Source organism: Sturnira hondurensis, unplaced genomic scaffold (genome assembly GCF_014824575.4).
Source record: "Sturnira hondurensis isolate 20B ecotype Veracruz unplaced genomic scaffold, ASM1482457v3 Scaffold0004152, whole genome shotgun sequence".
Classification (NCBI taxonomy): domain Eukaryota; kingdom Metazoa; phylum Chordata; class Mammalia; order Chiroptera; family Phyllostomidae; genus Sturnira; species Sturnira hondurensis.
The window spans coordinates 4,278,429-4,566,786 of NW_028076783.1; positions in this window are offsets into that span (position 1 = coordinate 4,278,429).

A 288,358-nucleotide genomic window follows, 5' to 3' on the forward strand; every position below is an offset into this window, starting at 1 on the left:
AGCTGCTGTGTGTCATCTGAGTTATTTTTCTCACCAGTCGAACGAAGCTGAGCAGGCAGGGCACCCCATATTTTGGCTAGGCAGACCACATTCTCTCTTCCAGGGTGCTAGCATTGTGGTTTAAAGGAGACAGCTCATCTGTGCTGGTGGGCTGCAGCCACCTGGGAGCTATGGGGTATCTTTCTGCTTTGTGAGTTCACTGTGAAGTCCCAAAACCTAATTTGCAGAGAGAGAGGATGAAGCAGATGTACCAGGACTAGAGACTGAGTCATGCCTGGGTTCTTGCAAGCGTGTCAAATCTTTATTCCAGGCTTTTCCTAGCATCTGGGTATGATGTTCCTGGCTATGGGTTTTCAATGGCATTCCTTTATCTCTGTAATAGTTTCCTTCTTTTTGCCCAAGCTAGCACAGGGTGATTTCTATTCCTCACAAGAAAAATGTCCTTATCAGATTAATGCTCTGGCTTGTGGAGCTACCAGGGCTTGAGGCAGGATTCCTGGTGGGAGGGGCTCAGGTAGTGACCAGCTGACAGCCCACTGGGGAGCCTGTTCACCAGGGCTGGGATTCCATCCTCTGATCTCGCTGAGGCCCCCAGTACCTCAGAATGTTCCAGTCTAATAAATACTTTTCACTTTGGAGTGAAACATTCAGCTCTCTGAAACATTCAGAGTCCTAACCATGCCATCTTTTTTTAACCTACAGTACCACTTTTATTTATTTTATGCTGTGACGTTTTTACAGTGTTACTGAGTTCTAATTGGTAGACAGTAAATGGCACATCCTTGAGGTGTACCGTTTGATGGTATTGGTACCTGATGCATCTGATACTGCAAAACCATCACACAGGGAGGACGGTGAATGTATCCACTACCCTCACGAGTTTCCTGGTGTCCCTTCGCCCACTCTCTCTTCTCTCAATCCCAGGTTTCCTGACACAGATCTGCTTTCTGTAACTGCAGATTAATTTTCATTTTTTTTAGCTTTTCACATAAACAGAATCATATAGCATATGCTCTTTTTAGAAACCAGCCCTTTATTAACTATCTGAGCACTTAGTCCCTGAGGGTGTAGCCAGGGACATTCTAGCTATCATGGAGGTTCAGTCTATCAAGAAAGGCAGATACTGAATAATAATTACAATGAAGTCTGTTGTGTGTTTTCATAAGAGGAGAAGCAGTGAAGGAGATCTATCCAGGAGGATTTAACTTGGGTTTTGTGAGGGACCTGAAGGTCTAAAAGGGGTGAGACCAGTAAAAGGTACAGGGAGGGAGCAGGGCATGAGGAGGTTCCAAGGAAGGAGAAAACATGTCGTGTTTAAGGACTGGAAGAGAGGGCAGGACAGCTGGAGACCTTCAGGGCTGGAGCAGAAGAAGAAGAACTTGGAGAAGTGAGTCACTGTTGTCCTTACGGCTCAGTCTCTCTGTCCGCCTCACTCCTGACTCTGACCCAGCCCTCCCAACGGTGACTCAGGTTCTTTCCTTTCTTTGTCAAGACATTTCCTCCATCTTGTTTGAGGCAGAGAAAACATAAAACTAGAGAAGGAATTGAATTACTCAGAGTCACACAGTTAGCTGGAACGGAAGTGTGGTTATATCCTCAGTAACTCAGCTCTCCCAACTCCAAGTCCAACACTTCTGCACACGCGGGTGGCAGGGTAGAGCATCAGTTCCCAGGCCTTGGAGCACCTGGCACTGTAGGAGACTCCAGCGTTACAGTGGTAATCAATGTGAGTGGGTGTGTCAACTGTCAAAGACACAGGGATAGAAGCTGTTTCACTGACACGGAGACAGCCCCACGCCACTTAGCAGTTGATTACTTACTGGCAGTAAAGCCTGTTTATGCCATCTCTCACATTTTCTTCCAATTTAATGAGGTAATTAATGCTATAAAAAGCTATGAAAATATAAATGTAAGAAAGTATGTTGCATAATTAATAATACATGCATATGCATGGCAGGGTGTTTCTTTCTGGCATACATATGTACAATATATGTCATTAATTGAAACATAATCACTTCGCTTAACCACAGGATATCGGTATAAGTCACACAGGCTACATGTCAGCTCCTGGTCTGACTCCGGGGTTTACCATGCTAATCACACGGAGAACCAGCCGGGCACAGGGGCCAAGGTGCTTGGGGCAGAGAACTGAGGGACTGACTGGCTGCTAGAGTCAGTTCTGTACTAACTCACTTTGTGACGTGAGTTATTTTTCTCTGGGCCCCAGTTTCCTTACCTGTCAACCTGGGGGTAAACTGCATTGGCAGTTTATGTAAATAAAGGCAGCACATGTCTTTATTTAAGCAAAAGCCGCCCTGGCTGGTGTAGCTCAGTGGATTGAGCGCGGGCCTGCGAACCAGAGGATCGTGGTTTGAGTCCCAGTCAGGGCACATGCCTGGGTTGCAGGCCAATTCCCAGCAGGAGACGCAGTTCCCGGCAGGGGGCGCACGAGAGGCAACCATACATTGATATTTCTCTCCCTCTCTCCTTCCCTTCCCCTCTAAAGATAAATAAATAAAATCTCTAAAAAATAAAAATGATTAGACAAATAATTTTTTAAAAAAGCAAAAGCCTACGTGGAAACACATAGAAAACACAGAAGTAGAATCTTTACCTCTTAGGGCAGGGGCTTTCCTCTGGTTCCATGCTTTCTTATTCTGTGCCTTTCCTGTGTCCCTCAGGGACACACACATTACTCTGTAAAGTTCCAGGCTAGATAATTGGAAGAGTCCCTTGTAGCACTTGGTCTTCCTTTCAGGACTATGAGCTATAGAGGGTCACATCAGGCCATGTAGTGTGCTAGGGAACCTGGGTGCAGAGTTGAGAGAGCTGAGTTCCCACGAGGTCTCTGTTCCCTGTTAGCACTGTGGCCTCACATGCGTCTCTTGCTTAACTTGTATGTTTTTCCCTTTCAATTTGTCAAGAAAGAAAGTAATTTCTGCCCCTTCTTATTCTGTAGAGCTAGTGAATTAGATAGTGTATGTCAAAGTGCTCTAAATGTCAAGTATACAATGAAAAGACAAAAGTCCTCCTACCCTGGGGTTGAAGGATGTGGGTGCTGAACCCAGTCACTGTGTCACTTACTTACTCTGTGACCTTGAATCAGTTACGTAACCTTTCTGTGTGGCAGCTTCTTCATCTGCAAAGTGGGCATCATAATACTCCCTTGTATACATCGTTGGGTTAACATATCTATTACATTTAAAAGCAGCATCTACATGCAGTAAACATTCAACATTATTGTCAGTTTTTAAATCATCATCAACCTTGGTGGAAAGCGTGAGGAGGCCTAGATTCTAACCTTGAGCCTGCTGCTCCCTGGATGTGAGTCCCAATTGGGTGGAGAGGTCGTCTCGCAGAACCCTAGAGATCACATCAGAGAAGTGAGCAAATGCAACCCTGATATTAACGTGACTTGGGAAATCAGCACATATTTACTAATATTGAACTAGACATTAATATTTGCCTTCCAAAGTCAAAGCTAAATTAAGTAGCAGTATTAAAAAATGATCCTGAGGGTTAAAAGGAAAAGGTAACAGGTTTAATAGGACATTCAGTTTCTTGTTACCTCTTTGGTTAAATCATGAATAAAATATGCTACATTTTAAAGTAAGACTTGTACAGGATTAGGAAAGAGGAGACAGCAGATAAATCATTTACCACCTTGAATCAACCACCCACCTCAGCCTATAAAGTTGGGGAGCCTGAGAAACAGAGAACAGACTGGGAGAGGGATTTTGGATAGAAAAGTTAGTGTTCTGTGAGCTTTCCTATACTTCACCTGAAGCCTGGGTAGAGGGTCTTTAAGAAGACTACTTAGATGATGATCAGACAGTGGTCCCCAAGGGAGGCTCTTGGGGCAAAAGATCCTTGAACAATTCCAGTGGACTTAATGGAGACCATGTGTGATTGACCCTGAATGGGGTCACCTTAGGGCTGTCCAAGGTGGCCTCCTGAGGAACTGAAAAGGTCTGACCCAAAAGAGGTGAGAGGTGTACTGCCCATTTCTCATGGATTGATCAAGGGGCTGCAAGTAATGAGGCACCATAAAGGTGCTTGACAGGGTATCCACTGGTAAAGACCCTCTGGTATCCACTGGTAGAGACCCTCTGCCTCACCCTCTCCAAAGAAGACAGTCACCTGTGAACATCCCTGAGCCCCGGGAGTGCACTGTCTGCTCACCGCAGCATCAGCCAAGCCGGAACTTCCTGCCCTATGCCCCCACACTCCCTAACCTGGGAGAATCAGAGTTCTTGGTTGGCAACATGGAGGAAGGTGGAGAGGATTAGAAGCTGTCCACAATCTTTGCTCTTGTCCACCATTCGCAACTTTCTGCCTAAAAGGGTATATGTTGGGCATGGGGGAAAGTTTTTTACTTAAATTTGAAAATACAACTATTACATGAGACTAGATATTTCATTCTCTGTGCACGTGACCTTGGGAAAGCCACGAGACCACTATGGGCAGGAAGGAACTAGTCCCCGCCCCCCCTCCCCTTGTTTAAAGGGACAGAATGAGAGGACAATGAAATTGCTTGATGGTAACATTTCCCATATCATGCTTTTCAAAATTTCGGTCATCAGGTGTTAAACTGAATGTTATGAAAGTCAGATCTCCTTCCATCCAAATAGATTTTAAAAATGTTGTTGTTGTTTTAATCTGAGAAAGAAAGAACAAAAAAGCAGTTTCAGTCCTGAAGCTGTGTAAATCATAAGCCTGAAACCAAAATGCCAAGGACTCGGAATTCAGTGGTGAACTTGGGGTTCTTCGGGGACAAGGCTGGTCTCTTGTACAGGGCAGGCAGTTAACTACCAGAAGTANTATCATGCTTTTCAAAATTTTGGTCATCAGGTGTTAAACTGAATGTTATGAAAGTCAGATCTCCTTCCATCCAAATAGATTTAAAAAATGTTGTTGTTGTTTTAATCTGAGAAAGAAAGAACAAAAAAGCAGTTTCAGTCCTGAAGCTGTGTAAATCATAAGCCTGAAACCAAAATGCCAAGGACTCGGAATTCAGTGGTGAACTTGGGGTTCTTCGGGGACAAGGCTGGTCTCTTGTACAGGGCAGGCAGTTAACTACCAGAAGTACATACTTCTAGAGGGGTTAGATGTTTCCATCAGATCCCCCACGTCCTGCTGAAAACACATGTTCTTAATATTTCAGTTGATTCCCACAATTATTGTTTTTGTTTCAAACCTTTGCTCTCTGAGACAATTAACATCTTTATGGCTAAGCCACACATTGTCATTCTATGGAACAGTGTGCTGAGACTCAGAGGAGGAAGAAGACCATCGTTAGGAATTTCTCAGTCCCCCTCCCCGACCTCCTGCTGTAGCTAATTGGGCCTTGTGTGGCTCGGAGTTGATATACACAACACAATATATTATTGTCCGTTTTATTTTATTTTTTGATTTAATCTTTATTGTATTTTTTCTGTTACCATTTAGTCCCCTTATAACCCCCTCATGAGGTGAGTTTTTCAAGGTCACTAGGAAGGTAGTGGCTGAAAGGAAACCTGTCCACTCAGTGCCTAGCTAAGACTCTTACTGTCTCTTCAAGGTGACATACTGATCAAAAAGAAATTCTGGAACTTGACAAAACAGCCTAAGGTGCAACTAGCTAAACTCCAAATACGCAACACAGCTTTAGGAATTTCTGTTTTTGTTATTCCTTTCTCTCGGTTACATAATCAAAGGCTCTCGCAGCCTCAACTATGATCAACAACTCCTGGTATCGGTGGTTTCACCAGTTGCCTGCGTCCAGAAGGCCCCCTCACCAAAATTTTCTTTTCTTTTTTTTTTAAAGATTTTATTTATTTATCTTCAGAGAGAAAGGGAAGGAGAGAAGGAGAGAAATATCAATGTATGGTTGCCCCTCGTGAGTACCCTGCTGGGAACTGGCCTGCAACCCAGGCATGTGCCCCGACTGGGAATCGAACCATGATTGTGTGGTTCACAGGCCTGCGCTCAATCCACTGAGCTACACCAGCCAGGGCCTAAATTTTCTCCATAGGAATTCCGTAGGACAAGTCAATGACAAGTTCAGAAGGTTGGACTGTGCAGATTTAAAGCTCAGTTCGATGCTTGTTTTTAATTCCCAGCATCAAAACCAAGCAGAGCAGAAAACAAATGTGAAATGAGAAAGATGAAAGGATGGAGATTAAAGTGCGGGGCCGGGACAGGAGGAGCTGGGTGCAGAAGCGACAGCCACGATTCAAAACGGCTGGTGGACACACCATCTGCAGGGTGGTAGCAGCATTTCCTAGATGCCTTTGCAAACCTGCCCGATAAAGATGCAGATGGGCCTCACCTGAAGTGGCTGATTGTGGACTAATAGTCAAAGAATCAAAGTTCTGAATGAGACTTGCTTATTTGAAGAGAAGAAATATCAATGTTTATTCCTTGCAGCAGCTTGAGATCTAATTCTCCTTTTTTGTTGCTCTACTTAAAGGGGGTGAACATGCCAGCTAATTAAATATGAACTGCCACATTGCACAATGTGAAAGCCCCTGTCTACTCCTGGTGCCTACCAGCTGTTGAAATTCACAGTCTCCTGTGCCCATGTTCTGCTCTGGCTCTATAGATTCCCCAGTAGTTCTGTACCCTTAGACAAAGTACACTTGGCTTTGTCAATAGATTCTTTACTGTTCGTTCGTTCATTCATTCATTCATTCAGCTGCTGAGCATTTACCTTCACTGGCTAAACTCTAAGCACAGAGTTGCCTAGAAGACCATGAGAGACAAAGCTGCTGCCCTGCCGCCCTTGTGGAACTTACGTTTTAGTGGATGTGGACTATTCACTTGTCTCACATTCATTGAGCACACTTTATCTGCTACAGTTTGTGCCAGGTGCTGGGAAAACGAAAAGGAATGAGAACACAGACCCCTCATTTAGTGATAGCAAGAACTGAAGCAGATAACTGTGTTGTCAAATGGCAGGGCCAGTACAGGGGTCTAAGGATGCCTAACTTAGTGTTATGTGGGGGAAAACCATGTGAAAATACAGCTTCTTAAAAGGACTTTAAGTTTCATAGTTATTTATAAATATTTATAGTTATTTATTTGTAAATAAATAACTACAAATAGTTAAAAATTTAGAAATATTTATTTATGAAATGCTTAGTAGAGTATCTAGCACAAATAAGTCCTAAATAGTTGTTGTCCATATGATTTAGTTAGGCATAATATTAGGCACATGTTAAAACAAGGAATACTGAACTTAGAAGCAGCTAAATCTACAAGGAAAATGAGATCAGAGAAATTAAGTAACTTTTCCAAGCTGGAAGTAGAATGTAAATCTCTAGACACCTAGTCTGGTTTCTCTCCAATACGATACTGTTGTGCACACCACAAGCATAGCAGTGGAATTCACTGCATAGGTCTCTATTTTTAAAAATGAATAATGAGATTTTAACACGCTCTTTATAGACAGGCCCAGAGAGCAAATGTGGCTGAATTCCTCCTCCTTTCTCAGCTGCATCAGACCTAGAACATTCTTTTGGAGTAATGTGCAGTGAGAGAAAGCTTGGGGTTCTGTCACCATCTGCTCTGAGTAAATATCACCACTGGTCTTTATTTAGCAATCTCTCTTCCTAAGGTTTCCGTGCTCAAGTTCAGAGAAGGATAGGACACAGGGCGGTCAGCCTAAGTCAAGTGGGGGACAGCTAGAGAGTAAAACCAGGGCTATCCGTGGTCTCTGACAAACACTGGAGAGTCTGCCAAGGGCACGTGGCTTGGGTTTGGAAAAACCCTGGAGAACACAAAATCCCCCAGCCCCCACAGCAGAGAAATACAGTTTGGATATTTAGATCCAGGCATATCTTTCCTAACCCTGTGTGCTATGTTTCCAAAGGCAAATATTGTTGAGCGAGTCATTCTGTCATGTTGGGCCATGGGTGGTGGCAGGTTGAGGGAACTGGGGACTGAGCCAGGACTGGGGACTACCACACAGAAGGGAAGTGGGGTGTGGGAGAGTGATGGGGTCAAGTCAGGCAATCAAATCACCAGTGTTACAGGATAGGGTAGTGTGGGAGGGCCAGAGCTTGTGCAAATAAGAATCCATGGGAAATTTGCCTATTGAGCCAAACCCACACGTCGCCAGCAACAGGTAAAGGGCCATAGTGGGGAGATTCTTTCTGAGCCGTACTAATTGTCTTGCATGTCTTTTCATCTCAATGAGGGCCACTAGTAAGCAAGCCTGACCCAAAGCTCCTGGATGTCACCTTTCAGCTGTCACAGGTGCCTGTGCAGGGGCGGGAAACATGGAGACCTGTGGCTATGGCATATTTATGATAGTTAGCCTCAGGGAAAGATCTGCAAGGCGTGAGCTTAATCTATTATAAATATGATAGAAATATCATAATTAAGTGAAACTTAATTAGTTTAAGGGCTTGTCAAATTGTGTTCTACAAGAAACTTTATTCAGCAAGAGGCTAAAAGTGTGAACCCAGGTGCAGGGGTTTCTCAAACAAATTTGAGAAACTCTAGTTTTTTTTTTTAAGACATTGTGGATCTTCTCAGAACTACAATGTAATAAGAAGAATGTGACTCTATAGTGGGGAAAGAATACACGGGTTTTCCCAAAAATATTTAGCTATGAAATGAAACGTTAGGTTCTTTCCTGCAACACAATTTCTGCAACCAAGGTCATTCCATGCTGTGTGTTGCATGCACGGGCATACAGGCAAAAAGACTGGCTCATCTTTCACCCAAGATTGTTGCCAATTTTTGGCACAGCTAGGACCAGAGTTCAAAAACTCAGGAGGGGTTTAAAGCATCGCTCTGACCGTTTCCTGTGTTCTTACCTAAACAGATAAGCCATATTTTTGTGTATATTTGGGAAATGAAAACATGCCATGTTTAAATTCAGGTTTTCTTTTTATCCTCACTTCCTTTTTCTGTCTGTACAAGGTTTCGAAATGAAAATAAACTCCACAAATAATAATTCTCTCAGGTATAAAAGAAATAAAGGGAAGAGAGAAGTACGATTTAAAAATTTTCAAAGACGTAAATAATTTGCTATTATTGCCTGGGTTTCCAGGACAGAAAATCTCCCTGGGGCTTTCGCCTCCTGTCCTTCAGGTCTCGGCTGCTGTCCGTAGGCCCCAGAGTGGGTGGTGTGGGGCAGAGCATGGCACCGTCGAAATCCTCCGTGATTCGTGGAGAAACCTGTTGTTCTTCAGCTTCATCACTACGGAGTCTTTTGCTCCAGACACTGTGATTATGAAATGTCACCGTGGAAACAGTTCAATAGTCTCTTACAAGTATAAAAGCAAATGAAATGAAACAACTGCCCAGAATCTCAAGCTCTCTTAGAATCCAAGGTTTCTATAGAAGCAAGCAGAATGATTTTGTGTCAGGTGATGAGCATGATTGCATATGATTGTCCCCTAAAAAAAAACACCTCTCTTCCACTGCCTAATAATGTGTCCGAAATCCCACCATTAGGGAGGCATCAGGCCCCTATTAGAAGAACAAATACCAGCCATCAAATTAATGGAGGCTGTTTGACAGCCAACGGATAATAAAAATGTACAGAAACAGAGCAAGTCTCGTGTGTCTAGAAATTTCCTCAACATTACCTGTGTATTTACCACATGCTGGTCAGCATTCTATACATATTAGAGTATTTGATCAGATTTAGGGAGTCAGAATGTTAAACTTGGTGAGATTACATACAGAGATTTAACTCACTGAATTAAACTGCGTTTACGTGGTGAACTAAAAGGAATGAGAGGTGGGCAGGGCAGGGGAGAGTAAGGGGGGAAATGGGGACAATTGTAATTGAACAACAATAAAAAAAAGAAAAGAAATGAGAGCAACGAGGGGATCCAAGTGGTTGCCTTTTTCATGTTGCTGTCCGGTGCACCGTCTGCCTGGTGAGGGGTCCGCACCAGCTGGAGGAAGTCGTGTGGTGCTTCCAGAGTGGCTCTCAGCCCTTCAGTACTTTCATGGTGGGGATGTCTTGATATGGTGGGACCTCAGCCCAGGAGAAGCAGGGGAGAAGAGGCCCATTCTTGTTCACTAAATTAGAACATGTTAAGGGTAATTTAATTTAACAGTTCAAGATATACTTTTAACACATTGGTTAGATGCTTAGCCCCATATAAGATCAGACTGTATTGAATTAGCAGTCATTTGTGTGTGTATGCTGATGTCCTGAGTGGTTACCTGTATGGTGTCACAGAGCAGATGACGTGAAGAACCACATTTCAAGGAGGGCCTGCCGCTTGAAGCCATGTTTGATCTTCTGTAACACACTTGGACATCAAGGAGGCACTCCCCAAGGGTGCTAGAGATGTCCTCCTTTGCGCACAAAACCCATTTTCCTTTCATCCTTAGCAAGATGTCTATATATTCTTGGATGTGGCAGTTTGCCCGGCTACAAGTTTGTATTTCCCAGCCTCCTCCACAGATCTGAGTTATATGTATAAGTCATTGGTTGGGACTTGAAAGGAAGCCGACTTCTCTGTGAGCTATGCCCTCTTGCTGGATTTTGCTCCCTCCCTTCGGCTGCCTTGGAACATTCACTTAATGACTGGAGCTTCAGCAGACATTGGGAGCCATGAGGCAACCTAGAGGAGAGCAGCCATTCAATGAGGGGGGAGAACAGGTAGAAGAGAGATCCTGAGTCCCTGGTGTCCTTTACATTAAAAAAATCAATTTGTCTTATTTTACTATTTTTTTAGAATGAATTTATTTATTTTTAGAGAGGGGGGAAGGGAGAGAGAAAGAGAGGCAGAGAAATGTCAATATGTGGTTGCTTTTCACATGGCTCCCACTGGGGACCTGGCCTGTAGCCCAGGCATGTGCCCTGACTGGGAATTGAACCGGCAACCCTTCGGTTTGCAGCCTGCACTCATCCACGGAGCCACACTGGCCAGGGCTCATGTCTTATTTTAAATACTGTTACTTTGAGTTTCTGTAGCTATCAGTTGAAAAGAATTCCTAAATGATATACTAGTTTTTGTAAACCTATTATAGATCAATGACCAATCAGAGAAGAAGAATTCAGTTTTAGAGTTGGAAGAGACTCTAGTTTGGTTCAACCACCTTATTTTTTCAGACTGGAATAATGAAAGCCAGTTATCCATTCATTTTTAAAAATGTATCAAGTGGGTAGGATATATTAAGCTCATGGAAACTGAACTAGAGAGTTATTTCCTACAAAGGACTCACCATCTAGCTGAGGGGTTCAGTGAAATAACTTTTAAAATTCAGCCAGATAAGAGCTATAATGGAGAAGTATACTAGGACAGTTTAGGAATATAGAAGTAAACTATCTAATTCAACTTTGGAATGGTTAGGTGACCTCAGGGGATGCTTTTAAGAGAAATGAGACCAGGAACTGAGGCTCCAAAGAAGAACAAAAAGTTAAACAGAAGGAAACCAACTGGCCCATGACACAGAAGAAGCTCATGACAAGGTCTGGGTTTAACCCCAGGGTGTCAAATCCTATGGCCTTTTCTCGCTACTGTATAAATTATTGAAAATGTTTTGATAGAGCAATGTTTTGACTTTATTCATTTTACTGAGATGATTTCTCCGTCGACAGTGAACCGCTGCACTAGTGAGCAACTGAGGCTTCAGGACAACTGAGGAAAATATTAATGAGATAGCTTTTTAGAAATATTACAGCAGCTAAACTTCTATTTTAAAAAATACCTGTGTTCATTCTAAAAGCACCAGGAAAAAGAAATACCTGAAATCCTATCATCATAGCAGGCCTGGTTTAAGATGACAAAATCTCTTACCTTAGTACTATCATGTGTGCCTGTGGAAGGAAGGAAGGAAGGAAAGAAAGAAAGAAGGACAGAGGGAAAGAGAGAAAAATATAATGTTGCATCTTCTACTACCTGCTTTATTAAACCTGCTTCCTGGGGCACCCTGTGACCTGGAGAAAGGTCCAGCAGACAGGTCAGGCCCCACCCACCACCCCCACAACATAACACTGTCCAAACAAAACAGTTCTGCTTTTATCTATTCTGTTTGTTTGTAAATGAGAATGGGGGCTATATCTTCATACTGGGCAGGCTAGTGAAAAGCCAGGAACCAGTAGGCAAGTTGGTGAGCCAAGGAGTGGTACCCCCTGGAAAGGACACCCTCCAGACATTGAAGGGCTGCTTGCCAAGGCAGAGCACTGCATGGCGTTGAGAAGGGCAAGAAGAGGCCCGGTACTGGCCATGCTTGGCCTCCCCTCCGCTGTCTGGGGGAAGTCAGCTCCGGCCCAAACCAGCTTACAGGACGCAACCACCCTCTTGAGTACAGTGAGTGTCTGATAGAAGAAGATGTGTCTGATAGGGTGATTTTCGCTACAAGTAACAGAAACTCTACCCCAGGTGGCTTACCAATGAGGGCATTTATTACTTCGTGTGACAGGAAATCAGAGGTAGGCAGCGTTCCGGATTGGTTGAATAGATGTAATATGGCCCCCAAATCCTTTCTGTGTATCTGCTGTGCCATCCTATTGCTGTCCTCAGGATGTTTGCTCTAAGTCTAGAGCTGGCTTCCAGGAGCGACTGACTCACCCCCAGCAAAAGCCAGAAAGAGAAGCCTATTTCAGGCAAAGATGAAACAAGCTTTTTCCTTTTGTCTGATTGGGTTGGCATAGGTCATATGCTCACCCACCCCTGTTCCAATAACAGACTCCAAAGAAATGCCAAACTCTGATTAAACCAGGGATTTGCAAACTAGTTCTATAAAAAACCAGACAGTGAAGGATTTAGGCTTTGTGGAATATATGGTCTCTGTCACAACAATTGAACTCACAAAGGCAGCCATAGGCAGTATGTAAATGAGCATGGATGTGTTCCAACAAAACTTTGTGTATGAGAAGCATTTCTTTGGGGGGTAAAGAACATGTTCAAAATTGATTGTGGTTATGGTTGCACAGCCCGGTGGTTGTACTAAAAGGCATTAGATCATACTGAAGATGGGTGCATTGTACAGTATATGAATTATATATAAGAGAGTTGTTAAGAAAACTTTAGGGACACTGAAATTTGAATTTTATATAATTTTCACAAGTTGAGAAACACTATAGTTCTTCTGAATTTCCCCCCAATCATTTACAAATGTAGAGACCATTCTTGGTTTGCGGGCAGCAGAGAGCAGCCATATTTGGTCTGTGGGCCTTTGTTTGCAGACCCAGGGCTCAGGCTAATCAGGATGCCCTTCCGGAGCAAGGGAGGAAGGCTCCTCTCCTGAGTCCAAGGGGGAACAGTTTACTCTTGAACAAGTTAGGAGGGTCTCTAAGGGAGGAGAAAAGGGAGTGGATGGTGGGAAGGCAAGCAGCTGTGCCCCTTGACTCCATTAGGGAAATATCATCCGAAAGCATGACCTTTGGGGACAAAACCCTTAACCCCAAGCACTTCATCAAAATAGTCTTTGTAATCTCTCCGACAGTCCCTCGGAGGAATTCTCATAAACAAACATCTTCTTCATCTCCTCCTGTTTCCAATGGTATGTGAGCCTTGTCATAGATGCTTCCTAGGGCTCAGGGGTCAAGGGTACCTTTCCTGTCAGAGGTGCACGTGTGGAGAAATGAGCCATTCGGAGTTGCTCCCCATGTGCCAAACATTGAAGAGCCGCCTTCCCAGGAGGCAGAGCGCTGCACGGGGTGTCAGTCGCTGCCTTTTGGCTGCCTCTGCAGCAATTAATGTGAGAAAGGGAAGTAACAAAGACTGCTGCTGCTCTATTCCTTTTGCTTCTGTTCTGGCTTCAGAATTTGCCTTCCAGTTTGAGGGGAAGCCTGATGCATTACAGAACTCATGTGCAGCAAGTCCGGAGACCGGACCTCAAATTGCTTCATGGCTTGGGGTAGATCCCTTACCTCTGAGAGAGACAGTAACAGCGCACAAAGACAGTAGAGGTAAATTGCTTTTCTGAGTTTGGAGGATGAGATGATCCCTTCTAGTGTGGAGGAGAGAGGAGAGTCCTTAGAGCAAGAGCATGTGAAGTAAGACTTCGGGGACCCGTGGTAATTGAGAGGTTGGTGAAGGGGCCTGAAGTGGCAAGAGTGTGACAGTAATTTGGGGTTCAGAGAGTGTGCTGGAATGTTGAAGGGGAGGGGTGCAGACATACAGCTGGGAGGCTGAGTTACAGGTGGATCAGAGGAAGCAAGAGGGTGACTCAGCCCGAGAGGCTTGGACCCAGGCAAGGAGCAGCTATGAGGAGTGAGGACGCTAACCTGGCACTTTGCCTGCCTCCCCTCTCCCAGCTGAGGCCCCAGATCTCTGCTTTCTTGAGTGAAAACAGGGAAGAAATTCCCTGCCACAGATCCACCCTCCCCATCTCCTGGTTGCGATTTCACTAGTGTTCCCTTTGCCACTAAGAAGGATGGCATTGTCTGCGGCAGCATGTGAAGGTAGTTTATTTCACTTTAAAATGAACAGAATTGAGTTGATTGGCTTTCTAAGGCTCCTGCTGCACACTTATGCTTTCTCATCACTTTCCCCAGGAAAGCCCTTCCTTAGCCATCCCAGCTGCGCAGGCAGGCAAGGGGAAGGCTGCTGGGGTTTCCAGCGCGAGTGACCCATCTCTCTCCAGGAAAGAGGATTTTCTGTTTGGGAGTGAAGAGCAGAGGGTGGTGAGGGTAGGGAGCTCCCTCAGGGGTAATTGAATCTGAGGGGCTATTTTTCAGACTAACAGAGAGGTGGGTACTGGGGAGAACACGCTAACAACCTCAGGAAATTGCCTGCATCTTAGAGATTTTTGCATTGAAGCTTCCATTGTCAGCATTGGAGCAAGCCCTTTGGTTGTCTAATTGGAAACGGCTGTGGGTGGAGTAGACCCAAGGCCTGGGGAAAGCAGGTGTTACCAATTGCCTGTGTGCCCCAGGTGAGCCTGGAGGGGTGTCCATAGGCTGCCCTGCGCCTCTGTGGACTGAAAGGACTCTCTCCTTGCTCCTGAACATTTCTATTCTACCCGAGTTACACTGACTTTAGAATTCACCTGGAGCATTTACCTAGTTTTTTTTGGGGGGGGGCATGCTCTACTCTGGCATCATCTTCAAGATGGCATTCATTGCCTTTTGAGAAATAGCATATGTGGGTGAGTCAGTGTAGCAAGCCCTGTTGAGATAGCTGCTTGATGTTTCTGAACCTCAGTTTTCTCACCTGTAAAGTGGGATAATGATGGTGTACCTTCTAGGGTTGTTGTATGGATGCAGTGAGAGGTGTGGGCCTGGGCCAAACACGATGTACATGCCTTCGTGGGCATTGCCTTATCTCATCCTCANCTTCAAGATGGCATTCATTGCCTTTTGAGAAATAGCATATGTGGGTGAGTCAGTGTAGTAAGCCCTGTTGAGATAGCTGCTTGATGGTTCTGAACCTCAGTTTTCTCACCTGTAAAGTGGGATAATGATGGTGTACCTTCTAGGGTTGTTGTATGGATGCAGTGAGAGGTGTGGGCCTGGGCCAAACACGATGTACATGCCTTCGTGGGCATTGCCTTATCTCATCCTCACCACTACTCTGTAAGTCTGGGACTACCAGCATTCCCCCTTTATGAGTGAGGAGACTGCGGTGCTCAGATACAGAGCCCAAGGCCCACGCCGCACACCTTGGTGCCCTCTAAGAGCTGAGCAAATAGGGCTTTGGTATTGTTAGTGTGTCAAATGTTATAAAACTCCTTTTCTTAGTGCCAAAAGGCTCATAGACTGAAAACCCTGGGGACATAAGGAAGAGACGGGGAGAAAAAAGAGAGGCAAGTGGACAAGAGCAGGAAGGGCCTGTTGCTCCTCTGGAACTGGGCCGAGTCAGCCCCACGGGGCAGCGGCTGCTCCCAGGGTAGTGCTCACAGCACTCCTGCCTACTGGTCCAGCGGGAGCTGTGCCCGGGCACGGAGCTGGGCAGAAGGTACAGGTGGGGCTGGTCTGGGCTGGGCAGCCAGCTGACCTGAATGCCAGGCCTACTCTGATGAGCTTTGGCTTGGGACGTTCAGGAAAGTCAGGAAAACTGTGTCTCCATTCCTGTTTGTGAAAGGGGATAATCTGTGCATTCCCTCATAATAAGGCTTTGTTTTTATTCATTCCAGTTTTGTTAAGGTACAATTGACATATAACATTGAATAAGTTTAAACTGTACAGTATATTATGAAATGATTGTCACAATAAGTTCAGTTGATATCCATCATATTTAAATACAAGAAAAATTCTTTTTCCTTATGATGAGAACTCTTGGGTTTTACTCTCTTAACTTCCAAATTTCCCATGCATCTGTGTTAACTGCAGTCATTATGTTGTACCTTACAACCCTAGTACTAATTTATCTTGTAACTGGAAGTTTGTACCTTTTGACTCCCTTCCTCCTCGGTCCCTCCCCCAGGTGACCACAAGCCCGGTCTCTTTTTCAGCCAGGTGCTCTCAGTCAGCCGCACTCAGCAGGAAGCTGGGCTATGACTCAGCTCCCTGGCCTGGGCGTGGGCAGCAGACCAGGGCCAGCCACTCTGCTTGTCTGAGACTGGAGCTCTGCAGACCTGCACCTCACAGAGGTCCCTGGGCAGACTGTGCCATCGTCTCGCCTTGCAGATCAGCAAAGCCACTGGCTGGAACAACTACTTGGTCACTGAAGGTAGGAACTTGGTCTGCTAAGACCTGAGTGCTGGTTGTCACAAGTCCCTCCCCCTTCTCAATCACAATCAGATTCCCAGTAGTCAAAGCCCACAGATGTCCCTTCAGTCCCCATGGGGCAACACCAGAGTAGGGGCTCCCAAGAAGCAAGCCGTATTGCTGGGGAAGCTGATGTCACTCTGGGCTCCCCTCTCCCACTGCCAGAACTGGAGGCTCAGGGGAGACCTCTCAGGGAGGTGCGGTGTGGGCCTGCCGGGACAGTCAGGGGGTGCCGCTCCTCTTACCCGGCTAATGTGGCCTGACTAGGTCTCTGTGGTACAGGGGGGGGCTTCAGTGTCACCCCCCTGTTCCAGGAGTTTCTCAGGGGTGTCTTCATGAAGAGTTGTTGGTCCTTGTGAGGAGGAGCGAAGTCAGGAACTATGTAGGTGTCCGGCCGTCTTGGTGAGGTGCAATAAGGTTTCCAGTGTGCAGTGTCAGTGTGGAGGTAGGGGAGCATTATGTTAGGAAAACACAACATTCATCTGCATAGAAACAGGGCAATTGAGTTTGGTTACTCAACTCTTTTAGCCATTTATTTATCCATCAAACAGATATTGACCCAGGACCTACTGTATGCCAGGCCCAGTGTTAAAAATGGTGGTGATGTGGCCGACATACAGTTCCTGTCCTCGGGAGTTTTGTTCCAGTGATAGATGTGTACGCAGAGTAGGATACACTCTCTCTATGCTCATGTTGTTAAAATGCTCTGAGGAGAGCTAAAATGCTCTAATTCTGACAGCTGATGGGTGCTGATAAACCCAGTTCTCATGAGCTCATGTATTTATTGTTGGTGCTGTACAGGGAAGGAGCTAGAATTCTTAATTAGAACCTCTTCCCAAGTTTTTGGAGCAAGAGGGAAAAAAAAGCCCTAAAGGAACCAAGATGACACTATGAATTTAGTTTAGTCTAGTTTTAACACCTTTTACAGAAGCACTGGGGAGCTACCCACCCTCTCTCATTTCCTCCAGTTCTGTGTGTGTTTCTGAGCAATGGTGTGGACTGATTAATCATTCACAAGGGACCAGCTATGGAGGATCCCAAAGACGGACCTGGAGCGCATGAAGCCATGCCTGGGGTTGGGTGAGAAAGATGCATTACATTCATTTCACAGGATGTTGCCTCTGGTTTTTAAAACAGAATTTTTAACCAGGAAAGGATATGAAGGATGATGTTTTATTAACTAAAATAGCCGGTTCAATCAAGTTCTCATTACTTCAGTCGTGTGGTCGTTGAGTACTAATGATGTCCACAAACGATGGAATAACCTGGGATACAAGCAGGTCTGGAGAAACAGAGCCATCACTCGGCAGGGGCACGGGGGTCAGCCTGAGGGCATCGAAGTGTTAGAGCCAAATGCTTTCCCTTCTGCCGGTGACACAGACCCAGGACCTGGAACACTGTCACCTTTTCCCAGAGCATGACACCTGAATGTGCCTTCCTGCCCAGGACAGCTGCCTGAGTTCAGCCCCCTGTCACCACTGTCTTTATTGTCAAGTAAATCAAACTAGAGGAGGGAGGGTCCAGTATGGTTACTGTATTTCACAAGGAGAAGGTACAGTGATTAATATTCATTAATTCAATACATTTGTTGAATTCCTCTTGGGTGAAGGACACTGTTGGAGGGACTGAAGGTGCAGTAACGAGCAAAAAAGCCCTTGACCTAGTGCAGCGAGACAAACAGATAAACAAATATATACTTTGGTCTCCGCCAGGGACAAATATTAATAGTGAAAACTCGATAAGAAGAAGGAAGAAAGATGTCACTTTAGACAGGTGACCAGCAACATCTTTGAGGAAAGATGACCTGAACAGGATCTGAATAAAACCGGGGCCCTGGGTGAATGTCTGGGAGGAAAGCTTTCGGGCAGTGGACACAGCAAGCACAACAGCTCTGAGGCTGGTGCAAGCTGCACTTAGCGTTCTGGCCAGACAAACAGGGCAGGGGGCTGGGATAGCATGAGCCAAGGGAAGAGAAGTAGAATATGAAGTTGGGAGGGTGACCAGAAGCCAGACTTGGAAGGGCTTTGAAGACCAGAGTAAGAACTCATACTTCTACACGAGTGATTCAGGATGCCATTAGGGGGCTTGATGTGGGGGGTGGCATGATCTGATTTGCTCAGAGAGGATTACTTTAGTGTCTCTGTTGGGAATCGACTGTTAGGATTAAAGCAAGAGGCTGGGAAAGCCGTTCTAAAGTCAGTGTAGGAGGACTAAGACACAGAGGTGATGTCTGCCATGGGCGGGTGAAGGGGGGTAGTGCAGACAGGTGGGTCGCCACCAATGTCAAGGTCTCCATCAGGGGAGAGAGTTCAGGCTCTGCAGTCAGACTGCCACTTCCTAGATGTTTGGAGACATGCAAATCACCTGCTTTGGGTGTCAACTTCCATATCTGTCACTTGGATAAATGTATCTCTTAGGGAGGTCTAAGTGTCACAAGAGACAACATGGTGTCTGGCACCTAAATGTTGTATAGCTGTGAGCCATTGTTTATGGCTCTCGGTTTACAGAGAAGCAAACTAAGGCCCAGAGAGAGAGAGACAGAGAGAGAGCAGGCTTTTCTCCACCACCCTGCTGTTCTTGGCAGGACCTGGATCGGAGTCCGATCTTCTCAGGATGGAAAGGGTGGTGAGGACTGTGGGAGCAAGGAGGGTACAGAAGGCTCAGAGAGGCCTTCGAAGTTGAGTTGGGCTCTCTCCTCTTTGAAGGTGGAGCATGGGAAATCAGGCAGGCATGTGTGCAACCTGAAGCAGCTGCTCCTTCTCCGTGCCCTTTCACTTCGGGTACTGCCCGAAGCTGACACGCCAGCATGGACTCTGATTGTTCATGACCTTCTCACCTGGGCCTTCTCCTGCATCTGCTTTCTGTATGCTCTGTTTGTAACAGGCTACCACCTCTGTCCTGAGTTAGAAAGGGAGGTTTGACAGCTCCTCCCATGACACATGGTTGTCACCTCCCAGGCTCTGTGTGCGAGGGGGTGGGTGGGGTTCCTTATTACTAAGTCTCCTCTCCTGTCACACTTTTTTCTATCACTTAGTGCCCACTACACGTCCTCAAAGCACAGCATGCTTGTCCTACCAGCTCAATGCACAAATGGGGAAACAGAAGCATAGAAGTTAGGGTCTCAGCAAAGATCACACTGAAAACTGGAGGTGGAACCAGGCCTGAAGTCTTTCGATTACTCACCCAATGCTCATTGCATCTCTCCATTCTGTTGCACTATTTGCAACTCAGCTCTTGTTGCATGAAAAGATGTAACAGTAGAGATCCAAGGAGGGCTTCAAGGAGTGACAGGGTGAGAGCCGCAAGTGGATAGAGCAGGGGAGGACTTATCTTCATACAACCTGAAGAAGGAGCCAGAACCCACAGCTCAACACCCAGGTCTGCGGTCCAGTCCAGGGTCCTTGGTCAAGCCACTCAAGGTTCTGTGGTTCTGTTTCCTCAGCTGAAAATGGTGATGCCATAGTAGGGTTTTGTGAGCCTTGGTTGGGTGGGAATTATACAACTATTAGCCACAGTTACCACCACTCTCGATATTGTTACTTTTCTTAATACCTAAGAACTCTTGGGGACCCTCTACCCTCTTATGATGCTAATCATGAGAAAATCTGCTCAGGGGTCAATACTGCCTGGAATGCTTCTCTTGTGAGGCCTCCCTCTGCCTCCCTCACCCTGCAGATGAGAAATGGGAGTATCCCTACTGAGAACTTGCACGAGACTTTACTTACCCTTCCTTTCTAGTATGATTGCATGGCCCTGGTCTCTTTGAGTGCTCCCTGTGGGCAGGGCCCAGCCTTCAAGTCTGAGTCCCGGCTCCCCTGACCAGAAGGAGTGAAGTCTGTGGACGCTGGGGTCAGACCAGCTGGGGCACACCCTTTCCTAGCTCCAGGAGTCTTGTGTAACCAAGTCCAATTTTCAGAAAGCAAAAAACATGACCTTTGTACAAATATGTCCTGGGCATACATCAGAGATTTGTATCATAGTTGAGAAGCTATCAGGAGGGTGATAAAGCTCAGTCAGAGAGGGATTTGAGAACTGGTGAAGAGTCCCTGAAAAATCAGAACCCTGAAGTAGGATGGCCCCGTTACCTGCGAAGGTGGTTCGTGCTCTCTGGGGCAATGCAAGCCGTCGCTTCGGGGGGTGCTTTTTCCACTGGACAAGCATCATTCCTTCTTTACCAGCTAGGAGTCATTTTTCACTTCGACATCTACTACAAATTAACATCTAATATGAGAGAGTCTGGGGGTAACTAATGGGTACCTTCCCTTCAAGAGACAGATAAAATTTGGGTGGGCCTGTGAGACAGTGATCCAGCGTTGAAAGGCCACCAGCTGTCCCTTTTTCCTCATTTCCAAGTGTTGGGTAGTTTGCAATTATGAGTAACCTTTCTAAGCCCCACCTCCCTGTTCATAAGATGGGGTACCAATGACTATGTCCCAGAGCTGGCTGGGTGAATAAATGAGACAGGTACCTTCGGCACACAGCATACTGTCTTAGGTGTTGGCACAGGTCTAGCCAGATGTGAAGGTTCAGGCTTTGGAAGGAAAAGGACAATTGAGTGCCTGCTCTGTGTCAGGCACTATGCTTTATGTTTTTATATATATTCCATTTACCCTCAGAACAGACCTGTCAGGTGGGGAATATTTTGTTCTAGGTTATATGTTAGACACTCAGATTACTAGGAGTTGAGTGACTTGCCTGGACATCTCAGGACTAGAAAGTGCAGAGTAGGTCTGTGACTTCACAGCTCTTCCCATTATGTTGCTGCCTCTCTAAAAGAAAAAAAAAAGAAATAAAAATCACAAGGCAAAATTTTTCAATGTTATTTGCATTGAACTCAAATTAATTTAGAAGGATTTTACTCATTTTTCTGTTATTCATCCAGATTTTGTTCCTTCCTCCCCGTTTCCCCACCCTACCCCACCCCTAAGTCAAAACCCCANCCCCCCCCCCCCCCCCCCCCCCCCCCCCGCTATTCACTCAGCCCTTCAAAGCAGGAAGCAAGTGCCTCGGAGTGAAACATTGTGCTGGCAAAATGACACTCCATTTTCCAGGGGACTTGACAAAGCCTTTTGACTTGAATGTCGGTGCTGTGAACGTGATTAAATGAGAGATTCGCTTTTACATTCCCCAGCTGCAGAATAAGTCATACAGTTCAATTAGTCTGCCATGTGTCTGAGGACATGGCCCCTAAAAGTTGCCATGGTGACCCCACTGGTGAGAGCAGTGTCAGGACTGGCCTGGGGGCTCACAAATTTCCAAGGACTGTGGCTGGAAGGGTTACAGGTTGGGGGGATGTTGCAACTCCCTTTTCTTTAGAGCCCCCTCAAAATGCTGTGGCTCCATGATTTCTGTGGTGCGCGGGCTCTCTGTACCAAAACATGAAAATAATATCTCTTCTTCTTAGAGGAAGAATTAGCCACAGGCAGGGCTTTTGCTCTTTCTCTCTCTCTGTCTCAAATCATTTGCTGTCCCATGACATTAATTTGGGTCTGGACAGAATAATCTAGGAAAGAAAAAATATCAAAGCCTTATAATTTATCTACAGTGGCCTCAGGCCCACCTCCTCCCACCCTCTCATTTTGGATTATCTCTTGCTTTTACCAAGGAAATGTCCTTTCATCTTGGCGGTGCTCTCAGATGGCACAGTCCTCCAGCCTCAGTAGGGATTTGAGTGAAACATCAGTGAGTGAGTCAGGGAACAGGACACGTGAATGTCTGAGGGAAAAATGTTTCCCATTTGTCTCCTTCAAGGTAGGTTTTAGAAAGTGTCATAATTTGTCTTATTTCATTTTTTTTCTCGTCCTCTTCACTGAGCTCTTAAGTCTGTGGAAGCAGAGACCACATTTATTCATTTACTACCGTACTTCCCACACCCAGCCTAGAGCTACGTAGTAGGAGGCACTCATTAAGCCCTTGCTAATGAAGTGGATGCCTGCCTCCAAACACGAACATGCATCCTGGCTCTGCTGGCGTCTTTGAGAAGGCTGCTTTATTTCTGCTAGATGCCAATTCCCTCCTTTGTGAACTGAGGGTGGCCAGCCTCCAATGCCTACCTCTAGGGTTCTGGCAGGGAAGAGTTAGTAATGGATATGGAGGAGCTTTGTAGATGCAAAAATTAAAGGCCTACCACTAAATTAAAGGGCTTTTCTGTTGGGGTGGAGGTCATTTGGACGGATGGGTATATAGAGTAATTGCTCAGCCAGTCAAAATCCTTTCTCACACTAGAACTGATCGAAGGCCTGTGCAGCATGAGTTTATCAATAGCCTCATAGAAACAGCCCCAGAGAGTCTTACAAGCAAGATGTTCCTTTAAGGCCTTCTGCAGAAGCATCATGAGAATTTTCATTAAAGTTGATAGAATGATTTAATAACCTCGGGTAACAGGTGTGACAGGAGTGTAAACTTATATTATTAAAACATGAATTGAATTGTTTTCTGGATGACTTAAGCAGGCAACAGGGTGAAGACAATTTCAGAAGGTGCTTTGCAGTGCCTGGTGAAGAGTGAATGTTGAATTTGGCTGTTGTGTACTGCTTCTTTTGTGGGTGGGTACGGTGCAGGCTGTGGGCGGGGTGTGCAGGGAGGAAACAGTGCTGAGAGAGGGGAACAGGGCCAGGTCCCATGGGGCAGGCTACTGACTGAGAACCTTTGGGCAAAGCACTGAGCTTCCTGGAGTCTCTGTTTCCTCCTTGGACAAGGGAAGCACTTTTAAATCTGTTCCACAATCCCATATTTACAAGCTGGTGCTTAGACTGGCACAGGGAAAATGAATGGAAGTCTTTGGGTCTTAAGATAAATAAGATTTGAGTTTAAAATTAAACAAGTTTGCCTTAGGACCACACTTCTGAAAGCTTTTAATGAGTTCTGGCCAATCTTATGGGGAAGTGGAGACAAAAGTCAGATGTGTTGTATTTCTTTAAATTATTTTAATTTTTTTCTGTTAACAAGTAGTATTCTTTGACAACTTTAGAAAATATTGGACCTAAAAATGATGCCTTGGGTAGTCTCCATCTACAAGAGTCACTCAGGGTAACCTCCCAGGACATTACTATAATTTCAACGAGACCACAGTCTCACACTTATTAGATCAAATGTTAAAAACAAACGAGAGAGCAAAGGAACAGGCAAATCCAGCGTGCGCATGCAGAATCGTACCCTTTCAACATGCTAGTTCCAGACCCTTTCTGGTGTTCACTGTCCCCATGAGTGACACCATCACAGCCATCTGTGACAGCTTCTTCTCCTTGTCCTCATCTCATCTCCAGATCCTCACTATACATCCTTTTTATCTCCTAGACGCGTCTCTCAAACCAATCACTTTTCTTCATTCTCATATAAGATAAGTGCTTGCCAGCAAGTCTGGTTTTCATATCCAGCACACAAGATCTCCTTTAATCCTCAGGGTGGGTATTTATCCTCAGTGAATAGATAAGGATGTGGAGGCACAGGGAGCTTAAGGAACTTGCCCAAAGTCACACGGCCCACCTAGCACAGCTAAGCCGAGGGACAGACCCAGCTCTAAAGGACCCTTTTGCAGTCTCCCTGAGAGCAACTCAAGTCTAAATTTCCCCACTGTTCAAATGTGACTTAAAAAAAAAAATCCTACCTTGCCTATGTTATAGTATTGACATAAGTACAAAATTCAGGGGGAGAGGCCTAGCACTTTAGAAATGTAAAAAATTGCTCTGCAAATGTAAGTTCTTATTACTTGACTGGGCTGCAGAATTCAAACAGGCCAGGAGAGTGCATCTCAATTGAAATAATCTCTGTGATGACAGCCCCAGACGATCTTGGGAAGAAAGGTGCTTGCCTGAGAGCTCTGCCCATCTCCTCAAATTGGAACTCTTAGAAAATCATGAAAGCAGGCAACATTAAGCTATTTGAACTGTATTTCTCGTTTCTCAGATGGGTTGATCCAAAGCCAAGCCCAATTTTAGAGCTCTAAAACTGCAAAATAGCACCTGGTTCATCTCCCTCACGTTACAGAAATGGAAACTGAGGCCCATAACAACCTCAGTCAAGGTCGAATACGTAAGACATGCCGCGATTCTATCTTTCTCTTTCTCCTCTCCCCAACTCCTCAACTAGGCTGCTTTTCTCCACTCTGTATAATCTCTAAATTCCTAAAGCCCAGACTCAAGGCCTCCTTTGAGGTAAGCACCCCCTGGCAGTTTAAGAGGAGCATGGGTGGCCTGGGGCACTTGCCTGGGGGAGAAGGAAGGCTCCGGTGGGGTGGGCAGGCACAGCCAGGCTCTCTGCACATTCTCTGGGCAAAGCATTTCACGCTCCCTGGAGGCGTGAGCCTGATAGCTGGGGTATAAAGTGACATCTCAGTACTAGAAGGAAATAACAGGAGTCAGAGCCTTTACTAACATCCCCTACACACGAGAGGCTGCACCTTCATGAAGGCTCGCGCCACAGCCATCCTTTCAGGTTTGGACCAGATGTTGTTTGAAGATTCTCATTTGCCTCCCCAATATTTACAATTTTGTCTTTTTCATCCTGATCAAGAGCATGTGCCCTGGTTTTCCCTGTGCCCCTTGTTTGCCAAGAAAGAAAGGTGGGCAACCAGACTTCTGAAGGGCCGGCAGAACCATGAACACGAGAAGCAGGCTGGATTTTTCTGTAGGGGCTGCCATGACCCCTTCCCAGCTGTCAATGTTGTGTGGTTTTGTAGACCTTGAGTATTGTCGGATGCTTCAGTTTAAGACTAGCCCCAAATCCAGATTTGGGGGGTAAAAACTCCTGAGTTGAAGATGATGGCAATTCTAATTTTTTAGAAATGCTACTCAGGCCAGATAACATAGATGTGGCCTGTAGGTGGACAGCCTCTAGTTCATTAACAGATGTCCACAAACAGGGGTCTACTTTATGCACTGTTCTGTGATCTCCTTGTCTTCCCCGACTCCACATTTTTGGTAATGACTGTCTGTCAGCTCCTATAGGTCACATCAAAAATTTTAATTGTTATATGGTATTCTCCAACATGAATGTATTAGAGTGTGCTTTCTGTTTGTCCTATTGAAAGGAATGTAGATGTTGGTGCTTTTTCAGTATCATGGGGATTTCAACAAATCTCTTACACATGAAGTAAGAACTGTGTGAGGATTCTTTAGGATGATCACTGGTTACTTTTCATCCTAACACTTGCCATCTTGTCTCAATCCCCTCAATGGATGTAGAGATCAGGAGCCACATCTTCCTCCTTGATATTCCCCTCTAGTTCAGCAAGTATACGACCCTTGAGTGAATGACTAAATTAATGGACTGAAAAAAGTTGTAGAAATAAAACTCATCAATCTGATTTTTACCTCTGATTTTCTGAGTGACTTTTAAGCAAGTTATTCTCCTTGTCCAACCCTGTATTTCTCCACCTGCAAAATGAGCCTCATTCATTTATTCATCAACTTTCAAATGTTTCCTGAGTACCCTCTACGTATTGGCCACTGAGCTAAGCATGAGAGATGCAGTATTATGTTCTGTGGATCATTTCCAAGTTCCCTTTCAACCTAAGCTCCTTTGATGCAATGATATCCTGCCAGACTCTCAACCCCAAGCTCTGGGTGGATTTAAAAATGGAAATAGTGACACACTGTCCCAGAAGCAAGTGCTAAGGGTCCCTCACTGATCGTACATATGCTGTGGGGATTATTAAATGCTATGTACTGTTAATTGCTAAGGGCAAAACATTCAAAAGAAGGTTTCACTGTTGAAACATGTTATGCTTTGGCTAATTTCTGCTGTCCTGTGAAAAGTCCTTATGCACCCTTTTCAAAGAGCTTGACTTCCACCAGTTAAGGTGATAGTAACTGAAAAATCTCTTGCCTATTTCCTGTCAGCTGGGGAAGGTAGGATGTCTCAGCTTTGCTAAACAGTTATTCCCTGAGGTTGAAAATAAGTAAAAATAGAAAAAGTAAAATCAAGTAGCACTTTATACAATGGGGAATACAGCAATAAACTCATTAGCCATCAAGGAATGTCGCCGGGGAATCAGCATCCTGTTGTAGAAAGGCAATCACACTGAAAGGCAAGGCAGTGCAGGCCGGTGGCGCAAAACCCAGGCTTTTGAACCAATGGTCCTATTTTCTTTGTGTATAAAGTGGTGATAATATCACTTAGCTCACTGGGCTATTGAAATCATCAAATAAATTTATTATTATAGGAGATACAAAATCCCCATGGTCTAGTTTTATTTGTAAGATAAATAAACTAGGCTTGTGACCCTGGGAAAGACATTTATTTTGGTGGGGCTTCTGTTGGATCATCTGTAAAACAGAACCTGCCATAGCTCCTCCAAGAGCTATGGTGAGACTCCAAGAAAGAGGCAAATGACTACAAAAGCTTTCAGTGACCTCAACTACGCGTTGACAATTAACCCAATGGCTCAGGTTACACATTAAAGAAAGTTATGAACTGGAATATGTGTCTATCACTTGAGGCTGATTGTCATTCCACAATTTCATCAAGGTTGGAAATGTTGCAGCTGAGATTAGGGCACGTGACCACTTAGATTTACTTCCTGGTCCCTTCATCCACATATTTGAGCATCGCTCAGGTACCATTAGGTTCTAGACAATACAATAGTCAGTAGAAGGGAAGGAGATTTTGCTATCACGGGACTTACTGTTGAATGGAGGGCACAGCTACTGAGTAAGTTGTCACAGATATTAATTAGAAACGGAAATAAGGATGGTGGAAAAAAAGACAACAAAAGGGAGGCTAAATTTTAATTGAGAGTGCTTGGTGTGTGGAGGACCACCATGTTAAAATACGGATTGCATGTATGTGGTTATTAACCTCTTACCCATAGGGCTATAACTACCTCCTTCCTGATCCCAAGTTTATTATTTAAGCAGTTTTTGGTTACAAGATGATATACAGAAAGAAGCTCTAATTTTGCATCTGGATAATATGTTAGTCATTGAGCCTTTCACACATGCCGAGAAATATTTTAAGTACAAGCATCAATATTTACTTCTCAAAAAAATCCTATCTTTTAAATCTTCTCAGATAAAGAAACAGAGGCACAGGACTCACAAGTTCAAGTCATAATTTACCTCTTGGGGAGAGTGAAGCGTGAGCAGTGGCGACTCCGAGCCCCGTTTCTCTGCTCTGGATGGTGAAGGGAAGGGCCCCAGCCAGCATTTAGGGTTGGTGCAAAGATCACATAGGATAAATGCCCTTCCATATACTGTGCAAAATTACCGTGTGCATAGAAGAGGTTGTTATGCGGGGTATTCAGGGGTCGTGTTGGATGCAGCAAAAACACTATAGTTCAGTGTCAGTCTGTGAATATTTGCTGTAATGTATTTTACTCATGCCTTGTAATCTGCCAGGTCCTTTTTCTTTTCTCTCTGTTACTATATATTTAGGCCATGGAGTTCCTAGGTCTTCTTCACACATTTCTGGGGCACGCTTGGAACCATATTTGCTATTGAAGAGGGCACTCAGCATCACTAACTTTGGGTGTGGAAGGAAATTTTGGGGGGCTGTCTTGTGTCACCGTACAGTTACTATCTGATGATTCAACTCCTCTACAATGTCCCTTTTATAACTTTGCCCCATGTGACACAGTGGAGCAGCAATCAAGGTAATGTACCTCCATGAGTACCGACTGTGTGGACAAATCCTCGGCTAGAGGCTAAAGCCATGGTCTCATCCCTGAGGAGTGGAAGACAGCAGAACTAAATCCGCGCTTCCTTGGATTGGCATCCAAGGAAATGGTGTGGCATCAGAATGGATAACATCGCTGCAAATAAAATTCATGCCATCACCTATGATTTTTCTGACACTCTCTACCACATTTCTGAAGTTCTCTACCAAGAACTTCAAGTGTGACCCCCCCCCAATTATCCTGGCCTCTACCATGGGGTAGTTAGGGAGAGCAGCATTAGTTACAGGCTCCCAATTTCAAGTTTGTTGAGAGAGAAAACCAAGGTGGCTTTTCTCGGGTCACACTGCGAGTCCCTGGGGCTCTCCCAGCAGATTAGGAGGTGTGGAAAACAGAATAATGACCATGGCCTACTCCCTGGAACTTGAGATTGTGTGACCTTAGATGGCAAAAGGGACTTGGCAGATGTGCTTAGGTTAAGACTCTTGAGATGGAGACATTATCCTGGGTTATTTGAACGAGCCCAAAGTGACTTTAAGAGGGCAGCAGGAGGGGTCTGAGTGATGGAAGGAGATGTGACACCACACGTGGTTTGGAGTGTCCAGGTAATGCAGGCAGCCTGCAGCAGCTGGAAGAGGCCAGGGGCACATTCTTCCCTGGAACCTCCCGACGGGAGGTAGCTGAGCCAACACCTCGCTTCTAGCCTTGTACGACCCATTCCAGACTTCGGACCTCCAGAACTGTAACATAAGAAAGTTGTGTTGCATTTTTAAGCCACTAAGTTTGAAGTAACTCATTATGGCAGCAAGAGAAAACTAGCCCAGGTGGTCTGCAGCTACACAGTCTGGGTCTGAGCATACAGGTGAGTGAGTTCAGGGGAAGCAGAGCCATCGTTCAGAGGAGCGGAACAGCCTGGCTTACCTTGAACAATATTCATGGGTTGCCCTGCTGCCATCCGTAGGTATGGGAGATCCAGCAGGATGTCTGCGGGCCTCATGGGCCTGCACCGCTGCCAGGGAGCACGGTGTGAGCAAGCTCTGATCTGCAATCAGTCATTCTCCTGGCGTCTTAACTGCTGAAATCAGCAGGTTTCCTCCTATACGTGGTAGCATTTTATAAGCACTAGATTTTTCATCAAAACTTTTCTCTTGGGTTTCCAATAGTTTCAACTATCTACGTAGGCAGGAATCTGACTAAATCAAAACTAGGAGGACAATTGAGATCCTCTTTATTTTCCCTCCTGAAAGCTTCAACTTTTTTCTTCACACAAGGCATTTTTATTCTTACAAAAGTTTTAAACAACAGAAATACATACAATAACACCTGAAACACTTACTTTTGCATTCCCTCACCTATTCTGTGTCTCATATTTGTCATCTGACTCCTTTTGGTACATATCCTACTAATTAAAAAAAACTTCTTGATACATACAGATCTTGTAAAAACTGATTACATTCTATCCATGAGATGAATATATTCTAATTTAATTAGTTCTCTATTGGTGGACACGCAAGTTGCTTCTGATTTTTTCACGATGCCATGCAGTGCAGCCATAGCTTCATCTCGGCACTGCCCATAACGCACCAGCAGAGCCCAGTGCCACGGGTGGGATTGCTCTGCCAAAGGTTTGCACACTCAGATGACAGAACTTGCCAGATCACGGTCCAGCAGGTTTTCCTGATGTATATTCCCATCAACAGTATATGAAAGCACTGCTCTGTAAACCCTTAAGGTTATACCCTGGGCATACTCATCTTTTTAATATTTGCCAATCTGGTATGTGAAAAATTCATTCTCTATTGCTTTTATTTGCATTTCCCTTGATTATAACGAACTTGAGCATCTCCACATACATTCATTGGTCGTTTATTTTTTTTCTTCCTGTGCAGGTGGAATCCATTTTCAGTAGGTTTGATGGTGAAAAGGTAGAGACAAGGAATTGTTAGGCAGTGTCTGAGCTGCAAATCAAGGCCCAGCAGCCCAAAGATCAGAGTCCAACACCTTCCCACGATACTGAGACCGCAGCCAAGAGTAGCATGCACACCCGGCCAAGTGCTGTGCCTTCTTTAAACCCACCAGGGAGAGGAGGAGATTCAAGTCTACTGGCACTCTTATTCCTCTACTGCCCCATCACTTTGTAACCTTTTGAATGTGCCTTCTAATTTTTCATTCTGTTTCCTCATTATACAGTGAAAAGCCTGGGGAAGGTGACAGGTCTGGTCTCTTTGGGTCTTAATTCTTCTTTAGGTTTTAAAACATGTTGGTCAAATGTGCACCAATCTTCTCCAACAATGAGCCTTCAGAATTATCACATCAGACCTGGGTGTTCACAGTTGCTGACGAATACTCAGGGTCAACCGTTATTCCAGGAGGAGCCATCCCATAGAGGGAGGGCATGTGGACCATGGGCACAACACAGCTAGGGCAAGGGAAGGTAATATGGCACGGGGCTGGAAGGGACAGGAAGGGCCAAACCACAGAGGCCTTTTAGACCATGTTCCAGATTTTGTTCTTCTTCTAAGAGGCAAAGGAGAGCCACTGGGTAGGTGCGAGGGTGGGGTGATCCTATCTAATTCACCTTACGAAACACTCTGAATGCGGCACCCATAGTGAGTGGAGGCTGACTCAGTCGGGTGTGGTGAGACGAGTTAAAAGGCTCTCAGTGACAAGAGAGGGTAGTTGTGTGGACCAGGGAGGTGGTAGTGAAGGTTGACAGAAGTTGAAAGACTTAAGAGATACATGTCCTTATTCAGTTTATTAAAGTAACTGGGAAGGTAGACACATGACAAGAGGGCATACACTGTCTAGTACTCTTTCTTAAGCAAACATATAGCTCTTTTCCTCTGAACTCTAATTACCCTTAGGACTAGGACTGCTACATTTCTAGTAACTAGCCCAGAGAAGGTACACGATAAATACATATTCAGTAAAGGAGTGGCATGGCTAGAACAAGGATTCAAAACAGCAGGATATCATGCTCATTGGGGAAGTTTTGTTGGAGAGATGAGCCCCACACTGATCTCCAAGGGCCATGAGAGCACTTTTGTTGTTGCCTCCAATCCAGCTCTGAAAGGCATTTGCTTTATGTGTCTGAAACCTGAGGCTCAGTGAACAACTTCCCCGAAGTTACTTATTTAGTAACTGGTAGATTGAGAACTGTAATCCTCGTTTGTGCACTGGTGAGACCTTCCTTCTCCTGATGTATTTTTGAACTCACACATTAGAATATCTATTGGTCTACCCAAGGAAAATGAATTTAAAACAACCCCTGGAGACAGGACAGGCTCCAGAGGAAGAAGAGTTGGCTCCTTGGCTTCTCATTCTGTTCATTTTCATGTTTCCAATTTTTTAAGAGATTACAAGGCTGGTAGGTGATGGAGCCAGAAATCACCACTCTATACCTGCAACTTAGCATGCTATTTAACATTGAGCCTGGCACTATTTTCTGGGTGTGCGTAGGGTCTCCAGGGCTTCTTCGCCAGGGGAGCTGGTCACTGGGGTCAGGAAGCCTGAGTTCTGGACTTCCCTTAGGTGCTTCCCAGCCCTGCAAGCCTGGGCAAACCACTCCCCTTCTCAGGCCTCCTTGTCTTCATCTCTAAAATAAGGGCTCCTTCTTTCCTTCTAGGTCTTTTCAATTCAGATTTCAAGGAGGAGAGTGACAAAAACAACACAAAAAAGTAGAATGCGTTACGTTGAAAGAGAGAATTGCCATGATTACAATTACATGGGTGCAGAATGTGCTGAGTGTGTCTTTGATGAAGGCAGATCCAGCTTCCATTGGGATGAACATCCTGCAACTGGCCAGGGCTAAGGATGGCATCCACAGGTCTGGATCAGAACAAAACCCTGTGCTCAAACCAAATGGGGCTGCCCTGATGGCCTTAGCCTGATGCCATGGAGTGATCAGCCAACCCATTACCCACTGAGCATCTCTGCATATGACTTGGTATCACAAATGATAAACTTTTAAAATCATTGGCTAAACCACTGGAGTAGCATTTAAAATTAACCAGAGTAGTCCAAGTCTTAAGGTTAGATAATGAATGATGAACTCCATCTGAATCAATGATGAATAAGGGGCTATTTTTGTTTATTCACGTCATTACTCCAAGCACCTAGCACAGGACCTGGCACATAGTTAGTGTTCAAACACTTGTCATGGAATAGCATGAATAATTAATGTTTAATGGAAACATAATTGAGTCCTAGCCATTATCCATGTAATGAGACTCTTTAAATCCATACTTAACAGTGGCAAATGTCATTTATAAAAAGCCCACTTCAAATAATTTTATCTGCCTAGTTGGTTATATTTAATTGATCCTTAATTGAAAGAGATATCACATAAGAAAGAAATTTGTATTCTAGACAACCGAGGCCATGAGCCAGGAAGGGCCAGCAAGGGTTTGTTGCCCATGAGAGTTAACCCACAGTGATGCTGTATGACAGTGGGTGAACTTTATCTTTTGAGTCTTCTTACAACATCTACAGAATTAGAATAAATTTAAAGTTCACTCTAGCCCTAAAAGTCTATGATCTTAAAATAATTTGTATTTTGCCTACATATAGCATAATATGACACAGATTAAGTGAGATTTCTTCTGTTCAAGCTAGAGTCTGACATAATAATAATGAAAAAAAGTTTCAGCCTTGGGTTTTTAAGCTCAAGTTTCAATTTGGTTCTTGCACTTGACCACAAAATTCTAGTCAAGTCACCTTACCTTTCTAGCCTTTCTTATTTTCATCTGCCAGATTACCCACCCATCTTTTGGGTAGATAAAAGGAAATAGCAGGATTGTCAATGTCTTCTGCATGAAACAGTTTCATTTCAGTCTCTGTATGGCCCTCTGGAGGTAATTTTGTTGAGTCTTCTAAGATTCCTGATGAAGAAAACTCAAACTTAGGGAAAGAAATGAACTTATCGAATGGTAAATAGCAACTTCACAAACACTTGGGGCAGATATCGTAGCTTTCGATTCATTCAATATATATGTTCATTAAGGCTCTTAATAATAACGGCTAGCATTTGAGGACTTAGGCAGTATACTAGGAACCTCACCTGAATTGACGTGTAATTCTCAATATAACCCAATGAGGCAGGTCCTATTATTGTTGTTTCACAGAAGGGGAAAGGAAGATTTGGAGCAGCTAAGTGGTGCTCTAAAATTTTACATAGCTGCTAAGAGATGGGGCTGGGGATTGAACTCAGAGGGTTCACTGTCTTATCCATTCACCCGTACTGGTCTGTACCACCATGCTGGGTGGTGCAGAGGCATGTTAACACATAATGTGGGGCAGTCCACAAACTGCTATCTTATGTCAGCCTCAGTTCCAGTGCAACAGAAGGAGTGCTCTGATGAAGGGGTCCAGGGTGCTATGGAGTTATAGGGTAGAACCCAGGGGAAGGGAGTGAATGCTTGGGTTACATCCCCTTCCAAGAAGTTCTGTCTCGGTTGTGGCTAAGAAATGGGGGTGGGAGTGGGAATGGGAGAAAAGGATGTTCCAGGCAGGAGAAACAGCCTGTGTGAGGATCTGGGGAGGAGAAAGAGCCCAGCTCGTCGGACAACTGTAAGAAGTATGGTCAGGATGAAAAGAGACAAGAGGCTGGAGGAGAGCGGTGGCTGTAAGGGCAATGGCTCTATAAACCTTGGTCAGAGTTTGCACATCCTCCTGAGGGCAGTAAGGAGGTATGGGAAGTTTCGGATACAGCAGTGATGTACCAGCACCCATCACTGTGGTTACCATGACGAGGTGTGCAAGACTGGAGGCTGGGAGAGAGGTTAAGGAGCATCACAGTGGGTAAATGCCCTTCTTCGAATTCCCTAGACAAAAAGGCGGCTTTTTAATCTCCTATTTTCTGCCTGAAAAGCCCTTGCTCTGGCTCCAGGAGGGCCCCATTGATGATAAATCCATACCCAAGTAGTTTTTACCAGGGTTTTTTCTTTTTCTTTTTTGTTTTGAGGTGGAGCTGGAGCTTTCCTCTTTCCTCTTGCTCCCGGTCTGCCCACACATGTGCGAGATGCAGTGATGCAGGACTATGCAGTGAATCATTGTGAAGCCATTGACAAGCTAGTGGTGTCTGGACCCCAGACCATGTCCTCTACACTGTAGACAAAAGAAAAACTTGCAGATGAGTAGCTTTGGAGGCCAACTGATTGAGAACCAGAGCTTTTTGGAGGCATTTAAACTTATTTCATGGTTAATACAGCATCTGGGGCACATTTTCCTACTTTTATGCCAATTTTTATGTGTTTCTGCCACACAGTCGGAAGCCAGGATCATAAAAAAGGAGGAAAATGGTACAAAAAATAAAAGTAAATAAGCGCATTCTGCTTTAATGCTCCCACGAGCACTGAGTCGGGCAAGTTTATGAGTTAGAGGGAAAAGAAAAACAAAACAAACCCTGTATGGCAGTATGTAAAGGAAAGGAAATACCACCTCTCCATATTAGACAGCAACAAGCGAAGACTGGAAAGGAAGCTCTGAGCAGACGGTAAGCAGAAAAAACAGTGCTCGGTCCAGCACTTATCATCAGGTATCCAAGTGTGTTGGAATCAGTAAGATCTGTCCTCACCTGTAAAACAGGAAGTCTGCACTGAAGGGTCTCTAAGAGTCTCTAGTTCTGGGGTTGTGTTACTCGTCCTCCACACTCCCCTGGGCACGGAGGACCAGGCAGACCCAGCAGACCCAGTTTTTGATCTCAGTGAATTAAAGCAGGTTGCAAACACCAGACTCACCTTATCTCGCCTCCTCTGGAGCTGGGAATTCTCTAACTACACTGCTATGGAACAGACCATTGCCTTTCTTAAGTACTGAATAGTGTGATTTTTACTTCTAATTTGTAGAGAGATAGTAAAGTAACAGCGTTTTCAGCGTTGAGGACTCCTGGGGTCAATTACTTCTATACTACTGTTTACACTATGTACACTAATTTTGAATGTTCTTTGCTATAGCAGAAAGTGATATTTGGCTACTTAGATTTATTATAACATTTTTTATGGTTTTCCACAAATAACTTAGACATTTAAGTGGCAAAAGCTCAGGGATGAAACCATAAAGTGTCATGTTGAGCTTGAATTTGAGTTTAGACTCTGACATTCTCGCTATGAGTCCTTGAGAAAAGTTGTTTCAGAACCTGTTTCCTCAACTACAAGATGGAGCAGTAATAGAACCTACCTCACATATTTATTATGGGGATTCAGTCAAGAAAGGGTGTGAAGCATTTAGCATAGTGTAGAATAAATGGTGAGTAAGTATTGTGTAGTGGGGTGTGCAACATGAAAAAATAACGAGTTAGAACTGAGCCCTGAAGGAGGAGAATTTAAACGAATAAAAATATGTAAACAAAAATTCCATTTTGCAGTTCTGGTACATTGCAAATAAAGCCCCAATTCTCCCTTATTTCTTATATTCATACTCTTTGTTATATGACTTTATAAACCATCCCACAAAGAGAGGGAATCTATGTCCTCACCTCTTGCATATCTAGCTGGCTTCGCGATTTACTTGAATCACTTCATAATTTACTTTGTGACTTACGCAGTGTGTGGCAGAAGTAACGACATTCCAGTTTCAGGACAAGGCCTTCCTAGTTCTGGTCATTCCTTCGGAACTCTGACTCCTCTGCTGGAGGAAGTCCAGGCCGACCCGCTTCAGGAGAGTGGTCATGTGCAGCAGAGCTGCGTCAGCCAAATTGTCCAAGCTGAGGTCCCAGGCGCCTGAAAGGCCCACTGAGAACCACTTGGCCGGCTCTAGTTCATTCACCTCAGATGCCTGAGTCCTGCCAGCTCATCTCAGGTCAGCAGAAACACCCAGGAAACCCGCAGACTTCTGAGCAATAATGATTGTTGTTTTAGGCCGCAGGGGTTGTAGATCAGTTTGTTACACAGAAATAGCTAAAAGATACTCTGTTGATGGTGGTGGTAGTAGAGAAAAAGGAATGCGAAGATGGTTTCGATGATAGGAGGGGAGAAAGCTGAATAAAACGGACGCTGCTGCTGTGTGGGCTGGAGAATATTAGGTTTTGTGGCAGAAGTAAAGGTAAGTTATAAAGTATATTAAAGTGTACCCCCCCAAAAAGAGCCATTTATTAAAATTTGTATGAAAGCAAAGGAGTTCCTGCATGAAAATACCGTGAATTAGAGTGTAAGGAAACAGAGGAATAATGTTTATAACAAATGACATTAAAGATTAATGCCCTTCATATGTAGAGTTCTAAGATATCAAGAAAGTTAAATCTAATAACGTCCCTGAAAACCAGTAGAAAATATTTCCCTTATGTTAGGGGTGTTGTATATGTTGTGTCCAGCCTTCTCCCTTTAGGTAGCTACTTTTTATTCACATTTTAAAAAATCTCATCTCTTCTTTGGAGATGTCTTTCCTGAACATAGAGTTTACAGTAGGTCCTCCTGATATATGCTGTCCAAGCAACCTGCTCCTCTGACTTCACTCATCATTATTTATTTAATGTCTACTATTTCCACTGGATTATAAACTTCATAAGGCATGAATTGAAACTGTTTTGTCCACCAGTATAATCCTGGCATCTGGCAAAACACCTGACACAGGGTAGACTTGCAACAACTATTTGAAAATAAATGAGCACTTGAGTGATCCATGAAAACAATTGTGTGCCAAAAACCAAATAAAAATAAAACAAAAGCATCATGACAAAAACCCAATATTCATGGGTAAAGAGGCCAGTGCATTTAATCAACAAGTGCAAATAAAGACATTCTGTGTGGCTAAAAAGTAAGCGTTAAAACAAACAAAAAGGCGCCAGGCTCCAGAGGCTGTGATAAGGGTGTAGCACTGAACTGGTTATCAACCGATGCAGTTGGTACAGAAGCAATTTAGCAAAGTATTAGTTTGAATATGTACATCCTTTAACCCAGCAGCTGCACTTCCAAAGGAAAAAAGAAAATCAGATATTTCAGCCCAAGTTTTGTGACTGACGACGGCTATTAAGACTAATTTTAATAAAGCCACATGTATGCTCAGTGATATTGTTGTAGGAAGAGGCAGAGTAGTTTCAAAGTTGAGAATGTGGGTCCTGAAATAAAAGAGATTAATTCTAATCCGGCGTCTATCACTTATCAGCTGTGTGGTCAGAGCCTCATAAATCAACCTCGCTGACCTTTGTGGCCCCATTAATAATGGTGACAGTACATTAATCCGTAAATCTCTGGGTTTTAGGAATTAGCCATTTATCTTATTTTCTGCATAGGCCCTCATTGCCCTTTGAGGAATATTTCAAATTCTTGGTGCACTTTTCTCTGTTCTCTATGACCCAACGAGCTGGAAAACGTTACTCTATTCTGTGTATTAATTTGCTTAAATATAGCTTAGAACTACTGGAGGCAGCAATGAGTAAGAGATGGGAAAAGGGCCTCCCTCCCTCCCTCCCTTTCTCCCTCCCAACTCACTGCCATGGTTTCCTCTCTTTAGGTTACTTTTGTTCAGTATACACTTGAACATAAAATATCCCTAAAAAAGGCAATGACTGGGACTATATAATGATAACTAATACATTTACTGGGCTGTGTGACATGTCTAGTGAGTTCCTGACAAAAGACAAGGTAAAGCCACTAAAAATAGACCAATAAAAGAGACATTTTTGGATAATAGGGTTATAAAACTAATGTAGTAGCTTCATATCTAAAAAATGTTTCTGGAGCCCAGTTTTGTGTAGAAATGAACTTGAGGTTAGAAATTAAGGTATTTAGTGGTTGTGGTTTCACTGTTTCCAGATTGTTGTGATACAGTTTATTTTATTCAAGAATATACTGCAAGAAGTGTTATGTAGTTCATGGCCAATAATTCTAAATGGTTTAATTTTAGACTTTTAAAAAATAATTTGCAATTTATTTATCAGAGTTTAAACTCTATGTAACTCAATGTTTTATAAGGATAAGTATTAAATAAGGATAAGTATTAAATAAGTATTAAATTTGTATACAAATTGGGAAATAACCGTTATCGTTAGTCTGTTTTAACTAAACATTTTATTTTGGAATGCTTTTTAATTTACAGAATAATTGGAAAGATAAGACAAGGAATTCCCACATTAATATCTTTCCTACATTAGTGAAAACTAAGAAACTGGCATTCACCATTACACAAACTTCAGACTTTATTTGGATTTTATTGTTTTTGCATTGGTGTCTTTTTCTTCGAGGATCCAATCTAGGGCAAGTACACATCACCTTCAGTTTTCGTCTCCTCAGGCCCCCTGATTTATGGCAGTTTTTAAGTCTTTCCCTTTTTTTTTAAGTGACTTTGGTATTCTTGAGAACTACTGGCCAGGTATCCTGTAAAATCTTTTTCAATCTGAGTTTGCCTTATTTTTTTCATGATTAGACTGGGGATATGGATCTATGGGAAGAATAAGAGAAAAACCTGGTTACAGCACATCATTAGGGTACATAGGCTATGTCTATACAGCACACTTGTACATAAGGACATACTGTCATTGACACTTAATCCTCATCACTTGGCTAAGGTAGTTTTTTGTCAAAGTTCTGGGCTCTATTCTTTGGAAGTGAGTCACTAAGTACAGTCATATTCTGGAGGGTGGGGGCAGTTGGAGAAGAAGAGAAACCGCGATTACCTGTAGAACAAGACATCTACATATATTTGTAATTCTTAGGTAGGAAAAACACACCTCCTTTTTGTCATTTATTCATTTATTCATTAACTTATTAATATCAGTATGGACTTATGTACATTGATTTTATACTTTGGTATCATGTGATATCATAATATCCAACATTATTTTATTTTCTTGCTCAAACTCTTGAAGATTTGGCTATTCAAAACTTTAGGAAGTCTTTCATGCTGGCTCCTGTGTACATTTTATTTGATATTGTGGTAAAATATAGAAACATAAAATTTACCAACTTAACCATTTTTAAGTGAAAATTCAATGGTATTAAGTACATTAATAATGTGTTAACTTCACCACTCTCCATCTCCAGAACTCTTTTCATCTTGTAAAACCGAAACTCTATTCCATTACACAACGGTCCCCATTTCCACCTTGTCCTCACCCCAGCCTCTAGCCACCACCATCCTATTGCCTGTCTGTGATCCTGACTCTCGTTCCTTATCCATGTAGACTCACACAGTATTTGTCTTTTTGTAATTGGCTTATTCCACTTAGCATGATGTCCCCAAAGTTCATAGATGTAGCATAGGTAAAAAAGCTTCTTCCTTTTTAAGGCTGAGTAATAATCCATTTCTGTAGATTTCACATTTTACCTTCCCATTCATCTATTGATGAACACTAGGATTTTCAAATTTTAGCTCTTGTGAATAATAACTATCTCTTTGAGATCCTGTTTTCAGTTCTTTTGTGTGTGTCTCCATGAGTGGCATTGTTGGGTCACATGGAACTTCTGTTTTTAATTCTCTGAGGAACGTCCAGAGTGGGTTTCCACAGTGGCTGCACCATTCCGCATTCCTACCAATGGAACCCTACAAGGGTTCCGGTTTCTCCACATCCTCACCACACTTGTTTTCTGTTTTTCAATAATGGCCATCCTGTTGGGTATAAGATGGTGTCTCACTGAGATTTTTATTTATATTTCCCTAATAAATAGTGATGTTGAGCATCTTCTCATATGTTTATTGATCATTTGCTTATCTTCTTTGGAGAAAGGTCTATTCCAGGCCTTTGCCCATTTTAGAATTGGGTTGTTTGCTTTTATGTTGTTAAGTTTTAGGAGTTCACTATATATTCTAGATATTAATTCATTATCACATATATGATTTACAAATATTTTCTTCCATTCTATTAGTTGACCTATTACTCTGTTGATAGCATCTTTTGATGCACATTTAAAATGAATTTTTATGATGTCCAACTTGTTTCTTTTCCTTGTTTCTTTTCTTGTTTTATTGCCTGTATCTTTGATGTCATACCCAACAAATTATTGTCAAATCTAATGTCATGAAGCATTCTGTGGAATTTCTGCAGAATAATGTCCTACTTTCACTTTTGTTTTTACTTGTTTGAGTTTTCCCTTTTTCCCTTCATCCATCCAGGTAAATTTTTGTCAATTTTGTTGATCTTTTCAGAGAACCAACTTTTTTAAAAAAATATTTTATTTATTTATCTTTAGAGGGGAAGGGAAGGAGAGGAAGGAAACATCAATGTATGGTTGCTTCTCATGCATCCCCTGCAGAGAACTGGCCCCTGCCGAAACTGGCCTGCAACCCAAGCATGTGCCCTGACTGGGAATCGAACCGCGATAGACCGGTTCACAGGCCCACGCTCAATCCACTGAGCTACACCAGCCAGGGCTCAGAGAACCAACTTTTGATTTCATTGATTTCACTATTATTTTTCTATTGTCTGTTTCTTTTTTCTTTTTTTTGTTTTTGCTCTAGGCTTTGTTATTTCCTCTGTTCTAGCTTTGGGTCTAGGCTGAGCATACAGAGATGGTTGTCTTCTAGTAATCTCTCACTGTCCATCTATCTGTACTATCAATGAAATGATTAAAGCAAAAACACTGTACTTAAAAATAATTCTAATAGCCCTGACCAGTGTAGCTCAGTTTGTTGGGCATCATCTCACAAAGCACAAAGTTACCAGTTCGATTCCTGGTCTGGGCACATGCTTAGGTTGCAGGTTCAGTCCCAGGTCAGGATGTGTATGAGAGACAACCGATTGATGTTTCTCTCACACATCAATGTTTCCCTCCCTCTCTTTCTCCCCTCCTTCCCCTTTCTCTAGGAATAGATAAATGTAAATCTTAAGAAAAAGAAGAACGATTCCGATAAAAAGAAAAGAAAACTTGGCAGACTAAGCCAGAGCCCTGTTTCTAATCACTCTAGTCCTTGAAGTTTTCCATTCTATGCTTGTCACTAGCCAGTTTTAAGAATGAGTATGAGACAATAAATCTAAGAGAAATATGATTTTAGATGAATTCAAATGCAATATGTAACAGGAAAGGAAGTAGGTAGTGAATGATTTGCTGTTTGATTAACCATAGATCTTCTCTGGAATTAGACAAAGTGGTCTGGTGAAAGGAAAGGGGAAACCGGAAGGACACACTGTGTTTCAACCCTTTGTTCCCTTCCATCTCTCATTCCCATCTCCAAGCCCTGCGATCCCCTAAGGATTCAGGCTGTACCAAACCCATGGAAACACTAATGATGCTGAGTCACACACACTTTCCATCAGGAGTCTATTCTCTTTCCCCACTGAGTGGCCTTTGCAGAAATATTCAGAGCTGGCTTTATCCACCTGTATTTTATGATGCCAGCAAAGCCAGGGGTTCCTTTAGCCTGTTCCAAGCTTCTACAATATAATTCAGAGAATGTACATTTCAAGCCCCTCCTCCTCGTTTCTGTGCATTCAGTCAAACACAGGGCCTAACTTGGCAATTTGATTATAATCATAGGCTTCATTCACTGTAGCTGCAGTGCGCTCTGAGAGACCTGGGCCAGCCTGCCCTTCCTTCCTTCCTTCCTTCTTTCCTTTCTTCCTCTTTCTCTCTCTCTCTCAACTAAAAAACCCACAAATTTATTCCCTTACAATTCTGGAGGCTTGAAGTCAGAAATCATTTTGCTGGCCAATTGCTCTTTATTTTTCATCAAAAGGACATAGCCTTAATTCTCTGGTTGCCACTTTTTCCAAAAGAAGTCCTGGCCTGTCATCATGAGACCTCCATTCTAGTGAAAAGTCACCTCTTAGATTCTATAACTTTTGTTATAGTGTCTTGACAACCTTACAGCTTGTGGGAAAAATAACTGAAAAATGAGAAAGTGCTTTCATTGGAGATAACAGGATTCTAGCAATTGAGGTCTGGCTGAAGTCAGTTATCAAGGGCAATCTGGAATCAATCATGCTCTTTGAGGACAATTGCTGGAGTCCTCAATTGGTCCCCTGTATTCTCCAGTCCCTTGTCCACATTGTCATCAGGATAACCTGCCTCAGTTCCATTCCACCAATGCCACTCCAGCTTAAAGAGTCCTTTACATAGACTACAGAAAACTTCTGGGTGCTTATTAAAATGTGAATTCCTAGAACTCATTGGGATTGAAATGGAGACACTCTTACAAAACACTCCACATGAGGCAGGTGGATTGAGAGCAACTGAGAACAAAGCGGGAACAAGGGTAAGTCCAGGTTTCTTATCCTGGCATTCAGAGCTTTTCTAAATCTGTTCCCAACTACCTTTTCCTCATGTTATTAATTGCACATCCCAAATAGCTTGGCAATGAACAGGAATAAGAATTATAGAACTCTCTTCTTTGGGAATTACGCCAATGTCCAAACGTATCCTTCCAGCCTGACCCCAGTTCCTACCAATCAGGAACTTTCCCCAGTCCTTACCAACCCATAGCAATGTCTCCCTCTGCTGAACTTTCATTGCATGAGAATTACTAAATCAGATTTTTGGGAAAGTGAAGAGAATGGCAATGAAAGAAGTTTTCCTAGAAGTACAAGTAGGAAAAAGATTTCCACTCGGAGAGTTCATGGATAAATAAAAAGGGGCATTTTAGATGAAAAATTGAGCACAAGCAAAGGTGGATTCTGTGTGTAATTTACGTATAAGTGGTCTGTGTCCAAATCATGCATAATAAACATGGGAGTTACATTTTAGGCCAAGGTCAGGTTGCAGAGAAGACCTTAAATGCCTTTCAAAATGTCAGGGACTTTGTTCCTAGCAAAGAGAATGTGTGGATTTTGGGGTTATTATGATGCTGGTGTAGGAGAACTCATCTCCTGCAAACACAGGATAGGCAACAGAGGCTGCCCTGAAGACTGCTTGGGTTTTAGTGTCAGCTTGTCTGCTTCGTAACTCTGTGATCCTGGATCAGGTGTGTCTTTGAACCTGTTTTCTCACTTGGATTAGACCAAAAATAATAGATATCATTTTATAGCTTTCTTGCATATAATTTTACATGTGGCAAGCAAAGCAGTCCCCAGTAATTATATAATAATAAATGTTTAATATTGATAAAGCTTACAGGAAATGGGTATTATCCCTCTTTCCAAAAATGAAAATAGTCTCAGAGAACTTGTCTTTAGTAACGCAGCTAATAAGAGCAGAATTGGGCAGTGTTTTGCCCTACATAAAAGCTGGATGGGACTTACAAGACCGCTATTTCAACTCTCACATTTTATGGTAAAGAAAACTGAGGGTTAGAGTGGTGGAGCCCTTTGGCCAATGCCACACAGCAGGCACTGTGAGCACACCCCTTGCTAGGTAAGAAAAGAGATATAAAGGGGAGCAAGACACTTCCTGGCCATAAGGAGCTTTCAGGGCAGCAGGGAAAATGCAGGTGTGATGAGCAAGCCTAAATCTGGAGAAGTCTTAGGGTCTGGGGTGGCTGGGTGGAGGCAATTACACGCTCCCTGAAATTTGGACTCACTAATCAATATGATAATGAAGGAGGCTTAGAGGTCAAGTCAAATGATAGTGGAAGTCACTTCTAGTGACTTCTCAGGAATATACAATCCAGTTTGGGGAAGAGAGCAACATTGGAGCAGCCACAGCCTCTTAAAACTGCTATCTCTAATTATGTTTGCTCTAACAAAAAGGAAAAACCTGGAGCAACAGGAAATAGACCCCATAGTTAGACCCAAATTCTCTCTATCCTAACATACAACAATTTCCCAGGGGCACAGGCAGTGACAGCTGTCACTCCCCAAGCAGCTTAAACACCCCCTCCTGAAGTGGCCTTGAAGCGGAGGGTAGGGCTGAGGAAGCTGCCTCTGCCCCCACCAGGTAGCTTCACACTGTGTGCTGGCAGCTGCCACTGAAATGCAGCCCAGAATGCAGGGGCACTGCAAGCCTCAGCAGCTCTCTGGTTCCCCTGACAGGCAGCTGCTGGGCTTTAGTTTGAGCCTTTCTCCCAGCTGATAAGCTCTAAGACAGATCTGAAGGCTGGAATCCTTCTCCAGAGCCTTGTGGGGCCACCAGCATTGCTAATCACTGCCATGCCCCCCTGGGAGAGCAGGGTAGGCGAGGAGGGCTGGTCATTAAAAAGAGAGTTTGCTGAGATGAGATTTCTGGAGGTGAACACGTTTGCCCTGCTTCTGGAAGCAGGCAAGTGGTCTGTGCATTTCAAGAGATCTTTGATTTCAAACGGACTGGCATAAGGTAAGTGCGTAAGTCCAGGAGGAAAGGCCAAGCCACCCCCTGGGAATTAGAATTTTGGTTGATGAGAGGGAAATCTCTTTTCCCCCGTGGTTTGCTACAGTGTCTGTAATCCTTGCTCCTTTGTGTCCTGAAGTTTTGGGGAAGGATAGCCCTTGAGACAATTTATAATTAGCCGCTGATACCATAGAAGAATTTTTCTTAGGCTTCCTTCCAAAATCTGACCAGAGGCTGAGAAGGAGCTAACCACACTGAGCACACCACTAGGCCTTGACGCACCTTAGGGACACGAGTGAACAGGTGGCAGTTACCTTGGTTACATTTTGCCACGACCATCCGTGTGTGTCTGTTACCAGAACTGCTGCCAACTTCTTCAACTCAATAAAAAACAGGAAGATTTTAAGCAGACCCAGCCTCGAGTCATCTCTTCTGCTGGCTGCACCCTCTCATCTCAGCGAGGTAGTTTATTATGGTTTGCTTGTAACTGCTGAGAATGACCGTCAAATTGTCCTTTTCAGAGTGTGTTCTATCCCTGAGTCCTGTGCGTCTTTGAGGTTCTGCAGTCATGCCACCTTCCGGCAGGTGGCACCTGCCTGGCCGGAAGGAGCTCTCTCTCCTCCAAATGCAGTGAAAAACTATTCCAACACTCTGTATCACTCCTACTAATGTAATAAATGTTGGGTTTGTTTTATGAGTGAGGGATCCTCCTTAGCTGGATGTTTACTGAATTTTTTTCACTTTTAGGTGTTGGTATCAAATCAAAAATCATTAAGCCCAAACCTTTATTAATTAGTTGAACCCTAATCAAATCAGGGTCCATGTAGCCATCTCTATTGCTCAGTATTAGCATACATCCACACCAAAGAGTGGCAAATTTATTTCATGACAGTGTTGGGTAGTAAATATTTTGGGCTTTGTCAGTCACATGGTCTCTGTCACAACCACTCGATTCTGCTATTGTAGCATGAAAGCAGCCCTAGACAATATGTACATGAAGAGGCATGAATTTGTGTCAATAAAAGCATTATTTACAGAAACAGACCATGGGCCAGATTTGATTTCTGGGCTGTAGTTTGTTAACCCTAATATAGACCATCATGTCACCTTTATTTGATAATTTTATGTTGATTACTAGACTTTATTATATTATAACACAATGCAAAGCAGCTCCAAAGTCATTTTGCAAAATGCAAGTCTTCACGATATCTATAAAAGTGATGTGGGATGATTGCTTGAGTTACACCTAAGCCATGGACAAATGATAACCTGATAGAATTAGAGCAGTGAGAGAAAAAATCAGTAAGTATCACAACTGCATAGAAGTTTCAAGCAAAAAAGATTTGAGCATCAAAAGATGTAGAAAATTAATAAATAATTGAACATTTGTATAAAAATCACTCATTTTCTCCCATCCAAGTACTAACCAGGCCCGACCCTGCTTAGCTTCCGAGATCAGACAAGATCGGGTGCATTCAGGGTGGTATGGCCGTAGACTCATTTTCTGATCATTGTTCAAGAATCCAACACAAAGCAAATGGTGGTATATCTTACTATCACAAAACTAAAGAAAAAATGTCCCAACAGACAATGTGATTTGTATTTCATGCATCCTATGAATTAGGGAATTGTTGCATTTAAAAAATGAAATGCTGCTAAATAAAAATGATAAACCTGTTTTATATTGAATTTTATTTTTCAAGATAAGTTTCTGGCCATAATTTTTCTCTCATATATTTACTATAAAAATTAAGTCCCCCCTTTTAAGAGTGTTTGCTTTAAAGGGGCATTTTATGTGAACAATCCTTATTCAATAAATACTTCTTTTATGTGAAATCCTCATCATCTTAAGTGAGACCTTGAAGTCCTTGAGGGTAATAACCACATCTAACTCATTCTTCACTTCCCTGGCTCCCAGAATCATATTTCATATTTCATAGCCAGTAGACATTAAATGAATAAGTGCTTCTTTTGTGACTCATGTCACCTAATTTCTTCCTTTCCAAAAATATGGCGTATTCATTTCTCACTTTAGATGATAGTATGGGACCATAAAAAAGACTGTGAAAACTTCAGCCATGCAGAACAATGTTAATTATCAATGTAATAATTATTATTGTTCTATGCCCTTTAATTATTTTTGTTAAAATGTTAAAACTCTCTTCCTGTTTGTTATAAAAATATGAAAAAAATGTAAAACTAATATTAATTTGTACACTCTCATTAAGTCATTGAAACAGAATATTAGTGTTATATTTCTTTACACAGAAAACTTTCCAAGAGTAGTTTGAGCAGGGCTCTTGTGCTTTTGTGGAGTGACTTACCGCTTTCTGTGCCCTGGGGGGCTGTCATCCTCCTTTCTAAGTTTGGAGTCACTTTCAACATTTTATTTTTTTCTCTTTCAATGTCATGAAATATCCCTAAGAGTTCCTTTAAGATGGTTTTGCTGGCGCCACTTTCTTGGGACTGTCTTCATCCTTTTTCTCAGGAACACCTTCCTCATTAATGTCAATAAATCTCATCTTCGCTAAGTTCCTTTGGCTGATTATTTAGAGTCCCCTGAATGGCTGCAATGTCAACATTTCTGCAGTCAGCTCGGCTGTTCCTTCTATTAACTCCATTGCAAGTGATTCAAATTTCACTTCCAGCATTATCACTTTTTTTGTGTAATAGTGGTTGTATTTCCTTCTTTGTGAGCCAGTTCCCTTTTCTGATTATCCATTGTTATAAAATGTCACATGGGCTCATCGCTGGGAAGACAGAAAGGCAGCACAGCTACACACTTCGCTTTCTGTGTATGAACCACACAGATCCGCAGTGGCCAGTTGCTGAGACTGGGAACGCAGTGACATGACCGCGCACTGATCATGATGTGCTATTTACAGAGTGGGTTGTGCACTGAAGAGCCAGCACTCACTGAAGGCAAAGCTGGCGCTCTATTCAATTACTCACCGATAATACACCATCGTGACCAAACTATGGATCCCATTGTTGGGGGACTGGTGTTATGTAACCAAACTGTGGCCACTAAAATTCATTCATATTGAACCTATGCAAGATGAAGGCTGCCTGTACATAATATCACATGTGTTTTTCCACCATGTAAATATATCAACAATTTAAAACCTCAATAAAAGTTTTTAAACTTCATTATTGTCTATCCTTATGCCCCAGATAACTTTATGGTACCATGACATTTCTGTGCATTTTTCATTTGGTGAAATGAAATTTGCATTTTGGATAGTGACTCATCCTGTCCTTCACAATGGGGACACCGCTGTCCTTTAGCACAAGCAGATGGCTCTGCCCCACCTTCTGCCACCCAGACACAAGGAACTTGTCTACACTTCCCTCCTGGGCCCACACCCTGGGGTGACACATTTGATTAAAGGGTACAGGAAAGTGACATGGTCCCTGTGATGGGACATGGAGGGACCAACACTGGGCTTGGGGACAGGAAACAGGCTGAGAAGAAGGTCAATCTGACTTGGTGGTAGCTCACACATTATGATTTGAAACATGCTCTAGGGTACCATTTAACTGACTCTACAGGATAACATTATCAGGACTTGTTCTGTGTCTAGAAATCTACAGATGATGCCCACACATCTCCTGATGCTGAAGGCTTTACCAATGTAACACTATATATATATGTGTGTGTATATATATAGATATATATATATAACACAGATATATGTGTGTGCATCACATATATAACTCCTTCAGTTTTTTTAACACACCAAGAAGGAAAAGTCTGTTTATGTTTCATACGACTTTCCTTTTAGGAGAGGGAGCTGGGGTCTGAGTGATAGGCAGCATGCCCACGGCCCACTGCAGTCTCTCTGCGGAATCATGGCAGGATGACCTAGAGATAAGCTAAAAGGCAAGACTCCCCCTGGATTAGAGATGATGCTCCCCAAAGGCTTATGACAGACATTCAGTGATGGAACCACATGGCAAAGTAGGATGTACCTAGAAGAGGGTGAAACCTGGTATTAAGTAGCCCCCAAAGAACATTCCTTTGGTCTTCACTTTCCAGGGAGGAGTGTTTTGATGACTCTGTAATTTCTACCAAAGGGTAATTTGCAGTGAAGATAGGTAAAAATGAGGCTGTAGAAAACAAGGCTTTAAGCCCCTAACCCTTGGGAACTAATAATTTACTTACTCATGGATGAATTTTCATTCACGGATGAATTCTTATTTCCTAAGAACTACCACTCTGGAGAAAAGCCTGCAGTAATAGGTCTAAAGTTCTGAGGCTGAGGTATCTGTTGCAGGATCAAAATTAGGCACAGCAGGGGAAGGTGGTGCCCCAGGTGACACCTGCAGAGGTGCCAATGAGATTAAAATACTGGTTTAATAAAGGGACATTTATACCAAAGGGAGATCCACCCTTCTATCTGAAGTAAATGTCTCTCCCTGTGTCCATCATGGCGTACGTTTCCCTTCTTTGATAGCACCTTAATTTCCCTTTTGGAGAATCTTCCCACCCCTGACTTCCATTTGACCTAGTCTTAATGATCTCTAGGGACCCAAGGATGATAGTAATGCAGCCATAGCTAGAACAACCCCTCTTCTTGGTCACAGTGACTGTTCAGGGAGAGGAGCATGACTTGTGCTGGAAACAGTGACCATCAGACCTGGGAGATGTAAGTGTGTTGCTGGTAGGCTCTATCATGCAGAGAGAGACTACCAGAGGAAAGCAGAGCCAAGTGTTGGGATGAGCCGAGTTCTGACAATATAGCTGGAGCCCCTGGATCCAGTTATGCCTAATTCCATTACCTGAACTTTTCAGTTATATGATCCAATAATAGTCCAGTAGCGAGCGGGGAGAAGAGATTCAAGTATAGCAAAGGGAGGGGCCTTACTCAAAGTCGCATGGTTAGTGAGTGGCAGAGTCAGAATACCAACCCAGGTATTTGGACTCTAACTTCAGGTTCATTTAATTCTTATGACATAGGAATGAGGGAAGCAAAGAAAAAATGTGAGGGATTAAATTAGCAGAGCCATAATTCAGGGTAGGAGACAAAAGCACTAACAGGAATACGCAGAGGCCAGTACCTCAAACCATATAACCTTATCACCACAGCACGAGTCAGGAGTCTTACACCATAATTTTGGTCACTCAAATATGATCAAACGATGTGATTGATAAAGCACATATTTATGGCTTCAGGAGCCCAGAGCAAACATTTTATGATCTGTTCCCAAAATCACAAAGTGATATAACAGAGATTTTTAAATGTAGGCATTTTGAGTTCTCCATTGTTGAACTCTGATGGTAACATGAGAAAAAAAGTTCTAATTCACTAAATTTTCAGCAACAATATCATGATATTAAAGATAGGCTTTGCTTGATGGACTGAAAAACTGGCTGGGAGGACCAAGACTCCAATTCAAACAGCCTGCAGCATTACCTTTTGGACTTCACCATGACTTTCGAGTGGTCCCCTGATCATTTATGTTTGTCCTTGTTCTCAAGCCTTCAGTAAATTCTAGAAGGTCGTTTTATTTTTCCCTTTGGGTTATTACCTTGTAAAAGCCAAGTTTAAGTAAATTACACAGAAATGTGATTGAATTAGGAATGTACTAAAAACGGTGCCTTTGTATAAACACATGATTCTATAGGAAAAGCCAGGGTTAAGCATGTCTTTTACTTTTGGGCTGGTCTTTCCTCAGTGTTTTCTCTAGAAATCCAGAAAAAACAAATTGTAATGCCTTTATAGTGTCCTTATCATGTTTAGGAACACATCAGTGTCTTGTCTGTCATTTTGATCCCAGGCTAATCCTGCAGGATATTCTGGGATTGAGTGGCAATAAATCATTTATATTTTTCTTCGGAACATAAAGGGTGGAAAGTGACTGCATGTGTTTGGTGACAGAGAAAGCCCATTTTATCCATTTGTTTTTCTTTGTTTTCCTGTCAACGAGAATAATCATTACAAATCAAATGATAGAATGGTTATTGTCACTGGAGAGTAAAACTCGGTACATGAGAATGTATGGTAAGAATTACTCTCAAAAAGTTCAGCTTTCCTGTCTTGGAAGCAAACCTACTAAAAGGGTTGTTAAATAAGGTTACTAGACCACTGACCAGTTTTTGAGGAATCCTGTTAAAGTAGAAATTGTCATCAATTATTAGAGATAGGAAAGGAGAGTCAAGCAACTCCTGAGCAATGAGGATGATGTCCATTTTGAAGGAAAATTTAGAATAAAGTAAACATTTGAAGTTGTGTTTTGTAACCCCTTTTCAGGGAAGTGATAATTTGTGAGAGCCAGCACTTACTCCCATTTTACTCAGGATTACTGATTTAGCCTGAAGATGTAAATGGAGAGCCGTAATTTTTCTGGATCATTTGGATACATTGATGAATAACTCAAGTTCCTTTTTTTAAAAAAGATTTTATTGATTTATTTACTTTCAGAGGAGAAGGAGAGAGGGAGAGAAACATCAATGTATGGTTGCCTTTTGTGCGTCCACTGCTGGGAGTTGGCCTGCAGGAAACCGGCCTGCAACCCAGGCATGTGCCCTGACTGGGAATCGAACCGCGATCCTCTGGTTCACAGGCCTGTACTCAATCCACTGAGCTACACCAGCCAGGGCTCAAGTTCCTTTTTTCATGGTGCCTATATCTGGTGGGCATAGTGAGACAGACAAATAAATAAAGAGATAAGATAATTTCTGTTAATGGTAAAAATTGCAAGAAAATACATGAAGTTTAGCACATAGCAGCAAGTGATTCTCAACTGGGAGCAACTTTGTACCCCCCACCCCATGAGACATTGAAAATGTGTGGAGACATGTTGGTCGCCACAGATGTGTAGAAGAGCTATTGGTATCTTGTGGGTGCAGGCCAGGGATGCTGCTAACATCTTACAAAATGCAGGACAGCTTCCCACAACAAGAATTATTTGGCCCAAAATATCAGTTGTCTGAGCTTGAGAAGCTCTTCTCCAGAGAACACACTCTCAACAGGGCAAAACTGCCCCCAAAGGAGAGAAAATTGTTTTTAGTGAGTAAAAAACCCCTTATTCTTATGTGTAAAGAACAGATACATGTACAGTACATGAACAAATATACAGTACTTTTATTGTATTAAAATTTCATGAGACTGGGTGATTACAGAATAAAAAGTCTCATGGGTCCTTGGGGAAATAATAATGAAAAAAGATTAGGAAATACTGGGCTAGAACAGGGATCCGCTAACTTCTCCTGCATAGGGCTGGATAGTAAAGATTTTTGTTTTTGTGGCTATACAATCTTTGTGGCAACTACTCAATTCTGCTATTGTCGTGCAAAAGCAGCCATTGACAATCTAAATACACAGGGGGATGGCTATGTTTAATAAAACTTTATTTAAAAAACAATAGAAGGGCCACATTTGGCCCATGATTTGCTGAATCTTGGTTTAGAGCATCAGGGAAAAAACAATAAAATTAAAAGATACATGCCTTATTAATGTACACATACATTAATGATAATTACCAATGTGTGTATGTGTGAACACTAAAGAAGATTCTGCTATATGAATGAGAAATTAAGATTTTCCCTTTTAGATACAATTAAATGATTGTCCTCCAAAATTTGATGAGTGAATGGATATCAAACTTGAGGGAAATTCCACATAAAGTCCATATGACTGGGCTGTAAGTTAAAAAAAAAATTCATGAGGCATGATTTTCATGCAGCAAAAAGCAAACAAACTAGGGACCATGGCAGAGAGGAATGGGGGACTGATTTCAAGAAATCTCATGAAGTTTCAATATCAAACTGCAGTCTCAAAGCACCTGGTTTGCTTTCCAAGAGCCACCAACTTTACCTTGTAATAAGTGTATCTTCTCCAGCGAATATACAAATACTACCCCAGTCATATATTCTGGATATATTTCATCTGCTGAACTTTACCTCCATTACCAGAATATAGGCCGCTGACACTAGAAGGAGACTATAGATTTAAGTGCAGTAAGAGTCCCCACTCAGTGGTGTCTTCAATAAGACAGTGTGTTTCTCTATCATGCAATTGTCTGAAGGTGGGCAGACGAGGGCATGGCTGACCATCTTGGCTCATTAAGGTCATCCAGGGACCTCAGCCTCTTATCTGTGAGCCTTATTTCACCTTATCTATGAAATTTTAATCCTACATTTATCCTATATATCTGTTCATGTTTGTAATTTGTTTGCCTGCCATCCCTAAGATGTGGTCCCTCTTCTGTGCAATCCAAGATGACTTGTCACCAGGTAGCAGAATGAGAAGTGGGAGGAGGAAGAGCTTTCTTTAAGATCATGACTCAGAAGTGACACATAGCCCTTCCATTCACATGTTATTGCCCTCAGGAGCCACACAAACATGTCGGGCACAAAAGAGGCTGGGAAATGTAGTTTTTAGCTGGAAGTTATGTGCTCACATCATATAAGACCTGGAATATGGATACTGAGTGTCAACCAGAAGTCAGTACCATAGAATTTAAACAAAATCACACAAGTTTCTGAATAGCTCAAGGAGAGAGATCAATGTGTTATAGAGACTTTCTTTCAGAGAAGGAAAAGAAGGATATCTGTGTTACAAAAGAATTGGGGAATCATGAAACCAGCCTTCAGGTGGTTGGAAAAGAGATGAAAGCTCTTTACATAAGCTACAAACTCAGTCCGAGGACCAATGGCTAGAAGTTATGAGGGGAAATTAAGAAAACAGAGAGAGAAGGTACCTTTATGTGTTCAAACAAAATAGGAGGAGCTGTTTGTAAAAGAGTGTATGTTCCTCATTATTCAAGTTTTCAAACATTCTGTAAATTAAAAAATATTTATTGAGTATCTAATTTATACCAGGCACTTTTTTTTGCTAAGGATATAAAGATAAATAAAAGAGTTATGACATGCAACCTACTAGATAATAATAAGCAGTCAGCAGAGGGGTGTGTGCATGAGGGATGAACTGGTAGAAATATTCGGAAATTTAGGCATAGTATTAAAGATTTTTTGGTATTCTTAAAATGTCTTTATATATCAAAGGGATATGAGCCTACCAAATACAAGCTTTTTCATTCTCAAGTCATACCAACCAGTTACCTAAGGATCAAAAGCAAGCAACAGTTTAAAGGATGGTAGCCTTTAAAGAAATCAGATATTTAAAATGCAACAGTCCTTGCTTGCTTTAAGGACTCTAAATTAAATATAATGTTGAGAGAGTCTAATTGGTGGTTGCATTTATTTGCAAATCTTGGCCCTTTTCACCCCTGCAAAACAAAACAAAACAAAACAAAACAGAAACCAAACCCCTATAATCCCCGTGATGGAGCACTCTGCATTCTGCCACAGGCGGGTTCTGACCCCCAGTGGGGAGCAATTTAAATGCTCAGGTGCCCTGGTAGGAGTAATCCCATGCCCACAAACACAGCTCTGAGCTCCTATAGGAATATACATATACTTAATTTTAGCTCATGAGGAAATTAGAACTCATTTATAGAAATAAAAACAAGAGATGTTTTTCAGAGAGTGAGGTACATCCAGCACAGTAAATGAGTCCTGGCCAAGGATACAATGGGTCCTAGATTCCATGTTAACTCCCTTCACTGCATAATAGTGAAACCCAGCAGCCCCTCTGCTTCTCTGGGGTTCAGTGACCTCACCAATAAATGGGGGCTTATGATCCCAAGCCATCCTGCCAATATCAGTTATTTAGCTTATACTAATTTCTTAAAAAATGGCTGAAAAATCTGTAGTCAGGATGTGATATATGCAGTACTCCACAGTCCTCACCACTCCCCGATACTGTGCTTGGACACACTATACTCCTTTATGTTACCTTCCAGTCCTGCCAGGCATATGAGTCTGAAACCTAAACTCATAGCCCTTGAGTATTTTTTATTTGTCAGGTTTTTGCACATGTTCTCTCACTCAATCTTCCCAGCAGTCCCCTGAGTGGGGTGCACATTGCGGATTAAAAACTGAGCTCAGAGAGTTTAAGTAATTTGCTCAAACACAGGCAGTTAGGAGTCAGTTGAAACAAGATTCAGTTCTAGGCATTTTGTTCCCAGAACCTATATTCTTAACCACTGTGATCTGTTGTCTAAATAATTTATGAAGTCATGAGATCTGCCACCAGAGAGGAAGGGACTGAAGATCTTGGAGAGTAAAAGAAAATCTGAATGCAAATCCAGATCGCCCTACTACTTACCTGTGTATCTTGCAGGGTTCTGTGAATTTTTAAGTAAGCCAAATTATATAAAAACACTCAGTACAGAGAACTTGCTAAAAAAGTAGCCATTATTATGCTAGAAATGTTCTTGTACTGTATATATAATTGCTGAATAGATAAAATGCCATATTATTGCTCCAAAGAAAGAATGGCTCAAAGCTGATGTTTCCTATATAAGCTGGTTATTGTCATATTCTACACAGTGCTGGTCTTTGTTCTATTTCTCTTCTGTTAAAGAAACATACTCCTAGACCAGTAGCTCTCCCAGAGGTGATTTTGCCCTTCATCAGACAATTGGCAATATCTAGAGACCTTTTTGGTTGTCAAAACTTGTGTGGGAAGGGAGTTGCTACTGGAAACTAATAGAGGTGAGAGAGGCTGCTAAACATTTTTCAGTGTACCAGACATTCCCCCTGCAGCAAAGAATTATCTGGTCCCAAAAGTTGGTAGCATAAGGGTAGGAAATCTTATCTGGACTAGTGCAAAAATCCTCCTGGCTTGGCAGGATATTACCAAAAAAAAAAAAAAGAACCTTCTTGTGTACAACATTTCTGTGTTCTCTTTGCCTTCCTCACCGTGAACCTGGCCGGGGCCTACCACTTACTACTTCCAATGCAGAGGTTCATCCCAAACATCTGGCACTCACCACTCCAGGAAGAGGAGTAACCATGCTGAGGCAGCACTCGCCAGTTCCCACACAGAAATCCAAGGGAGGTGGGCTCTTCTTGTTTTGATTTAGACTAGATAATGATCAAGACCTCAGTTAACTTATATCCATGTTACCTCTTTTATAAAATGTGCTGCGCTACATATACAAATTGTAACTTCTGAAAATATATATACATTATTCACTTGATTCACTTATCTGGCCTCTATCTTTTTTTTTTTTAGAAAGAGAGGAAGGGAGGGAGAAAGAGAGGGAGAGAAACATCAATGTGTGGTTGCCTCTCAGGTGGCCCCCACTGGGGACCTGGCCTGCAACCCAGGCCTGTGCCCTGACTGGGAATGGAACTGGCGGCCCTTTGGTTCGCAGCCTGTGCTCAGTCCACTGAGTTACACCAGCCAGGGCTTTGGCCTCTATCTTAAATACCCAAATTCTGTTCCCAAGATCTAGGAGAAATCAGCATTTTATAAGTATTCTTTCTTACACTTCAGAAATGGAAGTTTTCTCTCTATTTATTGATTTTTCCTGTTACTGTGTATTCCTGACTTAAGAGCCCTGTAAAGATTATAACTCCAAAATGGTCTGCAGAGATGAGAGCCAGAGCTGTTAAAAGCCGGAGAAATATTCCAGTTTACTGTGCAACATATATGAAGACCAACCTCAAATTTATTTTATTACTTGGTGGATTCGATTCACAACTTATTCCATTTAAAATAGAAAAAAATCAACAAATGTAATCCCTGTGGCATCTTAGACGACTTTGGGATACAGATGTCATAAGTTGGTTAACCAGATAAAATAATGTATGTTTTACTGAAATGCTATAAACCTCAAAATGTTTATAATAAAAGAATAGTAAAAAGAATTATGTACAATTTTGAACATAAAAATTTTGTGCTAAAGTGGTATCCTGGTTTTTCATACTTATCCTTTTACTGTGCAGCATTTAAAATAAACTTTCTTTTCTGATGTTTAAGCACCTTCCTTTTCACCTGGTAGTGGGGTACATCGTGAGACTCCAGGAGCAAGAGTGTGGAGGTTGGAAGACACTAGATGAACTGACTCAAACTTGTGGTCTTAGACGCGAGGAAAATGGGGACTAAGGTGAAAATGGAGTTACGTTTCGGCCTCAGCAAAGATGAGAAATGTATTCCTATCCATGGGTTACAGCCCTTTTTTCCCTGTCAAGCATTCTCCAATAGAAGAAATTCAAGGGTTTTCTAGGTGTCATATCACATTTTCATTGGCTTGCTCTTAGAATTTAACTAAATGATAGAAAGTGGTTGCAGGATCTTAACTGCAGCAATGTTATTGATGGTAAGTAGGAAGCTGAGTAGCTCATTATTCAACTATCATTCATCTAACTCTCCACCATTATGTACTTACTATCTGCACTAATTGTGCAGGCCAAAGGGATATAGGAATGCATGGGACCAGCAAGGTCCCTATCCTCCTGGAGCTTACATTCTACGGGAAGAAACAACTACAATAAGTGAGATAAACCATCCCTGTGGTGCTTACTAAAGGCTGTGAAATACATAGACTGTGAGGAGCATGAGACTATCTGGAGGGGAGAGGGCCGTGGAGATGGAGGGAGGCAGAGCTTCTGCACAACAGGCAGTCAGGGATGGCCTTTTTTGAGAGGTGATATTTGAGATGAGACTAAAAGGATGAAAAGTTTCTTTCAGGGGAAGAAAACTCCAGGCAGAGAAAATACCACCTGCAAAGGCAGTGATGAGGTAATGACTTAACACAAAGAGAGTTATCCGAAGAATCAGTTTATGGTGAGGGAAAGCTGTATAAGGCATCACTTTTAAGAGAAAAGCAGGTGATTTGACCTTATAGGGCCTTATAAGACGTGATAAGTACTTGTGATTCTACAAGTCTATGTAATCTATACATTCTATAATTTGTAAGGACTTCTGAAAATTTGTTCATAGAAGCAAGAATATGAGGGAAATTACCAGCATCAACTTTTCCTGGAGTCTGGAAGTTATAAAGATCTACAAAAATCTGAGAAGCACTTATTTTAAAAAATGGCTGAATATTGATAAGAAGAGTATAAGCTTTGTGACATTCTAATTCGCCAAATCCCACCTATTCCTCAGCTCTGTATTAGCCTTAAAAATGAGCAGACTGCAATGACAATGAAAACTAGTAATCTGGTAGTAACAAGAGAGGACAGACAGAACAGGGTGAGCTCTTTTAAAGCTCCACTCTAAGAGATTAATTATCATTTTGCCTCTCTAGTGGTTTCTTAGAAGAACTGGCTCACTTGACCGACTTCATTAGACCTGCTCGGAGCTCACCCAGTGTGAACAGCCTTTACCCTGAGAGTATATGCTGAAAACAGAGGCCTTTTAAATATCATTGCAACAACCTGAGATAGCGAGTAACAGTCAGGGTAAAAAATAAGCCACCTAAAAATCTTTTTTTGTTAAACTGAAAGAGGAGATGCTCGTGGAGGGCTGTCAAAGTCTCTGTCACATTAGTGGAACCCTAGAAACACATGCACAAAGCTGTGTACATGCTGGGGGCTGTGTACCTGTCCAGGGAAGATCGGAGGAGAGCCTAAGCTCCATCCCTGGTTGACCTTGAGGCTGCGTGTAAGCAGGAAGTGAAAGCTTAGGCAGGGGTGTAAGTTGACTAGCTGAGTGTTGAAGGCATTCCTGCCCCCCTCCCTACACACACACACACACACAGAACTCCTAGACAAATGCTGGGAAACTTCTCCTTTTGATACATTTAAAAGAATCTCTGTCTAATCATCACCTTATCACTAAGGTAACTGTACAAAAATGTTAGTGGCCAAACAAAGAATATAGGGTTTAGAGAATTGGATCGTAAAAATCTCTAAACAAACAAACACACACACATCATAAACAACAACAAAATAGCAATATAAACAAATCTTTAAGAGGGGAAGTAATTAATTTCAAAATATGGCACTTTATATTATTTTAAGTGTCTTTTTAAAAATTCAATCTTTATTATATTTTTTTCATTATCATTTAGTTACCACAGACCCCCTATACAATCACCACACTGCTGTCCATGTCCATGAGTCCTTTGTCGTTTTTGCTCAGTCCCTCCACCCCCAACCTCCCCTCTACTAGCTTTTATCCACTCTCTATCTATGAGTCTGTCTGTGTTTTGCTTGTTAGTTCACTTTGTTCATAGATTCTACATTTGAGTGAAGTCATATGGTATTAAAAAGCATTCAAAAACAAATTACAAGACATACCTAGAAACAAGAAAATATGGCACAAACTTAGAAAAATCAACTGTCTCTGAGGGAACCCTGTCATTGAACTAATTAGACAAGACTTAATATTTGATATTTTAACTATATTCAAATAGCTAAGGAAAAACATGTCTAAACAATTAAAACAAAATAAGAGAACCATGTTTTAGTAAATAGGAAATATCAGTATAGTGATAAAAATTATTTTTAAAAAACAAATGGAAATTTTGGAGTTGAAAATTATAATAGCTGAAATAAAAATTTTACCAGAGAGGCTCAACAGCAGATTAGAGCAAGCAGAATAAAAAGTCAGCAAATATAAATCAATCAAGATCATATGGTCTGCAGAACAAAAAGAAAAAAATGAAAAAAAAACAGAACTCAGAGACCTGTGGGGAACTACCACATATACCAACATATGCATAATGAAGTCCAAGAAGGAGAGAAGAGAGAAAGGGATCAGAAAGATTATTTGAAGAAATTATGGTGAAAATTCTCCAGATTTGACTTAAAAATGTTAATCCACATACCCAAGAAACTCTGCAAACTGCAGAGGATAAAATCAAAGACACCCATACCTACACACATCATAATCAACCTGTCAAAAGACAAAGAAGAGAGAAATTCTTGAATCAAGAGAGTGGTGACTTATCATATACAAAGACTCCTCAATAAGATTAACAGCTGATTTCTCATGAGAAACTATGGAGGCCAGAAGCAGCAAGATAACACATGCAAGGTTCTAGAAGAATGAGTGTGTCAACCAAGGATTCCTATAACCTGCAAAACTGTCCTTCAAAAACAAGAAGAATTTAAGATATTCCCAGATAAGCACATACAGAGAATTTGTTATCAGTAAACCTGGCCTGAAAGAAACACTAAAGAAAGTCCTTCAGACAGAAATGAAAGGATGTTAGTTAATAAGTCAAACCCTCGTGTAAATACATAGATAAATATAAGACAGCAAAAATGCCTTATTTATACCTTTTCCTCCTATATAATCTAAAATAAAACACAACTGCATAAACAAAAGCTATAAATCTGTGTTGATGGGCACCCAATGCATAAAGATGTGACTTGCGTGACAAGTACAGCAGCAAAGAGAAGAACAGAAACAGAGGTATACAGGAAAAAAGATCTTATATACTACTGAAAGTCAGTTGGCATTAATATGTTAATGACACAAATATAGAAACTAAAATTGTAGAACTCTTAGAAGAAAATGTGGGGGTAACTGTTGGTGACCTTGAGTTAGACAATGGTTTTCTAGATATGATATCAGTATTAGAAGCAACCAAACAAAAAATATATTAGATATCATCAAAATCAAAACTGTTATACATCAAGGTCACTATCAAGAAAGTGAAAATGCAATCCACTCAATGGGAAAAATGTGCAAATTTGGTATGTGATAATAACTGATTTATCACAAATATAATAACTTACAAATCAACAATAAAAAGACAACTGCCAAATTTTTTAAGTGGGTAAAGGATTTGAATATATAGTTTACCAAAGATACACAAATGGCCAATACACATGTAAAAAGATGCTCAATGCTGACTAAACCACAGTGAGATATCATTTATACCTGCTAGGATCAGTGTAACAAAAAAGGATAGAAAATGCTGATGAGGATTTGGAAAAATTAAAACCTGTATACATTACTGATATGAATGTAAAATTGTGCAGCTACTCTGGAAACAGTTTGGCAGTTCCTCAAAAGTTAAACATATAATTATCATATGACCAATAATTATATTCTTAGGTATCTACCTAAAAGAATTGAAACCATAAGCCATGTAAAATTTGTACATGAATATTGATAGCAGCATTATTTATAATAGGCAAAAATGGGAATGACTCAACTATTCACCAATTGTTGAATAAGTAATGTATGGCATATCATACAATGGAATATTATTTATCTATAAAAAATAATGAAATACTGATAGGTGCAACAATGTGGATGAATCTTGAAAACATACGAAGCAAAAGGCCACATATTGTATAATTCCATTTATATAAAATGTCCAGAATAAGCAAACTGACAGTCAGAAAATAGGCTACTGATTCTCAGGACCTGGGTGCGGAGAAAGGGAGATGAATGGGAAGTGACTGCTAATGGGCATGGTGTTTCTGTTCTGGGAGACTGGAATACGGTGTAATTGGATAGTGGTGATGTTATGCAACTTTGTAAATACACTAAAACCCAGTGCATTTTGCACTTTAAAAGGGTGAATTGTATAGCATGTGAATTACACCTCATTAAAAATGTAATTTGCACTATGGGAACATATTACTAACCAGGTCCAAGAAAGGGTTTTCACTAACACACTAACATACAAACTGGTTCTTCAAGGAATAATCAACAAAACAGTGTGGAGATGGACAAGTCTGGTTCAAATACTTTAGAACTGAGAAATGTGAAAGGTATAATCAGCTGGATATGAAAATTGAGTATCCTGTGGTCTATTTAGCTCAGTCGTCGTTAGGGCATTTTGCACAGTTAACATTTTTAGTGCTAATTCTAATTGATTTAAAGTAGCTACCTATGTCATTGTGTTGAAAGGGTTGTGAGGCTCAGTTCACACTTTCTGGGAAATTGGTGATAATTGTCATGGGAGAGTTGTGGCACACATATCATAGCGTTACTGTTTCTGTAAGCCTTTCTTTTTTATTTTTTATTGAACCCATTGAGGTGACAATGGCTAATAAAATTATATAGGTTTCAGGTGTACAGGTCTATAATATATGATCTGTATATTTTATTGTGTGTTCACCATTCTAAGTCAAATCTCTTTCCATCACCATGTATAGAAATGGTGATGGAAAGTCACCATCTTCTACCTTCTTCTACCTTCCCCACCCCCTTCCCTTCTGGTAATCACAATACAGTTTTCTGTGTCTGTGAGGCTTTTCTAAAAACAGGTCTTTCTGTGACTTGAAACAGATATCTTCAAAATAAGTGGTAGAGAGATTCTCAGGTAGGTGTGCTGAGTGATCTTTAAGCATCACTTACTTTTTAGAGCTTTGCGATAATATGATGCAATGATCCAATTGTCACATCTTTCAAAAATATGATTTATCCTGTTTGAAAGTAAAGGGTTTAAAAATAAGCAATGTCAGCGGCGAGCATGAGCACTCTGAAACGTTGGAGCTGGAGGAGTGTATAAATAGCCGTGGTCGATGATCTTGCCTTGTTCTTTTCTAAATACAGTGATTTTCAGCGCTAGCATTTAATTATGCACTGTACTTGGATAAAAATGGGCATTAGGAAAGATTAGCTTTTATGATGGATCTGTTAGGTCCTAAATATGGCTTAAATCTTTGCTACTGCAATTGGAAAACCAACAACCTGCAGATGAATGCTCATTTCTTATGGAAGTGCATTGATATATTTTTGCTCTTGTATTATCTGAAGACAGATCCATATGCAATCAGTACAAACTTTAACACATGACAAGATAGATATGCAGTCTTCTAAAGGTCTCTATTTTCAGCCCAAATGCCCCACAAATCATTTCAACTCACTTGCCTTGTCACTTTCTTACTAGACATTATACTTCAGCCCACGGATTACTTGGAATGACAACTTTTAAGATTTCTTCTTTCTCTGGATATGGAGCAGGTGATGCACCCCTATCAGGTTATGCACAGATTTCCATGAGGATATGCTTAAGTACAAAACTCTCCACCTAATTTAAGAATGACAATTGCCAATCTCTATGTAGCATGTGTCAGATGGTGTTATAAGAACTTCGTATATATTAACTCATTTAATGTATAACATCCCTATGATATTATTCCAGATTTTATGATGAAGCACAATTGGCTCACAGGGAGATTAAAGGACTTGCCCAAGATTATGCATCCAATAAGCACCTGATCTGAGATTCAAGCTCAGGCTGATCATAAATCTAACAAGCAGATGTGAGATTTAAGTCTAGGCTGTGTGCTCAGATGACCATCTCTCTAACCATTGGACATACTGCCTCTTAGATGCATGCTAACAAAGTGGCCATTATCATATAGTGACTATAAGTCCACTTTGATGTATATGAAGGGAAATAACTTATAAACTGATAATTTATCTACTGACAGCAATGGCGGACCTCACAAACTATCTTAGAGAGGACTGTGACCTCAATGTGTCACAGTGCTGCAGTTCAGAAGCCATGGCCTTGAGTGTCCGAAGCGCATCTCTGTTCTGGAACTCCAGTGCTCATCTAGCTAACCAGTCTTCCTTCGTTTGGTGTTGTGGCAGTGAACCCTCCAATCTAAGTAAGAATGGCTTTTCTTACTGTCACCCTCCACGCTCTTGACTATTCGCTTTTGTTCCAGAAATTTTATTCCTCATCAGTTTATCATACTTATTATATAAGATGTACTTATCTGATCACCAGAAAATGGTCTCTGTTCACTCTGTACTAGTTCAAACACACAGGAATGTCACATCCAGCTAAGAGGCAGAAGGTATTTATTCTTTCCTCTGTCCCTAAATCACCTTCATTTTAAACTTACCTGCCCCTCCCTCTCTCCCATAAGCCTCTTCCCAGTGTGCCCCTCACCACAGGGGTGCTCACGTGACTCACCTGGGCATGATAAACTCATCTTGATTCCAGTGTTCTAGGGGCGGGAACACGATCTGAGTCAGACCAATTGCAATTCTTCCCTGAGATTTTTTTCAACTAAAATAGTTAGGCAGGAAAAACTTTCTTTGGTCTGTGGCCACACAGCTCTGAGTATGAATGCAACATAAAAATGATTCTAAGTTTCTGGGGATGTCAGATTTTAGAATGAAGCCAAAACCTAGGATAGAAAGCAGATAGAGAGAAAGAACCTGTGTGTCATTCAAGTCTCTGGTGCCAGCTGTCTCTAAGGCCAGATCCCCTTGGTCCCTTCAGGAAATTTGATTCCATGTGACAACTACTCTGCTTCTCATGTATAAACTGGTTGAATTTTGGTTTCTGTCACTTTCAACAAAGAGATTTAACTAAAACACTAAAAAGAATATTGACATACAAAGATAGTTCCCTAATGGAGCAAAAAGCAGAAAACCAGGCCACACAAAGGAAGATGAAAAGAAAAGAGAGATATTTCATCAGAATAGAAGATTGGAAGTAACTATCTGTAAATACCTAAAGGTTAAGTCTAGATATCAGTGCTATGTAACAAATTACCCCTCAAACACAATTGCTTAAAACAATTGCTGTGTATTATCTCACACACTTTCTGAGGGCCAGGAACCTGGAAGCACGCAGCTGGATGTTTTTGGCTCAGGGTCTTTTGTGGAGTTGCAGTTAAATGTTGGCTGTGGCTCTAGGCCCCCGAAGGCATGGCTGGCAGTGGCAAACCCACTCCCAAACTGTCTCACTCCGTGGCTTTTGGCAGGAGGACTCAGTTTTTCACCACAGAGACCTCTCCATAGGGCTTCTCGGGTGTCCTCACAATGTGGCAGCTGGTTGTCCCCAGAGGTAGTAATCCAAGAGAAGAAGATGGAGATGGCAATGACTTTGATGACTTAGTCTTGGAAGTCACATTCTATCTGTCATTTTTGTAATATTCTGTTAGATGTGTCAGGCAGCACTATTCAGTGGGGAGGAAGAATACACAGGCATCAAAGCCAGGAGGCAGGGATCACTGGGGGTCATCTTGGAGGATGGCTCCCATGGGCTGTCACTGGGAAGGGGCCTTGAATATATGTCATTCAGGTTCAGAATAGAAGTTGGCCACCCGTGGAAGAGAAGAGTCCAGCAGATTCTGACTTCATCTAAATAAAGTCAGTAATGCACAGGGATGGCCCTGAAGCAAAACAGAATCACAACTGCATGTGATGTGTTCCCTGGCAGTGAAGGGAGTAACAGATCACTATTTTAAGTGATATTAAAGAAAGCATCTCAACTTTCTGCAGGTTCTAAAAGAAAGGGTTGTAGCAGTAGGCAACTCCTGGAACTTTTTTTATTCCTAAAATGTCATGGTCTGAAAATAGTCCACAGATATATCTTTCTTCATTTAATTTTTAAAAACACCTTTTAACAGATCTCATGAAACACTTCCCATATCCCCTTGGCCTACCTGGGGCGGCGGGGGGGGGTTATTGGCTGATAATTTCCATATATGGTTCCTGTATCTCTCTACCTGAAGTTGTTTGTTGTTGTTTGCTTGGTTGGTTTTCCCCCCCAAAAAAACAAATTTCAATGAATGAAAGACAGGAGTTATAAGATAAGCACCCCAGCTTTCCTGCTCCTCTGGTTGGACTACTCTAAGCCAGCAGGTCCCCAAGTTTCCAGAGTGATGAGGCTCAAGTTAAACACAGACATCTCTCACAGACATTCCCTTTCCATTCTCATGCCCCTACTCTTCGAAATGCTTCCTGAAATCACTGACTGGCAAATCAAGCTACTCATGTCCAGATGCTACTCTCAGGTCCCTTTTGGAAGCAACTTAATCTAAGAGACCCCTCTACTCCAAATCTGACAATTGAGCACTCTGTTGTATAGTTCTGGTTATTTTAATATAAATGCACTCAGAATATAAACCTCCTACTCTTGTGCACCCTATTTTGTGGGTTCTGTTTTCTCACACCGGAGTAATAGGCTCCATCTCAGAGACCAGAGGAGAAACCCCGTTGCTGTTGTAGCTCAGAGGCAGCTGGCACAGGCTAGACATCAAACAACCTGCTGCCTAGCAGTTCTCTTTCTCTTCGGCCACATGATGTCCTGCTGGTCATTTGACCTCCCAGGGCATCAGTTTCCTCCTGCTTAACTAAATGTTAACTACATCAGTTGTCCTTAAACATTTTGAGCCTTTTAAAAACATCAGCGCAAGTTTTATACACTCTCTTCCCAGAAGCAAAATGAAAGCAACCAATGTTTACACGTGAACATAATGAATCTGTGCACAAAGTGGTTATTCACGAAGCCACTGAGGCCTATCCGTGGCCCCAAGGCAGAGCTCTGTGGACCCCTGGTTATAATCTTGGGGTTTAGATGCTCTTTAATTTCCCTATAACTTTCACCACTTCATGATTCAATGAGCAATTGATTAAAGACATAATGATTTCTTCCAGACTGAGATTTCTCCATAAAGCAAACTTCCAGTTAAAATTCAGCTGCTTTATTAAACCTGACATTAGATTCTATATCCAATCTACTTGAAATTCAGTCTTGCTCTCCCAGATGGTGTAGCTTCTCTGGAGAAAGCAGGGAGTCACTCACTGCAGAGAGACATAAGCAAGAGTATTTTTCTTAAGATGATGGATTCCTTTCAGAAAACACACAATTCTCTAAAATAAACTTTCTCACTTAGCCAAACGGCTCCAAGGGAAGAGAAGAACAGGAAATGCAGCGCTACTTCTCAGAAGTGAAAATATTCCTACCACATTGATAGAGACTTGCTGAAGTCTCCTCTCTGCCATCACTAAAGAAAATGATCTTAAATCAGGGCCTGGAATAGTACAGACAGAAACAAGGTTTCGGGCCTTCTACCGCCCACTTCAAGCACCACGCGGCTCTCTCCACAGTCAGTTTTTCTACATCTCGTTGACTCAGAGGTGAACACATCTGAGGTGCAGGATTCTTTGTAACTGGGTCTCTGGAAGAGGTTGTAACCAAATCCTCTGGACCGCTCAAAATCTCAGCTAAGAACATGCTGAACATTTTCTTTTCCTTCGTACGATATCACTTAGACTGCCCCTTCCCTGGGGTGCCCGTCAGAAATAGTAATCCCAATTCTCACAGAACTGACCTGCAGGGCTTCAGAGGACGAAAACCTAGCTCCAGGTCTTTAGAAAGACTGTTAGCAGCAGGAACCCACGGGCCCTCGTGTTTCATCAGCCAGAAGGTGTGCACAGTTGCTGCTCTCAAGCAGTGTCTAAATGTTTCATCTGAGTTCAGTGAAGGCCAAACAAGCTTGCGTTTGTGGAAGCAAAGGTGTGGTAGTAATTATTACCAATCAGTGATTTTTAGAGAACTGGCTAATTTCTGTTAAGGCTGGGATCTCAATGTGCAGCATTGGCTTAAACTTTCAAAATAATCAGTTGCCAACCTATTTCAACTGAGGACACTAAACATGAAATCAGAGTAGCATCAGGGTTCTGAACATGGATTTAGGAACAAATAAACCTGAAATCAAATGGTTGATTTACGTAAATACCAGCTCTGTGACCTTGGGTGGGCTGCCAGACATTTGTGAGTCCTGGTTTTCTCACCCAGGAACACAGGTCTGAGGGAAGATTAAACAAGACCATGTACGTAACAAGCTCACCTAGAGCTCAAGCATTCACATACTGTCCCTATAACATTGTTGTCCCTATTTAAAATAGGCAATTATTTTAATATTACTATATGTACTTTTAATGTAGTAAATAAAGTTTCCAGGAAGGAGATGCAGCAAAGTGTTATTTCTAGTGTGGCAGAGTTCTGGGTGACGTCACGGCTCAGCTCCTCTGGCAGAGGCTGAACAATCATCTGTAGAGCAGAACACAGACCGCCTGGTGGCAACTACTCCGCTACAGCAAAGACATACTTAGCCCCCCGGTGCACAGCTAGAGTAGCTTAGAAGGATCTTGTACAAAGTAAAGGCTGGACTGGAACAACACTGGGCAAGTCTGTTCCACAGAGACCACTCCCCTCTACTCCGCCCCTCCCCCCCCAAAGCCCAGAGGACGTTGGCTTTAAATATGGGGCCAAAGATGCCCTCTCACCGGTGAGGTCCTGGGGAAGAGGTGGGGTGGGCCCCTTGGTCATCTGTTGATGAGGTTTTGGGTGAGGCTTCTGCACTGAACCAAATGCTCCGTTATCTGTGAAGTGCACTGTCCTGCACCCCTCCACCAGAGTCTCTTGCTTCCCTCTTTCTGCTCACATGTCATTTTATACCTCTCCATTGACCGCTCACCCTGGTGGTCCTAGAGGTCTGTTTACCCAAACATCTTCTCCCTTAGACTGTGAATGGTGGGATTGGTGATCTGGCTTGTTTGCTCCATTTCCTCTTCACCCTGTAGGTGAGGAAAGGATCCCCACCCCAGGGTGGGGGCGGTGACTGAGCACATGGCACCTGACACTGGCCAGATGAGGTCCACAGCAGTGTATGGGTCACAGGGAAGGGCACGACAGACCCCGTGGGGCCACACAGGGGCTGTGCTCAGGGGAAGAGTGAGTCATGAGGGTCCGTGGAGGTAGGCGTTGCAGTATGGTCATAAGTCACAGGATGACGCTTGTCAGTGTGGACTGCATATTTGATGGTGCTCCCTTAAGATTATAATGAAGCTGAAAAATCTTTATGAAGTTGTAGCCACTTAATATTGCAGGGCAACACATGACTCATGTGTCTGTGGTGATGCTGGTGTAAACAAACCTACAGAGCTGCCAGTTTTGTAAAAATGTAGCACATACATTTGTGTGCAGTACATAATACTTGGTAATGCTAATAAGCAACTATCATTGATGATGTTTTATTTTTATTGTTATTTTAGAGCATACTCTTTCTTCTCACATAAAAAATGTTTGTTGTGTGTCATGCCAGCAGCAGCCTCATATCTCCTGTTTACCACGTCTCTTGATTGCATCATTTCCTCTTGGTCTTGATTTGAGTTTGTGTCATCTTATAAATTTAATGTAGCCTCAGGGCACAGTGTTATAGAGTCTGCTGTAGTGTACAGTAGTGTCCTAAGCCTTCACATCCACTCACCACTCACTCACTGACTCACCCAGGGCAACATCCAGTCCTGTAAGCTCTGTTCATGGTAAGTGCCCTAGGCAGGTTATCATTCTCATCTTTTCATTGTATTTTCACTGTACCTGTTCTGTGTTGACATCAGTTTAGATACACCAATACTGACCACTGTGCTGCAGTCACCTGTGGTATTCATCTCAGTGGCATGCTGCACAGGGTTGTGGCCTGGGAGCAGCAGGCTGCACCTGATAGCCTGGGTGTGTTGCAGGCTGGGTCACCTAGGTCAGTGCAGTTCGCACAGTGATGCAACTGCCTGTCAGTGTCTTTCTCGGAATGTCCCCTGTTGTTAAACAGCATGTGGCTGTTTTATGAGGATGGGGTGCCCCCCGATTTCTGTGAGAGGATGTGATCGGCTTGTCTGAACAATTCTGTGGGTTAGTAGGGACCTGAAATCTGATACTCAGGGATAATTGAGTGACTGGTCTCTTTGATAAGGAGGGCTATTTGACTAGGGGTCCACAGGTGGGGGGCCGAGTAGTCAGGGGATCTTTTGGTTCAGCCATTTGAAGGCCTCTTGGTTTTACCAAAGGTCAAGACAGTGAACGACCCTGAACCTTAATTTCAGGCCTTAAACATAAACACTACACTTGTCTCCCTTTGGTTTCCCAGAAACTGACATTCTGGTTAGGGCCCAGTAAACAGCTGAACATGGTATGTCCCTCAGCGTTTGCTGCACAAATGGAATAAATGAAAGCAATGATGACAATGATCACGATAGCAGCAACATCATCAGACCATGGCCTTCATGTGGGTATTGGTATTATTAGCCTCATTTTATTTGGCAACAAAACTGAGACTTGGGAGATAAATAACTGGTTTACCTTGTATGGCTAGTGTATGCCAGAACCAAGTTTAGATTCAGGTGTATGTACTCCAAAGTCCAATATTGCTGCAATTTTTGTATAAAATGATTGTTATTCTTGTGTAATGAATGAAAGCACTGAGAGAAAGCTTTTATTATCACCTTCTGGACAATGCACAGGATCATGAGTTGAACCCAGACTCTAGATAAGGAGCCCAGTGGCCTGTTGTACCTTAACTAATCAATCTGTATACCACCCGGGACCATCTAACAGTAAGAGTGCTATGGTTTCCCCTCACCTGGGACATAGCTATAGATGATACTGGATTTGGACATGGCTTAAACATGAAGGTGGGTATAGAAGATGTGTCCGGATGCCTGAAGTGTAACTGATGGCATAGGATGGAGCAGGGGGCAGGCACATTTAAGCTGATCTAAGGAGGCCAGGAATCAGCATAACATCACTGTTATCCTACAGGAGTCAAAGGCAAATAACAGAACACTGGAATAGTCATAATATTTTAAAAATGATGTTATTGCACACAAAAACCAGGAAACTTGAAGCTAGAGACATTTTGGGGGGTTTAAGGATCAGAAACAAATCCCAGCAGAGCTCAGCTATGTCTTGTAGATGGAACAGGTAGTATATCTTCTGGTTGAGGTGGTGAACAGCGGTAGCCAGTAAGGAGAGACAGCTCCAGGAGAACAGAAACTAGCCATACCCCTAGGCCATCATTCCACAAATCAGAATCTCCAACACTCACGTCAGAATCATCTGGGGTCTTATTAGAAGTGCAAAGCCCCGGCACCCATATCAGTCCTTTTAAATCAGACCCTCTTGGTAGTTATGGAGTGTCAGAAATCCAGTTGTACAGAATCAATATTTTTGTTTTGCACACTGAATTTTGAGAACCATTGCCCTAGGCACATCCTGGGGGTGGAGAATATGCCCTAGGCACATCTCAGAGGTGAATAGGTTCTCCTAGAGCCCCAGTCACTCCCCTGCAAAAGGAGAATTGACTCAGATGTCTCAGCACAATGAACTACATGGTCAGTAACCAGGGAAGCTTTGGGGTTGTTGTTTATCACGATGCCCTCCCTGACCCATGTTCAGCCCTCTCCTTGCCTCCTTTTCTTTCTTATTCTCTCCCTCCCTTCCTCCCTCCCTCCTTTTCGCCTTCTTTTTCACTTTTCTTCACCACTGCTGTACTTTTTTTTCTTTCCTTCTCATCATTTCTCTAGACATTTATTAGCATTCATTACATGCAGGCATTGTGCTAACTAAAAGAAGAAATACAAATATTGGTTTGTACCTTCTAGGAATTTATAATCTACATGAGGAAATAATTCTATGACATCAGCAAAGAGGATTCAAGGTGAACTGTCCCCAGAGCCTCAAGGGAAATACATATAGAGCACCTTGAGCACTTAGAGAATAAAAGAGTCTCACCTACCTGGGACAAGATAAATGTAGGATCAGGGAAGGCTTCCTGGGAAGGGGAGGTATGTGATAGAATCCTTAAATACAAGCAGAGTTTGAATGTGGGGAAAGAGACATTCCCAGTGGAAGAAACAAAGGCAGAGAACCTGGTAAGTGGGGGCCCTGCAGAACCAGTTGTGCTTGGCTCTAGTCAGAATAGTGACGGGAGCAGAGCCTTGGGTGGAGAAGGTTGGCTCTTCCAAGCACTCCCTAGGATTCAAGGAGAATCAGGTTTATTCGTTGCTCCAAAATGTCCCAAAGCTTTGGTCAATAACACTCCACTGAGAAGGAAAAGGAAATACAGAAAAGCTGTCCAATACTCATTAATCTGAGGTGGAGAGATTGTGCTGAACTGAGTTTTAGCAAATTTTTAAAAAATGGTTTAAGAAGAGAGTAGCAATGACATTTACATTAGTCGTAGCTAATGTGCATTGATTGGATCGAAATATGACATTATCGATATAGAAAAAAAGAGAGCTCTGTGGGAAAGTGAGATGCCATTGCTTTCAGGGAGGGGCGAGAAAGAGAGTGAGCCGCCTGGACCCTGCTTTGCCTGAATGCTTTGGGCTTAGTGGGAGTGGGGTGATTGATTTAAGCTCTTTTCCTGAAAATGCATTAATAAAACAGCTTTAAAATTAAGTAGAAGCCATCTGGGACATTTCCCCCCCAAGGGTGTATTATTTGTACATGCATAATGCATGCCTCTACCATGCCCACCTCCATTAGTTTTAAAAGTACAGTTTCTACACAAAACAATTTATCCGTTGCGTGGCACAGTTGAGAAATGTCTGCTTATTTGTACAAGGAGCCATGCTCTTTGAATCAATGAAGATAATAAATTATGATCACTGTCACTTTTAGAGCCACAAGACTCAGCCCCAGCCTATGCCGGGGACACAGCTGGACTGAGTGCCACTTTCTCAGGGCTGGCCTCTGATGGGTTAAAGGACCCCAGGCCTCACTGGGGGCTGAGAGTGCCTTCTCTTGGTGGGTGCAGATTTTTGTTGGGTGGTCGCGAGATCCTGGGCTTCCAGCACCAAATGAGAGAACATCTTGATCATAAAAATCCTGCTATAAGGTGAAAAATACACATGCTCTCTACATCGCCCAAACATTTTTCTGGGCTGGAGACTCAGATAAGCATAAACGTTAAAAAAGAAACCTTCTTGAATGTTTCTTTTCCTTCCTAATTATGTAAATACGTATTACTCATTCCCTCTTTTCTTCCTAGCTGCTGGCAGCTCATACAGTTGAGAAGGTATGTTTTATTCAGGAGAACAAAACAGGCAAGGACCTGAGACTTTGGTGAATAGTAAATTGATTTTGACTTGGCCTTTTATCTCATTATGAATCTTTAAAAGGGTGAAATGTGCTGTTTTCCTTCTATGCTGATCTCCTCAGTCATATGCTGGGATGATGGGGTTGAAGCTAGGAGGTTTAATACCCTGAAGGGAAAGCTAGATTTGAAAGGAAATCTTGAGATTGGATTCAAAGGATACAGATGTTGTGCTTCTGTTTACCGTTTATTTCATCCATCCACCCATCCATCATTTATTTGTTCTTCCTTTGTCATGGTTAAGATCATAGGCTTCAGAGACAGAATTCAAAAACCCAACTCTGTCACTTAAAGCCCGTGTGATACTGAGAAACCAGCTACCTTGAAGACTCAGTGCCCTCGCATGTAAAATGGGTAAAATAAACATCGACCTTTCAGGTTGTCAGGAACGAATTAGGTATGTATATAAAGACCTTAAACTTTATGTGATGGTTAGCATCAATCAACTTTTAATAAATGGTAGCTTTGACTTAACTCATGTTTATCGACAGGCTACTCTGTGTCACACACCAGAGTGAATATAATACAAATCTTATATAGAGCTATACTCAAGAAGTTTATAATTTAATATGGGAGATACAATGTGTGTGCATGTCACTTCACTGTGAGGTTGGTAATGAGATGGATGAGCAGTGATCAGATGTAGAGAGAGCTGTGTTAACTCTAAAGGGGTCGGCCTACTTCCAGCTGTGGGCAAAGGATGCAGCTCTGTGGACAGGGTGCCGTATTTAGGAGCCATGTAGGGTTTATCATGGGAGAGGTTAGCAGGAAAGGATTCTGGCATGGATTGTCCGCCAATTAGGTAATGGCTACTCCAGTGGAACTTCACACGCATTATTTCACTTAATCCTCACTACAGTTTTTAGCACGATTGGGCATGCTGTAGTGGCTGATGATTTTACTCCATCTTGGTGTGTCTTAGAGAGGTAGAACGACATGCCCAATTTTACACAGACAGGTTTGAAATCTAGTTACCTCCCTACATTACACAAAGGTAGTATTATAATAGTGTCCACCTCAAAAGTTGTCTGTGATGGTTAAATGAAGCGATACATCAGAACGTTTTGCACAAAACTGGTGCACACAGAGTAGCTAGAGTATTGTTTTAAGGGTAAAGATGATAATGATCATTATGAAGCTAATGATGATATGATGAGGTTACAAAGCCAATTCCATTTTGTTTGACTTTGAATGTGTTATTCTTTCAAAGGGCTTTGAAAATGGAGAAAATGCTGAAGCAATTGGTTGAGGGGGTGCTTGAGCAAATTAGTGGAGGGGATGCTTCTTATCACAGGTTGCGCCTAGACCAAAATGTCAGCAATAGGGAATATCTCAGAGATAATCCAACCTTATTATTTTCAGATAGGAATTTGTGGTTCAGAGTGGCTAAGTCACTTGCCTAAGGTGACACAACTAGTTAGGACAGGATCTTGGTTAAGACCATGGCCTTGAGTTCTAAACCTACAGAGAGGCTTCTCCTAAATTAGAGATTATCAGGATCCTTTAAAGTCTAGCTCAACCTTCCTTTCCTCTTCCCACTGTTTCTCTAACACAGTGTTTCTCGACAGAAAGAATGCAGTCCACAGTTGTGAGCCAGCCACATAGGTAACTTAAAATGTTTCAGTAACCGCATTTTTAAAACTAAAAAGTAACAGGTAAAATTTATTTTAACAATATATTCTATTTAACCCAATATAGCTGAAGTGTTCTCAGTATATCAACATAAATTAATGAGATGAATCAGGTATTTTGTATTTCTTTTTCATGCCGAGTCTTCGAAGTCTGGTGTATATTTTATATATATCTCGGTTTGGGATAGCCGCATTTCCAGTGCTCTGCACCCTCGTGTGGCTATTCAGCGGCACCACGCAGCTCTGCCTTAACCTTAGATACTCGGTGGCTCACATCACCAGCCTTTCAATCCACCGAAACGTCTGATCTTTAGAAAGAGTTTCTTCTTACTGACCTGTAATCTCAGGTCCCTTATAACATTCTCATTTTGCCCAATTCCACCACTTGGAGCCTTACTGAGCAGTGCTCGTTCCTCTTCCACAGTCCAGCACTTCAGAGGGTGCTCATGTTGTGAGCAAATTGTTTTATCTCAACACCCTTAGTTCCTTCAGCCACTTCTCAAGAACAGGGCCTTGGACCCCTTTCTCATTCTGTACTCTGCTATGAATGTGCTTTGTTTTTTGTCTGCTGGGCACAAATGAACCTGGCATTCTAATGGAGGCCTGGCCAATACAGATAGTCCTATCATCTTTTTCAATTCAAACATTCCATTACTTCTAATGCACATTTCAAAGAACTAACTTTTCTATTTGTCATCCTCATCTTGTTGTTTAGATGGCACTTATTGCCTATTAAGTGCCCCTAAGCATTTTCACACAGGCAATTTCTAAGCTCTGTATCTCCTACCTTGTATTTATGCCATCAGCGTTTAGACTCCAGGGTAGGACTTTACATTTATTTGATTCATTTCCTACAGCTATATTCAGCTGAAATTTTGACCTGTTAAGATATGAGGATATTGCTTCTATTATTCTGTAAATTCTCTAGCCTTTGCTGTTTGGCATTCTTAAGTGTGATAAGCACACCTTCTATAGCACCATCAAAGAATTAATTAATATGCAATTTGGGGTGGGAGCTAGTCCAAGAAATTTGTTTTGAGGTTTAGATCTTTAAATATCTATTCAAATCACCCTTTTATATTCTGGATTCTATGTCTATTCTTTAATAAGCAACAGAGTTAAAGACCAGTATACTTGAGTTAGAACTATGCATCAAAAGCCACACAAATAATCCTATTGGTTAGCCCTTCACCATTGAAAAACCTGGCCTCATAGCTTCTGCATCTTCTCCATCCCTTACATTTAACATTCCCTCCAGCTCAGCATCACAGTGCTTTGGTGTCTGTTCTTCTTTCATTTCTGATACCTTAAGTGCCAAAGACCTACTATCCAACCCAAACCTCCCATTCTTCGAGATCACTGACTGCCACTTTAAATTCACTGATATCATTGGGCTTGAGCCTCTCTCTTTATAAAAAAAAGTATGGAAATTTTAAGACATTTTATAAAAATAGAAAATAGCCTAGTAACTCTTGTATACCTGTCACATGTGCTCAGATGCAATCTTGCTTCATCTACTCATTCTCTCCCCCATTATTTTGAAGCAAATTATAGGTCTCATATCACTTTATGCTTAAGTATTTCTGAGCATATTTATAAATAATAAGGGCTTTTTATTTTTTTATTTTCTTAAAGATTTATTTATTTATTTTTAGAGAGGGGGAAGGGAGGGAGAAAGAGAGGTAGAGAAACATCAGTGTGTGGTTGTCTCTCACGTGACCCCCACTGGGGACCTGGCCTGCCACCCAGGCATGTGCCCTGACTGGGAGTTGGTTCACAGGCCCATGCTCAATCCATTAAGCTACACCAGTCAGGGCAGGCTTTTAAAAAATACAACCACAGCACCACACCTAAAAGTTCACAATAATTTCATACATCATCAAATACCCTGGACTACTTTCCTCATGCCCAGCCAGACTTCTGAGAGTAAAATATGTGTGCTATGGAAGATATTCCATACCTTTGTCTAGAAAGGGCACCTTTAGCTGTTTTAAAGTACGTTGTCTTGGCCATTTATCCATGCCGCTGGAGAGTAGTAGATGAAGGCAAGGGGGAGTGGCCAGTGAAGGATATTTAAAAGTTTCATTTGTTCCTTCGAGAACACCCAGTATGTTCTATTAGTGAAGTGTGTTATAGCCCTAGAAATACCCAAGCTCTCCTTGGATCAACTCCTAGAAAATGTACGTGTGAACTGATAGCTTTTTGTGAAATCTTTATTTTCCCAGCAGGAACAGAAGTGTGTAGTTGCTTAACAAGAAGAGCAGTTTTCCCTGGGCTGTCCAAGAGCCATGTGAGAGGATTCAGAAAGAAAAAAAAATGACAAAGAGGGTCAAAGATGCATTTGAGAATCAGTACTTCTGCCCTTTGTGACCCATGAGTTGAGTGCCATCACAGATCTTGTCTCCCTTCCTTCCTGCCCTCTTTTTTAATTTTTCTTTTATTTCTTAGGACTCTACTGTCTCCCTGGCAGGCAGCCATGTGACTGAACTGAGCTCCTTAACACAGCATCTGTGTTGTGGCCCTCAGGACCCAGCCTGGCTCGTGTGAGGCCACTTTTGCCAGGAGCAGGGTGAGCCAGGGTGTCTACAGACCTGTGGGAATTTCACAAGTCACGGGGTTCATCGATTGCCAGTGCCATCTGGGAGGGATGGATGACTGTTTCCAGTGGCATCGCCCGCAGGGAGGTAGGAAGCATACTTTCTGACCTGCTCCTCTCCCCCATGAAGCCGTCCCACATGCCCACCCTGGGAATGAATCTCCTTTTAAATTGTGTTCTGCCATTATATGTGGCCCTTTGATTATAATAATTTTAATAGTCTGCCTTGAATTACAGTTACTTTTATGGATATCTATCTCTTTTACTTATGTCTCTATAAAACAGAGACTCTGTCTCATGCATCTACACATCTGTGCTGGCACGTAATAAACATTAACAGACATTTGTTGAAATAAAAGTTAAAAATTCATATTCGATGATCTATATGAGGCAAAATTAGCACACAAATACAGAGGCTTTAAGAACTCAGTCCAGTTATCATGTCTTAACATCTGCCACATAAAACGAAAGATTGTGAAATCCGTTGGGAGTTTACTCCATGTCCAATACTGTGTTAAGAATTGGACGTGTCATTCCATTCAATCTTCACAATAAATCAGTGAGCTAGGAACCCCAGTTATCTTCACTTTACAGATGAGGAAATTGAGGTGAAGTATGTTAAGCACCTGCCAGCTCAAGCTGCAAGTGTGGTACTTGGCAACTAACCTGTCTAAATATAGAGACAGAACCTGAGTCTTGTACCATTGGCCTGTGACAGCTTTCTTAGTTTTGGGTAAGAGGTAAATTGCATACATAAATCCCATCTGTGCCAGTCTGATAGAAATACAGTTTATATACACTTGCCCAGTTTCCCTTGGTTTGCCTATGCCAGTTATCGTAGCTCTCAGAACCAAAATGGTAAGAAAATCTTTGAATTGAAGAGCTGGAAGGAAATCTCAGGAAGAAGCTAGACTGAATTTCTTTCATGTGCAGAGGAGGGGCAGCGAAGCTGTTTCTCTCAGGTTAAAGCCCAGATGCTGAAGTGTCTGCAGTATCTGCTTTCCCTTTCCTTCCTCCCCTCTCTTCTCTGGTCACTCGGCACTAGCTACACTGGCCTGCTTACCTTTCTCAGACACAGCCATGCTCAGGGTCTCAGGCTGGGTGTTCTCTTGGCCTTCCTGCTCTTCACCCAAATACCCACTGGAATGGCCTCCCACATCGTTCAAGTCTTTGCTCAAATCTCCCTTCCTCAATGAGCCTGTTTAACGATGTAACCTGCCCTGTGCTGGCCTCAGCACTTCCCCACTTATCCTGTTGAAGTTTTTATTTGTCCCATTGAACTCATTATGCCCTCACACGCTACATAATTTATGTTCATTTTTTAGTCAGTGTTTCCTCTTGACAATTCATATTCTTAAGCTCCATTAAGGCTGGGTTTTTTTGTCTGTTTTCCTTCCAATGTATTTTCAAGTGCTGAGCATAGTGTCAGGGTATCCAGCAACAGTGGGTGAATGAATGCAGGGACTACCTACAGATGCTCATCTAGTCAGTGCCAGGATCTGAGCCAGCACCTAGGTAGAGCCCTAGTCCAGGGTTCTTTCTACTCTGCTATGCTAGTATTGAGGTCAGAGAGGTGACCTAGTAGATAGAGTTCCATGGGAGATAAAGCCAGAGGCTGAACCAGAAAGAAGAATGGCCACTTAGTTCTTCTTTTAGCCTTTGGAGAGAAGAGGTTTGGAAATTGACATATCACTGAAGAGAGAATAGAGATCCCAGTAGAAAAGGAAGCTAACATTTGCTAAGAGCCTACCATCAGCAAAAGCTATACAATTCCTTTTATACACTTCACCTCTTTAATCTCTACAAAATATGATTTTATTCTACAGATGAGAAAACTGAGGCTCAGAGAGTTGAGTAGTTTTCTCTGGCCACAGTGCTAATATCTAGATTCAAATAAGAGGAAGTCTATAAAGACCCTCAAGCCAAAGACATTTTTACTAACCAGTGCTGCCACTTTAATGTAGTAGAGGTAGAATAGTTTTAAAAGTGTTTTCTAGTTAAGACAGAGCGATAAATATTTATGGCAGGTATAGAAGCCAAGACAGGTATTTTCATATTCATTTAATGTATAATGAATTATTGAGTCCCTGCCATGTTCAAAAGGCTGCACCAGGAAGTTATGTGTAAGCTATCTATCAATTAAATATTTATTAGTACTTAGTGTATACCGAGCACTGGGATGGAGATGGAGAATGCTGGCATTAGTAACACAGTGTGCCTACTTTCAAACAGTTCACAGTCAGGGTCAGCTTCTCAAAGACAAAAAGGTAAAATGAAACTTAATCAAGGCGTACAATAGTAATTAACTAATGCAACAAATACTTAGGGAGCATTTAACATGCTCCAGATACTTCGTCAGGCACTGGGGACAACATGAATGTGCTACTTGTGATACCTCCCCATTGGACCTAGAGGGAGAGCTCATCATTAATGAAATCATCGCACAACTGTTTAATTTCCAACAGTAGTAGGTGCTGTGATGGAAAACAATAGGGAGCTGGGACTGTGTAACAGAGGCACCCGCTCTAGACCTGGGAGGGGAGGATGAGGGGTGATTCACCCCGGCTTCCCCAGGGAGGTGTCTGAGCCAGCAGCACAGAGTGCTTTCATCGTTCTCAGCACACTTTCCAATCTCTTACTCATTAGATCTTACAAAAGCTTTGTTGAGTAAAAGGAGTCCTGGATGATCAGCTCAATTTCAAAGGTGGGGAAACAGATGCAGGCCAAGGACAAAACGCAACTCCTCCAACACCTGGCGCAGAGAACTTTTCACTCAGCAAAGTCAGCAAATGGGTCAAATGAGACCCTATAACCAGCCATATGGTCACTCTTCATAAGGAGCAGCTTAAGTGCCCTTTGCCCGGCTCCTGGTGGGCCTAGCCTCACCCCAGCCCCCCCCCCCCCGCCCCCCACCCAGAGTTGTTCCACAAACATATTCCTGATCCTAAGGGAGGGTTAGGAAATATGTAGATGTTTCACTGAAATGAGTATATGTCCTCGGAGATAATTAAAATAATGGTGAGTGAGTCAGTAATCCTGCCTTAGAGTCTGCTCCAATCTACTACCCAGTTAGTACGCAAGATCCAGCGAACGGTGCACCTCCCCTGGAAGCCTTGCCTGGCTGTCCATTTAATGGCTCGCCTTTTCTGTTTTGAAAGAAACTGATTCATACCTCTAGTGGAACACCTACACGTTGCATTATAATTATCTTCACTTTCCCAGGCTGGCTATTTCATTTGGGAATGGATTAATAGAGTCACATTAATAGCAAAAAGTATTAATTTATTTCTTAGCCTTGTTTCCTCAGGTTTCTCAAAGCCCTGAAAAATGTCCTTATTTTTAGAGACAGACCCCTATTGCGGGGGACATTTTCCTTGTGTTCATGAATGAGTCCAGTCAGGTTTCACTTGATGGCTCTTGTCTCTTCCTCTGTGACTCTGTCCTATTTGGTCATTTCCACCTGTAGGGGCCCCCACTCTCTGTGACACTACACGACACTACCTTCCTTCTGACTCCAGTGCCTTATAGACAGTGAGGTGGATGGAACTGGCCGTATGAGGTTCACTGGGAGCAACACCTGTGAAAGGAAAGGGTAGACACAGGGAGGGCCAAAGGGGAGAACTCTGCCCATCTAAAGCAGAACTCGGGAGCAAAGGCTGAGTATCAGCAGAGCCCCGTGTTGTGCGGAAGTGGGTAGGCTTCTACAGTCACCTCTCAGTCATTGGCTGAGGGCTATACCCAGAGGAGCATGCCCTTGGCTTGAAAACTGAGGCAGATCTTTAAGACTTACACTGTACTCCTCAGAGCCTGGAGTGAGTCTTTTCATAGAGTGGAGCATCTTTATGCCATATAGTCATTATTGCATAGTTATTTTACTATACTTCACTATTATCTATGTTTCACTGTAGCTGTATAGTTACATTATATTATATAATGGTGTGCATTGCACATCTTTTCCCAACTTGGTGACGTCATGCCATTAGCTTGAAATTGGCCATATTGGGAGTGTTTACCATGGAAACCAGCAACTCTACAAATTAGGGCTTGAATTATTGTTTTATTGGTTGTCTAGACTTAGAAAAGTGATAGAGAAAATGTCAACAATACACATTGCATTTAAAAGTGTATTATGCCTGTAGATATTACATCATGTATAGAATGACAAGTTTGAGGAAATGTTCTTCCAATATTAAAAAACTATTATCCAATTCAGCAAACAAGTCATTATTGACAAATGAGTGAAGTTTTGATATGTGTCCTGTTCATTTCACTTTCATCTTACTCATTAGCGTAAGGAAAATAGCAGCTAACATTCAGGTCAGAACTATACTTATTTGTCAGTTACAACCACAGTTTGATTGCAGGCACAAGAGTTCCACAAAAATCAAATGAAAGCATTCTGTGAGAATTAGTTGGTCATCTGGAATTTACAATAAAGACTATGGTATATTTTATTATTAATTGCAAATTATATGTTGCACATTCTTAATATTGGTAAAATTTGTATGAAACTTCTGTATGTGTGTAGACACATGCACATTTTCTCCCGGAGAGCCAGTTGTTAAGCGTTTACCAGCACCCCACTGCTCAGCAGCCCTTCACTTGGTACCACTAGCCCATGTCAGCGCTGCAGTCTCCACTGAGTACCTTGCCTTAGGTGCCCTGGCTCCACAGAGGGGCCCATGTGCTAACCCAAGCCAGGGCTCGTGCCGGGGAGGTCTCTATTCCCTTCTAGTGATATGGGTGCAAAGGCAATATCGCCTTGTGCTTCAACTGATTACAGAGTTTTAGTGAACACTCTTCTTTCAGTTTTGACTCACAGAATTCCCCTTTCTCTCACTAAGGACTCAGGCACTAGTCGTGGTGGTCTGGAGGAGAAAAGGAAGTTGGAGGAGAATGCACGTTGCAGTAAGGATTGCTCATCTCTACTCGCTGAGGCCTTGCTCTATGTTGTCTACCTGGATCTCTTCCAGGAGACTTCTCAGTGCTTTATATTAAGCTTTCCTGGTGATTTTAAGTTACTAATTGTCCAAACCTTCTTCAAACCTGGTTGTATCTCAATGATATGATCTTTCCAAGAGAAGTGATCTCAGCTCTCCAGCTCCAGCACCTCCATGTGGCATAGTGGGTGCAGAACATGTTGTCCAATGAATGAATACCATGCAGCAGACGAGGGAAAACACCCAACCATGGAATCTTCATGAGTCTATACTGAGAGACATCCTCTCCTCTCACCGGGAGGATCTGTGGTCTGGGCCACATCTTAGGCATGAAGACTGAGCTGGAGATTGAAGGGGTTCCATCCTGATTGCAGGGCACAGGAGCAGGAGCCCTGTGTGCCTTCCTGGGTGCTGTCTCCTAGGTGATCTATGCGCCCCAAGTCCCAGTTTAAAGCCTTCTTGTTTCATTTGTTAAGCTGCTGAGCCCTTGGCCAGGAAACTAGGATGTTCCTTTGTTCTGACATTTACAAATCTGCCTGGTCCGTCCGCTCTGCATAGGCCTTCCTGCTTTGGTCCGGTTTTCATGATCTCTCTTGTAATATCTTTTAAGGTCTTGGTGTCACTGGAGGCACTGCCGTATCCCTTTCATTATCATGAGTCACAGGTTGACCCGGGATGTCCCAGATGGGGGAGGCAGACATCTCAGAAGCTGTTCAGGTCATGGCTGTTTCAAGTGATAACAAGGGCTGGCAAAGTCACTTAAGATGTAAGTGCCATGGATATAAATGCTCCCTAGAGTAAAATAGTCTCTATGGCTTTTCCAACCTCAGAAAGGCACAGATGACTGCCCCATTGCATAAGGATAAAATCTTGGTTCATTTTTCCTGGCTTTCAAAGCAATCATCATTTCGACCTTGATTTTCTTATAAATAAATAATATACTTAACTCCTCTATGAACCAACCATTGCACTAGACCCTTTCAATAAAATGGCAAACAAAATAGACACAACCATTGTTTTCCTAGGATTTATAATCCAACAAGGAAAATGGGTTAAAGTAAGATGAGTACAATAAAATGAAAAACAGCAAAGCAACTTCCGAGAGCAGAAGCCCAGCTTAGTCCTGGGCCTTAGAGAAGCCTTCTCTGTGGACATAATATTTACTCTTGACATTCTGTGAGCAGAATTCAACTGTGGTAATCATTATTGCAAACACTCATATACCTCTTTGATGTTAGACATTGATACAGGCCTTGCTATATGTTAATTTAATCCTCAACCACAGGAAGTAAGTACAATTATGATAAAATGGATACAGAGTAACTCACTAAAGGTCACACAGGTGGTAAGAATCAGAATCAGGTTTCAACACAGCAGTCTGGTTTCTAAACCTTATTCTTAATGACCGTCTTAAACCTGAATTTTTGGTGTATAATATGTATCCAATTATTATTCTATGAATAAATGAAGGAAAGAAGAAGATGGGGATGGAGACAGAGAGAGAGATTGATTCTAGGTAGAGAAATCAGCAAGTGCAAATGTCCTGTGGCCGGAGAGAACAGGATGCCTTATGCCAATGGAGCAATTTCAGTTTTAGGTAGAAAAGGAATGTGGCCAGATATATATTGACTTTCAAAGATCACTTGGGCTACAATTTGAAGAATAGATTGCAAAGCAAAAAAGGATGCAGGGAGAACAGTTAGGAAGCTCCTTCAATAATCCAGGTGACAGATGAAAAGATCACCGTGGTGGCAGTGGAGGAGGAAAGAGATGGAAAAGTTCAAGCTGTATTTAGAAGGTAGAGTCAACACACAGCCTCCCCTCCAGCCAGATGTTTCTGTAGAACACCATGTCTACTCCAGCTTCTGCACCTTTGTTCCCCTTGTTTCTGGCCTCTGGAATTTCCTCTCCTTCTGCCTCTTCTGATCTGAACTCTCCTTTTCTGAAGACCCCAGCCCAAGACTTCTCTAGTACTTACTTCAGTCCTGTCCACCTGAGGAGGATCTTTGTGTTTTCAGTTACCATTGCACCTGAATTATGTTATCTCCCCATTTAGATAAGTTTCTTGAGTCCAAACCAGCTACCACACCCTATGTTATAGTGCAGCTCTTGCTCTGCTTTATGGCTACCAGATGTGGCATGGTTTGGGGAGGAAATTGCTATATCGTACAGGTCATGGGACTGACAGAAATCCTATCCACACTAGCTCAATAACTAAATAACAAGTCAATTTTTCACTCCTGTGTCCTCATCTGAAAAATGGGTTATAATACCCTCTGCATTAACTACTTCTGACAATTCAAGAGTTGTTGTTAGGATATAATCAGATGATCAATGTGAAAATACTTTTTCATCTGAAAAGTGCTTTTCAACTTTGCGGGGTTATGAATCTCATAGCTGTATAAATCAATGACATGGATTGCAATGGAAAGAAACCCAACTTGAATGTTCTTAAGGACCATCTGAATTTTACAGTGAGGGTACTGATATTGGGATAGCTCATGCCATCAAAGCAATCAGGGTAGCTCCACCGCCTCAGGAGCTGGAATCAGAGACTCAAATGCCATCAACATCCTCCCTGACATTTATATTTTCTCTCTTTCTCTCTCTTGCCCAGCTCTGTGTAATCGTTAGCCTTCCCTCTTTGCTGTTCTGTCTCCTCTGGACTGCAGGTGGGGCTCCTCCACATGGCAAGATACAGGCCAGGGAATGCTGGGCTAATATTTTATTTCAGAGAGGTAAGAAGAGGAAGGACCCTCTCTGTCAGCCTTTATTATTTACTTATTTAATTATTTTTCAAGTACAGTTTTCTGTCTATTACTCCCATCCCATCCCATCCCCATGCTCCCCCTCCCTCCCATTTCCACCCTTCTCAGTTGTTGTCCATGTATCCTTTATATTTGTTCCTCTAAATCCCTCCTCTATTTCCCCTGAAATTCACTCCCCTCTCCCCTCTGGTCGCTGTCCCCCTGTTCTCTATTTCAGTGTCTTTGGTTATATTTTGCTTGCTTGTTTGTTTTGTTGTTTAGCTTCCTGTTAAAGATGAGATCATATGGTATTTGTCCTTCAACATCTGGCTTATTTCACTCAGCATAATGTTTTCCAGTTCCACCCATGATGTTGCAAAGGGTAGGCACTCCTTCTTTCTTTCTGCTGCATAGAATTCCATTGTGTATATATACCATAGTTTTTTGATCCAATTATTTACTGACAGGCACCTAGGTTGCTTCCAACTCTTGGCTATTGTAAATTGTGCTGCTATGAACATTGGGCTGCATATGTTCTTTGGGATTGGTGTTTTAGGGTTCTCAGGATACAATCCCAGCAGTGGAATTGCTGGGTCAAAAGACAGGTCCAATATTAGTTTTCTGAGAAAATTTCATACTGTTTTCCATAATGGTTGTACCAGTCTGCAATCCCACCAACAGTGGACCAGAGTCCCCTTTTCCCCACACCCTCTCCAACATTTGTTGTTTATTGCTTTGTTTATGCTAGCCATTCTCACCGGTGTAAAGTGGTATCTCATTGTGGTTTTAATTTGCATCTCTCTGATAGCAAGCAATATTGAGCATCTTTTCATGTGTCTCTGGATCCTCTGTATGTCTTCCTTGGAGAAGTGTCTGTTCAAGTCCTTTCCCCACTTTTTAATTGGGTTAGTTGTCTGTCAGCTTTATTTGGACAGTTCCCAGAAGATTGGTCTGGCTGTGTCATGAGCCCATCTTAGACCAAGCACTGTGAACACAGAATGAGGGTCCTTCTGCAGCCCAAACCCATAACTTTATGGTTGGAATCCCCCCAAATTGGTTACTGTCAACAGAGAAAGATTAAGAGTAATGCCAGACATACAAAACAACTCATGCTCCCTACAATTCAGAATGAGAAATGCCTATGGCATTGACTTGAGCAGGCAAAGCTAGTTGGTATGATAGAAAGGAAATAAGAAACTGTGTTAAACATAAGCAGTATATTGCAAAATTAAGTCACCTTGTGCATGTGTTATGTTCAGAACAAATGAGCAGAGATAACCTAAAATTCATCCAAAGACACCCAGATTGATAGCAACTCACAACAAAAGATGAAATTTTGCTGAAGGGAATCAAGACAGATTGAATCATGTAAGACGGTGAGGAGTAGCATGTTAGAAAATGACAAAAAGCACAAATAAATCAACACATGCAAGGTGCAGGACTATTAATGTCCTTTCCCTGATGGAGATGGATTCTAATTACAAACAGAAGTCAGTTGATTGTGTGCAGATTTTATTTATGATCAAATCTGATTAGACAAATGATGACAAATGAGAAATGGTTGTAAATTGCCCGGTGATAAGCTCTGTGTTGCTAGGTAACAAACCAACATGATTCCCAGTAGAATGAAAGAAAGGGGAGGAATTGGGGGAACAGAATATTTCCTAGCTCTTCCTTTTCTTTCTTTTGTAAAAGACTGTCTGATGCGCTAGGCATTTTGGATTTCTACTTGGGTTCTCACATCTCACTTAAAGTGAAATATCAGCTGAGTTTCAGTTTTATGATGCAAACTTTCTCCAAAAATCCTAGGTTGAGTAAACCGGAAATGAGCAGACTTAGAAACAACATAATAGCTTTCTTCAAATATGCTTATTTAATTCATCAAATGTTCGCCCACATTCTCCTAAGTGGAGGGAATGCTTCCAGCTACTGTAGAATATAGAAGAAAATTTACCTAACACGGTAGCTGTTCTTGTGACACATGGGGTCTGGGGGTGCAAACCTCCAAAGATAAGACAAGGCACAGACACAGGCCATCTGACCTAGACTTGTCAAGGGGTGGATGTGTGAGAAGTGATTAAAAGTGATTACAGATGTTCAAGTCTCAGAAGAGAAGGCTTTAGAAGGAGGGAAGACACCACACTGCTTTCAAATATAGAGCAATATCCCGTGGATGATGAAGGAGCTTTGTTCTGTGTGGCTTTATGGGAAGCAACACTATCAGTGAGTGAAAGCTCAGGGGGATGTCTCAGCTCCCAGGGGAAGGACGTGCAGCTGGAGATGTCTGAAAGCAGAGTGAGCCCCTGTGTGAAGTTAGGTCTTCAAGCCATCAGTGCCTACCTGTCAACAAGGACCAACTTGACTGAGTGACTCAATTTCATTGCGTGTGGTGAGTAATAAGGAAACATCTTGGGGTTTACGTTTCCCAAAGTGTATCATGCAGAATGGTAGAATTGTGAGGTGCTCTGTGACAAAAATGAAGAGGGACTTGTTATTTCCAAAAAAAGTTCTTCATGTCTTTCAGACGTAGGGCTCTGTGGATGGTTAGGAGAAACTGCTTTTGTATATGGGAGGTTAGAGTAGTACCTGTAAGAGTTCTAAGGAAAGTATGTATGCCTTCTCTCTTCTCTGACCCCAGTAATGACATTCTCTTTCCTTGGCTCCACTTCTTTTTAACAAGGTTGTTGAGAGTCTGTGTTCAGAAGTATAGGAGACCATTCTGTGTGGTGTGGGCCCAGCTCCCACTCGGAGATGCACAGGACCCACGTCCACAGATAGGTTCTCCTGTGGCGAATCAGGTCTACAATGTACCTAGGCTGCTTTGAGGCTTGCTTTTTGCTAAAACTCCCTCACCCTGAATTGAGGCAGAAAGTGCTTACTGTAACTTCCTAAAGTCTGTGCTAAACCTCCCCAGCGTGGAGTGTAACTGGTTCAACCACTTGTCCTTTTGCATTTGCAAATATCCTTCTTCTGTGATGTGATTAGTGGCATCATCTCCTTTTTTTCTGTAAAAGGTAACTGCCTAAAATGAACCTGTGGATAGTAAATGAGGACCATCAAGTAATGTGCCCAGAAAAGCAATAAAAGGCTGTTAAGGCAAGGGCCAAGGCTTTTTTTCCTCCACAGGACTCAGTAGTCCATGTGAATTTCTCATATCTCATCCACAATGTCTTGGACCCCAAGAGCCAGGGTCCACATCACAGAAGGTGGATGTGGGATTAAGGAGCTGTGGCAGAAATAATCTGAACTCTCTGGGGCATCACCCTGACTTCCTTCCTAGTTACTCAGCAGACTACTGGATCTCTACCTAGTTGCTGTTTAGGCACTGGAAAGTTAACATGTCTTGATTTATATTTGCGAATATCCTAAACTTTCTCCTCCCCCATCATTGCTTTTGTGATAAGTGGTACCATCATCATCCCTCCCCAGGAGAGATGCATTAGGCTCCCAGTTGGCCTCCTTGTTTCTGCCTGTAATTTGGCAAACTATTCTCCACACAGCAGCCAAAATAATTTTTTACAATATGTTAATCTTGCCTATCCTGTGGTTAATAAATTTCAGTGCCTTCCCATTGCTCCTTGTATTTATCGGTATTGCCATAGTAATGTTTCATAAGAAACCAGCCCACAGTTTAGTGGCTTAGAACAATAGTCATTTCTTCTCACTCACATGTCTGTGAGTTGGATGGTTAACTCGGCAGGCCTCAGTTGCACCAAATTGGGCCTGGTGTCAGGCTGCAGTTTGGGTTCAGGTATGCTCTACGTGCCTCTTCCTCTTTTGGGGGCCACTGGGCTATACTAAGTATATTCATCTCGCAGCAATGGCAGAAGCCCAAGAAGAAACATAAATGTATAAGAACATCTCAAGATTCTGCTTATGTCATGTCTACCAACAAGCCATTGGCCAAAGTCACATGGCTAAGTTCAAGTTCAAGGGGTGGGCAAGTATATTACTTGCATCATAAGGCTGTCACAGGGATGCCAATTTGTGACATTTCTTTGTGGAGCAAAAATTATGAATAAGTCCATCTACCCTGCACTTAGAATAATAACATATCAACTTCTACCATAGTATTAAGGCCCTAAGAGATTTGGTTTTTGACTATTTATCCAAAGTCATCCACTGTTGCTTTCTGCCTCTCTCACTACATTCCAGACATACTGATCTTTCTTTTCATCAGGTATGCCAAGCACAGTCCTACCCTAGGACCTTGAATCAACTTTTCCTGGTGCATAGAATGCTCTTCCTTTTTCTAGATCAATGGAAGGTGGTTTCCTGCTGCCTTTCTAATGAAACATTACTTCCCATGGAAAGGCCTGACCCTCAACTTAGGAAGTCTCCCTTGCCCTATCTATTCCTTAGGGCTTCCACTCCTTTCACTTTCCTCAAAGTGCTTAAGTCTGCCCAATACATTGTTGTTGTATGCATTTATCAGCTGAATACTTACCCACTTTTTGCACTGGAAAATATTTCATAAGGTAAGGTGCTTTGTTTTCCATGTTCGGTTTTGCATCCTCTGTGTCCAGAGCAGTGATTGGCACATGGTTTTTGAATGGGTGAGAATATGTAAACACAAAAAGTCATCCCAGGGATATCTCCCCAACAAAGTAATTAAGCACTCAATGTGGCAACATTCTGTCCCCCTCCTTTTAGCTGTTTATTTACACAAATAGTACACTTCCACTGTTATACAGCAAATGAGTACATATGAGTATGCACATCAACATTAAATCATCAGCAACCACCACAAAGACAGAGTTAGTGTATATCATTCCAAGCTTTTTTCCTGTACAAATTATACACAATTGCAATTATTTTTGTAGGTCCCCATACTGCTTTTACTTAGTATTTGTCATCTTTTCATGTCAAGAATCATGGATGTACATCATCTTTTATTGGCTACATATTTTTCTTGCACAGCTGGGCATAAATATCCTTGTGTTTAAATTTTTGCCTACATGTCTCATTAGTTTCTTAGGACACATTCTGGAGGCAGGATTGCTGGGTCAAAGGGCATTTAGACTTTTTCAAGGTTTTTGAAGCACATAGCCAGATGTCCAAGTTGTATCATTGAGATTCCTACCAGCAGCAGGTCAGACTGCTATGGCTGGGCTGTTTATTATTCTATGGTCATTCAGTGGAAGATGAGGTTGGCATTTCCATGTTCTGACATTCAGTGTACGTGAATGATCTGCAGAGCCTCACACTGCACAGCGGGAAGCATTGATCCAGGTCAAAGCTTCTTGTCCATGGTCCCCCTGGAGGGTCCTCAGACAGAATTCTGGGGATTCATGAACGTGGATGGCCAAACTCTTACAGCTTTATCTGTCATGGATCTGTAACTGTAATTGAGATCCCCTTCAGTTGTGAATATGAATAACAGGACACAGTAGCATTGGCAGCACCTGTGGCTTTGTCACCAGTAGAAATTATAGATATTTTTATAATTTTCATTGTTGCAAATATAGTAATGTCTTCTTGCTCCCTGCTGCTTGGACATTATGGCAGTGATATACCTGCTGCTAGATCATGTCATTTAAGGCACTGATATAAGAGCACATGTATACTGTTGTCAGGTGTGTTATTTTAATATTTTAAATCTGTATTTCAGTATATTTGGTTTCTATTGTAGTCATATGTATCTTAATTTAGGTGTTAAAATCACTCTTCTGAGAATGGGTCCATAGACTTCATTATCTTGCCAGAGGGATCTATAACCCAAAAGAGTTTATGCGTAGCAGCAGGTGCATAGGGCTGATGTGGTTAGCCTGGACACTGGGTCCACAGCTAGCTCTAGGGCTGCTTGAGTAGGATTAAGATCAGTGAACTGCTTCATGAAAGGCCAGCATCTGGCTTTGGAGAGCACGTGCCAGGGGAGACTTAGCAGAACCAGCACACCAGGGTCAGGGAAACCCAGCCAAGCTACAGGAACTGTTTTGGGTCAGCCTTAGGCAGGAATTGCACACTGGTGATCTGGAAGTATTTCTTCATAGTGCCTAATACCTTCTTTCATTTATACTGAGTGTCCTTCGTTTATGCTATGCCAGGCTCCTGTAAGCAGTTGACTTTACAACTTTGGAGAAATTGGTAACAGGGTTTGCTGGAAAATAGAGTGAGTGTCACTAAGCCCAGGGGCCTGGATACTTGTCTAGTCTATGAGGCCTGCAGTTCTGACCATGTTGTGAATTGCTGTGGTGCAAACAAGTGTCTGTCATTCACACCCAGTGGCGGGAGGACTAAACTCTCAGGCATAGGAGGAAGGGCAGGGACCCAAATGCCAAGATCTTCTCTGCTAGAAACTGAAGACGCTGAGTGGGAAAGTTCTAGAAGAAAAGGTCAGTGAAGTAGAAAAGCTGGGCAGCACTGACCACATGTTTGCCTTGCCTATATGTCTCTAATTCCCCCCTTAGAAATATTGGTCTCAGAGTCTGGGGCAAGATTAAGCTTGCAAGTTCTCTGTCGAGAACAGAGAGATAAAGGAACCAGGCAGTAGTCACGGCCCGTATCAGAGAGCACTTGCCTGGTGTATGCCTGCCATCCTGAAGGCCTGGCATAACTATCTGTATGTGCTCAATAAATGACTGCACTGGGTTATATCATATCTTGTCACTGCTTCTTTGTGTGGCCTCCATGAAATTGGGGATTATGGCGAAAATTAAAGGTCTGCAGAGATCAGTCAGGACATGTAAAACAGTGAGGTGGTATCTAGCAAGTGGTGTTGATTGTGGCAAGTGACTCTTGCTGTCTTTGAAAGGGGGTAGCTGCCACACAGCTTTAGTTAATTGGTATCGTATGGCTCTATGGATATATTGAAAAAAAAACCCCTGATTTTGTATAATCAAATCTAATTTTTTAAAATATTAAATCTCTGGAAATAGCCTAAGTGCTCATCGGTAAATGGGTGGATCAAAAGACTGGTACATTTACAAAATGGAATACTATGCAGCAGAAAGAAAGAAGGAGCTCCTACCCTTCACAATAGCATGGATGGAACTGGAGAATATTATGCTAAGTGAACTAAGCCAGACTGTGAAAGACAAATACCATATGATCCCACCTATAAGTGGAACCCAATCAACAAAACAAGCAAATGAGCAAAATAGAACCAGAGACTTGGAACAAAGAACAAACTTACAGTGGCCAGAGGTAAGGGAGGAAGGGGATAATGGGGAAAAGAAAGGGAAGTGGCAAGCCAAGAAACATGAAGAAAGGACTCATGGGCACAGACAACATGGGGGGTTGACAGTGGGAGTGGAGGGGGAATGGGGTAGGTAGGGGAGAGCAATGGGAAGAAGGTGGAAAAACTGTAACTGAGCAACAATAAAAAATAAAAACGTTAAATCTCCCTACTTTAAAATGTTGGTATGTAATTTGATTTAAAAAATAAAACAAACTAGACCTGACTGATGTAGCTCAGTGGATTGAGCATGGGCCTGTGAACCACACAATCACGGTTCGGTTCCCAGTCAGGGCACATGCCTGGGTTGCAGGCCAGTTCCCAGCAGGGGACTCACGAGAGGCAACCATACATTGACATTTCTCTCCTTCTCTCCTTCCCTTTCCCTCTAAAGATAAATAAATAAAAAATAAAATAAATAAAATAAAACAAACTATATACACAGAAAGCATCACTGGCTGAAAAATTGGCTTCCATACATTGTGTATGTATTCACAGCCATCAAGTTTTAATATTTGCCCAAATATGGGTGAGGTGAGAGAGGCATTTTCCTTGGGTATAAAATTTAGGGTGGTACCAAAACAGCTCTGAAGTCGAGATCAGTTATGTTGTAAAGTAATATTTTCAAATGTGGTCAGAAACCAGTGCTGCGCTGAGCCCTATGGGACCTGAGGACAAAGGATAGGTTGGTAATACTGATTCTGTCTTGAGTTAAAAATGGATATTTTGTTTACCGTGGACTTTTGCCAATGATTTTTTCAAATTGTTGAATTTATTGGGGGTGACCTTGGTTATTAAAATCAGATAGGTTTCAAGAGTACAATTCTGTAATACATCATCTGTATATTGTATTCTATGTTCACCACCCAAAGTTGTTTCTTTATTAAAACGATTTATTTTGATTACTGAAGACTTTAAATTTCTAGCCTAGTGCCTAATGCCGATCATTCAACTCTCCTTAGTCTCTCCTCCTATTTTAATTTTATACACCTATAAATTAAGAAGTTTGGGTCAGATCAGTGGTCCCTAAACCAGTCTAAACCAAAGTGACTTAGGGGACTTCATGACATTCCTGCATCTGAGCCCTGGCACTTCTGATTCGTTAGGCCTGAGGGGACTCTGGGGAAAGAAATGTGTCTAAAGACACCCCTGATAATTGATTCTGTTCAGAAGCCACTAGGTTAGATGATTTTTAGAACCCTTCCAGCTTTAATACCATAGGATTTTACCTTTTAGTCTTTTTTTGTGTTGAATGCAAATACCCCTGGGATTATGGTCCATGTAGTCAGTAACACCTCTATGTAAATTAATTTGATAGCTTGTTTTTCTCTTGACTTAAGGACCCTAGAGCACAGGATTTGGGAGAGGAGGCTGGTGGGAGGAGAGTGGAGCCCAAAAGGGGCTGTCCCCACAGAGGTGTCACCGAGTCCAGGAGACCAGGAATGCCCCTTGTCAACTGTGAACAGGGAATTGTTTTTAATCAATCCGAGAATAAATGGAAGCAAATGCCAGAGCATCCTCCCTTGGAAGAGATGTCAGAAACACTTTCAATCTTTTATTCCCCCAAACAGCGGGAGGAATGCCAGTGGAATCAGCCCTGTAATTTCTACTCAGTAATTATACCTCAGCAATTATACCTCACCACTTCCGACAGAGCAGATAAAAAATAGCCAGTTATCTTACTTTTTCTGCGTTTCTTTGTGTTTTTTTTTCTCTCTTCAACCACAGACTTTAGTGGCTGATGCTAATATTCGAACCCAACACAAAACATTCACAGAAAGTGTGCTGCTGGACATTAGACCCAAAGAGCCATGAACAGCAGTTAGGGAGAATTTCATTTGCCCAAAGAACTGTGGTCTCTGAGATTTATGACAGGTGACAGGGGGAGACAGGCACTGAAGGAAGGGGTTTTGCTTTCCATTTCTATTTTCATTTAGCTCCCAGGAGACATGCTCGTGTGTGTGTGTGTGTGTGCTGCACCATGTGTGTTATTACACCCACGGACCTGGTCTCTGCTCTGCCTCAGTGACTCACTGCAGGAAGTCAGGACTTCTGGGAGGTGGGTTAACCCTCTAGGTCTCTAAAAAACATGTCAGGATATCACTGTCCTCAGGACTGGGCACGGCAGAAATATGCCCCAAAGTATTCCTTGGGATGATGGTCACTACTCTTGCTAATAATACTGGCTTCACAGTCACATAGAGCTTTTACTTGTCCTTCAAACAGACTTGACACTAATTATTTTGGAAACTCCCACCATAAAAAATGTGCAATAGTGGGGGAAAGTGAGATTTGGAAGTCAGAAATTCTAGCATTTAAGTTCCAGCCTTTCTACCTGCTTACTGTGTTAACCTTGGGTGAAAGAATGTTTCTGAGCCTCAGTCTCCAGCTCTGTAAAATGGGGATTCTAACAAAGTCCAAGCTCAGAGAGTTTCCCTTGGAGGTCATTAGATGATGTGACAGAGAGCCCTGCCTGATCGGTCATAAACATTCTTGAAAGTTAGTGGCATCAGATTCACCCAGAGGGCTTTGCGAAAATGTAAAATGCTCAGCCCAGAGGTTTTGATTTGGTAGGTCTGAAGTGGGGTCCGAGAATTTGCTTTTCTAACTCAGTCCCAGATGCTGCTGCTGGTCCACGAACCACACTTTGAAAACCACTCACTGGCAATCTCTCAATACATCTAATATTTCTCTGTTTTACATAGTCAATAAAAATGATTAAGCACTAGCCATGTTCCAGGCAATGTGCTTGATGCAAAGAAGAGCAAGACAGATATAGCTCTTTCCCTACAAAGCATACTCTAATAAGGAAAATGAATCTTTCCTTGCACTAGCACTTTTTAAAAATTAGTATATTCAGGCACTTAAGAGCAAGGCAGTAAGGGTTGAGGGATACGACCTAGGCTGAAGACAAAGGCGAGTGCAATGCTGAGACCTGCCACACTTGGGGTCCATGTTGTGAACTGAGTGAATTATGTTCAGATAAGTACTAAGAGATGGAGTCACATTTTGTGGGGCCTATAGCTTATGTATTTGGAAGACTCACTTTAAGAAAATGGGTACAAAGACTATGAGTACAAAATAGGGATAGAGCTGTGGAAGGAGCCATGCAAGAGAATAGCCCTGAAACCTTAATTAGCTTCACTACCTTCTTGCTCATCCTCCTCCATGTGTATCCTAAAATGCATGTCCAGTGGAGGTTCCCGGTATCAGGAAGTCTAGACATAGCTGGCAAGATGGATTTGACATCCTGACCTAGAGCTAAGAGTATCTGCAAAGAATTAGAGCAATAAAACAAGGAAAAGAAACCCTAGTTGTCACAATGGAGTAGGTGCTACTGAAATCTGATGGGTAGTGATCAGAGATGCAGCTAATCTTACAATGCACAGGACAACCACCAAACCAAAGTCTTACCCTACCCCAAATGTCAACAATATTGTGGTTTAGAAACCCTGATGTAGGGCAGTAATGCTCTCCAGGTAGGAAACCAAGGTAAGAAATGATGGGGCCTCGACTGTTTTGAGAATCACATACCTCCTTTCTCCTGGTATGATGCCCCTGGCTCCTCCCAGCTCCGTCTGAAACACTATCCTGCAGACACTTTCATGACTGGCTCCCTCTTTGTGGTCAGATCTCTGCTCAGGGGTTCCCTCCTCAGATGCCTTCCCTGTCCACCCACCCAATCCACATTAGCCCCTCCTCTTTCTATGTCTCCCCATCATGTCCCCTGCTTTCTTTTTCTTCAAAGTCCTGGCTACATGATGTCATAGTACATCACTCAGTTGTTCATTGGTGTCCTTTCAAATGGCAGTCTCACCAAGGCAAGTACTTTGTTTTGTTTTGTTCTGAGATTTCTCTAATCTCAGAACTGTGTAGTGCAGTGTTCTTGGCACATAGTGGGTGCTTAATAAGTATCTGTTGCATGGATGAAGAAGAAAAGGTTTTACTGTCATGCTAGGACTGTGGAATAAGTGCTCAGTGGACACAGCCTACTGTTATTAACACTGTGATCAGAGTTATTGCTTCCTACTTAGACTGCAATGTGATACTGACCAGAGGATTCTCATTATCTCAGCCTGTGGAAGGAAGTGGCTGATTCTTCCTCCCTGAGCCCTGTGGCTTGGCACCAGCTTCACATTTTTCAGTGTCTGCTTTGAGAATGAAGCTGACGGTCTCTAAAGGGACTGCCATCCATCACTCAGTCCTTCCATCACTGGCTCTGCAAGTGACAACCCCTGACAGGAAAGTGGGGGGAGCTGATTCAGAATTAATGCCTTGCATCTGCAAAGAGGCATGTTAAGACAGCAAATATTCAGGGTGCAAATCCAGACTGTCAGATCAAGGATAGAAAGGCAGACCCAGGTGCCCCAGATGAGCTTGACTTTGCACCTGGGCAACTTCTTTGGGTAAGGCCCTTGAGTAAATGTAACTCCATTTTTTTTTCATTGTGTAGAAGGGAGAGAGAACCCTGGGAATGAAAATTGTCCAAATGGGCCATGCCATTTCGACATGATCCTGAGCAATGGGTGGAATGAACAAAGAATAGAATTCAATGTCGTTCATTCAATAAGCACTAAGTGCTTGTCTTCTGCCAGGTCCCATGCAGAGTGTTATTGTTATTTCCAGGAATGAGGGAAATGAAGCCCAGAGAAATACAATAACTTGCCCAAGAAAATCAATCATTGCAAGTCATTCTTTCTTCCAAGACTTTGCACACACTGTTCCCTGTTTGATCTTCCCTTTCTTTAGGTCTTCTTGTGGCTGGCTGTTTCCATCTTGTAGGATTCAGCTCAGTTGTCGCCTCCTCATGGAGACCCTCCTTGATTACATTATTCAAAGTCTCCTCTTCCTTCACCCTGTCATGTGACATTGCTTTATTTTTTATTTAGTTTGTCTCACTATTTGAAATGATTTAATCTTATTCATTTATTCATCTGTCATTTATAGTCTTCAAAATAGTATATGACCTCCATTCAAGCAGTCTTTCAGTTTTGTTCAGTCTCCAACACTTGATCCAGGACCAGCACGTAGGACTTGTTCAATAAATACCTATTGATGAATAAACTGGGGGTGATGATCCTCAAATCAAATATGTCTGAAATGAAATTCTGCACTCCTAAGTGCTCATTGTCCTGCTCTTGAAGAGCTCTGTTAATGCCCTGATCCAGCAGAGTGAACTTGTGTGAGTTGCCTTCTCTCTTCTGGCTTCACAGAGTTGTTCCAAGATACCAAAAAGTTAATGCTCTGGAATCTTTTGGTAAATATCAAACATTGTGTATTGTAGGACAATATATTATCTGGCATTAAAGTATGATCTGAAAAAAAGTGTGTGGGAGCTTAGAGAGTTCTGAGTTCAAATTCTGATTTCACTACTCATCTGTGGGATCTTTGGAAACTTTCTGAACTGCTTTGACATTAGGTTTCTCATCTGTGAGACAGAAGTAGTGCTGCATTAGAAGATGGCTGTGGAGATTAAATGAGGTGGTACATATAAAACACAAAAAGAAATTCTGTGCATATGGGAAACACTTGATAAATGCAAAGTGCACTGGTAGAATCAAGTAGGAATGGCATGACCAGTATCAAAGCCTCAAGGACTCACATATGGGTACGTGAACCCCACAGCTAGTCCTTGTTCCAGGGGCAAACATGGGAGGAAAGACCCAGGGGAAAGCAAGGCTAATGGAGTATATTAATCATCATCATTGAACACCCACTGCGGGCCCAGCTTTATGATGAATGAAACACAATCTCTAAATCTAATAAGGAGACAGGTATGTAGACAGGGTCTTTTTTTATTCTTCCATTTTCATTGCTATTTTTTATTTCTTTTGTCCTCTTTTCATTTCTTTCTTCTTTCTTCTTTGCCCCCTTCTTCATTCTTTCTTCCTTCCCTTCCTTCCCTTCCTTCCTTCCATCCTTTCTTCCTCCCTTCCTTCCTCCCTCCCATGTTGCTTCATTTCAGGCAAGTGGGATGCAGAGGGAGAGCAAAATCATTAAGCAACTGGAGAAAGGCAAAAATGAACTGAAGAAAATAAAGCCCCAAATAAATGTATTTGCTGATCTACACTGTAGACTTGCCTCTGAGCTTCCCAGTAGCCAAAGAGGGATAAATGATCATTTAAGGTATTGTATCCATAAAAACAAAACAGCCCATGATTCTCTTGTCACTGAAGCCAGAAGACTATTCCAGCTTTGGGGCTGCATAGAAGCTACTTCTCCAAGAAGCATCATCTTCAACAACATTGCTGGTAAAATACAGTAGCAGATGTGTTGTAAAGTCTTGTCGGAGTCACGTAATGCCACAGCTCATATGGGTGAAGTCAATGCTGTAAGAATAACACCAATGAATAATCAGTGGGGCTCAGACATGCAGTTCCCTGGGGGCTGTCTGGGTCTCAGGGTGAGATTGGGACATAAGGGGGAATGTCACTTCCACCTAACCTCAGACAATCCACCGTGTACATTCCACTCAGCACAGAACTTTTGAACTCCGGAAGCAGTAGATTCTTGAGCAACAGAAACAATGCCACTGATACCATTAGGAACAGATACACTGGCAGTGATGGTCAGTAAGCAGAAGACAGCTTTGATATTTTTTAGACACTTGAAGCATTTGATAAAGATACAAGCCTCACATTGCACAGTCCTCGGACTACATGGACTTGTGGGTGAGTCTAAGATTTCTTCATCCAGGGTAGCCTGTGAAAACCCTGGACTAATGGACATCTGAGACCCATGATTCGGCACCATGGAGCACAGTTTTAGAAATCATGTACTGGCGACCCTCAGAGGGTCTATAGAGGTGAACTGGGGCCGTTCCCATGAGCCCTAAAAGCAAGACTTTTATCTGGTGTATTACTTATCTAGTACTCAGTAACAAATTACTCTAAAACCTAAGGGTAGAAAACAGCAGACACTGATGATGTCACACAGTTGGTGCTGTTCAGGGGTTGGGTAGAAGCTTAGATGGGTAGTTCTAGCTCAGGTTGGTTCAAGAGGCTGCAGTTGATGTGTTGGTTGGGGCTGTGATCATTTTAAAGCTTGAATTAGGGAGGATCTGCTTCCCAGAAACAGCTTGCTCACATGGCTGTTGATAGGTCTCAGGGCATCCACTTCCAAGCTCACTCATGGGGGCCTTTCTACCCAGTTGCTTCATAACACAGGGCAAGTGATCCGAGAGAGAGCAGAAGAGAGAGCCCAAGATGCAAGTCATAGTCTTTTTGAACAATCTCACAAGTGCTGTTCTGTTACTTATGTGTATCCTGTCCATTAGATGCAAATCAAAAGGTTCAGTAGCTCACATTCAAGAGGAGAAGATTACATGAGAGCTTATCACATCAGTTTGCAACCTTATTTGATAAAAATGCCCCTCCTAAACACACAAATAAAAATAAAATGTTTGAGAATAACTGCCATAGACTATGGAAATGATAATCTTAGCTTAGAGCAATGGTCCTCAACCTTTAGGAGTTGCTTGGGGGGGCTTTAAAAAATACCGATGTCTCAGTCTTTCACCTAGAGATTGTTATTTAACTGATGTGTGATGCAGCCTGGGAATTGAGGCTTTTAAATAGTTCCCCAAGTAATATTAACATATGGCCAAAATTGAGGACTGTTGGCCTAAAATATTTTGCCATGAGGTGTTTCCCATCACCTGCCACGACCACCTAAAAATACCTCAAAAGACCTCTTAATAACACCACACTTCGAATCTTGTGATACCATGGTAAACTCTCAGAGATAAATGAGGTGTGAAATGTAATAAAATAATCAAATGGATTGATTTACTTATGGAGTTGTTAGTGCTGAATCAGCTCAATGTTATAAGGTTTTGGAGGGTATCTTCCAATAATGACTTTGGTTTCAAAGCAGCGGTGATTTGGAGCCGTTTATTTTTGGCAATTCAATAGCTGGGCTACTGTGGCGCTGTGGCGCTCCTGGCTCATGAAAGTAAACCTCATCGGGAATGGTACAGCAAGTTGCTCTCTGTCTATTCACTGTATCGCGAGAACCTGTGATGAGCTTTTCCAGGAGCAACGTGAAGGCAAGAACATACTGACTTAAAAGAAAAGATCTTTATTTTATCCCCCACTTGATCCATTATTTGATTCTGAAAGAGATTTTTTTCTGTGTCCTGCTTCCCTCAGTGGGGGTAAGATGACCATGCTGTAGACATATAACTGGTAGAGTGAAGACAGAGGCAATATCATGAGGTCAGAGAGCTCAGCTCAGTTTTTGAGAGTTGGTTTTAAAGAAATTAATAAAAGAAAAAAGACAATAACCATGCAGGCAGTGCAAAGTTGTCTAATACAGAGCTAAAGGCAACCAAAATGATAAAACAGAAATTAAAGTAAAAACTAGTGATAAAAACTGCAGATGCCACCTGTGCATTAGCCCCAGAGATTGTGTAATTATGCTCAAGAATCATGGGAGCAAAAGTAACACCTGCTGGCCTGATGAATGCCCCTCAATGCCAGGAAAGGTAGGGTACAAATAGGAATGAACAAAAGTGAATGATACTTCTCTCACTGGAATTGTTAATTATTGGCTGTGGTTATAAAAACCATTATTGTAATTACTAACAACACCACTACTAAACTGACTCAGGGCCTGATTATTGTATTACACACTCTATAAACAATATCTTATTTAGAACCTACAGAAGTTCTGTGCATTAGGGATTCTTCTGTTTTGCTCTTGAGGAAATTTAAGTGCAGAAAGAGTAAGTAACTTGTCCAAAGTCACGCAGCTACAAGGTGGTAGAGCCAAGACCTCAATTCAAATCTGTTGATCTTCACACATACATTCTTCAGAGTATATAGAATGTTATATGAAGGAAGTGAGCTGTGCTATACAGTTTCAGGGAAAAAATTACTTCAATGAGCTGAGTTTGAGATTATTTTCCCGTTCCTGTGATTCTGAGTTACTGGGTCAATAAGATTCTGAGATCCAGAAAGCCAACTTCTTTTGGCCTCATGGAATCTCATGGCCCCTTGACCATTGTGCACAGAAGGAAAGAAACAATGCTCTTTACATTGTGTCTGAAGGATTTCTTCACAAAGTAACACACCATATTTTGCATGTATAATGCACACTTTTTTGTTCAAATTTTTGAGGGAAAGATAAGAATGTGCATTATACACAGGCAGTACTAATTCTGTATCTACAAAAATGTTTTTAATTCTTTTATTTATGCTTACACATTAGAAATGTAACTCTAGAAAACAATTAACAATATCCATATGCAAAATAATACCCTGGAGTGCAATAATCAGTTTTGTTTCTAAAGATAAATACACTAAAAATAGAATTAAAAAATTAAGACAACAGATTTTTTTCCTGAAAGTTTGGGCCAGAAACATGGGTGAGCATTATACATGGGAACACATTGCACACAGCAAAATATGGTAAGTACAACCATAGTGAACAGCTAAATAGTCTTCAATCTAAAGCAGAACTGCTGCTCATAAAGAATATTGATCTCCAAAATACAAAATGCAATGTATCAAGGAGGGAATTGTGTTTTTGGATGAGATTTATTGCTAGCTAACTTCCTTTTTAGGATTTTAGGTAGAATGAAAATGTGCTACAAATTGCTCCAAGTCATGTCAAGTGGGCCAAGGCAATTCCAAATGGTTGGGATAGAAGGTAGAATCAGGAATTTTCTAGAAGATGTAGTTGCTTGGCTTGTCCCTTGAAGAATGTGTATGATTTCTAGAAGCAGACAGTTTTGTCTGCTTGTGTTGGACCTGGCTCATGAGAGCTGAGCATGTACATCTCTTCCCAACTCTGCATTTAGTGACACCCAATGAATTGGCTGCTTGAATTGGCCCCAGGGGAAGTATTTACACCATAGAAACTGGTAAACACTACAGATCAGTACGAGCACACCACTAAAAAGAAAGTCCGGAATCCTCTGCAGTGGCAGATGCTCAGAAGTGTGAATGCATGTTAGGTGAAGTCTGGCAGCATAGACTGCCTGGAAGAGAGTAGTGGTAGATGAAGCTGGTGAGGTAGGAGTGAGCCAGATTACAGGAGCCCTTGAGCATCAATCCAAGGAGGCTTGATTTTATTTTATAGGCACTCCATCCACCAAAAAATCTTCATCATATAATCTTATTTGTGCTATGGGCTGACAATTATAGCACCAGAGTCACAATTAGACTGAAAAAGTGAGATATTGGCAGTGGGAGCCCAGCTGAGAGGATGTGGTAGTAGGTAGCACAACAGAAATCCAATAGAGACATGGACAGTGTAGAAATAGTGATGTGGAAGGAATGGAATAGACACCAATAACACAGAGGAGAAAAAAATTAGAAAACTTGAAAAGTGATTGAAAGAGAGTTATTGTGATGGTGTAGGGGTTTCAATACTAATAAAGCTAGTCACTTTGGGAACTGAGAGTCGATGGTGTTATTTACAAAGATAGGAAAGACAGGGATATAGTATAACTGAGTGGAAAGTAATCCCCTCAGTTGAAGACATGTTGAATTTGAAAATATTTTGGACCTTAATAAATTCCAGTCTAGATCTCTAGAGAGAAGTCAGAGTTAGAGATAATAGATGAGAATAAAGGTCAAGAGTGCAGAGGACAGAACGCAGGGAGAGAACACAGAGCAGCAAGATAGAGAATGCTAATTTCAAGAAAAACCTCCTATCACCTTTTCATTCATTTACTTATCTCCATGTTTAACTTGCACATCCATTATGTGTACCTGTATGGAACGCTCCCAGCTAATATTTGTTTTGACCCATATGGTTGTAAATAGCATCCCTTTCTCGCTCAAGAGTGTCCCAATTCAAATGACAAATTATGTCTGTAATTATGTACCACAAACAGTGTGACAATCAAGCATTGAATAATGAGTCCATGTAGACTCTGCTCTTAAGGAACTCAACTAAATATTGTTTTTGTGTGTGTGTGTGTTGTGGGTTGTGGAAATAAAGTAGAAGTTATGCTTTCTCCCATGTAATTTATAATCTGGAGGTGAGAATGTCAATATCCACCTGTACAATAACTCAAGTACAGTCATACCTGGTACATGTCAGCTTCAGAACTCACCAACACCTATACTTAACACATTTTGATGAAAAAAAAAGAAGAAAAAACATGTTCCAGCGCTGGGCACTTGCTTTGGACTCACCCACTTGCTAGAATTTGTATGAATCTTGGCATCACCCCACAAGTGAAAGTGCTCCCTCACTCTTTGCTTGCTTGGTAGTCATTGGTTTCAGCATTCACCGTGAGTTTGAGAATGAATTAATGATGAGTACCGAGGTACCATCGTACTATAAGGAAGGGTAAAAATGAGTGCCAACACCACAGTGCCAGTCAATGAGCACTATAGTAGAGAGAGATCTATCAATGGATCGATGTCATTATTTTGCCCTGTAGATCTGTTTTCTGACTTGTCCAACCTCCTCTGTGCCCAGGGATCCCGTTATGCATGAAGCACATTAATGGGCTTTTTTGTTTTCTGATTTCCAGTGAGTCTGGCAAATGGAAGGGACCAACTGTAGATCCTAGGAGAGTGAGATTGGGGCATTTATTCTGTAGGCTCCCTTCATTTCAAGTCACTGTAGGTTGGCTATGTCCATCTCTCTGAATTCCAGTAGCCACTCCCTCTCCTTATCCCTGAATGGGTAGAGGTATCAAAGTTCAGAGGTGGACTTATCATTGAGCTTCGGTGACCTTCACTTGCACAGGTCCCCTTCCACACCCAGGGATAGGCCCCACAAGCATGTGGATATGGTCGTGTACTTTTGGGTACCTAGCTAAAATGAGATCTTATCATAGACAGAATTCTAAATGTGATCATCAAGATTGCATGCCCTAATCCCTGGAACCTGTGAGTACATGCAGTATCTCTCTCATGGTTATGTTATGTGGCACAGCTGACGATAAGATAGCATGGGCCTGACCTAATCACATACAGCCTCAGAAGTAGAGCACTTTCTCCAGCTGGTGCTAGAAAATGGAAGGCAGAGAGATTGAAAGCAGGAGCAGGATTTGATGTACTGCTGCAGGTTTCAAGATGGAGGGGGTCATAGGAGAAGGAATGCGGGCAACTTGGAGGAAGTGATGAAGGCCCCCAGTTGACCACATCAAGGAAGCAAGGACCTCAGTCCCATAGCTGCAGGGCACTAAATTCTGCCAACAACCCGAGTAAAGCTGGAAGCAGATTTCCCACCAAAGCCTCCAGGTGAGGACTCAGCCTGATGCCTTGATTTTAGCCTTGTGACAGTCTGAGCAGAGAAGCCAGAAACTTCTGATTTACAGAGCTGTGGGCTACTAATTGAATGTTGTTCTAAGGTGCTAAGTTTGTAATAACATACTGGACAGCAATAGAAAAGTAATACATCTTCCAACTCATATGTATAAGACTTTCATCTCTTTCTGCTGTAAGTTTCCTTAGTCACACTTCCCATTGTGTTGGGTAATGTGGAGTAGCCCTGGGGATTTGGGAGGTCTGACTAGGGGGAGCTTGAGGTGGGTATCCATTTAGTTTGGATTTAGCTGGATGTCATTTTTCCATGGTTCATAGTCAATTCCATGAATAGTTATGGGTAGTTTTCCTGGTAAAGGAATGGCTTCCGGAAATACTCCTGTAATTCACGATACTGGTTCAGCTGGCACCGCCATGAGGAAGCGCATGGGCAGAGGTCCTGTGAAGAGTCTGGCAGTGCCTGTCACAGAAGTAAACTGGGCCCTGGAGGAAAGTAGGGTTTGAAGTAAATTCCAAAGGTAGCCTGGAAAATTCTTCCAAATTTTAAAGGGCACGTGTAAAAGAAATTTAATAAACATTTTTCCTTAACAACCTTGAAATGACTCTAAAAATTTACATGATAATACCGAAATGAGTTATTAAACTGAAGTGAAGAAGGAAAAAACACAGGTTTTCTCAACTCTGACTTCCCAGAATCACAATTTACATGTCATTATACTAACAATGTATGAAGGAGGTTGTTGTCATTTGAGAAGGTAATCAAAGAATATGCAGCCAAAAATGTAGGGACAGCATTTTATAGCATTTCGTCAGGGAATTCATTAATATAACTTCTGGCTTTTGTCATCTTTGTGGCAGTTGTCAGCTTTGTTTAAACTTTAAAGATTTGTAATTTATTTTCTCAGTTGAAAACATTCACTCATATCATTAATTTTGTATTTGCCATTTTGAAGCTAAAATTGATAAGGTAAGTGAATAAGTTGCAGGCCCCACAACACCCAGATCTCCCTCCAAGCCTCCCTGGTGCAGGTCGTCCTGAAGAACTGCATTCCGTCCTGTCGGGTTCCCTGAACCTGGCCCACCGCATGGTAAAACGTGCTGTGTGAAGTCCGGTCAAACTGCCCCGTGGCGTGTGCTGTCTTTTTCCACATGAACCCCCCTCCCCGCCCCTGATACCCTCCCTGTTGTCTTGAGTGATTTTTAAAAATGTTTAGGCTCGTACAGTGGAAAGGAGAGAGCAGGGCTTTTTTGGCCAATAGAGCGGGCAAGAGCTTTGGAAAGGAGGGAATATAAGGAACCTGGAGCTGGGCTGAGCTCGCGGGGCTCACAGTGGGGGTTAGCTGTACACATATTAACACTGATCATTTTAAAATCCCACTCCCATAAGCCAATGCTTGCCAAATTTGGCCAGCTGTTATTTTTGCCTACAGTGCATCTAGCCTTATCTCTTGTACGCATCTTGTGTTGTTCTTGGAGACAGTAACCTTTAACAGATTGAAAGCTTTTTCTGCTAAATTGCTGAAAACCTAGAAGCTAACTAGGAGAATCAAAGTAACATTTGTCATTGTGTGTGCTATGTGTACACATGTATGTTAGACTGATGGATCTTCAGTGCTTTAGTGCTTATTGACTGAAGCTGCAGTGTTGGCACTCATTCGCACCCTGATGTATGGTACTTGGGTTACTATGTATATGTGTGCACCTCCCCCGCCCCCCGCCCCGCATTACAGGTGGAGAGATCAGCACAGAAGCCATTTGACAGAACCGGAAGTAGGCCTCTCTCGGTGGGCCCCAGGGTGTTGACCCTTTCTGAAAAGTTGCCAAGGGTACTTGAGACAGTTACTGTAGGCACCCAATCCTTAGACAAGGGTGCTTCTTAACTTGTAGATGATAGAATTTACCGTGCCTTCTGTTTTTTAGAATAACTTTAAAAATATTAAACTCATTTTTACTGGAGAACATTTAAAAAGCCACAACAAAAGATGGATAAAGATGTAATAAGTATAGTTACCTATCAAAATCTTACTACATGCTTTTAAAATACTTTTCTATACATATCTACATTTTTGATGGCATTGCCCTGAAAAGTTTTTATAGCTTCCTTTTTATCCTATTGTTTAATCACAAATATCCTTTTCTACCTCGATTTTAACAAGCTTTATTGTTTTGCTTCCTAAAGAAATGAAGAATGACTATTGTAGAAAATGCAGAAATAGATAAGCAAAAAATGCACATACAAAATACACACACCATCTAGAACTCTCATCATCACTATTACTAGTGGTGGTCCCTAACAATATTTGGAGGAAGTACAATTTGAAGTGGCTGAGTTACAGTCCATCACATGAATCCAGTGTGAATCAGTGAAAGAATCCCACACATTAGCCATTATGTTGTTTTCAGTTTCTCATTGTTACAAATAAACGTGAGATGAATGTCCTTGTTCCTGTACTTCTGTAAATATCTCTCTGGCTATCTTGCTAGGATGAATTCCACTTTTAATGCTTGGCATGTTTTAATGCTGTAGAAGTCTGGAATGATAAATGGCTCTGAATTAGCCAGGTGCCCAGGGCTTCCAACCTTCCTCAGAGAATAGGCTCCCTTGGGCGGCTGCATCATCTGTTGACTTGCTGGGAGAGCATTAGAAATAAAACCAGTGATATTCAAGGACTATAATACAATATGTCTCAAAGTCTAATTACATCTAATCTATTACCAAGTGTGTAGCTGGCATTCCAAAATGTTTTTCTTAGTATATTGAAACTGTGCATTTAGAGAATATCTTATTTTCCCGTAAAATCTTTTCTCCTACTTTTTTTCTCATCTGCCCAATTCTTGCCATCCTTCACCATCTAGTTTGATGACTCTTACTATTTTAGGGGTCATGAAGCAGTTAGAGGGGGGACCTACAGACACTGGCTGCAAAAGACCACAAAAATATTTGCTGTCTCCAAGCCCAGGAACCCTCAAAAAGGTATGTTTCACTTCAGTACTTCACCAATACTGGTCAAACCCTGTCCTTCTTTAGTACCAGAAGCCCAGCTCTTTCCCCATGTATTCTGGTTCTCTTTTGGGAATTCACACACTTGTTCTGATTGCTGCTGTTCAACTATTGCTCTGGACTGAAAGAGACATCAGTCTCCTCTTGCAGCTAAAGAACATTCTTCATTCCATGCTTCACTCTGTGATCTACTCTCACCCAGATAAGGCATAGGTCCCTCTCTTAGCAAAGGCTAATGTTAGATTGCAGAATTGACAGAATCTTATGGAAAGCTAGGTGTTATGGCAAGTTACAGAGATGAAGATGTGCTGGGTAATCGGATTCTGTGGCTCACACAGAAGGTCCCCCAACAGCCATCACTGCCCTATAAGCCTGTGCTGCAGCTGTGCTGCGGAGGTCAGCTGGTCCCCATGGATTAGGGACACCAACCCAGTCTTGTCAACTCTGATTTTAGACTCAAAATCCTTATTTGTAATGGGAAGCTAAGAATATGACACTCAATAAAATATAATAAACTTTATAGAGAAGCAGTGGCTTCCCCATGAATGGTAACATTTTTATATTCAGAAACAAAATGTGTGGCCCGAAGCACTTGAAATATGTTGCTGTTTGAGGGTTTTCTGCAAACAATGGTAGATACTTGCCTGAAATATCTGTGACTGAATAGTTTATCAAAGTGGTCTCTGAAACAAAGGACAGACCTATATGAAGAACAAATTCTAGCTTCACTTTAGAATGCAGAACAGATTTTGATATCCCACCCCAAGCCATCATTTTTATAAGTTCAATGATAATTTTCATAACTCATCTCCAACAGCTAACATAAATTGCTGGCAGATTGGAATACCAATTAATCTCAATGCACAATCACACCATTGGGCTAAAATTTTAAATTTGTAGATCCACCTACCCACCTACCAAGACTTTCTACAGATTCAGTTCCTAACCACTTGCTCCCTTTCAAGCCATTTAAATTTTTCGTCTGACCTGTACTGATGTCCAACCCTGTTGAAAAATACTCACCTCACAAATGATACTTGCTCGGGTGTTGGTCCCTTTCACAAGCGTTGTTCTACATTTTTGATTGCAAACTCTTTGAAGGTGGAGACCTTGTTTTTGCTTTACCTTTAGCAAAGACAAACACAGCATCCAATAAATACTGTGCTGTCTTTTCTTACTTCAAAGAGGCTATTGATTGTGAGATTGCACCATTGATTTAATAAGAGCTCTTAAGAAAACAAACAAAATCCCACTGCATTAAATATACGTATTGATTGATAAACTCATCCCAATTTTAGAGACATTAGTGTGGGGGTGGAGGGAATAAAGAAGCTCTGCTGAGACAGAGAAAATATGACATAGAGGAATATAGAATGTCACAGCTCTGAGGACCTCAGAGGTCAACTAGTCCAGCCTCTCAGCAAATGCTGGAGTTTTTAATGAGTAGGAGTGCTGACTTTAGAGAGAATGAGTGAAATTCAGGGAAATTCAGAGTATATACATACTCTCTGAAATTATAGGCAAAACTGTGTGTGTTGATCCATTTCTTAGGAATGGATCAATTTATTTTATTGGCCTCAAAGTCATTACTGGTTTCAATATTCTTAACAATCAATCTAGATACTCTTTATGGGTGACCATCCAGTCCAAATTTAAGTATCTCCAAAGAGAGTTTACCAAAGTCTTCAACTCTTCTGTTAAACTTGACATAAAACTTTGTGTCATATTCTTCATCCTGGTTCAGAATAGCTGCATTTGTAGGCTGTTTTATGTATAAATAATAATGTTTTACTACAAATAAAATGACATGCATTGGTTAATAACTTGATTGCTATATGTTGTCTTACTAATATAAGAAAGTCTAATATGAATGTTGTATTGATTGCTCTGCCTGGATCTAGGAATTGTATCTCGACCCCTTGTGGCTAAGGGCAAGAGACAACCTTTGGAATTCGAGCCACAGGAGACAAAGCTTGTCTCTGGTAGCAAACACTGCTTCAGTTTCCTCTCCCTACCCCCAAAGCTTGGTTGGAAGTCAATGATGGGTAAGACCCCTCACAGCGGGGGCAACCTAAGCAAGACTCGATCACTTGAAAGGCCTTCATGGAAGAACTCAGGGGGGAGGGCTGCAACAAAGAGCAATGGACTCTCGCCCTCCCCCCCCCCCCCCAGCTTTGACATAGCCTGAGTCCCCATGTTCTCTGGGAGATGTGCTTCCTGGCTCTAATCCCCTTAAGCCTGAATACCTGTTGGGAGAGGTGCAGCTCCTTGCCTTGATAGAGCGTGTCCTGGGGAAAAATCTGGCATCACAAAGGTTTCCTGATAAACCTGTGGAATCTGCTCTGCTAAGAGTGCTTTCATTCATATGTTAAGGGTTCAAGCAGCAAACCCTAAAACTCTGTTCCTGACAGACACTGACTCAGACTAAGCCCTAAGATTTCTTTTAAGTGTTATCTACTATTTGATCCTTGCTGCCCTGTATTCCTGTGTATTACAACCCAATAAAAGCCCCTAGAGGAGTGGGCTTAATGCCTTTTTCCCCTGAGAAACTGGCCACTGCTTACTGCATTTTTCCTCTGGGAAAATGGCCACTTCTTCTCCCCAAGCAGATCACATCATGTCTCTGTCATGATTACTCTCATCCGTGGCACACGGGGGGGACTTGTGAGGAAAGTTGCCCCCACATATGAAGACCATGAAATCTGATTGATTATATTTCTTTCCAGATGAATTCAGGTTGCTACTCTTTTTGTTCTCATTCAGAATGTGAACAATTGAAGAAGTAAGCTAATCTGGTGAAGGAACATCATATAGTTACTGCTCAATAAATGCGAATGGAGCAGGTTGATTAGATGATGCTGACCATGTAGAAAGTCCTCAGTGCTACATCTCAAGTACCCAATTGCACCTATTATTAGACTTTTGCTCTCAGTTCAATGTCACTGAATATTAAATTCCACAAGGACAGTATCTGTGTCTATGTCACCTTTGCATTCCTTAAGTCTAGAAGAGCAAAGGCGTATATGAAGTTCATAATATGGTAGAACACATCATGTATGAAGTACAGGTAAGACTGAACATTAGAAGTGCCCTCTAAGGTAGAGTTTGGCAAAGCATGGTGCACCGGCTAAACCCAGCCTGCTCCTGCTTTCGTAAATATTTATTGTAACAGTTATTCCCACTCATTTACATTTGGTAAGTCCTCATTGAATATCATTAACAGGTTCTGTGACTAAGTGAAACGTATAACAAAAGCAATTTACCATGGGCTAATTGATAGAAGTACGAGTTAAGATCTTATGGCATCTCATCATCATTATAATGAAAGGACTTTTTTCCAGGACCTGTATATTATCTATGGCTGCTTTTAAATTTGATTTTTACCTTTTATTGATGAGAGAGAAACATCAATTTGTTGTTCCATTTATTTATGAGTTCATTGGTTGACTCTTGTGACCAGGTATCAAACCCAGTACCTTGGCGTATGGGGAATGTGCTCTGGCCAACTGAGCCACCTAGCCAGGACCTGTGAGCATATAGCTGCCATGGCATTTCTGTTAAAGGAGCAGCCATGAGCACTAGAATAGAGGCCATACAGCCCACAAAGCCAAGATAGTTGCGATCCTGCCCTTTATGGAAAATGTTTGCCCATCCATGCTCTAAGGTGTGCTACAATAAGAAGTTCAGTTGAAGATAAAGGACTCGGGTTATAAAAGTGCCTTCTCCCCACCCCTCCCTTTTCTCTAATGAAAAATAAAATATTCTCATCATAATATCATACTGATGGGTAAAGACAGAACCAAGTTAAATGTCTGCCGATTGAGATGTGATTCAACGTATCACAGAATGCTGCATCACCACTAAACATGCTGCCGTAGCAGCACGGCTTGTGGATGACAGAAAATGGGCTACAGTGTAATAAAGGCGAAAGTCAAGATACAAATTCAAGTTAATCCCACAGTTGTGACAAAAATGTGTGTACATTTACAAAATGAGCAAGTGTAGAAGAAAACACAAGAATATTACTAATGTTCGGGTGATAGAATTATGGTTCATTTTGACTTCTGTTTTTATGTCTACCTGCATGTTCCATTTTTCTAAGATGCATAGATAGTTTTCTCAATAAAATGTCTACTTCTCAAAACACTAAATATATATGGAATCTCTCACAATGTTAGGATATAAAATGTCCAAAAAATTGTCTGTGTGATGAGGAGTGCCTCATTAAGGGCCCATCCAGCTTTGTTCTCGTAAATCTTCTTTTTCCCTGAGGTTCCTTCTCCATTAAATTACTATGGCCTCCACTATGCAGGCCCCGGTGAGCCCTGTTTCCCCTTAAAAACTGCAAATGCATGAATTGAAACCAATGTTCTTGTTTCCTTTTGCTCAGCTGAGACAGGCTGACATTTGTGAAAAGAACCTTAATACTCAGAGAATAAAAAGGCAATAATTACAAAAAATACAAAAGGCATAGCAGTTGTCATGTTTAAAATATAAGCTTCTAGTTCTCTTTAGAGCTGGTTCCCTCTAAAGAGAACTGGTTCTCTCTAGTTCTCTAAAGGGCTGGTTCCTGGTGGAAGCCAAAGCAAACTCAGCCCCCGCTGAAGCCTTGTCTGGTCCCTCTGAAGGGGGCACCACTGCCTTCTGCCACCTGGCTGCAGTCTCAGGGCAGATAGCCACCTCTGAGTCCAGGATAAGAGATCACTTGCTAAAGCTCCACCCATCTGGGACGTTCCCAGCTGGTTCTCCTCCAGAAGACGTTACTTTCATCCAGAGATGACTGGCAGGGGACAAGACCTCAGCTTCTGTCACTTTAGCAGCACCTCAGCACACACACATATGTATGTGCACACGCATCACACTTATACATTCATGTGTATACATACTGGGTACATACACTCATGTGTATACATACCGTGTACACACAGTATGCATATACACACACATATGCACACACACACTACACCTATAGGGAACACAACAACTCATTTTTCAGGTGAGCGTCTCTTGTCCATTACTTGAGGAAAAGTGACCAAATTAAAGTACACCCATTACAGGTTCATAATATGACAGTTCATGACATGCTCCTGTGTCAAAAATTAAACATAAGCAGTGACAGAACGTTTTCAGCGTTCTCCATTTCAATGCACAAGCTAGAAATCTACTCTCGCCTTTGTCCTTCTGCTGGCCATTGAACCCCCTCATGGCATCTCTCCCCTATTCTCTTGCCTCCAAGAGAATGAAACGTGCCTGCGTCTCCTGGGTAGCTCACACTGTAAAACTGACCTGTCCTGAAACCAACTTCATCCCTCTCTTTTGCCTCTGTAAGCAGCTTGAGGGAAAAAACTAATTTTTATTGTAAAAGAGTGTCTCACATGTGACAGAGTCCCAGTACACAGTATTTAAACAATTGAATACATGATTTCTATAACTAAAGAGAAAATCTAAAGAGATCCATCTAGGATCAAGGTGTAGAAGTTCCCAGTTTAAAAAAAGAACTTTCTCAGAGTCCACACTATGTAATGCTGCAAAGGATTATTTTGGAAAATAACACAAGGTATATTCTAGTCAAGATGAAAGTCTACTTTTGAGAAGTGCCATAATTCATGCTGCAGATGAAGGATTTAACTAGACATCCTCTAAATTTTTTTCCAGCTTTATCTTTTTGTGAATTCTAAATCCAAACGCAAGCAAGAAATCTTGCTGGAATAAGTTTTGATCATTTGCTCAGGCTGTTAGTGAGCTAGACAGACTCTTCATTGTACATATGTATCATTAGCTATTTTTTCTGTTTCCAACCCAGCCCTCTTTTCTTGACTATATATCTGTTGAACTTTATTAAGTTACAGCATCAGCAGCCACTGAAGAATTACTGTCACTTCTTGGCAATTTGTGAAATGCATGTGCTGTATTTGAAGATAAGTTGGCTTTGAGTTAACATATTTGCTGGTTTATCTCCCCATTCTTTCCATAAAAGTCTAGTTTCCTGAAGCTGGGCCTTGGTTTCTGAGAATTTGCCTCGCTCTACTGCCTAGGCTACCTGTGGCACAGTAATCCTGTTTACAGCAATCAAATTACTTTCTCTGAATCTAATTTAGACAGTGATAGATGAGGGATTTCAAAAGGAAAAGTTTCCATTGACATCCAGCAAACCATCTTTATGGGAAGAAAGTTAGAAGGGAACTTGGTGACATACACAGAAATGTAGCTTCTGGAATCTGTCATCTTCCAGTTTTTCAGTTATTTCTCAGTTAAGTTGGGGGGCCCAGAGTAAGTTTGCACCCTACTGTTTTCAGACATTCAAAGTAACCATTAATGAGTGATGATGCATTTACCGTATGAAGCAATATTACAAAACTGGTTTCCACTTTCTGTCTCCCTCTTTGGACGTTTGTACCATTCCTGTCACAAGCAATACTTGACAAAGACATAATTCATTTCAAGAGATTCAATGCCTAATTTCTGATATTTCCCCCTTTTTCTTTTGAAGAGCTTGCAGATGCAGAACTACTTGGATTCCAAACTATTGCCCACCCAGAATTTCTAACAAGCAATTTATTATTAGATCAATATCCTTGTCTGTTAGTATTTTATTTTATTTTGGTTCCTTGGTTCTGACAACCTAAAATGTTGCTTTGGCTATTGTTGGACATAAACATGAGGAAAATCCCCGTGATTACACATGCCCTGTGCAGAGTATAGCAGAGCGCACTACAACTCTGTGGGATGGCACTCCTAAGCACCCCCACCAGGCTGCTGGGCAGTGGGGACTGAGGCCCTCAGGGGGTCAGCTATTTCCAAACAACCACACGTGAAGTTGGTGGTGTGAGTAGTAATGACGATCACAACTGTATTTTGCACACAGGGTGTCGCAGGCCTCCTCTAAATGCTTATTTACTCCATCCAGTCATTTTATGGAGACGTTGCTGTTATCACTAATAGATGAGAAAAAGAAGATGCAGAAAGGTCAAATGTTTTGCCTAATGTTATAAAACTAGTAAGTAGTGGAGTCAGGATCCAAACTTGGGTAGAAGGCTCGCCAAACCCTGCTATCTTACACATAATGCTTCTCTGCCTATTTATCAGAACTGTCTGGACTCATTTTGGGTATAGACTATAAATGTCTGTATGAATGTGTACAGCAGAGGAGACATACACAGGCACACACGCATATATCCTGCATGTATACCGTTCCCTTCCTTTGCAAAGCTCTGCCTCTAAACAGGGAAAGGATGACTAACAGTTCCTTATGGTTGGTTGATTATCATAATACAAATTCCTACAAATGGAAACCATTGCCCTAGCTAATCTTAACTTCCTTACATCAGTAGCTATTTCAAGAAGAAGCAATTCCCATCTGTTATAGAAACATAGTCGATGAGAGCATACCTCTCCTTACCCTAGTGCCATCCCATTGCAGTGCAATGGTGGAAGCAGCGTGATTCTCTTTGTGAATTCTGGGAAGCTCTATGACAAAATATGTGAAGGGACCTGCTGCCTTCCTGGTTGTAACATACAAAAAATGACTATTACCTGTCTTTTTTTAACTCACTGGATTATTAGATGCTTGTAACAATCAGACCTTTTGCTTTTCTGTGCTTTTCTCAGGATATAATGAACATCTGTTAGTTTTCGACCTATCATGTTTTTTTTTTTTCCTTTGGGGGAAGCATGGCTCCCCTGGGTGGGGGAACTGTCGCTCACATGGTCCTGCCTGCCCTGTGATAGGGATGGGCTCATGACCCAGGCTGAGTTGTATTCCATCTGCCTGGATGCTGAGGTTGTTTCAGTGTTGGGCACATGACTCAAAGTGGGACGTCAGGGTTTTCCCTAGACTTCTGAATGAGCCATTGATTTCTAGGTATGAGGATAGTGAAGCTGGGGATTGCTGAGAGGCGTTGCTGGCATGTGAATGAGTCTGCCTGAGAATTAAGCCAAGAAAAAATAGATGCAAGAAAGGGAAAGAAGAGATACAAAACCATAAGCTCTTGAAGTGAGCCACATCTGAAGTTAGGGTTGTATTTGAAGCTTTTGAATTGTGCAGTTTAAGCAAAAAGAGAGCTTATGTCCCTTGCAACCAAGAGTCGTAATATGTGGACTCCTGAGTTTAGAAAGAAACTTGGTCTAATTTCTTACCCAGTAGTGATGCCATGTATCACACTCTGTCCTTGGTTACCAGGTTTTGTCATGGCTTGAATTCTTGTAGTGACAGGAGGTTTGTTATTATACTTGGCAGTTCATTCTACCACTGGCCAATTACAGCTTCGAGACACTTTATTTTTCCTAATATCAAACAAGTTGCCTTCTTAAACCTTCCCTTCACTAATCTCACTGATGTTCTCTGGAGCTTTACAGAAAAGTTAATTTGCTTCCTACAATAATTGAAGACAGTTATCTTGTCTCATTTCTTTCAAACATTCATTCAATGTTATTCAAAAGTTAGCAGACTGTTTTGCTCCTCACCTGGCCCATATCATGGTTTATAAATACTCCACTTCTGTTCAGCTGTCTCAAAAGCTACCTGGGGAAAGTTAGAGAGGTTTTTGTTCGGCCCCATACTTCCTTTAGCTGGTGTTCATGTTTCTGCACACTGCTTCCTTTGGGGAAAAAAAAAAGATTAGGTAGTCTCTAATTTGCTGCTAGGTGTTCAGCCTTCTTAAACTATTCCCTAGTGCCAGAGTTAATCTGAGTGTAAAACACATCTCTAGGTGAGCGTTGATTTGCCCAAAGCTCATTTAGATCACTCTCGAGGTCTGTGTTTTTACTGGGAAGGCCTGGGATGTCTTCTAGCTCCGGGAAGCTCAGAATTCACTGAAGTTCCCCAATCTTTTATTGTGTGAACAGCTACAAAGCTGAATACGTATGTGTTTCCAATTAAAATACTGATACTAATCATGAAAGGGGGAAATGGATTAATCTTTGGATTTGAAAGTTCCAAGTGTTTTCTTGCTAACATCAATATGCTTTATTTAATATGAAATTATAATGCTTATTTTTAAAAAGCCACAAATGTAACCCCTATAATAAGAAGTCAGTTAATTCAGAGATGCTTCAGGAAAGACCTCAGTAAGCTCCCTCACTGACTAGGGAACTTACCTGCTCCCTGTAGGAAGTTCGTGTGAACAGTGTAATTTGTACTCTCCCACACCGATCCATGTGCTCATACACAGGTACGTGTATTCCTTTCATCAGTGCATTTTAGAAATTATGTTCATGGAGTTAACAAATGCTTATGAAGTGTTTGTCATGCATCAGACACTGTCCTGAGCACTGGGGATGCAGAGTAAATAAAACAAACAGCCTTGGCCTTCGTGGAGCTTATATTCTAATAATGGGGAGGGAGAAAATGCACAATATAATTGGGTAAAATCCATTAGACAATGACACCCATTAAGGAGGACAGTAAAGTAGGAAAAGGAGATTGGAAGTACTGGGGGTTGCATTTTAGTTGGTGCAACCAGTCAGGACTTTAGAGTAAAGAGTTAGCTGTGTTTAGGGAAAGGGGAGTGTTAAGTGCCACATTCCTGGGGCAGGAGTGTCCTCATGTGTTCAAGGAACAACAAGGGGCCTAGCTCTGTTGGAGTAAAGTGACTAAGGTAGCAGTCCCCAACCTTTTTGGCATCAAGGACCAGTCTCATGGAAGGTAATTTCTCCATGGACCAGGTATTATGGGGGATGGTTTCAGGATGATTCAGGTGCATTACATTCAAGCCCACCTCCTGCTGTGCGCCTGGGTTCCTAGCAGGCCTGGACTGGTACAGATCTGTGGCTTGGAGGTTGGGAACCCCTGGACTAAGGGATAGAGTAGGAGCGGCAAGGTTAGGGCCATATGGGTCAGTTCCTGTAGGGCCTTAAATGTCTTGGCAAAAACGTTGGATTCTACTTTGAAAGAGACTAATGATTTTGATCTAATGAATAACATGCCCTGATTTATATTTAACAGGATCACTCTGGCTGCTGTGCTGAGAACAGACTGAAGTGTCTGTCATGCATCAGACGCGGTTCTGAGCACTGGGGTTTATAAAAGCAGGGAGCATGGTTAGAAGGCCACTGTAATAATCCAGGAGACAAAGGATGGAGCGGGATGGTGGAAGTGGATGGGGTATGAAGCAACAGAAATCTAGATATATTCTCAAGGTGGAGTAGCCAGATTTGCTAAGGGACCCGACATGGAGTGTAAGACAAAATGTACAGCCAAAGAGGATGCTCAGGCCTTCACCCTGAAACTGGAGCAAGAGTTGCCACCAACTCAGATGAGACAGACTACATTTTCAAGAGAGAGACCAAAAGTTCAACTGTTAAGGCATGTTAAGATTCAGGTGCAACATTTCATAACGTCCTTAATTTAACCCTTTGTTGTTGAGATTCAGCTTAACAAACTTCTGTTAAATATAAAGTTCACTGCAGTTTTTCCAACCCTAGATTTTTGTTGGTAACTTATCCACTTGAGTGTCACCTGCTCAGAGGGCCCTTTCTTTCTTTTTTTTTTTTAAATTTAATTCTTATTCAAGTACAGTTTTCTGTTTTATATTCTCTGCCCTGCCCTTCCCCCCAGTGCTCCCCTCCTCCCTCCCATTTCCTCCCCCCACCTTAATTATTGCCCATGTGTCCTTTATACTTATTCATGTGAGTCCCTCCCCTTTTCCCCTGTGATTCTCAGAGGGCCCTTTCTTTATCACCAACTTTTGAGTTACAAGTTCTCACATTGCTCCACTTAGAGTCTCTGAATAACGTTTATCTAGGCCTCATACTTTCCCTTAGATATTTGTAACCCATGTCTGTCCCTTCGAATGGAAGCTTTGTAAGAACAGAGCCTGTGTCTTTCATGGCTGGCACAGAGTAGGTGCTCAATAAATACTTCTGGAAAGGATAAACACTATATACATATGCAGATCATTGTGTGCTGGCACCTCGTTATTATGGGGTAAATTTTCCAAAAGTGGCATTGCTGTGTCCAATTGTATTTTTAATTGTTCTGATATTGCCAGATTAATTTCCTAAAACGTTGTTACAATCCATTCTCCTACCAACAATGTATGAAAGCAGTCATTTGCCTGCATCAATTAAAGCACTGACTGATTTTATCCTTTGATGTTTTATTTCAGCATTGCTTTCTTATTTGTCAATCCCTCTGCTTCTAATGGCTTCAAGTAGTTTAAGTAATTCACATGACATTAATGAACTCCTACATAAGGCAGCAAACAATTTGTTGAGGTCTTTTCAAGATTGTCTTAAAGACGGCATTCACTTTTGACTTTGAGGATTGTTTGATGTGAGTCTAGGTGATTTATCAAGACTAGACTTAACTCTTCAGCCTCTTTCTCTTTAGTGCTTAGAAACCTGAAACCACTAAGAGAATAAGGTTTTCCCCCCACCATTACAACACCTGATGGGTTTTTTTCCCAGAGAGATTTATGAGAAGAAGTTCTTTAAATTCATATTTTAAAATGCATGGATGTTGAATCACTGTAGGAGAAGGATGTGAATAATGGTATAATTAGTGTAATAAATGTTGGGTCCAAGTTGAAAATAATTTATTTCTGCATAAAGTCTCTGAGGCTTTGAAGCCTTCCAGCTAAAATAGATTATTTACATCTTCATTTGGGGAAAGTAGACAATAATTTTCTCCCCCTCAGATGATCTTTTCAAGATCTCCACCCACATCATTCATCTCTGAGGAAGCTTTCTTTGTTCTGTGATGTCATTTGCCCTTCGTTGTTTGGTAGGAATCTCTTGTTTCCATCTAGCTGTGATATTATCTTTCATTCTGGGAGGCAAGACATGTTTAAAGGAGCGGTCCATGACGTTGGAGGCTCTGAGTTCAGATGCCTCTCTTGCTCAGAACCTGCCGTGTATGATGCTAAACTCCACAATCTCATTGTTGCCTTTGTTCTTGCATAAACATATGGGGTACAGGGAGGTCCGTCAGCTAGACAGGTGGGCTTGCACTGTTAAAATCACAGTGGCCCCCAGGCCCCATCATCTGGCCAGAAAGAAGTGTCACATACAATTCTTCTTGCTGACAGACCAGGTTAGCAACAGCATTTGTTGAGCCCCTGAACACAGACACTGTATAAGGTCTGTTCCCAGTCTTTCTTCCAAAATTCAAACGGGAAAAACCTTTAAAAATTGCAAGAACTGATCTGAACTTATCTGGTGGTAAACTGACCTGAAATGACATGAGACTATTTATAGTTTTTATGCCAATTAAACAAATAGTTGCACATTTCTCTGTAGAGATATAAATGTGTATAGCTATGGAGTACTGTTCATTTGGATTCTGAAATTCAGGTGTTTGGGGTAAAAAACTTTTGGATGTGTAGGTTAATCAATATGAATAGTGACTTCATAAACAATTAAATATCTCATAGATATAAAACACAGAGAAAAATATTCCACAACACTATCATACCAATAGTAAAGGAGGCAAATAAAGTTAAGGTGTGCTAAAGTTTGTTCATTGATCAAAAGAATAAAAAGCAAGGGTAATTTCTAAAGTAACCAAATAAACAATAGAAAATATATATAAATTTCAAACAGACAGGAAAATATTGAATAGAAAATTATTTTTAACAAATCCAAAGCAAAGCAAATAGGAGAGTAAAATAAACAGAACAGAAAAAAAGCATAAAACACAAAGAAATATACATTAAATTTAATGAACCTAAAATTTTCATGTAGAAGTAAAAAATATTACAATGAATAAAAAAGAACAATTAGCCTTCTTTTGCCTCTTTACTAGCCTTCTGGTAAAGATGGAGACATAGATAGGCATGCTTAATGTCCTTGTACAACCTTAGGAAGTATTACAACCAGATCTCAAAAGCAAATAACCACTAGAACCATCAGAAAATTGAGCTGTGTAGTAGTCCCACAACCAAGGATTTAAAGAAGCCAAATTCATCCAGATGGGTACCTTTTCTACATAGGCCATACTACTAAGACGGGGAGTAAAAACAGCTCTACCTAATACACAGAAACAAACACAGGGAGGCAGCCAAATTGAGGAGGCAAAGAAATAACAGAACAAAACCCCTGAAAGAGAACTAAATGAAACAGAGATAGCCATGGTATCAGATGCACAATTCAAAACACTGATGATCAGGATGCTCAGAGAACTCTTGAGTATGGCCACAAAATAAAGGGAGAAATGGAGGATACAATTAAGTGAAGTAAAGAAAAATACACAGGGAACTAACAGTAAAGGGAAGGAAGCTAGGATTTAAATCAACGATTTGGAACAAAAAAAAGAAATAAACATTCAACCACAACAGAAAGAAGAAACAAGAATTCAAGAAAATGAGGAGAGGCTTAGGAACCTCTAGGGCAACTTCAAATATACAACATCTGAATCATAGGGGTGCCAGAAAGAGAAGAGGAAGAGCAAGAAATTGATAACTCTTTTGAAAAAATAATGAAAGAAAACTTCCTTAATTTGCTGAAAGAAATAAACATACAAGTCCAGGAAGTACAGATAGTTCCAAACAAGTTTGGCCCAAAGAGTACCACACCAAGACACATCATGATCAAAATGCTAAAGCTTATAGATAAAGAGAAAATCTTAAAAGCAGGAGGAGAAAAGCAGAGAGTTACCTACAAAGGAGTTCCTATAAAATCATCAGATGATTTCTCAAAAGAAATTTTGCAGGCAAGAATGAACTGGCAAGAAGTATTCAAAGTGATGAAAAGCAAGGACCTCCAACCAAGATTAATCTGTCCAGCAAAGCTATCAGTTAGAATGGAAGGATAGACAAAGTGCTTCCCAGACAGGGTAAAGCTAAAGGAGTTCTTCATCACCAAACCATCATTACATTAAATGTTAAAGGTACTTATTTAAGAAAAAGAAGATCAAAATTATGAACATTAAAATGACAACAAACTCACAACTACCAACAACTGAAAAACAAAACCAAAAACAAACTAAGCAGACAACTGGGGCAGGAACAGAATAATAGATATGGAGATCATCTGGAGGGTTATCAGCTGGGAGGGGGAAGGGAAAGAACAAGGTGGTGTGGAGGTGAAGGGATTAAGGAGCAAAATTGGTAGGTACAATACAGACAGGGGGATGTTAAGAATAGTATAGGAAATGGAGAAGCCAAAGAACTTAAATGCATGATCAATGAACATGAACTAAATGGGGAGAGGGGGATTGCTAGAAAGAAGGGTAGTACTGGGTTGAGGGGAGCAAAGGAGGAAAATTAGGAAAACTATAATAGCATAATCAGTAAAATATACTAAAAAAAATAGAACAAATAAAAACTCATTTGAGATTTGCCCCCAAACCCAAGAGACACAAACTACACAGAAAATGATAAAATGGTTGAAAATAAGAGGATTATAAAATATATTGCATGCACACACCAAAGGAATGCTAGTATGGTTAACGACATAAAAAATAGACTTCAGTCCAAAGAGATTTACTAGAGATAAAAAGGTAATTTCATAATGCTAAAAGCTTTATTTCACCAGGAAAATAAAACAATTCTAAATTTCTATGCATATAATAAATTCTAAAAAATACATTATCTGAAAATAGGCAGAGAATATAAGGAGATGTAGACACATTCATAAAACCAATAGAAAAAAATTGATACATATCTCTTAGTAACTGGTAGAATAATCAAATAAAAATATAATAGGAATCTAGAATATTTGAATATTATTAAGTTTACTTTGTGTACATAAATAAAATGTTAAGTGCTATAACTGTAGAACCTGTGTTCTTTTTAAGCACAAGTAGACCATTTATAAAATTTAATCATATGTTGGGTCATAAAGCAAGTTTGAATAAATTCCAAATGTTTGAAATTATATAGAGTACTTTCTGTCACCCAATGCAATTATTCTAGTAATCAATAACATATATTTGGATATTCAGAAATATATTTCTAAGTAGCCTGTTGGTTAAATAAAGGACCATAAAGAGTATTGAATATATTTGAACTGAATAACAAGGAAAATTCTACACATCAAAAATCACAGGTGCAGCTAAAATAGTGATTGGAGGGAAATTCATAGTTACAAGTATACATAGCAGAAGTTAAGAAAGCCTGAAAACAAATAAGCTAAGCATTTATGTGATGAAGTTAGAAAAAATAACAAAGTAGATTCAAAGAAAGCAGAGAGGATAAAAGCAGAAATTAATTTTTAAAAATACAAATATGCAATAGAGATTCAACAGAGCCAAACATTATTTCTTTGAAATACTTCTGAAGTTGATAAGCTACCTGTGAGACAGATAAAAAGGAAAAAAAGATGCGACAGAAATAACTAATAATTGGAAAAATATAATATCACTTTTAATCCTATAAATATTAAAAGAATAAATGAGTCATTAGGAGCCACTTGACACCACTAAGTTTTTTAAAAGACAAAATCTTCAAAAATTGACCCAGGGGAAAAAAAGACAGCTGAATAATTCCATACTTACTAAAGTAATTAAATTTGTAATTAAAAACCTTTCTACAAAGTGAACTCCAAACTCAAATGGCTTAACTGGAGAATTCTAACAAGCATTTCAGGAAAAACATATATATTCTATATAAATCCTTTCGATAAAAGATAAAAATCTTGAAACAGTGTACAGCCAAGAGGGGGCGCCCAATTAAGGATTTGGAATGCAGTCCAGAACTCAAGGTGTCCAGGACATATTAGAAAGACATATAGGATGTCCTCACTCCTTCCCCTCCCTGTAACCAGGTGTGAGCTGGGGAAGGGACACATGGAGCAGGAACATGCAGAGCTGTTTTGTACAGCAATAGCTTTGCAGCTAACCTCTGGCATGGTCATTTAACATATCTATAACCTTTCATTGTTTGCATCGATATGGTAAATAGCTGTGACCATGCTTTGAGCCAGGGGGATGGAAGGGACTTCCATTCAAGATGTAACTGGGGGACAGGTCCCCCTGGTTACAGAGCCTATGTGAGAGCTTGGAGAAGATTGGCTCCATGACATGGGACCACACCTGCCCAGACTCAGGATGGCAGCCCAGTAAACTTGGAATAATACAGGAATGTTGGCAGGTGTAACTGATTGTAGGAGTCAGAAATGGGGGTACAGAGGAAGGTTGGCATGGGGATTTAAACCCAGACTGGGCAGCCATGCAAAGAGAGAACCACGTGATTTAGGCAGAGTGGGGACCCCCCAGGCTTGGTGAGAGAGAACCATGCAGTCTTGCCAGGGTGGGGACCCCAGCAGCCATGTAAATAGAGAACCATGTGGTAGAGAAAATCACGGCTTTGGCAAGAGTGGGGACCTTGCAGCTTTGGGGTGCTCCTTTTGACCACATGGCTTAAGAAATAAGAGAGACTTTGCCTGGAAGAAAAGGGGTACAAAGACTTTTGCTAGTGGGCCATAAAAAGGTACCACATGGCTTTGGATTAACTGAAGATCCTGGTGGTGACACAGCTGATGGTGCTGGGAGCCTGACTCATGGATCTCTACTTTTCCTGAGTTATGGTACCCCAGATTAGGGCAGAGAGAGAAGGAAAAACTGTGTGCATCTGTGGGTATCCTGAAGGACTTTGCTATCTTAACGAAGACACTAGGTCACTACTTTAAGTCTGTATAGCTTTAAATAAACATTTTCTTTCCTTTTCACAAATCTCTGGCATTGAGAGATGTCTTTCCTCTGGTGATGGAAAATGTGAACCTAGTGGGTGGTACTTTTGGTAATAGTATATCGTACCCCACTTGGCCCTGTTCTGTAACAGTCTGATTACATGGAAGTGGGGAACATTATTAAATGATTCCATTAAATTGTACATTCTAAATGAGCAAACAGCACAAGGCATGAATTGTATCTCCACAATACTGTTATATTTTTTAAAAACTATAGTGTTTAGGAATGCATGCCTAGCCAGTAAAATTACAAAGAAAATCAAGGAAGTGAATACTGTGAAAATCAGGACAGTGGTTTCTTATGAGTGACAGAAATGATTAAGTTAGGAAGGTAACAGGGTGAGGAGGTGGGTGATTCTGAAGTGCTACTTGTGTCTGTTTCTTTACCTAGGTGATGGATACACATGTCTTTATTTTATAAGACACATTAAAGGGTCCATAAGTGCTTTAAATATCTTCTCTATTTGTATTATACTTCACAGTAAAGATGTAATAAAATATTAAAAGTTCCCATGAAGAAGTGAACTGGAAAAATGACATGGTTAGGAATATGGTAAACCTATCAAACAGTTGGAAATGGGGGCACACCTGCACCGCTAGAAATAAAGGGTTTAGTTCTCTCTGTCACCATCAGTTCTTCTGTGGAAGTTCCCTTTGGCTCTGGATTGGATGCTGCTCAAATCTTCTATACCCTGAAGATGAAGAGAAAATCATTGCCTGAGACAAAGTGTTCAGCATACATTTGTTTTCTTCCATGTCCTTTGAACATAGTTGTGAGCCAGCAAATTGTAAGTATATTCTAATAATAAGAATAGTGGTGATATGATGATGACAACAGCAATGGCTAGCATTCATTCTTACATTCTCTAAGGCATACACAGCACTTGATCTTATTTAGCCTTCAAACAATCACACAAAGCAGTTAGTGATTTTCTTCCTGATTTTTCAGCCTAAGAAACAGAGGATTAGACATTCCAAATGAATTACACAAGCTCACCCATTTGGAACATGAAAGTGCAGTGACTGAAATCTAATCTGTCTCCACAATCTGTCTCTTAGTCTGTACTTTGCATGTGAATAATAAAGTTTAATATGACTATATCATACCACCTCATATTGACTTTTGTTTCTTTTCCACCACTTGCGAGAGATAGGGAAGGCATTGTTAATCCCAGTCCATGAGGAAAAAAGGGGAGTCTTAGAAGTACTAAGCAATTTCTATAATGACGTGACAGGTGAAATTTAAATCAGCTTTCTTGTCTGCAAATGTACAGATTTCCATCACATCTCAGGAGGTCACATTGGTAATTAGGTGCCCAGGGCAAATTTCTATTAGTTTTTCATTTTAGCTGTGGAATTATTGAAGAGAAACCAAACCCACACATGCATTTCTTCCTGAGTCACTTGAGAGTGCTTTAATTAGCGTGAATCAGTTAGCCACAGCTTGTTCTATGTTGAACTTCCTCCAATGCAAATCAGATTTCTGCTCTGCTTCTTTGAGGAGACTGTTTCTCTCTAGCCTCATCCTCTTTTACAGAAAGAGCATAGGTGGAATAGATCCTAGGGAGACCTTTTCTCCTCTTCTCCCAATACTGTAGTCTTTTCAGCCCTCCTCCTCACCCTCCTCCTCCCGCACACAAATGTTGGGACCTCATTTACACCTCCTGCAGGAGCTCATTGACTTCTTCCCCCTACCCTAACCACAGGGGACTCAACAATTCTGGCACTCCTCACTAGCTAAGTAATAGAATACATTGACAGTTGTTTCTCTGGCAGCCTGATATAATTAGAGCTATTTGTATCTCTTGATTATTCACACTTCTCAAGAACAATCTGAGTTAATGACAGCGCAGGGTCCGGGTTTTCCTTCTTTCCTTCACAGAGTAAAATACCGGAAAAGGTACCTGTATTTAAGGACAGTTCCCTCTGTCTGCAAATGAGGAGCAGGGACTCAGGAGGGAAACGTCCTGCCTAAAGTGAGTTAGTGACTTAGAAGTGATTAGAAACCAAACCTTCCGATTCTTAAGTCTGTGCTCTTTCTGCAGTTTTATATCCCATGAAATTTAAGATTGGCAATATCTGGGTGCTTGTGTTATTTAGACAATAGGGGTTACAATGATAAAAAGAGCATGATTGTAGGAATGTCCAGAGCCTCTTGATATGGAAATATCTCAGATTACAAAAATTCAAAAAAGCAGCAAATGTTAACAACAGAATATGATTACAAGAAGACAGCAAAGAAATATGTCGGATGGAGTGGTGCTCAGGATGATGATAGAAGAGGTGGCTAATACTTTTCAAACCTCGAATACAGGAACGTTTTTAGCCAGTGTGACAAACCTTTGGGGCAGGGCGCTTCTCAAACCATATCCATTAACCTAGCAGTGGGAACACTCTGCTGTGTGGGTTCACCTTGGCAGTCTGGTTGGTTGGTGGAGGAGGATCTGAGCAGGAAATCAGAAGGCATTTCTGCTGCCCCCAAAAAGTGGTTGAGAGAGATGCTTCATCTCTCTGAGTCTTAGTTTCTCATCGATAAAGTGAGGAAAGTGGACCAGATTTATATAGCTTCTTGAATTTCAGTGTGCGTAAAAATCTCCCAGGGGACTCAAGAAGATGCAGACTCCAGAGGCCCATTCTCAGAGATTCTCCTTCATCAATCTGGGGGAGGGCCGAAGAGTCTGCATTGCATCCCGGCTGCTAAGAGGATTCTAATGAAGCTGCTTCTAGGATCATGCCTAGGGGAAAAAAGATATGCTGGGAAAACGACCCATCAAAGACTTAATATTTTGTAACATTTTCATAACATCAGTTAAAACCTAACAAATGCTGGAATTCTCTGCCATTTAATAGCTCTTTCAGAATATTACCTGTTTGCTGCCTTGGGTCGTAATGCCATAAATTCAACTTATGTATCACATCCTTAGGCTTTTGTGGAGGCCAGTGCAGCCCAGCAGGAGGGAGCATGGCTCTGAATTCCAAGGCAGGTACTTGCTTGTTTGGCCCTGACTTTATTTCCTGTGACTCCCCAGGTAGGTGTTAAAGGTCTCAGGTGCTTTCAAAACAGTTGAACAAAAAGAGGCCCTTCCAATTTTTTAATTAAGTGAGGTTTGACCTTCAAGGCTTTAATTGCTCTTGACATATAACTTATTACTTAATTAAAACATGCTGAGATATAAGACCTCATTTCTGGAAAAACAGAGAGTCATGGATATTTCTAAGTTATTAAAATCCCTCATATCAGAAAGGTATGGGCTGAGGTGAATACAGAACAATGTCCCATCTTGGAGGAAGGATCCGGCAGGAATCAGACCTGCTGATTGTGTCTTTATCTTTCTGAAACAACGACCACTTATGAAAGGATCAAGCAGAGAAAGAGGAAAAAGAAAAACTAACTCAGTTTGCTGAGTTATGTCAGAAGAAGTACCGATGGAAGAGAGGGGCTGTTAGTGAGGCTCGTTCATGCAGTTTTGTCTTGGTGCAGGCTTTTCATCTCAGGTAGCTAAGAGTTTCTCCTTCTTGGAATGGGAGGGAGGATTCCTTCACAAGGGTCATTTATGCCACCTTTGCACAAACAGATCTGTGCACTGCTTTCAGGCAGAAAATGGGAGGGCACTGAACTCCTCCTGAAGCTATTAATTCTCGTTGCATTCAGCTCAAAGTTAATGTATGCCAAAGTGGCCTATTTTGAGATAGTATAGCTTAATCTTATTCATATCTATATTCTCTCCTAATAAATCAAATAAAGTGGGATTGATGATTTATGATTGACAACCATGGAAGGGGGTTATCGGCCCACTTTTTCGAAAGCAGAGGGTATGTGTCCTTTGACTAGAATTCCCTGAAAGAGATAAATGGCCAAGATAAGTGCGTTAATCCAGGGCCTCTGTCACAGAGGCACCAAGATGGGATTAAATGTGCCAGGATCCTGCTAGAGAAAAATGCCTGTGTGAAAGGAAATGGGAAAGATTTAAAAAGATGGGGAGAGTCAAGGTGCAATGAGCCCTAAGTAAAGAAGAGATAGAGGGTAGGAAGAGTCATCCTAAACTGCCATGCGGTCTACAGAAAGTTCAGGAAAACCTCTGGGTTGTCTCAAGATGGTGCCAGCCACTGGGAGAGTCCGTGTGGGTCTGGCCCTTTGCTGGTGGCCAGAGTGAGGCATGGTGTTGGTTTAAATGTTCCAACATCTGAATAATAAAGGTACCAGAAGGAGAAGGAAGAGCAAGAAATTGAAAACTTATTTGAAAAAATAATGAAGGAGAATTTCCCCAATCTGGCAAAGGAAATAGACTTCCAGGAAGTCCAGGAAGCTCAGAGAGTCCCAAAGAAGGTGGGCCCAAGGAGGAACACACCAAGGCACATTATAATTACATTACCCAAGATGAAAGATATGGAGAGAATCTTAAAAGCAGCAAGAGAAAAGGAGGCAGTTACCTACAAAGGAGTTCCCATAAGACTGTCAGCTGATTTCTCAAAAGAGACCTTATAGGTAAGAAGGGGCTGGAAAGAAGTGTTCCAAGTCATGAAAGGCAAGGACCTATATCCAAGATTACTCTATCCAGCAAAGCTTTCATTTAGAATGGAAGGGCAGATAAGTGCTTCCCAGATAAGGTCAAGTTAAAGGAGTTCATCATCACTAAGCCCTTATTATACAAAGAAAAAGAAGCCCTTATTATACAAGCCCTTATTTATCTAAGAAAAAGAAGATTAAAATATGAACAGTAAAAAGCAAACTCACAGTTGTTAACAACTGAACCTAAAACAAAAACAAAAACAGAAGCAAACCAAACAAACAAGTAGAACAGGAACAGAATCACAGAAATAGAGATCACATGGAGTGGGTGGGGAGAGAGGAAGAAAAGGTACAGAGAATAAGTAGCATAAATGGTAGGTAGAAAATAGACAGGGGGAGGTTAAGAATAGTACAGGAAATATAGAAGCCAAAGAATTTATATGTATGACACATGGACATGAATTAAAGGGGGGGGGAATGTGGGTGGGAAGGGGTGTGCAGGGCAAAGGAGAGTAAAGGGGGGGAATGGGACAACTGTAATTGTATAATCAATAAAACGTATTAAAAAATCCAAAAAATGTAAAGATATTTTGTTCTCATTTTATAGTTAAGAAACTGAGGCACAAGAATATTGACAGATCTCCTCAAGGTCAGACAATGATTCTCTGATAGAAAGTGAGGTTCTCTGGGTGTCAATTTCCTCTCTCTCAAGAGACACTCAGTGTAGAGTTCTGCTAGAGAAGTTTTCCCAAACTCGAGTGTGCATCACAGTCCCCTGGAGGGCTTGTTAAAGGTGACGGTTGGGGAGCACCCACAAGTGGGGCCTGAGAGTCTGCATTTCCAACAGAGGCCTCGGTGATGCTCTACTGCTGGTGGGGGGAACAAAGTTTGAGGACCACTGTGTTGGGTATAAATGCTTGTTCACTCTCTAAGCATATGTGTTTGTGATTAGAAGATGGTGAGAGAAAGGAAAGCAGGGAAGGTGTCTTAGTCATCTTGTAAACCCCTCCTTGCATGGTCCATACACTGCCTGAATTATGACAGGTGTGTAATATATTTTTGTTAAATTGAATTTCTTTTACTTTGGGAAAATTTTATGAAATACTCAATATAGTGAAGATAGACCTGTCTTTCCAGGAAAAGAAACCCCAAAAATGTTAGACAGACTCATATTTCTGCCAGAAAGGATTTATCCTTAAGAGAAACAAGTTGCCTCTGTCTGTTTTCCCAAGTCCCCCAGCATTTGACATCTCTTCTGGCTCAGGCATGTCACTGGAACCAAGGAGCACAAGGGGACAGGAATAAGGGGGAAGACTCTGTGGAGTTTCTAGTCTGTGGAAGCTTCTACCACACACACACACACACACACACACACATAATTTTGATGTGTGCAACAACAGGCACATGGATAATGTGCTGGCTGCTAGTTTTCACATCTCATGCTAACCCTGAAAGCTCATTTCCTTCAGTCAGGCTGCTGGGGCTTTTGTTCTGTGCCATCAGATGACAAGCCAGAGGGCCTGGAGAGACTTTGTGATTGCTGCAGCTGCTGCTTGGTGGGGATGTGACTGACCTGCAAAGTCCAGTCTGCAGGGGCCACAAGTAATAACAGCACCGGGTGCCTGGCACTGAGCTAAGAGCTTTACATGCTTGTTTTATTAAATCATCACACAAACCATGCAATGTTGGTATTGTTCTTATTCCTACATCACCAATTAAGAGAAGTAGGCAGAGATAAAGAACCTGGCTTAGCTACATGGCTGGTGAGTGGTAGATCCATGATTGAACCCTGGTCTGTTTGACTACAGTGTCTTTACTCTGTCACCAATTGTACAGATTCCTGCATATGTATGTAACTCCATCCATTTATCCATCCATCCAATGGGACATGATCAGGATCATTTAACTCATCCAGGACACACAGGAAAGGGATAACTGAAGCAGAAAGAAGAAAAGTGGTTTTCCCAATGTGATGCAGTGACTTAGCAACAGAATCAGAACTAGAACAAAGGTCTCCATGTTCCCTGAGTCAATGTCAGTACCTTTCCTAGTTACCGTGTCCTTGTACTTAAGCATTATTATTAGCTTCTTTCACTTTGTGCTTCTCTATAACAACTGGGCATCCTTTCATCATCCTTCCTATGACTCAGTGCTGACGTGATTTGTGCCCCGTCTATTCTTACTTATGCCATAAGTCTACTTCATCTCCTTCTCCCCCGATTCTTGCCAGTCTAGAAGGCTTGAGTGTATTCTACAGTTATATTCGTTTCAATTTCTCCTCGAGTCATTCATCCTGTATGTTAGATCTGATTTCACAGAAACTTCAGGGTGAGAGACAACAACTTCACCTTGCCTATCTCATCACTAAGGGAATGATACTGTGAGGCCCATGGAAGATCATTTGCTCACTCTCTTTCATTGCAAATAATCATCAGGGAACCCAAAAGTAAACTTATCGGGGCCTTCGTCTCATGGACAAACAGATGACAACATGAGAGAGGCAGTGACTGCATCCGTGCCCTCACTCATCTTCTCACTTAGACCTGGAGAAAACCGGGACAAGTTAGTCCCAGTGGCTTTGTAATCCCATCTTCCAAGGCATAGAAACTGCCCAGATGAAAAGGAATTGCTCTCTATTCTCTCCTGGAAACATTACGTCATCTCTTTCCTTCAGCATTCTGTAAAAGTTAAAGCACCACCCCCCATTTTACATTGCCAGAGAGGGTAATATAGTGAAGATGATGTTGATAACTAATAGTACCTTGAGTGTATTCCTGTTTGTACCAGTGAATAAAGAAAAATGAATTCCAAGTAAGGTTGAGGACTTTTTATATACCTTCTTCCCACCAAACTCAAGTCAAAATAAAATGCCTTTCATGTCTTCTTAGATTCTTTTATTAGGTCTAAATTATTTCAGCCAACATTGATCCCTCACCATTCTCACATGTTATTTATGACAGAGACTCTGGCCTTATAAACCATAGGATCTGAGAACTATTGATCCTTGGGAGCAGTAGTTTCTAAATTCTGGTATAAGAATGGATGTTTGCCTGTTTTCACTAGTCCATGGCCAAGTGAATAAATAAACCTGTACAATGTATACTTTGCAAAACTTGTCAGTCCCTAATCTCCTTCATGAGATCTCCATTGGGACCACTCTGCTTTCTCACCACAGAATTCCCACCTCTGGGAAGAGCATAGTGCCCAACAGGCATTCAGTACCTATCGGCTGAGTAAGTGAACAAATGCAAAGTCCTAATTTGGGAAGAGCTTTCTTTATTCCATAATTGTGTCTCTCTCTGCTATATGAATTTTTTGAAGGAAATTGTGGTGATAGTATAAAATAGTATTCATTATTTTGAATGCCCTTAATTGGTAAAACTAAAGGCTGAAGATTCTGTCTTGGAAATCTAAATTTGATTTTTGAAATTTCATTGGGTTAAGAGTATAACCACCTGGAAACCAACAGTGTGATCTAATTGCCTTATGTTAAAATGAGAGAATTGCTGCCCAGTGAGAGGAAATAACTTGCTTATGTCCTCAGTAACTGGAATATTATCTGTTCTCCTACACCACCTTTTACTCTATGGAAAAATAATTATTGGTTGACTCTCTCTCTCTTTCTGTCAGTCTTTATTTTGTTTTTACGGATCCTAAAACAATACTGTAAGATCCTTGAGTGTGGATCATGCTCCATTCTGTTTTATAATGTTGGCAGCCCTCCTTGTCTGGGGCACTACCCATTGTACTGAACTCCTCCTGCCTTGAAGGTTAAGCTAAGTGGGTACAGATAAAAGCAATGAACTCCCCACATCTCCTTTTTTGTATATTAAGTCCTTCTCTGATATATGGTTAGCAATTTTTTTCTTTTATTCATTAGGTTGTCTTTTTGCTTTGTTAATTATTTCTCTTGTTGTGCAGAACTCTCTGAGTTTGAAGTAGCACCATTTTTGTTTTTGCTTTTGTTGTTTGTGCATCACATCCCAAAAATCATTGCCAAGACCAATATCAAAGAGTTTCTTTTCCATGTTTTCTTGTAGGAGTTTTATGGTATCAGCTCTCATGTTTAAGTCTTTGATGCATTTCAAGTTAATTTTTGTAAATAATGTGAGAGAGGGATCCCCTGCAGGACATTAGTTGACCGTATATTCTGGGATCTATTTCTGGGCTGTCTATTCTGTTTCATCAGTCTGTATGTCTATTTTTGTGTTTGTATTATATTGCTTTTTTTCCTTTTATTATGTCTTTATAGTGTAGTTTGAAATCAGGAAGCAATAAGCACATATAAGATCATAAACACATGCTCAGCATCATTAATTATCAGGGAAATGCAAATCGAAACCATAATGAGCTATCTCCTTATACCATCAAAATGGTTATCATCCAGACCAGTGACAACAGGTACTGGCGAGGACATGATGAAAAGGGAACCCTTATACCCTGAGGATGGTAATTGCTCCAACCACTGTGCAAGCAATATTAAACATAGGTGATGTACCATGCTATCCAGCGATTCCACCTCTGGGTACATACCCAAAGGAAATGAAAAGAGAATTGTAGAGAGATATGTGTGCTCCCATGTTTACTGCAGCATCGTTCACAATAGCCAGGTTACGGAAACAGCCTAAATGCTGATCAGTGGATGGATGGATAAAAATGATATGGTACATTTACACAATGAAATATTATTCAACCATGAAAAAGCAGAATACCCTGCCATTTGTGACAACATGGGTGGACCTTGAGCACATTTTCTTAAGTGAGATAACTCAGGCAGAGAAAGACAAATCCTATGTGATATCACTTACGTGTAAAATCTAAAAAAGTCACTCAGAAAAAACAGAGTAAAATTGTGGTTACCACGGGATGAGGGAATGGGAGGATAAGATTGATGTTTTTCAAGGGTACAAACCTGCAACAAGTGATAAGTAAACCATAGAGCTCTAATGTATAATATAATGACTACAGACATTATTGTACTATAATTATGTAATTGATAAATATTGCTACAATGACAGTCACATTATAATATATAAATGTATCACAGTACATGTTGTACACCTTAAATATTACATGTCAATTTTTTTAATTAAAAAAAGCATGGCGCTCCTATTAACTATCATCTTTATTTCAGACTATGAGTGAAGACAAAGAAAAATAAGCCTGAACCTGACATGTAGACCAAGTTAAAATCTGTTATCCGATCAGTCCCATGAAGGGAAATACATTGACTTAGATCAGTCAACTCATAAAGATGGATAAACACAAAGAGCATTCATCTTGAACGTGAATTCTGGGACGAGGTTCACAAAGACGATTGACATCCCCTTCTCACCCAACCCTCGAAAACGTAAGAAAAAAGAACACTCTTTCTGCATCTCATTTAACACTGTGATATTGCAAAAAAAAGTACTGTATTTATAATATTTAAACCAAATATAAACTTTGTAGCTACAAAGACCTAAATGAAATGAACTTTATTAATGATGCAATGAACATTAAATAGATCTGGTAAGAAGTATCATAATTAACTTTCATATAGGCATTTGCTATATGTGCTTGAAAATAAATAATATGCCACTCTTTAACTCTATTCTGTTATAATTTTTAACCTTTCCAGTTTACCTCCTATTGATTATTTATAAAAATCCAATGAGCAATTTGTCTGAAATTTTCTTTTATACTAATTGGTTAGAGTGCACACTCTTACTAAAATTGACCTGATCTATTAAGGACTTTTTTCTCTCTCTGGTTTTAATTTCAATTATATTCTATTTTTACCTCTCACTTTAATTGCACTTTCTTATATGTTTGCCCTTGTTTCTTATTTAAAAAATCTTTTCATATCTTAAGCAGTAGTATAGTAAAGAAAGCTTCCTGTTTTTTCTCTGCTTCTTTATATTATCTGAGTTTATGACCTCACACCCATTAATTGTACAGCTTTAAAATCACACAGTGAAAATAAAAGTAAAATTAAGCCCCAATCTGGTAAAGAATCAAGTCCCTTTCTGCCTGGTTCTAAATCTGTTCATGATAATAATTAGCCAATTAAAATAAAATAAATAAAGTTCATTAAACTTGGGCAACATTTTCCTGCAATTTTTTGTTATTACTCTATCTGTGACACTTAATTTAAATATAGCCCTAAATATTGCCATGAGATAGATCATTGAGGATGAGCCAAGCAGGCCAGTTGGTTTTCCCTGCAAATGTCCTTATGCTGAAAGGGTGGGGGTGTGGGCCATTGAAACAATGCGGCTCTGAGAAGACACTTTCAGCATCACCGTTCCAATAAAATACTTAGCTGTGAGTCTCTGAATGTCACTTTTTTCCCCCTACTGAAGAATGTCAGCCGAGGAGAACCTGTTCTTGATAATAAGAAAAAATAGATAATAGAGAGGAAGCAATTTTTCTGAAAGTGTCCTGATGCCATTCTAGGTATTCTCATTGTAGTCATAGCCTCGGGGTGAAGTTGGCTAGGTGGTGATGCCATCTGGGGGACAGATACCTCATCCCAAGTCTGCCCGTAGGAGCTCATCACTTTCTAGGTGAATGACAGAGCCCTGTGTGTGTACTCCAGAGCAACAGACCAAGTGCATTAGGTCCAGCCCACCTCAGGGCTTCATCCCCTTGTTGTCTGGGGCAAATTAATTAGAAGGGTGCAGTGTGTGATGCCAGGGCAAAGCTGGCTAGTGAGTTTGAGGCTGGTAAAGTTACAAAAGGTTAATTTTAGGCTTTAAATTTTACCTATTTTTACATCGATACAGCACATTTCCATTTGCAAAGTGTTTTCACATTGCCATCTCTAATTTAATCCTAACAAGAATCTGCTCATATTACTAAACCAGGCATAATTACCCCTGTTTTTCTCCAGATGACACAACAAAGATCGAACTACTTGCCTGAGGTCACATAATTGCTAAGTGGCATAGCCAGGTGTCCCACGCAGGGCTCTGATCTAGAAACATAATGTTCTCTCTCTGTTCTCCAATCTGATGACCAGAAGTGATGGAATAAGTAATCAGTTTGTCTTTATGTTAACTCTTAATTCCAAATGTACCAAATAGCTGTGAAATCTGGTTTATCCTTTAATGATGAGGGCATATTTTTTCACTCTGGTGTAAAAAAAAGATTTTCTCATAAATTTGCAATAATAATACCCCTGACATTCAGATTGTCATCACACATATTCTCATTTGAATTGCAGATCAATTCTTTGAGATTAACAGACAAGTTAGAGTTTTTGTAATAGTTTAGTGTCTATAGTAGTTAATTTCTTCCATATAGGAAGTGCTTCCCTTAGTCCCTCAAATGTACTTTCAGCCCAGAATAATTCCTCTAGAACTGCTTTGCAAGCATTATTTTCCTTGATCCTGACTTTACCTCTGGATATTTTTCTGTATTTCCTTTTCTCCATATCCTGCAGCCTGAAAACCCTACCCTCTATTCAGCCCTGGCATCCAGTCCTCTAAAGTTGACAGAGTGTTACACACCCTAACTTGTTTGGAGTTGAACCAGTTAAACCCACTTGACAGGCAGAGAAAATGAGGCCCACAAATTTATATGACGTATCCAGAGCCTGCCTGCAACTCACAACCCGATGGTGGAACTTTGTCATTGTGAAGACCTATCCTGGAGTCTCCCACAGTGGAGCTGATGTCTGGAGCAAACATACTTACTGCGTGTCTTTGGGGGTACATCTTACACATCAAATAGAAGCATTCTTTTTGCTATAGTGATTTCAGGGGCTCCCACATTTCCCTAAATAGCTTCTCCAGTGGTTTACTCATAGCTGGAATTCCACCATTGGATAAGCACATTATTTATGTCTTTCACTGTCTCTCAGTGATCGTAAATGTCATGAGGAGGGGTTGACATTGATCCCCTTTTCATCACTATCCCTTTGGCATAAACTAAGTCTTTGGTCTCTGGGAATAGGTTGAGGAGAGAGAACGTGAGGATAGATTGTGGCAGGCGACTCAATAATAGTCATAATATTAGCTCTGTGCCATGTTCCAGGCACAGTTACACAGCTCTGCAGACATCTATCATCTGTTCCTCAAAACAGTTCAGTGATGTCTAATGTGATCATTATAGGAAAAGGAGATTAGCAACTTATGTAGAAGAGACAATTTTTCTAAGGCCATGAAGTTTGGAACAGTTTTTTGTTAGTTTGTTGTTTGAAATGCCCACATTTATACCATTTCTATTACACTTTCTTCCTCAGGCAAGATATTTTCAAAGAATCAGACAAGACATACTTTTTTTTAATGCAAAAGCAACCATAGAGCTCCCTCTTCTTCCAATAGAAAAGACTTCTTTGTCTGACTTCTTTGTCCCATAACAGTGACCTTGGACCTCAACCTTTACTCATGTACCTTTTTTCCACTTAAGCTGTATTGGTCTCAGACCTGAAGAATTTCACAGCCCACTCAGCAATGTTTACCTAGAAAGACCAATAGGAATGTTTTTCTACCTGGTTAATGTCATTGAAGCACTGAAGACTGTCGCTGAAGCCCAGAGCGACTCATCCTGGCAATAGTTCAGCTCACATCCGCCTCAGGACAGGCCTCAGTCAACAACTCAGAAAGTCAGAAAGAATCTGTGGCCTCCCCGGGATCACTCATTGTCCCCTTGTCCTCAGGCATAAGCCTCCCATTTTTCCATGGAGGATGTAACTCATTGTGGTCTGTTATGCATTTCTGCCTCTTTTGTATATCAACCCCATTTTCTACAAAAAAAGTTTAGATTTCCAGGAAAGAAACACTAGTCATCATTTATCAGGTTGGGCAGAAATTTGATTTTGGACTTGGCAAAAGGCATTTCATGCACCTTCAAAAGTTTATCCCAAAGAAGGTAGTATGATGGTAGAAAAAGTCTTAAGCTGGGAGTCAGGGTCTTCTGGGTTCTGGGCTGAGCTCAGACACTTAGTTACTCTCTGGCCTTGGACAGGCACGGGGAATGACCACCCTGCACTCAGCACTTCGGTGTGCCTACGGTTTGAGCTCCAGTGTTCAGTCCAGCCCTGCAGTAGACACACGTTGCCATCAACGAGGTGTGTGCAGGAGGTCCTGTCCTTTAGAATTAGTGGACAAGTATGATACATACAGGGATCACCTCTAGAACTTCCCATAGGAACTCATTTCCATGGATTGTGAATTGAGGAGTGATGGCAAATGGGTACAAGGTTTTTTTATGGGATGATGAAAATATTCTAATAAATGTTGTATGGTGATTGCAAAACCCTTTGAATACACTTAAAGTCATCACATTGTACATTTTAATGGATCGTATGGTACGTGAATTATATCTCAATAAAACTGTTATTTTCTTTAAAAGTCCCCAGTATAACCTAGCTGTTTTCAGTGTCTTAGCCCATCTTCTCATTGGTTTTTACCCTGAGAGATGTGTACCCTTTGGGACAAGTCATGCTTCTCCTAAAAGAAAGGCAATATATAGAGTCTGGCAGAAGTAAGGCCTGCTTCAGTGTGGTTGGTAGGGTGATAATATGGGTGTAATAATTTACAGTTTTAATTTGAACATTTCACCTAACATGTCATATGGTGTGTTGGAGTGTGACATTGTTATGTTACAGAAGTACAAGCTTATGATTCTGTAATAAAGGTTTTGTAATAGAAAAGGGGCATTATTTGTGCTAGGCCCTGTATTCTTTCTACAGTATATTTAGGGCAAAGGTGATAGTAAGCTTATTATTTGTGAAGCTGACTATAAAATTAAAATTTCCTCTTTGATATGAAATGAGTCACACTTTCCTGGAGGCAAATTAGATATTATTGTGGGGAAAAGAAGGACGATCCTTCCCAAATACCTACCTCTACCCAGAAAGTCAGTTATTCAAGCTAAAGAGATAAGATTAGCAGTTGCTGGCTCTTTTTGTAAATCCAAATCTTATGTTGAATTTTAAATATTCAACTTACACTAAATTGCTTGGCCCTTCGTTTCCTGTGTGACAATGGATGCAATGATTACAAAAATATTAAAATTCTTGAAGGAGTGTTTGAAAAGTGAAGTAGGGACTCGAGGTGGAAGAGAGCAGAGAGAAGGTATGAAGTCACCAAAACCAGTGTTCACTAAATTCCACGTCTATGAATTAAAGCTGCAGCAGATGCTGAAGGGAGGAGGGGTGAGAAGTCAGAGGTCAGGATGGCCTGATTATATTCACAAACTAGATGCAAGTTGCAAGTGGAAAAAGAATGGTTCGCAGAAGAAAAGGGGCTATTTTACAAATTCTTTAAAAACGACTCACTCTACAGGTGTGTGCACTTAGAAAAATGTTCTCCGTTAAGAGAGGAAAAGGAGAAAGAAAAGGAAATAGCTTAAAAAACATGGCAACAGATATAAGACAAAACCCATCAGAACAAAGACCCAAAATGTTCCTTTCATCTAGGATTCCATTAACCTCAAGCTACTTAGTCTTCCCCCACCAGCCGCTTGGTGACTCAGCACAGAATGAGCTGCACAAAGTACTCAGTCGTGTGGGAGATCTATTGCTTTTGTGCCAAACTCTCCTGCCCCTCCCAACATGAAAGATTCTTCTGGGAAATGGACTCCACCTACTTCGCTCTTCAGACTCCTGAAGGGGGAGGGGCTTTCACATGCCTCCCCCCTCCCCAGAGCCCCACTGCTGTCTTGGAGTCAACATGTGTCTGCTCCATAGGAAATGTCTTCCTTAGGATTCCTGGCATTCAGTCATTATTTTTGCAGCAAACAATTGAGCACAGTTTAATATAGGCCACAATATTATTTTACCATCTAAACTACCCAGATAGTTTAGATATTTTAACATCTAAACTACCGTAAATAAACTACCCATTATTTTAGATGTTTTTTATTGTAACATCTAAACTACTCTGGACAAAATGGTTTCAGTTGGTATTTCTAATAAAGGTGGATGTTATTAGTTCCATGGAGAGTTACTCCATGGAATTGAAAAGCCAAAAACAAGAACAAAACACATAAAACTCTAAGGCTATATGAGAAATTAATAAAGCAGGGAACCCCTGCTTTCTGAAAGTTCATGTTGTACCACTTGGCTTTTACAAAAGACCTGCATTAGTAGGGTAATGACTATTTTTGTGAAAGTAAAACTCCTTTCTGGATTTCTTCTGGCTAGGAAAAGCAGTTACTAATGTAGGTCTTTCACAAAACCCAAGTGGCCTAATGCAGACTTTCAGAAAAGGAGGGGGGCTACCTTTTGCTTTATGCCATTTTAGTTTAAGACAGGTTTCATAGGAAGGTTCTGCTTCCAGATGGTGAGGCAAACCTGTACTTGAACTGATATATAATAGGCAAAGCCACACACAATAAACCAGTGATTGAATTGAGCACATCATAAACATCCATCTTGACTTTGCCACCTGGCTGAGCAGATACTTCTGTCTTAAATTTTTAAATTTCACAATAAAATGCTTAAGCTGCTGTAATATAATAATAGGGCATTAGCATGCAGGATACGATCACCTCTCTGTTGATTTGCCACTTTAAGAAGGGGGAGAACGAATTGCTACTACTAATGACATTTCAGGGTCAAAAGTCACAGCTATGGCTAGACAAATATTTCTGACATAGAAGGAGCTTTCTGAAGTAGAGAGAAGCCTGAGGGCCTTGTTATGTTTCCATTAACTTTGCCCATTTCTTGCTGTGTGAATTAGACAAAAACCTTTCCCCCTCAAAGCTTCAATTCCCCTATTTACAGAATTATGTTCTAAGATTAGATAATCTTTGTCTTGAATCTAAATATGGCACATTTCTAGGACACACGGACATTGAGCCAGACAGAACCTAAATATCATGACTCCTCAATGATCAACAACTTTTATAAAAACAACGCACAATTTGTGATCAAAGGAGCTAGTACGTAAATGTCAGAGCTGCCACGTGGTAGTTGTGTAATCTCTTTACTAAGTCACCTAGATGATCCACAACTCAGTTTGTCTGAAACTGAAAGTGGGTATAAGTTGGTATAGTAATATCTATCTTAAGAGAGTTCTTATAGAGTACCAAATATTGCATTGAGAAGATACTTAAACTTCTATGTTTGTTATGGTAGTAAAAGTGGTAGGAATGGTAGCAGTAAGTATTAGAGTTCAAGTGATCATAATACCAAGCAATGCTTATTGAATACTAACTATATACCACACACCAATCAATTTCTCTATTTTATAGTTAGAGAAAAAGGCTCAAAAAAGTTCAGGTTACCTACAAAATGACACAGTTAGTAAATGGTGGCACTCAGAGGCTAACTTGGGGCCATCTGACTCTGTAGGATGAGCTTGTACCCACTGTGTATACTGATTTATTCCTCCAGGATAAAATAGATGCAGATTTACATGTGGAGGTTTCATCTTCCAGCAACATTCTTGTGTGAAACAAAGACTTCCTCTGAGAATACCAGAAAAGCTATAGCCAAAAAATCTGTTTAATGATATCGAGAGGTGCTAAGGCAGGCAGCAATGAAGGGATAAGCCAGTAGGGAGAAGAGTTGCTCAGAGCGGTGAAACTAACATTCAGTACCATTGTTTGAGGCACTGACCAATGAAAAACTGCACCTCAAAGGCTGAAAAGCTGAGTAGAACTTTTATAGAACTGGGGGAAATAAATTGTGGTTCAAAGTCCACCAAGAGAAGGATCCCTGATAAATACTCCAGGTTTTTAACTGTGACCTTATTCTAATAGTAAAGATGACCTGGAAATAAATTGACCCTCATGAAAGATGGAAGTCTCCCTTTAAAAAAAACAACCCATAAATGTATTTAAATGATCTGTTCCTACTCAAACTGTCTGCTAGAGGCAAAAGCAGATCTCTGGAGGCAGACTACATCATCCAGAGCCTGAGAAGCCCTCTGGGATTAAAAAGTTAAAAACAAAATCACTGGGTGTCAAAAAGACAAGAATTGACCAATAACTAAAAGAGCATAAAGAACCACAAGAGATTCAGATATTAAGAATTATGATTTTAAAATAACTAACTAATATACTCAATATTTTAAATATGCTGGAGAATTTCCATAGAAAACTCTTATCTAATATATATATATATATATATATACATATACATATACATATACATAAAGAATAAACAGAAATTATGTCTCAAATTAATAACACAATAGTAGAGTTTAAGAGTATATTTGAGAAGTGGAAGAAAGGTAAGAAGAAAATATCTGGCCTGAAATACAAACAAGAGGATGAAAATAAAGGAAAGAGCAAAAGGGACATGAAGACACAGTGAAAAAATTTAACATGAGAATAATTGGAGTCCCAGAAGGACAGAAGAAATGATTTAAAAAAAAGACTTCAGATTTTCCAAAGGAAAGAATTTCATATCTATTTTTTTCCGTTTTGACACTAACTCGCTAATAAAAGTTTATAGGCCAGGGTTTATTGTTTTTTACTTTCTGGCTGAAAGAGACCTTTGAGGTAATATAAATTTCAAGTGACTGTGAAATAATAGTTGGAGAAAGTGGACATTTAGGGGCATTGTACTTTGAAGACAGAAGGGATCTTTGATGATGTGGAATGTGAGTAGATGAATGAAAAATGTTAGAAAAAGATGAGTTCTGGAGAAGTGAAGAAATTTGAGTTCAGAGTCCTGCCTTCCTCACATACATAGAGCAGCAAGAAAGTCATGGTTTTGGTATCAGAAGGGCAAAATAATTGTGTGTTTTGATAAAGAATTAGGAAGTGCCTAGTCCCTATCTACCCCCTTCTTAATTGTATTATTCATCTTCTTTGAGGTTTAGCTCCTTCAGTGGAAAACAATAATGACAATGCATTCTTCACAGATTTTCCATGACAATTAACTGACCATGTAAGCAAAGAACTGACCTATTACCTGGTACATTCAAGGTGCTCTGTTAATGTTAGTCTCTGCCCTTCATCTTTTTCCTTTTTCATATTAATTATGAAAATTATTTCTGACTTCTGTGCAGGGCCTCTTCTGACTCTGTCAAGGTAGCCATGGTTTTCTTCCAAGCAGAGCCAGAAAGCAGGAATAATAAAGGGTTTGGGTGTAGATCAGGTTTCTTTTTAATTGTTGACATTATTACAGACGTCCCCCTTTTCTGCCCTTTGCCTGCCTTCACCTATTGCCCACCCTCTTCCCTCTGGTCATCACCACACTGTTGTCTGTGTCTATGAGTAATGTACATATGTCTTCACCTTCTTCCATCCAGTACCCCCTCTCCACTCCCTTCTGATAGTTGTCAGTCTGTTCCATGTGTCCATGCTTCTGTTTCTAGTTTGTTTGTCAGCCTACTTTATTATCAATAATATCAACACCTCTGTGAAAATTCAGTTTGGCAAATGTTTGGAAAAAGACATAAGCAGATTTTTAGAAGTAACAGGTACTTCTTGAAAAGTTAGCACCCCAATTAGCAGGAAAGAAATCAGGTAATATAGTCATTTCTCAGTCTTCCAAAACCACTAACCAGTATTCACAGGCCTATTTGGGGAGCCCTCCTGTGTACTTATTTCTGGTGGAATGTTCTTCTTCCATCAGTAAGTACGGTTTCCTTTTCTATTTCCTGCCTTGAGATCTTTCTCATGTCCTAATAGCAGGTGACTTGATGTTGCTTGTATTGCAGTTCTTTCTGTTGGCACGATCTCAGAATTCATGTCAAGCATATGTGTCCCATTGATGTTCATATTTTCTATATTATCAACCTACCTATAACACAATGTTAAATGCCATGCACTATGCAGTTTTCACCCAAGTATAGCAAAAGCAAAATGATTGGGAGGAAATAGCTATTACTGTCCATCCTGGGGGGAATCAAGGTCTTCCAGTTGCCAGTACCACACTGCAAAATGTCCAAACCCATTCTAATATATGATGTCTTCCTACCATATTTATTCACTGGTAGTATTGTTATGAGAACTGGATGAGGCAGCTCATGTGAAGTTCTAGAATATAGAAAACTTTTAATAACAGTTATAAAGGTGAGGCTGACAATAATAATGATGGCTGCCAGTGTTTTATAGAAGAAGTGGCAGCCAAGTGTAAGTCAATAGGAGAAAGTTATTCCTCTCCATGGGGAACTGTGTAAAGCACGATAGATAAAGAAGAATTACAGGTTGGAATCATAATTAGATTTTGGGAAGATGAATTTAATTGAGACTACTAAATCTACCACAGCCAGGTTAAAGGGGGTGATCACTGAATCTTGTGTTCATCGATTTAGGTCACCTGGAATACCTTCAGAGTTAAAGGTCCCTACTCATTGAGACAATGACTCACTCTCTAACAAAACACAAACAAGCCAAGCAGCTTGTACCATGGAGATGACTGAGAAAGGGTCATTCTGTGCCCCTAAATGGGTCATTTCTCTACCTGTGACAACTTTTGGCTTGAAAAGGAAGAGCCAAAATGATAAACTTTTAGGTTCTTATTTCCCTAGATTTCCACATTAATTTGTGGTCCAGAGACATGTTTCTAAAGATAAGTTTCATTGTATTTAGGAAGCAACAGGTTATCCCTGTTAGAAAGTTAGGAAGACCAGAAAAACATTGTTCAGCTTGGACAATAATTGGTATGATTAGGAGGAAAAAGAAATAAGCTGTTCAGTTTCATCTCAAGGAGGACTTGTGGCCTGGGCTACTGGAATGCTATTGGCAGCCTTCAGCTGGTGGCACCTTCAGGTTACTCAACTGTAGAGAGTCACCTCATCCAGGGTCACATCCTTCCTGGGTGGCCCACATCTGATGCCTGTTCAAGGTTCACATATGGAACCTGGCCATTCTGGGATGATGCAGGCCACTCTAGGTCCTGAGGTTCCTGTGGACTGGCCAGGCATGTCACTGGGTTTGTTAAAGCTCTACATCTCTCTGCTGAATTTTGTTTGTATCCCCACCCTCCTCTTTTACAGGTGTTAATTCCAAGGATATGTTCCAGGAAACTTAACCTGTGGCACATTGCTACTACATTGGGTAAGTAGAAGAAATATGGACTCGAGGACAGAAAATTGGATTCTATGTAACTTATTGGTGTAAACTTGGGCCAGGCATCTCATACTGGTAGGCCTGTGTGTGTGTGTGTGTGTGTGTGTGTGTGTAAAATAAGGATAAGAATACCTTCCTCGTAGCATCATGTGAGAAATGAAAGAATGGTGGTGAAAGTGCTATACAGATGGTGGGATAATCTGTAAACCCCAAAGTGCAATGACGATGATAATTATTGAACCTTCCTTGTGTATTTCTTTAAGCTGAGTAAGACTCCCACAGATCACTATGCCTGTATAAACACAAGTGTTTATGTTAGAGTATAAACACTAACCCATTACTCTCTTGAATACTCTGAGAAAAACATTTCAAAGGAGTTTTAAATAGTCATGAACTTGGAAAATACTGGAATATGTGTTTCTCTCAAAATAAATAGGCAAAAATCTAATTGGCAAAAGATGGGTAGCTAAGATTTCATTGTAACTTTACATATTTGTATTCACATAGCACAAGTTTACACACTTTCATCTCCTAATTGGTATTTCAGTGGGAAGAGAGAAAAACAGAGAGCTACTGCATGAGGTTATGGTTTGCATTGTTTTTTTCCATTTTCTTCTGCTTAGATGTTTTAATGTTTCAGATTTTCAAGATGCCATAAAGCATAAAACTAGTCAGAGTTTGAAGAAAATAGCAATGTGTCATAACCCTCTGAGGGGATCAGGAATTACAAAACCCAACTCCAGTACAGAAATCTAGCCATTTTGACCTGGTTTCAGGGAGCCTATGGTTGTATCCATAGACCACAAATAAAAATGAAATGTCTACCAATCAAGCTGACATCCAATCCTCAAATATTTCTTTGTGTTCATTCATTAATTTGTCCACCTGCAACAATGTACTGGGTGATGTACAAAGCACATGGCTCCTTGAAAGCAACACTCACCTTTTTTGTTATATCCCCAGAGTTTGGCACAGTGGTTGGCACAGGGTCAGTGCTCCAAAGTATTTGTTGAATTGGTTCATGAATAAATGAATGAAAGCAATGCCCTGGGTTCCCTTACTGAAAACCAAAATGAGTCAGAGATAAATCATAGATCTTTGTCTCTTCCCTATACCTCCACTGAATGTCTCTTCTTCTGGCCACACTGTAAATATTGATGGTTGTCAAGGTTTTCACTCTCCTTTCCCTAGGCAAGTTCATCAAACTCAATATTGTTTTCTTTTAACTAATTGGACATATACACAGGATGGGGCAGAAATAGCTTATAGTTGTGAGGGCACCACACACAGAGTTTATTCTTGTATTATTATTTATTACTTATTTTCCCTCCAAATAACTATAAATCTACTTTGGCCCACCCTGTATACTCAGAAAGGGTACAGATCACAGTGGACAGTGTCACAAATGCACTTATGAAACCAGTGTCTGTATCAGGACATTGAACGTTACCAGCAGCCTAGCTCCCCCTCCAAGGCTTATCTCAGCCAGCCTTCCCTGTAGTTTCCAATTTTAGTTTTCATAAGATTTTAGTTTTATCTTTTTTTGAACTTCATAAAAACGAAAACACATAGAATGTACTCTTTTGTACATGGCTTCTTTTGCTTAATATTATATTTGAGATTGATCTCTGTTGGATGTAGTAATACTTTATTTTCATTTCTGGATCCTACCAATGTGTGAATATACCACATTTTTAAAATCTATTTTACTGTTGATGGACATTTGGCATTTGAGTTGTTTTTAGTTTTGTCTACTAGGATTAATGCTTCCATGAGTAATTTTGTGTGTCCTGTGGTGTACACATTAAACATTTTGTTGAGTATACAGTCATGAGGATAATAGCATTTGCTCTTTCACTTAAAAATATATATGTATTCATATATATAAAATATATACAACTGAAGCTTCATCCTCCAGAATGACTGTATTGGAAAAGCAGGGTATGAGTGTTCCAACTTCGCACACCCCTGCCGACACTTTTTTCCCCACTTGAGCCTTTCTGATTGATGTGTGATGGTATCTCATTGTGGTTTGAGTTTGTATTTCCTTAGTAAACAATGAAATTGAGCTTATTTCATATGTCTACTGGTAATTTGGATATCCCCTTTGGTGAAGTGTCTGGCTATTTTTCTATTTTTTAAAATGGACTTTTAGAAGCGTTAATGTGAGTTAACAAGGTTGTGAGTCCTTGTTGATAAGTGTGTTTTAAACATAGTTTCCCACTGTTTTACTTGACTTTGCATTCTATGGTATTTGGTTTTGTTTTCTGATGAGAGAAGTTCTTTAATTTGAAATATTCCTGTATAAGAAATCTTTCTTTTTCCTTCATAATCATAAAAGTAATCCTCTATGATATCTTTGAAAGCTTATTGTTTTACTTTTTCTGTTTAGATTAACATTCTACCAAGAATTAATTTTTGTATGCAGTAATAAAATAGAACTTGAGATTATTTTCAAGTGCATATGCAGTTTATCTAGCATAATTTATTGAAATGACCTTGGTGTTACTACTTTACTGTAGTACCTGTCGCCTTTGTCATTAGCCATGTGACCATTTGTACAAGAGTCTGTTTCTAGACTCTTTTTATTCCATTTTATTTATTTCATTGGTCTCTTTATTTCTATATTTATACTAATATAGTTTTGACATTATTACTGTTACTTTATAATAAATTATAATACTTAGAAAGTGTCTTCCAACTTTGTTCTTTTTAAACAGAGTTTTGGCTGTTCTTGTCCCTTTAATTATCTATAACATTGTAGAATCAGCCTATAAATTTTCTCTCTCCCTGTCTATCTCTTTCTACCTCCCTCCATGCCCCCCTCACTCCCTCACACATGAACTAAAAAAAAAAGCATGTCTTCAGCAAAGTTAGTTAAAAATTTGAAAATAAGTAAATTCAAATTACCCACTACCACAAAAAGAGAAAAATTTAAATATTTTAACTCTATGTGTACTTTTAACTCCATAATACATCATCCTCAATGTTTCTCTACTTATTATATTACTAATTTCATTATTATTTTCACTGTGCATGTCATTCCCGTGCTTGCCTCTGGTGTCACGAGGAACCGTATGTGCATACAGCTCTGAATCCACATATACATACTCTCACCTGTCCTGGCCATTTCACAGTGGTCCATTGACTACATTCTTCCTCTATTGCTCTTTACCTTTGTTTCCATGACAACTGTCTTCTGGTTTTCTTCATTCCACAATAGCCCCCCCTTCTTGGTCCTTTGTGGGCCCTCTTGCCTCTGCCTGACGCTGTCCATGTTCCACAGTGTTCGCTGTGCCGTCCTTCCCTGACTTCACCATGTAGTGCTAATGCCTGAGTCAGGCAGAGGCACAGACAGGCTTTTGGAGGAGTCAGTGAAGATTCTCCTGGTGGAAGGAGGCAGATCACGGAGCTTATAGCTTTATCAAAAGGAGAAACGTACTAAACCAAAGTTGATGACACTGCCTTTACCCCTTGCTGGTGACTGGCTAAAGCTATCTACTTTCTTCCTTCGAGTATTAATTCCCTAGCCTCTAGAACCCTCTCAGACTTCTCACCTGAGCATGTCAAAATCAAAGGGATGATTATATTTAAACTTCTCACAGATACCAAACACTCAACTTGTTCTGTAGGAAACTTATAAGCCAGCACTACCCTACCCTACCCTATTGGATCTCTGAAAATACTGTCTTTGACCTATTTGCTTTAGCCAGGGTGCTAGGAGCCATATATTTCTTTCTTGTCATACTCTGCTCAGATGTCACCTCTTCCCGACTGCCTCTCCCAGGGATTTTAGGTGCATTTTGTATGTATGTGTGCATGTGTATGACTTATTGCCTATATTACACCATATTCTTACATCTTTTGGCATGTCTTTCCCCTTTCCCTGCCTGTAAGTTGTGCAATGGCTAATCCTAGGCCTTAGTCACCTCTGATACTGAGTAGCTAGCATGGCTCACTACCTATAAATATTTTTTGATCAATCTGCATATTTCAAGGTTTAATGGGATAACTTGTATGAATATAGAGCAGGTGGATTGCTGTAGTGGTCACTGAAAGGAAAGGAATATTGAGACTGGGAAGATCAAGAAAGGCTTCATGGAGGAAGTGCCCGTGAGGATTAGACAATCAGACATGGCAAGGGAGGATTCTAGACTGGCACCTACTATGGATGGTCCTCGGACAAGCTATGTAACGTGTAAGTCTCAGGTTTCTCATTTGTAAAATGCAGGTGATTATAGTTTGTTTGTTTGTTTTTACTGTTCCTTAATAAGTAAACGAGATACGGTTCATATAAAGCACTTAGGAAAATGCCTGGCACACCATAACCCCTCAACAAATATCAGTTAGTGTTCATGGCAGCAGAGCTCAAGCACTGGCAGTCAGGAGAATGCAGGGTTCGGGGAGAGGACAGGAGGTCGGTGTGGTGGGTAGAACATAAAGGAGGGTGTTGAAAATTTCAGGTAGAAAGGGAAGAGATTTAATTCACAGAAGACAGTGAATGCCCTCCTAAGAGGTCTTAATTCTGAAACATGTAATTATATGAATAATAAGGGTTAATTAATGAAAGCAGGGCATCAGAGGCTCAGAGCTGGCATGCAGGTCTTCGCTACCTCAATTCTGTGACCAGGGTAGACAGCACTAACTGATGCCACACTCAGATGTAGGTTCCAAATTCTCAGTAGATGGGTTTAGGTAGGCCTTGTCAATCATCAGGAAATTACCTACAATGTCTGAGCAACAAGTATCTTTGTGCAGAGAGTCAAAGTAAGGGGACAAACTAGACAATCATTAACCAAATGATGTGAGAATAATTGAAAGAATAATTATTAGTTACAAAGCCTATTTCTAGTCTCTAACCTGACATTTCTAGGCTGTTCTTTTATTCCTAGCATCAGTATGACACATCAGAGTTTTCCAAATGCATATACCTGATCTCATTTCATCCTCAGATTACTCCATGAGGGTTTAAAACCAAACTCACAGAATCCACTTCACAAATAAGCATGCCGATGCTGTGTGATACTTACAAAATTCTCAGTGAATTAATGTTAGCATCAAGGTTAAATCCTGGCCTTGGACATCTAATTTAGAACTGGGGCAACTGGGCACTGATTTTTCTGGGTAGTTTTGCTCTCTACCTTAGAGTCCTAATGAGGATTCAGTTTCTCATTAACTAACAATCATGATCATGTGCTTTATCAGAAGCACATTTTCCTTTCTTTTATTACAATTCCCTTTTAGTGTATTTAGTTCAGCCATGGAGCTTTGGAAATGATCTTTGAAAAGAATAGATGCTTAATTAATTGCAGGTTCCCTTCTATCTCTTGTCTAGGGGGGCAGTGAAATATTGAATTAATTGATCCCAGAAGCCCAGTAATAGGAGAATAATGGCTTTTTGTCAACCTCAGCCATACACTGACAACATCAGTTTAGGAATTAGCAATTTATGTCTTTGACTCTCTTAGATCTCATCGGCTTGTTTTCTGGACTCTTGTCAGGAGGCAGGCACAGAATTATTCTGTATGCTTGTTAATCAAGACGTGTGCAATGTGGCATCATTAGAAAGGCATAACAAGTTGGAACAAACCAAGTTCCAAGGGAAGTAATAGGAACGGGAAGCTGTGCTTTCCCCTAACTGGAATGCTCTCCATCACCCCTTTGTGCACTACAAGTCCCAAACTCACACTCTTCATTGTCAAGATCAATTTCCTTCTCCCTTCAGTAAAGTTGCTTTCTGTTTGAACCCTAACAACTGTAAGCTTTATCAGAAGCATGTTTTCTTTTTTCTTTTATTACGATTTCCTTTTAGTTTATTTTGTTCAGTTATGATCTTTTAAAAAATAGGTGCTTAATAAATTGCAGGTTTCCCATCTCTTGTCTAGGTAGCCAGTACCCTAGCATGGGATTAGGACAGTACATTCTGAGCTCCTCACCTTGACTCTGTCCACCAGTTGTTTGGGGAAACTAGCTGAGTAAAGATCTATAGTTTCCTTTCCTTCAGGACTCAGAGCCTTTATATCTTCAGGAGAGTAAAATAGTATTCGGCGATTCTTGTCTTTTCTACGAATTTTGACTTCTCATCACATTTTATTTTACTTTCCATTTTGCAGTAAAATTTATCTTTTTTAACAGGTGAAAAGTTTCTCTCTAAAATCAACTCTAAGCTCTTAAAACTCAAGATACAATAGATGAATTTTGTAGATCCCATAATACCTAACATAGTGCTGAGATAATATTATTAATTCTGTGTTTAAGATGCAGCAATTGAGAGTCAGATGATTAAGTGAATTTCTTTGGGTTTCTATTCTTTACTCAAGGGCTCTACAACCTTGTCTCAGTTTTCTTGTCCACAAAATGGAGATATTAATAGTATCTATTTCATATTTTTTAATAATGGTTATCTGAGTAAATTTATGGAAATTCTTTGGTACCGTGATTAGCACAAAACACTCAGTGAAAATTATCTGTATTATTAAGTGCAGATTAACACATGAAAGAGAATATAGTGTGTATACTCAGCAAATAACTATTGCAACTTAAGTCTTCAACCAAGTTGTCTTTGGTTCAGCAACTGTTCTTTTGCCTCTACTTGATCTGAAATAGGAATGACTTTTTTCCTTGGTGACTTCCAGTAGTTCAGGCAGCTGTGCAAAGGCAGAACAGTTTGACTGTGGAAGACATTCTATTCCAAGGTGTTGGACTCTCATAGAATTCAACCCTGGATTCACTGTGTTCTAGTCTGGAAAGCTATGTTGATGCTTTTTATGACCTCCCCCCAGAAAGAAAATACTCTAATTTAGTAATGGGGATTTAGGGTGGAAGAACCTGATAGATTTTAGTATCTCTTAGCTTCACTACTTTCATAGACCAGTTGAAGTCAAATGGAAGCCTGAAAGAAGGACATGGGAAAACTATCACATGCATGCAAAAGTCATAACAAGGTCGGAAGCGTTGAGCATTTTGAATTTGGAGTTATGAATAGTTGAATGGATCAAGAATAAGATCTAGAATCAGAGAACCAAGACTCCAGTCCTCACTAGATCATTAGTTTATTGTGTGTAGAACATGAATTCATTTCCTAATCTGGAATTGAGTACGATAATAGCAGCTACCCTACAGGCTTGCAGTGGAGGTCAAAAGAGGTCATGTAGGAACGCATCCAGTAAATATTAACTATTGTCACTAGAAGTGAAGGACCAGTGTTATAATCATTCAACTACCCAGAAAAATGTGACACTCTCAGCTTCCTTCCAGCCTGTTTTTCAGATGGAACATAAAGCAAGGTGCTCAGTCCACAAAAACATTACATAATGACACAAAAAGATTGAATTATTCACACTAAAATATGCTTTCAACTTTTTAACTCTTCTGAATATTTACCTCAAAAATAGCTAAATCTTCCTTAGTATACATATTGTAAAATTATATAAAAGAGGAGGGCATTGAAGAAACTTAATATGAATTTGATTGCTGCTTATTGAGAATCACTCACATGCAATAATTAAAATAACAAGATAGTCTTTTCAAGCTATGAAAAACAACATTTGATTTGCCCATTTTAACCCCATTTTCTTAACTTTGGGGGTGTTGAATGGAGGCTGTGTATAAAGTGGTCAAAAATAGAGATTTTGGTTTCAGATGAGGGTACGGTGTATAAGCCTGGCACTTGCAAGCTGAAAAAATTTGGACAAGTTTATAACCCTCTTAGCCTTAGTATCCTCATCATAAAAGAATAATATTAGTTTGTGTCAGCAGTAATGAGGACTGAATGAGGTGACGTACCTATAAATAGTGCCTAGCACTTATTAAGCATCTGATATATTTAGTTCCTTTTTAAATTTTTACTGTTAGACTTAGGGTATTCTCATGCCTTCCTATACCATTATCTAGGGAGGTAGCTTGTACAGAATTCTTCTATATTCATTATAGCTGCTTGAGCTCTAGAGGTGTACAGAATATAAGAGCTAGCCAGGGCATTAGAGATCACTGAGTTTCAAACCATCTTTTCCCAGAAGAATTTCTGATGCTCCTTGACAACAACCACATTCTCTTTAGAGTTCAGATCTCTATACCCTGCTCCCCACAGTTCTCCTCCTTCTACATCCCCTGGGGGCATCCATGAACACAATGGAAGGGAATGGACCAAAGAGATGGAGAGTCCAAAGGCAGATAAAAGAAAATGTAACCTCTAGGAAACTTGGAATAAATTTAAACTTAAATCAAGGGGAAAAACATGTCCCTGAGCCCTTTTTAAGTAAGCCCACTGCCAAAGACAGTCACTTGCTGCCAAAGAAAATGCTGAGTTAAATTGAGGCAGCATAGTAAGAAGCCAGGAACATTTGTTTGGCAAGTGGAGTGGGGAAACCGAGACAGAGGGCTGATTCAAACTGGCCTCACCCAGCACTCTCACTCACCTGCCTCCTCCTCCCTTGCACTAAGACCTCAGGACAGTGAGGTTGTGATCAACATCAAATAATCTCAGGAACAAAACCTGGAGTCTGTTGACCACAGAGACAGAGGTTTGGTCAAACTTGGAATAAATAACACCTAGAGATAACATCTAGGCCTCAGTTGTGTTTCAGCTCCAGGCCCAGAATAGCTGCAAAACCAGTCCAAGCAATGCCCCAGCTGCCTCAGGACCAGATGTAATGACCAATATACCCCTCTCCTGGTGCCACAGTCATTAGAGACCGCAATTCTTCCCCATACACTCATTTTAATGAATCAGCGTATAAAGGTCACACCTGGAAAACTGATGAATATTCTATTGAGATCCTCCCCTGAGAACTCCCCTAAAATTCCAGTCATTAGAAAATGAATATAAACTCTTAAGGCAAATGATACAGTGTGTTCTCTGTCTCTCTCTCTCTGTCTCTCTCTCTGTGTGTCTTTCTGTCTCTCTGTCTGTCTGTCACTCTCTCTCTCTCTCCCTCATTGGAACATGCCAGTGTCTCCCCTACTTCCTTTCCTAAGGCACATATCTTTGCTTTCTTTTTCCAAGGGCCCTTCTTTGGCCTCGGTAACTCGTCTCCTGAGTCCATGCAGCCCAGCTGGCTCACTTCCCCTGTCTCTTTGACTTTCTTTCTAAAGAGCCAAGGCTTTACTCTTCCTGACATCTTCAAGGGGCCAAGGCAGCTCCATCTAGGCTCACTCCTGTTGCTTTGATCTTGCCTCTTCCATCTTAAGCACGTCTTTGTGGTCCCCAGATTTAATAAACGTACTCTCAAAATCACCTGCACTCCTGTTGTGAAATCTTTCATGCACAAATCAAGAACTTAGAGCCCATGATGCTGCCAACAAAAAGAATTAAAAGTTGTGTGCCAAGGTGGAACATAATTGCTAACAGTGAGAGACCCATTTAATGAATATCAGCTAAAGTATAGATTTATGCACAATAAAATTCTGCATTTGACAGATTTTTACTACTCTGCATTTCAAGTTTGAAAAAAAAATACTTTTAATTTCTCTCAATGAGCCATTCTTCCCAAATGCATTTAACCAGCAATAAGAACAACAAAAAGCCCCATTCTATGCCTCTGCCTTTACAGTTCTCTGTACACTTTTTCTGTGTTTAAAATAAAATTATTATCTAGGGAAAAGGGTGAAACAGGACTGAGCATAGTCTTGAATATGGGTCCGCATTCATGAATGTCAGGGCTGAAAGGGTTGTCAGGGATCATATAAGAGTTCATTTTCACTATGAGAAACAAAGACACCTAGGTGATTTATAGCAGAAAACCAGATTGTCTTCTAGAAATGCTTATTAGCTTCTAGATTATAAAGTCTTACACTTGGGAAAAGTAAAGTAGGTGTTCATCTATTAGTTATGATTGAGATGCTTTATCTCTACCAAATTCAAGTATAGTAGACTGATGTTTGAAACTACAGTGTTTTCTGTATCAATGGTACATGCCACTAGCACCAAACAGTGCAAATATACCAGGATTTGGGTGGGGGTGGAGATAGGGTCTTACAAAACTAGTGGTAGAGTGTATAAGATCTCTTGAACTCTCATTTCCTGAGGCTTAGGCTGAGCATAACTATTCTGTAGGTGTCATGGCCAATGTACTGGAAGATAGGGGCCATGGCATAATGCTTTATGTATTATAAGGTCAAAGGGGGAGGGAACATCTAGGTTATTATTTTAATGATAGCCCTTCTGGGACTCATGTAAATGAATATCATTTTGCTTGATGTTGTCCCCAAAATCCCTTAATGTAGCTTCACTTTTTAAAATTATTTTTCTTTTTGCTCCTTTGTCTGGGTGAATTCATTGGTTTGTCTTCCAGCTCACAGATCCATTCTTTGGTTTCATCCAGGCTGATGCTGAACCTCTCTCCTGTATTTTTAAGGACAGTTCTTATATACTTCAGCTTTGGAACTTTTGTTTGGAACTTTCTTACATTTTCTATCTCTTTGTTGAAGATCTCACAGTGTTCACCCATCTTCTCCTGAGTTTGGTGAGCAGCTTTAGGACCATGCTATGAACTCTTTATCAGGGAAATGACTTCTCTCCATTTTACTAATGTCTTTTTCTGGGGTTTGGTCTTGTTCTCTTGTTTGGAACATTTTCCTTTGTCCCTTTGTTTTGCCAGCCTCTCTGTGTTTGTTTCTGTGTATTAGGTATGTCAGCTACTTCTCTCAGTCTTGTAGTAACAGCCTTGTGTAGGCAGTGTCACATGAAGCCCAGAAGCACATTCCTCTCTACAACCAAACAGGTGCTCAGGTGCCTCCCTGGTGTGCACTTGTGAGCCTGCGTGTTCTGGCAGGGCAGCAGCCACAGTGCAGTGGTGGATACCGCTGTCGCCCTTTCCAGTGGCGAGCATGCAGCTGTGTCTGTGGCAGGGCTGTAGGTGGCACTCTCTGTGGGGCATCTCACTGGTTCTAGCAGGTTAGAAGGAGAGTTCCAAAATGGCATTGGTCGGTGCCTTTCAGCACCAGCATTAGCAAAATAGGATGAGACCACAAATATGGTGCCTGCCAAGGCCTTCCTCCCTGGAGAGAGAGTCCCAGCAGTTTCCTGCTTCTCCAGTGGATGCTGGAAGATTAGCAAGTGGATCTTTCTCACATACAATCAAGGCATTTTTTCAGCTGGTGCTTTTGTGCTGGGACCCAGGGCGAGTGAGTCTGTGTGCAAGCCCTTTAAGAGTTGGTGCTCCATTCTCTACAGTTCTATGGTTTTCCTGGATATAACCTTGCTTGGTTCTCAAAGCCAGATGTTCTAGGGTTTCATCTCTCCTATGCAGAATCTGAGGGTTGGGGTGCCTAGTGAGGAGCACACCCTCTTGCTCCTCAGAGGTAAGTTTCATACCTTTGACATCTTTCACAAGTGTATTTCTCCATGCTTGGGATGGGGCCCACCTCTGGGGATACCATTTCTCTGCCTGTCCTACCCATCTAGATCCTGCCCTTTCAATTTTTCTTGTAGAGGTTGTGTTTATCCAGTTTTCAGGACTTTTTAAGAGGAAATTATTTCATATATAGTTGTATATTTGTTGTGTGCATGGGAGGAAGTGTGTCCAGGGTCTTCCTACACCATCACCCTGAACCTGCCTTCCTGCATTTCCTCCTGACCCCAGCCTGCCCTGTGTGCACTGCCAGGTTCTTTCTGCTGTATAATTTTCAAAACATCTTTTTCTTCTACTGAATGGTGGTCAAGTCTGACTGGCAGACTATAGCCCTAAACATCAATGTGTATTTTATCCTCTAGGTCTGATGTAAGTCTGGGTAAGTGAACCATATTCATGTCACTTTTTAAAAAAGATTTTATTTATTTATTTATCTTTAGAGGGGAAGGAGAGAGGGAGAGAAACATCAATGTATGGTTGCCTTTTGTGTGTTCCCTGCTGGGAGCTGGCCTGCAGGGAACTGGCCTGCAACCCAGGCATGTGCCCTGACTGGGAATCGAACTGCGATCTTCTGGTTCACAGGCCTGTGCTCAATCCACTGAGCTATGCCAGCCAGGGCTATTCATGTCACTTTAATGTTTAGTATTTAGCCATTGTGTCTCCTTCCTCTTCCTCAGGATCTCTTGCACTTGCTCTCTCACATGCTGACACACACACACACACACACACACACACACACACACTCTTGAAAAGGAAAAGCAAAACAAAACAAAATAAAAGATGCCCAAATGACAAAAATTATTTTTTAATTATTTAAAAATATTTGGGTAAAGCAAAGATGGTCAAAAGTTTAGGTACCGATAAACTTCCAAATACTCTCCTTGTCAGATCTAAAATTTGCATCATATCCTAATCCACATGCAACTTTCTTTCCATTTGTGTTATTTTTTCAACATAATTGATGCCTGAAAGATATTGTAGATTAAGCATCACACACAAGATCTAGATAAATTACCTGATTGTTATTCCTCAGCTAATATGTTTTTAAAATCAATTGGTATTTAACCAAAGAAAACCACCTTTTGAAATCTTAATGAAAACCTATTCTGAGAATGTTAATTTGAAATGTGTCGCTTTTTTCCCTCCAGCAATGTGAGGTGTTGCCTTTTATCCGTGTAATCAGGATCTGCAAAGGCAGTTTTTCCATACGCATCTTCAGAGACTAATTCTTAAAAGGAAAGCTCTTTGGTTTTAAGAAACATGATCAAGACATTTCTCTTCATGGTGTAGAAAATGCCCAAGCTAATTAAGTATGATTAGAGAGCCGATGTCTAATGTAGTTGGTCCAGGGTAGACACTCATGCATGGGCATGGTGATAAAATCCAAGAAAATTTAGGGCGTATCTAGGGGTCCATCTCTCCCATCAGCCTCCCCGGGGGGCTCCCACATTGTGCTCATTTGTGGAAACGTTCCTGGCACTGGGGCTCCTCCTGCATGGCTTCCGACGTATGAAGCCCCATGCTTCACCCTACAGCTTCACTAGTGAAAGAAGGAGAATCTGGAGATCGCTATCAGACTTCAAAGTGAACATGTGGTTGGGAACATTTGCAATTTTTTCCTTTCTCTTTTTGGCTTCCAAGGAGACCCTCACATTCAGTACCAAGATGGTGGTGTAATTGAGATCTTCCCTGCTGATGGTATAACTGCTTTTCATTGCTAGAGCACAAGTAATTACTTATACAATAGCAGGTGGTCTGCTTAAAATTTTCAAATAAATGTTCTAGGTATTTTTAGATATCCTTTGTCACAAGCCTTTCTGATTCTCTCCTGGATCAAGTGACTACTCTTAAAAGAATCAGTTAGCACAATGAATACTCTGCCAGTTGTTTTGTATAGATGCACTCACCTTTGTTTCTCCTTTCTTCTTCTACTTGTTGAAGATTGATCTTATCCCTTCCTTAAAGCCACCTACATCTGAAGTATATGGAGATCTTTTTAAAATTTTTTTATCAATTCAGTTCTTTCACCCAAGGACCCAATCATGAAGTTAGTAAATCATTGTATTTGACTGTTTTAATTAGCAGAGAGAGAGAGAGAGAGAGAAAGAGAGAGAGAGAGAGAGAGAGAGAGAGAGAGAGAGCAGAGAAACTAAGAAGTTAGCTTGTCAAGAAAAAAATGTGGAGTTTAGAATTCAGATATTAAGTTAGATTTAAGTGTGGTACCAAATTCTAACCATGTCTCAAAGTTGATTTTTTTTACCCATTGTGTCTGGGTCTTTTTCTGTCCTACCTTCTATAAAAGTTTCAAAATTGTTGGCTGTATGAAAAACTACTATTATTAGAGTGTTTTCAAGAGTTTTAAGTAATAGAAAACATATCTGGCTAATTTAAGACATTTACTTAAAAGACATTTGTAACACACAGAGGGAACTGGGAGGTTAAAGGACCAGTCATGGGCATCTACAGGAACCAGTTTATATTCTACCCATACCCTGGGGATTCAAAGTTCTGGGAGAGGAGAACCGGTAGCTGAATTTAGGGCATGAGTCCACGGTCAGGCTTTAGCTGGGTGATAGGGGATGGATCTGGCCGAAGGAATCTCGGGGATGTCCTTAACCATGGCAGAATATCTCCAGCAGAGTTCCTCATCTGAATATGGAGTCGAGAAAACTACTATGTGACACAATATTGTGAGTTATAAGAAATATATATTTGGGCATTCAGACTTGGGGCAAAAGAGAATATGTAAAGTGTGGCTCATAAGTATTTGACATTGGTGATAGATGTCAAGGGTAATTTTTCTATATTCATTTTTAGAGACTGTTTCTTAAAAAAAAAGAAACATTTTTATTTTAAAAACACTGATTAGAATAGCCCCTGCCTCTGTGCAGATAACCCCAAATAAAATGAGGTATGATGTGATTTGAAATGTTTTCTCAATGAAGTTATAGAGGATTATGTCTTCGCAAGTATCTTTTTCAGCTCTTACACTGAAGGATTTACATACATAGAAGCATCACATGTAATTCAGAATTGAATCTTCAAATTGGATTATCACAAAATGTTAAATCAATATTTTAAAGAAATCACATTCTGTTACATTTTATACCTATAATAAATACATAAATAAAATCTTAATTATTTATAATTTTTATTTTAATGTTATTTTATCCTTTAAACATTTAAAATATTTTATGAAACATATATTAAAATAGTAAGGCTTATATATAACTTATGGATAAATAAATATGCATATGCCAGAGGATAAGCATATTTATTTGTAAACAGAACTTTTACTGACATGGTTGGTGTTCAATAAAAATGTCTGGAAACCACTTCTTTAAGAAGTGGATGCTATTTGAGACTGAGACCCTTTCGTGTGTATGGGCCAATTCATCTAAAGTGTATCAGGCAACATGTCAGCCCTAGAATTCATCAGTTAATGCTAAACCATCTCCATATGTTGCCAGTGGATTGATGCGCATTTGAATAGACACTGAATCCTAAAATATTGAACTGGTTTTGGGTCACTGGGGGATTTCTTTAAACCAGAGCTATTTGCTGGCTTTCAGCTCATGCAACTAATGACCCTATAGGAATTTCTTATCACAGGCCAAATTATAGGAGAGCATCAATGACAAAAGATGAGCAGTCCTCTTAAGTGCTAGTCATGATCAATGGTTGCTAAGGAGCTGCTTACCCACAGGATGCTGCCGTCACCTCCTGTTATCCAACTGTCCGACTCCTAGCATAATTGGCAGAAAAAAGCAAAAAGGGACACATGGTGGACTTACTAATTCTATGGGGATGAAGGGACCTCCAGAATCCACTTCTATTTTATTTCTGTTTCCTGGTGTACTAGAATATTAGAGTGGGGAATCTTTGTAATTACAACAGATTTTTATGTAGCCCTTACTCTAGGCCAGGCACTGTTCTAAATGTGTATTACTCTTCTAATTTATTATCCCCCTTTTACAGATGAGGAAACTAACACATAGGGAATGTACTGTATTTTTCAAACCATAAGACGCTCCTAGGTTTTAGAGAAGGAAAATAGGAAAAAAATTGAAGCAAAAATGTGGTAAAATATTTAATAACATAAATAACGTAATATTTCACCCATGTAAATATAAACAGAAGCCAATAGCAGCATTAAAAACCATCATTCTTCCTAAATTTTGGGGGGAGGAAACCTGTGTCTTATAGTCCAAAAAATACGGTAAAAGACTTGTCCAAAGTTAAACAGCTAATAAGCAGCAGATGTATTCAAAATGAGGTCACCTAATTCCAGAAGCTGGGTTTCTTAACACCTCACTGTGTGCAGTGATCCTGGACCAAAATGTAAATGTCAGAATCGAAAGAAGTTGTTCTTTAAGATTGCAGAGGCTCACGTTACATGGCAGACCTGGTGACTTAGGATGCTCCGGGGGTTCTGATATACAGGCTTCCACCCTACGTGCACACTTGCCCACAAGCCTTAGCATCTAATGACTTCATCCTGTATCTTTATTTTATGACTAGGAAGTGCAGTCTGATCTGTGCGGTAAAGAGTTAACTTGACAAACCTGGGCTACTCAAACCCCATACATAGAGGACTGGTGCCTGGAAGATATCTTGCCTTATGAGAGTGTCTTTGTATAGTGGGGACTTGGGCCGTGCCAGAAGTTTATTCTAACAAGGTAAGAATCATGGTGAATACCTGTTTTTATTCACGTGGGGCCCTGGACCATGATACATGGTTTGATCTTTGGCGGTGGGTAGTGAAGAATGAGTAGCTAAGGTCAGTCATACCTCAAATGCCAAACTAAGAGATTTGAATTTTATCCTTAAATCACTGGGAGCTTTTGAAGACTTCAGAATAAGGGAATAAAATAGTAAAACAGCACCTTAAGAAGTTTGCAAGCTAGAAGGGTTACAATCTACATGGGAAACTACAGAAGGAGAAACTCGTTAGGAGGCTGTTGTAATAAAAGCACAAGAGGAAACAGCCAACTCTGCTTGCTGGTCTTTAATTGAATACTAGTCTGCAAGAGAATCACGAGTTCCTGAATTAACAAAAACTGCAACATGTTCACTCTTTTGGAGCCTTGGAACTGGCTTTCTTTTCAAAGGGAGCATTTGGAACCCATTGTAAAATTACATGTTGGCTGGGAACCGCAGAATTCCCCTGGCAATTTTCCAAGGTCATTCAAGCTAATAAGAAGGACTTGGTAAAAATCAGCCTGAAATCCCTTCAGTTTTGGTGCATGACAAAATAAATGAGATTCCTTCCTATATCTTCCAATGCAGCGTTGCTTCACATAGGTGTGTTAGTAGCTTTGCTGATTTACGTTCCGTCTAAATGTGCAGATGGACACAGGCCAGAACTGAGGCAATTATTAAGAAATCCCAAGCCAAAGAATCATTAAAAGGTAATAAATTGAATTCTGTAATCAGATTTCATAAATTCTATTTATAACCAGAAACTTCAAACTCTCCATTATTTTCACTTCATAGCTCCCTCTCCTTGACAAGCCCTTCTCTTTTTCTATTTATTTTTGTATTTATTTATTTAGGTGTTCGCCAGGGTGGGGCAACCCACATGGCTGTGTTGTGACACTGTGTATGTGGGGAAGGGGTTTGAGAAGGAACAATGCCACTTGCTCTGCTCTCTGCCAAATTTCAGTCACTTCCCCCCACTACCCACAAGCAAAGTGGGCCCTTCTGGTGCTCATTCCTGGGTGGGTGAGTCTGTGTACATTCTAGGACCTTGTGGGTCTCTCCAATGAACTTTCCTGTGAAGCTGGGAGCTTCTCCCACTGCTGCCTCAACCCCCACTGGTGTTTTTAATCAGTAGTTTGAGGCTTTATTTCCCCGCGCTGGAGCCCTGGGTTGTGCAGTCTGTCTCACTCCCTAGTTGTTCATCCCAGTGTATCTGCATGCAAATGTGGTACTGCCTGGTCCTCCAGCCACCACCTTGCTGAGACGGCAAGGCTTCCCCACCCAGCTGCCCATCTCTGACCCTCTTACTGGTCTGGATGATTGTTTTTTCTTTAACATCTTGGTTGTCGGACTTCCATACAGTTCAATTTTCTATTGGTTCTGGTTGTTTTTTGTTTTTAAATTGTCCTTTTTTGATTGTGCAAGGAGACACAGTGTGTCTACCTATGCCTCCATCTTGGACAGAAGCCTGAGTTACTTATTTATTATGTATATTGTTTATGGTTTATCTGTCCCTACTCTAATGTAAACTCTTTGAGAATAGGGACCCTTGTTTATTTTATTCACTGATGTATCCTAACTACCAAAAAAGGCTACCCGAGCACATGGTAAACACTCTGTAAATACCTATAGAGAGAAATAATGATTGGCTTCACCATTGGTTTATTCAGCTGAAGAAGTCAATTTTCCTACCTATAAAATATGAAAAATAATAGTACCTTCTTCATAGGGTTATTATACAGATGAAGTGAGGTAATGGAAGTGCTGAGCACAGTGCCTGGTACACAGTGAGCCCGTGGCACACGTTACTTATTATTAGCTTGTTGGAATGCTGATACTTTCTCCAAGACATCATAGAAATTGAATAATCAGACATATATTCATGTTTCCTCAGGCAGCACACAGCAACTAGAAAGATAAGTTGCTTAATTATATTCAATCAGCGTAGTCTTTACTGAGCTTACCTGGCTGTGTCACCTCTTGTCCCCTCAATGTGGCTCTGTGTTACTCAGGGAGATCTATTGCTTTCCTTGAAATTCACTTGCGAATTTATAACTTGGAACATTCAGGTTTTTCATGATTAAAATTGAACCTTCGAGTCGCTCTGCCTTCAGGAGGAATTGGTTTATAAATAAAGACTGCATGCCAAGCAGCCAGATAAGAAGTTAATTAATTGAATGTTCAGTGTGTACTATGTCCAGAAATTCAATGTTTTATAGAATTTTTCTCTTTTGATTAAAAAACATTCTTTTTTTCAAACAGTCATAAACTGTTAAATTTCTCTGCTGAAGTCACTGAATATTTGATGTTGAAGTTAGAGACATTCTGGTTCAGCAATGTTATACACTAGCGCTGGAGAGCAACAATGATACATCAGAAATAATTCCAGCTCCCCCCAAGGCACAGCCACATAGCATACAAAGTAAGAAACCAGAGGCTGTAGGAGGTAAAGTGATATTCTAAACATTACCCACCCGGTCAGTGGCACAGGCAGGACTGGACACCCAGTTACCTGATCCTGGAACCACATTTTGGTTTCCTCATTTTAATGGAAATTTCACAGGCATTGCTAGAAAAATGAAAACACATTGGAAAATCTGCTTTATTCTCTTTTAACAAGTCTTCTGGAGTCCTGCCCTTATTATGCAAAAAGAAAACGGCTTTCATCTTTCCCCTCCCTCTCCACTGGGCTTGCTCTCTCTTACATTTTAAAAATGCTGCATAGAGAAGGAAAAAAGCTCCCCAAATGGACCACATGCTGACAACCTCCTGGTGTTGTGAAATGGAGCTGGGGCATTATGTTTCCAAATTTCCTGGATGAGAACCCTGCCTTCTACAATGATGCTTTCAATTTGGGGGACTGAATGTTCTCAGGAGAAGGAGGTGGGGTAAAAAGGAGGAGGCACTAGCCAGATGGAATTAACCAAAAATCAAGGGCCTCTTTGTTCGGAAATGATGCCTTTGCTAACCTGGACTCTGAAAACCACACTCCAAGTTACAAGTATTTTGGGATCCCACACCCCTGCCCATTGGGAACAGAAAGCTAATTTTTCTAGTCACATCAGCAGATGGAATTAAGCTGGAACTGGTGTCCCATCAGCTGTTCCCATCTGAACAGTGAAGCTCTCCAAGCACTTACTAGAAAAAAAGCATACCAAGCCCTGTACACTCTCGATTTTGTACCCACATTGAAGATCAAAGTACGTCTTATAACTTTACTCTTGCCAGGTTCATCCATGTTAATTTTTGGGGGGGGTTACTCCCTTCTGAGAGCCTTGTTCTCTGACTCCATGTCTACTCATCTGGGGTTTGTTCTTCCAAGAGCAATCACCGCCCTCATCCTGCCCACCATCTTTCTCTTTGTCCAGTGGTTAAGAGCTCTCCTCCCTTCGTTTGAATCCCAGATCTTACACTCGCTATTTGTGTCACACGGTGGGGAACGTGCTGAGCCTCTCTGAGTCTTAGGTGTCCTTGTCCAGAGAATAGGAACAATAACAGTGTCTCACAAGATCGTCATGAGAAGAAATAAGGAAATAACCCCCTAGAACATGTAGGCCAGTGTAGGCAGATAGTAAATGCTTAATAAATATCAGTCTTGGCATTGATATGACATTATAAGAGTACCTGGACTTGGAGTCAGACACACTTGTATCAGGTCTGATTTGAATGTTGGCCTGGCCACTTGCCAGCTGCAGAATCCTAAGCAAGTTATTCAGGTTCTGTAGAACCTGCATCGTCATCATCATCATCATCCAAATTATCCAAAGAATGTTTAAAAAACTTAAGAGGTTAGCAGTGTGCCTAGAAAGTAATTAATATTAATAATACTTCATAATTCCATACTTAATCATTCTACTTATTCTTTGAAGTCTAATCTGTGTTGCTACTTTTTCCAGAAAAAACAAACGTCTGTTACTAGTTTGGTCTAAGGTCCCTTGACTGAGCTTCTGCAGCGCCCTGAACTCTCCTGCCCTGCCTCCCTTGCCGTGCTGTCATTTCTGTGCACTTGCCTATTCTCTGAGCTTCATTAAGGCAGGAATATTGCCCAGTTCATTCCACATCAGAACATAGTCAGCCTGGAACACAGTAATACCATGAAAAGATGAGCCCTGGCTGGTGTGGCTCAGTGGATTGAGCACCAGCCTGCAAATCAGAGGGTACCTCATTCGATTCTCAATCAGGGACATGTGCAAGAGGCCATCACACATTGATGTTTCTCTCCTGTTCTTTCTCTTTTCCTTTCCCTCTGACTCTAAATAAATAAATATATATATATTTTTAAAGAAAGATGAAAACCATTGGTTATTCCTCTTTCTTCTCATCCTGTTTTCTTCCTTCTACTGATTATAAAGGTGTCCATATAGATTTCTATAAAGACTGTACCAAGAGCTAGCAAGGCATGGGATTGCAGGGTATTTTGTTAGATAGCATAGATTTTAAAACATTTTTTTAAATGAGAGTGTGGTCTTTTTTTAAAGATTTTTTATTTATTTATCTTTTAAAGAGGAAGGGAAGGAGAGAAGGAGAGAAATATCAATGTATGGTTGCCTCTCGTGAGTCCCCTGCTGGGAACTGGCCTGCAGCCCAGGCATATGCCCTGACTGGGAATCGAACTGCGATTGTGTGGTTCGCAGGCCTGCACTCAATCCGCTGAGCTGCACCAGCCAGGGCAAAACATTTTTTATTCAGTTGTCAATCATCTAAAAGTCTGAAGATTTAAGTTTTCAGTTTCTGAATATCAGTTTCTCATCAACAAATTGCAAGATTTGAAAAGAACAGGGCTCATATATAAGTTCTGCTTATGTGTGTTTGAAATTCTACCTTGCAATCATTGGAAAGAGCACAATAGTTGCTTCTTTTTGTTAGACGGCATGTTGAAGTCCCAAAGCTGTTTTACTTATATGTTACCTTTCCCCCTTTTAAAAATCACTGTAGTTCAATTACAGTTGTCTGCATTTTCCCCCAGCACTCCCCATACGTTACCCATATGACCTCTATCTGCATTTGGTTTTGGAACCTCTTCTTTAAAGGCTCTGCCCTTTGGCTAAGTTAAATAAACAACCTGGCATTGGATATGAGGGGAAGAAAGTAAAAAACTGTTACAATAAAAATCCCATGATCAAGAAGGGTATTATATTTGACATATAACACTATATAACTTATGGTGTACAACATGTTGATACATTTGTATGTTGAAATAGCCATTGTAATGATAATTAGCACCTCTAGCATTTTACATAATTATCCTTTCTTTTTAGTGCTTGGAATCATTAAATTCTAGTCCCTTAGGTTTGGTGACTTTACCATGACATTATTGTCTGTACATTCACTACACTGTGCATTAGATCTCCAGGGTGTATGTACTACTTGTTGGAAGTCTGTGCCCTTTGACAACGTCTTTCCTACCCCTCTATCTCCATCCCTGGTAACCAGCATTTTGCTCTGTTTTTATAAGCTTGAATTTTTTTTAGATTTTACTTATGTGGTATCATGCAAAACATTTGACCTATCTCACTTAGCATAATGGACCCAAGGTCCATCCATGTAGTTAGAAATGTCAGGATTTCCTTCTTCCTCATGGCTGAGTATTATTCCATTGTATATTTATACCACATCTTCCTTATCCATTCACCCATCAGCGGCACTTAGGCTGTTTCCACATCTTTTCCATGAATAATGCTGTAATAAACATGACAGTACATATATTTCTTTGATGTCCTGTTTGAAGGGTATTTTTTTCTTGACCTAGAAACATGTTCTCATATTCTTTAAATGAGTATTTATTGAGTTGCTACACTCTATAGAAGGCACAGTCATAGTGAGTCTCTAAAAATTGAAATGCATCTAATTCTGCTCACAGTACTCTGTGACTTTGTGCAAGTGGAATCAATTGCATGGTCAGTATTTTCAGTTGAAAATATGGCTAATACTCCACCACCACAAACACACCACTAGCCCTTCATACAATGCAGGTCATTTTAATGGGTTAAGAAAGTTTGGAACCAACAGGCTGAGGTTCAGACTGCTTAGTAGGAGCATAACTGAGCAATTTTTAAAACTTGTTTAAATTTAGCTTTCTCTTTGTAAATTAGGATAATAATATTATCTGCTTCAGTGTGTTATTATAAAGATTAAATGACATAATTCATCTAAAGGACTTGATCATTGTTAGAAGCAGTTAAAGCTGTTTAAAAGGATTCAGTGCTGATGGGGTTATACAGAAATAAACAAGATTTTCTGAAGGATGAGCAGCCCCTAGGAGCCCTCTGCTCTGTAGAAGCAACACTTTTGGAGTAAATGCAATGCCCGTTAGAGGACAGTAGCATTCTGTACCCACAAACCATTGTCACTGATTTCTGATTTATGGGAACAAATACAGTAGAATTGATATTGTAATCAGTGATTGAAAGTATGGTTTGTTTCTAAATTGTTGGGATAAGCAGAAGAGACTCATCCTGCCTTTAAAAAGATACCTTCCCAGCAAAAGTATTTACATACCAGTCAAGCTAAGGAGCTTTGGAATATCACTTGAGTTTGAATTCCAGGTCTGCTACTTACTAACTGTATGATCTTGGGCAAGTTGTTTAAATGCTCTGTGCCTCAGTTTCCACATAAGTAAGATGGGAATAATAACGCAATGTCTCAAAAAGTGTTGTGTGGGATAAATTAGTTAAAATGTATAAAACAATTAGGACAGTGAAAAATACATGGTAATCATTGAATAATTTTTGGCTCATATTAATATTATTCTATATTTAAAATGAATCTAATCAGGATTAGCATACAAACATTGCCAGAAAATTATAATACTAATTAATGTCCATGATAATTTAATTTCTTTATTGTATTCTTAGTTGTTTTGTTATTCTGAATGGATTTCCCTAAAGTGAACCAGCCAAGAAAATATGCTTAGAGTTGTCCCACAATGTGGAATAGGACCTAAATTTAATTTCAACCTAAAAGTGTGTTTTAATCAATACAGACTATTGCCAATAGAATGAGTTTCCCAGAAGGCTGGCAAATTATTAGGTATAAAAGCTGCTGTAGGAAGATAAAATGTGGATGGATAACATGATTGCTAAGACTCCTACAGCCTTGAGATTTTTATATCAAGATCTATTGCCGACAGAGAAAAGAGTGATCAGACATTGTATTGCTAGGCAATTTAATTGTTTTCCAAAGAAAGTTATGATGACAGTGTAACTTTTAAGAATATCTCTAAACTACCCTATGGAAACAGGAGTCTAGGGCAGCAAAATTGAACATTCACCCATAATATCTACAATAAACACAAAGTATGGAAGCCTGGAGACCAACCCCCAGTAGCTCCTGATCCTGTATTTACTCTATTCGGATCTGCGCAGCAGGAAGCAGAGGAAAATAATGGCCCGTTGGATGAAACAGAACAGGAGAATTTTAAGATTCCAAGTAGGAAATCACTGGGAAGCATGAAAGATTAATTTAAGAAGAACAGGAGACAGTGAAGGATTCTTTGCACTTTCCCAATCAGGAGTGCGTCCGGGGGATTAATGGTAAGTAAGGTCTGAGGAGACCAAAACAAGATGAGTCCTGAGAATTCTCAAAATTGACCAACCGAGACTTCCTTCCAGGACTAAGAAAAATGACTGAGAGTAGGCTCCAAATTGATTAAACTAGATATAATAGGAACAAAAGAAAAAGGAAGTCAAGTACGAAAGGCATCCTGATGCTCTCTTTCTATGAGTTCGGAAAAGCCAATCTTACGTAGAAGTGAGCAACAGGGAAGAGCAGCGTCCAGAAGCCCCATGCAGAGCCACCGCAGGGTGGAGACAAGGGAGGAGTAAGAAGGCATCCCTGTGCACAGGGAACTCAGAGGAAGAAATAAATGACTGTACATCTAGTAATCACATAAATTAGGATGAAAATTTTAGAAATCAGAGATGAGGTGATGTGATGAAGAATTATAGGTAGGCCCATAAAAATTCGTTTCAGAAATGAGGGCTAAACTGGAAGAAAACTGGGAACAAGTGTGCGCATTACAGATGGCTTAATGCAGATTAAAAATTGAAAGGGAGAAAATTATGAAAATATAAAAAAAGGAATAAAGGGAAAAATTTTTGAGACAAAATAGGAAATATAGAAGACAGACAAAAATATAAAACATGGTACAATACAAATTGCTGAAGCAATTAAACAATAAAAACCCTAAACACTATATTTCAAGGAAAATTTTCTTAAAATAAAAACAAAATTTGAAACTACATGTTGAAAAGATACTGTTTTCCTGGGAACATCAGCCCAAAGTGACAAGGAGATCATATTCTTGTTGATCTACTGACCTTTCTAGAAAAATAGAAAAGAAATCTCTTGGGTACTTGGGTACTTATAAAGAAAATCAAATTTATTATCAAATTTTACAATAGTAAAACTTTATACTGGGAGACAATGAAGTCACATTTGCAAGATTCTCAAAGAAAGAAAATTGAAGCCATATATTTTACATACAGCCAAAATAATTCTTGAGTACAAATGCCACAAATAAACCCATAACATTAAAAATTAAATTCTGAATGCTTGTTGAGCGAGCAACTGTTTTACATTCCTCTGAGGGCCTCCATGGTGATGAGTTTGTCAGGAACTCAAAGGCTCAGAGACTGGTGCAGGCACGCTGAGGCTGGTTGCGCTGCGTTTCAGCAGGTGCTCACTGAACCCAATTGTACAAGGTAAAAGTGGAAACGCAAGACCACTGTCACCTCAGGGAAATAATGAATTTTACTGAAACAGTGTTTTACTCTAGGCTTTCCTGAACTTCAAAAATCTCACAAGAAGAAAGCATTTTTCATGAGAGAGAAGAAAATATTTTATAACATGAAAAGAAAAAAGCTAAAGGCAAAAAAAGTAATGAAATAACATTCAAACTGCTCTTTAAATTGGTTTTGTGTCTGGGTCTACCTACAGCAATCAAATTATTTCTGAAGTGACTTCAAGCTCTGAATGGTTATTCTATGAAAATCTGTGCTAAAGGTATTAATATTATTAAAGAACAATAAATATCATTTGCCATATTTATTTTGGTATTATTTATCATAGTTTTAATACATAAATAAATATAAGTTTACATACCTTGAAATCTATACATTTGTAATATACACAAACCTTAGTAAAGTACATTTTATACCAGTGGTCCCCAACCTTTTTAGCACCAGGGACCAGTTTCATGGAAGATAGCTTTTCCACCGATGGGGTGGGGGATGGTTTGGGGATGATCCAAGATCATTACATTCAAGCTCACCTTGTGCTGTACAGCCTGGTTCTTAACAGGCCTAGGCTGGTACTGGTCTTTGGCCCAGAGATTGGGGGCCTCTGTTTTATATGACAAAATCATTATTCTTTCAGCAAATATTTGTGGAGCACCTACAAAATGCCAACTATTTTCATCAACATTAAGATACAATAATGAATAAAACAGTCTTTGCTCTTGAGAGATTTGGTGTTTGAGCCGAAAGGAAGGCATGTTAAAAACACCAGGAATAAAAACAAACAAGTGAAAAACACTAATAAGCCAACTAATAATAACTAGAAAAACCATGCTAAAATTGTAAATAGATGATATTGGCTTAAAAATACAGCAGAAGCTCTTACCAATGTTCACCCAATGGACCCACTCAATCACTCACACTCTTTTTCCTTTTTGTAAACCACACCGACGACTGTCCATAGGACTTAGTTTCAAGACTATTCTCAGGACACCTGTGCACTGGCTGAATTTCATACCTAAAAAGGGTCCATTGTGTGGCCTGGCCAGGTGGCTCGGGTGACTGGAGCATTATCCCATACACCAAAAGGTCGCCGGTTCCTCCCTGGTCAGGTGTGTACAGGAGGCAACCGATTGATGTTTCTTTCTCTCGCTCATTCTCTTTCTTTCTCACTCTCTAGAATCAATTTTTAAAAAGATGACATGTCCTCAGGTGAGGATTAAAAAAAGTCAGTTGTTTGTGTTTGTTCCCAAACCTGTTCTACTTATTACTATGATTATGGAATTTAATTCAACACTATACAAATTAATGAAACATGAACACCAAAGCAAACAATACAAATAAAATAAAAATTAAATCCTGAAAGTGAATTAAAAACTCAGTTCAAAACCTAAAAAACAATGTAAAGCAAAAGACCACAGGAAAAATTAATAAAAGCAAAATTCAGTTAGAAAACAGAATGAGCATAATTAATAAATGAGTCCAAAAGGTGATTCTTTATATAAATATACATACATATATGTACACATGTATATGTATATATACAAGCTTGTATGTGTATATATGTACATGTATATATATGCATGTTCTTGTGTATATATGATACAACCACCTGCATTGTATGAAGGGCTACTGGTGTGTTTGTGGTGGTGGACTATTAGCCATATTTTAAACTCATAATACACACACACACACAAGCTACTTACAAAAATGGGAGGAAAAGAGAAAACACATATGAAATTAGAAGTAACAAGGAGTAAATAATCGTCAAAACAGGAACTTTAAAGTCACCAAACACTATTTTACACAACTCTATGCAATTAAATTTGAACACCTCAACAAAATGGGTAATTTTAAAGAAGAATAGAATTTATCAAAATTCGTCTCAGAAAGCCTATAAAAATTAGAAATCAATAGCAGAAATAGACAAAATTGTTAAAGAACTCACTCCCCAAAACACTATGCCCAGTTTCTTCCACAGGGTAGCACTTCCAATGCATTGAAGTCAACTTTAAGAGGCTGTCCCTGGCCAAACGTGGGACCATTTGAACTTCGACAAAGGTAACAATGGAGAAGGACTGGAACACTGAAGTGTCTCTCATCTGTGAAAACACTAATCAAACAAACAAACCCTAACTAGTCACTACCAGAGGATCTAGGAAATTAACCCCTTATTTTGAAAACTGATAGAGAAGAATTAAGCACTGATCCTGTCTTTCCTAGTGAACTCCATCAGTTGAGACACAACTTGATGGTAAAGGCAGGTTTTCCTGTATTGAAGTATCATAGCTAAGAAGTAAATCTCATCATTTTGCAATTTGTAGCAAATTAATGGATCATGATACGTATAAGCCCACCAACATGGCAGGAAGGGAGGTAACCGGACCTCATGTGCCTCTTGATGTAAAATATAGTATCACTTCTAAATTAGTCTTGCCCCACCCTAAAAAAATTAGACTTCAATCTGATGAAGCTTTTAGATCCAAACAGTGTACAAGGAGCCCAGGGAAACAAGCAGCAAAATCCAGACTGCAGGACCCTTTGCAGGACAAATTATCTAGTTTCTTTATCTAAAAAGTAGGAGTAAAAACAGAAGAGGGATGGGGAGAAATACATAAATTAAAATAAATGTAAGGCACACATCAACTAATCCATATTTGGGCTTTATTTAGAGCCTCATTGAAGTGGTAAAAAGAGAAAACACAAAATAATTGGAAATTGGAACATTGGATATTTATTAAGATTAAAAATATTCACTTTTGACCCAGGTGTGATAATGATATTTTCATTTTTTTAAAGCAACCTTTCCTTTCCAATATAAATACTGAACTATTATAGAAGAAATGATGTCTTGAGTTTGCTTCAAATAAGGGGGAAAGTAGGAGAAACAGATACAACGAGATTGGCCATGATTGGAAATGATTAAAGCTGGTTTTGGATATGTGGGAGTTTATTATTATATTGTCCTTTTTTGTATGCATTTGAAATGTTCCATAATATGAAGAGTGATACAACTTACTAAAATTCGGGCACTATCCTCATGGATATTATGTGATCACTGTTAACCAACGGTGGGGGCGTGCTCTGTTGTCTGCACTCTGACACACCTGAGGTCACTCACACTCTGGTAACAAAGGAGGTGTGTGCACACTAACAAGGGTGATCTTGTTTTTGCTTTTCTGATTGTTTCTCCATTTCCACGTATTCATTCAGCTTGTAGTTACAGAGCTGCTGATACTGTAAAAATGTTGCTTAGCAACATGTTAATGGGGAAAACACTCCTTCAGACATTAGGGGTTTTGTCTTTTGAAATGTACTAGTTCAGCATATGATACCTCCCACAGCTCAATTTAACAAGAAGAAAAATATCAATTCTCGGAATATAGTTGTTTTTTTAATCCTCTTAGCTGTGTCTGAATTTAATAAGACCATATGAAATGGAGTGAGACAGAGACCTCAGACTATATACATGTTCCTCGATCTCTTAGGAGAGAGTGGGTTAGAGATGAAGGACTGTGCTCTAGTACCTGGAGTGGGGGTGGGAAGAGGTGGGGCTGAAAGGATGTATGTCCACTCGGTCATTCTGTCCAAAGAGAATGAGTCCAGTGTTGGAGGCTCTAGAAGGGCCTGGAGTTTTTGTGTCTGTAACCGGTTTCCAGGAGATGCTGATTGTGCTGGTCAGGGAGAATCCCACTTTTACAGCAAGGCTTTCGGCCAGTCCGAATGAGCAGAGACGGGAAACTGTCACTTGTCAGGCTTGATGCGGCACGTGGTTAAGCAGACAGCTTGCATGTCCAAGAAACTTTGCTTCAAATTCTCGCTCCGTCATTCAGGGTGTTACTGAGCCACGCTGGGCTTCACAATCCTCCCCTGCAGAAGGAAAAGCATGGGCATTTTGGGAGACTGAATGAGATAATATCACTTGTAATGTTCTTAGCCAAGCACAGAGGAAGTAGTGTGTAAATATTATTATTGGCATGGAGAAAAACCAGTGAGCATTCGTGAAGGATTATGTCGCAATATGAGTTTTTGCCTCTCTGTTTGTGCGTCAGGCAGTGTGAAGGACTGAGGAGTGGGCTTCTTCAGAGAAGGTAGGTTCTTGTTACTGTTGGAAATGTGGCAGTTCTACCCTTTTTCTGAGCCTTAGTTTTCACACTTGCTCAATGAAAAGGTTGAACCCATTCCTGCCTGGTCCAGACATCCTAGGAATGTGTTTTAGCTGCCTGGATGACTCGGTGCCTTGAGCTGCAGCAATGATCTCCAAGAATCAGCTCCCCATTTAATAAACTGGGATGAGAGAGGAGTGGTAGGTGGCAGAAAGCTCATCAGAATTGGATGAAAAGCCCAGACCCCAAAGAATTTGCCAAGCAGGGGATTTACCTTAAAGCCCAGTCATTTTTAGCCTCAGAGAGCCAGGGCAATGATTTAATTACTGATGGGCTACATCAGAGGCAGAGCTGCAGCCAGCGTCCCTGAATCAGGGCAAAGAACAGATTACCCAGCTCTAGAGACCACAGGTCTTCTGAACCTTCCCACTCCCTTTCCTTTTCATATATTTTCTTGGGTCTCTGATGTGCAGAGCTTTAGATTTTTAAATAAATGTGCTTGGGGCTCTATGATTTTGTCCATTTTCTGCAGGATTTTCTAAGCATCTGTCAGCTTCTGTCTGAATCATACATAAATGTGTGTATGAATCACTTCCTCCCCACTTCACGCCATGGTTCCCACTCTTTTATAGACATCCTCACCACCAGCACCATTTGGAAAGAATAAATGAAGGACTTGGAGATTTTCTGGTGATTATCATAGTAAAACGTTTGTCTTTCAAAACCACGAGTGCTCAGAATGACTTGCAGAGATTTCTGCATGAAATCTTGAGGGGGTCCTCAAGGTCTGTGTGGCCTGGCATGGGGAAGGCACCTCATTCGAGACATGGTCAGGCAACTGACATGACCTTGAGGATCCTGTGAGCTGCCATGTGATGATTAAGAATGTCTTGCATTTTTTGAGACAGAAGGCATCACAAACATTACTTAATGACATCTAAGTAATTTGATAATAAGACAGGCTTTGACCAGGCTTTAACCAAAATTAGCTAAGACCAGCTAATTTTGGTTCAGTTTCCTACTTCATCATTAACCAAATTTGCATAAATAAATGGATAACCTTGGACAAGTCATTCACCTTTCGAATCTTCTTTTCCCTCTATGTAAAAGAGGATAAACATCTTTGTCTCAGTGATTTTTGGTAAAGATAAAAATGAGATTTCACATTTAAAGTACTTGGGACGATGCTTGGAACAATGTCTTAGTAATAAAACAACTACAAAATTTGACAATTTTCTTAATGAGTAGATTTTTGGGTGCTTCACTAACTCCCCCAGGGTGGGATTTAGAAAACAGGTATCAACAAGAAGCCTATGGGCTGCATTTCACCTGCAGACTTACTGTGTCTACTCTCTATAGCAGAAGTTAAGGTGATTTCTTTGTTGTTTTTCTTTGTCAATATTTCAAAATTGGAGATTTTACCATTTTGCATCATAATTTCCATTTTTGAAACTTTTTGAAATAATCAGGTCTAGCAAACACCAAACCCACATGCCTGCTTGATAATAATCAGTATATCATTTTTCTCCCGTTTGCCACAGTCTCCACCATTCCCTACTGTTCACTGTTGTACTACTTTACTTTATGTGCATTTAGCCTTCTGTGTGGGAGTTAGTATTTGTATCTGCCATCCCTATGGTGTCTAGAACATAACATCGTGCTTTAGTGTGGTTTAACTGGCAACAGCAATCAGAATCATGTTATTAGACACAGAAGCATCCGCTAATAATTTGAGAGAGTGTCATGTAACAGGGTACATTATTAGGGAAGCCCATTTTAGGGGTACCTGCCTAGGTCATATTTGCTCTTTCCACTCATGGCTTTCCTAAAGAGAGAAGTGTTAGCTAGACAGCACCAGGTACCTTGTGAAACCTTCCTTACCCTCACTCATTCCTTGATCATTTTTATTTATATGACACCATCCTCTCCTATTATTCTCCTATCTCTCAAAATACTTCTGTCTCCTTCGTTGGCTTCTCCTATACTTAACCTTTAAATGTGGAGTTTCCTGGACTCCATTATAAGCTTCCTCCTCTTTTCAGCTTTACCCTGATATGGACTGAATGTTTGTGTTGTGCTGTCTCCCACCCAAGTTCATATGTTGAAGTCTAATCCCCAATATTATGGTATTTGGAAGTGGGGATTTTGGGAGGAGACTAGGCCATCAGGGTAGAGCCCTCATATCTGGGATCAGCACCCTTATAAAAGAGACCTCAGAGAGCTCCCTTACCACTTTCACCATTTGGGGCTACACTAAGAAGATAGTTGCCTATAAACCAGGATGCAAGCTCTCTCTAGACACTGAATCTGGCAGTGCCCTGATCTTGAACTTCCCAGCTTCTAGAACTGTGATATAAATGTCTGTTTTTTATAAACAACCCAATCATTGATATTCTGTTATAGCAGCTTGAATGGACTAAGATATACACTTGAGATATCTCTATTTAATACTAGTTATATGCTGACATATCCTAGTTTTTGTGTATCTATTTATTTTTTAAGAACTATTTTAGGGCCCTGGCTGGCCTAGCTCAGTGGATTGAGCGTGGGCCTGTGAACCACACGATCGAGGTTCGATTCCCAGTCAGGGCACATGTCTGGGTTGCAGGCCAGTTCCCTGCAGGCCAACTCCCAGCAGGGGACGCATGAAAGGCAACCATACATTGATGTTTCTCTCCCTCTCTCCTTCCCTTCTAAAGATAAAATAAATAAATAAAATCTTTAAAAAAATACCTTTAAAAAAAAAAGAACTATTTTATTCCTGCCCTGGCAGGTGTAGCTCAGTGGATTGAGCACAGGCTGCAAACCAAAGGGTTGCCAGTTCGATTCCCAGTCAAGGCACATGCCTGGATTTCGGGCCAGGTCCCCAGTGTGGGGCGCGGGAGAGGCAACCAAGGCAACTGCACATTGATATTCTCTGCTTCTCTTCCTCTCTCTCTAAAAATGAATAAATAAAATCTTTAAAAACAACACTATTTCATTCCTTACTAGAATGTGGGGTCAATCTTTTTAGGCAAACTTCATCTGTCTTGCTCACAGCAGTGCCTGACACAAAGTAGACAGTCAATCAATTTGTGCCATGTGAATGGATGAATGAGTGAATGAACTGGATTTGGGTCTCCTGCCCAGACCTATGCTGAGTCAAACTCCCAGTACAGTTTCTAGAACAGAGTAAGTTTTCAATAAAAGTAGGTTTAATGAATGAGTGCCTACCCCTGATAAGCTTAATTTCATTCTCTTCAAAAACTTTACTTGTACATGAACAGCTTAATTTGGTTTTGGTTTCTTGTAATCAAAGAGCTTTGACTATGACAATTATAGTGATGAACAGAATTTGTACTTTTTAGGTGATTTTGCAATTAGACTTTTGATAGACTTGGAAGAAACAACTTTCAAGGATAACTTTGTAATGGCATTAATCATGTACATTTTTATAGTTTACAATGTATATTTACATCTATTATCACAGTTTATTCTCACAACAATCTTGTACAGCAAAAGTAAATTGAGACCGAGAGGCCAAAACAGCTAATGGCAAACAGCAAACCAGTGAGGATCAGAGCTCAAGTTTTCTGTTTAGCAGCCCCTTCTCCATTGATATACCACAAGCCCCCAATGTTAAACTTATACTGCTGCTGTTTCTCGAGCACTTACTACATTCCAGGCTCTGAGCTATGTGCCGTCCTTGAATTAATTTGATCAAACTTCATGACAACCCCAGGGGTTTGAAACTTTTACTGCTCTCTTATGACAGCAGAAGAAGCAAAGACAGAGAGATGTCAGAGAGCTAACAAGTGGTTAAGCCAAGATGTGAGCCCAGGTTTTTCTGATCCCTGAAACCAAATTACAAACTACTATACCATCGTCCTGCTACCTGCAAAGAGAAGCAAAAGAAAAAATATATGGGATTTTGAAAGTCACTAACACAGAATAGTCCAGGGCAATGTTGCTGGTAATATTTCCAAACCCTTTCAGGTACAGTGAAGAGTTATCTGAAACCTTATGAGAATAGGAAGCACAGAAAGATGTGGCTGAATGTCAGCCACTTTACCAACATCCCCTCTGAGGCAGGGACTTAATGCACTTAATTGTTGTGAGATATGTAATGAGATTATGCAGAAGCTTGGCTGAGCATTCTATCCCATTGTCAACTGTGTTAATTTGCAATGATGCTCAAGATGCAGGATGAATAAAAACAGGCTAAATGAAAACTCTGTTCTTTTCAGAGTTGGAGAAAAGGTAATCATACCGCGCAATTTGATTTGGATGTGCTGTTCCGCCCTGCCTCTTTCAAAACACCCATACTGTTTATAAATAGGTGAAGGTGTGTGATCATTTGCTGAGTGTATTAAGGCTGATTATCACAAATTTGGCCAAGGGAGCTCTGTCAAGCTCTTCTCTAAGAAGTGGATTCCTGGATCTCTTCTATTTAAGTTAGAAAGAAAGGAGGGGGTTACTTAATGAGAAACTCTGTGTAAGACATTGTGTCAGGGTTTCTCATACCCATTTTTTCAGGAATATTTGGAAAGACTCTAAGTGTAGCATTTACACCCTCATTTTATAGATGAAAAAAAAGGCATAACTTGATTCCTCCTATGACAAAACCTGAGTAAAGTAAGAATACCCAACAGTCACTCTAGAGCCTTACCAAGGGGACATTTTAAGAGATATGGGGAAAAGTAGAAAAAAGGAATGGGGATAATGGTGGGGCTATGGATCTGGGATTAAGTTATGTTAGTATCAAAGAACCCAAGTTTCCCTACCTCCAAACCAGATTCGAGTATGATTGAATTAGACAGTTAAACAAGTGCTTTTGCAGTTTAAAGGTGCCAGAAGGAGAAAAGAAAGAGCAAGAAATTAGAAATCTATTTGAAAAAAAAATAATGAAAGGAAACTTCCCTAATTTGGTGAAGAAAATAGTCATTCAAGTCCAGGAAATACAGAGAGTTATAAACAAGAGGAATGCAAAGAGGGCCACTCCAAGATATGCCATAATTAAAATGAGAAAGGTTACAGATAAAAAGAGAATCTTAAAAGCAGTAAGGGAAAAGCAGTTAGTTACTTATGGGGAGTTCCCATAAGACTGTCAGCTGATTTCTCAAAAGAAACTTTGCAAACTAGAAGGGACTGGAAAGAATTACTCAAAATCATGAAAAGCAGGAACCTACAGCCAATATTGCTCTATCTAGCAAAGCTATCATTCAGAATTGAAGGGCAGATAAAAAGCTTCCCAGACAAGAAAAACTGAAGGGGTTCATCATCACCAAACCATTATTATATGAAATGTTAAAGGGCCTAATTTAGGAGAAAGAAGATGAAAACTAGGAACAATAGAATGATAATAAATACATATCTATCAACAATTGAATCTAAAAAGTAAACTAAGCAACCGAGAAGAACAGAGACAGAATCATGGATACAGAGAACATTTTAATGGTTGCCAGGTGGGAAGAGGGGCTTGGAAGAGAATGGGTGAAAAGGTGAGGGGATTAAAAAGTACAAATAGGTAGTTACAGAATAGTCACAGGGATATAAAGTACAGTATAGGAAATGGAGTAGCCAAAGAACTTATATGCCTGACCCATGGACATGAATAATGGTGTGGGGATTGCCTGAAGGAGTGGGAGGTATTGGGTAGAGGCAGGCAGAGGGGGAAAATTGGGACAACTGTAATTGCATAATATATAAAATATAATTAAGAAAAAACATTTTGTTATCTCACACTTAAAATAATAATAGCAATGATGATAGTAACTTGCATTTTCAAGTTCCAAGTTTTAAAAAAATTTCCCCACAGTTTAATCACATTTTGGTAGTCATTTTGCCCTTCCTTCAACCTTCCAAATCTGCAGTTTGGTTAAAAACAAATTATAAAGAGCCCAGCCCTCTTGTCACTGGACTTCACAGGGAATGGCTTTTCAAATCATTTTTTTACTCAGTTCACACTCTGAAAGATCAAAGAACTGCGCTATGTGCCCATTTCAGAAGTCTCTCTGGAATTAGTCCATCATGAATATAAATCATTGTGTTTTTTATGCTTCCAAAATACCCATTCATCATCCATCTTAGCATTGTCTGGAGAGACATGGGGTCAATTCAGCTCTCACCTTCACGAGGCTCCTTGCATCTGTTTGTGCAGCCAAGAGAGCAACACAGACAATTAGCTACTAACTGCTGTGGCTGCAGCCAAAGGTCTCCCCCGTGGCGATGAGAAGAAGCATGCTCAGGAGGAAGCTCCATTCAGGCGGCCTGTGGCTCTTGGCCAAGGAGGCAGCACCTCTTTTACCTTCCAACTCAGGTCTTCTTTTGTGCAGAAAGACAAAGGTGAACAATGGCCACCTTCTGTCTCCTGGAGGTGACAAGCAGAAGGAAAAGTATAAAGCTGGCTTTTGAAAACTCAGCCATTAAACTCCCTGCCACCCCAAGAACCTGACCTGAATCTACTTTCTGCCAACCACAGGAGGCTATTGTCTTTTTCTTTAAGAAGCTGTCAGCTTGAAAAGAGACCACCAAGTGGAAAGGGAATTGCCTTCCAAAAGAGCCTTAAAGGATATCAAAGCTGGAAGGTCTCTTGCTGATTATTGAACCCAACCTCCTTAATTATAAATAAAACCCTGAAGACAGGAAAGGTTTAGTCTAAATCACACAGCCCAGTGCAGACTCCCCCCAATATCACCTGAACAACCTGTGGGTAAGTCAGAGCTGAGTGCATCACTCACTGAGGAAAGAGAAAACACGACCTACCTAGACAGTTGTGATCACGTTTCAGAGGGGGAAGAACAGTCGGGGTATTTGTTGAGACTCTGAAGTTTGGTTTAAGGTGGGTCCTTCAGGGCAACAGTGGGGGTCTTGTTAGGATTAGATGAGGATCGTGATATAATAGTTTGAAACTGATGGACACAGCAAGGCCAGGATTTTGAAGCAAGGTACTGAAACAGTCTTGGGCTACAAACAGTCTATTAAAGAGTGATTGATATTTCAGAAAGTTCTTGTAATTCACAATAAAGTTGTTTGCAACTTTTATTTTTCTGGGCAAAATTTTCTAGAATAGTGAATCTACACTGATGAAGACAGGGGACTAGTAAAGTCATATCAAAGTAGACAGTAAGCATTCTGGACATAGATAGTTTTGAGTCTCAGCATCGGAGCCCCCAATTTATAAATGAAATCCTGCTCTGAGCCACACTCCTCTTCACTGCAGAAGATGGACTGGCATCCAGGTCCCTATCTTCCCCCTACCCCTGGTGCACATACACACCACCGCTTATTTTATGCCCCAGGATTGTGTTATCTGAGCTAAAAGAATAAAACTTCTCCTTGAACTTAAAGAATGTTTCAAAAGCTCAGGGAAGGCCATAAAAGATGGGATGAGGTAGAGAATACATGTGAGAGGAGACTGGATGCCTCTGAGGAGATGACATTTGAGACGTGGCCAGTGTATGCCGAGAACTTAGGAATTCTCCAAGCTGAAGAAGAGTTATTGAAAAAGAAGTCAGCAGCGTGGTGTTTGATGACAAGAATGAGTGCATGTGGCTGGGAGCCACTGAGTGAGAGAAGTGTGACAGGAGATGAGAAGAGGCTGGAAGATGGGGTCAGATCTTGGACCTTTCTCCATGCTCTCAGACTGTCTGAATCTGATGGGTTGTTTCTGCTGTTCCACGTGCAAAATGTGCTCTGCGAGGTTACCTCCGGCTCCCCACAGTTGGAGCCTTCCTTCCAGGGGTGGTGAAGGCCATACCTGGATTTTGCAGGGGGCTGGGGGATGCCTAGACATTCAGTAACTCCTTTTTTCCCCTGAGCAAAGTAAGAAATACATCAACTAAGCCAGCAGTGGGGCTTCATAAGGCAGTAAATAATTTATTTTTCTTTTGGTTTGTATGCAAGGAATGTCTCTGATTTCAGGATAGTCTCTTCTTATTCTTAGTCATTATCACACTCCAAGATTCATTTTCAATTTCTAATGTTGAGCTGGATGATTTTTATGGCATCTCAGCTAGAGAAGAATGAAAATGAATGCACACTATGAAAGATAAGATTTATTTCTTGTGGGCACTTTTTGCAGTTCTTCCTAAAGCAAAAACAACTACAGCAACAACAAAACCTTTTAGTAGGATTTAATTAGGCACACCATTTTCTTTTTAAACGTATTCACAGGTGCTAATTGGACGATTCACATCATCTACACCCAGCATTATCAACAAATGGTGATTAAAACATTTTAGGGGCATTGCTTGATGTTTACAGGAGACCACTTAGTAGTGTATATGAAGCTTACCATGGCTTTGTAACAGATCTGAAGAGCCAGGAAATCACTGAGTAATAGAGAATAGCAAAGCATTCAATTCATCAAGTAGAATACTCACTTTTATTTTATAAATTCAAACAGTAAAGGGACTAAGATAAGAAAACACTCAACACAGACAACAGTGTGGCGATTACAAGAGAGGAAGGGGGGTGGGGGGAGGTACAAGAGAGTACAGGGTGGATAAATGTGATGGAAGGAGACTTGACTTTGGGTGGTGAAATACACAGATGATGTATTATAGAATTTTACCTGAAACCCATACAAATTTATTAACCAATCTCCCCCCAATAAATTCAATAAAAATTCTTTAAAATTCAAACACAAGAAAGTATTGCATTTATATACTGACATTTGGGTGTATGCGAGCTGTTTTAAGACTCGTTCTCTTTTTATTATTACATCTCAAGAAATAATTCCCCCCCTTGCTGGAGATAAAAGCATTGAGCAAGGCCTGGAGAAGTTCAGGTGCGTGTTTCAGGGTAGGACTCCCTCAGGGCAGGCTGGGACGCTGTGAGTGATCTGGGAGGTGGGATTTCTCAGCTTCACTGTGTGTGGATTTGCAGTTCTGAATCTTATGTCTACCCATTTTTTTCTGAAGATACACCATATATCTAAATAATATGCCTGCACACCATTTCCTGATCTATCAACTCTAGGCAATATTCTTTTACTCCATTAAATAAGAACTGAACATTTATTTGTTCCATTATTATTCTCTCTTATTATTATCTTCTTTCCTTCATTCAGTGTTTGATGATTATATTAATATCTTTATTTCTGTTATTATTTTCCTAACTTTAAATAAATACCTTTGCACATATTTTGTTCTATCATTTTTAGAAACTATCTGGAGGTGGATAGGCCTCCCTAACATCTGGATTCTGTCTCTGTGTGTATTGACAAGATGTCTAAGAAAAAAGTTCCTAAAAGCAGAGCCCGTGATGGAGCATCCTGTGACACAATGTATGGAGGGCATGCTTCCGGCAAAATGCTGCACAGGAGTGAGGGAAGCAGGGCAGAGAAGTGGAAGTAGCCGGGAAGCACATGGTGTTCAGCTGAGGCCTCATTTCAACTTGGTCCCATTGGGGAGCACTGGAGTGTGAATCATACCACAGAGTAAGGCCATCCTTTGGACATCCCTTATCAAGCAGTCATGGGCCATAGACCACCTGCAGAGTAAGGCCATCCATGACTGCCCTGCTACGGCAGACCTGGTCAGGAAGGGCCAGTGCTTCAGGGAAGGGGACAGCTATGTGCTATTGTCAGCCAACACCCTCAGCAGCTACAGGAGGGGCATGCAGGCCCCTCCTGTCTGGGCAGAGTAACAATTCTCCCTATCACATGGGTGAGGATGAGGAGAATGTAGTGCAGGCAACACCTCTGGCTGCTCATCAACTCTGACATTTATTTTAGATTCACCATTTACAAAATGTTTTCACTTGTATTGTTTACTTTTTTTCACACACTCACATGTGTGCGCATGCATGCACACACGCACACCCCATCACCACCACTGCCGCCACCACCAACACTGATACAACATCAACAAAATAATGGGAGGTAATGTTGCTGTTATTCTCTCTGTTTTAAAAATTAAATACAGCAGGGCCTCAAATACAGTCATTTTATTCAACATGGTTTTGTTATAACATTGATGAGGTGCTGGAGGAACTTGACATTTGTTTATATCAATTAACCTATAATAAAATTGGTTTGGGTATACACCATTTTGCTTAAAGTTGCAGAACCTATACATGACCTTGAATGAGGACCTACTGTAGGTGATTCCAAAGTGCTTATGTGGCTTCTCCAATACCCATAGTAACTGGAAAACATGGGACTGAATTCCCAATGATGTCATTCCAAATCTAGTTTGTCTATGAATATCCTTGCTTGCTTTCTTCATAGCACTTTGCATTAAATCCATTTACCATATGTTTATGTTTCCTCCATAGTTGGCCTAACTTTGTGGATGTACTTTTCCCCCTAAATATAATATTTCTTTTTGCCTTCCAGATTTGTCTCTCAGTCTTCCTGGAGGTCACGTTAACTTCATCATATTACTTCTCCATCAGCCAGGGCCCTTGAAGCCACAGAGAACGGACTGTCCAAACATGGCCTAAATAGAGGAGATATTTATTACTTCCCATACAATGCCTAGAGCCACATTAGTCCCATAGCACCCTGTGGGGCCATCAGTGTCATGGCCAGGCCTTGTCCTCCTCCCTTCGCCTCCTGGATGGTGGCTTTCCCCTCCAGATCAGCCATGCCAGGACTGCCCAGGAGGCTGTGCAGCTCCAGGCCTCATGCAGAAAAGGGACAGTGTCTCTTCAGTCACCTTCTGCCTGTGAGAGGAGGGAGGAAGTATATCTATGAGTCCCCAGTTCTCCTCAGGCCCTAGTGAACAGGATTAGCTAGATAAACTTTGCTTTAGCAAAGGAAGCTGGAAAATTAAGGACCTGGCATTGTCAGCTATTTGTACATGTGTGCATATATGTACATGTGCATGTGTGTGTGGGGATTCTCTGTGAGAAATAAAGGAATGAAATGGTGTGGCTTTTCAGATAAACAGCTCAGAACCTTTTTCTACAGCATCTCCTCCCACCATTGACACACGAACACACACACTCACACAGTGATGACAGATAGATGATAGAAAGATGATTCACTGAGCTAAACTCTTGTGTCTAACTGGTTAGTTCCCTGTTAGTGAAGTACCAACGAATAAGGTGAATTTTTGCTATTGTTGCTTTCTTTCTCCCTTGAGATTCTGCTAATAGAGCACAAAGTGATCTGATAGCAATTTTGTAATTCCATTCAATGAAACAGAGTACAATATGCAAGTCTTCAACCTGTATCATCCTAGAATGCATCTATGTATGGTCTGTGAATTAACCATTCTGAGGCTGACTTTGGCAATACACCATCAACTTCTGTGATTACCTATTGTCTGAGTGAGTTATTCTCTTTGGAGAATTACAAGATTGGATGCATGCGCATTTGAAGAGAAGGGTTAGGAGAATAGAGGGAGCAAAGGTGAGTAGACATTTCATTAAGGGAGGGAGAGAGCTGATGCTCACAATTCTGAAACAACTGTGGGCAAAAACGAAGCTCACTAACAGAAGGGGTAAGCACCCAGTGTGCCTTCCTCATATGGGCAAAAATCACTTGGGACATGAGAAAAAAAGATTGTGCTAAAAAATGGACTTCTGGAGATCCGTGGGATGTTGTATTGGCTTAGTGACAAGTATAAGGACACCCAGCTTGTGATTGATCATGGGAGAAGAGCACGTGTTGGCTCAGATGAAGCTGAATGTGCAGTGCCCCTAACTTCAGGCTCTGCTGGAGTAAAGGCTAGAGCACTGGCACTGGGACTCGGTGACCTGCTGTCTTCCCTCTACTAACAACTTGTGTGGATTTGTATAGTAGCAGTATGATCGCACCACCTCGGAGTTCACATTCTTTTATGTTTAAGTAGAGTGAGGAGCAGGAGTTTCTGTTTATTTTATTTTATGTTTTATTTTATTTTGTTTTATTTTATTTTACTATTTTATTTTATTTTATATTTTATTTTATTTCAGTAACTTCTTCAAAGGGCCTGAGAATCTGTCTGCTTAGCCGGTGTAAGCTGGCTCAGAGAAGGGGGTATTTTTCACTTTGGACCCCAGTCACCCTCAAGTTAGTGATGATGTCCTACACAAACCATACAGACTAGAAGCAGGTTGAGGAGGACTTGCTAGAAAAAGAATATGAAATAGAAGGAACAAACAATGGGCTCTAGGACAATGTATGTCCACTCTAATAATTGGTAGGGAAGAGTGACCACTAAGTCTGGAAAAGTCAAGATCAGCAGCTGATCTTGAAAGGGCATTTCACCAGCAGAAGAGAAATTCTCCGGTGCTGGTTTGGCTACCCCTGTGAAAGTACTTGCTGTATTGAGATTCATACAAGCCAGGTAGTTTCGTCCCCATGAGCACGAGAGTGTGGCAAGTAAAACGCTGCGGTACAGTTTCCTAGGGTGCCCACATGACACCAGAAAGTGAATTGAAGCCCTCCTAAACCTATCTCCCTGCCAGAAAGAGTGGTAAATAAAACAAACCATTTGGTACACGCTTCACATTTTGGTGTAGATGAAAGACAAGGCCACCGTAATCAAAACAGCCTGGCACTGGCATAAAAACAGGCACATAGACCAATGGAACAGAACAGAGAACCCAGAAATAAACCCAACTCTCTATAGTCAATTAATATTTGACAAAGGGGGCAGTAACATAAAATGGGGTAAAGATAGCCTCTTCAACAAATGGTGTTGGGAGAACTGGACAGCTACATGCAAAAAAAAAAAAAAAAAAACTCGAACACCAACTTACACCATACACCAAAATAAATTCAAGGTGGATAAAAGACTTAAATATAAGCCATGACACCATTAAAGTTCTAGAGGAGAACATTGGCAGGAAAATATCAAATATTTCACGCAGCAACATTTTTACTGATATGTCCCCTAGAGCAAGGACTATAAAGGAAAGAATAAACAAATGGGATCTCATCAAAATAAAAAGCTTCTGGCTAAAGAAAACAGCATTAAAATAAAAAAGACAACCAACTGTATGGGAAAACATATTTGCCAATGATACCTCAGACAAAAGTTTAATCTCCAAAATATACAGAGAACTCACACGACTTCACTCTAAGAAGACAACTAACCCAATTAAAAAATGGGGAAAGGACTTGAACAGACACTTCTGCAAGGAGGACATACAGAGGATCCAGAGACACATGAAGAGATGCTCAATGTCGCTTGCTATCAGAGAGATGCAAATTAAAACCACAATGAGATACCACTTTACACTGGTGAGAATGGCTAGCATAAACAGAGCAATAAACAACAAATGTTGGAGAGGGTGTGGGGAAAAGGGGACTCTGGTCCACTGTTGGTGGGATTGCAAACTGTTACAACCATTATGGAAAACAGTATGAAATTTTCTCAGAAAACTAAAATTGGACCTGCCTTTTGACCCAGAAATTCCACTGCTAGGATTGTATCCTAAGAACCCTGAAACAACAATCCAAAAGAACCTATGCAGCCCAATGTTCATAGCAGCACAATTTAAAGTATCCAAGAGTTGGAATCAACCTAGGTGCCTGTCAGTAAATGAATGGATCAAAAAACTATGGTACATATACACAATGGAATTCTATGCAGCAGAAAGAAAGAAGGAGCTCCTACCTTTTGCAACAGCATGGATGGAACTGGAAAGCATTATGCTGAGTGAAATAAGCCATATGTTGAAGGACAAATACCATATGATCTCACCTTTAACAGGAAGCTAAACAACAAGACAAACAAGCAAGCAGAATATAACCAAAGGCACTGAAATAGAAAACAGGCTGACAGTGACCAGAGGGGAGAGAGGAGAGAATTTCAGGGGAAAGAGGGGAGGGATTTAGAGGAACCTATATAGAGGATACATGGACAACAACTGGGAAGGGTGGAAATGGGAGGGAGGGGGGAGCATGGGGGAGTGGGGTGGGATGGGAGTAATAGACAGAAAACTGTACTTGAAAAATAATTAAATAAAAAAAGAAATAAAAAAAAGAAAGACAATTTACTTTGGGCTGAAAACGCAATTCCCGGCAAAAAAGCAGAGCCTGTTAACAAATGGACCAGGGTCCTGGTGACAAGATGGGGGCGTGCAACTGGGTACATTTGCCATTTTAACTCCAGGGGCTGACTTGAGGTATTTTAATCATGCTAACATAGAACTACAGGTAGAAGTGGCGTGGTGTTTGATACTGGAAAGAATGCTAGTATTATTCCTGTGAACAGATTACTTTCTGGATGTGAATAATTTGATAAGAGAACTTGGTAGTCTTTATTTAATTGATTCCTACATATCAAAAAATGTATAAATGGCCATCTTTTTTCAAATTTAGCCTCTCATTCTTATGCGTGTGGATCATTCCTCTAAATGCTCCATTCCAACCAAGCTGGCCCTCGGCTCAAGCACCTGCAAGGGCTCTTGTCGTCCACAGAGCAGCTCTGACTCAGTGGGCACTGAGGACCCCCTGAGGAGAGGTCTCAGATACTTTTTTAAAAAATACATTTTATTCATTATGCTATTACAGTTGTCCCATTTTCCCCTTTCATTCCCCTCCACCCTGCACACCCCTCCCATCCACATCCCCCCTTTTAGTTCATGTCCATGTGTCATAAGTTCTTTAGCTTCTACATTTCCCATACTATGCTTGCCCTCCCCTGTCCATTTTCTCCCCATCATCTATGCTACTTATTCTCTGTACCTTCTCCCCCCTTCTCTTCCTCCCACTCCCCTGTTGCTAACCCTCCAAGTGATCTCCATTTCTGTGGTTCTGTTCCTGTTCCAGTTGTTTGCTTTTGTTTTGGTGTGGTTGTTAATAACTGTGAGTTTGTTGCCATTTTACTGTTTGTATTTTCATCTCCTTTTTCTTAGATAAGTCCTTTAACATTTCATATAATAAGGGCTTGGTAATGATGAACTCCTTTAATTTGACCTTATCTGAGAAGCACTTTATCTGCCCTTCCATTCTAAATGAAAGCTTTGCTGGATAGAGTAATCTTGGATGTAGGTCCTTGCCTCTCATGACTTGGAATACTTCTTTCCAGTCCCTTCTTGCCTGCAAAGTCTCTTGAGAAATCAGCTGACAGTCTGATGAGAACTCCTTTGTAGGTAACTGTCTCCTTTTCTCTTGCTGCTTCTAGGATTCTCTCCTTCATTTTAATCTTGGCTAATGTAATTATAATATGCCTTGGTGTGTTCCTTTTTGGGTCCACCTTCTTTGGGATTCTCTGAGCTTTCTGGACTTCCTGGAAGTCTATTTCCATTGCTAGATTGGGGAAATTCTTTATTATTTGTTCAAATAACTTTTCCACTTGTTGCTTTTTTATTTCTTTTTCTGGTACCCCTACGATTCAGATGTTGGAAGGTTTAAAGATGTCTTGGAAGTTTCTAAGCCTCTCCTCATTTTTTTTTTGGAATTCTTGTTTCTTCATTCTTTTCTCTTTGATTGTTTCTTTCTTCTGGTTTGCACCATTGATTTGGGTCCCAGTTTTCTTCCCATCACTATTGGTTCCCTGTGCATTTTCCTTCATTTCACTTAGCATAGCCTTTGTTTTTTTTCATCTAACTTGTGAGCAAATTCAACCAATCCTGTGAGCATCCTGATTATCAGTGTTTTGAACTGTGCATCTGATAGGTTGGCTATCACTTCGTTGCTTAGTTATATTCTGGAGCTTCAATCTGTTCTTTTGTTTGGGCCTTTTTTATCTTGTTATGCCTGTTATGTAGTGAGGAGTGGGACCTTAGGTGTTTACCAGGGTGGGGCCACCCAGTTGCTGGGTTGTCATGCTGTATGTGGGGGTGGGGGTCCGAGAGGGAACAATGGTGCTTGCTCCGCTCTCTCTTCAATTTTGGTCCCTTCTACTGCTTCCCCCAAGCACACTGGGACCTTCTGGTCCTGGTTCCCATATGGATGGGCTTGTGTGCATTCTAGGACTTCATGGGTCTCTCCAACAAACTCTCCTGTGAGGATGAGAGTCTTTCCCGGCACCTCAACCCCCAGGAGTGTTTTCAATCAGTATTTTGAGGCTTTATTTCCCTGAGCTGGGACCCTGGGTTGCGCAGTCTGTCTCACCCCCTCGTTTCTCCTGGTTATCTGCACGTGAATGTGGGCCTGCCTGGTCTGCCAGCCGCCTTGTGCACCGCACCCCTCCAACCCCTCTGCTATCCCCTGCCTCACAGGGTCTACCCACTGCCACCTTGTGAGTATGTTCGGGCTCGCCAGCTGATGCTTTTTTTTTTGCCCCAACCCCTCTCTGCCCAGCCACCTGATTCTGCCCTTCCTACTGGTCTGGATGAATGTGTCTGCTTTAAGTCCTTAGTTGTTGGACTTCCATAGTGTTCAATTTTCTGTCAGCACTGATTGTTTTTTGTTTCTGAATTTTTGTTGTCCTTATTTTGGTTGTGCGAGAAGGCACAGTGTGTCTACCTATGACTCCATCTTGGCCTGAGGTCTCAGATACTTGTCTTGACTTAGATGTGACCATTCTGTGTTAATCAGGAGAGGCTAGTTTAGGTCGTGTGCCTTAGCTTTCTACTGCTGAGTAACAAATCACCACAAGCTTGATCGCTGAAAAGAATGTGTGTTTATTCTCTCTCTCAGCTTCTGTAGGTCAGGAATCTGGACATAGATTAACTGAGCCCTCTGCTCAGGGTCTCCAAGGTGACAATTTAGGTGCAGGCCAGGCTGCTACCCTTTCGGGAACTTGGGGGTATCTTCTAAGCTCATGTGGTGGGGGGAAGAATTCAATCCTTTGTAGTTGCAGGTGGATAAAGGGGGCCCATCTTTCTTGTGGCTATCAGCCTGAGGTCACTCTGAGCTTCTAAAGGCCCACCCCAGCTCCTTGCCACCTGGCCTTTTCATACCATGGAAGCCCCCTTCCTCCAAGCCAGAGGGAGAATATGTTAAGATGGAGTCTCACATCACCAAATGTAATCACAGGAGTGATGTTTTCCCCACCAGTTTTGCTGTATTCTATTGCTTAGAGGCAGGTCATGACTCGAGGGGAGGAGATGACACAAAGTTGTGAATACGAGGGGGTGGGAATCATGGGGGCCGCTTCCAATTCCTCCTCTCATGCTGCAAAAACAACCAACCCCGAAATTTCAGTGCCTTTAATCAACAAAGGCTTGTGTCCATCAAGGGTCAGCTGAGGGAACTTAGCTCTGCATCACTGGCTGGGAGGCAGTCTGAGGAGGCTCCAGCTCCACACCCCACTACCCCAAGGCAGAAACATGAAATAGAGTTAATCTTGTTTCCACTCAAATCTGTATTCGAAGCAAGTGTCATGGTAACCTCTAATTTTAAGGGGACGAGGGAGAACACCTCTTCTTGGTGCCCAGACACAGAACTAGAAATATTTGGTGAGGAGCACAAATGAGGACCGACCTCTGACAAAATTTCTTTCTGCTGTGTTCTGGATACTGTCAACTATTTCTCTCCTCAAGTGATGGATTCATCATATTTTCTCAACTGAATGACTTTTTCTCCACGTTCCTGTTTCCAGATTTCTTCTATACTTCAAAGTTCAACTCAAAAGCCACCTGGTCAGTAAACTTTTGCGGGGGTCTTTTCCATCAAAATTGCTTTCTTTTCTTGGATCTCTCAGAGCACACCTCTGCACTTTCTCTGCCTGTCTTCTACAACATTTATAATTTTACCCCAATTACCTATTTTAGATGCCTTCTCTCCCATATTGGATGGTGAGCATCCTGAGGGCAAGAACTTTGTCTGAGTTACAAGTATTTTCCATAAAGTGTCCAATACAGAACTATACTCGTGTGGTACTAATGTTTCATGGAACAAAATTGATCTTGCTCCCCCAGAATGTCTATTTACAAAGTTTCTAGCCAATATTTTAAAAAAGATTTTATTTATTTCTTTTTAGAGAAAGAGAGGGAAAAGAGGCAGAGAAACATCAATGTGTTGTTGCCTCTTGAGTGCCCTCCACTGAGAACCTGGCCAGCAACCCAGGTATGTGCCCTGCCTGGGAATAGAACTAGTGACTCATTGGTTCACAGGCTGTCACTCAATCCACTGAGCCACATCAGCCAGGACCAGCCAACATTTTAAATTATTTAAGGAAAGGAGTTGGCTAATTTCCTTATTCTATCATAACCTTTAAATTTCCCCAGTTATTTTTAAACTCTTTGCAGGTCCCTCTTTAAGTACTTTTCCCCCTCATCTGCTGTTGTTTATCCCTAATGAAGATCATAGATCACATAACACAGTTGGAAGAACCTTAAAGATTGTCTAGGGCAGTAATTTTAACTTTTTTTATTTATATTAAGAAGCTGACTCCTTTATTCAGAGCACAAAACAACAAAAGAGCAACAACAGCAAAAACAACAAACAGCTGATGCTCTGACTGAGGTGAGAATGGCAAGTTCAGAGTTTTGGTCACTTAATATCTCCTGACCAGTCCTGGGTCCCCAAGGTGGACCTCGGACACCTCTGTGAAATGCTGGACACTTAGTTTGAAACCCCTTAACGTTAACTCAACTTTTCATATCACAAATAGAAAAAGTATAGCTAGAGAGACAAGTGCCTTGTTCAAAGCCACTCAGAGGGAAGTTGGAGAATCTGTTTCAATAAATATGTACTGAACACCAACTGTCAGTGAGTTTAGTTAACAACAAAGATATCACCAGCCTTCCGACTAAGGTAGCAATAGGAGCCACATTTTCTAATTCTCAGTCTCATGATTGAGATGGTTACAATGGTCAAGACTCCTATTTCATTTAAATCTATTTCTGTGCCTTAGCAAAGTCAAGGTCAAAGAATAGATGGTTAATTTCACAGTTTCAGGTTCTGCAGTGAATCTGAGAGCTGAGTTCGTGCTGAGTTCAAAGCCAGTGAGATCCCAGCTCGCAGCCAGCGCCTCCTGTGAAGGTGTGTGGCACAGTGCCACTTGTGCGCCTTGGAGCCCGGAACTCTCACTCTTGTCAAACGCAGGAGAAAATGTCAGTTCCTTAGACGAGCTCACTCTTGCTGGGGATTCATTTATATTTTATATGGATTGGCATCCATCTGCATAAAAAAAGATCAGAAGGAATAAGTTGATCACATCCACCTGGTTACTTCTACGGTGGATGGCCCTATGGCTACTTGGCTGTAATTAGAAATTGGCGTTCGTCACACATATGGGCAATGTCAGGCCACTGGCTTCCACTCATCCTGTATTGTTTTCCATGTGAGAATATCATCCCTATACAATCATGGAATTTATAGGCTCTTAGGAGGTTTGAAAACTTGCATGGAATGAACAAATGGAAGCTGTTTTACTATGGGTAAAGTCCTAAAGTATGGAGTAGAAGCTTTAAGTGCTACTGAAATTTGAAAATAGCACTAATCAGTATGTATTATAATAACTGGTAGAAGTCTTCCATGGGGAGAAAATGTCAGTGAGGGTTTAAAAGATAAGTCGAGTTTGAGTGGGATGAATGAGTGGAGATGGGTGTCGTCGCAGGCTGTGGGCACAGCGTGGGCAAAGACGTGATGGCTGGAATAAGCATAGGTTTATAGTAACTAAAGTGAATTGAGAACTTAAAATGTCCTTCACTTGACTGTGATAATCTTTGGAATGACCTAACGAGGAGACACTGATATTATCTTTGTTTTAAAAATGAAAAACTATAAGTAACTTGTTTAAGGTCACGTAGTTAGTGAATTAGGATGCTAAGAAAATCCAGATTTTTTTTTACTCAAATTTTTGTAGATTTTATTTTTTAAACATTTGTTTATGCTATTATGCATAAACAAATATTTCAGTTGTCCCATAACAAATATTACAGTTGTTCCAATATTTTCCCCTTTGCCATCCTCCACCCAGCACCCCCTTCCTATAGACACCACTGCCCATGTCCTGACACCACTGCCCATGTCCATGGACCATGCCTTATGTTCTAGACTAATTCTTCCTCCTTTATTAAACCAGTCTTCCACCCCCACCCCTCTTATAGTTTTCAGTCTAGATTTGTATGACATAGAAAAAATTATTAAGCAAAATTTCTACTTTCTTTCAGCACATGTAGGACACAGTGAGGAGAAGAATGTGATGGTCCAGGGTGAAAGTATTTTGGGGAAGGAGTGGTGTGAAGTTGCATAGGTAAGGTGGAGTCAGCACAGGTAACTGTCCCCAGGAGACATTTGGCAGCATCTGGAGACATTTTTGATTGTCACAGCTTGGATGAAGTGTGTTGCTTCTGGCTTCTAGTTGGTAGAGGCCAGGGTTGCTGCTAATCACCCTACAATTTACAGGACATACCCCTATGACAAAATATTTTCAATGGTGCTGAGGAAACAGCACAAACAGAATAAGAAGTCTGGACTCGTTTGTTTAGGCATTGGGTTCTTGACTATAGGACTTCTACATTGAAGGTCTCACGTCAGTGGTCAGCCACCACCTAGTTCTTCAAAGCAGATTCACCATTCCCCACAAAGTGATCTGTTTTTAGTGTTTCTTTCAGGCTCTCTCTCCATTCATCTCCAGATCCGCTGCCAGTGCTCCGTGAGCCACTATCTTCACCTGCCCAGAGTGTGGCTACAGCCTCGGATTGGTCCCACTTTCTCCCTCCTTAAGTCCTCATCAGGAAGTTCTCTACAGAGTAGCTGGAGTCATTGTCACGAAAAGGAAATCTGATCAAAGCACCCGGCTATAGAAAGCTCACCAGAGCTTCCCACTGCTCAAACTGGAGGACCTGGGCATGGTCCCCCACCTCGGGCCTTTCTGTCCTGTCCTCTTCTCTCTTCTAGTGCCTTGGAAGGTGCCCCCCTTTTTTCCACTAGGCCTTAAATCAACTAGGCCTCACCCATCCCACACACTTTATGCTTTTCATGTGGGTAATGCTTCCTCAACCTTCCGATTGCAACTTAAACATCACTTCCTCAGAGGGAATTAAGTCATGACATGCCAGCCTCTATTTTCTTTTTCCTAATGCTCCTCACATGGCTGGTTATTAGGTCAATGTCTGTCTTCCCCAGTGGACTATCAGCTTCATATAGGGGACAGTTTCTATCTGGACCAGTGTCATATCATTAGCACTTAGTAGAAACGCAGTAAGTATTTGTTGAATTGATAAGTAAATAAGCACAGGCCTGGGCACCGAGTAGCACAGGAACAAGAAGCTTCTCCTCCCATATCAGGCTTCTGCATTTCAAGATGTGTAAGGCGTGGGTGAGAAGGAAAGTAACCACAGATGCTTCTCATCCAAGGGAAAGGAATACTAGGCAAATGAGGAACTTAGGGGAGCACAGAATTTGGATAATTGATGGCAAAGATCTTTATAGAGACAATAAAAGCTATAATATCCCGAACAATTAAAGCCATTTGTTTCCTATCTGCATGGCCAGCAAGGCTTGACAAATGAGGGACCATGTGATGACTAGGAATATTCCAGGCACGCAGGTTGAAGACCATACCATACCATTATTGACACCTGAAGCTAAGCTAAGATCACTACTTTTCCCTCAAGCTGAGAAGACATAATGAGATACAGAACATCCGCCCTCAGAGCAGCAAGCCACTAGAATCCCATTTTTAATGGGAGAACAAGGGTTTCCCCCATTTCCTCTATGAAAATGTCAATTCCGTCTCCTCTTTTTTTAAAACTCCTACTAATTCCTAGCCTTCTTTCTGAAGGAAGGTCCTATTTTAAGACTAAATCTGCTGCCACTTAACAAAACAAAATAGTAACACCCTTATACACCAGTGGTGTGCAGAAAATGTATTTATATATGTATTTGCTTAATTATTTATGGGGAGACAAAGAAGTAGCCCACTAGAGTTTTACTTTTTCTTTGTATTATTGTTTGTAATGATCTTTAATTTCACGCTTATAGTGAAAATTTAAGTCTCATTACTAGTGAATTGATTAATTGGACTTTAGCTCTGAATGCCAAATTATATCTAAAAAATACCTTGTTTGGAGACAACTTATGTTCTACTCTATAAAAGATAATAAGTAGCTCAATTCTCTATTCTTCTTGGTGTTTGAAGAGTGGGTACACCTTTATGATTACAAATTTGGTATCATAGAATTATTGTTCTTATGAAATCAGGCACCTAGCCAGTTCTAAAGACATTTTTCACAGGCACTTACCATTTACCTTTCCTCCCTCCCTCCCTCCCTCCCGCCCTTTCTTTCTTCCTACAAATACAGATTGAATCCCCACTCTGGACTCAACATTGTTCTATCTAAATGGATTCAGGAGGGAATCCATTTGCATACAAACTGCTACCTCTCATAGAGTTTATGCGAGGTAGCAGTTTAAATTCTAAAATGGGGGAGCAAATACAGACAGACAGAATAAAAGCAAATCACTAACATATAAAAACAGCACAGTTGCTTCATGAACACAAAAGAAATACATGATAAGCTTAAGCTGGTCATGTAAAGATTTGAAAGAAGTTGTTCTAGACAAAGACCAGCGAAATCAAAGACCTGGAGCCAGAACCCAGCGTGGCCCATTTGCAGGAAAGAAAGAGGCCAGTGGGGCTGCAGCACAGTGGCCAAGGGGGTGAGGGGGTGACTGAGGGGGACGTGGAGGTGCACACAAGGCCTGATAACCTGGCTTTGAGAGACAGTCTCAGCATTTTAAAAAAAATCTAATGTTGGAAGAGTTTTAAGAAGAAACACGATACAACTACTTTTTACATTTTACATAGTAAAAGTTCATTTTACATTTTAAAAGTTTATTCTGGTTTATTGGTGGAGAATAAACCTTAGGGGCGGTGATCTTGGAGACGAGAGCCCTTCCTTGGGCTGTTGCAATGGCCCAGGAGAGAAATGCTGGTGGCCTGGACCGGGCGGCAGCAGTGCAGACGGGGAACAGTGGGCCAGCATGGCTGCTGGAGGGCGCTGCGCACACACGTGCGGGGAAGGTGAGCAGCAGCCGCAGGGCAGTGTCTGGGAGTGAGGCCTCCTGAACCCAACTCCACTGTCTACTGAGGCCCGTCCCCCTTTAGAATCAAACAACAGTATTTCAGGGTTTGAGATATACCTAAGTGATTACCAAGCCAAGTTCCTAGAAATTCATATTTATTCTTAACAAATTTTAACTTTCAAAATTCTTTTTATTATTGCAACACATGGAGAAATTTTAGGACTCCAAAACGATCATATACAGTGTTCATTGCTCTTTCTAGACTTGCAAATCCAATTCAAGTGCATCCAATGTCCTTACCGGACTCAAACACGGAAATATTCACTGGGACTTGATCGAGGACAGAGCTGTGTGGCAGGAAACTAGAGACTGCTCTTCTATTTGACATCAGTGCACTAATCCACTCTCTAAAGAGGGTGATTTGTTTGGTTTAAAATCCACCTAAATATACCATTGTTAGCCCTCCCTACTGATGGAAAATTCAAACTTTGCAGTTTATTTACAGGACAGAGATGTTGGGTCACACGGGCCTTTTGTGTTTCCCCATTTCACACCACGCAGGCAGCCCTTTCCATCTTAAGCAACAACATCAAAACCCACTGACCAGACTCAGCCAAAAGGGAGTAAAGAGTTTGGAAAATGAAGTTAAAGTAAAACTTGAAAAAAAACTATGGTTGTTTTTGCCATATTTTGCACTCAATGCTAGGAAGCTTAACAGTTATACTAATTTAGATTTTTGGAATGTAATTTTTGCGTTATATGTATGATGTTTGTTTACCTATTTTCCATTTTATAAACATATTTTACATCAGTACCTTTTATTGTAATCTACTGCAAAATACTTTATATACATCTGATAGCTTGAGGTGGACTCCTACTTTTATAACAAATGTGTTACTTAAAATGTGTGTGCATAAAAGTTAAACAATGCATGTGTATAAGATGAGCATAACTTCATTCTCCAGAGCTAAAATTGGTGAAACTTTAATCGTACTTTAATTGTAGAGATACTGTAATCCCAACATATTCTCAGTATCTCTAAAAACTGAATAGTCCTGAATCTCAGTCAACTGCAGGAGAGGGCAAGGTGGCTTTCCCAATGGCCAACGGCAGATCCATTGTGCATGTATGTGTGTGTGTGTGTGTGTTTGAAACAGGCATTACCGATGACTGCACTGTCTTGAAATGTTATTCCTCATGTGATGAATAAATTCTTGAGTTTGCACTCCCAAGCTGGTTTAGAGCTATCAATACGTGAGACTTAAAACTGTGGCTTGTTGGAAAATGGAACTAGTCAGAGACAAGGGCATCCTGTGAAGCATGAATTAAAATGTAATCCTAATGGATGACAGTGCTTCAAATATTGGAAGACAGTGATCTTTCTCCTCTGAGTCTTCTCCATTTTAAACAGCTCCAGCAGAACAGAGATGTGAACAGCCCCAGAGAGCCAACAAACTCTACAACCCTAAATTGCACCCCAGTTCTGGGACATGATCTACTTCCAGCATCTTCTTCATAACTCTAGGTCCTGAAAGCTCAGGCTCTCTGCTGTTGAGAAGGTGAGATGGTGAATGCAGAGCACTTACATGGAGGAATGGCATAGAGTGAGTGTCCAGTGCACCCTGGCTCTTCCTGTTCCTGTGATACTACCTTCTCCACTTCTCATCTGATGTGGCTTTGAGACGGCCCTTGGCTGCCTGGCTTGCTGCTGTCTCTGAATGGGCTGTGTTTGACTGCTGAATTGGGTGCTTCCAATTGGGTGCTTCCTTCCTCTCCTACTGACTTCTGATTCCGACGATGGCTACCATACCCAATTCTGCCCAGACTTTAACTCACTTCCTGCTGATCACATCTCACCTCAGGGCCGCACTGTGTCTCTTGCTTCCTGTTCTGGGACTTCTCTGATACTGCAGACCCCCCCAGGAACCTGCCTGGCACTCCCACATGGGCCATCCGTAAGTGTAGCCCTGGTAAGTATATGGGATCACCTGTGACTGGACCAATGGGGTCTATAAATAGGCCCCCTTTTATCTCTAGGATAGATACTCTGACAGTTGTTCAGAAGATTTGACCCAATAACCAGTTGCTGGCACCGGCAGCCCACTTGACAACACCTCATTTTTTCTCTCTTTCCCTGTCCACTCCCCTGTTCTTCAATAAACAGTTAGCCAGCCTTTATTGAAGGTGATCCTTTTAAAAGACACCCAGGATACTATAACCAGTTTAACACACTTCTAGATAGATTATCCCGGCAAATGTTCCTTCACTCACTCATTCAGAAGATCTGAGTGGGCAGTCAATAAAATTAAGGCAAGTATGATCTTTACAGCTTCTGACTTTCTGCAGCATTTACAATTAAAGGTGCAGTTTAGGAGATAGTTATGCACTATCTTACTTACCTGATATTATTTCATATTTGTCGGTTATGCACTAATAAAAAATAATAGTTAAATTTACTGAACACTGATTATGTCTGAGTGCTTTTCATGCATTATCAGTTTTAATCCTAAACCTACCCTATTAGAAGCTTCTATTATACTAAAATTAGAGAAGATAAGAAAGAGCCCAAAGAGATTAAGTCACAGGTACTATGACAAATCTCTATCAAGTAGCTAGCCTATGCAATGAACGCTTCTAATCACAACTTTGTCTTGTACTCCACAACTAGGTTCCCTGCCTCATGTGCACACATGCACACTTATTTGATACTTGACTGATTTAAGGAGTGAATCTAAAAACTTACAGCATGTGAACCATGAAGGAGGTGGTGGTAACTTCATCATTCCCTTTCATTTTATGGATGCTAAAACTGATGGCAAAAAATATGATGCAACTTGACCCAATACATGATAGTGGAAGGGATGGGGGGGCAATTTTAAACTAGACCTTAAGTACTTGGTTCTCAAAGAGGTCTTCTTTTTAAAGATACATTGAACTCAAATAGAGAAATAGCAATGCAAATAGAACAGTGTGTCTGCCTGGAGGCCAGAGTTTTTTTGGGGATTGGGTTAGCCTGTGGTACCTTTAGGAATTTAATGGAGTCATTCTTATGCCTGCATATTTTTGCTTTTTTTTCTGAAATGTGTATGGTGTATATGTCTAAGTGAAATAAGCCAGGCAGTGAGGGACAAATACCATATGATCTCACCTGGAAGTGGAACCCAATCAACAAAACAAACAAGCAAGCAAAATGTAACCAGAGACATTGAAATTAGGAACAAACTGACAGTAACCAGAGGGGAGGAGGGAGAGGGGGGTAGGATCAAGGGTGGGAAGTGGGGATGGGTGGGGTGGGAGGAGTGGTGGGGGGTAAATGGAGACAACTGTCCTTGAACAACAATTTTAAAAGTTAAAAAAATAAAACCATGTTTACATAAAAAGGACTGAAGAGGGGAGAAATATAGACATGGTGGAGTATAAGGTGCCAACTGTCCCATATCTGGTCTCTTGGACCATCTGCAAAGAAGATAATGAATTGAAGCCAATGGTCATGTGCGAGTGAGACTTTGTGAGATTCTGAGTGCAATAGTGCTGCTTAGGGCCCCGGAACAATCTGGGTGTGCATTGAGACATTGTTCTCATCACACCTGTGAGAGTTCCTCAAGGACCAGGAGGAGGAACTTGTCAAGTGGACACTAAGCATCCTCATGCTGGGAACCACCAGTCCTGCAGAAGCTCCTGAAACAGCTTGGTGAAAAGAACACACCCGAATCTGAGCCAGGAGGTGATGGGAGAATGAAAGAGAAGAGAAAAGGGTAGTTAAAGGTCAGCGTTCCAGAGGGCAGATGGACACTGTTGGGGGGTTTCACAAATGTATGGGGGACAACTGCTTGGCAGTCCTTTTACCCACGTGCCAGCTCACTTGTATCCATGAGATGGCAAAGCCTCGAGTGACATAAATTCTAGGGAATTTATGGGAATGAGTTTCCAGGGTTGGCTGACTTAACACAGAGACCTGAAGGCTTTAGGAAAATGGGCACATTTCCTTTGATCTTTATGTGCTGATAATTAAAAAGAAGAACACACACCCTTATCAGATCTCTTCAAACCATTCTTTCTGCCCACTAGTTTCCTGAAAAAATACACTGTAAATATAAAAAATGTAAGATTTTCCATTTAGCATTTTTATAAAACATCACGTGGGAGTGATTCAAAGCCACTGCTTTCAGCCTCTTTCATGTTGTAACATATTAAATATTAACATATTTATACACATGCAAAGGTGGTTAGATGAAGTTAATTGGCCCAAGGCAACAGATCTCACGCGGGGGCCAAGGGCTCCCAGACCCCAGCACACCGACTGGAAGCTCTGAGTTAGGAAGCACGTGATGAAAGTTAGGCCAGCCTGCAGTTATGCTTTAAGAGAATGTGACTATAACAGAGCCCACTAATTTGAGTGAATGATTATTTAATCTTAACCTATCTGACATTGACTTTTATGCTAAGAAAAGTATTAAAATATCCACTGATGACGCGCTAGATAAATTGAAATGAAGGGAGACTGGAGGTGGTGAGATCAATTAGGAGATGATTATGAAACGTCAGGTAAAAGCAATAAAGTCGAGGATTAGCATGAAGCCTCAGCAGCACATCTGATTCCCTACCTTCCAAGGCATGTGCTCTCAGATCCCCTCCCTCCCTCCTTCCCTCTCCCCTCCCTCCCTCCCTCCCTCCTTCTTCCCCTCCTTTGTGGTAAGAACACTTAAGATGTACTCTCAGCGTACAATGCAGCATTGTTAACTATGTCACCATGCCGTGCATTCGATCCCCAGAACATGGTCAGCTTGTATGACTGAAACTTTGTACGCTTTGGCTGAATCACTCCATGTCCCCCTCCCCCCTGCCCCTGGCAACCACCATTCTCTTTGCTTCTACAACTTTGACTATTTTAGATTCCATATGTAAGTGAGATCATGCAGTATTTATCTTCCTGCGTCTGGCTTATTTCACAGAAAATAATGCACTCCAGGTGTATCAATGTTGTTGAATTAGCAGGGTTTTCTTCTTTTTTAAGGCTGAATAATACTCCAGTGTGCATGTGTGTTTCATTTAGGTTTTGACTGTATTGGGTAATACTGTCCATATTTTGACTGTAGTGGATAAGGCTGCAATGCGCATACCAGGGTTGCACTTAGATTCTTGATTGTTGTTTGTGTGGAAGATGAGAATGTGGAAGGGTTGTTAAAGACAAGTTCTTCACTAAAATAATAATAATAAAAGTTATAATAAAAATATTTTTGTCATTGAATCTTTGTATTCTTTTTCAACATACTGTATTCTGAGTGTTAGAAGTGAGAGTGTTGAGTATTTAAAAGTATTACAAATAACATTGCATAACATATTAAAATGTCGTTGAGTGGTATACGTGTATATATTTGTATATATACATATATGTATATGTATATGGAAATGAGCAGGCTTTAAAACACTTGGAGGAAGCAAACATTGGTAAAAATGACCTGAAAAGCAATGTAGTAGAACTTTGTCCAGGGATTTCCTTTCTAGAAATCTCTATTAATAATAATAGTTAATAAATTAAGGTTTCTTTAGCTTCCATGTTGATGCACCACAGATTTGAACAACAGAAACCTATTTTCTCACAGTTCCGGAGGCCAGAAGTGAAAGATGAACGTGGCGGCAGGACTGGGCTCACTCTGTCTTCCTCGGACTTCCTACGGCCGTCTTCTCTCTCCGCTGTCCCATGGCCCTGCCCACTGTGTGTTTGCCTCCCAGCTTTCTCTTCTTGTAAGGATTCCATTCCCGTTGGGTTAGGGCCCGCCCCGATGACTTCATTTTAACTTGATGACCTCTGTGAGGGGCCCATCTTGGAACACAGTCACTATAAATCTCTCTAGGAGTTCACCGCTGCGTCTCCAGTCCTCATCCCCTTCTTCCGGCCCTGGCCAAGCAACTTGATAAGCCCCATTCTGGGGGACGGGACATGTGATGAGCAGAGTGATGGGCCTACAGGCACAGTCCAGGTTTTGTCACCTCACTTATTCCCGCTTTAGTCATTCCTTGTACATCGCTTGGGACACATCAGGAGGTATCAGAAAGGTTTGTAAAATGAATGCAGGGGAGAAAGAAATAAGATGTTATCCCTGCTCAAAAGTGTTTCCCAAATGAATGGGGAGATAAACACAATTGAGAAATGAATAATTGGGTTGGGGAGGACTGTGCATCTTATCAAAATTAAGAAGAGTAAGAATGTCAGAGAAATAAAAGAGACATGCAATCAAAAACTATGGATCTGGAAGGGATCATAGATGTCACAAAGCAGGGGGTTGGGAACAGTTTCTACCACCTGGTAGAAGGTGGTGGAGGTCGCTCAGGGACCCTTCCTGGGGTCAGGGACGGACCTCTGGGGGGCTTGCCGTGTTCAGTCAGGCCCACTATGCATTGTTTCTTTTGAGTATGCGATTTTCTGGAAATATGTTTTTGAACAAAGCTTCCTCAACTAAAATAATTATTCAAAATCCACTTATTGACAATCAAATTGGTTTGTTAACAGAGGAGGTAATTGAGGTTTGGGCAGAAAAATTGCTGCATGGAAGGAAAGTCCTGCGGAGAGTTCAGCTTTTCCTTCTGGTTTGGAAGGAAATAGAGGCATGTGTGTGAAATACAGCATAACAATAAAAGGGAAAAAACACAAGTTAAAACCCAAATCACAATTCGAAAATGCTTTATAATTGTGTGAAGCAGTGAAAGAATAAGCTCAACACAAAGCTTCCTTTTTGTTGTTAGTCTTTTATTTTAAATAATCAGTTATATTTTGGACCAAGTTTTACTCAAGATCTCTAACAAAGAATAGTTTATAGAGAAGGGCTGGGCCGAAGAGGGGGAGAATTTATACGGTCAGAAAAGAATGGAAGTGGTTTCCCCAGGAAGAAATGGCACATTTTGACCTTTTTCTTGCCTCCCGTTGAAGGGTAGGTTATAATCACAGTAAAACCTTCCCTTACAGTTGTACTTTCTTTTGATAACTCTCAATTTAGAGGGTTGTTTTCTGTCCTCTAGACCTATTAAAGAAATTGTAGAAAAATGTTTATGCAAATCCTTACCTATATGTATATTTCTGTCCTTTTGTCCTCTGGACTCTTTGGGAAACGTAGTGAAGATTAGAATGTTTATCCCCTGCGCCTCCCAGCATTTCCCAGATATCATTTGGGTAAAGTCCTGGGAAGAGGAGAAGTCTGCATATTGCTTTTGGAAAGGGTTTTATAATTTTACAGCGTCATTTGCCAAGGAAAATGGCTGGGTAAATACCATGTCTCAGCATAAATATAAACCGAGAATCGGCTTAACTCCTTTCAGGGCTTGGTCCATACGGCTGTAAGAATTCCAAGGGGTCTCTCTGAACATTAGAGAGGGAAATAATCAAAACTGGACAGTAAATTCTTCAATGCAAGAAGCCAAACTGTCCAAGATTATAAGTAATCTATTAATGTAGGGATGCTGCTCAGATTTCTGTGGTCCTAGTTCCCTAGCATCTCTAAGCAACATTAAACTCATTTGGGAATTGTATTTGGCAGGAATATATTTAGCTGCAAGCAAACAGCTACTTCAGTGGCTTTGAGAGATAGGAGTTTAATTATCTCAGGGTATAAGAAGTCAGCAGGAGGCCATCCAGGGCTGCAGTAGTAGTTCTATGACCCTTTGTCCTCATATATGTAGCCTCATGGTAATAAAAAGGCTGCTGTATGTCCAGGCCTCATTCCTGCCTTCCAGGTAGTAGGAAGGAGTAAAAGCTCTATTTCTAACATGTGTTTGTCTTTCTACACAGAAAGTAAAGCCCTTCCCAGGAACATTTTCTTAATCTCATTGTCTACCTCTGTGTAACAGGGCCATTCTCATGGGCCAGTGAGAGCAGGAAATGAAGAATTTTAGCTTTCTGTCTTTGTAGTACATATAGAAAGGCAAGAGAGAAGTGGGTGGTAAATAAATTTGGGGTAGCCAATTCACAATGCATTACATAGGAAGCTCAACTTAAAAACCACAATAGCACAAGTTTTTATGCACAGAGACACTGGGGCATGTACATCTAAGCATAAATTTTTTTTGAAGCTTAAGTGCTAGACTGGTTTCGCCAACTCTCCCCTCAAAAGCAATCTATCTCAAGGTCTGCAGAATAACTGAATGAGTAATGTCTGTGGGGTTATTTCACCCAAGATAGATACAGATTAATACGGACTAATTTGTTTTGCCTCTCCGTAGTGAGCGTCTGTCCTTTTTTTGTACCAGAATACATTCCCCCTTCCTCTGACAGCAGAAAATCCAATTTTAATTTGGGGAGCCAAACCACACACACAGCCTCAGTTTACAGGGTTGGGGTGAGGCAGACTCCATCTCTGCTGGACTAACGAGTTGTGTATAAGCCAATAAGCCTATCTAGACTTTCACCTGAATGAAAAGGGTTGACTTTTTTTTTTTTTAGGAATGGACATGTGACCCAATCTGGGCCAATAAGAGATAAGCCTAAGTCTTTGTTGATACTGATGATGAAAACAGGCTTCCTTTTCCATTAGCTTAGCTCTATAAAAGTCTAAACTTGGAAATATTCGGGGACATTACATGGAGATGGCCCCTTTCCGAGGCAACCCTAGTGTGGAGGACAGCAGAACAAATGTGACAAGGAAGACCACGTCTTGGACTCAGCCATGTTTGACACCAATATACCCCTAAGCTTCTCACTTACGTTAGACAATAAATGTCCATCCTTTTTATTTTTGCAGAACCCAGTTCTAGTCAAATTTCTGTGTCCTGCTATTGACACTGCTCTGAATAATGCTCTATCTAAAGGAAATGTATACAGTGTATTATACAGAAATTCAGATACACCGTGTTCTTACTCAGAGAAATACATGTCTATTGTTAAAAATCCCAGCACCAGCTCATACCAGTGTGGGAAGTATATTTCAGTCCTTTAAATCACACTAGAAATGTGACCAAATACTTGTCCATGAATAGATATGAAAAAAATAAGATACTGCGAATTACCAGCTGGCAGAATAGATGTTCAAGGGTAGGAGTTTTAGTTCTGACACTACAGAGAATTTGCTCTGTGACCTTGGTCAAGGAGCTTCAGCTTCCTGAACCCTAGCGCTTTTGCTTCTGAACCTAGGTTAATAACACCTGCTGTGTCAAACTGTCAGCTGAGGCTCAAACGAGACGACCATGCCACGGCCTTATGTGAAAATGCATCGCTGTACAGGAAAAACACAAGGTCTAAAACGTATCCCACAGGCCAAGTCCTGTCTGCCACCTGTTTCCGTAAATGAAATATTATTGGACTGCAGCCCAGCTCCATCGTTTGAGCATCCTCTGTGGCTGCCGTGCTGAAGTGAGCGGTTTCAGCAGAGACCATACGGACCACAAAGCCTGCATACCCACCACCTGCACCTTTACAGTGGAAGTCGGCTGGCCCTTTGTCGGAGGTAGGACAATGCCCATACTAACACGGAGGAGAATCATTTCTAATCAGCACTCCCGAGAAATTAGCGGGTATTCATTTTGCTCCTTTGTCCTTCATCCCCACTCTACTCACTATGGTTTTCGTGGTACCAAAGCCGAAAAACTGAGGAGTGTGGAAAAATAGAAATGGTGGTAATTTAAAAAATATGCTCTTTTAAAATATGCATTGCACACAGCTGTTGAACTAAAATTTGATTATTATTCTATTGGAACAAAGGCATTTTGGATGGCTAGATTGGTATTTTAAAATACATGCAAAAATGTCTCAAGTTGGAATCCAAAGAATAACTTCTGCTTTGTCAGCTTGTATGTGTCATGGTAACTGTGGGCATGAGGTTGAGTGAGTTGAATGAGTTGCTCAAATAGTCTGTCCTGCAGAGTTCACAGCAGGAAGGAGAGAATGATAGCATGTGCCATTTAGGAAGGTCCCTTAGCACAACTCTGGGTCACATGTCCATTTGTGGAAACCAAACGTGTTTACTGAGAGCCTGCTATGAGCCTGGCACTGCACCCGGCAGTGCAGTGAAGACTTTGGACAAGTCCAACGGATCGCTCCTGACCCCTGACCTCATGGCACATACATTCTGTTGGGAAATGTAGCATTCGTTTAGTTTCTGCTGGATCCTGACAGTTCATTGCTCAAAAACCCTAGCAATGGGAACAAATTTCTTGGCTGAACAGATGTAATCTTTAGAATGTTATTGTTGTTATTATTATTAATTGGAAATAAAGGACCTGGCAGCACCCCTCTTCTGGGTCTGGTGTTATACTCACGGCATCACAGATCGTTTCTGCTCTCTCTTTCACACAACGGCCCTTCAGAGAGTGAGCGTTCTCATGGTTCATTGCTTATCTCCAAGGTAAAAAAAAAATCCATAGTTCTTTTTTTAAAGATTTTATTTATTTTTTTAGAGGAGAAGGGAAGGAAAGAAGGATAGAACATAGTTTTTCTGACTGTAGAATTTTAGTTCATATTCTGCTCAATGCTGACCCACATTACTTCCATTTTAAATTATCCTAAGTGTATGTAAAAGTTGAGATTTATAACAAAAGGCCTGTGAGGCTGAGGTTAATCTATTTTACCCCAGAAAATGATAGGAATAATACACAACAGCACCTTATTAGGGTTATTGCTAATTCTGAGAAACTCACCTGATATTCACAGTAACTGTGAAAATTGATGCCGGTTAGCAACTTGAAAAATTGAACTGCAGGGTGTATAAGAAGTTTTGGTTTCCAGACATTTTTAATTAATAATGTATCAGGGAAGAACATATCATTTTACCACTCAGACCTTTTAACACGATTAATCTCATCATTTCCATGGCGAGTAGGTGATGCTAGAGGGACCTTCTCAACATCCCGATCATCACTCTCGCCACCCAGAGATCACCTAGCTTGTCCACAGATGCCTCCCCAAACAAGAGGAAGGAGGATGGTGTTCCACTTACCTAAAAAACAACACGAAACTTTATGGTTCCAAACACTTCTTTTCTCACAAATCCGCTATATGGGCAGGGCCCAGTGAAGACTGCACCTTTACCCACTTGGAATTCGCTGGGTAGCTCAAAATCTGGGAGGCAGAAGGAACTGAAGGTTTGTTTCCTCTCCTGTCTGGGTTTGGGCGGGGACACTTGGGGCTCCACTTACCACGTGTAGCCTCACCACGAGACCTCTCCCGCACCGTAGTAGCTTCGGGGTAGCCAGACTTTTTAGTGCTACCAAGGTGCGTGCACCAAGAAGGCGAGCAAGCTGGAAGCTCTACTACCTATCACAGCCCCGCTTGAGAAATCAACGCTGCATTTCTTCCCCTGAAGTCCCAAACCCACACAGATGCCTGAGAAGAGGAGGGAATTGACTCCGCCTCTTGAAGGAGGACCTTCAAGGTCCCATTGTCAGTAGGACTTGTAGAGTGGCGGATGCTTGTGTGACACCTTTGAAAATGCAGTGTGCTCCAGACAAGGGCAGCGACTACCGAGAACACCTTCCATTTGGGAAGCACGTGCGCAACCGTGAGAAGCTGGGAGCAGTTCTAGGTGTCGCTTCCCATGGCCGCCTGCTCTCTCTGGGTCTGGAGGTTTGTGAGGAAGGGGGACACACTCTCCACGGCCTCCACCCAATCTCCGAATTCTGTAACCTTCTTCTGTCCCCTTTTTCTTAATCTCCCAGGGCTCCTTGTGAACCACATCTACTTACGCCCCGCTTCGGCCTCCCCTTTCTGTCCTCCTACGTGTCACCTTTCCTTATTTTCAGTCCCAGTTCAGCTCCTCCTCTAGCTCCGAAGTCCCTCCTCCAGCGGCACGGGCGAGGCCGGCTGCCGCAGCTGCTCCTGCTCAGGCCCCACCCTCTACCCCACCCCTAGCAGAACTTGCCCCCTAGGTGCCTCACTTTCAACCACCGTTCTTGGCGCCCAGACACTGACCCTGAACCTATGTCCTCAGTTTCCATTCACCCACTCATCTGTGGCTGGACCAGATTTGTTCTTCTCAGGTTGCCACTCCCAATTTTCCCATGACTCCATCAGATGCCCCAGGTCCAGCATCCTCCCCACTGTTCAAGCTCACTTCTTTCCATCTATTGTTTTATTACCCCAGGGCCCTGTTAGCAGATGAGGGCCACTTCCTTCTCCCGGCCTCTGGCTTCTGTGATCTCAGTCTCTAACTGCAGGGTAGTGGCGCACGTCTTTCTCACTATCATTGTGGTCGTTGCTTACGGTTTTTTGCACGTTTTGTCTTTTTTTTTTAATTTAAAAAGGTCTACCATTGCTATCACCTTATAGTTATATAATGTTTCACTTAACCTAATTATTGTATTTCATTTAAGCTAACTGTTGGTGGGCATGCAGATTGCTTTCAGTTTAGCGCAGCTATAAACACAGCTGCAGTAAAAGCCTTTGTGCACAGTCCTCTGAATACGTGTTTGTCTCAGGTCCTGTTCCTGGGAAACAGACTCGGAGAGATTTGACTATTTTTCATGTTATGAGTTCTGTTTCCCTGCTTCTTCGCATAGCTGGAATTCCTCGATTGGATACCAGACATTAAATGGTGAATATTTCTGCATTCATGTAAATGTTCTTCACTTTTGTGATGACACACAGGAAATTTGAAATTTAGTTATTTGAAAAGAGTTTGAATTGGGGGAAGGGGCTCTTGAGTTGATCATTTGTTGGGTGGATCCAGAGCAATGTTCAGGCTCGGATTGATCCATTCCCGGTAGTGAGGCAAGACCTTCTCCACACTCAGTCCAGCGCCCCATGGCTGCCGCAGGGTAATTTCCTTTCTGCCTTGCAGGAAGCAGCTCTATACCCAGCCCAGGTGCTGTTTCCTCCAAACCCTCCAGCGGTTTCTTCTCTGGCCTTGGGTAATTTACACACCCAGCCCCTTTCTGCCCAGTCCGTGAGGGGCCCCTTCCTCCCGCACGGGGGTCGCCGTGCAGCTCTCTCCTCTCTGGAGCCAGGGCCTGACATACCTCTCAGGACAGTAAACTGGCACAAGCATAGTGCTCACTTTGTTTATATATTGTCTCGCTGCCTCATGTCAGGGTCTTAAAGCCATTGCTTTATATATTTTGTGTATTTGTACCTGGTACTTTCACGCAGGGGGACAGTTTTTGGTCCTAGTTATTCCATCTTGGTCCAATACCGAAGACTGAGTTTATTTTCTAAAAGTCACAGTTACAGGATGGTTCCAGGATGGCCCTGACACAGATGACTGGATGACAGGGCCTACTCACCTCTGGCCCCTTCTCCTGCCCTGGGGCCTGCTTCCTGCTGCCTGGAGGCAGTCTGCTCTTCCAGGAAACTTGTCTGGTTTCCTCTCCGGCTCCGCCCTTTACCCTGCCTGAATGTTATCAGGCCTTGACAACAGCTGCTCTTGGGAAAGACTCTTCTTTCAGGGCTGTCACTCCCCTTTCAGACGGCGGGTCCTCCCAGGCTGGCATCGTCCTCATTACCTGTGTCTGATTCAGTGTCTGAGAAGCACACATCTCAGACAAATCGCCAGTGGAGGGTTTAAAAGATCTGATAAGTAATTCCCCACCTCCCTTACCACACACATTTTTATGGAGACAAAGTTGTTTCTGCAGTTTCCTGACAAATGAAGGCACTGTCGAGATTATTGTGGTTAACGAGGTGGTGAATACAGAGCTGGAGTTTTACCTCCCCTTGTGCTTCATCTTGTTTTTCGTTTTATTCATTTTCTAATCGGAAGTGCGCAAGACCGACCTATCATACAGGCCTCCATTTGGACAATTAGAGCTTGATGGAAATATTGCATAGGCTCCTGTGGTGGGGACAGAATTTGATTCTCAGAGCCAAAGTATTATCCATGGGAGTTCGTGGTGTTTCTTGACAGTGGAGGCCACCTGCTGTTTGTTTTTTGCCCCCTCTCTCCCCCTTTGATTTCCTGGGCTACCCAGTTCAGTCCTCAGCTCCATGGGATCCCATTACAGCGCATCAACGCCCTGACTGCAACAGGACTGCCTATTTTTTGGTCAGCTTTGAATTGCGAAACACCGTATTGGAGCTGCAACGTTCTAACCCAGCCTGCTTTTCAGAGCTGGGCAAGTGGGTGTTTGGGAGGAGGAAGGGAGGCACAACAAGGCAATGACTAAATCAGAGATAGCGTTCTACTCTTAGAAAAGCTAACTATCACACTCACCACGTCAAGCTCTCTAGAAAATATCAAAGAGAGTGAACATTGTCTGCACTCCTCCCGGGCATTTTCATAGGATTCCAGCAAGTGAAGACATTTCTTTGGATGCCTTTGTAACACGGAAGGTTAACCAGGCCCCAATTCAATATCGTTGTCAGTCTTTCTGCCCAGACTTCTTTGCCAAGACTCTCAGATCCTATAATTAATAATTACTTATAATAGCAGGAGAACATTACAATATTCTCTACTGGCATACGATCTCTACTTTTAAAAACACTCATCTTTTTATATATTTTTTTCATTTGGTTCCGTACTGGAGCCTGAAGATCCTGAACCACCAGCCCTCACCCATCTCCTTCCTGATGGGTGGGGTGTGGGAGTGTACTGTGAGCGTGAGTTTCTCCTCCTCCACTAGGGGGTGTCTCAGGGAGACTTCAAAGCAAGTTACCCTGCTTTTCTACTACGTGACCAGAGTGTCACAATATTTCTTCCTTCCCACCCTTCTCTTGGCTGCTCTCATACAGCCAAAGGGAAGTCACACGGCCCACGCTTTTCCAATCAGACTCTGCCTCCAAGGGCTGTAAATCTTGAACCCGGTGGCTTCAGAAGGAGGGCACATTCAGAGGTCATTCATTAGGATTGTAACAGATATAAAATCGGTGTTTTGACAGGTTGCACCAGAATGGCCAGGTATTACCCACGTTAGCATTCAATGCTAACTCACCTCTTACTTGCCTTTGAGAATATAGATCCAGAGATGAACGAAGACAGTGAATACTGTTCAACAGCTATCATCTGCACGGTGCACTTCCACTTTCCTAGGTTTTTTTTTTTTTTTTTTTTTTCAGTTTTCTCCATTAAGTGGTCTCAAATATCAGCAACTTACTTGAAATGGAGATCCATGAAATCTGAGGCACATACTTCGAAAGTGAGATTCCGCCAAGCCTGATCAATAGGGGTACTCATCTAATTAGGCAGTATCTAACTCAAAATATACATAGTCAATAGATTGCCTCCTAAACATATGCAATTTACTTATACCTTTAGATGATTTTGCTCATGGGGTTCTCGGTCCTGGAGTTGCTTTTACATGACCCTCCTCTGTCATCAGCATCCTTCCACAGGTAGGAAGGTTAAGAAATCTCTGCTTTTCTTAACGAAAAAGTCTTGTTCCCATCAGTTTCCAATTCTGTAAGTTACCTAATAACCTTCTGATAAAGTCCTTTTTGTTGCTTAATTTAGTGCTACTTACAGCCAAAGAATTTTAAGTGGTACACATCCTCCCACTACTGGTAGAAGCTAGTCAAGGCTGGGATGTATACATACATTTAATGTATGATAAAACTGAAGCTTGGAGTCAATCCCCCAGCATTTGAGATTACACAGAGGGCTAGCAGCAAAGCTAGTATTACAATCTGTCTCTTGACTTCTAATTCTGGTCATTCACTATGTAGATAGAAGCACAGTTTGCTTTTTAAAGTAAGCACTTGATAGGCGAACCTGGGGTACGTTATTCTGGGAGGACATAGAAGCTGGCTCTGAGATGAGGAACAGAGTTTATGTGGAACATAATTTTAGGAAACCCCAGTGGGGCAGCAAGTGGCCGATGCAGGGGGCATACAGACAGGGTGTGCTCTCCACGCCTAGAGCTTAGTTGCCTGGAGGACTCTGAACGCCAGTGTTGTGGACTGACCTGGGTCCCCCAACATTTATATGTGGAGGCTCTCACTTCCACACGACGATGTTTAGAGGTAGGGCCTCTAAAAATGTGATAAAGATTAAACAAGGTTATGAGAGGGGGAGTCTAATCCAGTGTGACTGGTGTCCCTCCAGGAGAAGAAGGGATACCAGAGAAGTATATGTACAAAGCCAAGGCCATGAAAGGATGCAGCGAGGAGGCCACCTGAGGGGCAAGGAGAGAGACCTCAGGAGAGACCCACCTTGCTGACACCCTGATCTTGAACTTTAGGCTCCAGAACTGTGAGAATATAAATTTCTGGTTTTTAAGCCACCCTCTGGCATTTGTTACAGCATCCCAAGAAGACTCACATGAACGGTGTGAAACATGTACCTCAGAGCCATGCCCCCTGAAGAGTGAGGACAGTAGGACACATTATCCCAGTGGCTCTCAAAGTGTGGCCTCAGGACCTGCAGCATCAGCGTCACTTGAGAACTTGTTAGGAATGCAGATTCTCAGGCCCGGCTCTAACCCACTGAACCAGGACCTCTGGGGGTGGGCCTGGCAGTGATTTATGGAAGGCCCCTCCAGGTGACTGTGATGCCTGTTGAGGGCAAGGGGGAACTAACCAGAGCGTAGCTATAAGGAAGTAAAAGTTGTTTTGCTAACTAATTCAAGGGGGCTCCGGGACACACCCGAAGAACAGGGTGTTCCAGGATGTGGTGCAAGAAAGAGAGTTAGGCAGTTTAGCCATCTGGACAGTTACTAAAGAGGAAAATTTTACCCCTGTGCACGAGCTCCACTGACCAATCGAGTAAAAGAGCACGAGCCAGTGCATGAGTTAACTCACCAATAGCTAACTGCCACATTGTGCCCCTGAGCCAATCGCTAAGCGCCACATCTGCTTCTGTATCCAGCTTGCTTGTGGGCCTCTATAAAACCCTGAGCCTGTAAGCGTTTGGCGCAACTCTCCTTTGCAGCCCTCTCGGGCACCGTGTCCTTGGACACCCTGAGAGTTCGCCCCTGCGCAGGTTAAACTTGGCCAATAAAGCAACATCTTTGAACCCCTGAAAGTCTCCGACGTTTGTTCTCGCGGTTTTGAATGCAACAATGCCTAGTAAAGTGTGAGAACCACTGGTATGTACCCATTCTCATCAAAGGGTTGGTTGAGAGCTACTCCTGGAGGCCTTAGGCCCCCTGCATGCAGGCCTGGCGGGCGATGAGGAGGGGGGGGCTCCAGAGGCTAGCAAAAGCTGCTGCCACTGGGCACAGACTCCTGGTGGGAGGGCAAACTTGTATTCATTGAAATGGTAAGGGGGTTATGGGTGAAGTGGCACCTGCTAAACTAATCCTGAGGATGGTACTGCGTAGGCATTCTGATATGCCCTGTCTGAAGAGCTCTTTTCAACTCCTTCACGGTCTTTCCTTTTGGTTGAAATTTCCAAGTGACTACAGTTTGTTTCTCAGGCAGGTGCTGGTATCTTTCAGAGAAGCAGAGCAATAGAAAGAAAATCTGTGACTCTAATGTTTCAGGAATTATAACAAGAACCTTAAGTGTGCTTAATCATCTTTGTAATAAACCTAAAGAATACACACCATGATCCTAATTTTATGGTTGAAGAGATTAAGATATAAAGAAATTTTCCCAGGATCATATAAAAACATAAGTGGCAAAAGGTAGAATTTGAACCTACATATGCCTGATGCCAAAAATCTGTGCCCTATCCACTAGCTGCACCCCTAGGAATTCATTGTGACTTCTCAGGATAACGTATTTTGACATTTCATGGAGCACGTGTCTGAAAGAATGAAAAGTTTAGCCTTCAGTGGAAAACCACTTAATCCACATGAGTCCTGGGGGAGGAAGTCAAGGCTCAGATGATACCTATCATGACCACTGAGATTTGCTCAAAAGGCAAAATACAGGGTCTTTATTACAAATAGCTGTTCCTAGGAGACTCCTAGTCTTCCCTAATAAACTCTCCAATGCAACGATTTCTTAAGCAACCCGGGCACCAGGCCAGCACTTAGTTGTGGTCTTGTGTTTCTCCTCTGTTGAGTTTGAGTACGTGCACACTGTTCCTTCAGTGAGAATGCTGGGGCACCTCTGTTTTCATTGCTCTAGCAATGTGGGGAGCCCATACAAACCTTTTTTGTGTGGGAAAACTGCATATATCATTGATACAAATGGATAAAAACACTCACTGATACTCTGGGGAGGTAGGGATAAGAAGATTGAGTGAAGTGAACTCTCCCAATGTTACACAAAGTTCCCAGGTAAGAATGATCCTTTCTAGAACTGACGGTAGGCAAAGGCCTCCTGGGAGCTCCAAGCACATGAACTATGGGCCAGCCCATTCCCATGGGGGGAACAATTGGAAAAGCAAAAGAAACACTAGAGGTTCCCCCCAAATTCTGACCTAAATGTGACTTTCCAAACCAGACCAAAGCATGTCTTTTCTTTGAACTGAGTAGGTTGCTACCAAGCTACATCTTCCACATTTCTTCAGCTTAGTAGTAGGGAAGTCCTGAAGCAGGTCAGATGTGTATCTAGGTCCCCATCCCTTCCTTTGCTGACTTTGCCTCCATTGTGGGGATCAAGAGATCAGACAGTTAAGACTTGCATGTTCTCTCCTCATCTGTTGTACCAGCCACACTTCACATAGTTGCTTGGGATATTAACCATTATTAAACAAAGCAATCCCTACTACACTTCTTTCTTGTGATAAGCAACCCAATGGCAAATAAAACCTGCAATGGAGGTCTCTGTTTTTCTGGCTGGACTTGGGATTCTTCCTTAAAACCCTGGTTTGTCTTCTCTGTAGTGTATTAGTGTATATGGAGTACCTCTGGGAATGAGAATCACTTGGCCTCTCACTAAACCTCTGTTGGGAACAAGAAAAATAGTCCCAGCCCCAAGGAGCCTGCATCCCTAGTAAACATCCTGTAAGCTGATTGCCATCTGTTTAGTTTCAAAATTTTCCTCTCAGTTGAGTCAGACCCCACCCTGTTCCCCCACGCAGGCTCTGTGAGCCAACAGCTAACTGCCACATCTGCTTCTGTGCAACTCTTGCTTGCTTGTCCTTATATAAGGACTTGGCTATAAGCTCTAGGTGCGACTCTCGTTTGCAGCCCCTGAGGGCACCATGTCTCCGGACACTTTGAGAGTTCACCCCTGCGCAGGTTAAACTTGGCCAATAAAGTAACATCTTTGAAACCCTGAAAGTCTCTGACATTTGTTCTCGCAGTTGGTGGATGCAACAACCTCCTTTTAGCTTCTCGTGAAGAGTCTTCCTCCCCCCCAACCCCCCGGGGTGAACACAGAGCCCTACACAGTTAGTATTTCCATGTCACACCCTTCTAAACACATCCTTTAAAATTAACAAATGTCTGTCCAGCTTCCCCCCCCACAGCATGTGGTATCATATAAAGAAATAAATTGAAAAATATTGAATGAATATACAGCTATGAATATACATTATACACACCAACATACATGATGATACCCTTTGGGGATATATATTTTTTTGTATTTGTATTTTTTATTTTTAAGTATTTTTTATTGATTATACTATTACAGTTTTCCCAATTTTCCCCCTTTATCCCCCTCCACCCTGTCACCCCAACCTTCCAGCATTTCCCCACCCCTTAGTTCATGTCCATGGGTTGTACACATAAGTTCTTTGAGTCTTCTGTTTCCTACACCATTTTTATCTCTCCCCATCTATTTTATGCCTACTAATTATGCTTTATGCTTCTTCCCTGTACCTTTTCCCCACATTCCTCCCTTCCCCCTCCCCACTGAATTCTCTCTGTGTGATGTGCTTATTTCTCTGATTCTGTTCCTGTTCTGGCTGTTTTCTTAGTTTTTGTTTTCATTGTTTTTCTTTTAGGTTCATTTGTTGATAGTTCTGAGTTTGTTATCATTTTATTGTTCATATTTTTAATCTTCTTTTTCTTATATAAGCCCTTTAACATTTTATATAGTAAGGGCTTGGTGATGATGAACTCCTTTAACTCGATCTTATCTGGGAAGCACTTTATCTGCCCTTCCATTCTAAATGAAAGCTTTGCTGGATAGAGCAATCTTGGATGTAAGTTCTTGCCTTTCATGACTTCAAATACTTCTTTCCAGCCCCTTCTTGCCTGTAAGGTTTATTTTGAGAAATCAGCTGATAGCCTTATGGGAACTCCTTTGTAGGTAAGTGTCTCCTTTTCTTTTGCTGCTGTTAGGATTTTCTCTTTGTCTTTAATCTTGGGTAACTTAATGTTGATGTGCCTTGGTGTGTTCTTCTCTGGGTCCATCTTCTCTGGGACTGTCTGGGCTTCCTGAACTTCCTGGAAGTCTATTTCCTTGGCCAGATTGGGGAACTTTTCCTTCATTATTTGTTCAAATAAGTTTTCAGTTTCTTGCTATTGCTCTTCTCCTTCTGGTATCCCTGTAATTCGGGTATTGAAATGTTTCAGGTTGTCCCAGAGAATCCTCAGCCTCTCTTCATTTTTTTGGATTCTTGTTTCTTTGTTCTCATCCAGTTGGCTGTTTATTTCTTCCCTTTGTTCCAAATTGTTGCTTTGAATCCCAGTTTCCTTCTTGCCAATGTCGGTTCCCTGAATATTTTGCTTTATTTCATTTTGGGTATCTTTCATCTGTTCTTTCATTTTTCAACTAAGCTCAATCAGTTCTATGAGCATTTTAATTACCAGGGCTTTAAATTCTCCATCAGTTAGGTTGGCAATGTCCTCATCACTTAGTTCTGAGGTTTTGCTGTGTTCTTTCATTTAGGCCATATTTCTTTGTTTTGGTGCACCTGATAAGTTGTGAGGGGCGGGGCCTTAGGTATTCACCTGGGCAGGACAAACCTTTTGTGCTGCCCATGGGGGGTGAGCCAGAGAGGGAACAGGGCAGCTTGCCTGCTTGTCTCTAGCGCACTTTCCAACAGACTCTGCTATCAGATTGGAAGTAGCTTTCACCGCGGCATCCCCAGCCAAGTAGCCCACAGTCAGCTCTGAGTCTCAGTTTTCCTTGGAAGTCAGTCCCTCCTGCATAGCTCCACCCTGCTCATCAGCCAGCTTTGCCCCTTAGCCACCTCTCCACAGTTTTTCTGAGTCGTCTGCCCAGAGGGGTCGCCTCATTGTCTGGTTGACTGTTTAATTCCTTGGTTATCAGAGTTCCAGGCAGTTTGATTTTCTGGTGCTTCTGGTTGTTTATTGATTTTAGGTTGGTTGCTATCCTCCTTTTGGTTGTGAGAGGAAGTGAAGGATTTCTACCTACGCCTCCATCTTGGCCAGAACTTGGGGATATAATTTTTAAATAAACAATTATTTCACCTAGGAACTTCTGCATATTCCTTTGGTAGTTTTGGATCAAGTTGGTTTTAGGGACCTAACTTCTTGTCATTTTCTTGTAATGTTTCAGCATAATCTCCATGGTATTTCTAACATACAGCACTGATTGTAATGGGCGCTAAATTATATTCTAAGCCACAGAGTATAGGGGCTTTTCAGTCTCTACATCCTAGGTATTAACATTCTTTCTCCTCCTAATTGAGCCTTCAGCACACAATGGGGATTCTGGAGAGGGCAAATCTCTGACATAGTAAGAAGAAACAAACATACCCACGCATACACACATCACTTTGTTGTATTTTTCTTAGTTAATCTTGTAAATTAAACTCTTCAGCGTGGATGAAAATATATTTTCTTCTGTCTGACTCAATTTAGACTGTGAAACATTATCTAATTCTTCAGACTAATGCTGCCATTAGCCTCTTCTTGAATATAAGTTGCAGCTAAAATGACATTTATAATATGCATGTTCAGTAAGATTTAACGATCAGTCATCAAATCAGCTCTAAGTGCAAGGCTCTGTGCGGCCCCTGGGCAGCACCAGAGAGGGGATGGAACATGGCATGGCACCTACCCATTACGGGCTTGCTCACGACTTGGGGAAAGATTGAGGTTGCAACCCAAGGACCCCTGGGTAGGCAAAGGCTGCGTTAGGTATAAACTTCAATGAGAGAACAGAAAAGTAGCAGTATTCGTGTGGTTGCTACTCTTAAAACTAACCCTTTTAAATGCTCATCAGGTACTATGTAGTGTATGGAGTGCTTTAGACATCTTTTTTTCTGTTCGGTCATCATCACATCAGTATGAAGTAGGTACTAATGTTACACATTTTTGTATATGAGGATACTGGGGAACAGGATAAACAAATTGCGAGATTACGTTGCTAGAAAATGTCGGAAGCATTGGGAAGGCCTGTGGGAGGAGGGAGAGTATGAGATCCAGTGTGTGGAGACTGGAGGGAGGGAGCCCAACCCTAGCAAAAGCACTGCAGTGTGACAGGGGAGGCCAGGTAGGAGGAAGCAGCACTGAGGAGCCAGAGCCAGGGTGTGGGGAGGACGAAGGAGGCTGCAACTTGGGGTGGAGGTCCTAAAATGCCAGATTTAGGTGTGCGGCTTCTATTGTGTCAGCAGCCAAAGGGAACGCATGTTAAAGCCTTGGTCGAGGTGGAGCGATCTGGTCAGAGCACTGGGAGTCTGGCAATATTGTTTGGAGCCTAGGAGAAACTTCATACAGAATAATAGATGAGCTCGGGGTATTTTTATGTATGTGAGTCTCATAACTGGGATGTCGTGGCCAGAGATGAGAACATAGAAACAATAACTCAGATTTTATTGGTATCTGCTCCTGAAATTGGATTGTCCCTAGGAACTTCGAAGTACTCTCCTTCTCTCTCTCCGAGCAATTTCATCTCACCAGGTCTTAGCCCAAATGTGTACACTCACTCCCACCTCAAAGAGAAAAGGTAGTTAAATTTATAAAAACCTTTTCACCCCCGTACATTTTTGTCTGTATATATTTTTATCTGACTTCTAATAGGCTTGGTGCTTTCTGAGGGTAGGGTTGACACTGGATTTATTTTTTTTCCTAACTGCACACTACTTAGCCCAGTGTTTTGTACACAGCTGGTATTAAACACTAAATGAATAAACCACAGATGGAACGTGGACCAGGGTCGCATACCAGGTTGCCTATGCCCTGAAGTATATCTGGAGCTATAGCTGGGTGTCTACCAAACTGCAGCCAATGTCCATCACCAGCAATAGTGGTTAGCACGTTTAGACACGAGGAAGCTATTTACATCTAAAGTCATCTGCTGGGACTGAGCTCATCTTAATTTATTATGGCTTTTACTGCCTGCCAGGAAGCAATGATGTACTTGGATTTCAGTTACGTTTCTTAGCCGGAACCCAGCCTCAATCAATATTGGAGGGGAATGGCAGTTTGGGGAAGGCTCGGAGCCTGATTCTAGCTAATTCATTGCGATCACTTATAGTAGAACCACCACCAGGCCTCCGTGAAAGAATTGATAACAGCTGTTCTCTGTAGTTAGTTAGGCTTGTCCTTAGTCCCATGGATAATCAGCGGGCAGGTCTCTCTGAGAACGGACCTTGCCCTCCAGAAGTTAGTTAGGAGAACAGAACTGGTCGGGAGTCTGGGGATCTGCTTCCTGTCCAGCGCTCAGCTAGGTGCTAGTGAGCTGTGGGAGACTGACAATGGTGCTACGGGAAGGTGGCGAAGGTAAATGCAGCGGGAGGACTCTGAACTCCCCTGCAGGCTCCCTTGCTACGGGTAAGGCCCGTAAAGCCATCTCAGTCAACGGAGAAGCCTCCTGAGACAGCCCGCACTGGCTATCTGACAAGTTCTTTCGGACCAAGGGCGTGGCGGTGAGCCGAAACTTCGAAACCACCACATGGAAACGCTCCTCTTTGCCTTACACACCATAGGCCTTTGTAACATTTTTATGAGGTCCTCTCTTTATCTGAAGTCGCACTCTGCTTTCAATCTCTTACAATGTTGCTCTCCTTCCCTTTCAATCCTCACAAACGTTCATGCTTTGTGGAAAAATACTCAAGAGGAAAGGAAGCAGGTCTCCATTTTAGCAAAATAGACGAAAAGGAGGTGATCTTGGGTCCATTTTCCGCACCTCTTCCTTGGCTCAATTGTGCCTTAGTGCATTCCCTACAACGTTGAACGCGGACGTGCACACACTCAGCAAGGCAGGAAGGGAAGGAGAGTTGGGCCCGTTCTGTGTATTAAAAATAGCTGATGATCATTTTCTCACTTTTATTCATTCAACAAACACTAATCTAGGGTGCTGTGGTTTTTTTTTTAAAGTGTGCTGTGGAGTCAGACAGGTTTCCGTATCGGCTCTGCTATAAGGCTATTTGGGTGACCTTGGGCCACTTTCTTAACTTCTCCCAGCCTTTGTACCCTCATGCGTAAAGTGGAACTAATAATAGTATCCGCTTCATAGGGTTACTAAGAAATTAAATGAATAAGGTGTTTAAAGTGCTCTATGCAGACCTATTTGAATAAATAGAAGCAATTATCATTAGAGGGTGTGCTCTACTTAATGTTAAGGAGAATGCGAAGTGGAATGAGACAAGGCCATTGTCTAGAGGCTGACACAGACCATTCAGCGTGAGCATCACGGAAATTCAGAAAGAGCATATACTTCAGCTGGGAAGTTGGAAATCTGTAAATCACTGAGCAGGTAATATTGTATCTCAGTCTTGAAGGCTGAGGAGGATTTGGATAAGTGGGGAGGGGGTAGTGGTATATGAAATGCAGAGTATGCGCAATATGGACACCACACCCTTCACTACCTTCTACCCATCTTCCCTGATGCCTCTCCTAGTGAACTGTATGGTGCCTCTTTGGGACTGTTTCTCCCTGAAGAAAGCCTGTGGTATTCAGTTTTAATATTATTTTTCCCAGATAAATACACCGCAAGGCTCTTCTGATGGCGTGCTCAGCTCTTCATAAAGGTCCCTGACCCATGCACCCGGCCCTCGTCAGCGTTCTTTCTCCTTCCCTACTCCGCTGTTTCTATACTTTTGTCTCCTTCTTGCATTTCAGCCAGTGAAAGGCTGAGGGTAGAGGAGATACTGGGCTCCTTCTGTGAACCAGGCCCTCTCCTGAGCATTTTAGGTGCCCTGCTACAGAACCCTCCCCCAAGGCCTTCCAGGCAGACACTACTTCCTCGTTTACAGAGTAGGACATTGCAGCTGAGAGGAGTGAAGAACCTTGACTGCTGGAGCCAAAGTGAGAATCAAATAGCAGGAAAACGAAAAGAGCCTTGAACATCAGTGACTTAAAATAGCATAGATGGGTTTCTTGCTCCTGCTCCCACCCATCCTAGGTGGTCTGGAGACTGCATTTCACGCGTCCTCAGCCTGGCACCCTGGAGGACAGAGTGGGCACCCTGAGTCATGGGCAGTGGGGGAGGCAGGGGAGAGACCAGGCATGGCAGACTGTGTGTAGGTTCTTAAATGTTCCACATGCCTTCCCACCTCTCCATGAACACGAAATTCACAAGGCCACACTTCCTTCTAAGGAGGCAGGAAAATCCCATTTTGTAATATGATCCAAGAAGAATTTAAAATACTTTGAGTGCAGATGGGTGACTATCTTATTTCCCAAAGTCACCCAGTGGTACCTGGGTCTATGGAGTTCCTAGCTGTGTGCTCTTGGTGCCTCTCAGCAAGGGATAATAATTCCCACTAAGCTAGTATCTGACTGAAGAGACTTTCAATCATTCCTTGCTCAAGGGTATTTACCTTTAAGAACTAAATATTGTATTTCATTTTTTAAAAGGATTTTATTTATTTTTAGAGACAGGGGAAGGGAGGGAGGAAGAGAGGGAGAGAAACATCAATGTGTGGTTGCCTCATGAGTGCCCCCAACTGGGGACCTGGCCTGCAACCCAGGCATGTGCCCTGACCGGGAGTCAGACCAGCAATCCCTTGCTTCGCAGTCTGACACTCAGTCCACTGAGCCACACCAGCAAGGGCCCACATATTTGATATTTAATGGTAAAATTCCAGGCCCTAAGTGAAGTGAAGATGAAAGATTTAGGGTAAGGATGTTCAAAGGCTCCTTACATTATATAATGTAGAACTCTGCTTATGCAAGATAATGGATACTGGGCTTTAAAGTGACAGAATTATTCCGTGGCCTTTGAGCTCTCATTTTTAAGTCTGTACCAATTCCTGATGAAGATGAGTCAGACTCTAGGGATGGCAAAACAGAAAGGCAGACTGGGAAGTGATGAGAGCATTAGATACTGGCGTAAGAACTAGGTTCTGCCCGCAGCTTCCCCATAGGAAGGCTCGGTGAACTTGGATGTGTCCATTCCTCTTTCTGGGCCTCAGTTTTCCCTCCTGCCAGCTGTTGTAGATGGAGTACTTCTGAAACTTTAATGCGCATATGAAGGCCTTGAGGATTTGGTTAAAATGCCCATTCTGAATTAATAGATCCGGGGTCAGGGTTGATAGTCTTCACTGCAGCAAGCCTCCAGATAATGCTGAAACTGGACCACAGGCTCTGATTTGAGGGCCAAGACGCAGAGGATTTCTAAGGCTAACTTAGAACTTCTGTTGCTACTGAGATAAAGAAGTCAAAGGTTCTACTCACACTAGAAATACTCACATTTCAATAGGGAAGGCAGGCAAATACATCATTTCGAAATAGTGTGATAAATAACAAAACAAGTTTTCTACGAGAAAAAGCGATGCCACAAAACAGGGAAGGCATGATTTATCTGCAGGTGGTGGGTGAGGCTATCGATGTCAGAAAGTCACAGATCATGTGGAAAAGTGATGAAAACTGTCAAATGTTACATATATAAAGGGAGCCTCTTTATCTTAGAGGACACTCAAGAATTCCTTTGTCCCTGGGAGGCACAGCTGTGGGTAATGGAGAGGAATTCTTTTGATCAGTAATCTTGACTACTTCGTCTCATCCCATGATTGCTTTCTGTATGCCCTCCCCCACCCCCTGGCTGCCTGTTAGTGTGACACAGAGGAAAGATGAACTGCCAAGGCTGAGCCTGGGTCTGCTGGGAAGCTCAGGGAGGCAGGAGGCTGGTGGAGCAGCGCAAAAGAGCTCTCTTCTTCCCCCCACCCCCTCAAGCTGGGAGCAGGCCAGAAGCAGTGAGTCAGGAAAGGAAAGCAGGTGGGTGGAGAAAGGACGCAAACTACATCTGCACCAGGCAGGGATCATGTCAAAGACCACCTGAGCACAGAGGCAGAAGCCCCAGTGGAGGTAGGGGAGTCCCCATCCCCTGAATAAGGGGGGTCTAAGCAGAAAGCTGCTAGATACAAAGATTCTGTGGAAGGGGAGAGAGAAGGTGAATGAGGGAATGCCCAGGAATACAGCCTTCCTCTGGCTCATCATAGGCTTTCTTTGAAAGAGTTGTTTGTGATACTAAAAGGTGATCACACCAAAAGGGATCCTCAGGTGGCCGGTAGGAAAGCTGGCTTTTGGCATCAGCTCACTCTGTGACCTTTGGCAAGTCGATTCCTTTCTGAAATTTAGTTTCCCTGACAATGTGGTGGGAAGGTTGGGCACAATTTTGGGGGTGACTTTTAACTTTAGGGGCCTATGACCAAATTTCCATGTCCAGCTTCAGTACCGCTTCAGTATCTCACAGAGATGTTCACTCGTATCCTCATCACCTCTTCCAGACACTTCTCATATATAACCGGATTTGTGGCCAAAGTCGGTGATCTTCTAATCCATACGTCTGTTTTCCCCAGACCCAGATAATTTCCTGTCTTCACTCAGACATTGAGCCTTCCTCCCCTTCTGGAGAGGCATCCAAGCCACCGTTTTCCCATCCAGGTGATGGGAGCCGTCTCCTGGCCACCTTGGGACCACTCCCATGTGCCAACATTTCCTTTTCCTGGCCCAGCCAGAGACCATTGGTTATGCAAATGAGACAGTGCCACACCTGCTTACAGTGCCCTGATGTGTAAAATGAAATCTAAACTTCCACGTGACCTGCAAGATCTTTTGCCCCCTCGATCCCACTGCGTACCCTTGTCTCAGGTTTACTGTGGCCCAGCCTTGGAGATCTCTCTTCGGTTCCTTGAAAACTCCAAGCTTGTTCCTGCCTTGGGGCCTTTATCTTCTTGTTGGCACTGCCCGAAATGTCCTCTCTCCAGACCTTTGCGATCAAGGCTCATTCTCGTTCAGCTCTCAGGTCATCTGTGGGTCCACCCTTGGCCACACTGACCAAGGCACACCGCCCCAACACATCACCCTCTACCCCTTCAGTTTCGTTTGTTTCCTTTACAGCAGGACTCATTGACTTTATCTTATTCTTTGCTTCCTGTTTACCGTCAGCTTCCTGTTCTTCACTCCCACTAAAATGCAAGAGGTATGACACCAGGGACTTTGTTCCATTTATTGGTCCAGGAACAGTGTTCAGGGAATATGTGTTGGATAAGTGGAGAAAAGGAAAGTGAAGGGACAGAAGGAAAAAGATGTTGAAGGAGAGGGTGGGGGGATTTCACATTATGGACAAGGCATAGTCCTGGATGTTCTCGTTTTCCCTCTGTGATGTATATTAATCTTCACAACCACACCACAAGGAAATGGAGATGTACTCTATCTGTGGTTTGAATTTAGCCCTTTATGCTTCAAGTTTTGGGGCAGGTCTGGACACTAGCAGGTGTAATGGGATGCGGCCTATGGTGAGAGCCAATTACAGCCACAGGAGAAAGAATGCATTCCTTAACGTGGTAGAAACAGCTGCACAATGCCTTCTGCACACACTGGACGAGGGCTTAGCCATCAGAGCCTGAGGCTGCAGCTTAAGACTTTGATCCCTGTTTTTCAAGCAGATCCGTCTGAGAGGAATAAGGCTTGTAGCTGTTTTCTCTTTCATATCTCTCTGTGAATAACAATGGCACAGGGGGGATTAAATGCGTGTTGAGAGATGAGAGATGAGAACAGATGTGAGAACACCCTGACAGATGATCTAAGGTGGGGGTTCTCAACCCTGGCTTCGTGTCCCAGCCACTGGGACGACTTTGTCAGTCACGTCCAGGTCCATTTCCAGTTCCTGATTCAGCTGGTCTGCAGGAGGCCCAGGTTATGATAGGTTTTGGAAGCTCTGTGGACGATTGCATGGTGGGGCCAAGTTGAGACAACTAATCTAAAGAGGGGGCTTGGGAAGACGCAGCTGCTCTGAGGTATCCCCCTTGTCATCTGGCATTTTTGCAGTGGCATTTGCCAGATAGTTGACAATCACTGAGAGCCAGCTACACATAAGGTGTGGGGACAGGGGGACAATGAAAAAAAACTTTCTCAACTTGAAAACCTTACGAAACAAATACAACACGGACTGTGGGCATTAATGAAATATCAAATATGAGTTTAGAGCAGAGTTTGTTAACTTCAGCGCTACTCACATTTTGCGCAAGATGACTCTTTGTCTTTGGGGGCTGTCCTGCACACCACTGGATATTCAGGAGCACTCCTGACCCCTACCCACCAGATGCCAGTAGCTTCCATTTCCATAGTTGTGACAACACCTGTCCCTTGGGGGGTAAATTGGCCACCTGGCTGAGGACATTTGTGGTTACAGGGACCAAAGGTCCTGTGGAGAGGCATTGGTTTAACCAGATCTTTGTAGATAAGTAAGATGTCAGTCGACAGAAGAGGAAACTGAGGCTAAGTATACATTAAATTCTTTAAATGCATGCGTGATGACATTTTAGAAATATTAATTTTTTTACTTTTCCCCCCTTTTAGTCCAACTGTAGAGTTAAACAGCTTCTTGCAGGTCATTTAAAACCAGGGGTGGGGATGGCAGCAGAGTCAGAGCTAGACAAAGTGTTTAATCCCAATAAAACGAGCCCAAAGGAACCATCGGTTTTGAAGGTTTTGGAAGCCCAAAGAGACCTTTAAAACTTTATGACCTGGGAGAAAGAGGGGATTAGGGATTTGTGTTTCAAGAGCAGAAAATGACAGGCCTTTTTCCCAGGGGAGAGTAGGTTGTACACCTTGGAACTCTGACCAGAGAGTTAGACTTTTGTGGGCACCTGGGGCAGAGAGGCCCATCTCTCAGGACAGTGCCCTTGGGGTGACGCTGTCCAACTGGGGATATCTGAATGAACGCATGGGGTACTGGACACTCATCACCTTGAATTCAGATGCTGGGCTGGGTTCCAGGATTGGGAAGACAGACAACTCAGTCTTTGTTCAAGTTGCCTTCACTTCATTTACAGGTAAATCACTGGCAGGTGTGTAGTACAGAGAGAACCCACCAGACAAAGACACACAAGAGCAGAAGCAGCTCCCAGGGTCAATGCAGTTTGCAAGGAGGTAGGCACCTTCCAGGCTGGAGGAGGAAAGAACCACGGGCTCTATGCCTCTTCCCATAGCTGCACTTCAAAGGGCCATTGGCCATAGTAGGAGGCAATGCCTTCCTTAACCTGTTGTATCCTTTCTTGTCGACTGGCTGGAGTGAGGGCCCAGGGGGACCCAAGTAGCTATGCCAGACCAGGTGGGAAGCTAGCCACTGACTGCAGCAGTGGGTGCCAAGAGAAGTGATGATGGCAATACTAAAGCACTGGGGACCACAGAGGCCTCGCCCCATTTTTCTGGACTGCACGATGCCCAGGGAATTTTATAACTCAGCAGGGAGGATGATGGATATTGAAGCTGGGACTGGATTGGATTTTCTCTATAAAAATAAAGATTCACGTTATCTCTTGCACTTGGGTAATATAGAGTAATCCGTTCTTGTTATAATAATGATTCTGCCTTTAGAATGTTGTACTAATGAATTAAATACAATCGTATGAAAGGTTAGCTACCAGGGATATCCATTATACCACTTTTATTACAGTGAAAAATTGAAAAAGATGTGGATGTTTATCGCTGGAGTACCAGTTAAGTGCCTTTGAGTACACTGACACGGAGTGAGACATAAACCATAAGCACAGAATTGTGGCACTATCTTTAATTACTACAAGGAACTTAACATGTAAGCAGAAAACAGGTCAAAAACAGGACACACTTTTGAAAACTGAGGCGGAGCCAGCTGGGCGTGTGTGTGTGAAGCACCCGGAGCACGTGTCGGGCGCGGACGTCAGGGACTCCTAGCTGGCAGAGAAATGCGCTATCTAATTTTCATCTTTTGTTGCTTGTATGTGTTTGTTCTGATTTCTCCACAATGAATATATGTTGTTTATAAAACAAGACAATTACATTTTTTAAAAAGTAAGAGACCAGGTATTGGAAGAAAAAAGAACACAGCTCCCCCAGCAGTACCGACGGTATTGAAGCAACGTGGATGTGGCCTGGGTCGGATTGCACTGCTTGGCCTTCTCTCCCCCTTGTCCCTGATGAAACAGCCACGCTGATGGGTTGACAACGGGCTACTTCACCTCCTCTAAAACCAAATCTTCTTTCAGCTGCAACACTTCTCACTGAGGCCACGCTGAGCAGCTGAGGGGAGGCATTTTCCTTAGAAAGGTGGCCTCTGTTTGACCAGGAGGAATGAGAGCAGGAGGCACACTCCCCAGAAGTCCAATCCACTCGTTCTCTCCCTCCTTGAAGTGCCCAGAACATTATTTTTATCCTGAACGATGTAGCTGGATCCCAGGGACTCTCGCGTTGTTCATTAAGGGTGTGCAAGTTGCTTCCTCAAGCTGGAGTAAATCCCAAATCCTGGGTCCCTCTTCCACATTACTGTTTGTGTTGCCATTCTCTTCCTTATTGCGATCACTATTGTCAGCATGCTATTGACAGTCCTGGGGAGAATTATCCAGGGAGGGGGAGTTTGAAGTTTGATGAGATTTGGCCTTGAGCATTTGATGATCAAACTACACTCAATATAGCCAAGGACAAATGGAAAATATTACTCTTAATAATTGCAAGAAGAGTAAAAGTAAGAATACATATGTGAACATGGTATAATTGTTCTGTTCTTCCAAATAACTCTCACCAATATTACTTCATCAGTCCTCATAGAAAACCAGTGAAGTGAGTGAGGCAAATGAGTGGGAGTTTCTGCATTTTTACAGATGAGAGAAATAAAGTGCAGAGAAATTAAGTGACTATCTAAATGATTTACAATAGATTAATTTCAGAACTGAGGCTAGAATGCACATTTCTTGATTTCATAACAGAAACTGGTTTTGTATCAGCACAAGAACAGCACTGAAGGCTGAACTGTAGTATGTGCTTGTCTGGTTTAGGTTTTCCAAGTTATATAAACAATATTTCTCTCCCGTGATGTCCACAGACTATAGGTCCTTTTAATGAAGACCAGAGAATTTAAATGCGAACAGATATTGAAATTTATTCTTTCCATAATTCTGGGCCAATGAAAAATATACACAAGGTCAGCAGTTTAGTGAAATGAAAGTAACGGCATTTTTAATATCCACAGGAGCAACCCAATAATCCACCAAAGACAGGGCAGTCTAGAAATATATAGACCAGAAGAATAGGCCCTAGACCTGATGTTGACTAGGGCTTACTTCTCCCTTCCTAATCTGTCCTTCCACCAATCCTTTACCAGAACTGAATCCATAGAGCAGGCTCTGCGGCCAGCAGCAAGGCAGAACATACCACGGGAGAATGGCCAGCTTGTACGCAGGAGGAAGGCCTGCTGACCAGGTGTGATCAGACAAGCAGTGAAAGACAGGAGCAAACCAGCTTTCTGACTTCGAAGTACAGAAATCATTCCCATTTTTAAAACTTTGTCTGGGGATGCCAAGGCCTGGAAAAGTGAGTCCTACCTTCTTCCCTGGGCAGCGTAAGAGATGGTAAATGGTCATTCCAATCCCCTTTGTTTCTGGAGATTGCAAAAGCAATACAGAAGTCAGTAGATATTATCTGTCAGATCCAAATTCTTACAGTGGTTGCCTTTGCTCCAAACACACTGGCCTCCAGGCTGTTTTCCCATCATGCCTGACACACTCCTGTCTCAGGGCCTTTGCACTAGCTGTTGCCTTCACTCCATCTAACCAACACTCCCTTGCTATATTGTAGTTCATAGCACCTATCACCATCTAACATACTATGTATTCTACTTTGATCTATTTTAATCATTGCCTGCTCCCCTAGAAACATATATAACGAAGTCTGTCCAGAAGGTATCCAGCCATGTGATATGAAAAATAGACATTTATTGATAAAGATATAAGATATAAAAACTGTACATAGGACAATGACACCTCAGTCCCCTTCAAAGTAGGTACCTTGGGATCTCGTACAGTTCTCCCAATCTCCATCAGCTGCACCATCATATTTTCCTGAATTTCATTGATAGTCTGAAATCTCTTTTCCTTCAAAGGTGATTTTAGTTTGGGGAAAAGCCAGAAGTTGCAGGGCACCAAATCTGGGCTGTAGTGGGGCTGAGTCACCTGGGTGATTTGAAATTTTGCTGAAAAACTCTGAACGAGATGAGATGCATAGCAGGATGAAGCTACCAATGACCAGTTCTCCGTAGCTAGGACTTTCTGAATCATCTAATAGTTTTGCAGAGGAATGTTCAAGCATACTGCAAAATCTGATGCAGATTCATTGTTCGCAGTCATTTCAGGCATGATGGCCACACAGTGTACATGCTCATTCAACAGCATCTACACCTCCACTGACTAGTACAGTGAAATCATCATTGTTCATGGATATGCTTTCCAGTCCACTCTCCTTGGCTGCCAGGTTACATTGATGTCACGCAGACCGTTCTTGTTATATTAGTAGTGGCTGGACTTTTTCCGGACAGACCTTGTACTTCATTAGAGCAAAGACTTTAATCTGTCTTAGCCATTGCTGTATTCTTAAGGCCTCTGTGGCAGGTACAGAGCATTCACTCATACATACTGTTGAGTGAGTGAATGAATTAATAAGCTGTTGGTGTGATATATGAGCAGACAGGCCCAGAGCAATGCTTTTGCCCAGAGCGACTTTTGCAAGGTGACTCAAGAATCTTCCTGGCGAATAGGAGTCATCACCCATGAGAACCCAGGGCCCCTGACTCCTGCTTTTGTTTACCACCCTCCACCACCTCCTAGCGCATTCCCAAATAGGGGCTCCTGGTGTCATTAAATGGCCATGCATTTGAAGATTACAGAGGGACCTTACTCTTTAGCAAATCAGCACTGAGACAGAGGAAGAAGAGAAATTCAGTTCTCTAGCTACAGTAGGCAACCCCTGCTGGTGGACTTTTAGAATTTGTGTTTTCCACTCTACTCCTACACAGGAATTGCTTTTGAACCCACACAATGGAACTTTGCATGACAATGGAAGCACTGGAACTGTCTCCTGTGGCAGAGAACTTCCACAGCTATTCATGAACAAAGCACAAACTCACAAACTAGGGCAGGGATTCCCTGCCCTATGAGTTTTTGTTTGACCTCATGGTACTCCTTTCTTCCTCCAGCCCTGTGTAACTCCAAGGAATCCTAGGATTACAGGAGCCTTGCCTTTTCTCTAGAACTGCAAAGCCCCAGGGGGTTGCAGGCTGTGCACAAGTAGTGGGGTGCCCTTTAAGAAGCTGGGAGTTAAAGCTGCAGACTGTTCTCCTTGAGATAAATACCTATATCTGTTCATAACAGATTAGTACAAAAGTTAAAAAAGGCCTCAATAGGGAATGAAATAATTCTCAAGCCAGAACATAATTTGATTATTTCTTTTTTCTGTGACTTTCAGGTTTTTTTCATTCTCGTTTCAGGTCTCCCTTAATATTATAGCACCCAGTAAAGTATGCATACCCTGCGTGAAGCACTCCAGTGGCTTCCCAGTATCCTTTCAGCCTCTTGCTCATTTCAGGGTTCTACCCACGGGGCCTTCCTTTGGGCCCTGCAATAGCCCTTCTCCAATGAACTTACTATCCACTTGGAGGGAGGGGGAAGGGAGGGACCAGAGACAAGGAAGCAGGCTTCTAGTGTGAAGGAGCCTCTGCACAGGCTGTTTCCCTCTGTGTGGACATCTCAGGTGCTCTTTCTCAGTAAGCGATCCCCAGCTTTCAGATCCCAGCTGAGGTATCACCTTCCCAGGCAGCCCTTCCTCCTTTGACCCTCCAACTGTACATATAAGAGCCATTGTAAAGACTATCATAGCCCCCGCCCTACTGTGCTGGGTCTCTTCCGTTTTCCCCTTCCTATCTGTGCACCATCTCTATCCTCCCGTGTGCCACAGGAGGCTGGTCTTTAGGCTCCTTACCCTGCAGTTTCCAGTTTGATTTTGCCCGTCAGGAGGTGAGCAGAGTGGGAGGTGGGGAGGGAGGGTGCCCTGCTGTGGGTTTTCTGTGTCTTTTTACCCAAAACTATGGCTTCTGTATGGTAGCTCTCTCCACACGGCTCTCCTCATTGGTAACTGCCCTCTCTTCTTGCCCCTTCAGACCCGGGCGTAGTTAGAGCTCTCAGCTCTTCCTGGCTTCAGGGTACTGCACTATTCCTTGTGGGGTCTCCTCTACTCATGTTTTTAGGAAGTAGTTTCTTTGCTACTCACAAATACATATCCTACTGTTTCCATCCAATGGACTGATGCATCTGTTAATTTCATTGTAATTCCCCGGTTTCCTGTCCTGTCTCTAGTTCCTCTCTGACTGGTCCACCCTTTTTTCAAGCAGATAGAAAGTTGCGTGGGAGAAAGGGCCTTTTGCGTTCCCATTTATGTTTAAGAAATCACTATAATGCCCAACACATAGTAAAGGTTAGCTAAAATTCGTTTTAAAGAAATCAAATTTAAACCAAAATCTACTGGATTTATTTATGGGTTTATACTTGCCCACAAGTAAAAAGCTTGGAGTTTGAGTTTGGTTTTATTTGAAGGTAGTAAAGACTGTAATAAAATTGTCTTGTAACAAAGATCAAGATTTAAAGTGAAAGAGACAAGCAGAGGGAAGGGCAGACATTTTTGTTGTTAATGTTTAAGGGCCCAATTGGAGAGGAACAGGAGAGAAGACACCAGGGAGAAGGGTATTGGGAAGTGAGGGAAGGGCAGTGAGAAGCCGCTGTGGGCATGATGTCCAGCCAGGAGCCAGGAAACCTTGGTTTTTGTCTTGATTTAACCTTGCCTGTCTGTGGCATTTATGAAAAACTCCATTGTCAAACTCATTACCCCAGTGCACATTTTTTCCATAGTAAAATGTCTCTAGGAGAGTTGAATTGTTATTTTCTTAAAGTGATCTACTCAGTCTGTTAATAAACAGTGTGTTTCATTGTTTTGGAGGAACAAAGAGTTTTCTTGCCTCTCTGTTAAATCTCGTATAAATCCAATTTTTCACAACAATTATGTTCAATAAAGTATACTAGTCAAAAACATATAAATATCCATTCCCCTAATTAGGACTACAATTATTTAAACTATTTTGAGGTTATAGAATTGAATTACATAATTTTCTGGGATACTGTAAAACAGTGAAACATGCAGTTTTGTAAATGATTGTTCATTCATTCATTCACTTACTCTTTTATTCTATAAATGCTGTTGAGTGCATATTTGGTCCCGAAGTGCCAGGCTTTGGGAATTCACAATGAGTCCTGCCCCGTGGACGAAGCAAGCTGATGCAGTGCCTCCCGTTGGGCCCATGCACTCTTTACCCACTGAATCTCCAGAGAGAAGCTCGGAAGACGCATTTTCCAAAGTTCCCCAGGAGATGTATGAGCAGCTAATCGACCTCTGCAGCATGCTGGCAATTCGTAGACTAGAAAGTTGGGTTGCGGGGAGGAAGGGGGAAACTTCTACTACGAAGTGCTAACAATTCTGGATAAAACACAAAAAGAGGATTTTAAATACAAAGCTGACCTTGCAGACTTTGAGGAAGATACACACAGGATCTAAATATAAAGATTAAGGCAAGGCTCCAGACTATTAAACCAAAGAATTAAGCCTGAGGCAGTAGCTGGCCTCAGGGACACTAGGAGCCTTGGCCTTGTATTTCAGCAGCAAAATCAGTGAATGGCAGAAAGTTGGTCCTGCGTCTATACCTGCTAGACAGTTGGTAATGAGACATGACTCCGATTCTCACCTGGCAAAGCAAAGCCTCTCAGTGGAAGAGTGACCACACCTCCCTGCTCACCCAGGATGGTCCTGGTTTATGCCTGTGGTCTCTGAGTTATGACTAATAGCACCTGCTTTCCTCCCAGAAATGCCTAGGTTTGGACAACAAGTTACTGTGTCACTCTATTCAAGGACTAGTTAGTGAAAGGATGGGTATGGGGGAAAAACATACAGCAGCTGAGAGAGGCAAAATGTAACATGCTCATCTTGGCCCGGGGTGTCCAACCTGTGGCCCATGGGCCATGTGCGGCCAATGATGGCTATGAATGTGGCCAAACACAAAATTGTAACTTTATTTAAAATTCTTTTTGCTCATCAGTTTTTGTTAGTGTTTGTGTATTTAATGTGTGGCCCAAGACAACTCTTCCTTTTCCAGCGTGGCCCAGAGACACTAAAAGGTTGGACACCCCTGGTAGGCTATGGGTAAAAGAGGTTAAATAAAAATAATAATATATGTCCCCTGATAACAAATAGAGCTGTGTCCTTACTCAGCACAGAGGTCAAAAATTTGTACAAATTCATTGCATTTATAAACTAGGAAATTTAGGAGAAGAGAGAAAAATCACTCATAGTTTCTTTGCCAAATAAATACAGTGTTAACTTTATCTATTTTTCTCCCTTCCAGTCTCTTTTTAGAGCAGTTTTTACTTTCTTTGGTTTTATATTAGATCATATTTTACAAAATATTTTTATGTACTGAATTTTCACTAAACATAATGGAGAGTTTTATCTCTATGTCATAATCTTTGCAAACAATTATCCAGAGTGCCTGTTTTTATTTTATTCAGTGGCTGTAATTTAAGCAAAACCTTGTATTGGGCATTTAAGTTGTTACCAATACTGGCTATTGGAACAAAGACCATGATGGACATAGCTGAGTATAAATCTTTTTGACATTTAGAATAGATTCTCTAAAGTGAAATTGCTGGGTCAAAGAATCAGGTCACTCTTAAATTCCTTGACATGCAGTATTACCAATTGGTTTTCAAAAGTGTGTATCAATTTTTATGCTGTTTCTCTTTGACAGGATTGGGCAGCCATTTATTAAAACTTCCTGCACAGGTTATGAATATCCAAAATACTCTGAATCAAGAACTCTCCTCATCACAAGCCCTGCTCAGGAATTACCCATAAATAGCTGACAAGTTCAGAGCTGTGACTCTGAGATGGGAAAAGGAGCAGGACAAGAGACCAAAGGAACAACAGCCTGTCACTGTGATCCTTGGCAATAGGAACCCCGTAACTCAAACAGCTAAGATATGAAAAGGATATTAAAGCAGTGAAGAATTTCCAGTTAGCACTGTTCGCTATGTCCTGGGCTGCACACTGTTGGTGTAGGAGGGTTGCAATGTTCCTTCACCAGGCTGAGGGAAAGCCCTGGGCACCCTCTGGTAGCTGAGAGGACACCCATAGCCCAGTCCAAGGGTAATCCTTGGATTTTAAAGAACACAGACCTTGTTCAATAAATAAAAGACACCCATTTTATTTGGGAGAATCCTGGGGCTTAGAGATATTTTTGAAGATGTATTTTCCATTACAAAAATGGGAAGAGCATTGGGTATGAGGAGTAATGGATTGGGGCTCAAGTTCTGCGTTTTCCAAAAGTAACCATCTGACATTGGACAAAGGTGAGAAAAGGGGTGCTGAGGACAGTAAATATGTATTCAGTAGACAGGGTCCCAGACATTGTTCCAGACTCTGAGGGGACATCAGTAAACGAAACAGACAAACACTGCCCTGGTGGAGCTAGCTTACCTTCTGTTGGTATGAGACAGGTAGAAACGTAATCACATACGGTAGATTCGAAGGTGGCATGAGAGTCAAGTGTATGTGTCAACTTGGCTGGGCCATAGTGCCCAGCTATTTGGTCAAACATTACTCTGCTGTTTCCATTGAGGATATTGTTTCTAGATGAAGTGCATGTTTGAATGGGCGGGCGTCGAGTGAAGCAGATTGCCCCCCACCCCCATAATGTGGGTTGTCCTCTTCCAATCAGCAAAGGCCTTCAGAGAACAAGGACTGACCTCCCCAGACAAGAAGGAATCCCGCCTGTGAGACCTCTGGACTTCTTTGGCCGTAATGTCTACTCTTCCCTCAGTCTCAAGCTGTATTGCTCTCCAAACTTCTGACCTCTTTCCCCTCTGCTGTGACTCCAGAAAGGTGGGTTTAAGCTTGGGGATCTGTGCGTGTGGTTTTGTCTTATAAGCAACATGGATGATTTGAGAATGTGTCCAGGATTCAGTTTACTGTTTGAACATAATCTGTCTGGGGTTTAATGCCCAAGAGTACTTGTACTTGGAGATGATGATATTATCTCTTCAGGAGCAGGACATGGCATTTTTTCTCTTTTACCATCAGAGTTGGTGGCATCTTTGAGCTAATAGGAACATTAAAAGGCATGCAGTTTAGTGGTGCTCAGACTTTAATAGGTATAAGCCCCAGGATTCTGATTCCTGGTCTAGGCTCCAGGAACCTGCATTCACCAGCAGCCTGGGTGGCTTGGCTGCAGATGAAAAGCAATGCACTTTGAGAAGCACTGATCTAGTTCAGAGTCTCAGCAAAGGCCCTGGAGGGGGTGTTGATGCACGTAAGGTTACTAAGCACACAAGTGGTACAATTCCAGTCCCATTTTCTCCCTTTACAACACTGGCCTTTTGCCCTACACCAGTGTCTTCCCTGGACTAGCAGAATCAGCATCAGCTATGGCCGTGCCAAAAAACCCCCAAACTTTAGAGCCAGACCTGGACTAACTGAGTCAGAAACTGTGGGCCTGGAAGTCTATATTTCATGACTGCACCAGGCGACTCTGGTGAGCACTAGTTTGAGACCCATTGCCCATCCCCACACTTTGCTGAGAGCCGTGGTTCACAGCAAGTGAGAGCCAACACTTAACCATGTGCACTCAATAGAGGCATTAGGAGTCTCCTTAATTACATGGCATAGCCCACCATTTTTTTTTGTTGGTGCTGCCCATCAGCATTTCTGAGGTTCTGTTTAACTGATGCCAGCTGTACAGTGTGCTGACCTTACCTGCGCCAGTTCAGCCAAGTCCTCGCCAGGGCCCTCATGCCCACTCATCTCCCTTCTTTCTCAGCACCAGGTGCCAACACTTCTTTCTGCTTACTAGATGGGAAGGGTGTTTCATTTGCTAAGGGGCACAAGGACTGAGGTCAGTACGTGACCTGTCTAAAAAGTTCAAAGCATTCTTAAGTGGAGAACAGGGCAGTTGCCCTGTTAATGACTCTAGGCCTGAAAAAAATCAACTGGCAGAATTTCATCCTGAGCTGCATTTTCTGCTGCCAATGTACAGGGATACATTTGACCCTTTTCTTCACCCTAAGAGGGGTGGGGAGAAGTGGGGTGCAGGAGCAGAGCTTGGCTCATCTGAACAGTTGCTTGATGATGATGGTAACGAGCTACATTTATACAGTGCCTTTCATCTGAATAACTCTACAGGCTGAATTTATGCTTGCCATTGCTTAAAACATACTTTGTAGAGTCTCAAGGGTATGTTTCTCAGAGCCCCGTAACCCCTGCATTTATAAGTGTTCTGTGCTCTCTCTGCTCACACAGCCTGCAAAGAAAGGTGGATAGTGAGTGATCGTGATGCTTAATGAAGGCTGCAGACTGACTGGAAGGAGATTTGATCTATGCTGACTTTGTGGAGTGTCACTGATGCGGTTCATTGATATGTTCTTCTGATTTTACATCTTTGTCAGGGGTCCTCTGGGGAGGGATTGCGTTCAAGTGTGGAGGTGTGCAGGGAACTGGTGGAAAGCAAATCCGAGTGCTTCGGCCCCTTTGTCGGACAGTCATGCTCTGTGGATGCCTTCCTCTGATGAGCGCATTGCTGGCAGTCAGCTTCTCAGCAGGCAGGCCTGGGGAGAACCTCGAGTGGAAGTATGTGGACTGCCCGGGGTGAATCAGCAAGCAGGGAGGGGGTCCCTGACCACTGAGCATATTGCTCTTCGGAGCTCCTAAGAATCGAAGGAAGAGTGTTGGTTGCACCTGAGGTGCACGCGGCTTTGCGTCCAGGTGTGGGGCAGGTGCCCTCGGAAAACCCATGGGATTGGGGAGGCAGACCGCCTGCAGGGCTGCCTCTGCCTCAGGGACTTCCACTCTGGGTGCTCGTTAGAATGGCCTGTGTAGCAAACAAGAAAGCAAAGAAGACCTTATCTTAGAGGTTGTAATTCCTTTTCAAGTAATACAGTTCCTGGAAACAACGATGAAAAGTGTTTCAGCTCTGGACAGTGGTATCTGAAGTTCAGAGAGAAGCAGTGACTTGGCTGACATGGCACAGTGACAGGCACTTCCGCTCTGTCCAGCAGTTGGGGAGCCAGTGCAGGATTCCCTATGAGCTGTCTCAGAGCAGCCCAGGGGCTCCCAGGGAGAGAGAAGGAAGGGGGGAGAGTGTAAGCAAAATTTTCATTAAGTCTCATATTGGCAGTTGAGGAAGACGGGCTGCATATTCTCCAAGTATCTTCCAGTTCTCTCCTTTACTAAAGCAGTCATTAAAAATAATTTTTTTTGAATCAAGACATTTTGGGAATTGAATGGAAACTATAGTTTTGCACTTAAAAGAATATAGCCTCCTTCTAAATCTAAAGTTAAGACCTCTGTAGTGAGCTGAGTGATGCCCCCCTGAACTATATAAACACCCTAATTCCTGAAACCCGTGTGTATTGACTTTCTGTGGTAAGAATGGATACTGTCTTATATGCCAAAAGATGTGATTAGAATTTTGAGGGGTGGGCCTTATCCTGGGTTAACCAGATGGGTCCTAACTCCAGTGAGATGTGTCCTTGTGAGGATGAGGCAGAGGCAGCCTTGACCTACGCACATGCAGGAGGCACTGTGACCCGGGCCACAGAGCTTGATGTGACATCACTGCAAAGCCACAGGCCCAACAGCCACCAGGAGCTGGAAGAGGCCAAGACCCTCCAGGGGGACTGGGGCCATGGCTGCCCCTGTTCCCAGAACTATGCCTCCAAGATGGTGAAGGAATACATTTCTTTTGCTTTCGGTTATCTGGTCTGGGGTGATTTGTTATAGCAGGAAACAAATAGAACACCCTCTTCCAGAAAGCAGACGTGGCCCTCTTGAGTGTCCATGCACTGCCTTGATCAAGAAAAGTGTGAGGGGACAGCAACAGCCTAATTTTTGCTGTCCTGGTCATGCCCCCGAAACCTCCCTCTGCCCATGATTTGAAGTTTAAATTCTCCCGGACATCTGGTTCCTTTCGATCTACCCAGACTTATTTTCCCCTTATATCTTTTGATCCTTGGGAAGGGAAGCTTACCTCATTTGGAGAAGATAAATGCAAGATTCATGAATACGTTCTGGTTTAAACTTGGTGCTTCAATAGGTTTTAGAAATATTTTGTATTGGTCCACCGGGCTTTGCTATGAGATAATATGTCCCTGTGTTAACATTAATTTCGGCAGCCCTGATTAAGACGAAGGGGTGAACAAATGATTACGTCCTGCTTCTGTGAGGGGATTGCAAGAATCAAAAAAGCCCCATTCTGGTGCAATGGTCAACGTGGAAGCAAAGCAGAGGGAAGCAGAACTCGTTTCTGCCGGGCAAGATTTGAGGAGACACTCTGCACAACATCCGGCCCCTGTCAGCAGCTAAAATAGTTCTTTTGGATGATGTGCTCAGATAGAGTCCTTAGGTCACTGGTTGCTTAACTTTAATATGTTCAAGAAGAGCCTGGGAGGTTTATGGAAATGCAGATTCCAGGGCTGTCCCCAGCCATCTAGTGAATCAGTCTTGGGAGGACTGGCCCAGGAATCTGCATTTTAACAACTCCCCGGCAGTTGATTTTGCAGGTTGTCAATATAGTATTTATTCATTACTTTCTAACTTTTCGATTACCGTTGACATTCAGTATTAGTTTCATGTCTACAGCACAGTGGCTAGACATTTACAGAACTTATGATTGATCCCCTTGGTAAGTCTAGTATCCACCTGGGGCCGTTATTCAGCCATAAAGAAATTAAATCTTACCACTCACAACAGACAACATGGATAGACTTCCAGGATATTATGCTAAGTGATATAAGTCAGACAGAGAAAGAAAAACACCCTATGATTATAATTATATGCGAAATCTTACAACAAAATAAAACAGAGACAGACTCATGGATGCACAGAACAAATTGATGGCTGCCAGATGGAAGGGCTTTTGGGAAACTGGGTAAAAAAGGGATTAAAGTGTACAGGTTGGCAGAGCTGTCATGGGGTGCACAGCGGAGGGAGTGGAGTGAATGAAAACTGCACTGCAGTGTATCTTCAGACTCTTCACCTTGGCCTTAGCCCAGAGGGTTATAGTATGGGCCTCAGAGAAGAAAGGGATGTGGAAGCAGTCTCATTATGACGTCCTCTGCTCCCAGTACAACTGGGGAGCCTGATGGGGTCATGAGAGTATTGTATACTGGTACCAACTTGGAAGAAAAGGGACGTTGAGAGACTGGCATCACAAACTGGCATTCTCTCTTTTTGTTAAGTGTCAGGTGACCAGTGGTCATCTGATCAGCCCATGAGGACATGCCAGGTAGATGTGAGAAACACTAATGCCTCCTTTTCCATTAGTCCCCAAGCCAAGTCATTGCCTCTGAAACTCCTCCCATGGGCCGGTTCTTCTCTACATCTTGCCTCTGGTGTCTCCATCTGTGCTTCAACCCTACTTCATCCGGGATTATCAGCAGAAAACAACAGAAACCACCTGTAGTTCAGGCAGAAAATTACACTTATGAAAATAATATGTGGCAGCTCACAAGAGCCAGAAAGCAAAGCTTTCAGGCCACGAGCTTGGGAAAAATGCCCAAAATTGTACCTCAAACTTGTCCAGTAAATATTCTCTATAGTGGGCCACTTGGCAAGTGGTCCCTCCTTCCTTCAGGGTCTGGCTTCTGGTGAACAATTCAGGGTGTGACCATCTAATCTGGCAAACCGAGCTCATGTGTCCATGCTTAAACAGATGGGCCAAGAGAATAAGACGATGTGGCATTTTTAGCCTTTATTTTGGTAAGCCACCTCTGCCTTACATGGTAGGAAACTCTTCAAACACAAGAAAAGTTCCAGCTATTAGGTGGCCAAAATATTGTTTTTAATTTCACCTTCTTTCTTACCTCCTCCTTCATTGTTCTCTCCCAGCCTTCAATTGCCAACATAAAACAAGCCTTTCTGAAAATTTCCTTAGTGACTCAAAGCACATCGATCCCTTTTCTGATCTATCACGCTAATAGACTGTCACACAATACACCACCTAATTATAAACCATTTTGTCCTGTTGGCCAATTGTCCATGCATGGGTCTGTTCTCCCCAAATCAATCATCAGCAACTGTAGAACAGACTCGTATTGACTGCTCACACGGCCGGGTCCCAGGAAGCGTGTGCCCACCAGCGGCCGTCAGCTAATGCTTGTGGCTTGGTTTCAGTGACCCGTATTTTTGTGTACAATAAGCCGCCTACAGTCTGTGAGAGACCTATAAGCACAATAGATACAATGATTAAGAAAATAAAGCTCTGAAACATAGTATTGACTGCCATAAAGAAAACAAACTAAACTTTGGAAAGCTTATGAAAATGTCACCTATTCTAACTAGGACATGACTTTCAAAATGACTGAAAGATAAAACTATTTATGTAAAAGAAAAACACACTTCCGGCCTGGCTGCAGACCATAGCAAACATATTTTCTGAGTCATTTTCCTCTGCTTTTGGAATAGCCACACTTGGGGGTCGAGCCTATGGCTACTTCATGCCAAAGCCAGTGGTGAGCTGGGCCTTTGGATGGTGTCCCTGCATGATGGCAGCGTCCATCAGATTCTGTCTTTGGTGGAATGTTTCAGTGTATTTCTTCCTTCTCTACAGTATTATAACTTTTACAAAGCCATCGTTACCTCATGCTCCATTTAAGTCTGTCATTAGGAAAGGACTTCACATCTAATTGACCTTGGTTCTTGGGTCGTCAGCCTGTGAGAACAGATGAGGTCACGCTACTTGTTACTTGACAAGTTCATACCAATCCCCCCTGGCTGATCTACCTTTTTGAAAAATCCATCTTAGCCATCCTGTAACTACCTATAGTTCTTCCTGTGACTCCACTGATGCAGAGGGTTTTCTGAAATCCAGAAGAAGGTGAACAGGGGTGTGCAATGGTATGTCCAGTGTGCAGGGCACCAAGCTGCAAGGGGCACATCAGCCTTCCTGGGGCCCTGGCTGCACAGCTTGCATGGTCAAAAGAGGGGAGGGCCCTCAGCCCTTGGAATTTCACCATTAGGTAGTTTTCAAAAGAATGCTGCTTGTGCTTCCCAAGCTCTTCATGATAAACTAATTGCATAGTTCTTGTAAGGTTCTAGAATTTTCTTCCCGCCCTTTCTCTCTGTCCTTCACTCTCGTCCCTGACAAATCTAGAATCAGGTTGAGTGTGAGTATGAAACTGCTATCGTACTTGACTCAAACCCAGGGGTTCCCCACTGTCGTTGACTCTGCACTGATTCCGCTGCACCATGATGGTTCTGCTTGGTGTCTTTGTGTGGGATGTGCTGCCTTGCAGAGCACCCCTTAGCCCTCTTTCTACCCTTTTCCACCTCCACTCAGAGGGGTCCCAGTATCAGCAAGGTGATGGTGAAGCTTTAAAAGTGTGGGGCAGGAAAGGAGGTGGGGGAGATGGACCCTTCCCAGTGATCCTGTCCTGGGAAGACATCAGGCTTCAACCTCTAAACAAGGATGTCCCTTGCTCCCCATTATTTGCTTAGCCATGACAGTCAATTTGCTTCTAAGCCTGATCAAACATAGTGTACAGAAAGAACCATTAGTTAATAAACTGCTGCTTTTGTATTTTTCCAGCTTATTTTGCCATCTGTTGGAAACAGGCTGATGCTAAAATCTTTAATCCTGAGAGGCTTGCAGACCTTTGGCTGCACAGTCACAGAGACAGCGAATCTCATCAGAAAGATGCCGGCTGCGACTGTTCAGTTCCTCGTGTCTGAGCCACGTAGGCACTGAGTATCAATGCTTTGGGCTGAGGTTGTCCATCATCTCTGGGCTCTGGTTTTCCAATGGCACCTTTGCTCCAGGAAGCCAATGGATTTCACAATGTTTACCAGTTTTATGGGTGGAGAAGCAGAAAGAGTGTGACCCAAGAGCTCAGCTTGATATCAGCAAAGGCAGACTGAGGCAAAAGAATAAAACTTCATAGGTCGAAAAGCCCTCACTCTGAGAGGTCTGTAAGAAACTGGGAGCAAAGGCAGTGACAGGGCGGGTATGGCACAAACTAAGTCCTCTTTAACAAGCACTTACTAAACATCTCTAATGTGTGAACTTTGTACTGTGTTCAAGCACAGTAGCTAATAATTGAGGATGGGCTTTGGATTCCCCTGTAGAGTTTATTTTGCTTTTCAATAAGCTTGTCTGTGCTGCCTAGGCCTACCTATATTTAATCAACTTTTGGGGGGATAGAGTAAAATAACCACCCCAACATCCTGTACTTTTGATTCTATGCTAATGAGTGTTTAAGAGCTAATCTTCTATGGTGCCCAAATGGATAATTCACAGTGCATGCTCATGAGATGCTAACAGTCTAGTAGAAGAGACTGGTGTCAAAATAATAGAACAAAGTATAAAGAGATGAAATACAGAAAGAGACTTTTTTTTTGCAAGAGAAAGAATGAATGAGAATAAGAATGAAAGCAGGACAGGGGCTTCTCAAGGGGTCCAAACAGGGTTTGGCTTGAGAGAGAGTGGGGACAGGAGACTGGCATTTTATTGAGGCTAGCAGTACAGCCTGGATAAGGGTTCCTGTGGGGGGGGAGGCGGGGGCTCGATTGACTTGAAACTCCTCCAGGCCCCCATACAGGCTGTCTTATCCACTTACCCAGATGTGGGTCAGACAGGGAAGAGAGAGGGATGAGGCTTACAACACGTCAGCAGACATCGATGATGAAGTCGGGCACTTTATTACAAAAATCATACATGTCCTAATTTTCAGCATAATTTTCAGCATAATTATTGCTCGTTAATGACTCTTACACGAACCAGTCTGTAGTATAATGAAATCAGTATGCCGATTTTCCAACCACCCCAGCATGCCCTCCACATTTATCAGTCAACCCTAGATATGAGACATTCTGCTGTAGACAAGAACCCTTCCTCCCGAATCAGCCTCTCTCTTCCAACTGCAGGGTAATCTACATGTGTTTCAAAGTGCAAGTTAAATAAGACTACACAGTTATTTTTATAGATAACTAAAAGCTTATCAATATTTTATATCAAGATTTGTGCTAACTGTGCTTTTGTGGATTCCGTGTCTTTGGGTTAACTTTTTTATGCTTTAATTTTTGTTTTGGTTTGGATAATTCCTTCATCTTCATTTGCCAATATATTCTTTATTTTGTTTTGGATTTTAAGTGGTTAGTTGGATAACATTTCTTGGTTGACTATTCTTAGCACTCCCCACAATGAACAACTGTTGTTGCTGAGTTAAAAGACTGCTTTCAGTTTAATTGTCATCCCTCTAAAGATAATTGGTCTTTGATCTCTGGTACTTTGAGATTTTATTGTTGTTGTTATCCTTTCTGGAGAGGGATGGAAATGCGTCTATGCAAAGACTTACTCTGTGTAGCCTTATGGACTTCTCCTGTGCATCCTAATGGACTTCTCCTGTGCATCCTGATGGACTTGCCCCGTGTGTCCTTATGGACTTGCTCTGTGTATCTTTGTATCGAAGCAGTCCTCCTTATCTGAAATGTAATTTATTTTTCTCCTTCTGGAAAAATTTCTGTCACTTTTAGTCAAATATTGCTTTTCCATCTTCTGTGTTCTTATAGAACTTTTATCAAACACATGTTAGAACCCTCAGTCTGTCTTTCCTATTTTTTCATTGTCCGTTCACCTCTTGCTCCGCCTTCCCTGTCTCTCTGTGTGTCAGTGCCTAGGGGTCAGGTAAGGGTTAAATGATATTTATAGCACAGAGAGGCCTTTTTCCTCCTTCAATGATGGGAAGGGTGGTTGTTGTTGTTAGTTGCCACTGTAGCTAGCCCAGTGGAAGAATGTCTCTGGTTGTGCGATTCAGACGGTGATGCACTGAAGGTTTCACCTGTGCTATAATTAACAAACCTTCCAGGATAGCAGGATAGCAAGTAACTCTAATAGTAGTTCTTTCTTTGCTTTATTTTTTTTAACTTTCACCTTCCTTAATACAATACATTTCTTCTCATGCCTCCATACTTTCACGGTTTGACTAATTCTTCAAAATGCATTCAATGGCAAATTTTGCTTGGGGGAGGGAAAAATATCGGGTTGACACTCAGTTTTTGATCCTGATTGTTATTTTAGACATTCTGATTTGGAAGATGTACATATCCATGAAATTGCCATTGTTTTATGTTCCTATAAATGACAAGTTAAATGACTGATATGTCACATATATGGAGATTTATCTGAACCTCAAATTTCAAGCTTAATACAAAATGAATCTAGTTCTGAGATTAAGCAAGTATTGCTGACACCATAAAGAACACTCTCCATTTTAGCTACTGTTGAAAAAGGTAAACAAAACTCTATAAATAACAAAGCATGAGAACTCATCTCCATATGAGTCCATTTCAAGAGTGCATAGGTTGTATAGGAGATTATTTATCTAGACATTTAGATTTTCTCTGTGAGGTTTCAGCTATTCTGATTTTGGTGACAGCTATTTCAGTCAATCACCCAAATGCTATTTTATATGATGATTCTATTCATATCAATTTTTTTCAGTTGTTTTTATTTAATTAAATGTCCCTAAACTTAACCAGTCTGTAGCTTTCTCTGACATAAATTATTTGTGTATAGAAATAGTCCATTGTTTTTTTGACTTGTCAAATCATTCAGAACCCAGTTATTTATGTCTGTCATCCCAACTATAAATGACAAGTATTCACTCAGTTTTGTGGAAGAATCGCCAAAACTGGAATATAAATGTGGTCAGGAAATTTTTCTAAAGGAAGGAGAATTTCAATAATATTATAAAATGTAAATGTATTTTCTTCCTAGAGATTCTCACTTCCCCCATATACATATCACCCAGTGGTACGTGTGTGTTTAAATCCAGTTCCTGATCAAGATGTTAAGCACTCTGATACAAAACCAGCTCTTTAGTCTTTTGCCTTAAAAGGTGTTCTTTTTTTTAAACTTACATTCAAGATGCACCTGGCTTTGTTTACTTGGTTATTCTTGCTTCTGTTTTTGCCCAGGAAGGTATGGCTTTTGCAGGGGAGGCTGAAGTCACAGTCGGGGAGCTGGAGACCACAGAGCACTCTAAAAGCACAGCTTCCTGGCAGGCGAAAATGTGATTCTGAGAGGTGTGACAGCAATTCTGAAGCCACCGTGTGTCGTCTTCTCCCCCACAAGTGACCGTGTGCACCTGCTAGCTCGTTCTCTCTCTCTCTCTCTCTGTGGATATTTACATTTTCTCAGAATATTGTTTTTTTTAAGGGAAAAAAAACAGCACCATGGGTTCTGTCATATTGAATTGGATTTCAGAAGTGACTAGAGCAAGGATACAATGGTGATAAATGTGCTGGGAAGAAAGCTACCTCCTTTTCTCAATAGATTCACAGGATTTTCAGTTGAAAGGTGTTAAAGAGGTCTGGTGTTCACTTTGGGGAGGCCTCATGTGAACACAAAGTCAGGCTGAATTGTGCAGATTCGAGGAAGCTTTTAGATTTTGACCTCAGACTGGTGAAGAGTTCTGTTTTCTCCTGGGCCTATAATAGTCCCTTTGCTCTCATAACCACCCCTTCTAGTAACAGAAGAGGGAATGGCCATGGTCTTTGTGGTTTTTTTTTTTGTTTTTTTTTTTTGCTGGAGACCCCTGTGATTAGGATATAGGTGAGGAAAAAATGATGCAAGTATTTCCTACAATATATAATTATTGTTCATAAATATTATAATGCTGTCAATGAGAGCAGTCATTTGAGTTAAGTATGGTCAGGCTCTTTGCTGAGATTCCCTCACTCACTGTGAATTAATAAAACCTTATGAAGTTATCAGTGTTATCACCATATTTCAGTTGGGAAAACAGCTCTCTGCCACGTTAAATGGTTGCCTGAGGTCATATTGCAAGTTAATGTCCATGCCCAGGATTCAAACCATTGCCTCTAACTACAGAGTTGACTGTATTATTGGCAAACATTCGCTTCCTACTCTGTCCATGGTACTGTGAACCCATTTAACCTGTACTACAAGGGGCTTGCCTCCAAAAGATAATTTCATTTGGCGGGGGTACCACTTTGTGTTTATCTATAACTTTTTTCTTAGCAGAGTCAGACTCTCATTCTAGAAATGAAAAATATACTTCATTTTCCCATTTTCCTTGCAGTTAACAAGTAACCTGGCCAGCTGGAACTGCGAAGTATGCGCAGGTGCTCCTGGGAAATGTCTTGCATGCTGATACAGACAGCCATGCAGGGCAATGCTGCCTCCTTCTATGGCAGCTAAGGGTCTCCCTGTGATGCCTGTATCGCCGTAGCTATCTTAGGAACACAAGGAGGAAGCAGAAAGATGGAAAGAACCTAGGATCCCTGATGAGATTACTAAATACCTGAATGAAGCCTGGAACTCTGTCTCCAGATGGCTTATTATGTGAGGGAATACATTTCTTTTTGTTTAAACCATTTAAATTACAGTGTTCTCTTGCTCACAGCTGAAAACTTCCTAAATGATAAGGAGGCTTCCCTGAGGAAGAGGCGTTCGTGTTGGCACATACAGGATGAGCAGTGTTGGCTCAGGGAAGAAGGGGTACGAAGCATTTCAAGCAGAGAGACTAGTAGGACAGAAGGCCCCGAGGTTGAAGCGGTTTGTCAGATTTGTAAACTGGAAATCAGAACAGTAGGGAGTGGAGGTGAACAAATGAGAGGGAGTGTGGTGGATGGTGAAGCTAGAGAGGCAAGCAGAAGCCAGACCATGTGTGGGCCATGGCAGGGGAATGCACTTGATCCTAAGAGCAGGCAGTCTTATAAGTGTTTTTAAACAGGACAGGGATCTAATCCATGCCTTGCAGTAAGCAGGAGCATTGGTGGGAATGAAAGAACACAAGGAAGACTAGGGAACAAAATAAGGGAGAGTGATTGAAATGTGGCTGCTCAGTCAGACCCGAGAGAGCAGCATGGATTTGGAGTTCATGTCGAAGTAAAAGCAGGTGTGCTCACATCGGAGTGGGCATGGGCTCCTGGGCTCTGCCCGTGGGCTTTCTCTTCATGCCAGCCCCACCTCGGCCCCCACTGAGGTCTCAGGCAAGCCGTGTGGCACGCAGAACTTCAGAACTTGGACCGAGTCTGTTTCTTCTCTGCCACCCTCTGAAACCCTGCTCTGTTTCAGAGAATGTGTCACGGGAGACTTGGAGAAGGCATGAGGTCCTTAAGTGCTTGAAGTCTCCCTCGAATTAGAGACATACCTGATACTGAACCCTGGCTGCCTTTCTCAGAAATAGTTCCTAGGAGATTGGTGAGAACCAGCCGGAGTGTTTTTATGGTGGCATTACTGTGTTAATTATTATTCGTCTACTGAAGAACTGTGACACCCACTTTTTTCCCCCTCATGGACTTGCTGCTACTGATCAGAGGGCAGAATGTAGAAAGTGAGAAGAGGAATGTAAAAGTGATGGGGGGGGCGGGTATTGGGAAGGCTGGGGGCTGATGACCTGGGTGTGAGCTCCCCAGGTGGAAACCAGAGAACAGGTACCCTGCAGGGGCAGCTGATATTCACTGTCCCCCAAATGTTACCTATCGGAGTGTGGGTGCTGGGCTGCCAGACCTTTTCATTTTCCAAGACAGCCTGGAATTTTGGATCTGCATGGGAAATAATATTTAATGTCTTTAAAAGTTTGTTTAAATTGGTGTTTAATGCTTGCATAAATTGTTTTAAAATACTTTGCAGGCAGTAACAACAGGAAAAAGTATCTTAGGTAATTTGCCCTGTTGGTGAGGGGTAGTTTTCAAGTTTTCTTTCTATTGTATCATGTGTCTTTTTGAAAAAAAATTAATTATGTACAGATCACATGTGAAATATTACTCATATCATGTAGCTTACTAAACTTACATAGACCCCAAAAGAGAGTTTGATGAAACAAGCTGTATTAATTTCCTGTGGCTGTGCCAACAAATAACCCCAGATTCCATGGCTTAAAACAACAGAAGTTTATTTTCCCACAGTTCAGGGTTCAGAAATCCGAAACCGGTTTGGACAGGTCAGAGCTGAGATGTCAGCAGTGCTGAGCTTCTGCCAGAGCCTCTTGGGGAGAATCCATTTCTCGCCTCTCCCAGCTTCCGGTGGCTGCTGCCAGACCTTGGTCTGTGGCCAAGCCACTCCCACCTGCAGAGCCAGCATCTTGAGCTCACCCTCCACTGTGTCTGACACATCTGCCTGTGCCTCCTTCTCTTAAAGATACACACAATGGATTGTAGGGCCACCCCGATAATCCAGGACAGTGTCTACCTCTCAGAGTTCCTAATGTGATCACAATTGTGAAGATTTTTTTTACATATTTATGTTTTAAAACATTTACAAATTTTATGAATTGGGACTTCAATATCTTTGGGGGGAGAAGCCATTTTTAGCCTATCAACATGCACTTTATATTCTCATGCATATTAAGAAGGTTTTATACCTTTACCAAATATCTCATATAATAACATCAATATTTAAGGTAATATTTGATGTATATAAATCCATATTTCTAAAAATTCTTATGAATTTCAGTGCATTTTACTGATTTCTTAGCAGAATCACTTGGCTCTTCACTGCTTCTTCCTCAGTCTGTGGCAGATAAAAAAGGTTGATAGACATGGCGGTCCTGCCGTTTCCTTGGTTTTTGCATCATTAATATTATTTTACATTTGGTGGTTTCTTTGCAAGGATTTCTTAATGTCACTGTTCATTCTTTAACTGGGGTGTCCAACCTTTTGGCAACCGTGGGCCACACTAGAAGAAGAGAAATTGTCTTGAGCCACGCATTAAATACTCTGTGATATGTAATCACACAAAAAAAATCTCATAGTGTTTTAAGAAAATTGACAATTTCATGTTGGGCCACATACATAGCCATCCTGGGCTGCATGTGGCCCATGGGCCACAGCTTGGACACCCCTGCAAAGTTTAGCATAGCTAAAACTAGATAAGGTAGTCTGTAAGTTGACTTAACCTGGTATGATGTTTTACAGTATGCCAAGAGCAAAACATGAGCCGGGTCACCCCTGTCCACTTCTGTGTCACAGAAGTCCCAGCTCTTTCTCAGGTTGCCTGGATGCCATGTGTGGCTTATGACCTTGGACATATGGGACAGGATGACTGTGCCAATGTCAATCCAAGCATGAGATGTCAGTGAAACTTCATTTCTTAACTTAATGTAGATTGATGGTGCATGTAGGTCTTAGGTTGGGTCCCCGAGGAGCAAAGCTGGATTCTGGTAAGTGATTTACTGAGGAGATGGCTCTGAAAAGAAAGCTGGAAGGGGGTGAGGAAAGCAGATTTGTGCAGAAGAAGAAGGTGGCGAGGACCCGATTTCAGGAGAAGCCTAGCCTCAGCCTGGTCTCAGGGCAGCTCTGGAGTGTAAAGTTTGCAGTAGTGGGTGCCTCATGTAGAGGTAAGGGGGTCGGGAATTTTACCCCCAGCATCAGTGATTTATTATGACCCCAGGAACGGCATACGCTCCCAGGCATCCTCTTGGCCAGGGGGTGGCTGTCAATCAAAGGCAACCCCCTGAAGATTTGTATAGGTGGGAGCCTTTAGGATCCATTAGCCGCCACCGGCAGCAGCCGGAAGACAGGTGCCCCAGCTAGTGAAAGGAAATCTGAATGGTACATCACCAGCACTTATCACAATATATGAGTAGAAATGTGATGTTTTATTCTAATAGCCCACTTTGAAGACCATTGGCCTAGAGTAGGGCTTTTCAACCGTAGCACTATTGATGTTTTTGGCCAGATAATTCTTTGTTGTTTGGGGCTGTCCTGTGAATTACACAATGTTTAGCAGCATCTTGGCTTCTAACCACCAGATGCCCACTAATAACTACATCACCCCCACTGCTGTAATAACCAAAATAGCTCCAATGTGGGGAAAATAAATGTCCTACCAACACATCAAAAGAAATAGAGTGATTATTAAATTAACACAACAGTCTACATGCCTATAGGGAGTCTTCAGGAAACTAAAAGTCAAAAAGAAGTCACAGAATTTAGACATCAAAGCAAGTACAAAGTTCTCTTCTGAATTAAAGAGTAGCTATTTGTTTAGTTAATTCTCCTCTGAATGAATAATGAAATATCTTACCTCCCCAAAAGACATGTTAATTCTCCCTGATAGACACTTATGTGTTGAGATGGGAGATAGGATGGGTCCCTACGTTAGCAGCATTAGTAACTCCATTGCTTTTACACTTCACGGTGTTGGGCCTGTGCCTTTGGAGACATCTCCCCGTACTGCACGTGGGGTTTTTCTCATCCCTGGGGCAATCTGTCTGCAACCCGAGTGTTAGAGGGTTCTAGCCCACAGTGTCTCCTGGGGGACTCCTTCAAGACCGGAAGAGGGGGCCACTGCATCCTATCCCTTTATAAGGAAATTTATTTTTAACAATTTGTCCTTTCTTCAAATGGAGAATTGCCAAACGTCCCCTGGGAGACAAAATGGACCCCTGGTTGAGAACCGTTAGTATAGAGCAGTTGGTGACTGCTGACAAGTTCCGCGGTCAGGTGGCAACATGAAGTCAAACAAAACTTGAAGAAAGCCATGGGAAGAAAAAAAAGCTTTGCTTGTACCAGTTTTGTCTTGGCTTTGTTAAGATAATTGAATAAAGGAGGTCAGTAGGCTGAGGTCACCCTAATGTCCTGACAGCCCAGCTGAGCAAAACACAGTCTGAGCCTGTAAATGCCACAAGGTTACCAAGTTGAAACCTAGGGACGACCAATCACCAGGCTTTAAGTAAGAGCCATACAGCGATTTCCTTACTTCACCTCTGCTTTTTCTCTGTGCGAGTCTCTCCCAGAACTCCTGTGGGCAGCGCGCTCTTCACCGCTTTGGGTCTGGTGCTGCCTCATTGGGGTCAGTGTCTGCTCAGATGAACTCATTTTAATATGCCTCAGTTTCCTGTGACAGTTCAAAACTGTTCTTGATGATGGGCTCATTTGGTTACCATAAAACCCTATTATTGTTGCTGTTGTCTTTATTAATGCTACAGAGGCCCAATATTAAAACAGCAAATAAGTTCATTTTAATCAAGGAAAGAAAGTCTTGTACATCTTCTGCCTCATCCTCCTTATCTAGGTGATTGCCTCTGGCCTGGAATAGACTGAATTGCGTGTCTTTTACTAATTATCTTCCATTATTCTCTTTGTTTTCTTAGAAAATTGCTTTTGAATACATGACCAATACATTTCCTTTGTTTCTTTTTTATTAGGGCCATTTTATGGCTGCTTGATAGAAATCTAGTTTCCTGTGTCTGGTGCGTAATATATAAGGCCTTGTTTTCTTTATCTGCTGAACATTAATAACTTGGATTCTTTAAAGCACAGATTTAAGTGTGACAAGAAACTAGTACATCCAGAGTGGCTGGCAACATCCCCACAGCCATACCTTTTTTTTGCTCATTATAGAATATGGGTTATGATGGTGACAGCAGGAAGGTGAAGTCAGGGGACAATTAGAAATGACATGGTGATATCAGGCAGTGAACCATGCCTATATTCTTCACAGATGTCTCCTGTTTTGAGGTTGGCTTGGTGACTGGGTGTTTTCCCCTCGTTAAAATCTCCTGAGGTAGTTTGTTTCTAGCTTCACGTTTACTTTACAACATTAAGAAGTCATAACCTTAGAAGAGAGGGTCTTGGTACAGGCGCTTCATAGAGATCCATGAAATCACTGAGTATGTAGAAGGCATCCGTACATGCACAGCCCTGTTGGAATCCTGGGTTTGTGTCTGGGCAGTTTGCTCCATGTGTTCATAACCAATTCAGAGCAAGAAGGAAAGTGTCGAGTCCTAGTTCAAGCAGCCCTGTCCGGGGTGTCTGTGGAGTGGGGGCAATGGCTAGTTGAGATGCAGGTGACTAAGTAGGAGCCGGGCAGTAGGCTTCCTGTCTGTACTCAGATGGGCTGTTTGCAGCCTGTCCCCTCTGCTTAGTTCATTCTTTGTGCCTCGGTGGAAAAGTAGGCGGTACCTATGGCACAGCTTCCCACCTTGTACCTGATATTCTGGTTCTTCCCACCTCGTACCGTATGTTCTGTTTGCAGCTATTCTAAACTTCTGCCAATTATAGGTATCTGACAGGCATGCAGATTCTGTCTGATCTGGTAGAGGTCCGTTGGGCTTGCTTCGCTGCCCCTTCTCTGTGAGGGACAAACCGACCAGCCAACCTCTCTGTCTCCATTCTGTACCCGTTTAAAGCTCGTTTCACTTTACAGTCGTGTCTGCGTCTGTAGCTTTTCCTTCGCGCAGATGACAGCCTCTCCCAGTTCTTGCCTGAATTGAATAAAATCTTCAGTATGAGTTCATTTTTATATGTATACTGGTAAAAGGTGATTTTACCTTTTCCTGAAAATGATATTTTAATAATAGATTTACCTCATTTTGGCTCTGGAGTGCTGCAGATGTATGTTCTATAGTTCATCAAAGCCAGGATTATGCTAGAATCTGGATATGTGTGTCATGTATCAATAGATAGAATCAGAAATGAGGCTTTTGTTCCCCCAAATCACCTCGCTGTGTTTAGACATGGCCGGTTGTCTCTCTGTCACTGAAAACATTCCTTTTTGCTCAAACTTCCTGTATGGGCATGGTTTCCTTCTTCTACTTACCTTAGAAATAATAACATGTCCTGTAAAGAGGAGAGGAGTCGAGAAGATTGTCTCATCACTTTCACAGATCAGTGGGCTTCAGGTTTCAAGCCTTAGTTGGGAGCCCCAGGCTCCACGATCTGATTGCAGTTGTTTCCTGGGAATGCTCTCTTGAATTGTTTCCATTCTACAGCCTGGATGAAACCGCCAACTACTAAAGAATAAATTTACCAGCGTAGATGTGTGGCATAAAGGAAAGATTTAGGTAGCCCTACAAAAATAAGTAATTTAAATCTAATGTCTCCCTGATTGACAGAGCCATTTTTTTCTTAAGAATCCGGCAGGATCAGCTAAGCCTACAAAAATCAGAAATGTCATTCTAGCCTTGCTTTGCTTCTCCAAAGCTCCCCTTCACTAAAAAAGAACACCCGAAGAAATAGATCTTTTTGGCAGGGCCGTTATCTTTCTTGATGAGCTCTAACAGTATTAGAGTTGATTCTCATGTGAAATTACTCATGATGTTAGGCCAAAAGATGGATGAATTCACTTCCAACTAACAAGACGTGCAATCCAAGATGTGGGAGATTGATGGTAGAAACCATATACTTTATTTTTAATTCATAAAGATCACAATCACCTGGGAGATGTCTTGTGTTCAGGCGGAAAATAAAAGTGCAATATGTGTAGAAATTTTGGAGGCTTTATTGCACTTATTTTTTGAAGGGTGAAGTGCTGTGAATACAAAGATTGGCATATTTCCACAGCTGCCAAGCCAGCATGAAGTAGTTGCATGTATGGACCATGTTCCATGTCCTGAGATGCTCTCGCCTTGATAGAAAACAATAATAATGAAGAGGATCTTGTACTGAAATGTGAGTGCCTTTTGTAAATTAAAAAAAAAATTTGGTTTGCATTCCTTACTTGGGCCAAAAGTAAAATTCTGACACTATTGCATCAGAACCTAAGTTCTGATAGAGAAGTCTCTTAGTCAAGAGACTTGAGGTACTTTGTAGCACTCTTGCCTTTTTAGATCTTAATTTTTCAAATAACTTTTCCTTATTGGCTGTCATCATGAATGTCCTATCATTGGTTTGCATAATGGAACGATCCTTGCATCAAGGCCCAGGGATAAACTTGAGAGGCCACATGAGCTGGGGAAGGTCTACGTGAAATCGAGTTGCAGGATAGTTGCCTATTAATATCCCTCCTCTATCGAGGAAGGAAAGTAGGGAGGAGCAGTCCTGGCCAACTCAGGCCCCTGTCAGTCTGCTACTTAGATGGAGTTATTGTGCACCTTATGTGACAAGTATTAATAAAAACTCAAGATGCATTGGTGAACATTCACTGTCAGATCTTGTTCATAGTTTAAGGTTTAATGGGCAAGTCAGAGGTTCAAAAAAATAGCTTCCAAGTAAACCACTAAATATTTACCTCTCTACATCAATGCATATACTGGCACTGAAAAAAAAAAGAAACTCCTCTTAACCAATTGTTTCAGTGTTCTTTCTAAAAAGTTATTTTCCCCATATTTTCAATGGAATCAGCCTGATGTTACCAGGCATGAGTTTTGTCATCTTCCCCACCATTGTTCTTTTCTAATAAAACCACCAGTTATTAATGATAGAGAGGAAGGGACAATTATCAAAAAAGGGGACAGCAAACAGGAGTTAGGAAGAAACTAACGCTGAGGGGGAGATCGTGTACGGAGATTGATAACCCAAGGCATTCTTCTTGACTTCACGGTTGAGAAACAGGGAGGTAAGCTCTCTCAACGCTGTCGTGAAGTGTGGTAGTGAATTCAGTAGTGATTTTACCATTATCTTAAAGTATTACCAATAAAAGAAAGAGAAGCCTTTCTATTAAAAGGAATTACAGCAGCCTTTAGGCTGTTCTGAGAAGTTCAGGAGAACACGCATTATTTTATTCTCTGCTAACAGTGGAGTTCTCCTGCAGCGAAGGTTGCTGTGTGGCAGAAGGAAACGCAGATGAATGGGATTCTCGGTATATGTCTCTTCTGCTGACCAACCTGATGGCACAGGGAGACGCAAGTTTCCTGAACTGGGGTCATGGCTGTTCATTCTTTTGGTAGGCTTATTGCCAAGCTAATGTCCGGTGCTCTCACACAGGTGGAATTCTGGAATAAGTTTTTTCCTTTAATGCTGACATATAAATCAGTCTTAATGCCCCATTAAAATAAATGAACATGTGCTAATGATACCAATTCATGCCTCTTTCCTGAATGGCAATTGAGGCTGGGAATATGGAGCTATTCTGCATCCAGTGGAATGTGTCCGTGGAGACTGGGTTGCACACTGTCATGGACAAACTAATCAAACACAGCCCAGACAGGAATCTCAATCAATCTCGGAGTTGGTGACTCGCTCCAGCGGTTCTCAGCCCCTGCAATCAACCTGGCAGTTGCCTCACTGGGAGCTATCTTGTTTGCCCTGGAAAGCTGAGGTCTGCTGCATTTTACAAAGCTTGGCAAATTTCAGAGAAAACGTGGTTGGTTTCCCCCCATCATTAACAGGAAACTTAACCTGCAGCATAGGTTCCTATCATGTTTTCTTTTTTCAGATGGGGTTCAGCCTCATGAGATAGAGGTTACCTCGTTTTCAGAGGAGGAAATTAAGGTTCACAGAAGTTATTTTACCCAAGTCAATGGCCGTTACATATCACAGTCAGAATTTAAGTCAATTCTGTTTTCTACCAAAGCACGTACTTTTAATCCATTATTCCACAGTCTGTGCCCATCGCTCAGAGGATGGAGCTGAGACTAATGGTTTCATTGTATGGCATCAATGTGCTAGGTTGGAAGAAAATTCCAAAATCTCTAATGTATGCCTTTGCAGCTATTTATAATTATTTGTTTATATAACTTGTTAATATAGCTTGATAGTGACAATTTCTTTTTATAAGGCTGTCCTAGTACGTTAGCACACACCTTCCTCCCTGGCATTTCTATTTAGTTTGGTGGGTTTTCTGTGCTTATTTCACTCTTTTATGTTTGTGTTTTTCCCATCCTCCCAGCACCTACCCTGTGGTCAGCGTTCCTCTCAGTTGAATTTCAAATGGTTTTTTTCTCCCTCTGGCCTGGCAAGATAATGAGCTTTCTTCTAAATAAGAGTAAAATGATGTTTGCATTTGGTTGCAAATTTTATTTTTTCCTCTTTCAGGAGGCATCTAATCATCTCCTGAATATCAAGCTTCATCAAGGCTGTGAAATCTGATGGGTATCTGGAGAGCTAATGTTTGAAAGGGAATAACATTAAGCAGAACAGCAAATGCAAACACTCCATGCAGAGAGAGGGACAGACAGCCGTGGACACCTGCCACGGGCGAGGCTTTGTGGCAGGCTGTAGGAGACTTCAGAGATGCAGGAGGGGGTGCATCCTGGTCCCTCTAGCTCAGGTTTAATCCCCTTGTTCTGTGTTCCCATAGCTTCCTGTGCTTTTCCCTTCACGACATTTCTCACAGCCACCATTGCCTGTTGGATTATCTTCCTGTGAACACACTACAGCTCCGTGAAGGTGGGTACCATGACCACGTTTAGCACAGTGCCAGGCACAAAGTCAAACTTACCACTGTACTTCTAAAAATTAAGTTGAATGCATCCCCATCACAGTAGATTTAGTTTATCATAAACATAGCTTGGGCAAGGTAGGGTACTCAACACTATGGTTCAGAAAGGTGCATAACAAGCTGCTCTCTCTGTGGAATGTAACGGTGAGAAAACAGCCAAGAAGATGCACCATATTTATTCCACTATTAAAATATGGTACTAGCATTCCCAGGGTGTTATGCACTGTTAGGTAGTAATTAGTAATGATAATATAGTCACCGTTGATTGAAAACTGACCAAGCGTATTACATGTGGTATGGGATGTCAGTCATGTATCCTGCCTCAGCTTGCAGTCATCTCAGCTTTTATAGGTGACACCTGAAACTCTTCCAGGGTACATAGCCTGTAAGTGGCAGATCTGGGATTTGAACCCAAGCTGTCTGCCTCCAAACCACAGCACTGGCTCCCAAAGCTCACTGCTTTATTGTGATAATCTCTACAGCTCTGTAAGAAGGGACCACTCCCCTGGACTTGAGCGTTAGAGTCCAGCAAGTCTTCTGGAAGAGGCGGTGCCTCAGGAAACTTTTCGACAGTTTGGGTTCAGCCAGGTGAATGTTGTCATTGGTGCACACTGCACATGCAAAATGGAGAGAATAAAAGATACGTTTCAGGAAGTGTGGGTAGTGGAGAATAGGTACAAGGCCAGATGACAAAAGAACATAGTTACTAGATAATGGAGTTTATTTTATTTTACAACTACAGGAGGCATTTCTGCGGAGGGCCTCATATGGTCAAGTTTACTCGTGACGAGAGCAGTGGAGCTGGAGTTAAGGTCTGTGGACAGGAGGAATGGAAACTTCATTCACTTCGCATTTGTTTAATAGAGACTTTGAGCCTCAAGGTGCTTCTAGTGCAAACAAGGCCTCTACTCTATGGAGACAGACAACTAATAAGTGATTAGAAAAGGCCATTAAGGACTATGATTCACGCCACGATGACAACGAACAGGATGACAGACACGGCAGAAAGCTACATTGAGAAGCCGCTGTTGGCTGGGGAAAGCCTGAATGTGTTCCTGGGAAGGAGTGCTGTTCGGGTGGTACCTGAGGAAGACGGAAGGGACCTGCCATGCTGACAAGGCACTGAGAACAGTGATTCTGAGGGGGACAGTTTGAACAAGCATGAGGGACTGAAAGGAGGCACCCCCAAAATGCTGTGTAGGGTGCTTTGATCAGGATTGGTCTGAAGCAATTATGGCCACATAAGCCATGGCAAGTATATGAGGATCTAAACAATCTACAAAGGTTAGTGAGTTGATCTGATTTACCTTTTAAAATTATCATATTGCCTCCTTGATCAAAGGTGATTTTTCAGCTGTCCCAGTGGGGGTTCAAACATATCCGAATGACTTCTGATGTAGAAATAAATCTAAAGAAGGCAGTGTGAGGCTGACATGGCAGCTTAATGAAATCATCAGGGACCAAAGATCCTGTCTTTTTGCTCTGCTATTTTTGGCCCTGGCTTGTGTCCTCACATTACAAGATAGCTGCAAGAGCTCCAGCATCCCTCCTACCTTCCAGAGAGAGCAGAAGGGAGGAAAGAGGGCACTAGGATTATATGACAGCTACCTGGCACTGGTTCTATTTTCTGGAAGTTTTTCCCAATGACTTCCAAATATTTAACTACTTCTAACGACAAGAATGCCAGACTAGGAAGTAAGGCCTTCTAAATTGAGTATATTTGTAGCCAGAAGAAATTCAAGTTTCTGTTACTGAGTAAGAAAGGACTTCCTGGGAAAGCAATAAACAGTATCTGCCACAAATGTTGGGTGGTGAATGGATTGCAGATGGCAGAATGTAAACGAGATTGGGACCATTGGAATCTAGAAGATCTTGAAGACCGAGCACTTTGACTCAAACTAGAATGGAAGTAGGGCAGGTAGAGGTGTAAAAGAGTGAATTATTCAGAATGAGTTACTCTGAAGCTAGAACTGGTATGATTTACTGAGATTTCTTTTCCCCTTATTCATCCAATCCAAGAATTAGGATGATTTCTTGATATTTTTTTAAGCATGTTAGTTTCTTACTAGTGTTACAAAATGAGAAAGAAAAGTTGCAGGAAATCACTGGGTGGGGTGTAAATACCACTTCCTTTTTCACAAAGGAAGCTACCAGGTAGCCCAGTCACCTGCAGGTCTGAGTGCTCCCTCCATACCAGGGCTGTCAGGGGTGTGAGGCAGAGTTTTCATTTTTCCTTCAAAGCCTAAGATTCATGTCATGCTGGGTTTCTGTGTTTGCCAGCTTCCCAATGTAGATAAACTCTGTAATTGCTTTGATAACAGATTCACTGGAGAGGGGGAAAATGCACTGCTATGCGAATTTGGGGAAAGGGGGCCATTTTAGCAGCTTTCAATATATTTGACTAAACCTGATATAAAATTTCCTTATGTCAAATGCAGCCTAGCGAATAATAAACAATATTGTCACAGAGCAGAGAAAATCAGGTTAAGCCAACTAATGAGTCTGGATAGATTGGCAGGCCTCAAAATTGGAATTCAAATATTTAGAAGCAGTAAAGCCTGTACGTTCAGCTTGTGATGGTTCTGAAGGGGTTTAAAAGGTAGTGAGCTGAAATGTTAGCCACGAAACTGATGCACACGCAATACGGCATACTTTATTTTCAACACAGACGCTTGTCAGACTTTCACCTAGGGACCTGCAGGACCAGACAGTCTCTTTCAGGAATAAAGACTGCACACAGAACCCTCATAGATTTATGTTAATTTAAAGCAGGCAATTTCCACAGAGCCCTAGACATCATTCCTCGGCAGCCAAAGGGCATTGGGGGAGCTTTCAGACTTGCCCCTGAGCCCTGGCCTTACTTCCTCCTAGCTTTGTGACACTGGAAAAGTCATGGAAGCTCTCTGACCCTCAGTTCTCTCTCATAAAAATTAGAAATAAGTTTTCACTACTGATCTCTGTAACAGTAGGGTTACCAAGGATGGTTTGACTGTGTGGGGCTATACTGGGTTATTGATGGACTGAGAAGCTGAGGCTGAGGGAAGAGAGAAGAGTCATCTGAACTAACTAGTCGCCCCTGCCTTGTTGTTAATAAACTTGATTACCTCTTGGTTGGTAAAATAAAAATAATATAGCCTCCCGGTGGATGAATTCAGCCTGCAGACACACTCACACATGTGTATACCCTCCATATATGTACATAAACAATATATGCATACATACATATATACAAAGAAATACATGCACTTCAGCTGGACCAACTGAGCCCTGCTTTGACCCACAAACATACATGCATCCACACACACTCTCTCCCTGTAAAATGTTGCCTTATAATGGTTTCAAAAAATTGAATCAGTTGCCAATGAGTTTCATATAAATATATAGACTCTTGGCTTTATTGCACATCTTCCTTAATGGCATTTATAGGCAGAAATAAGTCACATCTTTAAGTGTTCACCATTGTTCCTAAGACTTGCTGTGGGCGTAACTTTGCCTACCTGACCCCTGCAGTTTTGAGTGTTCTGTCCTCGGGTTAGAGTGTGATTGGCAAAGGGCGAGATGCAGCCTGTGAGTTCTTCTCTTTAAGTATCTCATCCAGTGAGTCATTTTTGAACTGTGCAGGTATTACAGAATGGGTCACTGAAGAGTATATGACTAAGAACAACAATTTCACTCTAACAACAACCAAAAAATACCGTTTGTTTACAATAATGAAAGAATTTGAAATGGTTAAGAAATATGATTCATCATTGTGAGGGCCTCATCTCTGTGGTCTTCAATAGTAAACTCTCTTGAAACAGACAAAGGTTTGCCTAGGGCCATCTGTGCTCTGCTGTATCCTTCCCCTTGCTGAAATCAAAGTGGGTTCCTCTGAAGCCAGTGCCTTCACTTTGTTTTTAATTAGCGACCTTGACCACCTGAGCCCTGCTTTTAAGCTGTGACTCAAAGCGAAACCAGCAAAGAGTCTCCTCCAATGTAGTGAATTATCAATAATGTCTATGTAAAGCAGGATTTCATATAATCAAAAGACATTGTCTAGGGAATTAAATGTATATGAAGCATAATGCATAATCAACTAGGAAGGAGTTTATTCTAAAACAAAGATGGTGCATACTTAGCATCATTTAAAGTGATGGTGCTCAACTGGAGGCAACTCTGCCCCCAGGAGGTACCTGGCATTGTCTGCAGGTATTTTCAGTTGTCTGGACTGTGATACAGGCATCCAGCTGATGGAGACCAAAGATGATGCTAAACACCATACAATGCTCAGGATAGCCCACATTACAAAGGCTTATCCAGCATAAAACGTCAATAGTGTGAGGTTGAGAAACTTTATTTTAAAAATATATCAGTTTGAGAGAATGTATGTACCCCTATGTCCTTTGCAGCATTATTTACAATAGCCAAGATAGGTGGATAAAAGTTTTGCTATGTATATAATAGAATATTACTTGGCTATAAAAAAGAAAGAAATCTTACCATTTGCAAAAGCATGGATAGACCTAGAGGGTATTATGCTAAGTGAATAAGTCTGACAGAGAAAGACAAATACCATCTGATTTCACTTATGGTAGAATCTAAAGAACAAAATAAGCAAAACAAACAGACTCATAGATACAAAAACAGACTGGTGGTTGCCAGAGGGGAGGGGTTTGGGAACTGGATGAAATAGACAAAAAGACTAAGAAGTACAAATTGGCAGTTTGGAAATAGTCACAAGGCTGTGAAGTGCAGCATAGGGAAATAGTCAACAACATTGTGATAACTACATCCAGTGCCAGGTGGGTACTGGAAATATCGGCGGGAACACTTTGTAAAGTATATGATTTTCTAACCACTGTGCTGTAAGCCTGAAACTGATACAAAATAATATTGAATGTAAACTTTAATTGAAAACTTGAATTTAAATCATTAAAAATATCCCTTGCAGAAGCTTTCTTAATTTTAAGAGATCTTAAAAGGGGGGAATTTAGCACACGTTGCATTTCTGGCTGCGGGTGGTACGCAATCTCTGTGCTGCCAGCATTCCCAATGTCACTGCCCAAATGCTTTTGTGAACATTGAGGTCAGTTCGTGTGAACTGCGCTGAATGGGAGCTATGCTTTCCAGAGTTCCCTTCTCGCACAGTTGCGGACTAACGCAGACCACATGAGACATTTTGCCCGAGATTGGAGATCAGAGATGGAACAGTAACCGTTTAGCCTGTTGAGGCTCTGGAAGTTGCAGCAGGACGTGAGGCACTGCAGCAGCTCACGCGAGCAGCAGCAGGGTGTCCTGCTGGCTCGCCTGGCTGGGCTGGCACAGCAGCTGAGCCGGCAGCAACTGAAACTGCTGGGTAGTCTTTCGGCTTCTTGGACTTTTGGGCCAGGGCACATGGTTCCAGATGATTTCCATTTCTCTAGAGTGCATGCGTGCACACACACACAGGCACGTACACACGTGTGTGAATCAAAATTCCTGGGTCTCTATGTTTCACTTTTTCAGATACTGTCAACCTGTTTTGCCAACGTGGTTGTACCATTTACATTTCCACATCCTCACCAACAATGTCTTGTTGATTATAGCCATTCTAGTGGGTATGAAGTTGCATCTCACGGTGGTTTTGATTTTCATTTTTGTGCTGAATAATTACGTTAAGCATTTTTTCGTGTGCTTATTGGCTATTTGTGTATCTCCTTTGCAGAGCTGTCCATCCACATTTTTTGTCGTTTTAAATTGGATTATTTGTCTTTTTATTTCTGAGTTATAACAGTTCTTTATATAAGGTCTGTCCAGAAGGTATCCAGCCATGTATAGGAAAAATAGAGATATTTATTAAGAAGGTACAAGATGTTGTACATAGGGCAATGATGCCCCAGTCCCCTTCAAAGTAGGCCCCTTGGGACCTTACACAGTTCTCCCAACCACCATCAGCCGCACTGTTGTATTTTCCAGAATCTCTTTGATGGTCTGAAATCTCTTCTCTTTCAAAGGTGATTTTAGTTTTGGGGAGAAGGCAGAAGTCTACAGGGCGCCAAAGCCGGGCTGCAGGGGGGCTGAGTCAGCTGGGTGATTTGATGTTTCACCAAAAAACTCTGCACCAGACGTGATGCATGAGTGAGAGCAATGTCGTAGTGGAGCTGCCAATCACCAGTTGCCCATAGCTGTGGCCTTCTGAATCATCCAGATAGTTCCATGGAGGAATATTCAAGCTTAATGTGAAATTTGATACAGATTTGTTGCTCTACTCACTGAGGCATTTTGAATGCAACTGTCACACAGTACACATGCTCACTCAGTGGCCTCTACCACCCCCACTGACTAGTAGAGTGAAGTTGTCATTGTTCATGCATACGCATTCCAACCCACTCTCTTTAGCTGCCATGTTACACTGATGTTGCACAAAATGTTTTCCTTATATTAACAATGGCTGCACTTTTTCTGGACAGAACTCTATATATGCTGGATATAAGTTCCTTATCAGATGCATGGTTGGCAAAAGTTTTCTTCCATTCAGTGGGTTATCTTTTTTCACTTGTTTCATGGTGCCCTTTTAAGCACAAGTGTTTAATTTTGGTGATGTGAGTTTTATCTGTTTCTTATTTCATTGCTTTTGGGGTCATCTAATTAACCACTGCCTAATCCAAGGTCATGAAGATTTACACCTATGTTTTCTTTTGAGCGTTTTATAGTTGTAGCTTTTACATTTAGGTCTTTGATCCATTCTTGGTTATTTTTTGTATATGGTATGAAGTAGAGATTTGACTTCATTGCTTTTCCAATTGGCCTAGACCAATTCGTTGGAAAGACTGTTCTTTCTCTCATATAATTATCTTGTCAAACATTAATTGACTGTATATGTGGGGATTTATATCTGGACTTTCAATTATATCCCATTGATTTCTGTGTCTGTTGTCATGTCAGCATCGTACTGTCTCCATTACCACGGCTTTGAGATCGGAAGTTGTGCATTTGCCAAGATTGCTTTGGCTGTCTGTGTCCCTTGGATTTTCACAGGAGTTTTACAATAAGTTGTCAGTTTCTTTAAAAACAAACAAATGAAAAAAACCACGTGCATTGTTGGAAGCTACCAGTTTGGGGAACCTGTGACACAGCGGCAGAGCACTGTCTTATCAGATCCGGGGCTGTGCAGGTACAACCCTCTCTGGTTTTGAAAATGAGACCCCTATGTAAATAAGCAAATAGGTGTGGTCTACAAGATGTGAGGACAGAGCCACAGTGGGAATAAGAGATGACTCTTGCTTTTCTGTGCATGTTCTACATTTCTGTCTCTTTTTGAAATTTCTGTAAACAATGAATAGTGAACAGGGTAAATAGTGAGCATGCAGCTTAGGTGTACCCATGCTTCTGGACATGTGTTTACTATTGAAACCAGAAAAGCCAGTGTTTGTGCTGCCTGTCACCTACCAGACTCAATAAGCAGAGATGGGGATTAAATCTTTCTTTTTTAAATTATAGTCTGTTTTTTAAAAAAATTATTTATTTATTTTTAGAAAGAGGGGGAGGGAAGGAGAAAGAGAGGAAGAGAAACAGCAATGTGTGGTTGCCTCTCACATGCCCCATACTGGGGACCTGGCCTGCAACCCAGGCATGTGCCCTGACTGGGAATTGAACTGGTGACCCTTTGGTTCATGGGCTGGCACTCAATCCATTGATCCACACCAGGAGGGAATGAATCTTTCTAGGTGCTTTATTCAGGTGGCTGGCAATCTGAGAAGATGGTGGGTACGTACCCTAACAGACTGTTTTATGTTTCCTTTTAAGCCAGCCTTTTTATAAGGGGGCAAAAATGTAGATAAAGGATTTGGAATGCAGGAAAGAGGTTAAAAGCTGCAGTCTATCAATTTCCCTAACATCCTTTCATCCACTGACTGGTCATTTTCTTTATCTGTGTCCTGTGTCCTGTGTCCGGGGTGATTTTCTTTATCTGTGCCCTGGGTGGCGGACTGTCTCTCCCTGGAACACAGTGGCTTGCATCCACCTGACTGCTTGTGGTCTCCTCTGGAGCACAAAGGTCCATGGCTTGTAGTCCCCTAGACTAGGGGTGGGGAATACCTGCAGCTCCTGAAACAATAGCTTTTTACACACAGTAACTCCTGGGCTTATTAACTATCATCTCAAACTAAAACTTTTCAACTCCTGTGTCCCCTGTCATTATGCATTTAAATAGTTAGCTCAGAGGACTTGGACAGGGACGTTTCTGAGCACATCTGCTACTATACTGAAAACATGTTACAGGTCAGTGAGGAAGCAGCGCCTCTAATTCTAAAGCTTTGTCTGTTTTCAGACATGATCTAATGAAACAGTTTGCTGAGTCTCCCTGAGGATATAGAATATTCAAGTCAAAAACTCAGGCTCTGGAGTCAGAGCTGGAAATTGAATTCGGCCCCATTTACTTAACCATTTATCAGATGTCTGATTTGGGCCAAGTGCATAGCCTCTCTAAACCACAGCTTGCTTCTCTGTACAAAGGGAGTTCTAAAAGTACAAACCCCGAAGAGGTTTTTACGAAGACTGTGCCAGATAGTGGCCATAAACAAGCAGCAGGTGCCTCGTCCATAAATAGTAGCAGTTCCTCACGTTAGCAATAACTAAGTACCCCAACCAAGGAAGCCCACTTTATAAACACCAAGATAGAGTCATCCGATCTTGTGAAAGAAAAAAATTTGGAGATGATTTGCATAATGGAAGGAGGCCTTTGAAGGAGGAGCTCTACTCACCACACAGAAGCCGAGAGGTATTTCAGGAGCATTGAACTCTTGCCCAGGTTCTGTCTCCAGCTGTGCTGGGCATTAAGAAAGTCAGTTCTCGCTCCCTGGACTCTTTGTCGATACACGAAGGCTGCAGAGCAGCAGCCATTTCTTAAAGCTCTTTCCAGTTCTAGGGTGCTGTGATACGACTGGCTTGTTAGGATGTTAGGGGCGGGGTGGGGAGAGACCCAGAAGGCTGAGGTGTTCGAAGGTGCTGCCTGCTGAGAATCAATCACAAGTGCAGATAAAGTGCGCTGTGAATTCTAGTGGAAGTCAATTTGTTTTTGCACACACAGGGATTTTATAAGGGGTCGGCCATAGTAGGTTTACAGTTGTGAGTAAGCAAAACACAAGAGATTATTCTTGTAGGATTATTTATTAATGATTGTATTATTTCCCATATGAACAACTGTAAACCTGCCTTTGCCCGCTCATGAGGCATACTGTAATGTTATTTAATTATTTGTCACATACCTCAGAGGAGATAACAAATATTATTTTAATACAAAATGACAACTTGAATAAGTGAAAGGTTGACCATGTAGTTTTTCCATGACAAAGGGGGAAAATTGATGAATATACTTCTTAAAAGGAAAGGACAGAGACTCAGAATCTGGGCCCCCCCATCCCTCCCCTCTGCCATCTTAACACTCAGGTTCTCCGTGTTTATTGACAAAACACCGCTGCTCGTTTGCGAGGCTGGGTTCCTGTGCGACAGACCAGAAAGGCCTGAAATGAGGCAGAAGCCCTGGGAGTCTCTTAGTGACTGACAACAATTCATCAGGCTGTGTTGGTTGTAAACGCATACTAGATTTGGGAAAAAATAAATGTATTATTTCAGTTTTAAAAAAAACCATGGAGTATATTTCTTGAAGCACATGTAGAAGCAGAGTCCAATGACATGAACTCTGTTACCAAGTCTTATCCCCACGCCCTATATTCAGGTTTGCTTCCTCTGTCGGCTGTGTTCTCAAGCAGGCCCTCTGCACGTGGAACACTTGCCTTTGCTGAGTCCAGTGCCTGGCACTGAGCCGACCTGTGACTTTGCCCCTCCGAGCCCGGGCTTGGACTTCCCTGAAGCTGGAGGTGTAGGGCAAGCTTGCCCTTCTTCCCTCCAAACACTGGAAAAATTACACAATTTGAAATGGGAGAAGGGTTTTAATGGCAGGAGACATGAATGCTGGGCAGTTAAAAACAGAGATTGGCTGTGGAGATCGTGTCGTGAGATGTTGCATTTTGCTTTCACTTTGCTGTGGTCTTTGGTACGCTTTTGTACATGAGGTGAAGTAGCTTCTGCCAGGTTGCAGAGTGCAGGAGAGATGGGCACCACCCTCACCTCTGATTCCAAGTGGAAGCGTTTTTCAAACCATCATACACACTTACCTCCAGCCAGACAGCCAGCATTCTTTCTTTCTGAAAGAGGACGGGTGATGTACAATGTTTCAGAGAAGAGTGGAGAGACCATCAGAGACCTGGACAACATACAGTGCAAGAAGTAATAAAACCAACTGGAGGTGTTTACTTGAAACAAGAGAAGATTGGAAAATCTAGGGCAGGCAGAAGGGGGAGGGAAAGGATGGCTGAAGGCCACTATTGGGAGGACACCCTGGCAGGGTGTCCAGCCTTTTGGCGTCTCTGGGCCATGCTGGAAGAAGAGTTGTCTTGGGCCACACATTAAATACACAAACACTAACAAAAACTGATGAGCAAAAAAGAGGTTTTAAGTAAATTTATGATTTGGTGTTGGGTCACACTCATTGCTATCCTGAGCCGCGTGCAGCCTGCAGTCTGCAGGTCAGACACCCCCGGAGCATCATGGTTCCCAGTGGGTAAAATCTTCAGAAAAACAGATTGTGGTTTATCCAAAGGAACCACTTCCTAGCAGCCAGAGCCATTAAGCCACAGAATGGAGTTTCTCAGGAAGCAGTGAATGTGCAGTCAGCAGAGGTTTTCAAGAAAGCCTAAATGAACATTTATCAGGAATTCTCTGGAATATCAATGCCCGAAAGAAGTCTAATGTAAGCCACATATGTAAATGAGAATTTCCTGTGGCCACAGGAAATGTAAGCCACATATGTAAATGAGAATTTTCTTTTTACATTAAAATAGTAAAAAGAAACAGGTGAAATTAATTTTAGTAACGTTTAATCCAATAGTACGTACAAAATATTATCTTTATCATCATTATTTATACTGTTAATGGACAAAATGTTTTGATGAGATTTACTTTTTTGTTGTTGTTGTTCACACAAAGCTGTTAAAATCCAGTGTGATTTTTACGCTTACAGCACACTTCACCCGGGACTAGCTGTGTCTCAAGTACGCGATAGCCACACGTGGCTAGTGGCTACCTCATCGCCAAGTACAGCTATGGAGGTCGAAGGGGAGGAACTTATAACCTCTGAGTCCCTGATCTGTGGGAGGAACAGCTATGGGCAAATAATTGCCTTCCTGAAAACACTCAGTAGGTGTCCAGCACCTGAAGACGTACAAACTCTGAACCTGCCGATCATGGTCCACTAGACTGTGCTGTCTGTGGGGTTAGGGTCTGTATCTGTCACTTTCATCTCTGTGCCCTAGATCTACATGCAGTACTAGGCGTATAGAGAGTACTAAGTGATTTTTCTGTGGATGAATGATAGAACTTTATCTTCTTCTCCAGCTTATCTCCCTATTCACTCTTGCATGAACCCTATATTCTACTCAAATGTACCTCCTATTATCTTACACTCTTATTAACGAGAGTGGTTCTCCTAACATCATTCTTTGGAAGGAAGGGAGATGTCAGTCTCTTTAAATAGGCTAACGTTGACACATCAGCAGGAATCAAATTTCATTTACGGCAGGGGCTCCAGCACTGACGAGGTGTTGAAAGGCTCGAAGCCATCTGAGACTATAAATGTCCTACTTTCAGCTCTTCGATTACACCCAAATACGTGGACTGAGTCAAGGTCCATTAGGAGAGTACATTCCACTTCACCTTGAAACCACAATTTAGACCAGAGGATCTTTCTACATATCTTTTTCTCTGTGTTGTGCCTAGTTGAGAACTATGGGACAAGTGCAAAAGTGGGTTGTATTTCACGTTTTGGGTATTTAGGTGCTATTTTAACTTCAACACTCTGGACTGTATGTATGACCTTGAATGTGGCTTTGCACTTCTATGGACCTCAGTTTCTCTATTTTCAAATTGGTTATAATGATAGCTCTTCTGATTAAATAAGAAATATAACCAGCTTATACTGTGTTGACCATGGCTGAATGCCAGTTACAGAGTCACGTAGGTTCAAGTCTCTATTTCTTTTTTTTCCTGAATGATTAACTTGCAATAGGTTACTCAAACTCTGAGCTTCAATTTTACCATTGTTAAAGTAGGAATCATAGGTCTATTGCAATAATTAACTATGGTAATGTATGTAAATGATTAGCATTTATAAATGCATTTTAAACATTTGCTGTGTTATTTTCCTATTGGAGTAGTCACAAGAACATAATATACGTAACTTGTGGCTAGTTCTTTGGGGCTGTAAGCCTCATTTCCTTTACGTTAGAAAAAGAGAAACTCTTCACATCCATGCTGTTCTTACAGGGTTGTTGGGAGGTGATGCATGTGAAAGAGCTTTGTGAGACACAGAGTGGCACTGTGCGTGTATCTGAATAGCAGGACAGACATTTTTATGATGACAAGCTGGATACGTGTTTACACTAGACTGGGACTCCGAGAAGATGGGCCCTCCAGTTTCTGCTCCCTCCATCCCCCAGGGCCCAGCCCTGTGCCTGGTGCACAGTCGGTCTTCGGTGAATGAACCTGAGGTGGGGGGTTAGGGTTGGTTGGCAGCAGAAGTGGAAATTTCTCTCAATGCAAGGAAAACATCTAGGGTCTCCTGTTACTCTCTCTTCTGAAAACACAATCACACCACTGAAAAAGCTACCAAACTAGAAAATCAAACTGTGTGAGTATAACACTTCCTATGTGGTTAGAGGCCCTTGTTTCGGATTAGCGGATACCCAGTTAAGACTTTGGAGAAGGAACTATTTTAGAAGCTAGGTGGCATTGTGCAGTCTGTCTTTGTTTATCTTACTTCCTCTCTTTTTTAGTGTCTAGAACTATTTACATATTTACATATTCTCTGTTTTCCCCAGAGTTCAGGTCTCCGACTTCAGTCTAACATAAACTTGAAATCCTGGGACTGTGGTATCCATTTCACTTGCATGGAAACACCTTGGTGACTCTGAGCAGGTGCAGACCCGATCTGGCTCAGACTGTTTTTGTGCTAATGCTCTTGGCTATTCATTTTGTATTTTATTTCCCTAATGATAAGCAAGGACCTGGACCTCCATGGCACTGATTTTCTGACTGCTGTTTAGAATAAAGAAGGAATGGGTATAAGACAAATACATGAGAAAACAAAAATAGTTTTTAAAAAATGATAGCTCATGCGTATGTTAAAACCAGGCCAGTGTGGACAGCAGTGTTGGGGCAGGGAGCACTGGGAGTAGGAGCCAGTTCCCCCTTTTCCCCCAGTGATGCCCACTGTTCAGGAATAGCTGAAGTTGCTGCATGCTTCAGAAAGTGATATTGTGTGTGGAAAGGTCACACTATCTAGTGTGGACCTTTAACACACAGGTCCTGATTGTAACTAGAAGTTTTTTCAATGATCATCTCACTTCCTCACTCCTGTTGGACCTGGAGCATTCCTTCATGAAGTTCATTGCAATAGTCAAGAAGAAATATTTGAGTTCTCATAACCCCATGACATTTTAGACACTGTAGTGTGGGTTGGCGATACTACAGTGAATAAGAAAATGGTCCCTTCTGGAGCCAATTATCTAGTAGGGCCAGGCAGGTGTTAAGCAAATTACCATGTGAGTAAATATGCAGAGGTTATCACTGCATTGCGATACAAAGGCAGAGTGCAAGGTGCAAGGAGAAAGTGGAAAGTATGGGAAAAAATACATTGAGATCTGGGAAAGCTATTTGGAAGGTCTAAATCTCCTGAAGTTAGATGAGGAATAGAAGGTAGAAGCTTCCATAAAGGCAGATGGGCCTGTATGGAATCTCTGGGATGGAGGGTTGGCCCCGAGCAGGAAGAGGATGGCCTGCCTAACTCAGGACAGGGCAGACTGGAGAAGCCCGTGGATTGCTGGGTGGGGCTGCAGAGGGAGGGAGGGGCTGGATGGTGCTGAGTCTTATAGGCTGTGGTGAGGACCTTGAGTTTTATCCCAAGTGCAGTAAGGAATCATTGGAGGATATTGGAAAGGAGGGCAACATAATTAGATTGGCTTCAAAAGGAACATTATGTTCAATTTTCCTATAGTTAGGTTATTGCCTCACAGATTCTATTCCTTCTTGAGCAGCTTTTCCATTTTTAGAAAGTTGACTTGACTGCCACATTATATCCACCTTGTAGTGTTCCCTCCTTGTGCTGCAGATATGGTCCTCATTTTTTTCCCTGAGGCCCCATTTATGGGCCAGGACAGGGTACTGTAATGGCAAGATCCCAGCTTTGAAGACAGACTTAGGCTCTGCCACGTTTTCCCTGTGTGACTATAAGCAAGTGCTTCAAGCTCTCTGAGCCTTGGTTTCCTCGTTGGTGCAAACAGGTTATTGTGGAGACTTCACACAGCACTATGTCAGAGGCACCCAGCAAACATGCAAGAGACTCAGTAACTATCTTAGCTGCTGTGATGAAGTTTAACCTACAGGCTTAAATCATCTCACATATCAGCCTCCTGCCTGGTGTCTCACTAAGTGTCTATCCATTTGCACAGAACAGACTTGTAAATTGTCAAGGGTTCTGTGATTCCCGGAGTGCAGGTTGGCTCTCTTTGCCAGTCCTCTACTTCCCCACCTGTTGGCGCTGCCTCCTGTCCTCCCTCCCCAAGGGCATGTGGTGTCTCCATGTGGCTCAGCTCCTTTTCCTGAGTGTCCTGTCTGTCCCTCTCCTCCCCCACTCCCTTCTTTTCCCCCTCTTTTGTTCCCCTTAACTTTCTCTCTTGCCATTTTTTGTGGAGAGAGAATTTTGCCCTTGCTGGCTGTCCTGCTCACCTGTTGCTCAGCTGTGCACCGAAGAAGTGGAGAGGCCCATGGTTCCCTTACCACACCACTGGGTACAGCTTTCAACTGTGCCTTTCACTGCAGTCACACCCCATCAGATGATGGCTTTGCTAAAACTGAGACATATTTATTTTTCCCACGTGTCATGACAGGTGACATATATTCTTGTTTCCTTGGAGAAAACAAATTTTATCCTTATAAATGCACAAAACAACTGGTTTCACTACTTAATTCTTCCTTCTTGGGCTTCACTATAACTACTTCCCTAATATAATCATTTTCTCTTACTCATAGCAAAATACTCTGCTAGATACTATTGGTACAGAAATTAGGAAGATGATTCTTTAAGGAGTATACACTTTAATGGACAGAGACATCGCAAATGTTGGTTTCATTGTAAATGAGAATCATTGTGAAGAAAACATTACAGCCCTGGCTGGTGTGGCTCAGTGGATTGGGCACAGGCCTGCGAACCAGAGGATCGCAGTTCGATTCCCAGTCAGGGCACATGCCTGGGTTGCAGGCCAGTTCCCAGCAGGGGACACATGATACATTGTGTGTCCTTGGTAGAGGCAACCATACATTGATATTCCTCTCCTGCTCTCTTTCCCTTCCCCTCTAAAGATAAATAAATAAAATATTTTTAAAATCTTAAAAAAAAAGAAAAAGAAAACATTACAGGTGATCTAATCAGAGCTTGGCAGGTCAGGACTTCTCCACTTAATTTATGTCAACTAGTGGGAATGATGCCCACTACTTAACATAAATTAAGAATGGGCACAAGACAGGAAGCTGGAAGAAATGGTACTCCTGGTGGCCCAGTGTACGCAAGACCTAAGCTTTTGAGAAGAAACTACAGGTGTTTCTCAATCGGGATTGTAGTGATCTGGGGAGGAGGTCAAGGTCAAGGTCAAGGGTAGAGAACAGGCAAGGAGACAGAGGTTGGATGATGTGTGTAGTAAGACGTTTTATGGAAATCCAATGCTGTCAATGGTAAACTAGTGATGAAGAGCCAGCCATCTAAAGGATTCTGAGAGGAAGAGTAAAGATTTTTTTAAATGTATTTTTAGAGAGAGGGGAAGGAAGGAAGGAAGAAAGAGGGGGACAGAAACATCAATGTGTGAAAGAAACATTGGCTGGTTGCCTCTCATATGCCCTCAACCCAGGTATGTGCCCTGACTGGGAATCGAACCAGCAACATTTTGGCCTGTAGGACAATGCCCAACCCACTGAGCCACACCAGTCAGGGCAAGAGTGAAGAATAATATCAGAAATGCTTAGTTATGGCAGAAGACCTCTACGCCTCTTCCTCTCAGCCACAGAAACACAATTAGAAGCCATTGTTAAAGGAAAATGAAAGGGATGATGTTCCCAGAGATTTGGTGCTATTTCTCTGGTGCCCAAAGAATCAAGAACCCAAAAGCTGATGAAAGAAAAATAATGTGCATTTAAAAATAAAGAGATAAACTACATGAGCAGCTGGAGAGAAAGTTTGAGTTTCTATGGAAACCTCTCCTAAAATGTCTTCCTCAGGCAACGGAGCCAACTTCCCAAATGCCAGGGAGTCGCAGCAGAACACGGGTTGAAGCAGTTCTCGCTGGGCAGCCACACGGAGTGTGACCCAGCCGGTGGGAGGGGGCGGGCTTTGAAGTGGCTCAAGGGTTCCTCCCTGGACACTTGTCCTCTGCAGATGACTGGATGAAGGGACACAGGGGACCTGGGGATGACATCAGGTATTTTCTTGCCAGGTGCTAAAGCAAGTGATGAAATCCTGTTGCAAACAAAAATAAGAGGAAACAGCCAACTAATCTTAGAATTCATCCAGCAGCAAATGATACACGGCTTAACCATAAAATCAGAGGCCCATGCCTGGAGTCTGTCCCTCCCTATAGCCCAGTGAGATGTGGAGCCGGGCCACCCCTCCAACATCACTTTGTGTGATTCTTCCCCTCTCCCTCAGCTTCCCCCTTCTCTCTGTTGTTTCTTCCTCAGGATCGGAGCTTGATCTTCCTTTGCCTGTGTTACTTTCCGTCCTCAGGTCTGTGCGTGGCTTGCTCCTCTTTGTGTCTTCGAAGAGCCCTCCTGCCCCCTTTGTCAAACGCAGCTTCGTATCTTTCCTTCCCAGGGTATCTCTATCATGTTATGTAGTTATTTCACTTGCACTTTTTGCAAAGAACAGCTTTTTTAGGTTTTGCAGGGGGGTTTTATTTGTTAGTTTTTTACCTGTTGACGAGCTGCCACTCCTCACTATGTAAGCTCCGTGGGAACAAAGGAAGGCAGTGTGCATGAGAGCCCCAGGTCTGAGTGAAGTGTCTAGGGGAAAGATGGCACTCGGGAAATATTGAATGAATGGTCCTTGCCCTCAAGAAGTTTGTGACTTAGCAATTGGGATGATGAGTGCAGGACATACATGCTCACTTGAATGTTACACAGTTCTGGGTGATCAAGGGTTAACTGCTGACCCTGTGGAGTTTTCTGCTAACAATAAAAATCATATTAAAGCCAATGCTAATAAGTTCTGCTTATTGGATAATTTCTTAATGGTAGGCTTTGATATAAATAGATACAGAATACAAAACATCTTTCTACCTGTAGCACAATCTCTGAGGTAGGCCTTGGGATCCCAAGTTTCTGGTTACAAAAACCAGATCAGAGAGGCTAAGCTTATAAAATTAGATTTTAAGCTAAAGTTGGTATAATTCTTAATTCCAGGAATATACGTTGTTTTGTATAGGTAATTTTTGGAGATGAGACTTGAGACTTTCTGAGACAAAAGGATTGGGGGAAAAAATAAAAAGCACGCTAGATCAGAGTGGTAATGGAGGGAAGTGTGGTCCTTGTGGTCCTTGGGGAGTGTGGGGTCAGAGGCAAGAAAACTGTGTGGTTGGTTAGAGAAACAGGTGTGGTTGGTGTGTGCACCGGGATCCCAGGCATCCGTAGATCACCTGGCTCTTACCTGGAGCCACCTGAGGCTATGGGCGTGGTTGGGGTGAGACATGGTAAGAATGAGGCCTGCTGGTGTTTCAATTTAATGCAAAACATGGTATATACACTTACAGGTTTTTCAATCATGTCAGCCTACCTTACACTATTTCATGTCTATGGAATTCTTGGCAATTTTGAGAGAGAGAAAGAGACTTCATAAACACCTATCTCCCTTTCCATACGCAGGTGTTATTATATTCATCTTTCCAAAGAGGCCACCCAGGCGGGGGAGATCACTGCCTGACTAAGCGCGCATGCGATGCTTGTTCTAGATTCTTTGCGTTAGACTGTTTTCTTTAAGTGAATAGTTCTCAATCTTTAAAAGGTATTTTTATAATAATCTAAAATATTATCCTGTATTTTTCTGCTTTATAGTTAAAAGTTAAGGAGAAAATAATGAATCTGTTCTATGAAATACATGTGGCTATCAGCATTGAGTCCTCAAAGTATGAGTCAATTTTGTAAGAAAAAAATGAAACCATATTTCTCGCCTCCCAACCATTTATAGTCTTTTGAATTTAATGCTTTTGTCAAAGTATTTTTAGAAAAAGAAAACAATTGACTTCATTGTGTTTTCTATAAACGTTACTCAGAATCAACATGAAATTTCCCCCTTCTTTAAAAATAAATGAATGAGTCATTCTTCCCAGTGCTTATTTTTATGATCATATTGGCAAATCACATAACTTCTGAGCCACCATTTCTACTCATTCCCCCCCCTTCACCCCCTACCCTTCCATTAATGGTATTAGTAATGCCTTCCAGCCTACCTTTGGATGAACTGTGTGCTCCAGTGACATAGCAGACATGAAAGTACCATGTCTATTTCTACATGGAGTGGAAAGCAGTGTGCAGCTCTAGACATTCTTTAAAACAACAACAACAGTGCCATGCTGTTTACCTGTGTTCCTAGAACTGCGCATTGGTTTCAGGCTCCGTCCCTGCCCTTGGGTCGTGACTGAGTCTGCCTGGGGCACAGCGCTTCAGATATGAGGGTTGCGAGTTCTCCGGACGTCTAGCAGCTCCACCGCTTCCAATTGTCTCCCTGAGATGAAAATCTGTTGTCAGCTTCTATTTGTCATCGAATCTGCCCTGCTGTCTTTCCTGCTGTGAAGCAATGTTTCCCTAAAGTGTGAAAATGAAAGATAAATGAGGAAGACTGCCCTGTTCCCCAAAAGTGAGACAGAATTCTTATTAGTGGAAACGAAGAGTATTCCTGTGTGTTTAAGATCCCCTCAAAGTGTTTCCTCCCTGTTTCCCTTGTGCCTGGCCTGTATTCACTTACTTTCCTTGACTGTCTCCTGGAGGGGTTTGAGTTTATCTTCCTCTTCCCCAACGCGTCAGCCTTGACTGTCTTTCTTTGGGAGTGGGAGTGTATCTAGGCTGCTATATTTATTTTCCACCCCTGGAAGGTTACTCTTTTAACTGCAACATGCCTCATTGACTTCATCTTTCCGTCCGGGGGTGTGTGTCTGTTTTGATCCCAAGCTCTGGGGTACTTATTCCACACCATTACATCTCTGCCTCTGCCAAATGGGATGCAGGGCTCTGTCCCCTCTGGAGACTGACAGGAACCTTCTCCCTCCCCATCCTCACCTCTGACTTTCTCAAGAATTCTTCTGTGGCCCCCGTGCCTGGGAAGGCCTTGTTTTCACTCTTCCCACCTCAAATGGTCTGTGCCAGTGTCTTGTGGGAGTTGAAGTATGCCCTGGCAAAAGTGTATCTTAGTAGAGAAATTTATCATTTAAAACACATCACAAGAATTCAAAATGGGAGATACAACCCTGACAATGATTTTCTTTGGGTTGAGAAATACAGCCGTGTGTTTAGAGTCGTTTCTCCTTTTCATGACCATCTTATATTCTAAGGTAACTACACAACACAAATGCTTCTGTAACCTGAAATTAAAACTGTGATTGAGAAAAAATTAAAAGTACACTGCATGATCTCATTTGAACACTATTTTAGAAAGATTTTAGGTTAGTGCATGGGAGTACAGCATGAAGCAAAGACAAGGAAGCATTGAACACCCTTCCTCTCACCCCTGTGCCCTGTACCTATGGTTGGACCCTGACCGTTGAATAGAACCCTGGCTTCTTAGGTGCTACATTCATCTGTTTGTTTTGTCTGGGTCTTAAGTACCTTGCATCCAGAATGCCTTTCTAGGAATGAAACAGTGGTGTGTTTCCTTTGCCTTCTGTGCTGTCTGGAGGTGGAATGCAGGTCAGCAGCCCCACAGGTATTGTGAGTGAGGAGGGTGGGGTGTGAGACCACATGGAGCCCAAGGACTGTTGCAAGCTGGGCACTGTGAGCCCTGCCTCTGCATAGCAGTCAGCCTGGCTCTAGGAGGTGGTTACCAGCAGGAGTGCAGGGCTTGTCTAACCTTCCATCATGACTTTCAAGGTAAAGCTAGTAACACACAAATTAGACATAAGAGGTGCCGTGGTTATCCTTATATTCACAGGCAGCAGTATATGTGGCCTCTGATGCAGTATGGAAAGGCATTGCTCCCTGCCAGCCGTGTGACTTCGTAAGTCATTTCACTGCTCCACGCCTCATTGCCCACCTGTTGGAGGGCTTGGGAAAAAGAATGATACCTGCCTGGCAAAATTAATATGGGGGGTGATGAAAGAGGATCACATATTTAAGCAACTGTTCATCTAAGGATTAGCTAACACCTCCTTCGTAAGGATTAGCTAACTAAGATAAAGAAACGAAGAGTTTTTAGTTGCAAACAGCAGATGCCAACTCTCTTGGGAAAAGAAAAGGAATTTAGTCAGAAGATCTGAGTCTACAGGAAGACAAAAGAAGCAGGCTTAGAGGCTGTGCGGCCAGGAACACCATCCAAAATCATGCAGCAGGACCAGCCAGCATTTCACGGCCACCGGGACCCAGATGCCTCGGCTTGCACTCCCGGGGAAAGCAGCGGCCCGGCACACCGCCCGTGGACACAGGGGCTGCCCATCATGTTTACCGCCCACGGCAGGAGAGCCCCCACTCTCTCCCATCGGGAACGGGTAGTTCAACACATCTGGTTGACAGAACCTGGGCCTTGTGCCCAAGCCCCAACCACAAAAGAGCCTGGGATGGAGATGATGATGAGGATGATGAGGATGATGGTGATGATTGTGTTGCTCCTATGGAGGGACTCAGGTCAAAGTTCATGAAATGCAGGATTCCCTAATATGCGAAAGAGCTTTAAACACTGAGTGCCAATAGGAAAGAGCAACGTCCCCTAGAGTTTCTATTCTCAAGGGATTTATAGCCTAATTGGAAATAGATGATCACATGTTAAATATGCTACACAGTCATGTAGCCAGCTTGCTACTCTGTGCATTTACCTGGAAAGATGCTCCCCTGGAGGGGCTGTCACTAGATTTCTTCTTGGGACACTGGTTCCCTGTGGGGTGCCCTTGGCTCCAGAAGCTTGTATTTTCTCGTTATCTCTGGTGGTCCCTCATCCGGAAGTACTAAGCAGACCAGGGTGCTGTGGCTGTCTCTAAGAATAGGAGGCTAAAAATACCCTGCGGGGGGTGGGGGGCAGGCTCCTTCCTGCGGCACAGGGCTAACCAGTGTGCAGTCCATCTTCTCCGTTTACCCTCATTTTCCCACTTTTGTCTTTCCCTGGGGCACTGGCAGTGATGACACTGTTTTGCAGGTTTGCAAACTAATGAAAAAGCCCTCAGACTCTCCAGGTTTAGGGATCTTACTCTTAACACGCTGTGCCTCTATGAAAAGGTGGGTGGGACTGAACTCTAGATGCTCTCCAAGCTTGGTGCAGAAATCTCATTAAAACAGCTCAACAATTCCCATGAGATTATAAACTCCTGAAAGCAGGAAACATGTCTTTCATTATCACCGCTTTATCCCCAGCAACTAGCACCACAGGGCTCATGGTTGGCCCCAAATAGTCAAGGAATGAATGATAACACGTTAGTCAGTTTGTTTTGTTTGTTTTTTTAAATGTTTGCAAATCAAAGAAATTCAACCCCCAGCTACATGAAGCCAGACAGGGTCTTAAGTGTAGAACAGGCAATTGTGAAATCTCAGGCTGCCTTTAGGCATAGTTGAATCCAGGACCTCTCTGCTCTCTTCTCAGCCTGAGTCTTCTCTATAGAGATGCACTTTTGTTTTCATGCACGCCTTTCCTCTAACTTTCCCAAAAACTTCAATGGGAAGAAGTTTTATCCCCATTAGTTCCACAAAATGACCCAAACCGGATCTAACTGGAAAGCTGGGCTGTAGGCCGATCCAGGCAGAGAGGCTGTGGGGCTGGGCTATTGAGTGGCTTGGTCTAAACCACAGATCTATTTACCCTTGGAGTCCGGGGGAGCCCACCCAAGTTCTGTGGGTTGGGAATGGAAGAGCTGGGGTTCCCTAAGGCAGAATTGAGGTGTGCCAGTAGACAAAAGAATATGTGTTGGATAAAGTGAGTTAAATGGTGCCCCAAAGATGTGTCCATCTGGCACCTGTGAATGGGACTTTATTAAGAAAAAGGATCTTTGAAGATGTAACTAATGATCTCAGAGTGAGATCATCCTAGATTGGGGAAGGCCCTAAATCCAATGACTGGTAGGCACCACTAGAAGGGAAGGAGAGAAGACATGCAGGTAAGGGAACGTGAAGCCAGAGGCCAGACTGGAATAATGTATGTAGGAACCAAGGACGGCCAGCATCCTCTGGAAGGCAGGAGAGCAGTGTGGAACAAAGTTCCCTTCAGGGCCTCCAGGAGAATCCAAGACTGCTGATACCTTGCCGTTAGATTCTGACCTCTGGAACTGTGACAGAATACATTTCTGTTGTTTGAAGCCACTAGTGTGGGGCACTTGGTTCGGGCAGCCCTCAGAACAAACACTGGGTGATGAAAAACAACAGCCGTGTGTTGCAGGGTGCCGGTTGATCTGGTCTGCAGCGTTACCCTGTAAGCCAAGTGCCTGCCATGTTATATGGGTGAGATTCAGGGGTGGGGTCTGTATGTACTTGAGTCTGCATTTACTTCACTGTCATGGCTAATCTGCTAGGAATCCAGCTGTGCTGTCAGCCTCTGGGGGAGATGCCTCCTTTAACAGATAGTATTGAATTCCACTACCTATTGCATCAATGAACAAGGCAGACAGGCCCACATGACTGCAGACGGTGATGTCTGTGCGGCATCCAGCCAGTGGTGAACAGAACAGGCCTGTGCTGTACCCTCTGCCTCACCACATTTCTCAGCCACGCACTCTGGAAACCACACCCCCGGACAACCCAGACGCTGGTTGTACTCTGCGTAACTAACCTGCTTTTTCATTAAATTCACCTGTTAAGCTATGCTGACTGCAGAGAGGGCATGGAGACGGAGACCCACATTGCTGCTACCTGTGGTACTACCTGTGGTGCGAGTGTTTGAAAGGTGTGGAAGGTTCTCTTTTGCCGTCGTTCTGTTGTCTTAAGTTCTTTTCCCTTTTCCTGAAACTAGAAAACATCTGATTCTCATACTGACTCAGGTGGGTGTGTTATTTTTCCAGCTCATTAGCTGCATTTGTTTTCCCTTCTTTCTGGGCCGAGAGCAGCCCTGATGGGATGAGGATGCGGCTGGGGTTGCTGGAGGCCGGCACAACTGCTAGGCCGGAGTCTCAGCGAGCTGGGCCTGAGCGTGCAAGGGGTGGCTGTCGGGACTTGGAAGAAACGGGGCCCTGGGTTTGGGTTTGGGATTTTAGGGGGCCCGGTGGAAGGATCTACTAAAAGATGGCTTAAAAATTATGTTAAGCCCTGGCTAGTGTAGCTCAATGGATTGAGCACAGGCCTGTGAATTGAAGGATGGTGGTTCGATTCTCAGTCAGGGCACATGCCTGGGTTTCAGGCCAGTTCCCATCAGGGGACACGTGAGAGGCAACCATACATTGATATTTCTCTTCTTCTCTCCTTCCCTTCCCCCTAAAGATAAATGAATAAAATCTTTAAAAAAATTATGTTAGTCATCATCCTATCCTCAGGACAACACAATAGCTTTTCATTAGATCAGACACTCTTGGTTTGTGCTGGATCCCCTGTAAGGAAGGAAGGGAGAGAGAATGAACTGGGGAGAGCAAGGGAGGGAGGGAAGGGGAGCTTTTAAAAATGTTTTGGTTAAAGTAGAAACTATTACAAGTTAACTAACCTGCTTTTTAATTAAATTCAGATCTCAGCAACTTTGGCCTGTGGTATGCACACACACCCAGGCATGTGTGTGAACTGAATTATGGGAAAAAACAAAAAAAAACTACACAAGAGAATGTCATTAATTTGTCCAGTCCCATCAAATACAATGAGTTTAAAAACTCGTATAAAAAGGTGTCTTAAGTCTGTCAAGCAAAGAACATTTTAATTGAAAAGCAGAGTCAATCTAATATTTAACTTTATATTTTTAAATAAAATTGCCTTGAATTGATTTGAAGGAAGTGGGTGGAGGAGAAGACCTACTGTAGAGGCCAAAACTAGATTCATTTTGCCCCAGGCCTTCAGCTTCCAGTGGCTGGTATAATGCTGAATTTTTTAAACATTTTATTTATTTATTTTTAGACAGAGGGGAAGCAAGGGAGAAAGAGGGGAAAATATCAATGTGTGGTTGCCTCTCACATGGCCCCTACTGGGGACCTGGCCTGAAACCCAGGCATGTGCCCTGACTGGGAATCAAACCTGCAGCCTTTTGGTTCACAGGCTGGTGCTCAATCCACTGAGCTACACCAGCCAGGACTATAATGCTGGATTCTTTACAGAACCCTCTGCTGAGGGTTTCTACCCTTTTCCTTTCTCTTCATTCTTTACCTTCATTTTCCCTCTCTCCTGCCTTCTGCTCTTGTCTTCTGCAAAAGTGGCATACGCACACATACACAAGTAAATAAATTCAGAAGTCTTACAGAAGAAAAGATGATTCCATGCACCAGCAATTCTGAATTCACTGTGTGTATGCACGTATTTTATTGATTGATTGATTGTTCTTTCCTTTTCTATTTTAAAGCAGCTTCATTATTTTAAGTACTATAATGCTACTTGGAACTGCTGGCTTATCAGTCACTTCTAGGTGGCTTTGATTTAACGAAGACATAAAGTCCTTTCTAATGGTAGCTCCCGTTTGGCCATAAGATGCAAACCCCTGTGACGCTGGTGGCAGAGGTTTCCAGGCAAGGCTCCCTGGAACATACGAGACTATAGGTAGTTGAGTGTCCCCAGACAAGTCATTGAGCCTGTCTGGGCCCCCTTTCAGTTTCTGGAAAAGCGCTACACCTGATGATTGCCAAGCTCACTTCAGGCTCAGAAATTCCATGACTGGAGTCATGTGATTATTATAAATAAAAACAATAGCTCCAATGTATTGAACACTAGTTATATTCTGGTAGTTGTGGCTAAGCCTCTAGCAGTCCCTGTCCCATTTCATCCCCACACCAACCTAGTAATTAAGAAGGTACTATTCTCAACCCCATTCCATAGGTGAGAAGACTGAGACTTAGGAAAGCTAATAGACAGGTTCCTGGTATTTGAGTCCATGTTCTTCATAGCTGCACTATATTGTAAATTTCATTCTAGCTTATGTTCAACTTATTAAATGAGATTTGAATTAATGAGATTTTGCTGAGCTGGGGAACATTTCTCTCCTAATGTCTTCCCATCCATCCTGCTAATTGGTCTTACAATTTTAGGCTCAGACTTTCACCCTGCTCAGCTTGGAAGGATGAGGAATGGCAAAAAGGGCCTGGTACCTGAAATGCTTATTTTGACCTTTCCCATCAGCATCTTTACTCATAGTTAAATTCCTCTGCCTCAGACAGGAAGGAATGTCAACCCAGTTAGACAGCGTGACTCACCAACTCACCGTGTTGTTCTTTGTACAGAATCCTAACACTCCCAGATGCAGTCGTTCCAATCCACTTATTAATGACCAAACAGTCTAATGCCTTGCCTTTTCTCCTGTTCAGGACTCCTAAGCAGTAGCACTTGTGGGCATCCAGTTAATGTGCTTTTCTTTCTTGCAACACAAAGGGGAGGATGCATTTTCCGCACAGGTGATCCATTACTCACTTTTTCTGGGAAACAAGAGCTGTCCTGCAGGCTGCCCTATTTAGGCACTGACATAGGTGTTCAGCCTTCTCATGCTCTCAGTTGCAACTCCCTTTATTTTTCTCAGCCTCTCCCCTATTCTCAGGTTCCCTCCCACACATGTTTGAAGTGCTGGCATCCTCTGCTAACACCCTAGACAGAGAGCCTTTTCAATGTTCTCATTCCTGTGGCATCTAGAGAAAGCGCTGCCATTGCAGGTGTGCGGGAGCTTTCTGCCAGGTTTATGAAGGACCATCAGTAGCCCCCTGGAGGTTTAATGGAAAGAAGTAGGTGTTGCCTTTCAGGGTTCTTTGCCACCCAGCGTTCCGTGGGGACTTTTTATAAAGCATTCCTGTGATATATTCTTTGGATTTTTTTTAAACGAAGACAGGAAGGAAAAAGCCCACAGTTCCGGAGGGTGAATTAAACAGGATATGTTGTAGTTCCGTTCAATGCCACCCAGGCCCTCACGCTCACGATATTTTCTTCTGTGCTTTCATGAAACCTCAGTACCTGGGAGAAAAGTGACTCCTCATTTCTAGCTTCTCGTAATCTGTTCATTTTTGCACCACTGGGATCACCCCAGAAGTATATAGACTTTGAGATCTATAGCATAGAGGCCTAAAATGAAAAGACACTCACTGAGAGCTACTTAGGTGTCACTGTGCCTAGTGTTGGGTTCGTTCCTTTCATCCGATCAGGGACTCTAGTAGGTGGTCTGACTCTTATACCTCTGCGGGGGAAGGGACTTGGAGGAACTACTTTGTCCAAGGTTGTACTGCTGGTAGGTAGAGGAGACAGTAGCAGACAGAGTGCAAGTCTTGGTGGGTTTACTCCACAATACCTGTGCCCATGTCTTTTCACTGGACTTCCTGTAGAAAGTCACTGGGCTTCTCTAAGAGAGCAACCCCAAGGGGAGTGGACGTTTTGGTGCAGCTCAGGGAAGTTGATGCATCGCGCACTTTGAGCAATTTGGCAGTGTCTGGGGAAGATGAATACTTGCATACCCTGCCGCCCAGCTATTGGACTTTTGTATATTTATCCCAGAAAAGCTAGTACACTGTGCATAAGAAGGCAGGTCGAAGAATGATGATTGCATTATTGTTGCCATGGTGAAAACTGGCAACAAGGTAAAAGCTCATTAGTCAGTAAATGGATTAATAGATTGTGGTAACATCATAGAATGCAATCGCATGTGACATTTATAATAAATGAACTAGGTCGAGCCCCGGCTGGAATGGCTCAGTGGATTGAGCATTGGCCTGTTAACCGAAAGGTCGCCAGTTTGATTCCCTGTCAGGGCACATGCAAGAGGCAACTGATTGATGTTTCTCTCCCTTTCTTTCACCCTCCCTTTTCCTCTCTCAGAAAGTAAATCTTTAAAAAGAAATAAATAAATGAATAGGTCTCGATGCATCAACAACTTAGATAAAGCTCAAATCCACTGCTTTGAAAAGGCAAACAGTAAAAAGATGTGACCATAGGACACTTTGAAAATGCACACACTGCAGTGAATATCTGTTATTTAGTGCTGTGTACATCTGTAGTAAAAAGGAGCACACAGGTGGGAGAGACCCACACATATTTCCGAGTGGCGGTTTCCTGTAGGAGGGGAGTGACGGAATGGGAGATGGTGGTACTCTGGAGAAGGGGTTCTGGTGTGTTTGTAACCCCCCCCTTTTTTCCCAGGTAGAAATTTTAAGAAAAGCATGGGAAAATATTTGGTTGTTAAGCACATGATTATCTCTTCTTTGTCTCTGATTCTCTGTACTTCCCAGTGTGTTAATTTGGTTTTAACTAATTTTTTTAAGTGAGGGAAAAGTAAGAAAAAGCACCTGGGTGGGTTTCCCAGGATGTTTGCACCCCCAGGCTCCAGTGTGTCGGGAGATTTTCCAACAGACTCCCAAGACTGGAGCAGAGGTAAGGGCTGGGTCTCAGAACTTTTGGGCATTCCGGACGACCCCTCCAGTGCCATCTTCACCTTCACCAGCCAGGATGGCTGCCTGCAGCGAGTAGAACTACTTGTGTTTTTCTTCCCAACTTTGAAGGGCAAAAGCTCATATCACCCCCACAGACACACAAAAGTCAGCCATGGATTCATTTCTCTTGCCTGTTCTTCTGCCTTCTCTAATTCTGTCTGGAGGGCCTGGGCAAGCTCCAGGTCTCTGGGGAAGGGAGCCAGGAAGGGATTTTTCCTGTCCACTAAGCCTCATCAGTTCCCCCTGACCCTTCCACCAGGGAACAAGCCAGACAGTGTGCCCCCTCCTTCCTGCGTGGACCACCTGCCTCATACGGGGGCGTTTCACTCTAGTCACCTGCATCTTCTTATTCTCCTATAGTATGTTGTAGGCCCATTCCAGCCATGATTTTGCTCAAGTGTTCTTGACAAACACTCTCTCTGCCTCTCTTCCCTCCTCCTTTCCCTGCCCCCTTGCTCCCTCCTGTCCGTCTTCTTCTCCCCCATCATCTATTCTCTTTCCTACCCCCTCCCTTTCTTCTGCTCCCCCCTCCTTCTCACTGCCTCTCCCCTGTCTCTCTCTTTCTCTTCCCACCCTCCAACTCATCCTCCAGTGGCCTGACTGAAGGGTTCCAGTAGCCTTCCCCACCTCTAGATTTCCAGTTACAGGAACTCACTTAAATCCTTTTCAGTTAAACCCTGTCAGGTTTCTGTTCCTTCCAGGTAAAAGGTTCTACATGTCACCAGCTTTGGACAAATTACCAAAAAACATGTATTCAGCTTTGACCTTGGGCAAACCTGAAGAGCTGATGAAGTATGGCTACTGTTTTGTGTCTCCCTCACCGGGGATGAGAACCTGGAAGAGTTTTGGGAAGCCACTGAGATGAACAGGGAGGGAGATGAAAACATCACGTGCTGTTGCTGTACCTTCATTCTCAGGTTGATGCAGGCTGATGGCTGGGGGTTGAAGCCGTGACCTCCAAGCAGGAGAGAGGATGACTCACTCAACGTCTCTTGTTCTTGCACAATAGGTGCCCTCTTCCTGAAAAAGCGGGCTGCTGAAGAATCCTTAAGGAGGTCTTTTAATTTTATGTATATCAGTGCAGCATCTCTTTCCTTTTCATGACACAAACAAGGGAGAATTTAGTTTATTCATAGTTTATGAAGATTTTATATCCGTGCAAGGAAAACATGTCTTCCTAATAAGTCTATAAGTGATTCTTTTCTGCTCATTTCCAATTCACTAAGACGTATTCGAGTAATAATCTCTACAACAGGGTGAAAAACGAGGCAATAAATGTGTAATGCAATTGATTAGATGGAAAAAAAAACAAAAAGCCAGGCCATTGGTGGAGTGGGAAGCACCAGGCTGGAGAGAGTTGGATGATTACTTGAGGGGCTGACGTGTTTCTCTTTGCTGTCCTGAGGGCACAGAGGCTGGTCGTGGGGGCTCTGATGGAGCCCACTCAACCACAGGAGTCTCCACACCCTGATGTGGAGAGGTCACAGGCTTTGGGTTCAGCAAACCCTGTCTCTTGTTGGCTGTATTTGCTGCAGTGGAGTCTTCTGGGACATCCTGTGGATGGCAAGTGTGGAGTTACGAGTTCTTTTCTCAAGTCTGGACCCATTTCATGGTGTGGGGTCTTTGCCTCACTGGGACTTAGATTTTCAGTCTTACAAATGGTGGTTCTGAGGAACATGATGAAATCTGGCAGCATCCCGCTCAGTCCAGCCTGGGAGGCACGTGTCCGTTTGTCCAGCATATGCGCTCTGCCTGCCCATGAGTCATCGGTAGCTGGCTGAGTTATCAGACAGAGAGAGAGAGCACACTCACGTAACTTTTACTACACTATATTGCTTTGTTTTATTTTATTATTATTGTTGTCAGTCTCTTACTATGCCTAACTTATAAATTAACCTTTATCATAGGTACGTATGTATGGGAAAAGGCATAGTATATATAGGGTTCAGTACATAGTACATACAGAATTCATCCACTGGGTCTCTTGAAATGTAACCCTGTGGATAAGCAGGGGACCACTGTGCTTCCATGCCTCCCTTCCCCAAACATTAAACTCAGGGGGATTTGGGCTACTGTATGAGGAGGACAGAGAGCATGGCAGACCCTGAAGCAGCAGGTGGATGCCACACAGGTGGAGACTGTCTCAAGAGAAAAGGTGAATACAGGCTAAAGGAGAAAGATCCCAGGGGCAGAAATATCAGAATGTTTGGGAGATCAGCTTCTGAGTGTGAAAATTAAAGTGGGAAGTTATACTTTTCAAAAGCTTCTGTGAGGTACATCACAGAGCTCCTTTAATAGTCCTAGTCAGACTTGGGTTAACATTGCATCACTTCTGTCTTTGGTGGCTGCAAAATTTGTCCTTAAATGCAACTCTGACCTTCAGAGGGCCACACGAGGCCCTAGAATCTATGCAGGTTACACATACTAAGGTTTCCCCAAGGGAAGCCTACCATCGTGGTGGCTCCTTTTAGATCTAAAGGGGTTTGACTGTAAGGTATCATCTCCTTTCTTCACCTATTATGCAATTAGTGGTAAGAAATTTAACGTCAGCCTGTAGAGGAAAATGGAATTAAGGGAAGAGGGTGTTGGGGATGACACTGATCCCTGACTTAAAAATTGAAAAAGAGAAGTATTATTGGGCCAGGTTAGTCAGACCAGGCAGAGCCAAAGAAAAGAGCAGGGTAGGTTTTTTAGACAAAAGTTGTTGTGGCTGGTTTTGAGGAACCTTAGTATAAAGGATCTGTGTGCTATGAACACATCCATTCCTAGGATTTTGTGGTTTGGGTTGTTTCCCTAGAAAGACAATAGGGTATAATGATTATTAGTTCAAGCTTTTCATGTGGCAGGCCTGTGTTTTCTCCTCAACTTTGCCATTTTGGTTATTTGTTGTTAACATGGAGCAGGGGCCCCTAACCCACCCTGTGTGGAAAAGGGCCACATAGCAGGAGGTGAGTGGTGGGCAGGCAAGCTAGCAAACTGGTCCCTGGTGCCAAAAGGTCAGGGATCACCAATATAGACGGGATTTAAACATTCTCTGAGCCTCAATTTCTTCACCTCTGAAATGTGAATCATAATTAAATAACTGCCTCATAAGAGGCAGTTATTTATAGATATTATGACAATATCTATAATAACAAAAGTACCCTGCTTAATACAGAATTTGAAATATATAATCATTTGTCCTTGCTGGTGTGACTCAGTGGATTGAGTGCCAGCCAGCAAACCAAAGGGATGCTAGTTCGATTCCCAGGAGGGCACATGCCTGGGTAGCGGGCCAGGTCCCCAGTAGGGGTTGAATGAGAAGCAACCACACATTGATGTTTCTCTCCCTTTCTTTCTCCTTCCCTTCCCCACTCTAAAAAAATAAACAAATAAAAAATTTTTAAAAACAAATAAAAGCATTGAAATGTATTGAATGCTTAGATATTACTTTCTGTTAAATTCTCTGTGTGTATGTTCCAGTAAAGTTCTCTTGAAAAAAAAATGATTTTTGTCTCTACCCAACCAAGGAGAAATGGTATTTTCTAACATAGGTGAGACAAGAAGGGTGTCTCAGGTGTGTGTGGTCACGGCAGTGACTGGGTAATATTTATTTAGCAAATGTTTATTTTGAAACCATATTCTAAGCACTATAGTCAGGAGTCAAGAATTAATTAAGTACAGTATGTAGTTACCTATATTAAATTTTAGTGATGAGTTTCGGATCTGTGGCAGGAAATTCAAGAATTACATGTTGAGGTAAAAGTAAGGTAATTTGCAAGGTTATTGTTAAGAACTGAGATCATGTATGTGGAATGCTAAATATAAAGGATGCTAAAGAGACCACATTTCCTTTATTCATTTGTATACCCAGTGCCTGACACATAGTAGGTACAATAAATAAGTACCAATCAAATGAATCAGAACAGTAGTCCCCCTTATCTATGGAAGATGCATTCCAAGACGCCCGGTGGACCTTGAAAACTCCCATAGGACCAAACCCTGTATGTACTATGTTATTTACTATACGGCCATGCCTGTAATAAAGTTTAATGTACAAATCTGGCACAGTGAGAGATCAACAATAACTAATAAAATAAAAACAATTGTAATCATGGCAATGAAAGTTATGTGAATGGCTCAGGGGCCATTATTAAGTAAAATAAAGATGACTTAAACATGAACACCAAGCTACCCCAATCACTGATCTGGAAACCAAGATAGTCAGCACCTGACTGGCGGATGGGCGTTGTGTCAGGGTGGGCACCCGGCACTAAGAGATGATTCACATTCCAGGCAGGATGATGTAAGGTTTCGTCTCGCTGCATTGTTTACTGACTTGTTTATTTCCAGGAAGCTTCCATTTAGTATTTTCAGACTGCACTTTGCTACAGGCACCTGAAACCACAGAAGGTGAGAGAACGGATGGGGGAGGGGCTCCTGCTGCTGATGCGTACTATGCACAGGTGTTGCTATTACACATATTTGTAGCAGAATTAAGCACGGGGTACTGTAGAAGGACTTGGGTTCTTTAGGTTAGGGGAATTGGCAAAGAACGAGATAATATTTAATCCGAGGCCTGGTAAGGACAAGTAGTGATCAATTTAGCAAAAGACAAAGAAAAGCAGTTCTTGGCATAAGGCCAGCATGCATGACGGCCGCAGGCTGAAAGAGAGCTTGGCTCTTGGCTTGTTGACGGAAGTGCATGTGATTTATTCAGTACAGCCAGAGTGCAGTGGAGGGTGGAGACTGCTAAGGGGGGAGAAAGGGATCCCCAAGGGCTTTGTGTGCCAAGTCAAGGAATGTGACCTTGAATCTGAGGACCAGGAGTCCACTGAGGATTATAAAGGCCAACTCGCCTTTTGTGCGGCCAGATGATGCTGTTTTCAGTGTTGAGGAAAACCTGGACATGGGCACACTTAAAGAGAAAGAGTTGTTTAGGAAACCATTTTAGGAATACAGGACAGAAATGGTGATGGCCCCCACTAATTGATAGAAGAACACACAGAGAGGAGATTGATGGAAAGAGTAAGAAGGCATATTACCATCAGGATATAAGGCATCTCCTGACTATAGGATAAGGATACAGTAGGGATGAGGCATGTCTATCAGGATTTTACTAGTAGCATTTAGGAAAAGGACAGCTCAGTCTTCCTGTTTACAGTGAACCAGGCACTATTCAGAGAGCTAAGTTAAATGCATTAACTTCTCTATCCTTCACAGTAAATCTGAGTTAAGTAGTATTGTTATCACCAGTATTCAGACGAGAAGACCCAGGCACAGAGAGCTGAGTAACTAACTTCCCAGGGTTCTGCTACTGCTAAGTGGCAAAGCCTAGGTTCATGTATGGGAGTGGGACTTCAGATCCAGGGTCTTCGCCCTACCAAAGTGTCTTTTGGGTAAAAACACGGAAGACAGCAAGTCTTAGCTATACCCTGAAGTTTTTGTAGTTGTGTGTTTTTTCAAATAGGAGTTTAGGCTATGTGATTCTGATAATATTGACGATCTCTTATTAGGCTCCGCAATTAATGAAGCGTTTATAAAGTGGATTATCTCCAGAGCCTTTACATGAACCTGGTAAAGGAGG